This window comes from Kogia breviceps, chromosome 1 (assembly GCF_026419965.1).
Source record: "Kogia breviceps isolate mKogBre1 chromosome 1, mKogBre1 haplotype 1, whole genome shotgun sequence".
NCBI classification, from domain to species: domain Eukaryota; kingdom Metazoa; phylum Chordata; class Mammalia; order Artiodactyla; family Physeteridae; genus Kogia; species Kogia breviceps.
Genome location: NC_081310.1, coordinates 29,323,580 through 29,611,937, shown reverse-complemented (window position 1 = coordinate 29,611,937; position 288,358 = coordinate 29,323,580). Strand labels below are relative to the sequence as shown.

General features: G+C 37.5%; 1 protein-coding gene across 4 annotated transcripts; it reads left to right on the top strand.

Annotated features, from left to right (window-relative positions):
• Positions 1-94,878: 94,878 nt before the first annotated feature.
• KCNK2 (potassium two pore domain channel subfamily K member 2) lies at positions 94,879-261,083 on the top strand. 4 transcript variants are annotated; one of them, XM_059076694.2, is made up of 8 exons: positions 95,920-95,984; positions 98,925-99,235; positions 141,125-141,242; positions 181,446-181,606; positions 183,816-184,002; positions 199,147-199,286; positions 258,870-259,221; positions 259,734-260,085. In XM_059076694.2, exons 1-7 carry the CDS (start codon positions 95,936-95,938, stop codon positions 259,185-259,187), a joined length of 1,284 nt encoding a protein of 427 aa, XP_058932677.1. In that variant the 5' UTR covers positions 95,920-95,935; the 3' UTR covers positions 259,188-259,221; positions 259,734-260,085. The 4 variants fall into 4 exon arrangements, with proteins under 4 accessions (XP_066886704.1, XP_066886121.1, XP_058932677.1 ...); XM_067030603.1 differs by lacking the exon at positions 95,920-95,984 and adding an exon at positions 94,879-94,953 and having other exon boundaries at positions 258,870-261,083; XM_067030020.1 differs by lacking the exon at positions 95,920-95,984 and adding an exon at positions 95,716-95,812 and having other exon boundaries at positions 258,870-261,083.
• Positions 261,084-288,358: the final 27,275 nt, after the last annotated feature.

The following is a 288,358-nucleotide window of genomic DNA, read 5'->3' as shown; positions in this document are numbered from 1 at the left end:
AATGCATAATATTCCTTTTTTTAAAATCAAAGTTTTAGAATATGATGATCCAGTGGACCATTATTAATATCTACCCAACTGCCCTCCTTACTTCTGGAATAGTATTCCTCCTCCTTTTGGAAATGTCTCCAGTCTCCGCTTGTATCATGTGTTCCTGGTGGAAGTTTTACATCATAGTAACCCACACACCTGTCTGGGCATAGGGATGGGCATGGGCCCCAAGCTGAGCCAGTCCATTCTAGGGTCTTTTCATATCGGACTAAGGGAAGAGAGGTAGTCTTTTGGGGTGATGGCTGAAGCTGTGAGCTATGAAGTGAGGAACAGTAAACGGTTGTGCTCTGACCCTCTAAATAAAGCCAGTCTGAATGAAGGAAGTTGCAACTCAAGAGAGAAGCTGTCTTGAGAGACTGGAGAGAATCGTGGTAATGTTAGCCCCCCTCCCCATCCCCCGCCCCTGCCCCAGTTTTCTCTAAGTCCAACTTGAGCCTAGGGATATTTGCCAAAAGGTCTCCCCTTTTGCCATGCAAGGTTAAGTTATGTTTCTATCATTTGGAGCAGAAGCTGGTCTGGCAAGTTTAATGACTTAAGATCCACAGGATGATAAAAGGGACTTTATTTTATTGTGAGGAAGCTCTCACACGGGTTAACCAATTTCTACTTTCCACTATCATTAATGCTCTGTTTCAAAAGAATACCCACCTATTTTTAGGATAGTCTATATTAGGACACCACTATCTCAACTTCTGGGGGAGGAGGGTCACTAAGAGTCATCTTCTCCCATCCAGGTCTGAATATCAAATTTCCAGCTTTCACAGTGTGCTGAAAAGGCATTAGAGTGTAGAAAAGAGACTCTGTTTCCTGGTAACTCAGAATCTCATCAACTATTGTTGCTTTAGCTGCATCTGACATTTTACTGTGGGACAAATGGGCCCCTGCAGTGGCCAGATTGTTTTCATGTTTTCTCTGTTTTCCTTTGGAAAAGGTTGAGCTCTTTACTTTGTTTTGTGATGTCTAGGGGTACTGTGTTTGTAGTTTTTGGCAAGTTTGCTTGACCCTGGATTCCTCCAAATGTCATTCTCTGAGGCAACAGAATATGCACTGAAGACTCTTTTAAAAATACAAAAAGCTTTTTTTCGGGGGGGTGTGTGTGTCCTTGGTTGATTAAGGTTTAATTATTTGTCATAATGAATATACTGTTACTGGAACATTTTGGAGCAGAAGCAAAACATTTAAAAAGTTCAACAATAACAGCTGTATGTAAGGAAACTAAGGTGTCTTTTGATGATCCCTTTAAATTCATATCACCATGATCATCTTTGCATCAAATGTTTATTTAGTAGGATCTAATAGAGAACATCTTGCCAAGACCTGGGGACACCAAAATGAATATAATATGTTTTCCAACTTCTCAGGGATTGCAATCTTGTACAGAAGTCAGGGCACATATTGTTATAACCAGAGTATATCCAGGCTATACAGAAAAAAAAAAAGTTCATAAAAAGCAAATCCCAAACCAGCAATATTTCTCCAGCTCATCTACTATGCATAGTTTGGCCTGCCATTCCCACCTCAAAATTTCCCAGCTAGTTCAGGAAGCTCTGAGGGAGTATCTCACCTGTGCTAACCAACAGAGGTTTCTTGTCTACGAGGTAGAGTCCAGGAGTTCTTCATCATGGCTTTACTGGGCAGGTACCTTGGCCACCCTGAGAGGCTACCATGTTCTCTATCCTGCTTTTGGGTCTTCAGGGATGTCTCTTGCTAGCACAGATCTGTAATGTTGTCTTCTCGTCTTCTTTCCATGTGTAAGTCAATCTAGCCCCCTACTCAGGCTTTTATGGTCTTTTCCCTTCTCACATCTCGTGCATCTCTGCTTCCTGGATGACCGCTCTGTTCAAGAGAGGAAAGTGCTTTCCGTGTCCACTTGTGCTATGGCCTATCGCCAGGGCTAAAAAGAAGGAGCACTTTGTGTGCTCTGTGCCTGACAGATATCTTAGTAATGCAGCACTTTTATTTATTCACTTTATAAACTCTAAGTTCCTGGGATTTTCAGCTAAGTTCTGCTAGAGTTATTGGGTAAGGAGTTGATTGATGGGCTAAGAGAAAATGGGAACAAAACACTTCGGGCGGCACTTAAAACTACCCCTCTTTTCCTACGTGACCCACTGGGCTTGGATTAATTGTTGCTGACAATAAACTACTTGCACAAAATGTTTCTTTGCTTTTAGGCATGTAGATCTTTGTGCTTTCTCGACCTTAACGTTCCTCTACACATGTAAATATTTGATAAAATATATTGAGTACTTGCTATGTGTCAGTTACTCTTCTAGGCCTTGGCGATACACTGGTTGATGAAACAGTACTAGTTTCTGTCATCATGCATCTTACTGTCCCAAACTGTCTGAATATTTAGTGGATAAACAGCTTATGTTGGCTTCTAACCCCTGCTGCAGAACAAATGAACAACAGGTTGTGTCTGTTAAATGCTAAGTAAAGAAGCACCATAGATTTCAGGGGGGGCAATTGATTACCGGAAAGGCTGGACTGAGCTCCGTGAAAGAGATGGGAGTTGAGTTGACACCTTGAGGGAAAGGGAGGGCTAGATGGATGGAAATGAACAGGAATAGCATTCCAGGAGAATTGCACATGGCAGGTCCCAGAAGAGGGAGGCGGTCCAGGTTCCTATCCATGCATGCCGGGAGTAATGCTCAGGAGAGTGTAAGGTCACACTGACCTTGATTCAAATCCCAGTTTGATCACTTAGTATGGATGTGAGTGACCTTGGGTTAGTTCATTAAATTCTCTGAGCCTCGGTTTTCTAATCTGTAGAATGAGGATATCAAGACCTACTTCATGGATTTTTGTATTGATTATAAGAGTACAAAGTATATAAATGTAGATAAAGCACTAAAAATCATGTCTGGAAAATAGTAAATGCTCAAAACTGATAGGTCTTGCCAGTTTGGTTGAGCAGATGATGCATGTAGGGTGAAGGAGGTACTCACTTTTAGATATATTTTTTGGAGTTTACCCCTTGCTGTTGAGGGGGTGCAAATGAATGAGGAACACTCTCTTGCTTTGTTACCCACAAGGTGGGAGAAAAAATCAGGTGGAAAAATAAATGAGGGAAATGGACTGTTTTCTTGTACTTCTTTCTACTTCTTACATAGGTGTTGAGCAGCTGAATTAGCCTGATTCTGTCTGTGTATGGCACACGTGCTGGACCAGCTAGGAGCTGGGAAAGGATACCCCTTTTTTCTTATTTCTCTTTACGTCTCTGGCAAAGCTGGGGGTAGAATTGTATATGAGATGATCTGACCACATACATCATTGTTATGTCAGAGCATCAAGTTAGGTTATTTTAATTTAAAAAGCTATTAACAAACAGGGCTTATATGTTTCTCCTTCAGATCATAAAACATTAGCTTCTAAACACTTAGCCCTTTGTTCCAATCTTGTCTTACCTTTGATTTATGGCAAAATCAACTTCTTTGACCAATTTAACTCGCTCAGTCCTACTGTTGGCGTCTAATCTGTTTCCTTTATAATCACTTTAAACTCAAAATCAATTGTAGTGCCATAGAAACTGCAGCTTCAAAGTGAAGATGCCATTTCGCATTGAAAGGACAAAGTAGATCAACGCTCGCAGTTCTCTTCAATTTCGATTCCGCATACACAGGGCTTTAAACAAGTCCTTGTGGAAACCTCACCTGAGTTGCTGTTGCGGCCACAATAAGGTAAAGTTAGAAGAATCAGACATATGTCTGGCTCTATTTAGTTCTCAGTGTCTTTTGCTGAAAGAATGCAAACTCATACCAGAAAATCTAAAAGAGAAAAGCAGAGACTTATCAGCGGGAGTGGGATGTTTCATAGTTGCAATAAAAAGCAACTAAAACCGGAAGAAAGTGAGAGAATTTGGTAAACAGAAAAGAAGAAAAGCACGAAATAGGAGAAAGAATTACTCAGGCTAGATGAACAGTTTGCAGATAAGACAAATTGATAAAGAATTGTTGCAGGAAGAATGGTACACAATTATTGGGTGGTGATTCAAACAGTTGTCTGGACTGAATGAGATGGAAGCAGTGGGGACTAAAGCATTGATTATAGGGGGAAGAATCAAAGGGGATTCTAATTCTAATCCAGTGGGTTTCTTTTACTCTGAATTACCCGTAGACTAGAACAGCTCATGTCATGATTTAACTAAGCAAACATCCCTGAATTTGTAACCCCCTGTCCTTTTTGTTCCTAATATGGTTCTTTAGCCTTTCTTCTGAGATTGAACACCTGAGCACCATTGTAGTCAAGTTAATTGATTAAGCGTCTCATTGCAGCTGCCAGTGAGACTCTTGGGGGCAAGGAGCCTGTTGTGTCCATCACTGAGTTTTCTGCGCCCGGCCCAAGATTGGCCACACATTAGGGGTTCCGTGAAAGTTGCAAATGAATAAACAAGTGACCCTTTAGCATGGCAAACAGGCTTTCAGCCCATTCTTTGAGTATTCTTTAGACAGATTGCTTATTATTCCACTTCCTCTGAAGCAATGAATTACCTCTGACATCCAAGAAATCTTCAGAAAAAGAAATGGGACTTTGATTCCCAAAAGGGTTTCCCTGCAAACACAAAGTACTTCATGTGTAATGATGAAAGAACCCAAATCAGTCTGGCACCGTCGTGACAGTAACTGACAGGCTGACAGGCTGTGCTTGCCTGATACATCTCAGAGGGCTGGGTGTGTTTTTCATACCCTGCCAGTTTTGAGTGTCTATCTGACAGATGTCTGTCAGGCTGCAGCAAGAAGAAGGAGCCTAGGGGAGGCCCAATGCTGCTGCTTGCATGTGTGGCTAGATGTGAAAAGTGGCCTCACTTTCACTGCTATGTGATCTCTTCTCTGGATCTGGAACCTAAGGTATTTTCATTTTCCCAGTTCTGGGAATTAGAGTCACTGTCATTTACAGAAATTTGATTGTCCTTTTATTCTAGTGCATGGAGACAACCTATTAAATAAGGTATAGGTCAGAGAGTCAGGTATGCGAAAGTGAACAAATATCAATGAGTCTGTGATTCTTAATCCAAAAGAAATGTGTATAATACTTGTTTCACAGAGTTGTTGTGAGAATAGAGATAGTGTGCCTGGAGTTTATGAAATGGATCCTACTATAGAATGTTTGTCCTGCCCTCAAATTCATATGTTGAAACCTAATCCCAGGCTGATGGCATGAGGAGGTGGAGGCTTTGGGAGGTGATTAGGCCATGAGGGTGGAACCCTCATGAGTGGGATTAGTGCCCTTCTTCGACCTCAAAGAGCTCCCTCCCCACTTCCACCATGTGAGGACAGAGCAAAAATGATGGATTATCTACGAACCAAGAAGCTGGTCCTCACCAGACACCGAATATGCTGGTGCCCTGATCTTGTACTCTCCAGCCTCCAAAACTGTGAGAAATGTTTGTTATTTAAGCCACCCAATCTGTGGTATTTATGTTATAGCAGCTCAAATGGATTAAGACAGAACCTATGGAACAGTGGTTCTTGACTGGAACAATTTTGAATTCCTCACTCTCTGGGGCATTAGGTAATGTCTAGAGACATTTTTGGTTGTCAAAACTGGGGCAGTTGCTACTGGCATCTAGTGGCTAGAGGGATGCTGGTCAACATCCTGCAATGCATAGAAGAGCAGCCCTCCCCTCCCCCAACAAGGACTTATTCTGCTCAAAATACTCAGTAGTGCTGAGGCTGAGAAACACTGCTGGAGAACATGAATGCTCAAGCCCTGTGCAGAAGCTCATGGGTTTAAGTTCTAGAAGGTTCGCTGCCTTGTTCTACTTAAATAAACCCCCCACTCAGAAACCCACCATCTGACCCTGCTCCCAATTTTAAAAGCATTTAGGCTTTACTCTATTAAAATTAGGTTAAACTATTATGTTCTGCAACAAATATATTTCAGTGACCCAAGCAACCACTCCTTCAGGTCTGAGACCCATGTCATCCTCCCACAGTCTCACAAAGTCCTCCAGAGTGTTCCCCTGTGCCACCTCTCATCCTTGGCCACACTCCATGGAGTGATGTGTGGGGTCTGCTCTCTGGCTCCTGACTTGCTGTGATTTCCACATCACTGTATTGGCAGAGTTTGCTCATCACTCAGTTTACTGGCTGTTAGGGGCACCTCCCCAAACCCCCAATTCACATGTTGAAGTCCCAACCCCTCCAGTACCTCACAGTGTGACTCTATTTGTTGTTAGGGTCTTTCAAGAGGTAATTTAGTTAAAATTAGGTCCTTAGGGTGAACCCTAATCTAATATGACTGTTGCCCTTAAAAGATTAGGACGCAGGAAAATACAGAGGGAAGACCAGCAGCATCAGGATCACCCGGGAACTCACTAGAAATGCAGATTCTCAGGCCCCACCTCAGACTTGCCAAATCAGAAACTCTAGGGGTGGGACAGCAATTTTAAGAAGTCCTTCAGGTGATTGTGATACACACTCAAGTTTGAGACTCTAGTCATGGCATCTTCGATTCTCTTAGCATTCTGTTTGTTCTGGCAGTCACTTCTGCCTACTAGGACTCTCTGGTATCTGAATCTTGGAGTCCCTACCCAGAGGGACATACTATCCTGTCATCAAAACACCCTTCAACTGCTTTACTATGGGGAAATCACCAGTAGGTTCACAGATTCAGTGATAGAAAATTCAATTCTCTCATCATCCTTCCATCAAAATGAGAGCATGGGCTAGCTCTTCCCCTGGAAATTATTTTTCCCTGACCAGGCTTGTAACATCTTTATCCCCAGTTGCAACATTAAATGTCATTTTACGTTATCACCAGGCTTTAAGTTCCAAATTTATGTACTTGATGTGGAAAGAGGAGGGGAGGGGATCTTCCCAATAATTTTAGATAAACAGTGATATTAATAACAAGTTTGTAAAGCACTTTTCAACGTACAAAACTCTTTTTACATCCTGAAATGTTAGTGTCATCATCTGTACAGTAGAGATAAGTATACTCAGCTAAGGAGGCTTTTAAAACAAGCCCATGACTTTGGTTCCCCATTTCCCAGAAGGGAAACTGAGATTCAGAGAAGTCACATGACACAAGCGCTCAGTCCCGCAAACAGATACCTTGGGCCCAGTTCCTTCTAACTGATATCATCATTGAAAACAAGACAAACCCATTTATTTCCACGTTGCAGTTTTTAGCACTTACCAGGAATGGTCCAGCCATCCAGGGCTCTCAGTGACAAGTGCTTGGGAGACAGATTAAGATTCTTTCTTCTTTGGCTGCTGATCCATGGCCTTACTGTAAATAACAAAAATGTACAGCCAGGGGGCCTCCTTTCAATTCTCTTCTGTAAAATTACAGAGGGGAGAAGTGGTTTGGTACTGGCAAGGTACTGTCAACAGCAGGAAGATTTGGAAAGGCTGGTTATACATGTCTGTGGAAAGCCCTGGACATGAAGGTGGCTCTTCCTGTTACCTCTGGACACCTGCACAAAGGAGCCTGAGGACTCCGGGGAAAGACAGGCTCTGTCCACAAATTGGACAACTGTTTCCATTGCCTGATGCAACAACTCTGGGGGGATGCTACAGATAATTGACAAATAATTACCAAAGAAGCACAGAGAGAGATTCATGTAAAAGACTTTGCAGGAGACTGGAAAACTCTGCCGAAACCTTGATGGTTGAATGAGAAAGCGTGTGCATGTGTGTTTATGCATGTATACACGCCTTTGTGTACATGCAAGTACGTGTGCTAGTGTGACTGTGTATGTGTTTAATGTTTTTTTTTTTATTGTGCCTTTTAAAAAGCCCCACAGATGTTTGGGGGAGAGGATTTTAAATGATATGTAGGCATGTCAGGTTATCTTTGAGAAAACATAAATTTCTGGGAGCCATGGAAATTGAGATGGAATTTTCCTAGGTTCTTATAAGGAGAAGTGAGTGCCAAGATTTAGTGTATAATTAGAATTTGTTAAAGTATATTCTTGGCAACCACCTACTCAATAGGTATTTTATGTTTTTTCTCCCCTCCCTTTCAAGGTGAGAGTCAATTGTTTGCAATCCCATAGCGTGTTGGCATGATTTGGACACATAATCTTGCTCTGACCTCTGAAAACTGCCACTTTGGCCCTGTTGTTTTTCATTATGAATGCATAAGTTATGTTGCATTTTGTAGTATGATGATACAACTAAAGTTCCAAATAAATCACAGTAATATAAGAGTTAACATTTCTTGTTTACTATGCTGGACATTGTTCTAAGATTTTATAGGTGACATCAAATTTAACTCCTACAATTTGGAAGAAGACCGAACAGCTGTGCTTTTTTCCCTTTTCTTTCCTGAGTTCATTATAACGAGAGCAGAAATAATCTTTTTAAAGGTATAAATCAGAGATTGAAAACTGACGAATCACAGTCTGGATTTTGCCAGTGAACATATTTTGATTGGTCTGAAAAGGGTTTAGAAATATATTATTTTCCAACATTTAAAAACTGGTTGTTTCTCATAAAAGTTCATATTTATGGCCAGTTTTGAAAAATCATATATTTGACAACACTTGTATTTCCTTCTCACAGGTCAGTGACTGGCTGGGGGTGGATAATGGTTGCCATTTTAGATGAATAATAAGTCTTCAACATTCTGCTACACACAGTTATTTTATCTGCCTCTGAAATGTTGGAGCACCCAGGGCTCAATTGTTACATCCCTTCTTTTTTCTCTCTATACTCATCACTCTGTACTCATTCCCTGGGTGATTTCATCTAATCTCATGACTTTTAATACCATTTCAATACAGATGAATCCCAAATGAATATTTACATTCCAGAATACTCTGTTTTTCAGTAAATGGCAGCTCCATTCATCAAGGCTTTAAAAGTTACCGTCATCCTTGACTTTTTCTTCCACATCCTACGTCTAATCTCTCAGCACATCTTGTCGGTTCTACCTGCAAGAGATCTCCAGGATCCGACTATTTCTTGACATCTCCCTTGCTCTCACCCTCTAAGCCTCTATCATCTGCCTGAATTATTACAGTGGCCTCCTCCTCAGGGTCACCTTGTTTCTGCCCTTGCTCACTCTAGACTATTTACAAGATAATCGCCAGAGAGATCCTTTTAAAATGCAAGCCAGACTATTTAATACAATAACCAAGACATGTAAGCAACCTAAATGTGGTATGTGTGTGTGTGTGTGTGTACATACATACATACATATATATATATATATATATATAGAATGGAATATTACTCAGCCATTAAAAAGAATGAAATAATGCTATTTGCAGCAACATGGATGGACCTAGAGATTATCATACTAAGCGAAGTCAGTCAGACAGAGAAAGACAAATATCATATGATACCGCTTATATGTAGAATCTAAAATATGATGCAAATGAACTTATTTACAAAACAGAAACAGACTCACAGACATAGAAAACAAACTCAAAGGGGAAAGGGGGGGAGGGATAAATTAGGAGTTTGGGATTAACAGGCACATATTACTATATATAAAATAGGTAAATAGCAAGGACCTATCATTTAGCCCAGGGAACTATATTTAATATCTTATAATAACCTACAATGGAAAAGAATCTGGAAAAGAATAGATATAAATATATAACTGAATATATATATATATATATATATATATATATATATATATGAATCACTTTGCTGTACACCTAAAACTAACACATTGTAGATCAACTACACTTCAATAAAAAAAATGTAAGTCATTTCATGTTTCTCTGGTGCTTAAAACCCTCCACTGGCTTCCCAATTCACATAGGGAAAAGCCTAAACTATCTCAATGGCCAAAAAGACTTGACATGATCCTCTTTTGTTTTTATGTAATTAACTTTTATTGGAGTATAATTGCTTTACAATGTTGTGTTAGTGTCTACTGTACAGCAAAGTGAATCAGCTATACGTATACATATATCCCCTCTTTTTTGGATTTCTTCCCCATTTAGGTCACCACAGAACACTGAGTAGAGTTCCCTGAGCTGTATAGTAGGTTCTCATTAGTTATCTATTTTACACGTAGTATCGATAGTATATATATATCAATCCCAATCTCCAAATTCATCCTGCCCCCACTTCCCCCTTGGTGTCCATATGTTTGTTCTCTATGACTGTGTCTCTATTTCTGTTGTGCAAATAAGATAATCTGCCCTAACCTTCCACATTGCCTCTTACCTCATCGACTCCTCACTCTCTCCCCTATCCAAGACACTGCAGTGGACTCCTTGCTCTTCTTTAAACATGGTAGGTATGCCCCTGTCTTGGAGCCTCTTTAATTTCCTGTCTGGAGTACTCTTCCCCTGGATATCTCATTTCCCTACCTCCTTCATATTCTTGCTGAAAAATCACCTTCTTGCTGAGGCCTTCCCTGACCACCCATCCTGTTTTTCCCTGCATTCCTATCCCCTTCCCTGCTTTATTTTGGACCTTTATAAAAATTATCACCTCTTGAATTACTGTATGTGTTTATGTTTTTGTTTATTGTCTCTTTCTCTTTGAACTGACTGTCACTTTCCAAATATATATCTGTTGAATAAATGAATAAATAACTTGGCTCCAAGTAAAGTGTTTTCAAGGTGAATGGAACAGATTCAAAGGAATAGATAAAACAAGAAAGAGGCTGAAAAACATTCAAAGTATGATTAAGAAGGCATATCTTTTCTTTCTCATCCTGAAATAACATTTAATTTTATGTACACTTTGAAATGAATATTCTTACAAACCAACTGTGTAAAGGAACATGGAAAAAAAAAGAATTGTGTTTAGTGATGAATTTTTAAACATTGGTTTAAAAATCAGTGAAAATTGGAGTTAATTTTACATAGACAAGGCTTTAGCTGATATCAAATTTTAAAAGCCACAAGCTTAAAGAGCCTCTTCTGTAAATATTACTTTCACTTTCTTGCACTAACTCAGTGGATTGGGTCTCCCAGGAAGAGCAGCATCAGTATCACCTGGAACCAGTTAGAAATGCAAATTCTCAGACCCCACCCCCAATCAGCTGTATCAGAAACTCCTGGGGTAGGGCTCAGAAATTTGCATTTTAACAAGCCCTGCAGGTGATTCTGATGCATCCTAAAGCTTGAGAACCACAGTTGGCTATAACCAAATCTGGCTCTCCAGAGGACATACTGCTCGCCTGCAGCCCTCCCGAGTGGAAAGTGTTTTCCAGCATTCTTTGGACCACCGACTTGAGGTGAGCTTGTGGTGTGGTTCTCCTTAAGCCTTCTTGCCTCTCACAGGCCATTTTTACTCGCTCCTCTGACAATGGAAACGCTCACACACACCCCCCACACGGGTTGTTAGACCATAATTATTACCTATTGTTCCTTCTAAGATGCTCTCATCTTTGCCTTCTGCGTCGCGTTCAAACAAGGTAATGTTTTCCCCATTTTAAAAACGAAACAAAAATTTAAAAACTCTCTTGAACTTCATTTCCCTTCCTGTCATTGCCCCACTTCTCACCTTTCTACAGCAGAACTCAAAATAATTCTCTAAAAATTCTCCTTTGTTTTTCTTTTGAACCCACTGAATCAGCCTTTCACTGATACCGCTTTACTAAAACTCATCTTATCAAGGTCATTTCGCTTTGCTAAAACCAAAGAGCAATGTTAAGTCCTCATCTAACTTGACCTGTCAGCAGCATCTGACAGTTTATCCTATCTACTGTGCTTGATTTAAGAGGCTCTCCATGATCAGCCCACCATTACCTTTTTTTTTTTTTTTTTTTCCCGCGGTACGCGGGCCTCTCACTGTTGTGGCCTCTCCCGTTGCGGAGCACAGGCTCCGGACGCGCAGGCGCAGCGGCCATGGCTCACGGGCACAGCCTCTCCGAGGCATGTGGGATCCTCCCGGACCGGGGCACGAACCCGTGTCCCCTGCATCGGCAGGCGGACTCTCGACCACTGCGCTACCAGGAAAGCCCTTGCATTTTTAATAGAAAGAATTTATATATTTTTGTGATAATTTTGTTAAGGCCTATCCCTCCTCCCACTTGATTGTTAACAGCATGAAGACTGGAACTGAGTCTGATTTGCTCACAATTGTCCAGGGCCAGGCATAAGGGAGGCAACTGAGGCACATGCTATGGTAATAACATTTAGTTAGAGGAAGGCACATCAAGTAATCAAGATACATCATTTAATGCAACATTTTTATAAAGTCGAAGTGCAAAAATCTGTAATGAATAACGTCAAAATTTTGAATAAAAATAGGATTAGTATTCCTGACTTCCTTTAGCCTCACTCTCCAATTTGGCTTCACTTGGTGCTGATAATTACCTTCTGCCACCCAATAACCATTTGCTGAGGGAGTGAATAAATAAAGGCCAGCAAAGGTGTAGATTAAGAGAAATCTATCTTCTACAGACCTTTCTTTGTGCCTTAGCATTAATAACTAAAGCAACCAACACTTATTATATGCTAGGCATTGATCAATCATATATATATATAAAATAACTTATTTAAGCATTCCCAAAACACTGTAAACAGTTATTGCTGTTTTCATCCCCATTTTACAGATGCGGACATTGAGGTCCAGAGAGATGAAATGACTTGGGTGAGTTCATACCCTAGTAAGTGGCAGATCTAGGCTTGATGGTGGCCGTGGTCAGATCTGTGGATAGGAAGTCTGATAGGTCTGCAAGTAACCAGGATACATTCCAGGAAAAGGGAATCTAAGCAAATTCCTTTTATTCTTATAGGGCGAATTCACACAGACACCAAAATAAATCATGAAAACATAGGAAAAAACAGATGTCAAGATCCAAACGCTAGGCTAGGGAAACTAATGTGGAATTATTTTATGAAGCCTGTGAAACATATGGAAGAAGTTACAAAGTGGGGTCATTATAGTTTTTTGTTGCTTTTTTTTTTTTTTTTTTTTTTAAAGTACAATTGGCTTCAGGAACCAGGGTGTAGTATAGAAGAAAGGAAAATGAAGGAAGGAGAGAAATGATCCTATCCTCTGAAGTAGCAGACAGGTTGCTCTGACAGTTTCCTTATCATTATACACCTTTTAAAAATGTTCTTTCCCACTGAGAAATAATTCATGGTATCCTCATGGGAATGCAAGCAATCCCCTAACCTCTAAATGGTTTTGTATGTAAAGGGTAGGATCACAGGTGGGGATCAGTTGCTAGAGATTTATTTGCAAATCCTTGTAGCAAATACCATTGATGTTAGTCACGCTAATTTAGAATAATGCTTCCAGGGCTCTGTTGAGGTTTATCATCAGAAAGAAGACTTGACATTTAAAATGTGTAAGTAAGTTTCAGGGAATAACATTAACACATTTAACTGAATGTAATCTGTGCGCCCTTTATGGAAGCACCATCTCCCCTTGCTTTGTGCAAAATAGTGAACTTTTATTGCATTTTGTGAATGGTGGCCATGACATATGTAAAAGTCTTTGGGAAATAGGTTAAGGGTGAATAAATGTGAGAGGCCTTTTGTATTTTCAGTCTCTATTTGAAAACAAATTGCATAACATTTGGGTAGTAACACAGTTTTGAGTTCCAGCCCCTCAGGAGACAACTTCTGATTTCCCCCTGCGCTTCCCAGAACTCCCCGGTAAAGTAGACTCCACCTGGACCTTGAAGCCACAGGCTAAGCTAGTCACCCTGGCAGCTCCACCTCTGCATTTAGACTAGAAAAGATAAGAAAATAAAAGTGTATCCGTCCCCAGGTTCCAAGTGGAAATTTATATTCTGACCTGACTTCTTTTAAGGTGTGTTGAAATAAAGTCAGATTTTTTTACTCCTCTTTTCCTTTTACATGAATTTCTGGAGCTCTTTGAAGTCCCAGAGGGGACTGACAGCCCTACTTAGATGTTTCTATGAGACCTTATAAGTGCTTGTCCTCCTGTGCCATTTTGTTCTGTGTGTTCTTGAGAGCAGACACTCAGTTCTTGTTGGGTTTTGGTGTATGTGAGGAACGATCCCTGTCCTAAATCACTAAAAGCTTCCGCGGAAATAAAGAGGTGTTTTAAAGTAGTGATTTCAGAAGCTGGGGAAGGGCTGTAGGCCCAAACTGTCATTTTCCAACGTCAGATGTAACAATTTGGTACCTCTCAACAGGAAAGTAAGAGACAGGGAATGCTGAGACCAGACTTCTTTGATATTTCTTCAGTCAAGCATATGGGTTTGAGAGAAAACCCTGGATTTATAATAATGTCTCTATGAGGCAATATCACGATGAATTATAGTCTAACATCACGAGAGGGCTGAGGCAATGAGCGTGGCAAACTTGTTAAATCCCTCTGCTGTTAATCAGCTCTGTGACCCTGGGCAAGACACTTTACTTTTCTGGGCCTTAGGTTTTTGTTTTTCTCTATAATTCTTTTCTTCCACATATGCAAGAAGAAATGAACAAGTTCACAGGTATAATTTCACTCATTCATTCATTGAACATTTGTATTGATCATCTTCTTTTGTGCCAGACTAATTACAGGGTGCCAGTGATTTAGTGCCAAGCAAAACTAGACTTGGTTGCTACACTCTTGGAGTTTACATTCTAGTGGGAAGAGATATGCGTTATTCAAAACTCACAAAAAGAAAAAGAAGAATATAAATGTAATAACTTTAAAGGGGAGAAATGCATTGAGCCATGCAAGCATTTAAAAGGGGGAATTGAGCTAGTTCACCATGGGTATTATATTTTGTGCAAGGGATAGTCTAGGAAAAAGCAAATGTTTATGACAAGATTTTTTTTTTTTTTCACTCAAAAATAGTTTTATTGAGCCGCCTAGAGGAAATCTTATATCCTTATTTCATGATACGGAGAAAAACATTTTAGTAGCTTATATAAGAACTCCTTGTAGGTAGAAGCCCGATTTTGTAGAGAGAAGCCAAGCTTCTGAGAACTAAGTGTGGATGGACTTCTGTGTGAGGGAGAAAATGGGACACATTTGTGAGCAGGCTGGAAGGTGTAGGATGAGAGGACGGAATGGGTGGAGTGGAGGGAGCAGGATGACACAGATGTGAGGCCAAGAAACAGAGACGCTTAAGGATGTAAACTGTCAGAAATCTACAGAAAGCAAGGCTGGGGTCTCTTTGGACTCTCACAAAGGTTTTGTTTTGTTTTGTTTTGTTTTTTAAGAAGATGTTGGGGGTTGGAGTTTATTAATTTTATTTATTTATTTTTGCTGTGCTGGGTCTTTGTTTCTGTGCGAGGGCTTTCTCTAGTTGTGGCAAGTGGGGGCCACTCACTATCGCGGCCCCTCTTGTTGCGGAGCACAGGCTCCAGATGCGCAGGCTCAGTAGTTGCGGCTCACGGGCCTAGTTGCTCTGCGGCATGTGGGATCCTCCCAGACCAGGGCCCAAACCCGTGTCCCCTGCATTAGCAGGCAGATTCTCAACCACTGCACCACCAGGGAAACCCTCTAACAAAGGTTTGGTACTGAATTTAATAGTTAAGTTCAATAAGATTTCTGTGAGGCAAGTGGGTTCAACGTACATCAGAATTATGCTACATGTTAAATTATGTGCTATATTAAATAGAAGAATGCCAAAGAGAAAATTTGCTCTGCTTTTTAGCTACTAAAATGGTATCTGATGTCTCCAGTGACTATACTCAAATCCTCTGAGCCCCATCTCCATGTTCGCCCATGATAGCTTCAGTTATGTGCCCATTTCTTTCTACAGCCACTGGTGGAAGCCTGCTCTCTTAACAAGGATTTGTATGTACCTGGAAATTAGGGGATTAATGCCTCTGGGAGCATCCTTTGTGGAGTGTGGGAACAGACGGATAAATTCATCCCCAGTTGACCCTCAAGTGAATAGTTCTAAGATGCATTAGTATACTTTTTATAAATTCCCCTGCAAGACCAAGCCCCAGTTGCCCACAGAAGTGACCTCAAAATTCCCTCCTCCTTAACTCTTCTCATTCCCTCTCTCCTGCTTCTTGGAATTGCTCCTCAACTGGACTACCTGGATACAAGTCCTCATATCAGGATCTGTTTTTGGGGGGAACCCAAATGATGACAAATGGTAAAACCTGTGCATATTTGAAAAGAAGTAATATGGATGCAGCTCTCTGTCTTTCCATTCCTGGGTTTGTTTATGACTTTCTAAATTCCAAAGTGCATTTCATCCTTGAATTTATTCTGAAAGTAAGAATGATTATTATTATCCCCGTTGTACAGATAGAGAGATTAAGGCTCAAAGGGACGAAGTGAAAAGTAACTTGCTTGATGTCACCTGGATGTTGCCCACATAGAGCTAAAATTGGTTATTCCACAGTCAACACAACCTTCATGGAATGCCTACTGTGTGTCATGCCCCAGGCTAGCCATGGGACCATGTTGTTCCTCTTTCCCCTGGGGCGTCTCTCCAGATCTCTGTAGGATCTCTTTTCTACTTGGGCTGATCTAGGCCTGATCCAGACAAGAGGGGCACTCTAGGCTCCAATGCCTCTAGCCTCTGGAAGGACTGGTGGATAGGATACTAAGATTGCTTTCTTCTTGGAGTTGCTCTTGCTCCAGGGGGCCAGAGATCCAATCCCTTCATCCCCCACCTCAGGGGTATCTTCACCTACTTTATTTTGCTCTTTACTCTCTCAGCCAAATGGCGCAGGACCAACAATTCTGAAAAGATTTCCTCTTCGAAAAGATTGCCTTGGTGGCTTTACTTGCCTGACCTCTCTGCTTGGTAAGCGCTGAAAGCTTGTGATTGAAATTATTTTACAAGAGTTATCTCAAGGCTGTATAGGCCATGGTCTCTCCTCAATGTTTTGAAGTGTGTTGACTCTTACACAGGCTGTGAGTGAATGTTAAATTATTCTTCCCCCACAGGCAGCAATGAATCAAGTACAAATGGTCTGATTTCTGAAATGATCCATAAAGCTAAGTAAATGGTACTGATCTGGATCAATAATACTGGACTATCAACCCACAAATTAATATGCATGCCTTGATTTAGACTTGGGCAATAAGAAGGATAAAAACAAAATCATTTAAAACATCTGGATTGATAACTATATTATGAAAGTATACTGTAAATGGCATTAGAAGTTTGCCTTATTTTCTACACAACATGACATAAAATAGCACACATACAAAAAACTGTCAAATGGACATCTATCTTATAATATGCCTCTACTATTAGTAGAGCAACTAAAACAGAGCTTTGGTTTCAGGCCCCATAACATTTAAGAGAAAAATATTTTAAACTAAAAACTCTTTTAAGCCAAAAGTCTTCAAGGTACTCATCTCATTTATATATAATTTTAAGAGTCTGAAACCCTGCTTTCCTGAAGGATTATCGTTCTTACTGATCATTTTCCAAAGTATATGGCTGCTATCTTACAAAGTTCGTATTTATTACTTTGTGTAAAGCTTTTTTTCCACTAGCAAAGAACAAAACAAAACCATAAAAAGCAAACAAAAATTCTGGGGTTTATAAATTCTTTATGTTAATATCTTGTGTCGTAATGTCACCATATAGTACTTAAGGATGTTATGTGGTGTGGAATTTTATATGGAATAGTAAAGGGAAATAAATGATCATAGATATAATATGTCATATATATCTATAGATTACTATATATTTATATATAAAACTGTATTTGTATAACTGTATATATATAACATATAGATATATATGTAAAATTATACATACACAGATGTCTTACCCTGGATTCCCTTGAAAATTGAGCTTGACACAAGGCATGCTAAGCTTTACTGGGAAGAGAATCCCAGGGTAACCAGAGGAAAATGGCAAGTGTGGCAGACAACAATGGAAGCAAATACAAGATGATATGGTACCATACTGACCACTGCTTCACAAAGAGCCATAAGGAGACATAGCCATTCCATCAGCTGTGCACCTCCTTGGCCATATGTGATATTGCTTGCACAGACAAGCATGGTAAAATCTTGTATCTGAACAGCCCATCTCGGGGAAGAAGTGAGATGATATTTATCTACCAGCTCTCTTCCATCTTCTGTTTCCTATTGGTCACAGTTTGCCTCATGAGAGTTGATTCACCTACATTTAGAAAATTCTATCATCTGGTCCCTTTGGCAGCTTTGGGGAAGCCAGATCCCACTCCATGTGATGTGCGCTTCTGGAATCTAAGTCTGGAAATGGTGGAAGGAACCAGGGACTTCAGACATGTTGCTTGTTTGGCCTCAGGTATAAAATCATGCATCAGACCCACAAGTAGATCTCAAGGTCAGCAGATGAGATGGAGGAAGTTGCTGAGGGCCTGGGAGACAGGTGAGGCCAAGAGAATATAGATAGGAACATAAGGTGTGATAATACAACATCAATCAATCAATCATCAACCATCCATCCAACCAATCAATCGATCTCCAGATACAACATAATACATAATGCATTCTCAAATCTCTGCATTAAAGGAGGAAAAAGAAGTATGTGTAAGCTTGTATAGAATATAATATGAAAATATGCTAAGCTTTGGAATGGGTGAGAGCCAAGTTAAAAGTCTGAAAACAGAGTACTGCAAGATGTATTTGGGAGACCTGGCTTAGGAAGCTAAAGAAAACCATCTTTGCCTGTCATCACCCCTTTTGTCCTTGGGTTAACCACTTGCAGTAAAAGTATGTTTGTCTGGAAGTAGACAGGATAGTTTTCCAAACAACGGCAAGAATCAGATGCCTAGTAAGAGATGTCTTCCCAGAGCAGAAGAGATAGTTAGATCTGTCGATTTCAAAGAGCTTCCCTCCAGGCTGCCTATAGAGTAAACAAAAAGAGGTAAGACGCCAACAGTGCAAGTGGAGAAGTTGAATCAATAAACTTGAAATTCAGGAAACTGCAGTGTGAATAACAGTCTTTCAGATAAACAAGGCTGAGAATTATAAGTGCTTAATTTATGTGTATCTTCTAGGTGCTATAGGAAGAGATCTATATGGGAAAACGTGCATTCTAGAAATCAACAACATGAGGAATCAAAATAAAATTATTAGACCAGTATCCTTATAAGCAGAAAGCTATTATGTAATAAAGTGTCATGAACAAGTTGATTTTAAAAAATAAGGGGCAGGTTTAGTCCCAATTTGTGTGCCTGGCATTTTACCCAGATCTGCCACAGTGGGTATCTTGGCAAGGGTTTCTTTACGTTGTGGCATTCAGGCATTTGGGGGCTTTGTGGGGACTTTACCTGAGCCACTATAAAGAAAAAATCCCACTAGAGATAAAAGGGCTTGTGATTTTAAAGGCCAAATCACGTGCTCCACTGGTTTTACACTTGAAACCCATTGGAACCATACTGGGAATGTCAATGAAGGTTTTTACCATTTTGGAAACACTTTTGGTCTCTGAACTGTGATTAGCAATAAATAAATACAAGACATCAAACCTCCATGTTAGTTGGAGGACTAAGCATAGATGTCTTCAATATACTTTGTACGTTCTTAATATTTGAAGAGAAGTTTTTGAATCTGTGCATTTTATTTTTTTCAATCTTTTTTACAAATTCCTATTCTATAAATAATAGGGTGTTATAGATAGAGAAACTTAAGGCACTCTGCTGTTTGGTGATGAAATGAAGGGCAGAAGATTTAGAAAAGTTCATGTACCCAAACCCACAACAAACTAAAATTATAAATTCATGTCTAATGTATCCAGTGGTCAAAGACTTTGTACTGCTGCCAGAATTGCCAAATTTTAATAAAACTGGACTTGAACATAAAAAAAAAAAGGGGGCACTTAACTTTAGGGTGGGATTCCGGAAGTACCCGTTAGAGTTCCATATAAAGAATGGAAGAATCCAAACTCTTGAGACGCTAAAGTTTTCAGGAGATAAAAATATCTTTAGGAACCTTTTAATTGTGGGTTTGATACTCTAGAAAGATCCAACAGTTTCCGCATTATTTATATTCTGGTGGCAAATCACTTCTTATAATTTGTTAATGTAGGCCCTAAACATGTATATATTTGCAGAGCCTGTTGAAGATAGAGATTGCTCCACGGAAATGAAACCTCTGCATCTGGAGTTTCAGGCTCGTGGCCTGTGGGGTAAATCATGCCTACAGATGTTTTTCAAAGTGTTTTCCAAATCAGGAAAGATTACATAAAATTTTAATATCTGGCCATACTAGGTGGTCAGTCCTTCATGGCCAGTATTGGCTGGAGATGAGTATAGCAAGTGTGCCCTTGATACTAGTGCTCTCCTGTTACCTCATTCTCACAACTCTATTCTATTGAATCAAATCCATTGTCTCCTGTAGACAATTGCATCTGTTAACTGCATTCCTCCTCAAACAACCACCTTCAAGAAAATTACTCCAGAGAGACGTAACCCGAGTGTTCATCTTTTAACTTGTTAGTGCTTGCTAACTTTGGTTTCAGCACAGTTGGTGGCTTTGTTTGGCTCTTATGTGTTCCTCATTGCCGTCTCTGGCCATACCTCCAACTTCATCTCTAACACAGGTGCCATTTGGGTGTGTTGCCTGTGCATTCTTAGAATACTTCCTACCCATTTCAATTTGAGATTCGGCTTTCATCTTCTGTCTTGGTACTAAAAGCTAATTCTAGTCTCACAGGTTGATGCCTCCTGATATTGTTGTAGGTTCATCCAAGTGACTGAATATGACTGGCTTCTTATTTTCAGTATGCCTATGGTATATAGATTGTATGAATGGCCCCAATTTTCCATGCCTCTCTGTATCCACATCCTTCGGTACTGAATCCCCGCCACCCTCAAACACACACACTAACTCTGGGCTTGGCAAGTTGACCCAGACAGAGGCATTAAAATGCACTTGTACTTTTACACTTCCTCTCTTGCCTTTGATTGCCTTGAAAACATATTTAAGCTGGCCAGAGAGCATTCCTGAACTAACCTATTGAAGGGATAGGAGAGACAGGTACAAGTGAAGACACAAGAAGAGCTCAGCTGTCCCAGCTGAGTCTATCCTATATCAGCCTGCAGAAAGCTGACCCCCAAACACATTCAAGATCACAGAGTCACCTACCTGATATGCACCTGATGCCCAGATAAGGCCAGAATTGTCATGCTGACCTATAAACTAGTCAGCAATAATAAATGTCTATTATTTAAGCCATTGAGTTTTGGAGTAGGTTTGTTACATAGCAATGACTAACTGATACAGCATCCCAATTAGTGAGATTTTTGTTGTATTTACCATATAGTCTTCTCATGAGAAATGAACCTATAGGAAGAGCTTGGGAAGCTACACACTTAACAATGTGCCAGGAACATATTCTTTTCATATTTTGAAGTTTCTCAGAAGCAAAATAATTGAAGGGTTACTTTGGGGTAGGTTGTTTTCATTTGGTAGAATGTAAACATGTCTCATCTAAAAACTGAATATGTTCTGGGGACATTCAAACCCACTGTTTGTGTTGTAAGTGGTGTTCCAAACCCATTTCCGCATAGGTAGGGGAATCTTGGGCTGGCATACAGAAAATATTTCCCAACAAACCATTGCATTCACTGTTACTTTGAGGTCTCTATGCAGAAATGTGATTGGAAATAAGTGCATTAGGGACCTCAGAAGGTTTGGCAGTGCATTTCAGATGCTTATCTGAGCCACACAAGTTAGGAATCTGGGATGGAAATCTCCTAAGAATAACCATTCTCACAAAATTTCCAGTCCCTCTTTTTTTTTGGCAGAATTTAAAATTCCATGGAAATGGCTCATGTCACAAGACTTCTGTGTGGTGTTGGCCAGCACCAGGAAGAAGAGTGGCCCAGGAAAGGAAAACCAAACCAGTGTGGCTGCTTGTTTTCACACCTTTGAAAAGGTTTGGGTTTGGCTCAGACCGAGAAAGAGCACTTGAGGTTTTTATTTTGTGCCAACTCCTTGAAATACCATTCACCTGACTCATGGAGCTTTGAGCATCAGGAGGAAACAAGCCCTTAACCACCATTAACCACTTCCTCCTCTCTCAACCCCACACTAACCAGACATTCGTGATTCCCAACGTGACTTTCATCCCAGCAGCTTCCACCCTCTCCATCCTCCAGGTTGCTCCGTCTGCTTTCTCACGTGCAAATATATAAGGTCAGCAAACGCTCATGGGTTAAGACGTTTTCATCAACTAGCCTAATTCTAAGATTCTAATTTAAAGGGATCTTAATTTCTAGACCCTAGACTCCTTTACAGCACTGAATTCCTTGACAGGTAATAATATGGGAATATTTGGATTCAAAATGCAGAAACTCTTTCCCACGAAGTTAAAACAGGATAAGAGTAACCTGATTTAGTTTAGTCTTCAAGTTGCCAGTAGCTGGGTACTTCATCAGATTATAGCATGAGATGGTACTAATGAAGCAAAGGTCAGGGGTTCACATCTCTGTCTGGTTCAATTAGCATGATTATTTTTCACATTCCCCTTCCATTCCCCTCACTCTCAGCCAAGTCTCCTACAAATGAGTGCCGCTGTGCAAAGGGACGTCCAGAAAAGAGAGCATAGAAAGGATTCAGTGAAAACTCACTCTTATTTCTGGAAAGTCCACTGACACTTTATGTGCTATATTGCTGCGTATGTGTACATGTAAGTTTGTGCATGGTGAGGATTGTTTTGGTATGTGCAGTTATAAATATGTGTCTGTCTATCTAATCTCTCTCGCTGTCATACGATTTGAAAAGCATGCACTGTTTTAGTCAGGTGGAAGGATTATGTTACCTGAATACTGGTATTTAATGTACATTATCACATTTATTATCATATCAAAACCAGATGTTTAAAATTTGGGCTAGAAATTCCATAACAAGGATTGTATTACCTCAGGGTCACCCTACCACCTAATGCTCACTGCTCAGCTGGTATTTTGTTATGGCTCTAATAGTGCAATAATGTGCTTCCACAAGTCTTAGTCTGGTATTAGATGACATGTGGGCTAATTTTGGTGGGTTGAGCAGACGGGTAGGGGGTTATACAAACCAGAGCAATTTGCTTTCCCAACGATAAGAAAATACATGAAGAATTATTGCTAATAGTCAAAGCTTCTCTCTCTCTCTCACTCTGACTTTGGCTTGCTCTCTCTCCTTACTCTTACTCTCCCTTTCATTCTTTTTCTTTGGCTCCTTTATTTAAAATTTGTTGTCATTTTTATTGTCTCCAAATGCCCCTCAAACTTACTCCAGAAACAGAAGCTACCTCTAATTACTAACTTTCTTATCTCAGCAAAAGCTATTTGAAACCTTCCTCTTATTTGCCTTTCTTGCATTGCTTCTGTACTGATAAAATTAAAACAAGCAAGCTCCGAAAAGTGATAGCATTCTTGATTTAAGAAATTATAATCAATGCAATTTAGATAAGGTTTAAAAAAAGAAATAAGAGCCTATGTGGAACCAAGCCAACGACTCATCTGTTTGCATTAATAGGTTCCAGCAATGGTACTACAGGCACGGAAAGCCTGTTCGCCACTGCACTTAGCAAGCACATGAGCTTAAAAATAAACTTTGACAATGTAGATCTCTTTGTCCTTTCAGGAATGGAAAACATTATGTACTTCAAAGCATACTAAGCCTGATTTTAAAATATAGTTGGGATATTGTTACTGTGGCAATTGGGAGTGTCTTTAGGCTGCACACAGTACATGGATGCTTCGGGTGCAGTAGTACTTGAGTCACAAACTAGTGAGAGTAAATGACGCTGGCAATTTTGATATGCTCATTTATAAGGAAGAAACTTCTGTCTTTTAAGTTCTCTGGAGCACTGCAATATATTTCCTCCTTTCAATCAGGGAATTTCTTCCTGAACCAAACTGCAAAAACAGAGTACTTGAGTAGCACATTTCACTTGCATAAAGCAGCGTTTGTTCATTTTTGACTGTTTTTGGACAGGAAATCAATCTACAGGGTAACATTCACACATAAAAAGGAAACAATATGGGACAATGGCTTGTTAGTACAAGTGACTCTGCTTGGGAAATTACCGACAAGAAACCTTGGAGGAAGAACGGCATTAAAGATCAAAAGCATGATGACTCCTGATGAAAACATCCCCAAATGATGAACCCACAAGCAAGAAGGAACTTCTACTGTAAGTATTTTTGCAATAATCAAGTATCTTATTACTTTCAAAACTTCTAGCATCTGTGGAGTAGATTTCCAAGCAAGTATTTGATGTAGGGAGTCTTCATTATAGACAAGTCTATAATTAAACTCAATGGGTGGTTCCAACAGAGGGTTAGTTACTGGAATTTTTAGCATGATCTTGCAACACAAATAAATTGCACGTTGACGTGGGCATGTTTTATACGATAGGTATGTTATATCAGGCTTTTACTGTGTGATGTATTACTTCTGGCAATGCAAAATTGATCGTTAGTATCTATAAATTCCATTACATTTGGATTCTGGTCATTTGAATGATGTTTACTTTGGTTTCATATTATGGCTAACCCTGTAATCAATTTTTTTCATAAATAGATTGGCACACATCATTTGTAATTTACTTAGAGAGAATATTAGCTCTTTCCTTAGTGAATCTAGTTTGTATTGTAGGGAAGAGGTGTCTTAGAATTTTAGAAATGGGAAAGAAAAGGTATGATAGTTTAAAACTTGGGAACTAAGGCCTTTTAAAATGTTTACATTTCCATAATTTATTTGGTAAGTAGTTTTGTTTGAAAATTGTTTAGATGTCTGTATATAAGACTTCTATATAACAATATTTAGCATTCCATAGTAATATTGTTATGGTCTTGGAAATGTAGATCAAGCTCATCAACAGCATAATCCTATGTAATTATTAAGTATAGCTAAGTCTATCTGTAGTGCCTGGCTTAGAGTACATACTTAATAAATAGTTTTTGAATGTTGGATATATGCTGGTGTTGCGTAATAGGACAATTATCCTGATTGTACAGTAATCATTTATATAACAGGAATTTACATAAACTTACACATGAATGTGATCGAATTGTTTAACAAAGAACTATACAATAATAGGGTTACACTGTTTTGCTGTTTTCAAGAAGGGATTTCTTTAAAAATCAATTTTCTAATTGATTTCTATTCTTAGTTGTTTTTCTTTTGAAATACAAAAAAAGTTTGTCCAACTTACTGTTTATCTGAAGGGTAATGTTTTGGGAGCAAATCAGTATGTAAAATATCAGCTTATTTCCAATCAGTATGTAATTTCCAGGTGCTAGTTTGTGGCATTGAGACTTGGAATTAGCAATTTTGGAGCCCCCTCTGCTGAGGAATAATGGGTAGGTCAAGACACTGGCCAAGTCCTTAAATGGGGGAGATCATTTTTTAGGTGTAAGGGGCATGAAAATAAACTGAGAGGCGAGTGGATGGAGAGATTCTTGGAGTCAAACCAAGTGTTTCTGGAGTGACAGAAGAGAAGCAGAAAATATGGAGAAAGGCATTGAGTGGGAGAGAGCTGAAGAGGTAATGGAAACTCATTACAGATGCCATCTTTGTCTCATATGATGCCAGATAACACTATTCTAGTACTTCAATTTTTTCTAGATCACTTGCTATAGATAACTTGTTAAACTAAACAAATGTCCTTCTGCTACCACAAGTAGGAAACAAGAATGCTGTACAGGGCTTCCCTGGTGGCGCAGTGGTTGAGAGTCCGCCTGCCAATGCAGGGGACATGGGTTCGTGCCCCGATCCGGGAAGATACCACATGCCGCGGAGCGGCTAGGCCTGTGAGCCATGGCCGCTGAGCCTGCGCGTCCAGAGCCTGTGCTCTGCAACGGGAGAGACCACAACAGTTAGAGGCCCGCATACCGCAAAAAAAAAAAAAAAAAAAAAAAAGAATGCTGTACACATGATTTTATTGCATCTTATTAGAAGTGATGGTGGGATCCTTTGGGTAGGAGATGATAGAAGCTGTAACTAAGCAACAATTATCATCAAGGTAAAAAGACTTTTGGATAATCATATATAACATTTGGATAAGCTTAAATTATCCCATTAACTACTCAGTTTAGTCTCCTACTTAGAGATGTATTTTACAAGTAATTTATCCAGGCAGATCTATCAGAATGTAACTATAATTAGAATAAGATATTCTATAGGAATCATTTGGAAGTTCTTTTAAGAATTAGAAAGTTGGTTGATATTGTCTACATGAGCATTTTTTCAGGCTAAAATCACCTGGATTTATTAGGTAGAATTCTGAGACCCCAGTCAAGAAATGATGCAATATTAGGGAAGTCTTTGAATACTTCCTTTTTAAGCAAAGGGAAGGCATTTGATTATAATCTGAAGCCAAAGTATGGTAGAATGATTTTGAGAATTATCTTCAAAAGGAAAATATAGGCATAAGATGTCCCCTCCTCCCCCCCACACCCCCACTGATCAACATATAGTTATTGATAACAAATGATAATTTGAATTTTTATGGCACATTATATTTTTCCTACTTAGTTGTTTGACATCAGAAATATCTGTTACCAGAACTGTCTAAACATTTGCTGTATCAGGAGGAATAAACTCCCTACCACTGGTAGATGAGGAGGTTCAATGTGGAGGGAAAAGCAAGTATTTTGAATCCGACAAATGTGTATTGGAATTCCAGATTCCTCCCTTATAAACCAGGTGACCTTGAGCAAATTACTTGAACTGTGAGCATCTGGTTCCCCATAAATGGGGTTAATAATTTGTGCCTCTTAGAATTATAGTAAAGATTAAATTAGATAATTTATGTTAACTGCTTGGCCTGTAAGATGGTTAAACTACATGAGCTTTAGAGACCTTTATAAAATTGTCATTCTAGTAAGTCTAGATGTTTAAAATAACCTAAGTTCCTTGCTTGTGCTAAATGCTATCCAAAGATGCAACTCAATAGAAATATCTATTCTCCACCTAGTGGGCTCCTCATATAAGAAAATTGTAAAGCAAAGCTATTACAAGTGCAGTAAAAGAATAAGGCATTCCTGGGATAAACCCCACTTGATCATGGTGTATGATCCTTTTAATGTGCTGCTGGATTATGTTTGCTAGTATTTTCTTGAGGATTTTTGCATCTATATTTATCAGTGATATTGGCCTGTAGTTTTCTGTTTTTGTGACATCTTTGTCTGGTTTTGGTATCAGGGTGATGGTGGCCTCATAGAAGGAGTTTGGGAGTGTTCCTCCCTTTGCTGTATTTTGGAAGAGTTTGAGAAGGATAGATGTTAGCTCTTTTCTGAATGTTTGATAGAATTCGCCTGTGAAGCCATCTGGTCCTGGGCTTTTGTTTGTTGGAAGATTTTAAATCACAGTTTCAATTTCAGTTCTTGTGATTGGTCTGTTTATATTTTCTATTTCTTCCTGGTTCAGTCTCAGAAGATTGTGCTTTTCTAAGAATTTGTCCATTTCTTCCAGGTTATCCATTTTATTGGCATATAGTTGCTTGTAATAATGCAAGGATTCTTCAATATACACAAATCAATCAATGTGATAAACCGTATTAACAAATTGAAGGAGAAAAACCATATGATCATCTCAATAGATGCAGAAAAAGCTTTTGACAAAATTCAACACCCATTTATGATAAAAAAACCCTCTAGAAAGTGGACATAGAGGGAAGTTACCTCAACATAATAAAGGCCATATATGACAAACCCACAGCCAACATTGTTCTCAATGGTGAAAAACTGAAACCATTTCCACTAAGATCAGGAACAAGACAAAGTTGTCCACTCTCACCACTATTATTCAAAATAGTTTTGGAAGTTTTAGCCACAGAAATCAGAGAAGAAAAATAAATAAAAGGAATCCAAATTGGAAAAGAAGAAGTAAAGCTGTCACTGTTTGCAGATGACATGATACTATACATAGAGAATCCTAAAGATGCTACCAGAAAACTACTAGAGCTAATCAATGAGTTTGGTAAAGTAGCAGGAACCAAAGTTAATGCACAGAAATCTCTTGCATTCCTATACACTAACAATGAAAAATCTGAAAGAGAAATTAAGGAAACACTCCCATTTACCACTGCAACAAGAAGAATAAAATACCTAAGCATAAACCTACCTAAGGAGAAAAAAGACCTGTATGCAGAAAACTATAAGACACTGATGAAAGAAATTAAACATGATACAAACAGATGGAGAGATATACCATGTTCTTGGATTGGAAGAATCAACATTGTGAAAATGGCTATACTACCCAAAGCAATCTACAGATTCAATGCAATCCCTATCAAACTACCAATGGCATGTTTCACAGAACTAGAACAAAAAATTTCACAATTTGTATGGAATCACAAAAGACCCCAAATAGCCAAAGTAATCTTGAGAAGGAAAAATGGAGTTGGAGGAATCAGATGCCCTGACTTCAGACTATACTACAAAGCTACAATAATCAAGACAGTATGGTACTGACACAAAAACAGAAATATAGATCAATGGAACAGGATAGAAAGCCCAGAGATAAACCAACACACATCTGGTCACCTTATTTTTGATAAAGGAGGCAAGAATACACGATGGAGAAAAGACAGCCCCTTCAATAAGTGGTGCTGGGAAAACTGGACAGCTACATGTCAAAGAATGAAATTAGAACACTCCCTAACACCATACACAAAAATAAACTCAAAATTGGTTAAAGACCTAAATGTAAGGCCAGCCACTATAAAACTCTTAGAAGAAAATATAGGCAGAACACTCTATGACATAAATAACAAGCAAGATCCTTTTTGACCCACCTCCTAGAGAAATGGAAATAAAAACAAAAATAAACAAATGGGACCTAATGAAACTCAAAAGCTTTTGCACAGCAAAGGAAACCATAAACAAGACAAAAAGACAACCCTCAGAAAGGGAGAAAATATTTGCAAATGAAGCAACAGACAAAGGATTAATCTCCAAAATTTACAAGCAGCTCATGCAGCTCAATATCAAAAAAACAAACAACCCAATCCAAAAATGGGCAGAAGACCTAAATAGACATTTCTCCAAAGAAGATATACAGATTGCCAACAAACACATGAAAGGATGCTCAACATCACTAATCATTAGAGAAATGCAAATCAAAACTACAATGAGGTATCACCTCACACTTGTCAGAATGGACATCATCAAAAAAATTTACAAACAATAAATGTTGGAGAGGGTGTGGAGAAAAGGGAACCCTCTTGCACTGTTGGTGGGAATGTAAATTGATATAGCCACTATGGAGAACAGTATGGAGGTTCCTTAAAAAACTACAAATAGAACTACCATATGACCCAGCAATCCCACTACTGGGCATATACCGTGAGAAAACCATAATTCAAAACCAGTCATGTATCTCAATGTTCACTGCAGCTCTATTTACAATAGCCAGGACATGGAAGCAACCTAAGTGTTCATCGACAGATGAATGGATAAAGAAAATGTGGCACATATATACAATGGAATATTACTCAGCCATAAAAAGAAATGAAATTGAGTTATTTGTAGTGAGGTGGATGGACCTAGAGACTGTCATACAGAGTGAAGTAAGTCAGAAAGAGAAAAATAAATACCCTAAGCTAACACATGTATATAGAATCTAAAAACAAACAAACAAAAAATGGTTCTGAAGAACCTAGGGGCAGGACAAGAATAAAGACGCAGACGTAGAGAATGGCCTTGAGGACACGGGGTGGGGGAAGGGTAAGCTGGGACAAAGTGAGAGAGTGGCGTGGACATATATACAGTACCAACTGTAAAATAGATAGCTAGTGGGAAGCAACTGCATAGCACAGGGAGATCAGCTCAGTGCTTTGTGACCCCCTAGAGGGTTGGGATAGGGAGGGTGGGAGGGAGACAGAAGGAGGAGGAGATATGGCGATATGTGTATATGTATAGCTGTTTCACTTTTTTATAAAGTAGAAATTAACACACCATTTTAAAGCAATTATACTCCAATAAAGATGTTAAAAAAATTAAAAAGAAATAAAACAAAACTAACAAAAAAAGAATAAGGCAATTAGAATGCACGGCTTGAAAGTAATAAGGTTTTCTGTGGTGTTTTTGATGTGTTAAGTGGTCTAAATTAATTTGACGGACTGTTCTATAGTCTTTGATGACTAAGATAGTGGAAACACTGGCCAATTAATTTCCCCTTTCATCCTCTGGTAAATCATTTTAGGAAACCCACCATAGCCAGCAAGGTCATCCTCAGGAGAAATGGTTTTGGAGAGTTTAAGGACAGAAAATTGTTCATCTTCAAAATGTTTCCTATGACATCTTCCCTTGGTGCCTGCAAAAGTCCAGGTTTTAAGTGGATGGTGTATGTCGATGATTTAATTTATTGTGTCCATTTGTTATCAGCGTAAGCGCAAAGCACTTGGCAGAACCATCGTTTTTACACTACTGTTTATACTAGCTTAAGCAATGTTTGCACATCACAGATATGAAATAACAATCTAGCTGTTAGATTTACTAGCTGGAAAATTACTATGTGTTTGGGAGAGTGTCAGCAGTGGCTATTAAAAAAATATTATCTTGCATCTGTCTAGTGCCATTTTCTTTTAAAAGTTTCTACATATATAATTTCATTTTTTCTCACCTTTGAAGTAGAGAGGGATGCACATTAACTTCATTTACTGCATAATGTGGATAATAAGTCAGAGATTAGGCAGAATTGTCTAAGGAGAAGATCAAATATGAAATAAGACTTTGCATCTAGTGTAATTTATCTAATGGTTTGATGACTATCTCTGATTTTTATCTAGAAATATATGATTCATCTGCTTCTCTCATGCCTTAATAGGACCCTTAAAGTTGAGCACTAATTAGCACGTAACTTGTTTTGTGCCTTCTACAGGGACCCAACCAGTCAGGCACACAAAAAGAGATAACTGCAACTAGGTTCAACCCCGGTTAGGTGTGCAGAAAACCTGCGTGTCTGGAATTCTCTGACTCCTATCAGTATATCCCAGACACTTCTAGAGAGTAAAGGTGCTGGTATTTGCTCATTAAATTTGTTGTTTTACAAGGGAGTCAAGGCCACAGTCACACTCTTGGCTGTCTTCCTTGTCTAAAATGACATGGATTTGGACAATTTTATTTTATATATCTTATTTTATTTATATACTATATATAATTTATTTATTTATTTATTTGTATAAATATTTGGCAGTATCAGGTAAAACTCTGCTCTATAGCTCCTCAAAGGCTGATAAGCTACATCTTATAGGCATAGATCTTGAGACTCAGGGCATGGTTATATCTGTTGATTTGTGTCTAATCATCAGAAGTCTTGTTGGTATGACTGAAGATTTTAGCCAGCAAGAACCACAATTTACAGGTGCAAGAGAAAACCAGAAAACTATATAGCAGCAGGGTCCAAATATCTTACACAAGTTATCCACTAGGTGATTTTGAAATGTGTTGATTTTTTTCTCAGCAGCTCCTTCTGTGGAACATTCTTTTAGCTCAGTTCTTAATTTTCATTTAATAGCTTAACGTTGCCATATGTTCTGTATAATACTTTTGGTTGATGGCATTTTATGAAAATATCAGCTCGAAGAGGAAATCTTGGAATTGAGGGCTTAGATGAATTTTGAATTGAATAGATTGAAACTCAGAGAAAACCTATTCTGTGAGAAAATGGCTCACGTAGCATTATCCTTATTACTCCTCCCTCGTGTGAGAGAAACAGCCTCTAAGATTAGACTTGGTGCAGCAGAGCTAATGGAGGTGAAATTACAGGTCATTGAATTGTATGATGCCAAAATGTTTAGTTTTCACTAGGCTGTTTTTGTTGTTTTGAAACACGAGGTGAGAGGTTAAGATACATTGAACATTCATGTATAAAAGCAGCCTGTAAACTTTCCACACCTTGACATTTTAGAGTTCTGAGTAGTGCAGTCCTGGAAAAGTTTTTCCTTCTTTTCCTTTTAAGATTTGTTTTATTTTTGAGAAAGGTACAGGATTCTCGCTTCTTCAGGGTAAGATAGTCTGCTCACAAAACACAGATTTTTATTTTGTATATATATTTTAAACTGTTAAAAACCGACATAAAGTAAAATTCAGTAATTTTTGTGTGCATAGATCTGCGAGTTTCAGCAAATGTATAGAGTCTTATAACCATCACCACAATCAAGATAAAGGACAGCTCCTTCATTGCCAGAATATTCCCTCATGCTGCCTGTTTGTAGTAAAAGCCTCCCCTATCCCTAATCCCTGGGAACACTTACCTGTTTTGATCTCTATAGTTTTTCCTTTTCCAGAAAGTCATATAAGTGAAATAATACAGTTTGCACCTTCTGAGTCTGGTTCCTTTCACTTAGCAGAATGCATTTGTGACTCATCCATGTCTATCAATAGTTTGTTTCTTTTTATTGCCAAGCAATATTTTATTGTACCAGAGTTTGTTGGTTTATTCACTGATGAAGAACATTCAGGCTGCCTCCAGTTTTTGGTGATTATAAACAATGCTGCTCTAAACGTGATAACACTGTAAATGCAGGTTTTTGTGTGAATGTAAGTTTTCATTTTTCTAGGGTAAATGAATTCCTAGGAATGGGATTGCAGAATATTGTAAATGTACATTTAACTTTATAAGAAACTGCCAAACTGTCTTCCAAACCAACTTTACCAATTTGCATTCCCACCAACAATGTATAAGAGTTCTAGTTTCTTGGCCTCCTTGTCAGCACTTGGCATTATCAGTCAGTTTATTGTTTGTTTTGTTGTTTTTATTTCTTATCCATTCTAAGAAGTGCATAATGGCATCTCATTATGGTTTTTAGATGGTGAGCATTTTTTCACCTGCTTATTTGTGATCTGAATATCTTGTTTGGTGAAATGTTCAAATCTCTTGTCCATTTTTTGATGGATATTTGTTTTCTTATTGTTATTTTGAGAGTTCTTTTAAAATTATGGGTATAAATCCTTTGTTGGATTTGTAATTTGAAGATATTTCCTGTAGTTTGCCTTTTACTTTCTTAACCATCTTTTATAGAGAAAGCTGTTTTAGTTATGATGAGATATAATTGATCTATTTTTTTCTCTTATGGGTCAAGCTCTCAGTGTTATGTCTAAGAATTCTATTCCTAAACCAAACTCATGAGCATTTTCTCCTGTGTTTTCTTTTGTCAGAAGATTTGTAATTTTATGTTTTACATCTAGGTCCATGATCCACTTTAATTTGTTTTATAAGTTATGAAGAGTGGCTTGAGGCATATATTTTTGCATATGAATGTCCAATTGTTTCAGCACTGTTTGTGGAAAAAAACCTATTTTTTATCCATAGAATTGCCTTTGTACTTGTATCAAAAGTCAGTTGACTGTATTTTTGTATGTCTATTTCTAGACTCTCTATTTTATCCCATTAATTTATGTGTGTATACTTTTACTAATACCATACTGTCTTAATTGGTATAACTTTATAGTAAGTCATAAAACCAGATAATGTGAGACCTCTAAATTTGTTCTTCTTTCTCAAAGTTGTTTCCTACATCCTTTGTCTTTCTATATAAAATTTTAACTCAACTTGACAATACCTATAAAAATCTTGCTGCAAGTTTGATTGTGATAAGAGGTAACTCTATAGATTAATTTGGGGAACATTGACATCTCAATGATATTTGAGCCATTTAATCCACTTACTTAGCTCTTGATTTCTTTCATCAGTATTTTTAATTTTTTATCATGTAGACTATATTTTTTTGTTAGATTCATACCTAGGTATTTCATTTTTGGGAGCTATTATAAATGGTACTTTAAAAATTATATTTCTTATTTTTATTGCTGGTATATAGGTGTATGTTAGATTCTTTTTGTGTATTGCCATTTATCTTGCATATTTGCTAAACTCATTTCTTAGTTCTAGGAGCTTTACCTGGACGTTTTTTAGATTTTTTAATGTAGATCATAGAGTGCAGGAATAGAGACAGTTTTATTATATTTTTTTCTTTCCAATACATGTGCCTTTTATTTCTTTTACTTGCCTTATTGTACTGGCTAGGGCTTTCAGTACTACGTTGAGTAGGAGTGGTGAGAGCAAACATCTTTGACTTGTTCCTGATCTTGGGTGGAAAATATTGAATCTTCATCATTAGATATGGTGTTAGCTATAGGACTTTTTGTATAGATATCCTTTATCATGTTAAATAAGTTTCTTTCTGTTATAATCATTATAATATATGATGCAGTTTGCTAAGAGTTTTTATTATGGTTGGATTTTAATTTTTTTTCAAATCCTTATTCTGCATCTATTGATATGGTCATGTGGGCCAAAAAAATTTTAAATGTAGTCAGTAATCATATTGCTGGTAATATTAATGTTGTTATTTTGAGATTATTCTACATGTAACATGAATAAAACAAATGAGTACTTATGGTATACTCTAATTTTATCATCTCTTGTGACCTTGAGAAGCAGGATTCTTATGGGAAAAAATGAGATACAGATGATATGGAAGAAGTTAAGCATAAACTTTTTAGTACTGAATTTGAATTGGAAATATCAGTATTAACTTATAAGGTATTTGATATACACACATATGTAATATATATTACATATATGCAGTTGAGAACATATGTAATAGAGTAGGTATGTAATATAGTATGTATGATGTAGATGTAGTTATAAATATATTTCCCAGCTGTGTCCACTGGAAGGGCTTTGAAAAAATTACCAAGCACCCAATAACAATGAGAATCTTTAGCACCAAAATTGTAGTCTTGATATACTGTTTTCCCACTAAAGAAGCTAAGACAGCTTTGGGAAATGTGTGTTGGGTCCAAGTGTGGATCAAGATATGCAGAAGATGAACATGGAACATCTTATATCATATAGTGAAAAGGCCCTTAAGGCTAATAGGGCTATATCATTGATTCATGAATATGAAACCAATTTTAAAAGGCTACTATTAGCTAAAAATGAGACAATTTGAACAGGATAATAATTGCAATGAACTAAATCCATCAAATGTTTAAATCCATGAGTTCATAATTATAAGAAAAATTAACTGGAGATTCAGGGAAGGCCTTTTAAAAGTGATAGTTTAGCTGAAATTAAGGGATAAGTTGGAAAGAGCTAGTGAAGACAATGGAAGGAATATACGTGCACAGCCAGAGGACGGGAAAAACTTTGTCCTGTGTGACAGGAAGACAGTGAGTGAAAGGGAGAGAGGTTCAAAATGAGATTGGAGAAATATACAGGACCAATCATTCAGGGCCATGTAGTCAAGCTTAGGAGTTCATCTTTCATTTTAAAAGCAATAGAAACTTCTTGAAAAGTTTTATGTAGGGAAGGGGCATAATCAGACTTACAGCTTTAAAAGATCGCTCTGACTGCTACAAGGCCAATGAATTGGAGGAGTTAAGAGCAAAATCAGAGAGAGAGAGAGAGAGAGAAAGAGAGAGAGAAAGAAAGACAGAGAGTGTTAGGAGCCATTGCAAATGAGAGATGAAGCTGGCTAGGTCTGGTAAGCACCCATGGAATGCAATTCTCTTTCAACATGAAAAAAAGGATTCTAAGAAATACTCGTCGCTCTTTGGGTATTTTATAATCTTCTACATCCTAAGTACCTGATAAAATGAGCCCTTTTATCCTTATTCCACTATTATCAATAACTGGTTTAGTATGGTTTCCTCCAACAGAACCTAGACTCCATGTAATTTTTATAATAAAAAAGAAACAAACACAGATATAGAGAACAAGCTAGTGGTTTGTTCTTCCAATGGGAAGAAGGAAGGGGGGGTGGTAATATAGGGTTGGGAAATTAAGAGGTATAAACTATTATGTATAAAATAAGCTACAGGGATATATTGTACAACACAGGGAATGTAACCGCTATTTTATAATAACTATAAATGGAATATAACATTTAAAAATTGTGAATCACTATATTATACACCTGTAATTTATACATCAACTATACTTCAATTAAGAAAAAGAAAAAAAATTAGGAAGCCCTTTTCTGTCTGATAAAGTGATATCACTTTGCTTTTAAAGTCTTCTGAATGGATAAAATTACCTACTTTTACAGTTTGTTTTTACCTTTTCTGAAGCAAAATATAGACTTTTCAAAAAATAAGATGCAATTAGAGACTGTGTTTCTTACTGAGTTCACATAAAGAAAAACCATCTATTTCTATGTAAAAAGGAGTTATTTCTTTCCTTAAGAAACAGCCATGAGCAGGGCTCAGATAAGGTGTCCAGTATGACAATGTCAGTTGTTAATGGCTAGTGCCTGTTAATTGCCGAATCTGTTCTAATTGGTCGGTGCTGATGCATTAATATTTGTTAAATATTAAACACTCTGCTCATGAATATTAACATAATATTTAAAATTTTCATTTGGAACATATTTCAATTAATTCATCTTCTGTATGGTTGGAATTAGAGACTGAGGGTAGGCAGCATTCAGACGTACCAAAGCGTTCCTTTTGGGTGGCAGGGAGGGAAGACTGTTAGAGAGATTTAGTTTAGAGATGTTGTAGGCCATCTCTTCTTACATTGTCAATTTTTCAGAATGCTTGGTTATTCTCCACGGAGAATACTCCAGCTGGTTTGCCTCTGTTATTCTTTTCTTCCTTTCTTTGATGAATATTATTGTTTTGCTTTTAAAAAGAGACCACAATTTCTGACCATATTTTATTAAGAAAAGAAAAAGCTAAGAGGATTTCGTTCAACACGAGTCGTCATAGATCTATTGGTCAAAGTTCATAGTATTAACTGTCTTTTCCTCCCTTGTTGAATGAGTGCATTTTCTACCATGTATGCCAATCCTTTGGTAGCTCGATAGGTGTCCTTCAGATGTGTGATGTTTCGGATATTTTCAGTGGGGGCATTCTTTAAGGATAGTTTTGTGCTGTGAACTCCATTAATACTGGGACCAATTTATTGAATTGGGGCCAATTTATTGAATAAGTGTATCAAGCTTGGAAATATTATTAATAATCAAAGATAAAGTCTGACTACAAAGACTTTTAGACTACCTTTCTTGAATGTCTTGTAAATTGGTTAAACTCTAGTGACAACACCTGTTTTCTTGTGGGGCTCATATACCATCTCAGAAGCCAATTTCAAAAGAGGATTCCAGAAATATTTTCAGCATCAATACCTTTAGATCTCAATGGTTTTCCAGGTTGAGTATTTCAGGATGGTAATCATTTGGATGTATGAATTCTAAAAAGTTTCCTTATGCTTTATTCTTTGTTCCCATCACGTACTCTCAAACAAATAATTGGGATTAAAGACTCTCCAACTAAAATGTCATACATAGGATATCACCTTTTAATTTCATTTTATAAGACTCCTGGTCGCCTTTACTCTAATAATCAAACACATTTCAATAGTGATGAGAAGATTTAGTCATTTCAATAATTTTAAATGATCCAAGTTAAAAAGAATCACAGAATGTATATTTTCATTGATAGATGATACCTAGATATTGGATATTAAGAACACTTATTTTAACTTTACAGTAATTGTCTTCTATTTTTGGACAGTGAGAAAATTATGCTTGAGGTAGTCATGTAAAGTACTTATGATTCTCTGCCTATAAACTCAAATGTTTAAGAAATATAATTTGACTTTCCTATGAAGTGAACTTAACTTTTATTTCATGTTCCCTATTTTACTTGGGAGAAATTTAATCTTGGGTTAATTTGGAGTTTCTTCCATTGTTTCAGAGTCTTTGCAGTCAATTCAGGATCTTCTCAAATCCCAGGTTTGCTTCTAGGTCTGGGAGCTTTCAGAGGTCCAAGTCCTTGGCATGGATATTTTGACATCTACCTTGGTAGCACTAGTTGTGCCATATCTGGTTATTGAGTCCTCACAAGTTTTATCCTCATTGTCCTAAACATCAGGACTCATCAAATCTGTTTGACAATTTCTGAAGCCCTCTCAGGAGACATGAGATATGTGTGGCTGTTCCCTTGGGCTATCCTGGGTCCACAGGGGCTCTCTGATGCCATCCCCCTTTGTCTGGAAACCTTATGCAGCCATTGCTACTCAAATGCTACCATGCCGAGCAGGGCATAGTGCATTTTAAAGAAATGCTCTGCTTTACTGAGATCTGCAAAGTAAGTTCCAGGTCACAGGCTCCTCTGGGATTCCCCAGACCTGACTGAGGAGGTGCATTCTCCCTCTGCCTGACTTGGCCTAGCATCGGGGGAGGGTACAAGACCCCTTCCGAAGGATTTAGGAGCATCTAATCTCTTTCTCTCTCTGCTATTTCTCTCCTTTTCCCAGCCCAGATTATCTTTACATTCTCTGAAATAGAAGAGAATAAACCTTTAATTTCATACATCATGATTTTTTCCCAACTTTAATGTTTATATAAAGACTTTGGCTTTTAAAACTCAGAAGTTAGTGATTTGCTCCTTTGTTCTTTCCTTCCCAGAGGCTGTAAATCTAGAATTGGCTTTATCAGTGGAGGTAGAATCACATAAGTAAAAAGAAATTACTAGGAATGAAAAGAGACAGCCCAGTTATATAATATCCAAGTATGAAGAGTATGGTTGTTTACACATGGCTTTCCACAGCCTACAGATTTTTAAACTGAAGGAAGTAACCCTAAAATATGAGACTTCCATTTTAATGGAGCTATTGCTACTGTGAAACAGCTGTGTAAATCCCTTTCAACTGACCAATCTTGCCTTTTGGGAACCTTCTCTAAGGCTTTGTTTTTTGTTGTTGCATTTTTTTTTTTCCTGTACAGTTAAATTAGGAAAGAAATTTAGTCTTGGAAATACATGGGCTCCAGCCAACTCTATTACAAAGACATCTTTCTGTGTACCTCTGTTTGACAAAGAGAATTCCTGCTGTATTATCCAGCTGTGTATAACTGAACTTGTCAGTTCAGTGACGCTTTAATGAATCTCCTTTTAATATCTACCCCCTGGCCATAAGTATGTCACTTCAATATTATTTTATAGTTTGACTTGAGTTACACTGAAACATTTTGAGACTGGAAAGACATGGCAGTATCTCACTTTAAATAACTCCCCAACAATTATAGTCAATAGTTGAGTGCCCTAGTTAGTGAGCCTGGGCATGTTGCAAACAGATTTAGCATCTAAGGATACATATTATAGCTAAAGTCCATTCATCAGCAGATGTCTTTCAGCAAGCCCCAAATTCCAGATTTATTTTGACATTAATGTTCACTAACAACGGGAGTGATGCAAAACAATTATACATTAAAAAAATAATTTGTAGTTTATAAGACACTCTTTTCCAGGTGAGAAAATTTGGATGAGAGAAGTTGCTCAAAGCTAGAGTTGGTCTGTTGTAGTGATTATGTTTGACCCCAAATAACCGACCCTAAATTTTACATTATGCTCTGCTTTGTTTTGTTTTGTCTCCCACCACTATCCCCTGATGCCTTTGATGTTTTGTCATTAGGACACAGAAGAGAAGGGCCAAATCTGCATACCCAGCATTGGGGATCCCCCCACCCCACCCCCTCGCCAGTGTGAGTAAATCCATGGAGGGCAGAAGTAAAGCTGCTGCCAAGCAGTGGGCAGGAGAAAGGACATGTGTCCCCTTTGTGGATGGGGACATTTATTTTGCTTCTGGCAAAGTAGTGGTGGCATGAGGTTCCCGAAGCAGGTGTGGGGACCTGATAGGATGAATGCTTCTGCCAGGCACGGCTCTGCCCTGACACCCTGTGGACTCATAAGCCACATGGACAAACGCAATCTCTGGATGGGGCCAGTATTTGGTTGAGCACTTCCAGGCTAGAACCAAGGCTGGGGCTGTGTCAGGTGTCCATACGGCATCCAAGTTATCTTCTCACAGCGTTGGTTCACAAGGTTAAGAGGCTCAGTGTTGCAGGTGCTTGGTCTACCTGCCCAGAGAATATCCTGGCATTTGAGACTGTGTAAACCTATGCTCTCTGCTAGGTTTACCAACACTGCTTTCACGCAAAGACACTTGTGCTGGCCCCGGTTCCTGCAGCAATATAGGTTTTGAAGATGGCTTGCAATTTTCTGCCCTAATGTTTTCTCACACTATTCCCATGACTTCTCAAAATCTTACTTATGCACTCAATTCCTCCTCCTTCATAAAGCTTTTCGTGTCTGAAATTCCTACTGAACAAATGTTCCTTAAATGTTAAAGAGCCCTAGATGAGGAAAAAAAAAAAAACCCCTCAGTGATTCATGAATTGTTTTCACTATGTAGGAGACTGCCTCGCTGCTGATCACACATGTATTAGTGATACAAAAGTCTTTATAGCCATCCCCACCTACAAGAGCTAATAGATTAACAGCCTACAGCCCAACAGACTCCTACAACGTTTTTCTTGCTCAAGCAAAACATACATATCTCTAGGAGTTTATCTTTTTACTAAAATAAAATTATATTATACACATTACATTTCAGTTGTATATGTAGCTTAATAATATGGCCTGGACAAATTGGTTACAAGCAAGTATGTCTAGTGGTTAAGAGCCAAGGCTTCAGGGTCACACTGCCTGGGTTCAAATCCAAGCCCAGGAGCTAAGTAATTATGTAACTTTGGGAAAGTTATTTAAGCTCTAGTTTTCTCATCTGTTAAATGAAAATAATATTAATATGTACCTCATGGGGTTGTTGTGACAGTTAAGTAAGTTAGTCCACATAAAGTGCTTACAAGAGCACACTCAATGCATGTAGTTACACCTTGTCCGTATGGGTCAGAAAATATGCGTATACACACAAACACAATTTTATGTAAGTGAGATTATCAGGATGCTTTCATTGCAGTACAATATTTCCTTTTTGTATTTCCTTTTAGTCCCTACTGTCTTTCTTCTTCTTCTTCCCATAATTGCCTCTCTTGCTCCAACCACTTGAAGTAATATCAACGTGAGCAAGTAGAAACCCCCCTAACTAGTGTAGTCTTACATGATTCTTCTGTAAAGTCCCTGATGATTATCGAACCAGATCTCACATTCATACATATACATATAACATACATATGTGCACATATACACACATATGTGCATATGTTTTTGTCATTGTTTGCAAAAGTGAAACCATATTATATACATTTGGGGGGCATGTTTTCTCATGCATGAGTTGCTTTTGGGAGTCCCTCTAGGTTAGCAGACACGACCAGTAATATTGTGTCCTGTGGATTACCATAACGTATTGCTCTGTGTACACATTTTTTCTTTGCCACTACAAAGAGTACTGTAATAAACATCTGGGCTCACATATCTTTATTTACTGGTGGTTATATTGCTGTGGGACATATACCCAGGAGATACATTGCTGGGTCAAAAGGTTTCTGTATTTTTAACTTTAATAAATGTTTTCAGATTGCTTTCTGAAGAAGCTGTACCCATTTGCATTTCCACCAGCAACGCAGAGTACTTTTTTCCACATATCCCCACTGACAATGATATCATTATTTAAAATTTTTGCCAGTCTGATAGGTTTAAAGTGATGGTTTGTTGTTAACTCAGTTTTCAATTTCCCTATTAGTGAATTTAAACAACATATTTATATGTATTTATTGGCCATTTGGATTTGCTCATCTGTGAATTGCCTATTTATATCTGTTACTCTTTTTCCTCTTAGGCTGTTGCCTGTTTCTTGCTGATTTTTAAAGCTCTCTTTATATAATTATAGCTTTTAAACCCTTATTTGTCATCTGCGTTGCAAACATGCTTTCTAAGTCTGTTATGTGTTTACTGTCTTTATTTATAGTGTCTTCTGCCACACCACAGTTTTTTATTCACTTTTATGTCTTCCCCAGAAGTCCTAATAAAATATTAAAATTATAGTTATATCTACTACTTTACCTGTTTTTTTATATATGACATGAGCTAGGATTATTATTTTAATTTTTTCAGGACAGGTACCCAGTTTGGGGAGAAATTTTGGTAAATAGACATTTTTTCTCCACCAAATTGAATTACACCCTCATCAAGTATTAATAAGATCAATATGATTCATAGATTTCATAGGTTCCATGCCTTTCTCATTCAATTCAGTTTATGCTGTTATTTTAAAGGGAATGTTTTCTGCTTTTTCTTTTTCTAAGGGTATATGTTACTAGAGAAGAGAAAATCTATTGATTTCAGTCTTCTTACCTGGTATGCAGTCATTCCATAAATTCTCTTATCAATGCTCATAGGTTTTCTCTTTTAGTCTCTTAGATTTTTAAGTACACGATCATGCCATCAGCAAAATAGTTTTTCCTCTTCATTTTCAATATTTCTACCAACTATTTACTTTTCTTATCTCATTGTTTTCACTAGACTCCCCAGGCTAATATTGAATAACTGTAGTGATAAGATCTCTGCTTGATTCCTGAATTTTACTGGGTTCTTTCAATTATTTTGACATTGAGAATACTTTTAACTCTTGGTTTTAGTAAATATTTCAGTGGTTCCCTTTTCCTATCTTACCTAAAGATTTTTTTACTGAGATTGGCTGTTAAATATTATCAAATGTCATTTCAACATCTATTAATAGGGTCATATGAGTTGTTTTCCTTCAATTTGCTGAAAGACTCAATTACGATGATAGATTTTCTAGTTCAGACCTCTTCTTGCACACCTACAATATACCCTACTCAGGTTTTTGTTGATATGTAGCTGTATTCTATTTGTTGAAATTTTATTTAGAATATTTGCAATTAACTTTCTTAAGTAAAATTGATCTATTTCAATCAAGTTTTGGTATTTAATTTATACTAACTTTATATAAAATTGGGATGCTGTCCAGATTTTCTGTGGTCTGGAATAGTATAAATTATATTCTTTGAAAGTCTGATAGACCTCAGCTATGAAAATATCTGATGGATCTTACTTGCCTTTCATTCACTTCTATAGAAATGGCCAATAAAAGTTTCCTTCTTTACTTTGGTTAATGTTAATAACTTTTGTATTTTGCTAAAAATTATCCCCTCTGACTGGCTTTTCAAATTAATTGTCATAGATTTGTGTGCAATATGTCCTTATAATTCTTTTAATTCCTTCTGCAATTGAGGTTGTCTCATGTCTCATTCCTAAGAAAACTAACATTATAAAAATTTTTTTTTAACCAACCTTACTAGAAGTTATACGATTTAATGGCTTTTAAAAAACAACTTTTATAATTCTGTCTTAATTTTATTTTTTTTAATGTCTGTACCTTTAATTTCAGTATCATCTTGATTTCCTCTTTTCTACCTTTGTTTTGTTCTGCTTTGTCATTGTCATTCTAATTCTCAGGAATTATACTAAGCTAAAGTCATTTTAGCCCTTCTTTAATAGCAGAGACATTTAAACTATGCATTTTACTTTGGGTAAAATTTTCACTCTTTCCCATAGGCTTTTGCATTTTTCAGAATTGTGGTATATTACATTTGGTGAAGTGCATAGATCCTAAGTGTACTGTTCAAAGAGGGTTTTTTTTTTGTTTTTTTAGTTAATTAATTAATTAATTTTGGGCTGCGTTGGGTCTTTGTTGCTGCATGTGGGCTTTCTCTAGTTGTGGCGAGCGGAGCCTACTCTTTGTTGCATTGCGCGGTTTCTCACCGTGGTGGCTTCTCTTGTTGTGGAGCACAGGCTCTAGGCGCGCAGGCTTCAGTAGTTGTGGCATGTGGGCTCAGAGTTTGTGGCTCGTGGGCTCTAGAGCGCAGGCTCAGGTGTTGTGGTGCACGGGCTTAGTTGCTCTGCAGCATGTGGGATCTTCCCGGACCAGGGCTTGAACCCATGTCCCCTGCATTGGCAGGCAGATTCTTAACCACTGTGCCACAGTGGTTTTTGACAAATGCATTCAGCGTGTGACTCACACCCCTATTAAGATATATAGTCAACCTCTGAACAGCATTGTTTTGAACTCTGCAAGTCCACTTATACACAAATTTTTTTTCAATAAGTATATAATAGGCCCTCCATATCCTTGGTTGTGGAATCCATGGATACAGGGGGCTGACTATATTACTTGAGCATCTGTAGGTTTTGATATCCAAGGGATGATTTTATAGTACTTCCATTACCCCAGAAAGCTCACTCATGTCCCTTTACAGTAAATTCCTTCCAACACCTAGGCAACCATTGCTCTGATTTCTGTCACTACAAACTAATCTTGCTGTTGTGGGACTTCATATAAATTGAATAATTTAATGATTCATTTTAATGTCTGATTTATTTTATTTAGAATAATATTTTAAAATTCATTCATATTTTTACATATACCATTATTCAATACTTTTCATTGCTAACTAGCAACCCATTGCATAGATATACCATAATTTGTTTATACTCGAGACACTGATGATTGATATTTGTGTTGTTTCCATTTTCTTTACTAGTATGAATAAAGCTGCTATGAATTTTTTTTTTTTTTTTTTTTTTTGCGGTACGCGGGCCTCTCACCGTCGTGGCCTCTCCCGTTGCGGAGCACAGGCTCCGGACGTGCAGGCTCAGCGGCCACGGCTCACGGGCCCAGCCGCTCCGCGGCACGCGGGATCCTCCCGGACCGGGGCACGAACCCGCGTCCCCTGCATCGGCAGGCGGACTCTCAACCGCTGTGCCACCAGGGGAGCCCTGCTATGAATATTTTATACAAGTCTTTTTCTGTTCTGTTTGTTTATTTCTCTTGATTAAATACCAAGGGTGGAATTGCTGAGTCCTATCCTAAGTTTACACTTAACTTTATAAGTAACTTCCAGTTTTCTGAAGGGGTTTTATCATTTTACAGTATTGCCAGAATGTGTGAAAGTTCTGGTTATTTCACATGCTTGCAATACTTTCTACTGTCAGTCTCTGTAATTCAAGCCATTCTAGTGTTTGTGAAATGATAGCTCAGTGTGGTTTTAATTCGCAGTTCCTTGCCAACTAATGATGTTAAAAAAATTAAGTACTTCTCATTTGCTTCATTCTGTCTCTTCTTTTGTGAGGTAACTGCGGAGTCTTCTGCCAGTTTGGGGGGGAGATGTTTGTGTATTTTAAATTCTATTTTGGGATAATTTTTGATTTACATAAAAGTTGCAAAGATACCATCGAGTTCCCCTACAGCTTGATTTCTTCTCCCAGCTTCCCTTAATGTTAACATCTTACATAACCACGGTATATTTGTCAAAACCAAAAAGTTAACATTGGTGCAATCCTAGTAACTACACTGCAGACTTTATTCAAATTCATCAGTTGCCGCAATTAATGAACCTATATTTATACCTTATTATTCATTAAAGTCTGTACTTTATTCAGATTTCTCAAGTTTTGACTCACTGTGTTTTTCTGTTCTAGGACCAAATCCAGAACACCACATTGCATTGAGTTGTCATGTCTCTTTAGTCTCCTTTGATATGTGACAGTTTCTCAATCATTTTGTTTCTGTTTTTGTTTTGCATGACCTTGATAGTTTGAAAAGTACTACTGGGCATGTATTTTGTAACATGTTCCTGAGTTTGAGCTCGTCTGGTGTTTGCTCATGATTAGACTAGGGTTGTGGATTTTTGGAAGGCTATCACACAGATGAAGCTCCCTTCTCTTCACATCATGTCTGATGACAAATGATCTCAACATGACTTACTGGTGATGTTAGCCTTGATCACTTGTTTAAGTTAGCCTGCCCAGTTTCCACTGTAAATTTACTCTTTTCTTTTTCCAAACTGGGTTTTTCAGAATCCATTCACTAAGTCCGTCTTACACTAAGGGGGAGGGAAATTAAGCTCCACTTCCTGAAAGAGGAAGTATCTACATACATTATTTGAAATTTTCTGTGAGAAAGATTTGTTCCTTCTCCTCCATTTATTACTGACATTTATTTATATCTGTACAGATTTGTAGATATTTATTTTCTTTGGATTATAATCTAATACTGTGGTTGTTATTTTGCTCAAATTATTCCAGCTTTAGCCACCAAGAACTCTTTTAAGTTGACTCCTACATCCTTTGGATATTCAGCATTTTTTTCCTTTCCATCTTCTTTTTCTCTTTGTTACTGTTTTTCCTTTTTGTGCTTTATTATTTTCTAGCATAAGATGCTCCAGGGTCATCTTGTATTTTCCTTGAACCAGCCCTAAATTCAACCTTTGACTCAAGGAACCCTGGTTCCTTTTATTGGACAAAGGTATTAGAAAGCAAGATCTGGGCAAATATGCATCCATATATTTACATTTATATATTTGTATATACTTAAAAATGGACATGAATTCATGTTGACATTGATGATTCTAATCCAGCATCACAGAATTCATTCTAATCTGCCCCGCTTCAACCCCTGTCACTTGCTTATTTCTAACTTCTCTCTCGAACAGTACGAAACCTGGATCCTGTTATCACAATTTATTTACTAATTTTTCAACTCTAATATACATGCAGTTTCAGAATTGCTAACCTACACCCCCGTGAGAAACAAATTTGCCAACTAGAGTTAGTATTTGCTTACAAATCATTTTGTTTTGTACTTACACTGTCTAGCAAATGCAGTTTTCCAAAGTCATTTAGGTCAACAACTTTTTATGTACATCCCCTTTAGTGATGTTATGTCATACGTATTTAATACAGTTAGACTCATTTATCACAGTTTGTGTTCCCTCCAGTAATCACCTGACATATGATTGCGTTTTTAATATTTGCATATGGTAAAGTTACTTTTTGTGTTATATAGTTCAGTGGGGATTTGGCAGATGCATAGGGTCATGAATGCATTACCCCAGTACCATACAGAATAGTTCCATCACCCTAAAATTCCTTTATGTAGCTTTATTGTCAATTTCTTCTCAATTTCCCAACTCCTAGAAACCACTATCTGTCTTTCATTCTTATAGTTTTGCTTTTTTCATGTCATATAGTTGAAAGCTTATATATGTAGACTTTTGGTCTGGCTTCTTTTCTTTAGCAAAATACACTTGTTTCACCGATCTTATTGTATGAATCACTTGAGTAGTGATTCATTGCATAGATATACCACAGTTTGTTTATCCATTCGCCTGTTGAATGACATCTGGGTTGTTTCCAGTTTTTGACGATAATGAATAAAGCTACTATAGAGGTTGGTGTACAGGTTTTTGTCTGAACCAAAATTTTCAACTCCCCTGTATAAATACTTATGAGAGGAATTGCTGATTTATATGGTAAGTATATGTTTATCTTTATAAGGAAATATCAAATTACTGTTTAAAGTGGCTGTGCATTCTGCTTCCCAGAAGCAGTGAATCAGAGTTTCCATTGCTCTGCATCCTCATCAGCATTTGGTGTCATCAGCTTTTTGATTGGTTTACAGAATTCTTTACGTATTCTGGACACTGGTCCTTTTGTCAGATACATGCATAACAAATATTTTTCCTAGTTCACTTCTTGTCTCTTCATTTCCTTAGCAATGTCTTTTGATAATAAATTTTTAATTTTCATGAATTCCAACTTAGTAATATTTTATGGGTAGTGCTTTCTGTGAACTACGTAAGAAATTTTTGCCTACTTCAAGTTTGTGAATACTCTCCTATGTTTTTTCCTAGAAATTTTATAATTTTAACATTCACTTTTAATCTGTAATCCATCTAAAATTAATTTTTGTGTATGGTAAGATAAGCATCATGATAAGGTCCATTTGTTTTCCACATGGATATCCAGTTGTTCCAGCACCATTTGTTGAAAAGACATTCCTTTCCTCCATTGAAATGCTCTGGTATGTTTACTGAAAACCAGTTGTCTCCATAAGTATGGATCTATATCTGGACTGCCTATTCTGTTCCATTGATCTATTTTGCTATATCTACATCAATATCACATTGTCTTAATAAAAATAATTTTATAGAAAGTATCAAAATGCTAGTATAAATCTTCCAACTTTGTTCTTCCTTTTCCACATTGCTTTAACTATTTTGTATTGTCAAATTTTTAGAATCAGTTTATCAATTTCTTCAAAATACCTGCTTAGGTTTGAATTGATTTGTCTTGAATCTATAGATTATTTGAGGGAGAATTTGCATCTTTGCAAGATTGAATCCTTCAACGTACTATAACACTTTATTTACTTAAATTGTCTTTAATTTCTTTCAACAATATTTTTGTAGTATTTAGTATATAGATCTTGAGATCTTTTATTAAATTTATCCCTTGGTATTTCAGGTTTTTGATGTCATTGTATATGGTATCATCTCCTTGATTTCATTTTCCAATTGTTTGTTGCTGATATACAAGAATTCAGTTGACTTTGTGTATTGACCTTATATCCTGCAACCTTAATAAATTCATCTATTTGTTCTCATATTTGCTTCATAGATGCTTCATATTTACTAAATGAATAATCATATCATCTGTGAATAGAGGTTATTTTACTTTTTCCTTTTCAGTCCTTATGTTTTTTATTCTTTTTCTTGCCTTGTTGCACTCCATAGTATGCCAGTTCAATATTGAATAGAAGTGGTGGGAATGTATATCCTTACTTTGTTTCTGATCTTCGGAAGGCAAAGCATTCAGTATTTCATTGTTAAATATGCTAGCAACTGTAGCATTTTGGGTGTTTTGGTAGACAACTTTTATCAGGTTGAGAAAGTTACCATTTGTTCCCAAGTTTCTAAGAACTTTTTCTTTTTATCATGAATGGGTATAGAATTTTGTTAAATGGTTTTTCCATATTTACTGGAATAATCACATTTTAATTTTTTCCTTTACTATTTTAATGTGGTGAATTATGCTGATTGATTTTCAAATAAAAAGCCAATCTCACGTTCCTAACATAAACTCTAATTGCTTATGATGAATTAACTTTTTACATATCACTGGGTTTGACTTATTAGTTTTGTTAAGGATTTCCAGGTCCAAATTCATACAGGATATTGGTTTGCAGTTTTCTTTTTTTGTAATATCATTGTCAGGTTTTCATATGAGTTGTGCTTGTTGACCTTGTAAAATGTTATAAAGTATTCCATTCTCTACTATATTTGGAAAGACTTGTGTAAGATTGTATTATTTTGTCTTTAAATGTTTGCATGAATTCACCAATGAAGTTACCCAAGCCTACAGTTTTCTTTGTAGGAAGGTTTTAAGTTATGAGTTCAGTTACTTGGTGGTTAATATTTAATATTTAGATATTAATATTATGATAATCTATTTTTTCCTAAGTCAGTTTTGATAATTTGTGTCATTCAGGGTATTTGTCAGTTTCATCTACATTACCAAATTTATTCGCATCATATTTTTTTAATATGCCCTATTTCCTTTTAAGGTTTATAGAATCTGTAGTGATCTCTTTCATTTCTGATATTGGTCATTGTGTTTTCTCTTTTTTTTTTTTTTGAGAGATACCCACAGTGATAGGAAGTAGTTGTGTGTGTTATAGCAACAGGTAGGTTGTCAATCCTCTTTTAAGATATGGGAGGCAAGCTTGTAGCTGCCCATTTTCCTTGTTTGCCTAAAAACCTCAATCCACGTATCATCTCTTCTATAAATCTTAGAGACCAGAGAGACCCTGCATCTCACTACGGATATCATAGACCCACCCACCCCTTACAGGGGCTTAAGGATCTCTGAAGACGAGCCTTCTCCAGGATCCATCTCACTTAGTTCCTTGCCATAGGGCCCATCAATGATGTCCTCTGAGTCAGGCCCCAAATGGAGCAGATTTATAATTCATTGACTCATGCCCTCCAAGTATATTTTGCTTGCTAGTACCAACAGCTGCTGGGCCCTCAGGAGATGTATGGTAACATAAGAGTTGAAAGTAAATGGAGTTAGTATATGTTAAGGTGATAACCCCTTCCATCTCAGGGTCCAAATTTTATTCCTTAAATTTAAGTTTGTAAACATTGTCTAGAAGACTCTGTCTAAATATTCACATAGCATTTCTAGTACTATAGACAAGCTCCAGAATTACTTCTTATTTTTAACTCCATATATCTCATTTTGTCCCTGAAGAATTTTCAAAGAGACACAGAAACCAAATCAATTAATTGTATTCCTGGAATAGGGAATTCTTTTCCTTTCTTCCTCAGTAAATTTTAAAGAAATATTACTTATTTACAAATTCTAATCAAGAGGCATGGATATCTGACATTCTCTCTCAATTTGACCCTTCCTTAACATCACTGAAACCATTGAAAAATGTTTTATTCCAAGCACTTCTGCTTTCTGAATGCCACTTTGCTTCTATTTCTCTCCTTTCTCTCTTCAGCTATAAGGTCATTTATATGAAAATGGTATTTTAAGATGGCTTATCAATATGTTGTGATTATTTTCACCTGTAGAGCAGAGAATACTCTCACATCTTTTATTATTTCCATGGAAGAAATTATGCTATCAAAGAAGAGAATTAAGATTTCAGTTAGGGTAGAAATTAGGTTGGACAGATAATGTTGAAGAAACGAAAAGGTGCCTAGTATTTGTACCCAAAGGAAAACAAGGTATAAATTAGATAGTAATTAGTTATTTTGCTTTAAGATTATCACAAGAATGTAAAATCAAATTTGGAGCCAAATGTGTGCATTTTGCCCATGCTGTGTCTTGATTGGTCTTTAATCTTTGTCAACTTCATTGGGTCACACAAAAACTTACTCTAACTTGAATATACTTCTGTTTTAACAAGCTAACCCATAACTTAGACCATGGTCCTTCTAGCAAGGCAGGGACAATTCCATCTGTTCATAAAACTTCTCACTAAAAAACAAAATTAATCTTGAAAAGTGAAGACTAGTTTGATCAGCCATTCATCATAGAAGCCACTGAGTTGTACAGTAATTTCCTTAGAGTCTCTGCTCGGGAGACTCTCTTTTCTATTTTTGCAATAAAACTCATCCATGCTTGTCATGTCTTCATTATCTTCCAAATTATAAATAAATACTGTCAAAGAAGGTAGTATTTGGATATTAAAGAGAAGTAACTTGAAGGTAAGCTATTTTGAAAATTGAAGAGACACTCTATTTATTTGTTTATTTTTTAAATGCATAGATTTTTTAAAAAATTTATTTTATTATTTATTTTTGGCTGTGTTGGGTCTTCATTGCCGCACTCGGGCTTTTCTCTAGTTGTGGAGAGCCGGGTCTACTCTTGCAGGGTGCGGGCTTCTCATTGTGGTGGCTTCTCTTGAGAAACAAGGGCTCTAGGCGCACGGGCTTCAGTAGTTGTGGCTCGCAGGCTGTAGAGTGCAGGCTCAGTAGTTGTGGCGCACGGGCTTAGTTTCTCCGTGACATGTGGGATCTTCCCAGACCAGGGCTTGAACCCGTGTTCCCTGCATTGGCAGGCGGATTCTTAACCACCTGGAAAGTCCGAGACACTCAATTTAAATGGAAAGGTAAATTACAAAATTTAACTTGAAGTTGAGGCATAGTAGGGAAAATTTATGACTTCAAGATATTAAAAAAATTTTTTTTTTTTTTTTGCGGTACACAGGCCTCTCACTGTTGTGGCCTCTCCCGTTGCGGAGCACAGGCTCCGGACGCACAGGCTCAGCGGCCATGGCTCACGGGACCAGCCGCTCCACGGTATGTGGGATCTTCCCAGAGCAGGGCTCGAACCCATGTCCCCTGCATCGGCAGGCGGACTCTCAACCACTGCACCACCAGGGAAGCCCAAGATATTTTTAAAATTATTGTCAGAAAGCAAACACAATTATATTTAATGGACTATTTGAAAATTTTGTCTTTAAGTTCTCTTTCTACAAGTATTTTTCTCCCTTTAGCCTATGCATAGTTCAGTACTTGGATCCTTGCCATGCCATACAATTTGCTTTCTAATAATTTAAAAATTTATCCTCTGGAGGACTCAGCTACTCTGAGCCTCCTGAGATTGGGGTGTTTCAGACAAAGGAGGAGTGAATGAAGACTTTTTCTATAATTGTTTCCTACCAGAAGAGTTGATTTTATGCAGCACGTTGCAGTTAACTAGGGACTGAGCAATCTGGCTGTGCCACTTTGCAAAACATTATGGAATGTCATTCTTTGGGCACTTCTAGAAATGGGGAAGAATAAGCATGGTGTAATTGAAAGAGCTCTGAGTTGAGTGTTTAATATATTCCATTTCTATGCTAAATAATTTATATTACAGTAATGTAGTGGTCATAGGCTTCTGAGCCAGGTAGTCTGGGGTTGAATCTGAACTCCCCACTTACTGTTATGGGATGTTGGGCAAGTTATTTAACCTATCTCTGCCTTTTACTCTTATGTGTTAGGAAAATAGTACTCTGTCCACCTGTGAGGCTTGTTGCAAGGCACATGATATTTGCAATTACCTTTAATTCTTAAACCTATAAAGAAAGCACTATTACTACTTCCGTTTTACAGATGACAAAGCAGATGGTTAGAGAGGTTCCATAGCTTGCCCTAAGTCACACTCCTAGTTCAATGGCAAGATCAGAATCTGAACCTAGGCCTGTTTGCTTTTAAAGACATTATTCTTTATAATTATATCAGACGCGAATCTGCTTCTAAATAACTGCATGATACTGGAAAAGTAACTGGAGAGTTAACCTTTCAGAGGCTTCCTTACACAACTGTGTGACTAATGAGAACATGGAGGTTAATATAAACAGAAAGACTGACCCACTTAATGGAAGTCTCTGCTTATGAATTGAGGAAGTTGCTGTCACTAGAAGTGAATTGGCATGATGTAATAGGAAGCTCTTTGGGGTTTTAGATACAGTGTAGCTCCTTGCTAGCTGTGAGGTCTTGGGCAAAGAAACCAGTTTTCTCAAGTCTGATTGGGATTCAGTCACTATCAATTTTCAGTGCCCGCCAGCACTATACCAGGTGAGAATAATATCCACCAGACAAGTCAAGGTCTAAAGGCTGTTGGAGTATCAGATAAAATATTTGACACAAAACTGCTGATTGCATAGTATCTGTGCTCTGTATACAAGAAGGGACTGTGTTCTGTGTGGACTGCTCTGCAAATCCCTTTTGACTCAGAGCCAGCCAAGCAAAACAGGTCTGAACAAGGCAGGGACCTCTGACGTAGGACTTGTCTTCCTTTTAAACTTTGCCTTCTTATGTTTCACTCCCCTTCTCGTCTACCATCCCATTTCCAGTTGGACTAAGAAAAACCATTAGATATTCAGCATTAGCGGTCAATGTTTTAGGAACCGAATACTCAGAAAATTATGCTTCATTCGATTTTTCTATTCTGTTATGTATTTTTGGAGTGGCTCTGCCACTTCTCAGGAATTTATTTTGAGTAAATTATTTTTCTCACTAAGCCTCAGTTTTTTTAAATCTGTGAACTGAGGATAATAGGAACCATTTCCAAAAGTTAAATACGATAGTGTATATAAAGTGCTGAACAGAGTACCTGCTCACAGTGTGCACTAACTGGTAGTTAGTTAGCTGGTGAGAAGAGCTCTGAGGATATGAAATGAGATAAAACTCGAGTGTATAAATCTCATTTCTTATAACTCTGATTCAAGGTGATTGAAGAGGCCAACTTTTTTTCCCTAAAATACGATTTGGAAATTTTCTGTGGTTCATGTTGTCTCTCTCTACCATTAATATGGTCAAGCAAATCATATAGTCAAATTCTGATATCATTATTTTGCTGAAAATATTGAGTTTTAAGCTCAGGTATTTGTCCTCAAAACTGTGTGATGAATTCTTAAGTTTATATATGCCTGGGGAGATTCAGAATGCCCACTATTGATGATTTCAGGTGAATCAAGGAGTTTACAAGCGTATTCTGAGGTGTGTAACTTAATCAGGAAGGGTACAGCCTGTTAAACATGGTTTTGTCTAGGGTATCAGGTTTGAGGCTTTTTGAAAGCATGCTAAGAATGGTCTTTTTTTCTGTGGGAGTTCACAGAAATATTTATGAAGAAAGTCATAGAGAGGATGTAACAAATGAACAAGTACTGAAGAAATCACTTACTTGCATTTGTGGGCATGGCTTGCCCAAAGAGGATATTTTATTGGAGGCACTGCTTTAGATAAAATGGATAGGAAAAGAAATTTGAGAAAGTTCCTGTAGAAGCTAGAGTTTTATAAGCTGGGTCAGTGATGGAGTCAAAAGGGCCTGCCAATTTGTGAAAACAAAAACCAGCACATTCATGTCCCAATATAACTTTGGGAAAGGGCATTAGCAGAAGTAGAATGGATGGACCAAGGGAGTATTGAGCTAATTTGCCTAAGAATAATAGCAGGAGAATAGAAAGTGCATTGTCTTTACGTTCAATTTAAAAATTTCTGTCAGTGGCTCTCTTGCTAGACAATTATCCAAGATGCTAAACTTAGAGTCACATTTTATTTCTTCTCTTTTATCAAACCCTTTTGGGTTGATTTTACTCTACTTTATTCTCTCATGAATTCATGACTGGTCTTGCTGTTTCCTATATGGACTCACCTCCAGAAAAATTTTCCCCAAACAAATGCCCACTTCTCACCTCAAATATTTACTTTTTCTGAATTCACAATGGCTCCTACTTCACCACTGGACAAAATACAAACTCATCTTTCCATTCTAGGCTTTCTCCTTGAATCTAATCTTCTCTCTTACTATATAATAAATGCTTACTAAGCATCCAGTACATATCACATGCTCTCCTAGGTACCCATGATCATATGGTAAACCAGTCTGTGCCCTCATGGGGCTACAAAATCAGTATTTGAATCATTCCTTAAAACATAAATCACTTCACACCCATTAAGGTGGCTATTAGAAACAAACAAAAAAAAAGAAAGAAAATAACAGAGAGGTTGTGGGGAAATTGGAATCTTTGTGCACCATTAGTGGGAATGTAAGTGTTGTAGCTGCTGTGGAAAATAGCACAGCAGGAAAGCAACCCACATGTCCACTAATGGATCAATGCAATGATAAACAAAATAGGGTATATATTACACAATGGAATATTATTGAGCATTAAATAGGAAGGAAATTCTGACACATGCTATAATGTGGATGAACCTTGAAAGCATTGTGCTAAGTAAAATAACCACTCACAAAAGGACAAATGCTCTATGCTTCTAGTTATATGAGGCAGTAGAGCCGTCAAATTCACAGAGACATAAAGTGAAATGGTGGTTTCCAGAGGCTGGGGAAGGAGGGAATGGAAAGTTAGTGTTTGAAGTGTACAGAGTTTCAGTTTGGGAAGATGGAAAAAGTTCTGGAGATGGATCATGGTGATAGCTGCACAGCAGTGTGAACATACTTAATACCATAGAACTGTACACTTAAAAATGGTTAAAATAGTAAATGGTGTGTATATTTTACCACAATAAAAATAAAATAAAATAAAAATTGGGTAATAACTAACAAGATATATACTCCCCCAAAATTTAGTTAGTGAGGTAGGTGAAATCCATAGATGATGCCAAAAAATATTATCATGATGAAAAAATGAGAGAAAACATAAATATATAAATAGAATTCCCAAAATACTGTATGTAGAGAATAGAAGGATAAGACAAAGATAATAAATAAGATATAATAGAAGAAAATTTTACTGAATTGAGCAAGAACATCAGTTTGCAAAATGTAGAGGCTCTTTAAGTACAATAAATTAATTAAACAGAAAAACATATGTTTTGGTGCAGTTTTTCCCAAAGTACATTCAGGAGAATACTAGTCCTATATGATAGTCTGAGTGGGGAGAAAGGGTAACTACATTTAATACATTTTGGAACTAGTATATATATATTATCCTCCATAGATATTTGTAAAACTCACTAGCTCTGAGAATCCCTATGGTGAAAAAACTTAATTTTTATCTAACCCAGCATTTTCCTAATTTATTTGAACAAAACATCTATTATATTCTAAAACATGCTTTGGAAAGGATTATGGAATTGAAAGTACATGGGATTTTTTTAGTTGCAAGACCTGGGTTTGAGTGCCATTTTTCTGAGTCTCAGTTTTCTCAATTTTGAAGTGAGCATAATAATAATAATATGTTTCATAAGATTGGATACTAGAAGTTATGGTTGCTTGGCAAAGTAACCCATTAGTTGATTTAATTAATTGATTAACCAGTTACCACCTATTGGCATACACATATAGTAAAAAGTAGTATCCTCATAGAGTAGGACTACAAAAGGGCACAATTTGATGGGGAGATATGAAGATTGGGTCATAATTGGAGATCCTGATTGACCAGAGTAGTGTTCTATAACTAGATACCTGGGGGTTAGCGTGTGTGTGTGTGTGTGTGTGTGTGTGTGTGTGTGTGTGTGTGTGTGTGTGTGTGTTGATGGTGAGGTGGCAAGAATTTCTTAACAGATGAACAGAGTTAAAAACAAATTTGGAATTAGCTAAACTATGACCCAGTAACTACTCCTACCAGTAAAATAAACCTTAGTGATCTCATATAAAACCCAATACTGGCCTGGGGGAGTAATTTGTCTGGGTCTTTGTACCATTATTTATGTCCCTGTATGAGCTGCTGGAGAGATCTAACCTCTTTCTGAATGTGACAATTTTCCTTTGCAAACTAAAATTCAAAGAGAACTGTAATCTTGCTCATTGCAGTTCATCAAAGGATGACCTTGTAATACTTGAGATAAGAAATTTTAAGGATTATGCAAATCTTGGATTTTTCCCAAATGCATATAAAATAACTCAAATATGCATATAACCTTTGCTTAATTTGATAGACTGCATCTGAAGTTCTGTCCTTGAATTATTATCTGAAAGTCCTGTTCTTCAATCTATGTATTTTTGACCTTGTACAATTTTTTAAATAAAAAATGCCCTTGAATAGTTATCCAAAGTGGTGTATGTGTTCCCAAGAGGTTTTCCTGGGCTCTCACCTGTAAATAGATTTTCCATTCCATTGTCCCTCATTTTGCCATGCTAACAAATGCTTGACTTCTATAAGAGGGTTGATGTGTGTTCCATGAATATGTCCCTTGATGCTAATAATGGTACAATTTGTAGTAATTACCTTGTTAAAGGACTCACCATTGGCAAAACACAAAATTCCATTATATTGTAAAAACGGCTCCAGAATGTTAACAAGTAGAATTCTACAGCTTTCTGTGTGATGGATTACACATCTTAATAGTTCAAGTTGTCATGGGAAAAATCTAGCATGCAAAAATTGTTTACAATACAGGAGTGATTCACAAATATTTGATCTTAAGCTATACTCAGATTTGTAAATTCTAGGTCATAGCCAGGAAAATAGAGCTTAATGGAATTGCCCCTTGGGGTGAATAGAAATCTCTGTAAACAAATGGTTTTGATTTGGAAAACATGGTTTGAGAAATACAACAGCTCTACGTTTTATAGAGATGGTCCTAGGCAAAAAAAAAAAAAAAAAAGAAAAAGAAAAAGAAAAAGAAAAAAAATGAAAGGATTAAATATATATATATATATATTCATGCACTTTAATTTTTAGTGCTATATCAGTTTAATATTTTCCAGGTATTGTGAATATTGTTGGGAACTATATTTGACTAAGGTCAAATTTGATCTGTAAGAGTATGGAATTTAGGAAGGCTTCATTTTCTGATATAGAATACTCATTCTGATGCTTGTGCTTTCAACTTTGAAAAGTCACAGGCAAAAAACTACATTTACCACAGTTAGAAGAAAGTTGTCCTTATAATAAACAGATTCAGATTGTGCTGAATATTACTGTATTCATAGGCTCAGATCAGTTTCCTCAGGCTTTCTAAACCTGTACTCTTTTATATAAACAAAATGTTATATCTTTCTTTTATATTATAGAAAATTTAAAAATATATACATAACATGACTTAAAAATTAAGATAATGGTAAAATAAATTTTACATCAAAAGATTTATTTCTTGACTTTATCATGTGATATAAATTTGAGGCTTGACTTTGCTTGCTTGTTACAAGATTTTCTATCCAAGGAAGTATTGAAATGTGAACAGATCAATTTCAGGGTTAAGTTTGTGGGAAAAGAGAAGCTAATCTCTCTCTCTGTAGTGATTTTCTAGCAATTGCCTAAAATGATCAAGTTGCACTTGATTTCGAAACTTCTTAGGTAGACCCTGGAACAGATTGAAACTGATTAAGAATATGGTTCCTCATAGCATTCAAAATGGGAAATTTTAGCATCATGACAGGAAGATATTGTCTGGATTCAATTTCCAGAAAGATTAAATATAATTTAATGTTCTCCTTGAGAAGATTTTTCACAGAATTTGGACAGGTAAGGTATATTAGCACCAATTCCTATAGTGATAGTTCGTTTGGACACTATTAATAAAGGTAACACCTTTTTGAACACTTACCATATGCCCATTGTGCTAAGCATTTTGCATTAATTTTGAAAGATACAGAACTTTGGCTTCTTTGGATTTTCTAAGTTAATTATCAGAACAACTGGATGAAATAGGATTATTTTCTTCATTTTAGAGATGAAGTTGAGCGAAGTATAGGACTTGGGATTAGAGAGATTAAGCAACTGCCCAAGATCACACACCTAGCAAATGATAAAACCTAGACTTTAATGTAGAGCTCTTTGATTCCTAAGTCCCTAATCTTGATCACAACTTCACAATATACATGATCAATACTATTAAGCAGTGCTATGGTGTTTGCTCCCTCTATTACTGCATTAAAACAAAATAGCTCTAGAAAGTTTGCCAAAATCTTCTGAAAATTATTTTTTACATTTTGGAGTAAACTTTCTCCCTTGTTTTAACAATACAGAAACTATAGCTTTTGTCACAGAACCAATCAAGCATATTTTCTTTAGCAATTTCTACACAGAGTTAAATATCAAGATATTCTTTATACCTATACAATGAGGTATCAGAATGGCCATCATTAAAATGTCTACAGATAATAACTACTGGAGAGGGTGTGGAGAAAAAGGAACCCTCCTACACTGTTGGTGAGAATATAAATTTGTACAGCCACTATGGAGAACAGTATGGAGGTTCCTTAAAAAGATCTACCCCTTGATCCTGTGTTTCCACTCTTGGGCATATATCTGGAGGAAACTATAATTCGAAAAGATACATGCACCTTAACATATGTAGCAGAACTATTTACAATAGCTAAGACATGGAAGCAACCTAAGTGTCCATTGACAGATAAATGGATAAAGGTGTGGTGTATATATATATTCCACAGTAATAGTAATGTTAGTATTATAGTAACAATAGTAATATTCCATTGTATATAATGTATAATATTATGTATATATTATATATAATATACACAATGGAACGTTACTCAGCCATAAAAAAGAATGAAATAATGCCATTTGCAGCAACATGGTTGGACCTAGAGATTATCATATTAAGTGAAGTAAGTCAGAGAAAAAGTATCATATGATATTGCTTATATGTGGAAGCTATAAAAATGATACAAATGAACTTATTTACAAAACAGAAACAGACACACAGACTTTGAAAACAAACTTATGGTTACCAAAGAGGAAAAGCTGGAGGGGCGGGATAAATTAGGAGGTTGGGATTAACATATACACACTACTATATATAAAATAGATAATGAATAAAGACCTACGATATAGCACAAGGAACTCTACTCAATATTCTGTAATCACCTATATGGGAAAAGAATCTGCAGTATATATATATATATATATATATGCATAACTGAATCACTTTGCTGTACAACTAAAGCTAATACAACATTGTAAATTAACTATACTTCAATTTGAAAAAGATTAGAAAAAGATATTCTTTATCCAAATTGACAGGGAGATTTTGTGAACAATGGTAGATGTGTATCAAGGAAGGCAAATTAGCTGATGTTTCATACACTGTGCAAGTTTGAGAGGCCACTGTTTGCAGATGAAAAGGCAAAGAAATCCTCCACAACATTGTTTTCTTCCTTGAATTACACCAAGAATATTGATCACAAACCTAGAATTTCTGGAGTAATATCCGTGAATATTCCAATAATATTTTTTCCGATTTAGTTTATTCACTTTAAAAAATTTTGACAAATCTTCAAAGATACTGCCAGGCTTTCATAGTGATCTTCCTGGATCGAGAAAATAGTACTTATTCCTCCATACCAGGAATGAACAAATAGCTGAGCACAATGATTCTTCAGCAGATGCATACCACTAGTTGCAAGAGGGGCGATACTTTTTTCTTTTGTAAATTTTGAGTTTGGTATCGACTCTAAGTCATCAGTTTAGCACTTAACCTAGAGTTGAAGAAGAAGTATTATGAAAAGTCTTTTGTGTTTCCTTTCCAAGCAAAGTGTGGGTAGCAGCATTCACATTACAGCCTTCATGAGAATTTCCAGTGATGTAAGGTGTTTTGTTTGTTTGTTTTGTTTTTGTTTTTAATGCTTAGTGATTGAAAGGGAAGTTTCTTATGAAATTTCCATAGACTTTGTGGTTTTCTGAATATATTTCTCATACTGGCTGATCATATGCACTGCAGGGAATCATGCTTTGCAACAAAACACAATAACAACAAATAAAATGTAGTGCCTCACATTCTTTGTTTTTAAAAAGGCTTGCATGGTTTTTCAATTCAAATTTTTTTCTCAAGTAAAATGGGCCCTACTGTTTTAGACAGATAATACCCAGAGTAAATTGTATTCCCTTCTTTGCTAGGGCTATGACTTACCATTGAGCACCCAACCAAAGGGACAGGGGGAAGTGAAATCCACCTTGCTGGTTCACCAGACCCCATGTCTTGTTCAAGCTGTGTCATCCAGGAAGAATTCCTCCAAGCCTGGAGATGCATTCAAGTTTTGTGTGTATCGATAGTTTATACCTTTTTATTGCTGAGTAGTATTCCATGATGTACCAGGGTTTGTTTAACCATTATCCTATTAAAAGCATCTGGGTTGCTTCCACTGTTTGGTTATTATGAATAAAGCTGCCCTGAAAATGATATACATTGGGTTGGCCAAAAGGTTCATTTGAGTTTTTCCTTGCCAGCATTTGATGTTGTCACTAAGTTGTACTTTAGCTGTTCTGATGGTTGTATAGTGATGTCTCATTGTGGTGTTGCATTTTTAATGTGCATTTTCCTAATAGCTACCAAGGTTAATCATATTTTCATGTGCTTATGTGACATCTGTCCACTCTCTTCAGTGAAAGTTCTCTTCATGTCTTTTGCCCATTTTTAAATTGAATTTTTAAAAAACTGTTGTTCTGAGGGAACTTTATATATCTAGATAACAGTCTATTGTTGAATACGTGGTATGTTCTCTCACTCTGTAGCCTTTCGTCCTCCTAACAGGATCTTTTGGAGAACAAATGTTTCTAATATTGATGCAGTCTGAGTTACCAAGTCTTCCTTTGATGTCCAGTCTAAGAACTCTTTGCATAGCCCTAGATCCCAAAGACTTTATTTTATTTTTTCTAAAAGTTGTATAGATTTATGTTTTACATTGAAATACATGCTTAATTTTGAGTTAGTTTTTGAATAAGGTGTGACATTTAGGTTTAGGTTCATTTTTTTGCCTGTGGAAGTCCAATCACTCTGGCACCATTTGATGAAAAATTATCTTCCTTCCTTTAAATTACTTTACACCTTTGTAAAAAATCAATTGGGCATAAATGCGTGACTCTATCTCTGGATTATCTATTCTGGTCATTGGATCTATGTGTTTATTTCTCCATTAATACTATACTGTCTTTATTTTTATAGCTTTACAGTAGACCTTAATATCAAAGTGATTCCTTCTACTTTATTCTTATTTGTTTTAGCTATTCTAGAGCCTGTACCTTTCCATATAAATTTTAGAATAAGCTTGTCCATGTCTATGTCTATAAAAACCTTGCAAAGATTTTTATAGGAATTTTATTAAGCTGGTAGCTTAATTTGGGGGAGAATTGACATCTTCACTATGCTGAATCTTCCAGTTCATGAACTTCCATTTTTTGTCTTTGATTTCTTTCAGTAGCATTTTGTAATTTTCAACATACAGATCCTGCATGTTCAGATCCTTAGATTCTGTAAATCTAAGCATTTCATTTGCTTTGGAGCCAGAATAAGTGGTGCTATATATTGATTTGGTTCTACAGGTTAGTATGTAGAAATGTGACTGATTTTTATGGTTGGGAGGATTTTTTTAAGTTATTCATAGTTCAAAGACCTCTTGTATTATTATGTCTTTTCATTAGTTAATTCATTCAACAGGTATTTACAGGGAGCCTTCTGTGTGCTAAGAACTGTTCTAAATGATGAGGATAGAACACTAAAAAAGTAGATAAAGTTTCTGTACTATGGGACTTAAATTCTAGTTGGGGAGTAGGAGGGGAGAGAGAGAGGGGGTAGACTTAAATTCTAGTTGGGGAGTAGGAGGGGAGAGAAAGAGGGGGTAGACTTAAATTCTAGTTGGGGAGTAGGAGGGGAGAGAGAGGGGGTGGAGAGGAAGCAAATAAAAAGTAAATGTATCATGTTCTAGATGGAGATCAGAGTTATTGTGAAAAATAGTGCAGATTAAAGATATGCTGACTGTATGATTTATCTTCCGAACTGGGACATCTTTGAGGGTGACAGATGGCACTGACCAAGTGGCATACATAAACAAGAGGTGTACACTTGGATTCTCCCAGCAAACTGGTGTATGTTGACATTTTACTTAAAGTCATGGAGTATGCTCGTTGGGGTTGGGTGATGTTATTGTTGATGCTCTCCAGGCAAAATCCAACATAAACACACCTGTAGTTGAACAATGTTGTATTTATTAACTCGTAGCAGTGAGGGAGACTGCACACCATAGGGAACTGTGGAATGTCTCAAGAGGTTGTTAAGAAGGGTTTATTACTGGACTTGAGGTTGTGTTAGGTGATTTTGGAGAACTTTCAAGGAAGTAGGGCTTTGCTCTTGATTGGGTACTTTTAGAAAGTCAAAGCAATTCTATGATTTGCTTAATAATCTTAATAATTTTATATGTAAGGTGGGGGGGGACAAAGTGGAGCTATGGCTGAAATTGATAAAGAGGGAGCAGTCACTCATTAGGAGAAAGGAGAGTGTTTGACAGTGTTCCTCTCTCTCTCTCTCTCTCTCTCTCTCTCTCTCGGTCTCTACTCATACACAGTTACAGGGTGCACTTATTTTTGTCTTGATCCATCACATCACAGAGTAGCCTTGTCTAATGTTGGTGTTCTGTAAAATTGTTTATAATTCAAGAGGAAAATATATTTGCCTGGCTGTTAGAGCTAGGATAGCTCCAAGCTGATGGTACACAAGGGCTGCTTTTTCTTTCTTACTATTTTGTGTAATGTAAATGTAGTCAAGACCAGCCCTTCTAACAAGAGGACACTTGACCAGAAACCTAGCAGATGTGAGAGAGAGTCATGGGACATCTGGGGTACAGGCTGGAAAGCAGCCAGTGAAAAGGCTCTAAAGTGGGCATGTGCTGGGAATGTTTGGGAACAGAAGGAGGGCCAGCGTGTGGGTCAAGTTTTGAGAGGCGAATGTTAGGAAATCACGTTGGGTAGGTAGTAGTGGTCCAGATCATGCAGGGTCTTGCAGGTAACTGGAAGGGCTTTTGCTCTAACTCTGGGTGAGATAAGAAACCTTTGGATTGCTTTGAGTAGATTTAATAATATAAAAATCATACATTATTTTAAATATGTAAAATGAAAAGTAATATAAATGAAAAGTAAAAAATGAAAAATAATATAAATCCAAATGAAGATGATAGATGTGACTATAATACAATTAACATAGGGTAATGGTATATAGTATTTGGGGGAGAGGGGAGTTATTTACATAGAATGGTTCTGGAAGAACTCGCTGAGAAATGATATGTGAACAAACCCTTGAATACTACAAAAGAGTCAGCATTCCAAGGAGAGTATATAAATGTCCTGAAGTGGGAAAACCTGGCAAGTTTGAAAAATAGTATAAAAGCCAATGAAGCTAGAGAACCACGAATAAGGGGAGAGTGCTGAGAGATAATATGGTGAGCAGTTCCCAGAATGGCGAGAAGCCATTAGAAGGTTTTAAGAAGAGAAATGATATAATGTGATTGAGATTTTAAAAAGATCACGCTGACAATAGAACAGAAAATGGACTGAAGGGGTTGCAGTGAAAGGCTATTGCAGTGGTCCAGGTGAGCGGTGAGAGCTTAGATCTGGGTCAGATGGTAGATTCAGATTCAAGATAAATTTTGGAATTTCAGCTTTCAGGATTTGCTTTTAGGTTCGGTGGTGCCCAATTGGGAATGATTTTCACACCCCTCTCCCAAGGGATATTTGAAAATGTTTGGGGACATTTTTGGTTGTGATGGCTGGGGAAGTGCTATTGGCATGTAGAGGCCAGGGATGCTGCTAAATATTCTGCCGTGAACAGGACAGCAACCCCACAACAGGACTTATTCAACCTAAAATGTCATTGGGGTCAAGGCTGAGAAATCCTGGATTAGATGTTGTGGGAGAGGAATCAGTGATGATTCCTAGGTTTGGGGCATCAACCATGAATGGTGTTCATTAGTCATTAGTTTTGTGATGAGAAGGAAGGGAGGAGGAACAGTTTTGCATTGTGACCACCACGTAGAATTAAGTAGCATACTGTAGTGTAGGTATTTCTCTGAGTTTTTGCCAATGTGCCAGATGCCTCTCTTTTCTCTAAATGGTAGGTATGTTATAGTCGGCTGGGTAGATGCAAGAAATGAGTGATAGGTTACTTGTTTCCTCCCAACCCAGAGGGATGTGAGCTTCTCATGTTTCCACTTGCAGGATTTTTGATGTTTGTATTTCTGGGTTTAGCCATTTAATGATGAGCTTGAGGCTCCCATCTATACAACGGAGGAATGAAGAATAAATATGTCATGGAGAGACGTGGAAAACTAAACTCCTCTCAAGCAGAATGCTTGCTACCTGTCTCCTGAAACATGTAGGAGGGTATCAGAAATCAATCAGCTGAAAAATGTTTGAGGTCCTAGTGTGTATGAGGACGTGAGGTTAGACATTGGAAAGTTTGTTGAATGAGCAGTGAATGAATGAACAAACAAGCAGGAAGAGATTAAGTGGACAAGGCAAATTATAACAACTTGTGGAAGATGTTAAAGGTACTTTTTCTGGACAGAAATTCACCTGAAAAAGTGATGTTTCCATGCTTGAACTCAAATAACAATTACAACTAGGAAATTCTAGTAAAGAGACAATGGAAATATAAATGAACACTTTCTCTCTTCTTCATTGTGCTTCTAGATTACAAAGGTAGAAATAAAGTGATAGATAGATATTTGTGAACTAAGTACAGCCCTGGCTGTTGTGCTTTGATTTCTTTGCTTTCTTGCTACTTTTCAAAGCCGTCTTTCCTTAGTAAATCAAAATGGCCCTCCACCTTAAATAAATGATAGCATAGATACCATAAAATCTATAATTTTTGAGCTGCAATTATATTTTTTGAGCTTTTCAATTTGTTAGTATTAATTCCATGATTAAAGAACTTAATGGTTGCTGAGATTTCCCTTAATTAAGAGTTGTCAATGTCACTTTCCTTGGTAGAGGGGAATTGGATAGTTAGGAGACTGTTAAAGGGAGTTTTGAGTCTTTCTCCTCCAAGTCAGAAAGGCTTATACACGGCTTCTTATTTTTAGCTCTGACTGCTGAAACCCTGAGGCCAATTTGAAAAACTTTTGAGAGGTCTCAAAGACTGCTTTGTTTTCGGCACCATCCCTCCACCAGGAAACCGTAATTCATCACATGAGTATAAAATGTGCTATATTCTGTTCAGTGTAACTTAGCTTCCCCAGACATGTACCAAATGCCCACTGGAGATGGTTGGTTCCGCAGTAGGCTACATTGCACGCCCAGCGTTCTGAGATTTGCTGGGGCCAAGAAGGCACCAACCATGAGTTACTGTGCATGAGGAAAAGTCTGCAAGTTTTGTGTCAAGGTCACTAGCATGTCTTTCTACAAACAGCAAGCGATGATGCAAACCACAAAAATATGCAAAGACAAACTCTTGCCTGACGAGGGACATTTTTTGAGTTATAAGGGAGGGCTTTTTAGCCTTTTTCCATACAAACCAATCAAAGCTTGCTCAGAAAGATGATTCTCAGTGCACATGTACTTTAAACCATTTTTCATTTTTTCTAGTGTGTTCTTCCCTCTAGGTTTGTTTTTAAATGTCTTTACCAAATACTATGACTGTTTATGAAATCATATCTTGAAAGCACTAATTTGAATGTTGAGTGCACGATTCAAGTGTAAGATCACTCTTTTAAACAATGAACATAGAATTGAAATTCCATGGTAATTGGATTGGATGAACTGCTTATTTCAGCATATTATGTGAATATCCTAATTTATCGTTAAATCTAAAATACATCAGAATTCTGCAAGTTTGACCTTGAATAATTAGTTCATATTATGTTAAGAAATGTCTATGGCCCTCTGTCTCTTAAGGAATATTACCATTATTCCTGAGTAAACAGAAGAACAAAAGACTTAAGATTTGTCAGTGTCTGGGTGTCTTTATACCACCTCCAGACAAGTGTTTTATATTTCCCAATAACTGTCTGGGATTAGAAATACTCACTACATTCTCAGAATATCTTCCCATTTCAGAGAGAATAAGACACACATTTCCACAGCCATGAAAAAGGACTAACAACTGAATATTGCACTGCTTGTTGGTTTTCAACAAGATACAAGAAGGCATTCCTAAAGAACTGCTTCCATAGTTACAGGGATATTCTCAGAAGCTTGGGTGGGACCGCAGAGGAAAGGGACATGCTCTTCCAGTTACTATTTGAAGAGCTTTGATTTTTTATGAGGAAGTAAAAACAGGCCCCCAGAATGCCCTCTGCAGTTTCCTCTTTCTTTTAGGTCTTACTTTTCCTCACTTGAATGGGGAAGAGAGACAAGATTTCTAGCCTTTCTTCTCTCCAGACTTCCCTCCCATCCTCCCTTCATTGTGGTTTAAACTACTTTCTGGCTGGATTTCTGTATCTGGTAGGAATGTTCATTGGGCCTATAGTAGGCGTTCTTGTCACCTTCATTGACCTACTGACCTACCTGAGGAATGGCTACAGTCCATTCCCATGGAACTGTAAATTCAGTGATCATACACTGCACTGTCCTTGAAGGATTCCTGTCTGGTGGCATAGCAAATTACTAGAAATTTCTGTTTTATATACAATGGCTTACAGGTTACAAATCCTAAAGCATGCATTTAAAGCCTAAGACCACATCAAAGATAAATTACTCTGTGTTTAATTTCTTAAAATGTGTCATAGTACCTGAAGGAATGGCTTATCAAATACTAAAAAAAAAAACATGGAAAGCTAGGAGCGTAAGGATATCTAGAATAGTTGTTTCATAGCAACTATATTTATTACTAGTGTGTATCCAAAGTGCTGACTTGAGATGCAGTACTGACATAATGATCCTCTGAAAGTTTGTTTAGAAAAAGAGAAGGCGGTTAAGATAATACCATAGTTGTTTTAATGTTTTAATGCATAAACATTAGTAAACGAGTAGCATCCATACTAGGTTTGTAGTGCAGGATGTGCCTTAAACTCTCACTCAGGCTGTGGAGTCAACAGAACCAGATCCAACTCCTGGAAAACTTGCTATCCTAGAGACTCATCAGTAGAATAGGAATCATGTTAGTAATTATCTAAAATGTTTGCTGGAACAACTGAATGTAAACAGCTTATCACTTGTCTATCACAGAGTGGGTGACAATTAAGTTCGTTACTTGTCTGTATTACTCCATTTTGGATTTCTACACTGTTGCTCATTTCCTAACCCGTTCTTAGCCAGCTATCCGCCTTATGTAGTTGGATTACCCCAGAGTCAGAATAAGCCTGTGCTCGGGGCAATAGCAAACCAGAGGCACAAATATTTTTTGGAGTGAATTTGAGCTTTGTGTATTTAAGCATCGAAATATTATAGGATAATCACAATTTTGGGAACATTCTTGCCCTTTCTTTTTGGCTTAGTATTCTTCTCATTTTGAACTATACATGGTGGGTGAGATGAAAAGTGAACTTTTAAGTGCTTATAACCCTGGTTGGGTATGTGACAGAGGTCCCACATGTGCAGAGGGACTGGACTAGGGGTCAGGACAGAGAGAATAGTCTCCACAAAGGGCACGACCCTGGGTGTGAGAGCCAAGGCAGGACCCACGCAGGTGACAATGAAAACAGATGGTTCCTGCCTCGGCCTATATGTGTTAGGAGCAGTGGTTTTGTGGACTAGAAGCTACATTGACCCGCTTTTAAGTCTTGGCTCTGCTCCTGAAGTTCTTTCGGCTCTAATAGTCCTTGACTTCTATTTTGTATCTGTAATAATACCAAATTTCAGAGTAGTAATAGCCAGATAGCACAGAGGGAATGGGCAAGGCAATCTGACTAGAGTAGAAGAAGGAAACAGGAGAGGAGACAGGAGGAAGGGAGACAAACAGGCCAGGGGAAGGCCAGAGGATGGCAAGCGGAAGGGGAGAAAGAGATGGAGAGAGGGTCAGGAGAGAAAGGGCAGTGAGTGTGAAGAAAGAGGGAGGAGCCGCAGAGCAAGAGAGCTCAGGCTGAGGACACAGAGGCAGACGAACCTGTTTTCGTTCACACTCGGGCTCTGCCACTTCCTCGCCTGGTAACCTAACCTCGGGCAAACTTCTTTGTCTTGCCAAGCCCAGGGTACCTTTCAAGGGGGCTATCACATCGCCCCCAGGGAGGTTTCCAGAAGTCATTCAGATCATAAATGTGTGCTGGTTGAATAATAAATAATGGTGGCAATGATGGTGATGATGATGATTACGATATGATGATTATGATGAAGGGCAAAATTAGCAACGTTTAAGAAGTAAGAAGAATAAAGAGATGAAGAAGCCTGGGGAATAGGAAGGTAGAATATGGGGAGTAAAAAGGGGAAAAGCGAACATGAAAGAGATTGATTTTTCAAATGCCACCTGGACTCAGTTGAAGCTTTGCTCCAACCCTCTTCAAGGAATAAGCATCTCTTTCTCTTCCCCATGATGGCCTCCTTCCCCTTCCACCAGATAGATACTTGGCATTTACCTATTCACAGGCTGCCAGAGGTACTCATTCCTCACGTCTGTGATATTTACCACCTTCTTTCCTTTCTAGGAGGGACAGAATTGCATCTGATTACTTAACTGAACTAAAGACAGAATTCAGGACCATTAGTTATGCAGATTGGGAATGGGTATATGCTCGCTCTATATATCTTTTCAGAACATGCCAAAAGCAAAGAAATTATTCTTGATTCCTCTTTCTCTCATTCATCAATAAGCCCTGTTAATTTTACCTCCGAAACTTGTACTAAATTCATCCACTTTCTTTATACTACTGGCCCAAGTATAGTAGTATAAAGACTACTACTTTAGTAGTACTTTAATAATGCTATACTTTAGTAACGCTATACTTTAGTAATACTACAGTAGTCTTTATACTACTATTTCTCAGTAGCCTGAGCCACCTTTGGCAATCACCAGGTTTTCTAAAATAAGCTTTGCTTGCTTTTTGCCTCCCTCAATCTGTCTCCAAAGATAAAATCATTCTCCCCATTAAAACCATCTGACGGCCTCCCTTTGTGCACGTATAAAATCCAAATTCTTTCTCCTTGTTTACAAAACCCTACATAATCGCCTCCATTAACCATTCCAATTTTCATTCTATTTTTCTCCTTGCCATTTACCCTCAAGCCACACTGAAGATGTTTTTCTCCTTGAACTTGCCAAGCCGTGATTTTTCCCCTTTGAGCCTTTCAAATGGCTCTGTCTTTTCTTTCTTATCTTCATTTGCCAGACTCCTTCTTGTCACTCTGATTTTTGCTTAAAAGTCACTCTCTGAGCAGCTTTAGATTGCTACTCCACGTAAAAGTCACCCAGTCTCTTGGGTCACAGTACACTACTTTATTTCTTCACATGGGCCCTTCTCACTTCTGTTTTTCTGGTTTGTGTGTGTGTGTATGTTTGTATCATGCATTTATATATGCATGTCTCCTTGTCTCAAGAATTTCAGCTCCAAGAATACAGAGGCCATGTCTGTCTTGTTTACAAAAATCTCTCCTGGTGCCAAGAGTTATGTCTAGTATATAATAGGAACTCAATACATAATCTGTTAAATTAATGATTCAGCCTCTGAATACAGAATCCTTGCCAGTATTTGAAACTCTTTACAGGTAATCAACATTCCAATCAAGCTGTTAATTCAGAAAGCTTTTCCATCCCTCTTCTAACTTGATAAGTTAATAATGAGTAAAATTTGCTAAGTCAGTAGTGATAAAAATAATAAGAAATACTACTTAGAAAAAAATTAATATGATTTTATTTTATGTTTTACTTTCAATGTACAAAAAAACTCAAGGCATCTACCTGCCTTGGGGTGAAGTGAGGATTAAGATTATTAAGGAAAGACAAGAAATATCATTTATTTTATGACTTTCAAAAGAGAGTCTTGCAGCAAATCAGTGGCTTTAAAAGCCAGAGGCGGGTGGGGGCTTCCCTGGTGGCGCAGTGGTTGAGAGTCCGCCTGCCGATGCAGGGAATACCGGTTCATGTCCCGGTCCGGGAAGATCCCACATACCGCAGAGCGGCTGGGCCCGTGAGCCATGGCCACTGAGCCTGTGCGTCTGGAGCCTGTGCTTCACAACGGGAGAGGCCATAACAGTGAGAGGCCCGCGTACTGCAAAAAAAAAAAAGCCAGAGGCTGTTGAAAGAAAAAGGATTCTCTAAATGTCTACAGCTCCCATTTAACAGTCCAAAGTGCCAGGCCTGGCCAAACTAGATCACAGAATTTTATATATAGGCAACCTGTGATAGACAAAAGATGAAGTAAAAGAAAAATCCAACTAATCTAGCCCTAGACCTAGAGAAGGGGAAGAAAAATAGAAAGAAGATATGGGAGGTAGAAAGTCAGAAATGCACCCTTTTGGTCTGAACCATGGGGCTTGTAGGGGTGTATGTGGCAAAAGCCTAGGGAGCGTCCACGGCAGACGTTCTCTGGGCCTGCTCCCCTTCTGTGATAGGATGATTCTCATGCACGGAGGTGCTGAGGCAACACGGAGAGGTGGGCTTGGGGCCCAACACAGTTGACAGGACAAATCAGTGTGGTCAGTATGCCTTGGGACTCTGTAATCTAGACATTTATATAGGTTGCAGGGTACAGCCTGGCTTCAGTTTCCCTGAAGCATGGGTTCTGAGGTGAGAGCTGGCAGACCCAGCCTGGGGCCTGGAGACTTGGCTAAGACTCAGAGGGTCTGCAGTGCCAGCCAGCCAGAGCTGAGGTGAGGCTGAGTAAGCAGGCAGGGCCTGGGCCCCCCAACTGATAGAAAGAATAGAGACTCTAGGTGTATTGACCAGAGGAGTCAAGAGTTGATAGCAGCAGAATGCTCTGGTAGAGACCAGCCTAATGATACTTCAGGGGATCAACTAATTCACAACAAAGGAGGAGCCTTCCCTCCTCCATGGCCTCCTTCCTCCCCAAACCAAGAGAGACGAGGTAAACATTTTCCTGTGCCCTAGACACCATCTCTGAAAGAAGCAAGGAGAAGATAAGTGTCTGAAGGACAGAGCAAACATTCCCTAAGGACCAGTAATATCTAGGTGTCTGGTATAAATTATTGGCTCAGATGGACTTTTAAACTGACTTGAACTCAATTCATTCCTCCATCTCTCCCTCTCTCCCTCCCTCCCTCTCTCCCTCCCTCTCTCCCTCCCTCTCTCCCTCCCTCCCTCCCTCCCTCCCTCCCTCCCTCTCTCCCTCCCTCTCTTCCTCCCTCCCTCTCTCCCTCCCTTCCTTCCTTCCCTCTTTCCTTCCTTCTTTTTTCTCATGCCATGTAGCAGGTAAGGAATTTGAGGAAGATTGGAGCAGTTTTAGACAAAATTATGAATGTACATTTTCTCTGCATACGTGTCATGTAAGTTGCTTTTGTAACCCATTCTACCATGTTGAATGAAAACTCATTCTTCATTCTGATGCCTTAGATGTTTACTGAATACAAATTACCTGATCAATCTGAGACTAATAATATTAACACAGAATCTGACTTCTTAAGTTTAGCACTATTTGTGTGGATATAAAAATATGAAGGAATAAATTTGGAGAGACATTTAGCTATTTAAGCTAAATATTAAGTTTAAGAATATAAGATTGTGCAACTAGAAGGTGATATATTTGTAGATATAAACATTTGTTTTTAATTCTAAATAAGTTTTCTGATTACAGAAGACATGAATATTAGGAAAATTTGGATCACACAACCATATATTAATAGAAATAGATCTAGTACAAAATTGGTAGCATGTTGTATATTCTGATTCACCATCTTTTAAAACATTGATATTATAGTAGCTGATTTGTATATCATGCTATGTACCATGCTCAATTTCTAAGCCCTTTAAATATTCATTAATCAGATTGAGAACATTTTACCATACCATTAAAATATCTTCAAAAACAGTTTTTAATTTGTATGTAATATTCAACAATGCATATATATTATGATTTATTACACCACAGCTCTAATGATTGGCAATAAACTTATTTCTTCTGTTAGAAATAATTCTGTTTATACATAAAACTTTGTGTATATCACCCAGTCATTGAAGATGTGGTAACATGTTAACTAGCTTGTATGAGAGTGAAAGTTTACTATTAATGGACTCATCTGTTATCACCTTCAAACAATATGGCCTTTGCATATTCTCAAAATATTTTGAAGCATCTGCTTTAAGCATCCATGTAAAATGAATGAAATTTCACATACTTTAAATTTTGAAATTAGTTTTAAATGAGTCTCTCGAGTATTTATATAGTTTAGTTTTCAAATTAAGTTTCAATGTCCCTTTTAAAAGAAAAACCCTCCAAAGAACAAGTTTTTTAATTGTATTATTGATGTGGGATTTTTGTGATTTGAAAACCATTCATGCAGCTTAAAAAAATTTATGATAGTCTGTCAAATATGCAAATAGTCTGTGGATTAAAAGTTAATTAATTCACTGGCATTAAATCGTGAGGCCTTCAAAAAATATTTTAAGAGTTAGTTTGGATAACTGAGTGGATTTAAAAGGGGAGTGGATTTCTTTAAAAATATTCCAGAAGTACTATCTTTCTCTAATAAAAAATAGTTGTCCTTGTAATTAGTTTTAAGTAATTAACAGTGGCTCAGCCTGTTTCTTTGGGGACATATTATTTAGGAAATAGTCAAGGGATAGTTGGGATAAAGAAGGATTTATTAGTGTTTGTTTTATTTTTAGAAGAAAATAATCTTAAAGTTATAGAAGCTTTAAGTAAACACTGATTTTTTTTTTAACATCTTTATTGGAGTATAATTGCTTTACATTGTGTTAGAATACGTATAGCTGATTCACTTTGTAAACACTGATTTTAAACTCTAAAAAATTATTTCTAAATTATTAGGCAGTTTAAAGTAATTTTACAGTAAAATGAAAGATGCTAACAATCTTCAACAGGATATTATGAGTTTAATGGTAACATTCTTCCTTTCTGCTCTAGCCAATATGAGGCTTTCATTAGGTACTACACGGGTGTCTGACAGAGTTAATTGTCTAAGCTCGTTCAAAAGGCTAGAAATTTCTCTCAGGGAATCAAAGCATTATGCTGGAAACCAAAGACACAGATAAGAGTGTGGACTTTAAAGAGGAAAGATGAGTCCTGTGCAATAAACAAAGATACTCGTATTGGTTTTAAAAGCTACAACCTTTTTTTTGTTTAAGTACCACTTCAGATCAGTTTAAACCCTTTGAGTTATAAACAAGACACATGATCAGCTCATGAACCAAACTCACTGAATTGTGTGGCTAGTACCTTAGCAATTCTACAACATCCGGTATTTACCTGTAGGTGGAACACAGTGGGAAAACAAATATGGTATCAAGCTTCAAAAAGGCCAACTCTAAGAAGGAAGGGAGGACAAACGTAGAATCTACAAGAACCCTAAGCCTGAAATACAAAATAAAATCTTTAAGCCAGTACTCATGATCCTTAGATGTGGGATGGGCAGACGTTTGATTCAACACTATTAAGTGATAGCTAGTTGGGTATTTGTGCAAATAAGATCACAGAAAGCTTGTTTAAACCAAAGGCCTGCTTCGAAAATCTTTTAGTATTATTAGTAGTAAATTTTTCTGATCCCAAACTCATTTATGCACTCTTCAAACGTTTATTAAAACATCTGCTATATGTTGGGACATGGTCCAAAACTTTGGGATCTAGGAAGTGAAAGATATAGACCCTGATTTCAAAGGAGAATGAACATGCCAGAAAACCAATGAGTATAATACAGTGAAATAAGAATTATACAAGGATGAACTTGGTGCTGGAAGGAGTTCAGAGAGGTTCCTCTGAGAGAAGAAAAGAGAGAGAAGGTAACTCTCAGTCTTGGAAGGAGTTCTGAAGGATGAGTGGAAGTTAGCCAGATGGACTTGGGTCAAGGAGCAAGACCTTGTGCAAAGAGATGGCAGTATTGGAGAGCTTGCCCTGTCTGGGGGAACACAGAAGTAAAAGGCTGGGAACTAGACTCATAACATGTGGAAGCAAGATAGAACAAGAACCTGGAGAAACATGCAATTGAAGAACCTCTATATCTTGCCAGTTGCTGGAATTTTATTCTGAAGGCTGTGGGGAGCCACTGGAAGGTTTTTAAGAGGGCTGGATTCTGACCACAGCAGGGAGAAAATATTAGAAAGAGATACAGTGGAGGCAAGGGCACCAACTCACAGCCTACAGCAGGGATCCAGGTGCAAAATGATGAGGTAATGGGTCCATCTTGCTTAACCCTTCCCCGTCCATATCTCCATGCATGCTCTCACACTTGAAAGATGCTTTTCCTGACTCTTCAGAGAGTAACTATGCTAATGATAGTAACTAATATCTATTGAGTTCTTACTGTGTGTCAGACAATTCAACACCTTTACAGGTCACAAATGATATAATTCTCAGAACAGCCCTGTGAGGAAAGTGCTATCATTATCTCCATTTTACAGAAAAAAAAAAAAAAAAAAGGAACAAGGCAGTCACAAAGCAAATAAGTGATAGGAACTTTTTTCAGAGTCTGTTCTGACCAATTTGCTCTCATTACTGTCTTTAGTAACATAATTATTTGGTTGATTTCTCTCCTTTGTCCTGATTACTCCCCTCAGTTTTATTTTGCTTTTGTTTTGGCTTAGTGAGCTTTCAGTCACCCATACCCACCAGTGTTTTAGTTTCTGCACCTAGACTGGACCCTGGCAGGACCCTGGGTTGACCCCTCAGCTGGGGTCACCCGCCTCCAGGTAAGACTTGGCTGCATAAACAGTGGGATGGAGAAGAAAGGGTGTAAACTATTCACAAATTAGAATTTGTGGGATTTGTTGACTAAATGTATTGGGTTAGGAAGAGAACAGGCACAAGGGTGTTATACCATAATTATTGGTTGTCAGTACTCAATGTTTACATTATTTAGATTAAAAAGTATCATTCACTGTGACCTATATAGGGAAATGTGACTGTATCTCCTTTCTAGTACTACTTGTCTTTTCTCTGGGATTAATAATTGCCTTATTTTTAAATTTGCTGTTTCCCATGTACGTATCATTATTTTGTTCCTCAAGTCTCTGACAGAAGTATAGATCTTTTCTAACTGCATCACCCATGAGGAAATCTCTCAAGTTCATTTTTTACTTGCAGACATCTCTCCAGCCTTCCTTACATCCGCTCCAAATCAGACCATTTGCTCTTTAAGGTTGTCTGATCTCTGAAATCCTGGGGCTTCCCTTTACCATCTTCCTATGACTTGCTTTTGCCTCACTTCTATATCCTGTATCGCATGTCTTCCAATTTCTTATTCTATTTCTTAGTTTTGTTGGAGCATATTATCCCACAGTTGCTGAGAAAGTTCATGGAAACTGGGCAGAGTTTACATTATGCCCCACATGTTAACGATAGACATGCATTCTGATGCTGGTCTTCTGTCCTGATTGATTTTAAATGTTTTGAATTTCATGTCAGCACAGGAGGTAAATATTTTGAGAATTTACATGTCTGAAAATAACTGTATTCTATACCACATAGGATTAGTTTGGTAGGCATGGAATTCTCATTTGGACATCATTTTTACTTAGAAATTTGCAGTCATTGCTAAATTGTCTTCAAATTCTGGTGTTAATATTCATTCATCCAAAATTACTCTAAATCCTGATTTGTAGTAAGTGACCTACTTTCTCTCTTTTGAAGTGTTATGGGTCTTCTTTTTATCTCCATTGCTCAGGCAGTTTCTAGTTTTTTTTCATTTATTGAGCCGTATATACTCTGTGAGGTATTTCAGTTTGATGACTTCTGATCTTCAGTTCTGGAAATTTTTCTTCTATTATTTCCCTGACAATTTTCTGTGTTAAAATTTTATCTAGTCTCTTTTTCTGGAACTACTATTATTTTAACACTAGGACCCCTGAACTAATCCTCTATCTTATATTTTCTTTCCTCTTTTCTATTCTTTGTGTTTTTTTGTTTTACTTTCTAGGGAATATCCTCAAATGTATCTGCTCAAACTTCTGTGCAGTTTTAAATTTCTGCTTTCCAAGAGTTGATTTTGATTTTGATTTCCAAGAGTTTCTTTTTGTTCTCTGAATGTCCCTTTTTTATAACCTGTTATTTTGTGGATGCAATCTTACCTTTTTTGATGAATAACTAATTTTATTGAATTTTCACTTAAAAATAGGTTTATTTTTATTTTATTTTATTGAGGTATAATTGATGAATAAAAATTGTATATATTTAAGGTGTATAAAATCATGATTTTATATAGGTGTATATTGGAAATGATTACCACAGTCAAGCTAATTATCACATCTGTTACCTCACCTACTTACTTCTCTTAGCTCTCAGAATAATACTTACAGTTTCTCTGAAATTTTCTTTTGGTCTCTGGATTATCTCTGTTTGGCTGAGATTTTTTTAAATTGTTTTGCTCTTTTTTGTGTTAAAGGATTTCCTCTTATGTTTGATGATCCCTAGTGGTCCATTTGTATTTATGAGAACTGATAACAATGTGTGTGTGGTGGGGAGTGCCTGTGGAGTGGTGAGTTTCTGAGTGGGAGCCTTATTTTAGGGATCAGGCAGGCAGTGAGCTACAGACTTTTCTTCTTGGGCGTGTCAACTTCTCCATAGAGGAATTACCTAATCCTTGGCCTGGGGAAGTGACTTAAGCCTGCTGTCACCATTCTGAGAGCTAAGTAAGGGAAGGGAACATTTCTTCAAACTATCTGAAAAATAGTACTGGCTCTTCTTTAATTTGTTTTGTATTTCCTCCTAATTTGTTGGAATTGGTGAGACTTTTCTTCATGAACAATTAGTAAACATTTGGACCAATCCTATAAACTATGACTGTCACCATATACTTTAAAATTTGTAAGACTCTAAAAATCATCTTTACAGATGGTGAAATTATTTTACTAACTTGCCATAATGACCAAAATTTTTACCATTAAGCTCTGTGTAGAAAACTTCCTTTAGATGCACCTATGTTGCCTGAAAGAATTACCCATCATCAATTAAAATATCATGTTAGCTAGTCATCTCTTAATCCGGATCCTCTGAAAGAATGGCATGCAGAACAGGTCTCTTTTGATTGGGAAGAGAGTAGAGGAAACATATATAATGGTATACTAACCTTCATTTCCCTAATGGAGTATCATAATTGAGGGTCCTGGGATGCATTAGGAATCTGGGGGATAGGGTGCCATGTGGAAATGGAGAAAGAACACAAAGAAACAGAGCCACTAGAAAAATCCTCCCTTCACAATATTTTAAGAGGAAAAGCAAAATTAACAGCTGGTTGGATCTATACAAGTAAGAATTTAAAAGTAACCAGAGTGGCCGGAGCCCCATAGAATGTATCTAGGGAGGTTTTATGGATAAGTCCCTTTGAGCAGAGTTCTAAAGTAGGAAGAGTAACATGATGTGGGGGTAACATGACTGAGAAAAAAAAATCATTGTTATCTATCTATCTATCTATCTATCATCTATCTATCATCTATCTATTATCTATCTATCTATCATCTATCTATCATCTGTCTATTATCTATTATCTATATATCTATCTATCATGTTATTAAGCATTTTTTTTTGTAATCTAAGTAAGCTATTAGATTCACATGTGTTCATGCAAAGAGAATTAGAGAAATGAGATTCTACATGAATCATTAGAGTTAAAATACCACATTTATCTGAAATACCTGAACTATCCTGATAAATGAGACAAAAAGTGTCAAATTTGCATTTTTAAAAGCTTATGTATGTATTTAATATGGATGGATGCAAACAAAGAAAATAAATAACTGGATTTCACATAGTTCCGAAAATTCAGAAACTGCTCAAGTCCTAGACACAGTATGTTTGGCTGCATCACCTCACCATATGAGGCCACAGAATCCAATGTCTGGAACACTGTTTGCTTCCCTGGGCGATTCCAACAGGCTTGGACTTGCTCACTGTCTTCAGGGACCTCACTGCTCAGATACTGAGCTGCTCCATAAAGGGATGCAGGTAACTGGGAAAGCCATGGCTTGCCCTAGGTACAACTGGAACTTGGGTCAGGGAAGAAGAACAAAACTACTGCTGAACAGGGAGATCAACTCGGTGGTTTGTGACCACCTAAAGGGGTGGGATAGGGAGGGTGGGAGGGAGGGAGATGCAAGAGGGAAGAGATATGGGGACATATGTATACGTATAGCTGATTCACTTTGTTATAAAGCAGAAACTAACACACCATTGTAAAGCAATTATACTCCAATAAAGATGTTAAAAAAAAACAACAAAAAACTACTGCAGAGTCTGGTCTTCCAGGAGCTGGAAAACAGAGGCCACTTTGCTTTTCTTAAACATCAAGGCCAAGCTTCACTGGGGGCAGGGTTGTTTAATATTCAAGAGTTCAGGCTGAAGTCCATCTCTGGTAATTGTATTACTTATATTTAAATTCCTTTGCAATTTCAAATAGAAAAGTTCTATCTTCCTCTTTGTGCTATTGCCCCCCCCATATACCCTCTTTATTTATTGTGTTTGTGGGTTGTCAGTATTGTGGTTCAGTGTTTAAATATTAGCTGTGTTTTATCAAACAGATTAGATTATTATTTGATGTGGGGAAACTTTGGAAATGAACGGTGATAAAGGATTACAAATTTGCAGGTATTGTAATATACCATTTATTTAAAGTAGTTTTAAATTGGGGGATTAGACATTATATTACCAAGGCTTTGCATTCTTACCCATAGAGATTTATGTAATGCTTTAAGCAAGTATTTTTAAAATTTTGTGTAAACAGAACTTTGAAAATGGAACAAGATTTTTAGAGGTACTCTAATTTGAAGAGGCGCTCAGATAAATCCTCTTACAAAGCCAGGGGCTGCCATCTATTTTATCTGTCTTTAAAGTTTGGGTTTTGTACTTGGGTACTTGGGTATCTTCAAGTACACATACCTATGAACTAAGTTACACAGAAACTTAGTGTGTCCTTTAAGTTTTTTCCAAAAGACTTTTTATTGGTCCTTAGTCATAGCTAGATTTTTAGGGGGAAAAAAACAAATGAAAAGTGAGAAATGAACTCAAGTATCTAATTCATGAATTGAGATATATTAAATATATTTATTGGAACATTTAGGATCTCAAAACTAAAGTTCTTTCCTTAGCTGTAGTCAGCTGGTTATTGACTAGAGGTAAATTATGACTCAATGTTTCAGTTCATATTAAATGAGAATTAAGTACCCAGGAGCCAAATGATAAAAGGGACTTTGTCTAGAAAATGCTTTTAGGAAATAGTGCATGTAATTAACTAGCAAGTCTCCTCTAAGCCACTGCTTTGTTTTCACAAACTCTATACATCCTTATTTGATGGGAACATTTGGACAACTTGCATTAGCAACCCACGTCCTCAGTTAATAGCCCTGTCTGGCTATTAATAAGTTAAATGTCTTTGAAAGAAAAATTGAGAGGAAAGGAAGGAAAATATCTCTTCTGAAATTTCAAAAGAGAAATCCCCACCTCCTTTTCTTGCCAGTGCTCTAAACTGGGTATGAATTTGGTGACTGCTGGGCAGTGTTTGGAGTGGATCTTTGGGTCAGTGTGCACAGTTCATGCCTTGCTTATTATTTCTAATCCCTGGGTCTTAACTCAGGATTTTTTGCTTTGACAAAGCAGTCAGTAGAGAGGGCTGGCCAAGGTAGTCAGACGGAGTGAAAATACATCAAAGAGGCTCTTTGCTTCATATTCATAAGACTTTCTTTCATTTTTATAACCTAGGGCAAATATTAGATTTTAAATGATAAAGAATTTTACTCTAAATTTGATCAGGGAAAATGGATCATTCTGGAAAAGCTCTGCATATCTCAACCTGGATAAATCTTGTCAATGTAAGTTTTAAATGAAAAAAAAAAAAAAGCCAGTTGAAAAGAATTCACTTAATATGATACCAATTATGTAAATTTTAAAATACTTTATATTTTTATGGCTACGTAGGCACGTGAGAAGGATACATTTACAGTCACAGGAAGGATGAGCACCAACTCCAGGAAGGCATTTATTTTAAGGGAAGGAGAAAAAAGAAAGGAACGGGGTGGGCTGGGGTGAATTGGGACTGTGGTTGTATTCTGTTTTTCTTCAAAAAAGGAGAAAACTATATCGGAAGCATATATGGCAAAACGTTAGTACTTTTAAAATCCAGGTTTATGCTATTTTAGGTTCTCTTGGAATATTTAATACTTAACAATTTGCAAACTTTTTATAAATAAAATGTCTGAGGTTGCTGAAGTATTTGAGTTCATTTTAACTCATTTAACTCTCATTTATTGAGAATCTACTATCTATTAGGCATTAGGGAGGGTGACATGAGGATGACTCAGACCCTACCCTAAGGAACTTACTGGCAAGGGAGAAAGAGAGATGTAATAAATACCCACAATAATCTGTGGTAATCACAATCATGTTATACATAATGGTTTCTAAATGGAATGACTGACTCTGAAATGACTTTACTAGCTGAACGTTGAGAAAATCTGGACCAGGTTAATGACAAAAAAAAAAAAAATCATTACAAATGGAATTTAAAAATAACTTATTTTCATATTTAATATTTCAAATGGATTGCTAACAAAATATTCTCAAAGAGAGGTCCTTAACTATAACTGGCATATGCTACCATGTAATTTATTGGGTTGGCCACAAAGGTCGTTCAGGTTTTTCCATAACATCTTACGGAAAAACTGAACAAACTTTTTGGCCAAGCCAATATTTAAATAGATATTTATTATGTACCTTAGCAGATGTTTCCTTTGTATTCCCTTCTAGGTCTGTCTTTATGATTCTTTTTTTTTTTTTTTCATGGAAATGTTGTTTTCCTAGCTAGATAAATCTCTACAGAGAGGTTTTTGTATTTTTACCACCCAATCCCTAGAGCTTTAAGTATAACCCTATATAAACAATAACAATGGTTCAATTTTTATTGAATGCCTACTGTATGTTATAGGAGCATAGTAAAAGAGTACTTAACCCTGAACTCAGAATTCAGCATCAAGGGTAGCAGGAAAGACATGGGGAGTTAAAATCTATATTGCCCAAAATATGTGGATACAGTATATGAAGAATGTAATGCCACATATGAAGATGGTGCAAATGACATCCATCACTTCAGGCAAAGGAAACACTATAGTTAATTACCAAGAAGGTTGGCAAGGCATTTTGGAATCTGAACAGTGCACTATTGGTTCCCCTTCTTGAGAAAATATTAATGGAAAACAATAAAGTTTTTTTCTACCCAACTTTCATCCAAAGAAAAACTACCACAAAACAGCATTCTACTGTTGGGGTAGATATAAAAACAGGAAAAAAGGCAGTTCTATTCATAGCTGTGCTTGGTGACTAACAGATTTTCATCAGAAATTGTTAAAAATAGAACAGTAAATATTTGACATCTCAATTTTAATTAAAATGAACGTAACATGATACCAGGGTGAGAAAAATAAGAGAGATCCCTGATAAATTTGCAAAGAGGGAACAGGTACAATATCTGAGTCACAGGAGTAAATACACATGACACCTGTTGGCTCAATAGCAAACTCCATTCCCAGGACCCTTATTGTATTTATATGTTATTTGCATACATTGGTCCCCTTAGCAACCAAACAACTTGGGGTTCCAAAAGTTGTACCTGAACCAAAAACCTGTTTGTGGAAAAGAAGAGTTTTATCTGTGTCCAGAAAACAACATTGATAACAATGAAAGGGAAAAAAAAAAAATCAAGCAAACCTGGAAGCATTTAAAGCAATCATAGTTGCTAAGGAGATGGAAAGTAAAGTCAACACAATTTAAGGGCCAGTTTCAGATAGCAACAGTCCAAAACGTTGGGGCCATAGCCAAAGGGAGATCTGAGTATGTGCATGATAAAGAAAGTGGCAACACCACATCTATAACGATGAGAAGAGACCTTTAAGTCTGTTTCTGGGCTCCCAGTACAGCCTTGTGAACCCACCTACTATTCCCTTCCTAATCCAACTGGATCTCACTTATCCACCTTTGTTGGCTACATCCTGGTACAGACTTCTCTCCCATCAAGTGGAATGGGAAAGGCTTCCTGCCTGGGAAGAAGCTGCCTGAATTGCAGAGTTCTCTTCTTTCTAGAACAGAAGTGCTGGAATTTGACTCCATCTTTTGCAGCTGTCTTTTCCTTCCTGAATCCCAATTGCTCATTTGGTTCCTAAAAGCCAGCTTCCAGGTGTTTGCTGGCCAAGCCCCAGAAGATTAATGACCTCTTCCTTTTTGTTTCACTTCTTACCGAAGATCCATCTTCTTTCCTTCTCTCCATGATTTAGTGCTATCACTGGGAATAATACTATTAATCGCGATCATTGTTTACGGAGTTCTTACTCTATTTAGGGCACTGTTCTAAATACTTTTCAAGCATTAACTCTTTTAGGTCTCATTAACAAGTTGAGGATGACTATTTTTCACCCCCATTTCACAGATGAGAAAATAAGGCACGGCTAATAAGTGGCTGGTCCTGGACTTGAAACTAGGCAGCTCACAGTCTTTACCGGTGACCATGCCGACCTTCATGTGAATCTGTGTGATAATAGAATTATATAGGATAATAAAGGACATGGAAGAAATACATTTACTTTCAATGTACTGAAAATACCTTCATGTGAATTAAATGCTTTTTGATGATAAATGTCAGAGTTATGAAATCCTTCTTTGAAAGTCATAAGAGCTGGTGATTTTGTGTGTGTTGGGATGGTGGTGGTGGTCTTTTATTCATACCGATTCAAAAAGCATTTGCATAGCTACTGTGTGTTCTAAGAAATCAAAAAGAATTCAGACGAGATAGTTGTCTTCAGAGAGCCTTTAGTCTAGTAGAGAAAGCAGGACATAGAGACAAATGTATACACAAAAGTAAAAGGTGCTATGAATTTATATAAGGATCCATAGGCAGTTGTGATCAAATTTATCAGAGGTAAAGAACAGGGAAGGTTTCACAGAGGAGAATAGTCAGGGTATATGATCAGGCAACTGTCCTGATCAAATTAAATTAATTGTCTAACTATATTTTTTATTTTCTAATATCTAAAGACTCAGATTTCACAGGAATTTGGGACTTCATCATATCTTGCTCTTATTCAAATTATAGTTACAGGGATTATGTAGTAGTGAAGTTTCTATGCTGGTTCCAATTGTTTTCCCAATGGGTGCTTTGACAGCTCATAAATATATTTGCATAATTGGCTGTGTTAGTCCTGGTGTGATGTTGACATGTGACTCTCAAGGTTTGAGAAAAGCTTTATAGAGATTGTGACAACCCGGAATTAACATTTTGCCCTCAGTTATTACCCCATTGTGCACATTAATTATCTCATGGAGGGGTTTGTGGTGACGATGGATGAGGAGGTCTGTATTTTGAGTGGCTGGTTAGGAAAGGTCACCGTGCTCTCTGTATTGTCTAGCTTTAAAACATTTCAGATGTGATTTCCAAGCTGAAAGCTGAACCAACATAAGAACGTTCCATGGTAACTAACTTGCATCTGTCGGACTCCACTAGCAATCTGTTGTAGGGCTAGAGCCAGATCCCCATCTGAAGCATCTAGCCATGGGGCAGAAGTAAACAGGTATTAAGCCTGAAACCTGAGAGAAAAGTATAATTAAGGAAATTTCATCAGAAATGAGTTACACCATCTCAGAGGAGAAGAAACAACAGCGTTCAAGATACATTCTTTCAGGGCTTCCCTGGTGGCGCAGTGGTTGAGAGTCCGCCTGCCGATGCAGGGGACGCGGGTTCGTGCCCCGGTCCGGGAAGATCCCACATGCTGCGGAGCGGCTGGGCCCGTGAGCCATGGCCGCTGAGCCTGCGCGTCCGGAGCCTGCGCGTCCGGAGCGTGTGCTCCGCAATGGGAGAGGCCACAGCGGTGAGAGGCCTGCATACCGCAAAAAAAAAAAAAAAAAAAAAAAGATACATTCTTTCAAAGGAGGGAGATAAACTTGAGAATCCACAGGAAGTGTAAGTTACTTCATCTTATGTGCAGTGCAGTAATGCATGTTTGGGCACAGAATTTTGGGTGAGTGGGGGGTTGCTTCTTCTGTAATATAGCAGACCAGGAAAGGGGAGCTTATGCAACAGAAGAGAATTCCCATGTGTGATCTAGCGGGGAGGGTATCAGTGAAACAAGGCAGCAGATCCAGGACTAGGGTGAGGCTAGTGAGGCCAACTTGTGCCAGTGCAGGGTTGGATCCTCTTTATTTAAAATTTTGAACTTGTTGTTCATCATGAATTTTTCACATTAATATTGATTTTAAAAACTATTGTATTAAAATATTATTTAGCTGTGTTTTTGATGCCCCTTTAAATTTTGTGTCCCAGGGGAGTGCCTCACTAGCCTTACCCTAGTGCCAGCCCCACGTGACTACAATTGAAGTGAGATGTTTCAACACTTACCATAGCCTAGAAAATGGAATCATTGCATTTCATCGCAGATATGACCTCACAGGGCATCTAATGTTACCTGAACCCAGAGGCTGAAATCAGAGAGCCTCAGGACCATGTGCAGCCTACGGATATGTTTTATGTGCCATTATCACTGTTTATTTTTGAAAATTGATCTAGTGGCCCCCATTTTGAAATTGAAAGGTTTCTTCTAAAACATTTTGGATATCTGACTTCTCTTGGAAAATTGGAAGGTCTAACACACTGGATCTATGTTCTTTCATGGCAGTAATCAACTAAAGATGACTAGAATATCTCCTCCAGTTCACTGGTTCACTAGACCACACTTCGTGCATGTATGTTCCACCTGATGCTTATAGGCATAGTGATTCTGAGCCCTAATTAACTGCAGGATTCTTTCAATAATACCTCTTAATAATGGGCTTTCATGCATTTAATCAGTATTGATTTTTGTGCCTACTATATGTAAGATATTGTGCTAAGGAATAAGATGACAAGATCCCTTCTGTCTTGGAACTTGATTTAGTCTCATAGGCAATGTTATGGGTTGAATTGTGTCCCCACCAAAAGGTGTATTGAAGTCCTAACCCCAGTACCTGAGAATGTGACATTATTGGGAAAAGGGGTCTTTACAGAGGTAATTAAATTGAAATGAGGTTATTAGGATGGGCCCTAATCCAGTATGACAGGTGTCCTTTTAAAAAAAAAGGAGAAATTGGGACAGAGACAGACACAAACAGGGAAAACAATGTGAAGACATACAAGGAGAAGATGGCCATGGGATTGGTGATGTATACACAAGCCGGGGAATGCCAAGGATCACTGGCAAATACCAGAAGCTAGAAGCAGCAAGGAAGGATTCTCCCCTAGTTCTGTCAGAGGGGGTGTGGCCCTGCTGACACCTTGATTTCTAGTTTCTGGCCTCAAGAACTGAGATCAAAATTTCTGGTGTTCTTAGCCACCCGAGTTTTTGAAACATGGTCACGGCAGCCCTAGAAAACTAATATAGGCAGTGACTAAATAATAATCTGAAGAAGTAGTTGAATAACAATTGTGACCAGGACAATGAGGGGAGAGTACAGAGTGCTATGAGAGTGTATATGTTGGGGTGGTGGGCTGATCTTGTTAGGAGGTGATGGAGCATTTTCTGAGGAAGGTATGCTTTAGCTGAGGTCTAGAGAAATAGTATAAGTTATTTTCTAGTAGTGAGGGAAAAACAGGCACAGTCTAGGCTAGAAGGACTCATGTGTGCTAAGGCTCTAAGGAAAGAAGGAGTAGGGGATACTCAAGAAACTGGAAATGAGAAGAAAAGCTGGTGAGCTGGGCCCTATATAGTAGTTGTATTGATTTACCAGCTCTGTTACTTTGGGGAAGTTACTTTAACTTCTCTGAGGTTAATAACCTCATATGGTTGTTATGAGGAGTAAACGAAGTAGTAAATGAAATGGTCTTGAAAGAAGGGCTGGCACAAATGCCTCATTAGATGTTACCTATTGTTATGAATCCTGTTCTTATTGTTACTGTTCTTATTCACAGGGCAAGGATTTTTGAGGCCCTGGGAATGCACTTAGCCTATTAGTCTCTATGGTGAAGGCAGTGGGAAGTTAGTGTGTGCTTTTAATCAGGGCTTCAATTTAACCAGATTTGATTTGAAGAGCTTCATCTGGCTGCAGTATGGAGAATGGATCAGAGATCAGTGGAGTTGAGGCCACTGGTGAAGGTCCTGGGGACGGGTGGTGGTGGTGGTAGTCTTCTCACCTTGATCACTTTGTAGAATTTGGAGAGATCGCACAATCATCGTAACGATTAAAAAAATTCCACCAAAAGCTGCTTTCTTCTTTGTCTTAGCGCTTTCTTATAGAACAAACATGCCTTGGGTGATGCATGTGTTTTTAATCTCAATTCTTCCATAAACTTAGTGGATGGCCTTGAGCGAGGCTCGTATGTGCTCATGTAATCATAGACACAAAAAGGTATGAGGGAAAGCTAGATTCCATACATAAATGGTGAAATTAAGATCTTTGGTTATTGAACACATTAACAAATATCTTTAGGAGATTCCAAATCCTCACATTCTCTCTTTGCTTTTTTATTGCCTTTATATCTTGTGACTTAATTTTAGAAGAGAAATTGAATTGATTTGTTCTTCATTAGTGTCAGAATTTGTAGTCTCAGGTGAAGGCAAAATGCTGGATTGGCAAACCTTCACAACAATTATAAGTTTTAAATAAAGTACTGGATGTGCTGAAAATTCAGGAGGTAATGAAAGCCATCGATAAAAATTTTAATTCTAGTTCTTTCTGGATTTTATGCCTGATTTTGATAAAAAGCACCACATTTGATATAATTTGTTTGCCTAATACTGGCAGACTTAAAAAATTATCTAATGAATTCATTGGTAGTCTAGATACATATTAGCAAAATGTTCATTTCCTAGTGATAGTTTATGATACTCAAGTTTGAAAGGAGAAAGAAAATCTGGAGTAGAATTTCTTCTTTGTAAACTAAGTAAATTCTAATGTTTTCTGAATTTAATCTATTATAACAGAGTACCATTTTATAAGGATTTCTTTACTTTACAACACCCTTAGTCAATCTTATTCCCTGTTGAGCAAAATTATATATGAATATTAGTTTACTTTAATAATTAACACTTAAGTGTACACTGATTAAAGAACTGATGTTTATATGCAAAAGTTGGGTGTTTTGACTTACATAAATTTTTAAAACTGAAAAGAAATCACACGGGACTAAGAATTACCATTATAAAAGAGATTCTTATTTACATTTAAAAATCTTATCTTTCTTCATATTTTGGTGTATGTGTTTACTTTAAAGTAAGCAAATATATAAAGCCATTCAAAAAGATATTGCTGAGTGTTATATATTTTAGAGTGACTAATTTTCACAAAATGAACCTCGATTTTGATTGATTTTGCAAAGTTTTATGAAAAAAATGACATTAAAAAAATTTTTCATAAAAAAATTTTTCAGGGTGAGGTACTTTAATCTGAAACCTCCTCAGTAATTCAATCATGTTTTACAAATAGACATGTACACGGTTTTACTAGTGTCATTCTTTTTTTTTTTTTTTTTTTGGTATGCGGGCCTCTCACCGCTGTGGCCTCTCCCGCTGCGGAGCACAGGCTCCGGACGCGCAGGCCCAGCGGCCACGGCCCACGGGCCCAGCCGCTCCGCGGCACGTGGGATCCTCCCGGACCAGGGCACGAACCCGCGTCCCCTGCATCGGCAGGCGGACTCTCAACCACTGCGCCACCAGGGAAGCCCCAACTAGTGTCATTCTTTCCTTATTTTAACTCCATGATTACAAAGATTTGGTGTGTCTTCTTTGCTACTGTATGTCCCCAAACACTAGAAAAATGCCTTTCTGATACACGGAAGGTGCTTAATAGTGAGAGTGAGTGGTGACATGTACCAGTGCCTGCTGTGATTGCCAACCACAGTGGCAGAGGGCCTGAGCTGTCATCTAGCCCAATCTCTTACCACTGCAAAAACCGCCTCTGTGACTGTGAGCTATCAGAGCAGAGTGAACCCCAATTCTGCTTTTCCTCCAGGATTCGTAAAGTGTGCTCCCTGGACTAGTAGCATTAGCGTCACCTGGGAACTTGTTCCTCATGCCAATTCTTGGGCCTCACCCCAGACATAATGCCTCAGAAACTCTGGCACTGGGCTCAACAATCTGTGTCCTATAAGCACTCCACACAACTCTGATGCACACTCAAGCTTGAGACCTACTGCTTGAGACAATGCTTGTATGGGCACTTCTAACACCTACCTCTTTGCTTCCTTTGCTATTCTTCTAATGAGGTCCAACTTCCCTTCTGATTGACATATTCTAATTTTAGGTTTATGAATACTTCAAAATGAATGCATTTTGGCCTTTGAGGAGTTGCCTTCTTAAAGTAATTTGCATAACTCAGCTCTGACTGACACTTTATAAGCTTACTTGGAATTTAACTCTTAGAGGTTGTATTATTATCTATTGCTGCATAGCAAATTACCCCAAAACTTAGCACCTGAAAACAAGAAACATTTTTGGTCTCACAGTTTTTTTTTTTTTATTTTTAATTTTTTAAAATTGAAGTACAGTTGATTTACAATGTTGCAGTAGTTTCAGGTGTACAGCAAAGTGATTCAGTTATTTTCAGATTCTTTTCTATTATAGGTTATTACAAGATATTGAATATAGTTCCCTGTGCTATACAATAGGTCCTTGTTGTTTATCATTTTATATATAGTAGTGTGTATCTGTTAATCCCAAACTCCTAATTTATTCCTCCTTACCTTTCCCCTTCGGTAACCATAAATTTGCTTTCTATGTCTGTGAGTCTATTTCTATTATATAAATAAATTCATTTGTATCACTTTTTTTTAGATTCCATATATAAGTGATATCGTATGATATTTGTCTTTCTCTGACTTACTTCACTTATTATGATAACCTCTAGGTCCATCCATGTTGCTGCAAATGGTGTTATTTCACTCTTTTTTATGGCTGAGTAGTATTCCATTGTGTATATATACACCACATTTTCTCTATCCATTCATCTGTTCATGGACATTTAAGTTGCTTCTCTAGCTTGGCTACTGCAGTGAACACTGCGGTGTATGTAGTTTTTCGAATTAGAGTTTTCATCTTTTCCAGATATATGCCCAGGAATGGGATTGCTGGATCATATGGTAGCTCTATTTTTAGTCTTTTAAGGACACTTCATACTGTTCTCCATAGTGGCTGCACCAGTTTATATTCCCAGGAACAGTGTAGGAGGGTTCCCTTTTCTCCACACACTCTCCGGCATTTATTATTTGTAGACTTTTGATGATGGCCATTCTGACCAGAGTGAGGTGATACCTCATTGTAGTTTTGACTTGCATTTCTCTAATGATTAGCGATGTTGAGCATCTTTTCATGTGTGTGTTGGCCATACGTATGTCTTCCCTGGAGAAATGTCTATTTGGGTCTTCTCCCCACTTTTTGATTGGGTTGTTTTTTTGATATTGAGTTGTATGAACTGTCTGTATATTTTGGAAATTAATCCCTTGTTGGTTGCATTGTTTTGCAAATATTTTCTCCCATTCTGCAGGTTGTTTTTTCATTTTGTTTATGGTTTCCTTTGTTATTCAAAAGCTTTTAAGTTTAATTAGGTACCATTTGTTTATTTTTGTTTTTATTTCCATTACTCTTAGGAGATGGATCCAAAAGAATACTGCTATGATTTATGTCAAAGAGTGTTCTGCCTATGTTTTCCTCCAGGTGATTTCACAGTTTTTGAGGCTCAAGAATTTGGAAGGATCTTACTTGGGTGGTTTTGGCTCAGGGTCTCTCAGGAGGCTGCACTCAAGGTGTTATCTAGGACTATAGTGATCTCATGGCTCGAATGGGGAAGGAAGCCTCCAAGCTCACTTACATGGCTGTTAGAAGACCTCAGGAGATCCACTTCCAGGTTCACCTGGGCCTCTCCTCAAGTCTGCCTTATGCATGGCAGCTGGCTGCCACCAGAGTGAGAGATCCAAGAGAGAGTGAGAGAGTACACACAAGAGGGAAGCCACAGTCTTTTTATAACCTAAACTTGGAAGGGACATCCCATTGCTTGTGATGTATTCTGTTCATTAGCATCTCACATTCAAGGGGGCTGGAGGGTTTCACAACACAGGGCATGAATAATACCAGGCGGCAGGAATCATTGGAGGTCAACTTAGAGATCCTATATAGGTAAATCATTTCTCACTTTCTCCAGTTCCTTGCTTTGTAATGTTTTGATTAGGACTTTCTAGTATCAGAAATCTCAAGACAAATTTGGCTTATACAAAAAGAAAATTTGTATGGCTTATGGTGTAGTTTGATACAGGTGATTGATAAAATGTAGTCACAAAGAACTGGTCATTTTGGTTCTATTTGCTCTGTACTGGCTCCATTCTCAGGTACCTTCTCTTCTCTTATTGTCATAATAGTCTCCAAGACTTTCAGGTTCAAGATCAGTGATGTAGCATGAAAGTCTCTTTCCTCAGAAACCCTGGCATAAGTTCCGTTGGCTGAGTGGGTCACAGCCCTGTGCCTAAACCAATTGAAAGGCTGAGGAATCATGATTGTGTTGGCTGAGCCCCAGGGCACACATGACACTGACAATCAGGGATGAGTCCCATAAGAAACATAACAGCCATAAGAGGGGAAGGTAAGTGTCCCTGGAGGGACCACATCAGGCAGGCATTTCACTGAAGTACTGCCTATACTGTTGTCTTCTCTAAGTTTGCATGAACTAGAACCTCTTGGAAAATGCCCACCCTCTCCCTCAGCATTCACTCCCCATACCCGGTGGATCACAGGGGCCTGTTGATCTACTGCTCCACCTTTCATATCCTCTCTTCCACTCCCATACAGGTCACCATGAATCTCTCACCTGAACTAAAGCAATAGCATCTAAACTTGCTGTCTACATGCTTTCATTTGTGTTCACCTTCTGTCTGTTCGCCACGTAGCAACCAGAGTGATTTCTTTTAAATGTCATCTGATGAAGTTAGTGCTCTGCTGAAAATTCATCAAAGTCCCATTAACTAAAATCCAAGGCCTTATGACCTGGTCTCTGCCTGCCTTTCTAGCTTGATCACTGTCTATCACCACTCCTCACCCTCTGAGCTCCCCAAATTCTCCAAGCTTCTTCCTGCCACACTTTCTTCCTTCTCCCGAGGAAGCTCTTTCCTTATATTATGCCTCTTCCTCTCCACCCATTCTCATCTTCAGGGCTTCACTGTAATGTCACTTCTTTTGACAGGCCTTCGGGACCCTCTAACATTATATACTCTTGTAATCTGTACCTTCTACTTATTGCATTGATTAGTAGGTTTGTTTAGCACCTTCCCTCTCTAGACCATAAGCTTAATGAAGGCAGCAACCTTGCTGTATCCACAGAGCTCCTGTTTGGTACTGGGTAGGCACTCAGTAGATATTTGACAGAAGTAATTCATTCTTCCTCATCTTAGACCTGTGCAATTGTGTTATCCAGAAGATTAAATAAATGCCAAGATTTATTATAGAGTTGGAATTTGTTGGTGGTCTTGCTAGGCTGGGAGCCCCCTGGTTCGTTGGGTTAGGTCAAGCACAAGAGAGAATGAAATCCTTTTGAGGACCTACAGTGTTAAACACATATGTGTTTAATTCTTACAACAATCTCTTGTGGGTCCAGTGTAGTATCCCTGTTTTGTAGATGACGAAACTGATGGTCAGAGAGACAAAGGGACTCCCTCAAACTCACATTGTTCACAAATGGCAGAGTTAGGATACCCACAGAAGCCACCTTAACTCCAAAATTCTAGGTGTGAATGGAATTATGGAAAAGACAGTGGCATGCTCTCTTTTTGTTTACTTTTTGCTTTAACTATGAGTAGGCCAAGGTCAAAAGAGAAACTGAACATGAAAGTGAAGTCCTGTAGATTTTTTGCTGCTGGTTGGAGCATCACAGCAACTCTGAAAGCACTGGAAGGAGGGGAGTGTAGAACTTGGGAGCGCTAAATCTTTTTATTACATATTTCAGGTTTTCCTGTCCATTAAAATAAAGTTAATGGGTGTTGAGTAGCCTGGGTCTGGCAGCATGAAAGAAATAAGAGTCCATCTAGCTTTTCTATGACAGTTTGGTGGGATTTATATGTATGAGAAATGCAGACATAAAATTAAACAGGATAAACCATCCCATTTCCTTGTTTCTCCAGTTGCAACGATACACAAACTAGTCTATCCCCGTTTTTCCCTCTTACTTCAAACACAGTGAGTAAGTGCAAGGTGGCTCTTAAAGGGGTAGGGGTCTTTAATTGAGGGGGCTATGAGGGGCTGCAGTAGAAAGCAGGGCTAGAGTCAGTGTGCGGACTAGTTTCTTGGTTCTTTTGAATAATTTGTGAGGTTGAGGCTAGCTTGTTGGAATGATTCCTGCTAATGCTACAGTTTGGAATTTTGTTTGTTTGTTTTTCAAATCTTATTTTAATGTCTCTGTAAAGTAAATCCGTGGCCCCCTACCCTCAGCCCTCTACATATATGTGTGCCTAATGTGAGAATAATGCAAGGGGAACATGGAGGACCACTGCCGCACATGACTCGATAGAGAAAAGGAGGGAAAATGGCAAATCAGCATTTGGGATTGGTGGTGGGTCTTACATCGCATGAGGAAGGGATGCACTACACAGGCATATTTAAACTATGAGTTAATCCCACACTTCAGTAAGTATTAGCCAGTTGGACAGAGGACCAGTGCTTAGCAAGGTGTGGCTAAATTTGCAAAAGACCCAGATAGAACAAAAAAGAATCACCGAGCAAAAGGGGAAAAGTGAAAAAAAAAAAATACTCAAAGTGTTTGGGATCATTTTACTCAGAGAACAAAAAGCCTGTGATAGGGTAGAAAATGATTCTGTAAGTGGTGGATTTATCTCATTTCCTATAAATGTAAGATACCTAGTTCCAGGTATCTAGAAGGAGGCCAGATAAATGATGTCTGCAATCTCACTTTCATTCAGATGTTTATCACACATCTATTTAGCGCTAGTCACTGGTTACTGTGGATACTATGGGGAACAGAAAGACATGGTTTATGCCCTAACTGAGCTTACGGTCTAGTTTAAAGAAGCACAACACAATGTGACAAGTGCAAAAATAGAAGCATAAGTTGTCCTGGGAAGCAAACAGTGAGACACCTGACTAGGATTCAGGAGAAACTTTAACTGCTGGGTGATCTGGAAGATAATACCTGTGATGGTTAGTTTGATGTGTCAACTTGGCTAGGCTATAGCACCCAATTATCGAATCAGACACTTACCTAGGTGTTGCTGTGGAGGTATTTTGTAGATGTGGTTAATATCTACAGTCGGACTTTAAGGAAAGATCACCCTTGATGATGTGGGTAGGGCACATATAATCAGTTGAAGGTCTTATAAACAAAAAGTGAGGTTTCCCAGAAAAGAAATTCAAGACTGAAGCATTAACTCTTGCCTGATTTTCCAGAACTATCCTAGGGATTTCAGATGGACTTGACAGCCCCCCTGGTTGTGTGAGCCAATTCCTTAAAATACAATTTATATACACACGAATACGTCTTATCTGTTCTGTTTCTCTGGAGAACCTTACTGATGCAGTGTCTTAGTCATGTAAAGTTGGGGAGAGGACTTCGGGAAGGTGTGTGAGGGAAGATGGCAGTAGCCAGGAAGGCCAGGAATGAAAAAGAGAAGCCAGATCAGGAAGCACATTACATGTGACCCAGAGAGTCTAAAAGGGTTTTAAGTCAGCAAGTGAGAGGATCAGATTCACATTTTAGAAAGGACATCCAATTATACTATTATTGAGAGCAGAAGTCGAGAAAAACATGTTTCAATTCCAGCAGGAAGGAATTCCTAATAAGGAGGACATTTTTAATAGGAGAAAGGAGACAGCCGGCTGAATCTCTTCTGGAATTTAAAAAGTAATTTGGCATTTCAAATCGTAGACGGCCACAGCCTCGCGAAAGGTTTACAACGTTCTTTTTACAATCGACAGTCTTTCTGTTCTACCTTACCTCCTTCACGTCTATAGCTTTCCCTACGAAATTCTCCTGATAAGTGGGGAAATACTCCAGTCTGACCGAGCAGCGGTTCTGGAAGATAAACTCACACAGCGGTGGAGGTGGGAGGGTGGAGGTCAGCAGGAGATTGCCGCTGCGAAAGTGGGAAGGAAGAAAAGAGTTTACAAACCAGCTGAAGTTCCACTACATCATGTGTGCGGTGAGAAGACTCGCTCATTACAGCTGCAGCCCATCCTCTGTGCGCAGTCTCCCCTTCCTCTGCGGGTTCGGTTCCCGCACCGGGGTCGCCAGGAGTTCAGCTGTCCCCGCGCGGCCGTCTGCTAGACTGGGCGGGGTCCGGTACCTGCCAAGCTGGGATCCTGATGCGGAGGTGTGCGGGGAGCGCCGAGTTCAGACTGAGGTCTGAGGTCTCCCACCCCGCTGCTTAACCGACTACACTCGCAACCTCTGTTCCCAGCCAAAGGGGTCCTGCCCTGGGACAGAATAGATTTGTCTTCCGTTCCCTTTGCCTCCCAAATGTCTTCACCCTGGCTCCCGGTGGTGCTTTCCCCATTCGTGCAACACTGCCCGTCAGAGCTAGCTGCCTAGGTCGAGCACCCTTGGAGATGGGGTGGTAGTTGGTGATGACTTGATAACCCTTATCCAAGCGCAGACTGGAAGAAATCAGCATCCTCATTACCGCCCCCGCTCCAAGGGTTTCAGGTGTACGACTCTGTACAACCCTGGGGCGGGGGGGTCGGAGGGAGGGCAGGATGCCCACGTGCTGGGGTCCAGGAACCCGCTCCCCAAAGCTCGGTCCCACACCCCCGCGACCCGACTTGGAGGGAGATGGGCTGGAGCCCGTTGTGCCCGATAACGTGAGTGAGGATCTAGGGAGGGGGCAGGGCTAGTGGAAGGGGCCGAAAGGAGAAGAGACTGCAGGTGAATCGAAGGGCTATGCCCCCAGGCGGGGAGGCGGCTTGAGGGGTACTTTGGAAGAGGCGGGGAGGCGGCTTGAGGGGTACTTTGGAAGAGGCGGGGAGACGCAGGCGAGGGTTGGGCTCGCAGGGGGTGCGGCGAGGAGAGCCCAGGCGGTGAGACGGGGAGGGGGGTGGGAGGGTGCGAAGGGGAGGGAGTTCCGAAAGGAGGGAAAGGAACTAGCGAGGGGCGAGAGGAGCGAGCCTGGAAGGGAGAGCGGCGGGGGGCGGCCGAGCTGCGGGCTGGAGGGCGCCGGGCGCGCTGAGACCGTGCCACCTCCACCCCACCTCCACCCCCGGGGCACGGAGGGCTCTGCCTGGGAGACGCACAAAGACATGCGAAGAGGGGCTGAGCGAGGCTCGCGCACAAAGACGCCGGGGCGCACTGCGGCTCGGGCTGCACCCACCACCCCCGCGCCGCGCAGCGCAAGGGCCCGGCCAGCGCGGAGCCCGGGGCGTAGAGCGCGGCGGCGGCGGCGGCTGCTGGCCGGCGCGGGACCCGGGTCGCCGGCGCTCTCCTGGTGACCCGGGCCCGGCCGCAGGCGCGCGCGGGGGCGGCGGCGCCCCAGCCCAACTTGGCCTCGGCCTCGCCCTCTGCCCGGCCCGCCGGTGTCCCCTCCTTCCCGCGATTCCGTTTCTTCTCACGCTCCCCCCACCCTCCCTCCCGCGTCCAGCCCCGCTCTCCCCACCTTGTAAAACAAAGCCGGGGAAAATGCCTGCCCGTGCAGCTCGGAGCGCGCAGCCCGTCTCTGAATAAGAAGTGAGTACAATGGCGTGTTTGTAAAAGCTTCAAGTCCGTCTTTTTTTTAAAAAAAAAAAACAAACCCAAAACAAAAACAAAAACAACCCCCCCCCCCCAAACATTGTGAATGCTGCATGCCTCATGCTTCCCAGCGCCTCGTGGGAGAGACCCGGCCATAGAGCAGGAGAAGGTGAGATCCCCAGGTACCCCTTTCCCCACCTCCCGCCGCGGGCTTTCAGCCTCAGCCAGTCCGGGGAGGGCTGCAAAAGCCCTGCCGGCAGCAAGCGGACGTTTTCCACCTTCGTTTCCCGTCCAAGGTGTTGGGTCATAATGTGGGGTTGGAGGCAAATCTATCCCCGGATCCTCTCCTGGCTGCTTCTCCCCAATCTCCCGCCGGTGCCTGGGGGTTTTGCATCTGCCTGGGGTATGGGTTTGGGACACTTGGGGGAGTTTCCGAAGGAGGAGGAGGGTCAGATCTTGGGAGTAGCCGACGGGCAGGACGCATGGTGACCCTGGTCACACTTGTTGCCCGTTGCGTGGTGGTATAGGCAGTGGTGCTGAAAAAAGCTCATTTCTCCTGGTATTGAGTCGTCAGTTGTGGCCGGGAGCGAAGAAGACATACCTGGGTGAGGATGGGAGACCAGGATTAAGAGGACGCTGCGAGGTGCTGGGAGCAGAGAAGGGAGGTAGTGATGGTGCCTGGAGAGTGTGTGGAAGGGGTGAATCTTTGATTCCTTGTTCTCAGGAGCTTCTCTTCATGATCATACATCAAACGATGTGGAGATGGAAACCCAGAGGGTTCCCCATATTACACCGAGGGGAAAGGCTGTTGTTTTTTATTTTGGTATTTCACTAGTTTCTGCCCATTCTGTCTGCCAAATGTGCATTATATATATTTCTACTAATTAAAAAATAAGGCAATAGCTTCAAAGAATTAAAATCCATCAGGAAATGTATTAGCTTAATAACACACAGACACAATCTTTTAAAAAAAAATCTGTCTCCTTTCCCCCAAAGCATGTGATATCAATAATACCTTAGTTTAGCACTGCAATCTAGGAGTAGGATTTGGGAGCATCAAGATAAACAGTCCTGGTGTTTTCCAGTTCTGCAGACCAGAAACCAGTGATGTGAAAAATCAGAAATATGAGAGCACAGAACTGGGGAGGAAAGGCTTGGAAAGCTTCCTTCAGAGAGATAATATGGAGCTTCTATGTGATTTTCTGTTATTTTTATTCCAAAGATGGCTTAATTTTAGATTATGACCTTTATTTTTCACTGAGACTCACTAAGCAGCTTGCAGGTGGGGTGGAGTGGCTAGACAGCAGATGACAGTGATTTTAGCTGTTATCAACATTTCTGTTGAAATGTTTCAAAAAATTAAAACAAACACTTATCCAGTGCTTATTTTGGGTGAAGTTGCCTTTATGACTATCACATGTTAAAGGCGTCTGCTAGTTTGTGGCTTTATTTGGAGCAGCTGACTGTATCAGGAGGAAAATGTGTGCATACCTGTTATAGCAGGTTGAACCATTGGAATTTGCTGAAATGAGCTGTACGTATGTGGAATCTCCGCTTGGAGCCAGGGGTACAGTTAAGTCACGAGAGCTCCAACTTCTCCTCAAAGTCAGAACCATTCAGAGTTTCGCTGATTGAGAAGCCCTCTGTTATCTGTCATCATTATACAACACTGCTTACTTAGGTCTGGTGCTTCACATAGCTTTGCTTGCAAAGCTTCTTTCTGATGGGCAACAGATGATTTATTTTATGAACTCCAGCTGTGGTAGTCCTACATTTAACTCACAGTGGTAGTCAAGAGGGCAGGGTATGTAGCCGTGTGAAAATCGACACTTCTTATTTTCGAGTAATTTCAGGTTCCTGTAGGGTATTTGGGTGCAATTTCATAGATTATTTCTTATATACTTACTTAAAAGTGTCTTTTAGATTAGGTTATCATTTTATTAAACCTGTATTATATACACTAAAGTAATTTTACTTACATCTCTAACAATTATGGATGTTAAGTTGATTATTATGGTTGAGTTGATTTTTTTTTTTTTTTAATCTCCCATCTTTCAGCCATTCTGTTACCCCTTTTGGTTCAGTGTTGCCTTTCCAATCAAATATTCTGTAGTAGATGGCTTATTTTCCCCTTAGCAAGTGAAAGTCTAGTATCTCTTGAATTTTCGAAAAGGAAATCCATTAATGATATTTTTGAACAGCTGAGATGAATAAATAAATGGATTTAGAGTCACCTCAGAATATATGGGAATTTGTAAGAGAACACATGAATCCACTCTAATGGAGCAAGTAGCTCTGTACAGAGCATGTAGGGTCTAAGGTGTGAGACAATGTTTTAAATTTTTTTTCCTTGATAATGTTCACTGTTGAAATGGAAGGAACTTGTCATCTCTTGGCTGCCACCTATGATTGTGGGCCAGAATGGGTAGCAATACTTTTGTTTTTTTAAAAGATGTCCGAGATTGAATAACAAAATACAGAGAATGATTAATCATGAGCCCACTTTGGAGGACAGCAAAAAGAAATGATTGAGGTACTGAGTGGTTTATTTGCCATCATGTTTTACCAGATAATTACTAACGTTCTACTTCGAGCAACAATGTTTGGATCGCAAATTCACTTACAATTCCTTTATTATAATGAGTTTTTAAATAAAAATAGATAACGTTCTTTACACTGATTGCTTGTGGTATATAGAGTGTTAAGTTCTTGAGAACAGGAATAATCCATTAGCCTTCTTTACGAGCACTCAAATATCTAGCTTAGTACCATCAACTCTTAGGAGTTCTGTAAATGTGTTGACTAGCACGTTGGACAGATATAAATTTTAAAATTAATTAGGAAGTCCTCAGGCATTCTTTTTTTTTTTTTTTTTTTTAAGGTTCTTAGTCCGATTCCTGTTTTTTTCCTCCCATCGGAAACCCCAATAGCAGCAGAGAGCTAAGACCCAGCCCCTTTTCCTTGAACCCTTATATACTTCTGGTTTGGGCTCCGGAGCTTCACCAGGAGAGCAAGGGGAGTTCAGTCCACCTTTGCTGACCCCTGAAAGAAGCCGAGCCATCCCCCTCTAACCTCCTTCAACCTAACCTCTGTTCTCTATTGTTGGCAGTGGCGGCCCCTGACTTGCTGGATCCTAAATCTGCCGCTCAGAACTCTAAACCGAGGCTCTCGTTCTCCACCAAACCCACCGTGCTTGCTTCCCGGGTGGAGACTGACACGACCATTAATGTTATGAAATGGAAGACGGTCTCCACGATTTTCCTGGTGGTCGTCCTCTATCTGATCATCGGAGCCACAGTGTTCAAAGCGTTGGAGCAGCCTCACGAGATTTCCCAGAGGACCACCATTGTGATCCAGAAGCAGACGTTCATTTCCCAGCACTCCTGTGTCAATTCGACTGAGCTGGACGAACTCATCCAGGTAACTGGCACCCAGGAGTTGCTATTCCGTTTCCTCTGTGGGCAAAGACGAGTAAGAACAAGAAAGAGGCAGTAACTCAGTACTAGGCCCTCCGATGTGCCCGTGGGGTCCTCTCCCACTTTTCTCCTTAGTGTAGACCTCTTGGCCACAGTTTCTTTTTCTCTTTATTGCACTCCCTCCCTCTTTTCTTACTTCTGCCATCTTTTCTTCTCCTTCTTTATTTCTCCCTCTCCCTGCTCCTTCTCATCCTCTTCTGCTTTTGTGTTTCTCTATTTCTGTCCTGTTGTCACCCTGCTTTCCTTGCCTTGTCTCAGAACTGCCAGGGGACAGTTCTGTGAACCACAGAACTTGCGGGAGGCCCTCACGGTTAGAGGACCACTACCGACTGAGAAACTTTGCTGTGGCAAATGAGGGGAACATATAAGGCAGAAAAAGTGCAGTAATCATGGCAGTGGCTATCATAAGATAGAAAAGATGAGTTTGTGGTAGATACATCTCGTGGCTAACAAGCCATAGCTCACTTCTTTAATCTAGCCGAAGTAGAACTCTGATAACTGCCTTTTTTAGGTGTCTGGGGAGAAGTGATTAATCATTGCTTCTCTAAACCCCAACTAAAAGCAATTTACTAGTAACACAGAAAAATGGAGTTTTTGAATAAAAACTAATTTAGTTTTAATTTAATAATACTGTTCTCTATAATAGCAGAACAGTATCCTTACGGGAAAACATTTAAAAAAAAATTTAATCCCAAAAGGATTTAAAAATTTCGGTTAGGCTCCTTGGAGATGGCTGTATTTTTGTTAGTAGATTTCTTTTGTTTAAAACCAATCATTGGTCCAACCAAGAATCTTGGTCAAGAAGAAAGCCCTAGTATTTTCTTTCAAGGAGAGATCTGACTGATGAAAACATTTTAATTGTACATATATTCATTTTCCTATAGAGCCTATTTTTCTTACCAGATTTATGTCAAATGGGGTTGAAAACCATCTGAGTCATCAACTGAGCAGTTTCTTCCACATCTTATGTTTGGTTTTACATCATTTGAGTGAGTTGGAATAGTCGATTGAGGGAAGAAATTATTATTGATTTTTATCCAGTTTCTTGTTCTACGACCTTTCCTCTTTTATTTCCTCTTGCCATGGATCCCCAAATGCTACCTCTGTCCTCCATAGCCCTCTCTACTTATAGAATACACACGCAAGTTCCCGTTCAAGTCTTACTGAAAGCTATCAAAGCTGGTATTCTCTGATCCTCATTTGGCTCCTACCACATTGAGACACTTCTGCATCTCACCTATTTGACTTAAATTTTGGAAAGGTTCTTCAGATAATTAGATACTGAATTCGCTACTGTTTGTAGACGATGGTGCCATTTTCAGTACTGACAGGGAACCTGCCAAATAACATTATCGGTCGAGCCACCCCATTGTCTGTTCCTTCATAAGATCATCGCTTCCACTTCACTCTCGATTTGTGCACATCGTCCTTAGAGGTACTAAAAATCTTTAAAGAATCCCCACTTCCCTTGGGTTTTAGAAGAAGAGCTCTATGTTATTTTGGTGGGGGGAGCATGGAGTCGTGGTAAAAGCCTAAACTGTGGGATCGGATAGGGCGTTTTAAATTCCATTTGAGTAGCTTCCTAGAGGTGTCATCTCGAACAAGTAATTTTCCTCTCTAAGCTTTAGGTCTATCTAGAATGAGGGAAGAATACCTACCAAGTAAGGTTGCTGTAAGGAGTAAAGAGATAATCCGTGGAAGGCATTTAGGTGCTCAAGAAGTGTTAGGTTTATTTGCCGTTGTTGTTATTTTTCCTTCTCTGCTTATCTCTTAATTGGGTGGAAGCATCTGATTCAGGTAATTGCATACTTACCTTCTCAAGTGAGGTTGTTTGTCTTGGGCAGGAAAAAAATGCTACATTATTTTTGGAATGAACACAAACAGAACTCAATATATGACCTAATTATTTTTCTTTTTGCTCTACACAGGCAATCCATTTTAGCTTTATTAATATTCGTTGCCGACTGAGTATCTTTGCTTCCTAAAAAAATCTTAAGGATTTTGGTGCTTATTGAGTGTTTTTAAATGCAGAGGTTTGTCTGTTATCTATTGTCATATCACTCACCTTTATAACCCTATGGTTTTAATAAATTATTTTTTTTCTCTTTGAACATAATTTCTTCTTGTAAAAGAAATCTTTATAACGGCATGGCTCCAAGGATCAAGATCAGTGTCTAAATAGGGAGGAAAGCAAATGAGCCAGGAATCATATATTAGAATTACATTTCATTTGTATGGTTCTCATAAATTTCCAAGTGTTTTTCCTGTGTTTATTTTCCCTTTTAATCCTCCCTTAAAACCTCATAAGTGGGTATATTAGGCAGAAATATCACAGCATTAAGGATTAGGAGGCTAAGAAACCGAATGATTTACCCCAGATAGTATCTTTAGGATGAGAGTTCAGGTCTTCACAATCTTGGTCTGGCTTTATTCCTAGGAGTCTCCACTCTTCCAGGTCTTTCAGTGCTGAGGGGAAAACAGTTGGAGAAGTTAGAAGTTCAGTCCTCGTGTTGGTGGAGAAGGAATTCTGGATTCCTTTTGTGAATAGTGGGCAAAGAGGAGGAAGTGGGTAGTCAGGCAGTAAGGTCAAAGTCAGGTACAGTTAACCTAATCTGATCTCCAGTTATTAATTACACCTCTGGGTGGGTGATGGTAACCTCATTCTATGCTGTGGTTGTATCACAGGGTAGCCTAGGCTTGGGGGCAGGGTGGGCGGGGTGGGGGGGGGAGATTGGGAAATGAAGCATTAAGGCACATGAGAGCAACTTCCTTTTCTGCTATCGAGTCTCATCGTGTGTGTTCGATCTAAGTGCTGTTTGTTTTTTTAAAATATTTATTTATTTATTTGGTTGCACCGGTCTTAGTTGCGTCATGTGGGATCTTTGTTGCGGCATGTGGGCTCTTAGTTGCAGCACACAGGATCTAGTTCCCTGACCAGGGGGTGGAACCTGGGCCCCCTGCTTTGGGAGCATGGAGTCTTAACCACTGGACCTCCGGGAAGTCCCTAAGTGCTGTTTTTGACAAAGACCCTCTAAGGCAAGATTGAGGTGGTGGCAGAGATATCAAGACAAAGAGATCTTTTCTGGGATGAAATATTTTGAAAACTTTGACTTTTCAACTTCCATTACATTTGTTAGAGTGATGCCAGTACAGAAAAATATATGGAAACATTTTTAAGTTTCAAGAGTCATGAATACCATTAACAACAGCCAAATTTTAATGAGCACTTACTATGTGCGAGGCACTATTTTAACCCTTTCCATGTATTAGCTCCTTTAATTCTCTTAAACAACCCTATGAGGTATGTGCCTTATTATCTATATTTAACTTAGGTGGAAACTGAGTCAGGGGGAGCTAATTTTCCAAGAGCTAATTTTCCAAAAGGTAGAGTGCACTGTTATTCAAAGCTAAATGGACAGACTCCAGAGCTTATGATTTTAGCTCCTATATTTACTGCCTCTAAAAAAATTTAATAAACATTAAAGTTTGCTGTCAAGTTCCCTATTATTCTGTATATGAGTGTAATGAGTATCAAATTATAGTCCTCTGTACAGTGTGATTTACATTATATAACATATCTCTCTCTCCATATATATGGAGAGTATATAACTTGGATTTTAGTATTCTTTTTGGACAACACTTCCTGGTTTTATTCTGTTTGAATGTCATAAACCAGTAGAGGCATGGTTATATTAGATATACCTGGTTTTAATCTAGTTATTTCCATGTTTGCTGAGTCAATTCTGAGATTAAAAATCGGGGCAAGGGCTTCCCTGGTGGCGCAGTGGTCGGGAGTCCGCCTGCCGATGCAGGGGACACGGGTTCGTGCCCCGGTCCACGAAGATCCCACATGCCGCGGAGTGGCTGGGCCCGTGAGCCATGGCCGCTGAGCCTGCGCGTCTGGAGCCTGTGCTCCGCAACGGGAGAGGCTGCAGCAGTGAGAGGCCCGCATATTGCAAAAACAAAACAAAACAAAACAAAAAAAACGGGGCAAAAATCTATGATCTATACATTGATAATAACAACATCTTATGGGAGATTTGACTTTTGTTTTATCATTTGAGCTCTACGCCCCTGTGAGGTAGGTGGGGAAGGTATTCTATCCACTTTTTGGGTGAAGAAACTGACACATTTCACAAGGTCATGTGGTGGCCTCAGGTCTAGACCTTTGGAGTCTTCCAGTGGAGGGGATTATATTCTCTGCACTATTCCCTCTTCTCAGTTTTGTTCCTACTGCTTCATTCAGTGGCATTTATTGAGCACTTCCAGTGTGTTGACCTTTGTGCTGGGTATTGAACCAAGTATAATGATGGGGGAAAACATGGCTTCTCTTAAGGTACTCTCTCCTTCAGAGTCAATGGAGGAGACTGCTATAAACTCAGTTATAATAGGACTACTTGCAGATTGGAGCTGGGCTCCTGAGGAAGGAATTAACCACCCAGTGAGAGTTGGGAAGACGCAGAAGAAGAGGTGAAAGGGAAACTGGATTTTAAGTGTGGAATCAGTGCTCTCTGGAGGAAAAATTGGAATCAGTAGATGTTCTAGGCAGAGGGCATGGCGTAACTGAATTGTCTGGGTGTGAGGGGCAGCGTCATGAGCAAGTCTAACAGAGTAGAGCAAGGCCTCTTATTCCACAGGAAGGAGGTGGGCTTTACCCTAGGCCTATTCCCCTCCCTCTGGAGTAGATGCGCGGGTTGAGGGCGTTGGTTGTATACCGGGGATACTTGGAGCTACATGCCTTCCTAGAATGCCAATGAACTAGACTTTAAAAAGAAAAAAAAGAAAAACATTGTTTTATACTGATTCTATAAGCATGTATTCATTCATAGATATTTATTGAATTCTTGTTTAATTCCCTGTGCGTTGTCGCAGGCACTGAAATGCAGTAGAGGATAAAACACATGAAAATTCTTGCCCTTGGCGAGCTTGCATTTTACTGGGGGAAGATAGTATGTTAGTGATACGTCTCAGGAGAAGAAAATAAAGTAGTGAAGAGGGGTTGGAAACGTTGGATGGTCTTGGTGATTCATTTTAGATAAGGTCACTGATAAGGTGACTTTTAAATGAAGGGCATGAGGGAATTAGCCAAGGGGCTGTCTGGGGAATAACACTCAGCAGAGGGCCCAGCATATCCCAAAGATGAGAGCATTCCTGGCCTGCAGAGGAACGGCAAGGATGCTGGGAGGGCGTGGTAGAAGATGATGTCAGGCAGGTAATGAGGGCCAAGTCCTGTAGGGCCTTGTAAGTGAGAATCAGGAGTTTGGCTTTTTAGTACAGATGAGTGTTCTATTCTGGCTTATGTCTCACCAGGATCACTCTGGCTGCTGAGTTCAGAAGAGACTGCAGGAGGCCACAGGCAGAAACAGAGGGAGCAGTTATGAGGCTGTTGTAATAATCCTGGTGATGGATAAAGGGGGCTTCTGAGATGAGGAGGAGTGCAGGGGGACCTGGATTGGGGGTGGTGTCAGGAGCTTAGTTTGGGGCACTAATCGTGTCCATTAGACGGGCTTTGATTATTGAAGAAGATTCACAGGACCCCACATAACAGTGCTTACAGATCTATAGTATAATGTAGGAACATGGTGCAGTACAACAGCAGCACCCAAATAAGGATCTGCACCACAGGCAAGGGTCATATCGCAGCATGGGGTCTGGTGGGGCCAGGAGCCAGCTGGACTTGTCCTCCCTCTGTAAGGCCGTGCCAGGCCATACTCCTCTCTTGGATCCAGAACCACCAGTGTGTGCACAGAACATTGCGGGCCAGGGAGACCAAAATGGCATCTTGGCTGGAGTTTCTGATCCCCCGCTGGTCACATAGGCATTTTCTTGCTATATAACCAGCCTCAGTGGCAGAGCTTTCCAGGAGTCTCTCTGAGACCAGGGGCAAATCATCCATCACAATGTTATCCATAAATGACGCTGACAAGCTGGTGCTAACCTCCCTGAAGCTCCACAGGTCATGGTCATAAAACAATACTCTTGATCGGAGTGTCTCATGCCTTTACCAAGGGACAGTGTTGTGTGGGTACTTTAACCCAACGGCTCAGGCCGATTCCAGGCCAGCACAGTCAAGTTAAATTTGAGATGCCTGTGAGGACATCCAAGGGTAGAAGTTGAGTAGGGAGCTGGAAATGTGAGTTTGGTCTTTGGGGGAGGTGTCAGGCTAAAGATATATATATATATATATATATTTTTTTTTTTTTTGAAAAATTTAAAAATTTATTTATTTAGGGCTTCCCTGCTGGCGCAGTGGTTGAGAGTCCGCCTGCCGATGCAGGGGACACGGGTTCGTGCCCCGGTCCGCGAAGATCCCACGTGCCGCAGAGCGACTGGGCCCGTGAGCCGTGGCCGCTGAGCCTGCGCGTCCAGAGCCTGTGCTTCGCAACGGGAGAGGCCACAGCAGTGAGAGGCCCGCGTACTGCAAAAAAGAAAAAAGAAAAATTATTTATTTCTGGCTGTGTTGGGTCTTCACTTTCGTGCGAGGGCTTTCCCTAGTTGCGGTAAGTGGGGGCCACTCTTCGTCGCGGTGCGCGGGCCTCTCACTGTCGTGGCCTCTCTTGTTGTGGAGCACAGGCTCCGGACGTGCAGGCTCAGCGGCCACGGCTCACGGGCCCAGCCTCTCTGCGGCACGTGGGATCTTCGCGGACCGGGGCACGAACCCGTGTCCCCTGCATCGGCAGGCGGACTCCCAACCACTGCGCCGCCAGGGAAGCCCAAGATATACTTTTGGAAGTCATCATTATACCGAAAGCATTTAAAGTCAAGACGTTGGATGAAATCACCTGGAGAATGAGTGCAGGTTGAAATGAGCAGAGATTGTAGTATGACCCCAGGAGCACTTCAACATTTAGAGGTTGCTGAGGAGCAGATCCAAAGTCTGCGTGAATGACTGATTTACAACCTAAGATTTCAAGGATGTTCCTCTTGTTTTAGCAAGCTGTATCACTCTATGCCCCCAGACCTCTTAAGGTTTCTTTTTTCTTTGCCTGTAGGAACCCTTTAAAAGAAACATTTAAAAAGTGTGTCTCTAGGCATGGGAGCCACTGAAAGTGTTTGAATAGGGGAGCCTAATTATGTTTTGGATTATGGCTGTCAGTGGCAAATGGGATGGTTTAGCATACGAAAAGCGTGCTTAGAACTGATTGTGTGTGGTGGTGAGTGATACTATCTGATTCTGTATACAGTGGTTTGGTGGCTGTTATTCTAGTTTGTACAAGCATCCAGGTATATTAAATATTTGGCTTCGCTTTGGAAAGCGTATGTTCATCTCTGATCATTTTATTTATGGACACAAAATCATGCTGTCCAGAAAGCATCTAAAAGGGCTGTCTTTTCTTATCAGTGATTTTACTTTTCCTGTTCAATATTTTGGATTAATTTAGACTTTAGGAACCTGATTCTAACAAAAAAAATTGCCTGAAAAATATTTAAACATCCCATATATACTTTATGTCCTTTGGGTTAATCTCTGGAAAAAGCATTTTTAGATGGCATAATGTGTAAACTTCTAGTAGCTTGGATTATTTTAGCAGATTATCTAGCAGTCAAAGGACTGGGCTTCAAGGGTGAGGATTTCTCAAGAGTGCTGTTTTCATAGTTAGAAGAGGGAGTTAGGTAGGTATCAAGGGTGATACAGGAAGTCTTAAAGAAAACCTTGTCAGTTTCCAGTTTTCCTGGGACTCTCCCATTTGCTACTTTCTTAATAGGATAACTTATGTTTGCCTCCCATCCCAGCCCCTATTTTCATGCTATCTTGACTTTCAGAGTGAAAGAATGAGAAGGGAAACACTTTTTCCATGTGTAAGTACATCCGGTAACAATTGAGATAGTTTCATTCACTGTTTTCTAATTATACTTAGGTTTTTATTATTAAACATAAAAGTAGTTGTCAGAAAATGATTTTATTTCCAAAGGATATATGAACCTTAACTAGTTAATATTGGTAAAAAAACAGTAAATTGCTATATGAATATTATATATCAATAAAATATCACCCAAACTGATATGATTAAAAAGGAATATTATTTTAAAATAATGGCTAGGACGCTACTTTATAGCTGGAATGGTTATCGCAGAGTGAGCAAAATTATCCTGCATATACATTGTAATACATTTAAAAATATTTTTTGGCTGACAATTTCTTTGGTCTAAACTTAAAATATGACTTAAATGCAAAGGTCAGTCAAATAGTATTAGAGTGAAGTTTGACTAGTATAGATCTGTCCATAGCAATTATGATGGTGGCTCTAAAACTCTGAGAGTTGTACATTCCATATTTTCATTTGATCATATATTTGAATACCATTTTGCATGTTAAGGTATATTATTGAATTCACACATCCCCGACATGTATATATTAATTCACATTTGCAAAGTGAGGAAACTGAGGCACTGACAGATTAGGTAGGTGCCTTGCAGTTCAGAAAGAGACAAAATGGTACCTTGATTAGATTCTTCCTGTGACTCCATCTCCAGGGCCTTTTGCTTAGATACTTACACAGGAATGTGTGTACCACAATGTCTAGTGATAGTAAATACCCAATAAATATTTAGTTTAAGTCTATATCTCTTTAAAAATTACTTATATATGTATTCTATTTTGTTTGGTCAGGAAACAGAGAGGTTATTCTTCATCATCCCCCTTTTGTAGATAAGGGAACTGAGGCACAGAATGTTTAACCCCAGGTCACTCAGCCTTTTTTGGCTTGAGATGCTGAAAGGGACACAATGAGTATTAGAGTTGCAGAGCCGTCATTCAGGTGACTCTATAGCTTGTTTCCATTGTTCCAAAAGGCCTTTTTAGGAGTGACATTATTTTGTTGTATTTTCTCCCTGCGATCCCCTTTAATCTAACCCCACAAACTAAATCAGATTTCTGACTGGTGCACCTGGGGTACACTTTCTTCATTTTAAGTTGCTGGTGCATCTGGCACATCCATGCTGCAGTAGCAAAGATCAGCAGTAGAAGATGCAGCAGGTCTGTAAATGTGAAGGCAAAATATATACTCGTGGAGAATGAGAGTGCAATTATAAGGCCACAATGAGCAACTAAAATATTATGCAGAAACGTGTGTGGTTGGGCACTAGTCATGCTGAAGCCTGAGCAGGTCAGGGAAGGTGATTTAAAGCTGGAGGATTCTTACCTGAATGGAAGAGGTGGACAGGAGTGGACAGAGTAAGAGCAGAGGGACATAGTTATAAGAACACACTAAGTGAACATTTATCTATAGGATTATAGCACTTTTACTCCTTTCTTGGTTTCTGACATTCACAAAGTATTAATAGTACCTTGTACAAGATCCAGGTGATACCAGAAGGTATCAAGAAGAAAGTAACATCTGAAATCCTTCCCTCCAGAGCTGGCCAAGACCTCTCTTTAGGCATTATACACAAATGGAATAGACTGAAGGGTGTGTGTGTGTGTTGGTGTATACACACACATATGCATATGTCCCATGTGTGTACAGAATTGTACACACGTGGGATCACATATGCATGCCATTTTGCCATCTCCATTTTTTGCTCACCGTTGTGTAGGGTATGATTCAGGAATATTCCAAGTCTTCATGTTAGCTATTGTCTGAAGGGTTTTGACATAGAGGACCTGACACAGAGTACTACCACTCCCCACATCCCTTGTGGTGGGGGATTTAGATTCCCTTATGGTCCTTTGGTGGAAAAGGTTCATTCTCTTAATAAGTGATGAATAGAGGAAACCAAAGTATTGACTGAAGAGTTCAAGTATGGAGTATTGAAGAGTATAAAAGAATAGAACCTGTGGCATTGCAAAAGAGGAAAAGTACTCATCTACTTGTAGATCTTGTAGTAGTAGAACTGCTACATCCTGAAATGTTTTCATTTCAGGAGATAAATGATGGTTCCTTTCAGTCATGCTATTGGGATCCTTCTATTTGTTATTTATTACGTATACACATAGGTTAGGTAATACCCTTTTCAGTAAGGAAATGAGATGATGTGTTCTAACTTTTTCAGCGATTTCCCTGCCTTTCATTTTTATGAACATTTGAATATCTTGGTTGAATCAAGAATAGTAGTTCATCTAGCTTAGTATTTCTTACTCTTGACTATCTAAGGAACATATAAAAACAGTGCCTCAGTTCCCTTTATAAAGCCAGCTTTAAAAAGGACAACTTTACCCAGTGCCTCATGACATTATGAAAAATCTGTCATGGATCTAATATTCATAAGCTTAATTTATCTAAACTGTTTGAATGTAACCACATGTCACCTTGTACCTTCTCTTGAGATAAGCGTCTTACATTCTACTTAATAAAGTTTTTCTTTTTATTTGCTCTTTTATAAAATTACATCCTTTAAGTTTTAAGCCATTTGCTTAGCGAATTTAGCAAACAAAGTCATGAAATTCCCTTCTACGGAGAGGGACACTGTCTTTTTTATCTTCATCCCCTACCGCATGTAGAATTCATTCTTCCTCAACTCTGTATGCTTTTGTAATCCGTGATATTGTGTGTCTTGGGTCTTTGCCTTTCTGGTAGTCTTGTTTTTTCATCTCTTCCTTAGCACTTACAGTGTCTTCTTGATTATTTTACTTATCCTTTTTTGAACTGCTTTCTGCTTAGTTAACATTTTGAGAAGTGTCAATTAGAGCTGTGGGCAGTATTCCAGAAGAGGAGGAATCATAATATAGCACAAGAGTGGCTTTCTGTTTTAATTCTTTCCTTGTCCTTTTTTCCCCCTGTTTTATTTCTGTTACCACTCTGATGATGCCTAGTGTTTTGTATGTTGTTGTTGTTGTTGAATGATGTCCTCAGGCAAAGAATTGCAGTGACTTGAGGCTTCTTCTAGGTTACTGAAAACACAATTTGAATAGGGTAGCCTGGGTTATTTTCTCCCAAATCCATTAGGTTTCACTTGACAAAGATGAGCCTCAGTTCTCATTTGTGTGCCTCTTTACCCAGGCATGTGAGATTTTAAAAATTTAATTGAACATCAGGCATTTCACAGATCATGGTAATATTTCCACGCTTTGATATTTCCCTTTTTAGTGTAAAACTAAAACTACAGAACAGATACTTAGACTTACATTTATCCCTTCAAATATATGTTTATTATACCTACATTTTTAAACTATCAAAACCTTTTCTTTTAGACCTGTAACCAAACATACCCATTTTTAAAAATTTTCCCATTTTTACAAAGAACATTTTTTATCAGTCTTTAGTACATACTTTTCTTTTTATGACTGCTTACATTTTGCTAATTAATTTTTCTCTATGTCCTTACGTACTCCCTTATAATAGCTTTTGGATTGGCGAAGCATACTTTCTCTATGCAGTAGTGCTTTATTTTTACCCTGTGATTAGTTAACTTGCATATGTATTCAGAAATATTCTTTATTTGCTTTCACTCTGTTTTGCTTTTAGTTTTTCTCAGGAGACTCCAGTTTATTTAGAACTTACTGTTACGTGTGCAAGAGCTCCAATTGGTCTGTAATTAGTCCTCGGTTTATACTAATGTTAAGTGAAAGTGCCAATAAAAGTATGTATTTTTTCAGGGGTACCTAAGGAATCAAAATTTACCAGAGGCTTGTAGAAGTAAAATGCATTCTCTAGTGATGTAGCAATTAAGGGAACTTTGGGAAATAAGTAAAGCAATGAATGTGAGTCCTGTGAAAAGGGAGAAGAATCTCAGTAGACGCCGTTACATGGCCACATGGGTTGTAGTGATGCATATTTCAGGAAGAAGAATCTTTAATTCTTAAATTTTCCATTTTTAGGGTCCCAAAATAGTTTCTTGGCTGTTGTAAAGTCCCTTTTCTACAGTTATGCATCTCTTCTTATTTTGCTGAAACTCACTTAGAGGAGTACGGGGAGTCATCAGAAACTCGTAATTGCTAAAACAGGACATGTTCCTATTGAGCAAATGAAAAGTTCTCCTTTCCTATCACTGTTATTCATATACTATAGAGGGTGATTTGAAAACATTTGATTTAAGTGACAGGTACAATAAAATGAACTCCACCCTCCTTGGACATATATGCGATCAGCACAAGAGTGAAACTAATGGTACCAGGGAAGCAGATTCTGAGATTTATGGGTGAAGAGACACTGGTATGTGTCCATTTAGACGTTTTGGTGTTAACCCCGAGAGCAGAGGTACCTCACTTCTCCATATTTGAAGGGGAGTCCTTAGGGAGGTTTTGTGTTAACCCAAGAGTCACCACCTCATGGGTCTATGCTGTTGTGTGTTTCCAACAGAGTGATAGTATGGTCAGGATTCACTAACAGATTTCCAAGCAAGGCAAGCCCAAATGGACTAGAAAGGAGAAACATCCTTATTGGATGGACTTTGGATTCTTATCTTTTATTTTGCAGGGGAAGTAAAGGGAAGGTCTTATTTTCCTTAAAATAGCTACAGAGATGCATACAAATTATGTTCTTTAGTGGGCAGCATATTTTCACATAGCAGCATCTCAGATGATCGGGACCCAGGTGTTTGTTGAGCAAAGAAGCTAGTGAATATGGCAGAGGTCTTCTTAGCTTTGACTTTAAACCTTGCTCTAGTGCTTGTGCTTTTTTTCTGGTAAAGTAGAATTTACAATGTTAATTACCTTCCAGTCTGTAAGGAAATTTAAATGTTGCTGGGTGCAGTTCTGAAGTTCCTGTTGCATGAGGGAGGGGTTAGTGGGGGTTTCTTTGAACACCTGTTTTTCTCTTGCTTCTCAGGAGGTAGGCAGGCTGCTGCTATTTTCCATTTGTCCTAGTCCATGAACAAATCATCAAATGATTTATTCCCAGTTTTTATTAAATACAGTTTTATAAGACAAAATTACATTTTGATAAGTCAAAGTAATTTATCACTCGTACAAGAAAACAAAATTGATTTGCAGCATAGTTTTGTGAATCTGAATTTTTTTGGACATTTGGACACACACTGGACATCCTGAGTTCTCTTTCTGCATCCTCACTCAGAAACATTTTTGCATTCATCTATCACATTCAGGTAGCATATCAGCTATTAGAGAGACCTGAGGTAAGACGGTGTAAAGACCTACTCATCTAAAGGAAGAGGTAGTTAAAATGCACATTCATTCATTTATTCATTCCGCATGTAATGTTTTTTAAGAGGTGAAGTTTTAAGCAAGGGCAGTCATCAACGTAGAACTATACTGACAGAGTCCTGCTCTCATGAAGCTTCTATTCTAGTGGGAAGTGACTAAAAATAAACTAAGAAGTAGCTGAACAAGATAATTTCAGGAAGTACAAATGTTCTGAAGACTAAAGAATGACCCAGTGAGATGGAATGATGGGAGCTGGGCTCCTCTAGAAGGGCTGTGTTTTCTCTGAGCAGGCGACCTTGGGATGAGGTTTGAATGAGGGAGTCAGTCATGTAGAGATCTTAGGAGGAAGCGTTTGAGGAGGAGTAGGCAGCAAATGCAAAGGTGGGAGCATTCTTGGTGTGTCCTAGGGCCTATGCAAACACCAGTGTGGTTGGCCCATCAGTTGTGAGTTGAGGGAAACAGGCCAAAACCTCATAGGTCTTCATTAGTGGCCTAGGTTTTACATGCAATGGAAATTGACAAATAGAAAGTTTAGAAAGAAACAAACATAATTATATCATAATTGTGCTAGGTAAATAATGTGGTGACTTAGGGGGATTAGAAAGATTAGTTGGAGAAATTTTAATGAAAGTTGATTTTGTGAAGAATTTTAAATAAGGGGGGGACAAGCAAGGTTTGGGCTAGTAGGATAGGAGCCCTTCAGGAAGGTGTGCTCAAGGGCGATGATCCTGGAAATGTGTGTACTTTTGGGGGAGATATAAAGGAGAGGGGAGATGGCTGAGTGTTCTGAAACTGATACTAGATATTCAACTTAATGTGTCTAAGATTCATTGGAAAGAAGATCATTTTAATGAGCATAGATAATTGCTAGATGATTTGCACGGGCTGTGTGGCAGAAGCCCTTTATTTTATTTTTATTTTATCAAAATGCATTCTAGTGTCCATTTTAGGATACAAGATGTATATTTTATTACCTTTAAAAATTATTATTTTATTTAAAATCTTCCACAATAGTGATATTTCTAGGCATGTTACAGCTTACATGTTACCGTAAATAATTGTGTAATTAGTTTTTCCTTGATAAATAACGATTTCCTTCTTTTCCTCTCTGGTTAACAAGTTCCAAAGCTTCACAGCAGTGTTCATTTCTGGAAAATGTTTTATCACATGATGACATTTGGCTCTTGATTTGAGCAGGCCTGAAAGATCTATTACATGAGGCTAGTTTTAAATAAGTTGGCTTAATTAAAATTGTAAATAATCTTATTTTATGATAATGATATCATTCCTGAGACATGTTTTTCATGGACAGCTATATGGTGCTATTATGCAAAAATAATGCAAAACTGTTTTTTGATAGGACAAGACTTCCTGCTTTTTTCTCTTTAGTCAGTACCTCATAGCCTTATTTCTTGATCCATAGAGAACTTGTGTGTATGTTTGTGTCTGTGTTTTATCCTCTGTGATCCTTTCCTTATGCAGGATTAAATTGTTTCAGATAGCCTTCTTGTTAGGGACCTAATGAGATTCCTTTCTTGAGGAAAAGAAAAAAATAAGTTAATCTCATATATAAACTGAACTGGGATATATGTCTTTGAGTCTCAAAGAAAATGCAAAGAGCAAGCAAAAGTGGTAACTATATTTGAAAGTCAGGGAATTTCTGAAAAGTGTCAGCAAAATTTTATCATAATGTATTTTGTATTAATTGCGTACAACATTTTAAGGAATAAACTAATTGAATTTGGAACTTGGAATCTACAGTGCCTAGTCAAACTCTGTCATTTAAGAGCTAAGAAAATAAACAGTTCAGTAATTTTTCCAAGAGCCTGCTACCAGTTAGTAAAAGAACAGTATTGGATCTGTGAGTTCTAGCTCCCTACACTTTATCCCCCACTTCCCAATTTCTCCTTTTTCTTGCTCTTATAAATATAAGCATCTTTCCAAGATCAGAGCTGCATTCTAACATTTTTTATTTTGTTGAAATAAGTAGTGCAGATATTTTGTTTTCTGCCCTCCAGAGCTGCAGTCTGTATACAGTCTGTATACCCATGTAGATGACTCATTATTTTGCATCTATCCATTGCTTGCTGCCTCTTATGGTGAATGAATGAATGGCTGGCTGGCTGGATGAGTGAATGAAAAAAAAATCTCAGAATTTTAGGATCAGGGAGAATCCTTCTGAATCTTGAGAAAAATTAAAGTGAGTAGTGTCCTTTTGAAGGTTCTTGCCACCAAAATTGCCAGATAAAGTTATAAATAGATTTTTAAAAAGATTAAGCCTTTTAATTAGGGGATGATAAATCAAAATGAACTAGGAAGGAGAAGCGAGACAACTTAGAATTTAAAAGAATTTTATCTGATAAATGAAAGAAAATTCCATGAATGTTTACATGTTAAGTGAATATTTATTGAATACCTATTATGTACCTGACACTGTATGAGACTATGGTTTCTTTTTCTCTCAAAACTGTACTTTATAATACATATTATTTTATATCCTAATTGTCTCACTTCACAATATATTATGAATCTATATCTTTAATATAGATTTATGAAATCCTTTTTAATGGCTTTATAGTATGCCATTTTATGGATATACCGTAGTCTTTTAAGACTATTCTCCTATGTCAGGGATTTAACCTTAGTATTATTTTTTTATTGTGGTAAAAAGCACATAGCATGAGATCTACCCTGTTAACAAATTCTTAGGTGTTAAGTGCAGTATTGTTAACTGTAAGCACAATGTTGCACAGCAGATCTCTTGAACTTTTGCATCTTGCATGACTGAGGCTCTATATCCATTGAGAAAGCAACTGCACTTCCCTGCCCCCACCCAAACCCTGGTAACCACCATTCTACTTTCTGCTTCTGTTGAGTTTGACCACTTTAGATACCACATGTAAATGGAATCATGAAGTATTTGACCTTCTGTGACTAGCTTATTTCACTTAGCACAATGTCCTCAAGGTTCATTCAAGTTGTAGCATGTGACAAGGATGCCTTTTTTTTTTTAAGGCTGAATAATATTTTATTGTATGCATATACCGCTTTTTTCTCTATCCATTCCTCCATTGATTGACATTTAGATTGTTTTCACCTCTTGACTAATGTGAACAATGCTGCAGTGAACATAGAATGTAGATATTTCTTTGAGAATCTGTTTTTGATTCTTTTGGTTAAATATTCAGAGATGGAATAGTTGGATCATAAGCTAGTTCAATCTTTAATTTTTGAGGACCATCCATACTATTTCCTATAGTGGCTGCACCATTTTACATTCCCACCAAAGTGCCCAAGCATTCATATTTCTCCACATCATTGGCAACACTTGTTATGTTCTATTTTTTGTTTTTTTGTTTTGTTTTTATAATGGCCATCCTACTAATGTGAGGTTATATCTCATTGTGGTTTTGATTTGCATTTCCGTGATTAGTGATGGTGAGCATTTTTCATGTACCTGTTGGGCATTTGTATATCATTTTTGAATAAATGTCTATTTAAGCCTTTTGCTCATTTAAAAAATTTTAAATTTATTAATTTTTTTTGCTGTTGAGTTGTAGGAGTTGCTTATATATTTTGGATATTAACCCCTTATCAGATATATGGTTTTCCGTTATTTTCTCCCATTCTGTAGGTTGCCTTTTCACTCTGTTGATTGTTTCCTTTGCTGTGCAGAAGACTTTTAGTTTGATGAAGTCCCACTTGACTGTTTTTGTTTTGTTGCCAGTGCTTTTGACAACATTTCCAAGAAATCATTGCCAAGACCAGGTTTGTGAAGTTTGTCTCCTATGTTTTCTTCTAACAGTTTTATAGTTTCAGATCTTATGTTTAAGTCTTTAATCCATTTCAAGTTGATTTTTGTGTATGATGTAAGATGAGGGTTCACTTTCATTCTTGTGGATGTCGGTTTTCCACATCATTTGTTGAAGAGACTGTATTTTCCCTGTTTGTGGTCTTGACACTCTTGTTGAAGATCATTTGATCATGTATGCATGGTTTTATTTCTGGGCTCTCTCTTCTCTTCCATTGTCTATATGTCTGTCTATGTGCCAATACCATACTGTTTTGATTAATGTAGCTTTGTAATATGTTTTGAAGTTAGGAAGTGTGAGACCTCCAGCTTTGTTCTTTCTCAAAATTGTTTTGGCGATGTGGGGTGCTTTGTAGTTCCATACGAATTTTTTTTTTATTGGAGTATAATTGCTTTACAATGTTGTGTTAGTTTCTGTTGTACAGTGAAGTGAATCAGCTATATGTATACATATATCCCCTCTGTCTTGAGCCTCCCTCCCACCCACCCCCATCCCATCCCTGTAGGTCATCACAGAGCACCGAGCTGAGCTCCTTGTGCTATACAGCAGCTTCCCACTAGCTATCTGTTTTACACATGGTAGTGTACATATGTCAATGCTATTCTTTCACTTCGTCCCACCCTCCCCTTCCCCCACGGTGTCCACAAAGTATGTTCTCTATGTCTGTGTCTCTTTTCCTGCCCTGCGTATAGGTTCATCAGTACCATTTTTCTAGATTCCATATATATGCATTAATATATGACATCTGTTTTTCTCTTTCTGACTTACTTCATTCTGTATGACAGACTCTAGGTTCATCCACATAACTACAAATGACCCAGTTTTGTTCCTTTTTATGGCTGAGTAATATTCCATTGTATATATGTACCACATCTTCTTTATTCATCTGTCAATGGACATATAGGTTGCTTCCATGTCCTGGCTATTGTAAATTGTGCTGCAATGAACACTGGGGTACACGTATCTTTTTGAATTATGTCTTTCTCAAGGTATATGCCCAGTAGTGGGATTGCTGGGTCATATGGTAGTTCTATTTTTAGTTTTTTAAGGAACCTCCATACTGTTCTCCAAAGTGGCTGTATAAATTTACATTCCCACTAACAGTGCAAGTGGGTTTCCTTTTATCCACACCTCTCCAGCATTTATTGTTTGTAGATTTTTTGGTGATGGCCATTCTGACCAGTGTGAGGTGATACCTCATTGTAGTTTTGATTTTCATTTCTCTAATAATTCATAATGTTGAGCATCTTTGCATATGTTGTCGGCCATCTGTATGTCTTCACTGGAGAAATGTCTATTTAGGTCTTCTGCCCATTTTTTGATTGGATTGTTTGTTTTTTTGATATTGAGCTGCTTGTATATTTTGGAGATTAATCCTTTGTCGGTTGCTTCATTTGCAAATATTTTCTCCCATTCTGAGGGTTGTCATTTTGGCTTATTTATTGTTTCCTTTGCTGTGCAAAAGCTTTTAAGTTTAATTAAGTCCCATTTATCTATTTTGTTTTTATTTTCATTAGTCACCTTATCTTGGACAAAGGCAAGAATATACACTGGGGAAATGACAGTCTCTTCAATAAGTGGTGCTGGGAAAACTGGACAGCTACATGTAAAAGAATGAAATTAGAACACTTCCTAATACCATACACAAAAACTCAAAATGGATTAAAAACCTAAATGTAAGGCCAGACACTGTAAAACTTAGAAGAAAACATAGGCAGGACACTCTTTGACATAAATCACAGCAAGATCCTTTTTGACCCCCCTCCTAGAGTAATAACATATGAATTTTAGAATTGTTTTTTATTTCTGCAAAGTATAACATTCAGAGTTCAATAGGAATTTCATTGACTCAGCAAATCACTTTGGGTAGTATGGACATTTCAATGATATTAAGTCTTCCAATATATGAACACAGGACATGTTTCCATTTATTTCTGTTTTCTTTAATTTCTTTCAGCAAATTTTGTATTTTTCATTATACAAGTCATTCACCTCCTTGGTTAAGTTTATTTCTAAGTATTTATTCATTTTTGATGCCATTATAAATGAGAATGTTTTCTTAATTTTTTTGAGTGTTCACTGTTAGTGTAGAAACACAACTGTTTCTTCTGTTAATTTTGTATTCTGCCACTTTGTTATAGTTGTTTATTAGTACTAACAGTTTTTGTGTGTGTGTAATCTTTAGGATTTTCTACATATAAGGTCATGTAATCTGGACAGAAATACTTTTACTTCTTTTTTTTCAATTTGGATGCTTTTATTTCTCTTTGTTGCTTAATTGCTTTATTTAGGACTTCCAGTACTATGTTGAATAGAGAAGTGAGAGTGAGCATCCTTGCCTTGTTCCTGATCTTTGAGGAAAAACTTTGTTTTCATTGTTGAATATGATGCTAGCAGTGGGTTTTTCATATATGGCCTTTATTATGTTGAAGTAATTTCTTTCTATTTCTAGTTTGCTGAAAACTTTTTGTCATGACAGGGTGTTGAATTTTTTCAAATGGTTTTTCTCTATCGAGATGAATGTATGATTTTTATTCCTTGTTCTCTTATTGTTATCATGTTGATTAATTTTTGTTTATTGAATCATCCTTGCATCTCAAGGATAAATCTCACTTGGTCATGTGTATGATCCATTTAATGTGCTGTTAAATTCAGTTTGCTAGTATTTTGTTGATGACTTTTGCATCTATAGTCATCACAGATATTGGTGTATAATTTTTTTTTTTTATTGTAGTATCTTTTTCTGGCTTTGGTATCAGGGTAATGCTGACTCTGTAAAATAAGTTTGGAAATGTCCTTTTCAATTTTATGGAAGCGGTTGGGAAAGATTGGTGTTAATTCTTCTTTAAATGTTTGGTAGCATTCATCAGTGAATCCTCTGGGCCTGGGCTTTTCTGATTCAATATCCTTACTAGTTTAGGTATGTTTAATTTTCTGTTTTTTTCATCACTTAGTCTTTGTAGATTGTTTCTAGGAATTTATTCATTTCTTCTAGGTTATCCAATTTGTTGGGTATAATTGTTTATCATAGTCTCTTATAATCATTTTTGTTTCCGTGGCATTGGTTGTAATGTCTCCTCTTTCATTTCTTTTTTTTTTTTTTTTTTTTGCGGTATGCGGGCCTCTCACTGCTGTGGCCTCTCCCGTTGCGGAGCACAGGCTCCGGACGCGCAGGCTCAGCGGCCATGGCTCACGGGCCCAGTTGCTCCGCTGGCACGTGGGATCTTCCCAGACCAGGGCTCGAACCCGTGTCCCCTGCATCTGCAGGCAGATTCTCAACCACTGCGCCACCAGGGAAGCCCCATGTCTCCTCTTTCATTTCTGATTTTATTTATTTGAGGCTTCTTACTTTTTTGGGGGGGTGTACGCGGGCCTCTCACTGTTGTGGCCTCTCCCATTGCAGAGCACAGGCTCTGGACGTGCAGGCTCAGTGGCCATGGCTCACGGGCCGAGCTGCTTCGCGGCATGTGGGATCTTCCCGGACCGGGCATGAACCCATTTCTCCTGCATCGGTAGGTGGACTCTCAACCACTGCACCACCAGGGAAGCCCAGGCTTCTTACTTTTTTTCTTAGTCAATTAGCTAAAGGTTTGTCAATCTTGTTTATCTTTTCAAAACACCAACTCTTATTTTTGCTGATTTTTTCTGTTTTTCTGTTCTCTATTTTGCTTCTTTCTGCTCTGATCTTTCTTATTTCTGTCCTTCTGCTAACGTTGAGCTTAGTTTGTTTTTTCTAGTTCCTTGAGGTATAAAGTTAGGTTCTTTATTTGAGAGCTTTCTTTTTTAATAAAGGTGTTTACCACTATTGACTTCCCTCTTAGTACTGCTTTTGCTGCATTCCATGTGCTTTGTTATGTGTGTCTTCATTTTTATTTGGCTCAAGATATTTTGTGATTTCCCTTTTGATTCTTCCTTGAACCATTCATTGTTCAGGAGTATGTTGTTTAATTTCCACAATTTGTGAATTTTCTAGTTTTTTTCCTGCTACTGATCTCTAGTTTCATTCCATTTTATTTGGCAAAGATACTTGGTATGATTTCAGCCTTCTTAAATTTTGTTAAAACCGTTTTTGTGACCTAACATGTGATCTTCCCTGGAGAAGGTTCTGTGGGCACTTGAGAAAAATATGTATTCTGTTGCAATTGAGGGGCATGTCTGTTAGGGTCTTTGGTTTATACTGTTGTTCATGTCCTCTGTTTCCTTATTGATCTTCTGTCTAGATGCTCAATCAGTTATTGAAAATGGGACATTGAACTCTACTACTATAATTGTGGTTGCTGTTTATTTCTCCCTTTAGTTATGTCAGTGTTTGTTTAATGTATTTGGATGCTCTGATGTTAGATTCATACATACTTATAATTGTTATATCTTACTGGTGAATTAACCCTTTTATCATTATAGAATACCCTTATTTGTCTCTTGTGACAGTTTTTGACTTAAAGTCTATTTTTCTATATAAGTATGGCCACCCCTACTCTCTTTACAATTCACGTGAGAATATTTTTCTATTCTTTTATTTTTCAGTCTACGTATCACCTTAAATCTGAACTAGTTTCTTGTAGACAGCATATTGTTGAATCCCTTTTTTAAAAAAAACCGATTCAGCCACTCTACATCGTAGGCGAGAACTTACTGTTTTGTTCATTGCTTTCTGTTTGGCTTGTAGCTTTTTGTCACTCTTTCCTCTTTGCTGTCTTCTTTTTTTTTGATGATTTTTTGCGATGATAAGTTTTGGTTTCTTTCTCTCTTTCTTTTGTATATCTTGTGTACATATTTTCTTTGTAGTTTCTATGGGGCTTTTACAAAACATCTTATTGTTATAATAGTCTATTTCAGGGTGATAACAACTTAACCTCAATTATGTACCAATACTCTACTCTTCTACTTCTTCTCACACACATGCTTTGTATATTGATTTCACAAATTACATCTTTTTTATTTTGTGTACATTAACGTTTTTGTGGTTATAGTTATTTTTATACTCTTGTATTTTAACTTCTATGTCAGAATTAAAATAATTATGCACCACCTTCAAATATTCTATATTTGTTTATATATTTACCTTTAAGAGTGAAGTTTATACTTTTATGTGTTTTCTTGTTGCTCTCTAACATCCTTTCATTTCAATGTGAAAGACTCCCTTAACATTTCTTGTAAGGCAGCCTGAGTGGTAATGAACTCCATTAATTTTTGTTTACTCTGGCAAAGTCTTTATTTATCTTTCATTTTTGAAGGACAGTTTTACCAGATATAGTGTACCTGGGTGGCATTTTTTTCTTTTAGCACTTTGAATATATTTTTCTGCCCTGCAGGTTTTCTGCTGAGAAATCTACTAATAGTCTTATGTGTGGTCCCTTGTATGTGATGAGTTACTTTTCTCTTGCTGCTTTCAAAATTCTCCCTTTGTCTCTGACTTTTGACAATTGAATTATATGTCTCTGGATGGGGACTTCTTTGGATTCACCCTATTGAGAATCTTTTGCGCTTCTTGAATCTGTATGTTTATTGTCTTCCCCAGAATTGGGATGTTTTTGGCCATTATTTATTCAAATAAGCTCTCTGCCTCTTTCTTTCTTCTACTTCTGGGTCTTTGGATGTATACTGGTCTGCTTGATGGTGGTCCCTAAATCCCTTAGGCTCTCTTTACTCTTTTTTTGTTTTGTTTTGTTTTGTTTTTGTTTTTGTTTTTGTTTTGCCATGTTGCACAGCTTGCAGGATCTTAGTTCCCTGACCAGGGATTGAACCCAGGCCCCAGCAGTGAAAGCACCAAGTAGTAACCACTGGGCCACCAGAGAATTCCCTCTCTTTACTCTTTTTCATTCTTTTTCTTTTTGTTCCTCTGACTGGATAATTTCAAATCTCTTGTCTTACTATTCCCTGATTCTTTTCTTCTGCTTGATTGGGTCTGCTGTTGAATGCTTCTAGAGAATTTTCCATTCAGTTATTGTATTCTTCAGCTCCAAAATTTCTGTTTGGTTTTTTTTTTATACTTTCCTTTTGTGCACATTCTCATTGTATTCATGCATTGTTTTCCTGAGCTCACTGATCATCTTTATGATAGTTATTTCATATTCCTTGAGGTTATTCATATACCTTTGTTTCTTTAGTGTTTGTTTCTGGGGATTTATGTTGTTCCGTTGATTGAGCCATGCTTCCCTGTTTCTTTGTGTGTGGTGTTACTTTGTGTTGTGATCTACACATTTGGAAAAACAGCCACCTCTCTCATTCTTTACATACTGATTATGTACAGGAAAAGACTTTCACCAGTCTGCCTAGCATGAGATTTGGTGGGCCTCTCAAACCTTTTATGTGGTTACAGAGTCTCTGGACTTGTGCATATAAATGTCCAATTAGATGGATTTGTCTGTTTGTAATCTCTTGCTGCCTTTGGAGTCTAGTACTGCAGGTTTTCTAGAGCTATTGCAAGCCTTCCAGGTTTCTTTTATTCTCACTGGTCCTAATGTTTCTAAAATATGCTGCATCCCATCAGTGCTTTGAGTTGGATGAGATAGAAACCAGTCCTTTGGGTAGCCAGTCTCAAAATGCTGGAGTGTCAGACACATGCTCCACTCTTTTCTGTCCCCTGAGGGAGAGAGTGTTAAGCTGTAATAGACTCTGTCATCTGTATCATGCATCCTTTGGGGCAGAAGCAAGCTGCAAGCTGCCCAGCTCACCACTTTGGTTCTCAGTGTCCTCCAGGCATCTAGAGTGTATGGAGTTCTGTAAGTGCTCTAAGATAGGCAAGACAGAAACCTGTCCCTTGCGTGGTACCCCAAAATCCAGAACATTAGATGCATGTTCCAATTTCTTTCCTCTCTAAGGAGAAGCCAGAGGTTGGGTTCTCTTCCAGTTGCACCACACTGAATTGGCGAGTGCCATGAATTTTTCTAAGAGCTTTGATGTGGTTGGTTTCATGCTCATTTGAGGTTTAGGAGCCTCTTAACTGATTTCTGGATTTCTCACTAAGGGAACTAGTCTGTGCATTGTTGAATTGGTACCTCTTTCTGGGGGAGGGGGAGAGGGTCTTGAGATTTCTATTTCACTATCTTGCTGATGTCACCCCACTTGAAGCCATGGACTTTAAAGCCATGAACAACTCGAGATTTTTATAATTATAGCAGCAATAAATAAGTAAACTAATAAATATATAATGTAATTACAAATGAAAACCCACAATTCTAAGTGTTTTGAAAAAATAGAGAGTCAATGCCTGGGCTAATTAAATTGGCAGATCAGGGAACTCAGATATTTTAGCATGGATCTGGAAGGTAATAAATAGCTGTACATAGACATGTGAATAACTGGAGGAAGGCATTCCAGGTAGAGAGGAGAGCAAAAGCAAAGGCCCAGAGGTAGGCACATTCTTGGCAGAGAGGCCATCTGGTTATAGGGGATGAATGAAAGGAAAATTTATATTTAAAAAGATTAGAGGAGTAACAGGGGCTCAGATCGTATAGGGCCTTGTAAATTGGTGTTTGGGATCTTAGATTTTACTCAGAGTGAGTTGCAGGACCATGAAAGGACTTGGAGCAGAGCAGGGACATGATCCGACTTGTAACTTAAAGGGATCACTGGTTGCCTGTGAGGAGGAGAATGTAGGTGGATGAAGTTGAGAATCCATTGCAAGAGCTGAGTAGGGAGACAGTGGTGGCCTGGGTGAGGACAGAAGCAGTGAATGTGATGAAATGTGGTCAAATTGGGATCTTTTGAGGGTAAAGCTAACAGAATTTGATGTGAGTTGTGAGAGAAAGAAGTCGAGAATGATTCATAGGTTTGGGGCCTGAAGAACTAGAAAAATAAAGTTGCCAGCTCTTGAGATGGGAAGAACTCATATGGAACAGTTTCAGGAAGGAGCTTAGGAGTTCAATTTGGCATATGATTGGTTTGAACTGCCTTTCAGACATCCAAGCAGGGAACAGTCCAGGATGAAGATTACCTTTGGGAGTTATCAGCATATTGACAATATTTAAAGCCTTGAGTTTAAATAAAATCACCTAAGAGTGTGGATGGATAGAGAACAGAACCATGGGCTCAAAGGTGAGGGGGATGAGATAGCAGTCAGGGAGACTGGAGGAAAGCTGGAGTGTGGTGTTCTGTGAGCTAAGACATGTTGCCAGTGGGGAGAGATTAGCTGTGTCAAATGCTACTGCAAAGTCTTACTCTCTTTACCATGACCTGTAATGTGCAATTAGTACTCTAGTCAGTCAGCTCATGTTAGTGATTTTATATGTACTTAGAAACCAGTAAGCACAGCATATGCCACAAATAATTCTTGAGCAGTTAGCATTATGCTAGACATATACGCCATATGTGACACAAAGTTATAAGACAAGGCCTGATGATAATTTGGGATACATTATATACATGTGGACAAAATAAACAAGATGTTTACCCAGCTTCAAACTTATGAATGGACTATTTTTTTAAAAAATTCATTTATAAATATATTTACTACTTGGAACTTTCAAAGTGTTATCACATAGAAATAATATTGTAAGTAATAACTATGTCTAAAGCTAGGCAACCAAAGATGTAATACAGGTAAACGGTAACACCAAGACCTGTGACTGATTTTTCAGGTTATTTTATTATTGTTTTTACTTACTTTGAACTAGTGATCCATTTAGATTCTCTACGCCTCAGCTTTTGTGGAAGATAAATTATATGTATTTGATTACTGTCAAATGATACCACTACTGATAGTGGTCACAGGGTTATTTTTGTGAGATGGTGAAGCACCTCAGGTCTTGTACTGCTGGTTCCCAATAGTTACTTAAGGAGAGGCAGCTGTCTAGAAGACATACAATAGATGCACAGCAGGTGATTAAAAATGAAAAAGTGAGTGAGGCTCAAGTGTATTCAATCCTCTCTTGATACCAGCACTCTTGCCCTTCCCATGCCCCTTCTGGATCCTCAAGAGACTCTGTGTTGCTTTACTGTGACTTTTCATTCCTCTCTCTCTGCCCAGTTTAAACATAGCCCATCCTGCTCATTCTACCAGCATAAGCACATTCTTGATTTGAGGGAGTTTGGGGGCAGGAGAAGTGAAGATCACTAAGGATGGTTAGCCCATCTTGGTACCTTTCCAGGCATTAGACCCATCCTCCAGCAAAGACTGCCCTGCTAATGGCATCTTCACATTTTGGGCCTCTGAGCAGAGAAGATTCTCTAGTCTTGTGCTTATCATGTAGATTTGGGGGCATCTTCCCTTTCATAGGTTGCTGTGCTCTGAAATGCTCTTGGGATTGGTATCTTTGTGTGAATGCAGATGAACAATGCTGCATGTGTGAATGACAAATGTAGAAAACATGAGGAGAGATGCCAGGCTCGTTTTCAGTGCTGAAGTGTGGTGTGACACTCTTAAGTCAGGCTGAGAGGTGCCAAGGGAAGGATTTAATTGCATTTTTGTGTAATAACTACTGGACAGGTGTCAAAAGGTAGCTCAATCATTCCAGTTGGCTTGAAAAAGTACAAGAAATTCTATCAGGTTCCTATTTTTCAACAAAATGGATTTCAACCAGTTCAAATTTGCTGTAACTGGTAAGTATATGGGTGTGTAATTGAGAAAGATGTGGGAAACTTGGAGTTTTAAAAGCTAAGAAGCTAAGACAGGATGAGTACGAATCACTACATTTTGGGAAGTTACTCCTATGTTGTTTTTTCTGTCTTGATTCTGTGACCTTAAGAGCCAAGAAATATAAACATATTAAGCAGTTTTGCATGACTTTCTTTTCTCTGCATAATGTTAGCAAGTCATTAGTCAATTTACTCTGCAGTGTATTAAGAAATTTTACCTGGATCCCCAAAGCACAGACATTTCTTGTAGGTTTATTAATGGCAATGAGTCAATTCAGCTGCAGTGAGAAATACGTAAATTTTACAGGGCCTGAAACAGAGGAACTGTTTATCAGAATATTATTGGAATGTTTTAGTATTGTGGTATTTTGCCTTTATTGGTGACTAATTTGGGTCACCAATTATGACCCAATGTGGAAAGTTTGGTTTACCTTCAATACAAGTTGGGTTAACAGCTTACTTTGTTGGTTGTGAGTGTGTATACAGACCTTAAGATTTTCAATCCTTGTCATGAGCTTTTACTATATATTCAGGAAAGGCAGGAAAAAAAATTCACTTGTTTTCAAAACCTCTAATAAAAATGAGATTGCCTTTCTGTGGAAACCTGAATAGTTTCCCTAAATATTTCCCCTATGATTCATTTTATATTGGTATAAAGCATATATTTGTTTAAACTGGTATCTGTTATGGAAGTATACACTTAAGTGTATTGGAAAATCAAATGAGTAGAAACCAGTGACATTCTATTGAAAAGGCCAACAGAATCTCCAAATTTGGGAATTCTGTGGATGCGTGTAATTGACCCTGTAAAACTCCCTTTGTTCTATTTTGGGCTATTTTGTTTTCTCATCAGTTTAGAACCTCAGGCCTTAAAAACAGAGCATGAATAAATGTTGGTTTGTGTGGTGTGCCTGGGCAAACTGGTGTAAAAATATTGCCTAGTGCTATGACTCCTTGATCTCACCCTTCCACCTACTCAAATCCTATTTTAAGGATAACTTCTTTCAGAAGAACTTCCTAGACAGAGTGACGATAACTCTCTAAGTTCCTATCTTATTCTTCCAGAACTGTCTCTTTGTTATCTAAACAGCCTTTATCTTTTTTCTCTTCTACTTGCCCTTTTGTTTCTTTCTGACTTCTTGTTCTATCTCCTTCTCTCTCTAAAGTTTCCTTTACTTTTATTAACCTCTCCACACCCCCGACTCATGCTGAGATGAGGTGGAAAGGGGGATGGATAGAAATTAACATTCTGATAGAATATTAATACACAATGTAATAATATGGAACTTAGGGAAATTCATGGAAAATAGCACAGCTGGGGGAATGCAGGTTTCAGTCTGCTTGCTTTACATGTATTTTTTTTTGGCTCCTTCTGAGTTGCAAGGACTCAGTGGTCTTGACCATGTTTTGTCCTTTCTACAGCGCAGTGTCGTTTCATACAGGCCTCAAAGAATAACAGAATTTCACTGTTTCCAGTTCGATCCTTGTCAGATGTATAAATCATCTCTATAATCACCTTGCAAATGGTTACTTGATCTTGGATTCTGTTATACAAATTCATTTAATGATAGAAGAGTGCTATGTAAACTATTTTACATGTAGCTGCTCAGCGAGATATTGATGACTTCAAAATGCCTTAGAACATGCTTATGTTAGATGAAAATAGTTGAAAGCACATTTATTATGATAACTAATAAAACCAAAAATTGAATATATGCATGTTGTAAAAACTGTTTTAGGAACTGCAAGTGATTTTTAAAAATTCTTATTTTTCCAAATGTTCAGTAATATATATATATATTACTTTTATGATTAATAAAACCTTCCAGAGTGGATAAAACAGGGAAGATGACCCTCATACCCTGCGGTGTGTCTCTTGCTTCTGGCCCTGGTGATAACATCCACCTCCAGCTCTCTGTTGGTTCCTTCCGACTTTGGATTTTAAGCTTTTGTTTCTACTAATAGGAAATAAATTTACACTTTCAAAGAGCAAGAAAAAAGCTATACACTTCATTAGTCTGTATAAAAATAGCTTTGACATGCCATGGTATTATCCCTAAATAGAAGGGAAGTCTTGGGAAGGTAAGCGAGATGTTTACTTTTAGAGGTGCTTTCTAAAATCTGCTATGTGGAAACTGCTTCCTGTAGGTAATATTATCCTTTCGAAGCTATAAGAATTAAGCTTTTTGTGTTTTTTACAAAAAGGATTCTTCTTCATAAGAAGTTTCTAATTAATGTTTGGTTAAACTTAGGTCATGCATTATTTGGAAACACACTCTAAGTAGACTTTGAAAGCCTATTTAAGAAGATAGGAAATGTGTTTTGATTCAGATTGTTTCCAACAAAGAGAAAACATTAAAAATGTACTGCATATTACCTTACTGACTTAAAAGATATACTCTGGGGAAACCTTGAAAACTTCCTTCTTTACCAGACTCTAAATATACAATGATGTAATCACCTGTGTTCTGTATAAAATATGCAAATGTACTGCTCCATCATTTTTCTACACGTGAAATCAGAAATATATCTTTTAAAAAGGAAAAGGTTATTGATGTTAGATTTAGAAATCTGACCTTTGTCAATACTTATTACAGTTCATTTAATTGTGGAGTAAAATTTGGGGATTTAATTTTCTATTTTGGATTTATGTAGGTGCCTCTAATTTTCCTAGACAAAAGAAATAACCCCCCAAAAATGCCATCTCTGTATAACTATAGAATTTCTGAAAAACTAAGTTCACTTATCAAACTGGAGGCTAGAGTGTATGAAATATTGGATATCAAATGATGAATATACAAATTTACTTCTACCAAATGTAATCACCTTAAATAGTAGATAATAGCCCTTGATTTCTGAGATATGTGCAAATGTTGGACATAACTTGAATTTCCAATAAGGATGCAGTGTTTAGTCCATGTTTTCTCACAAAAGCAATCTCAACCATACAGGGTTTTACTTAAACTAACACATATATATCCTTCACTGTAAACAAGACCATAGTAGATTAATTTGCTATTAACAGTTTCCTGCTTATGGGCATTAATTTTATTTTTAAAATTTTATTATTCTTATTAATATCTTTATTGGAGTATAATGTCTTTACAATGTTGTGTTAGTTTCTGCTGTATAACAAAGTGAATCAGCTATATGTATACATATATCCCCATATCACCTCCCTCTTGCGTCTCCCTCCCACCCTCCCTGTCCCACCCCTCTAGGTGATCATGAAGCACAGAGCTGATCTCCCTGTGCTATGCGCCTGCTTCCCACTAGCTATCTGTTTTACATTTGGTAGTGTATATATGTCCATGCCACTCTCTCACTTTGTCCCAGCTTACCCTTCCCCCTCCCCGTGTCCTCAAGTCCGTTCGTTACATCTGCGTCTTTATTCCTCTCTTGCTCCTAGGTTCTTCAGAACCGTTGCTTGTTTTTTAGATTCCATATACATGTGTTAGCATACAGCATTTGTTTTTCTCTTTCTGACTTACTTCACTCTGTATGACAGACTCTAAATTGAATTACAAATAACAAATAATGTCAAAGCTATTTTTATACAGACTAATGAAGTGTATAGCTTTTTTCTTGCTCTTTGAAAGTGTAAATTTATTTCCTATTAGTAGAAACAAAAGCTTAAAATCCAAAGTCGGAAGGAACCAACAGAGAGCTGGAGGTGGATGTTATCACCAGGGCCAGAAGCAAGAGACACACCGCAGGGTATGAGGGTCATCTTCCCTGTTTTATCCACTCTGGAAGGTTTTATTAATCATAAAAGTAATATATATATATATTATTGAACATTTGGAAAAATAAGAATTTTTAAAAATCACTTGCAGTTCCTAAAACAGTTTTTACAACATGCACATACTCAATTTTTGGTTTTAATAGTTATCATAATAAATGTGCTTTCAACTATTTTCATCTAACATAAGCATGTTCTAAGGCATTTTGAAGTTACTCTAAATTGAGTTACAAATAACTCAATTTCATTTTTTTAATGTCTGAGTAATATTCCATTGTATATATGCACCACATCGTCTTTATCCGTTCATCTGTTGATGGACACTTAGGTTGCTTCCATGTCCTGGCTATTGTAAATAGTGCTGCAATGAACATTGTGGTACAAGACTCTTTCTGAATTATGGTTTTCTCAGGGTATATGCCCAGTAGTGGGATTGCTGGGTCTATGTTAGTTCTATTTTTAATCTTTTAAGGAACCTCCATACTGTTCTACACAGTGGCTGTATCAGTTTACATTCCCACCAACAGTGCAAGAGGGTTCCCTTTTCTCCACACTCTCTCCAGCATTTGTTGTTTGTAGATTTTTTGATGATGGCCATTCTGACGGGTGTGAGGTGATACCTCATTGTAGTTTTGATTTGCATTTCTCTAATAATTAGTGATGTTGAGCATCATTTCATGTGTTTGTTGGCAATCTGTATATCTTCTTTGGAGAAATGTCTATTTAGGTATTCTGCCCATTTTTGGATTGGGTTGTTTGTTTTTTTGATATTGAGCTTCATGAGCTGCTTGTAAATTTTGGAGATTAATCCTTTGTCAGTTGCTTCATTTGCAAATATTTTCTCCCATTCTGAGGGTTGTCTATTCATCTTGTTTATGGTTTCCTTTGCTGTGCAAAAACTTTTAAGTTTCATTAGGCCCCATTTGTTTATTTGTGTTTTTATTTCCATTTCTCTAGGAGGTGGGTCAAAAAGGATCTTGCTGTGATTTATGTCATAGAGTGCTCTGCCTATGATTTCCTCTAAGAGTTTTATAGTGTCTGGCCTTAAATTTAGGTTTTTAATCCATTTTGAGTTTATTTTTGTGTATGGTATTAGGGAGTGTTCTAATTTCATTCTTTTACATGTAGCTGTCCAGTTTTCCCAGTGCCACTTATTGAAGAGGCTGTCTTTTCTCCATTGTATATTCTTGCCTCCTTTATCAAAGATGAGGTGACCATTTGTATGTGGCTTTATCTCTGGGCTTTCTATCCTGTTCCATTGGTCTATATTTCTGTTTTTGTGCAAGTACCATACTGTCTTGATTACTGTAGCTTTGTAGTATAATCTGAAGTCAGGGAGCTGGAGGAATAGGAAACCTAATTCCTCCAGCTCCATTTTTCTTTCTCAAGATTGCTTTGGTATTCGGGGTCTTTTGTGTTTGCATACAAATTGTGAAAATTTTTGTTCTAGTTCTGTGAAAAATGCCAGTGGTAGTTTGATAGGGATTGCACTGAATCTGTAGATTGCTTTGGGTAGTATACTCATTTTCACAATGTTGATTCTTCCAATCCTAGAACATGGTGTATCTCCCCATCTGTTTGTATCATCTTTAATTTCTTTCATCAGTGTCTAATAGTTTTCTGCATACAGGTCTTTTGTCTCCTTATGTAGGTTTATGCCTAGGTATTTTATTCTTTTTGTTGCAGTGGTTAATGGGAGTGTTTCCTTAATTTCTCCTTCAGATTCTTCATCGTTAGTGTATAGGAATGCAGGAGCTTTCTGTGCATTAATTTTGTACCCTGCTACTTTACCAACTTCATTGATTAGCTCTAATAGTTTTCTGGTAGCATCTTTAGGATTCTCTACGTATAGTGTCATGTCATCTGCAAACAATGACAGCTTTACTTCTTCTTTTCCAATTTGTGTTCCTTTTATTTCTTTTTCTTCTCTGATTGCTATGCCTAAAACTTCCAAAACTATGTTGAATAACAGTGGTGAGAGTGCACAACCTTGTCTTGTTCCTGATCTTAGAGGAAATGCTTTCAGTTTTTCACCATTGAGGACGATGTTGGCTGTGGGTTTGTCATATATGGCCTCTATTATGTTGAGGAAAGTTCCCTCTATGCCTACTTTCTGCAGGGTTTTTATCATAAATGGGTGTTGAATTTTGTTGAAAGCGTTTTCTGCATCTATTGAGATGATCATATGGTGTTTATCCTTCAATCTGTTAATATGGTTTATCACATTGATTGATTTGCATATATTGAAGAATTCTTGCATTCCTGGGATAAACCCACTTGATCATGTTGTATGATCCTGTAAATATGCTTTTGGATTCTGTTTGCTAGTATTTTGTTGAGGATTTTTGCATCTATGTTCATCAGTGATATTGGCCTGTAGTTTTCTTTCCTTGTGACATCTTTGTCTGGTTTTGTTATCAGGGTGATGGTGGCTTTGTAGAATGAGTTTGGGAGTGTTTCTTCCTCTGCTATATTTTGGAAGAGTTTGAGAATGATAGGTGTTAGCTCTTCTCTAAATGTTGGATAGAATTTGCCTGTGAAACCATCTGGTCCTGGGCTTTTGTTTGTTGAAAGATTTTAAACCACAGTTTCAATTTCAGTGCTTGTGATTGGTCTGTTTATATTTTCTGTTTCTTCCTAGTTCAGTCTCAGAAGGTTGTGCTTTTCTAAGAATTTGTCCATTTCTTCCAGGTTGTCCATTTTATTGGCATAGAGATGCTTCTGGTAATCTCTCATAATCGTTTGTATTTCTGCAGTGTCAGTTGTTACTTCTTCTTCATTTCTAATTCTGTTGATTTGAGTCTTCTTTTTTTTTCTTGGTGAGTCTGGCTAATGTCTATTAATTTTGTTTTTCTTCTCATAGAACCAGATTTTAGCGTTATTGATGTTTGCTATCATTTCCTTCATTTCTTTTTCACTTATTTCTGATCTGATCTTTATGACTTCTTTTCTTCTGCTAACTTTCAGGGTTTTTTTGTTCTTTGTCTAATTGCTTGAGGTGTAAATTTCGGTTGTTTATTTGCATTGTTTCTTGAGGTAGGATTGTATTGCTATAAACTTCCCTCTTAGAACTGCTTTTGCTGCATCCCATAGGTTTTGGGTCATCCTATTTTCACTGTCATTTGTTTCTAGGTATTTTTTGATTTCCTTTTTGATTTCTTCAGTGATCTCTTGGTTATTTAGTAGCATATTGTTTAGCCTCAATGTGTTTGTATTTTTTACAGTTTTTTTTCCTGTAATTGATATCTAGTCTCATAGCATTGTAGTCAGAAAAGATACTTGATATAATTTTAGTTTTCTTAAATATACCGAGGCTTGTTTTGTGGCCTAGTATGTGATCCCTCCTGTGGAATGTTCCAGGTGCACTTGAAAAGAATGTATGGTTATATGGCTCAGAAGAAAATGGAGAAAAAGAAAGAAAGAAAAATAAATATATAAAATAAAATTAAGTAAATAAAGTTATTAAAATATTAAAAAGTATTTAAATTGAAAAATGTAAATGTAATTTAAAAAACAGAAGAGAGCAACTAAACCAATAAGCAGATACACCAATGATAACAAGTGCTAAAAACTATACTAAGATTAATAAAAAAATTGAAACTAGTCAGTCGCATACAGCAAACCCCAAGTCTACAGTTGCTCCCAAAGTCCACCGTAGCAATTTTGGGATTATTCATTGTCTCTTCAGGTATTCCACAGGTGCAGGGTACCTCAAGTTGATTGTGAGATTTAATCCATTGTTCCTGAGGCTGCAAAGATAAATGTCCCTTTCTCTTCTTTGTCTGTACATCTCCTGGGGTTCAGCTTTGGATTTGGCCCCTCCTCTGCATGTAGATTGCCCTCTGGCATCTGTTCTTCACCCAGAAAGGATGGGGTTAAAGGAGCGGCTGATTAGGGCACTCTGGCTCACTCAGGCCTGGGGGAGGAAGGGGTACAGAATGCAGGGTGAGTCTGCGGCCACAGAGGCCAGTGTGACATTGCAACAACCTGAGGTGCGCCGTGTGTTTTCCTGGGGAAGTTGTCCCTGGATCACGGGACCCTGGCAGGGGTGGGCTGCACAGGCTCCTGGGAGAGGAGGTGTGGATAGTGACCTGTGCTTGCACACAGGCTTCTTGGTGGTTGCAGCAGCAGCGTTAGTGTCTCATGCCCGTCTCTGGTGTCTGCATTGATAGCTGCGGCTTGCACCTGTCTCTGGAGCTCATTTAGGCAGTGCTCTGAATCCCCACTCTTCACGCACCCCAAAACAATGGTCTGTTGCCTCTTAGGCAGTTCCAGACTTTTTCCTGGACTCCCTTCTGGGTAGGTGTGGTGCACTAGCCCCCTTCAGGGGGCTAGCCCCCTTCACCCAGCCAACCCCAGTCCTCTCCTTGGGCTCTGATCTCTGAAGCCCGAGCCTCAGCTCCCAGCCCCCACCCACCCCAGTTGGTGAGCAGACAGGCCTCTCAGGCTGGTGAGTGCCGGGTGGCACTGATCCTCTCTGTGGGAATCTTTCCTCTTTGCCCCCTGCAGCTCTGTTGCTGCACTCTCCTCCGTGGCTCCGAAGCTTCCTCCCTGCCATCCCCCGTCTCTGCCAGTGAAGGGGCTTCCTAGTGTGTGGAAACTTTTTCTCCTTCACAGCTCCCTCCCAGAGGTGCAGGTCCCATCCCTATTCTTTTGTCCCTGTTTTTTGTTTTTTCTTTTGCCCTACCGAGGTACATGGGGAGTTTCTTGCCTTTTGGGAAGTCTGAGGTCTTCTGCCAGCATTCAGTAGGTGTTCTGTAGGAATTGTTCCCCATGTAGATGTATTTTTGATGTATTTGTGGGGAGGAAATTGATCTCCACGTCTTACTCCTCCGCCATCTTGAAGGCCTGCCTCGTATTAACTTTAATTCTGCAGTAATAAGTGTTACACTCAGTGAAAGTTAGCATGTTTTTACACAGTGTTAATGAAAACATAAATACCATTCTCTTGTATGCTAATATGGAATTGGTATTTTATAGGGCAAAAAGTGCTTGGATATTGGCAATTTTACATGGTTCATCCAGTATTATCATTAGCTGAGAGCTGCTACTGGAATATTTTTGTGCGGCAGTATGCTAATATGGTATGTTTTTTAGGAAGTTATTTGCTTCCTCATTGGATTGTCAACAGTCCCAGTTGCTACTCTGACAGAAATATTTGACAGAAATATTATCTCATGCGGGGAAGCCTACAGCACTGCTTTAGTCTCCAGAATACCAAGAAAGGACACAAATGTGAAGAAGATGGTTTTGGTTTCTGGGGATTTTTCTCAGTGGTACAAAGGATGTTATGGGCTGCCTTTGTATGTAAGTTTGCCATGAAGCCCTATAATGCTACTTCTTGGCTGAACTTAATTTGATATGTATAATGGCCCAAGAAGCAGCCCCAGTGATTAGGACTACAATATGTCACTGACATTAGAAGAGAAGCTTCTTATGCAAAAGATGTCTATAAATAACATTTAAGACAAATATGTTTGGCTAGTAAAGATTTTCTGAAAAGCACCTAGGAAATGGATAAACAAATGTGACTACTCATTGATTCAAATATGCCGATCGAGGTTGCCTAGGATCTCCCAGTGCTGTATTTGAATTCTGAGCCTGTAAGAGTAAGGGCCATCCTGAGATACTCTCTGGTTTTATTAGCAACACTTTTTAGAGCAGTTCACATCATCTGGCATTAGGTAATCATGATGTTGCTGCATAGCCAGAGGTTAAGGATAACATGCATAAGGATCCTGCAGCTTTAGCAACAGTCCTCAAACATTGCTGCATATTATTGATGGTTGATGATGATTTTTTTGTGGTGTAACAATAAATAGCAATGATACCTACATAGCATCTTCCCACAAAATCATTTGGCAATAAGAGCATCATTATTTTGCTTTCTTTATTATGCATTCTTCAAGTCAAGATAGTCTTGTTTATATGGTTGAAATGGTCAGATGCAGTGTTGTGAATGTGTGATTTGACTTCTTTCCTAAAGGCTAGCCTCCACTCAGGATGAAATCAGTTCTTCCACAAGGAAGTAGTGACCAAAAAAGACATTAAAATTGTGTCTTACAGAAATTTGGCAAGAGAATACTCGTTCCCCTTTGAGGAACTGTATAATTATACAGATATCAGTATAATTATAATTGGATTTAGCTACTATATCAGTTTATTTGAAGTAATGTCCTTTTTCAGAGGAGAAGAAATGAGATCAATCTTAAATATCCAGTTAAAAGAAGTTGTCATCGAACCAGTTACACATACATCTTTGATGTAGCCCAGTTAGATGCCAGTGCCTTGTACCTGAAGTTTAGAATTCTTATATCATTTAAAATTTTCAAATTATTAATGTGACCCTACTTTTAGGATTATAGGTATGATAGCATATTTTAATGAAATCTTGGTTATGATGTTAACAGAGGATGAATTCATGGAAGGCATTCAGAACAGTCTCTATTGCTCTGGTGAACATGAACATCTGAGCAAAGGGAAAAAAACACGTGAAATCAGAACTTGTATTTTAAGATCCACAATATAACCTACTCTGAAAATAATATATTCTTCAGGCCTTCCCTGGGGTACTTACTTTATATATCTTTTCCCTCGATGAAAAAATAGCTAGTCAAGTACTTTAAAACACATGCTAAAGTTGTTCCTAGGCATTGGACACACAGGAACATTTTCATGATTGTCATTGATTGCCTTGAGTTCCAAGGCTATACTAGTCTCTTACAATTACAAATAAGTGTGTCTTACTGTTGTTCGGTGTTAAAGCTTTGATATAGTTCCAAAATACCAGATGACATTGAGACAGAAACTTCTTACAATTCAAGAATACACAAATTCACATTAGAACTCAGTGAACTTTGATTCTAAAGCCATCATTGTCATGGAAACCAAGATTTTTTATAATTACTTTTATGAGTAATTTATTCTTTATCCTCTCTAGGAAATAAGCCTCTCAGAGCTCTATTTCTTAAGTTTAAGCTCCTATTCTTGACTAGAATTGTGTATGCGATTGCCTTTCCTTAATGCACATTCTGTGATTGTCAATTAACTGAAAAGCAAAAACTGAGTGTGAATCCAGTCAAGGGTATTTTATACTATTTCTATTGTATGTTAAATTTGGAAATCCTCCCTTAATCAGTACTTCAGGATTAAATGCCTAGGATCCCACATTCTCTTTACCCTAACCTAAAAAATTCAACTTATTCATAAATTGTGAACATGACTTGATTGTCCACAAAAGTTACAGTTAGTGGAAAAGTGAACTTTTATACAGATGAAGTGATTGTTATTTTAATCACATAATATGGCACATACAGAAACAGTTCTCATGAAGATATCTGTTAAGTGCTCTGATGGCCTGAATTGATGTTGAAATTGTAGGGTCTCTTAGACCTGTCAGTGCACTTATCAAGGGCATCCAATTTCCAGTGAATGTTGACCAGGGGACCTCATACAAAAATATAAAATAGGGCTTCCCTGGTGTCTCAGTGGCTAAGAATCCTCCTGCCAATGCATGGGACACAGGTTCGAGCCCTGGTCCGGGAAGATCCCACATGCCATGGAGCAACTAAGCCCGTGTGCCACAACTACTGAGCCTGCGCTCTAGAGCCCATGTGCCTCAACTACTGAAGTCTGCGTGCCTAGAGCCCGTGCTCCATAACAAGAGAAGCCACCAGAATGAGAAGCCCACACACCACAATGAAGAGTAGCCCCTGCTCTCCGCAACTAGAGAAAAACTTGTGCACAGCAACGAAGACCCAATGCAGCCAAATAAATAAATAGATAGATAGATAGATAGATAAATAAATAGTCCTCTTTAAAAATATAAATTTACAAGAATCTTCCAGAGAAGATTTCTCTTCCAGAGAAAGGACCTCACGGTAGACTTATTCTCATAGTGATTTGACATATTCCTGGTTCCATCTCAAGCCTCTGTTGCAATAATCACAGCTCTGTGATAACTCTTTACAAACCACACATTGCCAGACATTACTGTCTCTAAGTCTACATTTGCTTCTTTTGGGTTTAAATAATTTGTGGAACTTATCCAAGTGTCTGGGTAATGCTGAACCTCGTCACTGACAAGCAAAAGAATAGGCTAAAATGATGATGCTAGCTATGGAGGCTATATTAGGTCAATTGTTGGAGGAATTAGCTTGCTTCTACTAAATAAAATAAGTTTACTTAATTGGGTGGAATCTAAAGACATGCCTTATCTTTTCTCATCTATACCACCTATGTTTTCACTGCTCTGTTGTTTCCGCATTGTCTAGCACCATAAAACATTGATAAATATTTTTTGAATAAATGAATGTGTTGAAGAAATGTCTATAAAATATAAAAATATACTTTTAAATTAAAGTACAGTTGACATACAGTATTATGTTATTTTCAGGTATACAACATAGTGATTCAACATTTAAATACATTACAGAATAATCGTCATGATAAACCTAGTAACATTCTGTACCATACAAAATTATTACAGTGTTATTGACTATATTCCTTTTGCCATGTATCACATCCCTGTGACTTATTTATTTTATGAGGAAGTTTGTACTCTTAATCTCCTTTATTTCACCCCGCTGCCTGCCCTTTCCCCTCTGGCAACCACTAGTTTGTTCTCTGTATCTATGAGTTTATGTTTTGCTTTGTTTGTTTTGTTTTTTAGACTTCATATATAAGTGAAATCATATGGTTTTTGTCTTTTTCTGTCTGACTTATTTCACTTAACATAATACTCTTTAGGTCCATTCATGTTACAAATGACAAGATTTCATTCTTTTTGATGGCTGAGCAATATTCCATTATATATGTATCCATCTATTGATGGATCCTTAGGTTGCTTCCATGTCTTGGCTATTGTAAATAATGTAGCACTGAACATAGGGGTACGTAACTTTTTGAATTAATGTTTTTCACGTTATTTGGATAAATACCAAGAAGTGGAGTTGCTGGATTGTATGGTAGTTCTGTTTTTAATTTTTTGAGGACTCACCATACTGTTTTCCAGATTGGTTGCAGAAGCATATATTAGAATCTGTTTTCTATTAAGCCTGGCATTTAAGAGATTTATAAAATTCTAAAACAATGCCTCTCTTCTCACTAAACCTTTGCCTTGGAAAACAATTATTTTTCATAAAAGTATGTTAACTTATTTTAACATGTAATAGGCTTATTGTAACTTTTACATGAATTAATCAAAACATTTTGAAAGTTAGAAATTCAAAAATATAAATATCAATAGTTATAACTCACATTCCAATGCTCCTTGATGTCTACAATAATTTTTGAGACCGTGAAGTGGTTCTGAGATAAAAAAGTTTGAAAGTTGCTGGCTCAAAGAATGGGCAATATATACTTGTGTATACAACAGCAATAACCAGTTATAATATAAAATGGAAAAAAAGTAAAATATCTAAAAATAACCTTACAGTCCTATGTGGAGTATAACAAAAAATGGTCTTTTTCAGAATGTGAAAGGAGACTCAGTAAATGGAGATTCACACCATGTTCTTTGATGGGAAGTTTCACTATTATAATAGTGCTCATTTTTCTTAATTAATTTATAGATTTCACATATATCCAAACAACAGAAATATATTAAACCTGTGAAAATGAAAATTTCTATAAAATTTAACTACATGATTCCTAAGTTTATGCAAGAATAATAGGTTAGTAACTGCAAAAAAACATTTTTCAAAGAAGGATAATCAGGGAGAGGGCCTGTGCTTCGTAACGGGAGAGGCCACAGCAGTGAGAGGCCCGTGTACCAAAAAAAAAAAAAAAAAAAACAAACCAGAAAGAACCAGCTTCATTGTGTGTTGTGCATATATGTGTATTCGTGTGTATTTAATATATGATAAAGGAAACATTAGTGTTCAGCTTCACTCAGTAGAGGATACATAAATGTAAACAAGTCTTATCAGTTCAGTAAAGATAAAATACTAGTATCAGAGGTAATAGTATTGCTAAGAATTTGTAAATTGCCAGGGGGCAATTATAAATTGTAACAACCTTCTTGGATAGCTACTTGCTACTATACATCAAGTGCTTTAAAATATTCATAATCTTCAATGTGGCAAATTTATTTCTAGCAATCTCTCCCACAAAAATATTCAGAAATGAAAAAATATTTATATGCAAATGTGTTCATAGCAGCACTTTTTATAATAAGACAAATTTTAGAACAGCATTTATGTCTACATATTGGGCAATGATTAAGTAAATATGGTAATGACAAGGAAAACCACATATAGAATAATATTTAATAAAAATAGAGAATACATTCATATAGTTCATAAATCCAGTTATGTAAAATGTGTAGCAGAATGCCAGGAGTAGATACCTTAATACATTAACAGTGGTTGTCTCTGAATTCTGGAATTATGAAAAATTTTTATCATCCTCTTTATGCCTTGCTGTATTTTCCTAAGTTTTTAAAATAATGAATATATATCATTGTAAAAGTAAATAAAAACATTACAATTCAATTAACTATTGAAGTTTCAATTTATAGTTTAAGACGAGTCAGACAACAGATTTTATATTGCATTTCAGCTCTGGATTACCTGTTCATTTACATCTGACAGTAACTTCAGATAGTTACTGTCATTAACTTACATGTCATTTACATGTCATTAACTTCAGATAGTGCCTCCATTTTCACGGTGTAGTTTTTGTCCATTTGCCAATAAACTATATAACTTTAAACAAGTCACTTTACCTTTCTTGGTCTTTAATTTCCTTGCCTATCAAATGAAGGTCCTTCCAATTTTAAATTCTGGAAATGAAGTGATAAAGATTTAAAAACTGTATTTCCAACAGAAATGTCTTTTGCCACCATCTATATGTCTCTCTTTTACTACACATTTTCTCCTAACTTATTCTCTTCTATGTTTGTGTTTCTGGAGTGCCCTCTTCCCTCCCTAACATCTGATGATTAAGAAGGGATCATAATATCATCTTTCTGTCTGTCTCAAAGCAGCATCCAGATTCTAGTGTTCCTATATGAATATTGTTGACTGTCATCTACAGGTCATTGATAATACTCATTGTCATAGAATTTATAAAAATCTGTAGAGATTCTAAGAATCTCTATATAAATGAACTGACTCAAGCTTGATGACGAAGTGCTGTTGTCTGTTCCTTGTCATTTTAGCCTGTTTTGTTGGACCTCATTGATATTATACTGTCTACTGCTATACACAACCCAGGCTTGGATACCTATGTTTACCATTCAAAATGACTAGCACTTTGGAAATACTTGTTTTTTTTATGAAGCGATTATATGGTATTTAAATTGTAGTTTGCAATCTGATATATTAACTCTGTGGTGCTTACTAAAAATTATTGCTATATTTAGTTGTTAATTCAAATAAGTTGCTAAATATGGTACTGGATGATGATATGAATGCATATCATAACAGTATGATAAGCTTTATGCAGATTCATTCACTCGATATCAAGTATAATTTTCTTATAATTTAATGTATTAAATTCTTTAGTGTAAAGTTTTAACCTATATTGTATACTTTAAATGGAAAAGCAAACCTTAGAATTGATTCTCTTTGTCTAATTGGTCGTCTGGGGTGGAATATATACTGTTTGATGCCTCCATGTGATTCATGTGTACTGATAAATTTCTTTTTAAACTTGCAGCAAATAGTGGCAGCAATAAATGCAGGGATTATACCTTTAGGAAACACCTCCAATCAAATCAGTCACTGGGATTTGGGAAGTTCCTTCTTCTTTGCTGGCACTGTTATTACAACCATAGGTAGGAGACATCTTATTCTGTTTTTTAATTTTGGTATAGCTTGTGAGCTAAAATTCACTTGTTTGAATTTTTTTACAGTTGGTCAAAATGGTCTACTTTAGGTAGAAAACTAGATTTCAGTAAATTGATTTTGAAAAGAGAGTTTAAACGTTTGAACAAAGGAATGATGGAAATGAATTAGTTATTGTTTCAGAATACTGAGTTGTTTAAAATCCATATGAAACTCGAGAGCAGTTCATTTGAGTCATTTGACTAGAGGATAGGAACATCAGGAAATAGCTTGAAATGATGATTTTTTTGGGGGGACAAGTAGTTTAAAATTTTCCTGCATCTTTGATTCTTTAGTACAGAAAGAAACGATTTGAGTACAAATTTGACACTCTTTTCATGAAGTTCTTATTTGATATCACGTTCTTCAACTTGTAAAATTTAACTCTGCATTTGAACAGATTGTTCCTATTCTTATATACTTGTCTATTGTGATTATTTCAGGCCTTTTTCATGCATTATGTTTTTCTAATAACACAAATGTATAAAAAATTAACAGTGAAATATTAAGATTACAAAAAAATGAAAGTTTAAGCCCTTGCCCTTTTACCTTTTAATCATGTTGTATGTCATACTGGTAGAAAGAGTCACAGTGGAACATGGTCTCTTTTTGGGGATTGACTGTGCATCCACTCAGCACCCACTAGGCAGCAGAATGGGTACATGTAGATGACATCTCTTCTGTTAGTTAGTCCTTCAGTGCCCAAGAAATATCCAGAGGATATAAATGCAGACCCCATAGTGAAAGCCATGCTTGCCATGCTGTGAGGATTGGGAGGAATTACAGCTGTCTTGTTCCATGGAAGGAGGTGGGTTTAAAGCATAATTTTCAATAAAGAGAAGGAAATTGACTCATCACAATTATAAAGAAAATATGTGTGCAAAGGGAATTCTCCCCTTCCACACATGCTTTTGATGAGATTTCCTCTCATGGGCTTGACCTCTGATTTGGGTGTGTGAATTATGATTCTAAAAGTTTTAATTTTATTCTTCAATGTCATTGATAGATTACGAAGTGTATACAGTTTTCAAATGAATACCTTATATCAAAGTCCTAAATAAGTGAACATGGACAATTTATGGATGAACTCTTGCTTAGAATTTTCCTTTGAGAGGAATTTGTAGTGTCCTGTCATTATGTGAATCCCCTGTAATGCCTCTTTGTGCTGGAACACTTGCCAGTGAAATAAATACCTTAGCATGTTGATTTTTGCCTTTGTTAAGAAGTCAAAGAGCTATGTTTACTCTTACATCTCCATCAGCTAGGTCAAAAGTTGTGTGGCTGCGAAAATCTGGAAGAATGGCAACCTTGATATCTAACCATAATAACAGGTTAACTTTGGAGCTTAGACATCTTGGCCATTTCTACTATGGAAATAACTGTTTATTGTGTAAACTACTTAGAGTCTGGAAGGAAAAAAAGCTCACAGACTGAGTGAGGATGGTTTGTTTCTGCCCAATGAAAACTCAAATGTCCACTTTATAACTCATCATGACCACCACTAAATTATTCTCCAAGAGACTTAGTCATTATACAGACTTAGTGTTGCATCCTATGTTTATAAACAGTCTCGATTTTTGAATCCTAAATTCAGTAAGTTTTGCAGACATATACTTCAACACATGAAAAAAATAAACTGTATTACCAGCCTTACCCCCAAATTATAGCCATTAAGCACAGTAGCTGATTATTTAGGTTGTTTAGGTAGCTGCCTGACAGCCCAAATCTCTTACTGTTCTATCTCAGTCTTAGGTGGATTAAGTCATTCTAGGTCACCGACATTTACTCCATGGTCTTCTACTCCTAGGTCAAGGCCATCTCCTCTGACCTTGGACTAGATTATGGTCTAGGGCAAGGTAAAAATTTTGGCCTCTTTCATAAGTCTCCATTTGAGAAATATCCAAGTCATTATTTAATAAAATTCAAAGTGTAATTATTAATATTGCTAATGATAATAATTGTGTGATCTTTGAAGTGGTTTTTAGAAATCATAAAAATTGTAACCTCTAGCACTAAGCTACGCTGTATTAGTTGTTTAAAAAATAGAACTTGAGACAGTCTGGGAGAAAAAGTTGCAGTTGCTCTTGTAGGGTGCCTGATACAGGCAGTGCTTCATGGAGCTGCATTGGCTGAACTGTCCCAGATTTTTCTACTCAGTGTTAACAATTTTTTCTAAGAAGTGACCCTTATTATTCATTAGAAATATGCCCAAGAGAAGTTCAGTTATACAAAATAGAATATTAAAATGTAAGACCTAATTTTAGAGAATCTCTTCATATATCTACACACTGTTTTCAAAATCATACCCTTCCAAGCCCTTCACACATTCCATTTCACAGTTGCACAGACTAACATCCATTCCTGACTATTCTTTTTCTCTCATTCCTTGCTTCCAGTTCATCAGTCAGTCCTGTTGGCTCTGCCTTTAAAGTAGATCTATAATTTAACTACTGCTCGCCATTCAAACTGCCACCATTTTGGTCCAACCAGCATCATCTCAGTGCCAGCATCCATGTAGAAAGAAGCCTTCTGCTCAGAAATATTCTCTGGATTCCAACTCATTCAGAGCAGACACCATACCCCAGTGCTTATTGCACCTAATAAGATGCAAGTTCTGGGATCTTTATGTGTTTGAGTCTTTTCTGTATCCCCAGTGCCTGACACATAGTGGGTGCTTAATAATTATTTTTGGAATTAAAAACAAATGGGGATTCTAAATGATATGAACTGCACCTTGTTGGAAATTACATAACACTAAATTGATAACTTATTATACTAAATTCTTAGCTCTTTAAACAGGCTTCATTACTAACTTTTTTGTTTGTTCATTTACTTATGCAAAAAATAATAAAACATGATAGTCTGCTACTATAAAGATAAAAGATAAATTATTTGAGCCCAGGTGGCACACAGACCAGTCAGGGAGGCCTGTGGGCAGATAGTCATTTACAATATAGCATGCCAGGTGCTGTGGCTTAAGAGCATTCGGTGGGAATGTATAGGAGTGACTCTGTACATAGATACTGGCGTAGGTGGGTGGGTAAAAAGGGAGCAAGGAATACTTCCCTTTCCTTGATAAATGTCCTATTTGAGATTGGAAAAAGAATTAGGAATTTCCCAGATGAATAAAGGTAGAATGGGAGCATTCCAGGCATCAGGAGTTCATGTGGGAAAGATTAGGGATAAGAGAGAATATGGTCTGTTTAGAAATAACAGGTCTTCTAAAGTTGTTGTTTGTAGTTGAAGGGATTCATCTTTAGAACCATGTAAATCATTAAGTTAACGTAGTAGCTCCTATTGGATCTATGCTACTTTTGCCACTGCTGGGAGTATAAAAGGAAATAAGAACACAGTCCTTGTTTGCAATCAAATTTGGGAGATAAAATTTACAATTAGGAAATAATGGAATAATAACAAAAATAGGTCTTGTATAATCAAATATTACATGGAACAATGGTTTCAGTGCTATAAGAATTGAGAAAAAGGAAAGAACATGTGGGCTGGAACGGGGAGGAAAGGCTTAATTAGAAAAGTTGGATTTGAACTATGCTTTGAAGAAAATGTTTTGGTTTAGATTGATGGAGGGGAAAAAGCCTCCCAGTCTGTGAGATAGCTAAGCAAAAACACCAAGAGAGAATGAGCCTGACTTATTTCAAGGATAGAAAAGTAAGTATTTGAGTAGCCCAGAGGAATTGTTTAAAGGAGTAATGGGAAATATTATTGACTGATTCACATGGGAAGAATACAGTTGAATGTAATTGGGTTTTTGAGAATTTTGGACCTACTGTACTAAGAACATGGATATTTTGGAAAGCGAAGTGACAGGCTAAAAGTGACATTAGAAGATGCATCTGTCAGGAAGAGGATACGTGGAGACTGACGGTGAGGGAACAGTTAGGAGACCATTTCTGTGATACACAGAAGGGGAGTGAGAGTATTGACTGGGAGGACTGGAGTTGGTGTTGAAAGATGAGATGAGGACAAAAGGTTGAAATAATTAGATGCGGGAATCAACAGGCCTTGGTGACTAATGCAACAAAGAGAGAGGCATCTAAATGTTGACTATTGAAATGAAATGAATATCTAGGCAGCAGGCTGGTAGTTCATAAGCAGTCCTAGTTGATCCTGTGAAGAAAAAGGAGTTTAAAATAATGGCCAAGATTTTATACATGGTGTTATATTAGGAAGCTTCATTTTAGCCGTCTTCCCACCTCAATTTTTATTTGTTGGTTTATTCTTTAATTCAGACAGACTAGAAAGACAAGGTGGACAGGCTCCCTCCGGAGCTCACATTGGGGTTGAGGAGACCCAACAATCAGTCAGTGCACTTAAAAACAAGACCATTATCAATGGCAGTAAATGCTCTACAAGAAGTTCATGGGCGTGATCAAGAGTAGGTAGTGGAGCCAGAGCAGGGAGTGGCAGGTGCTCTAAAGCAGACTGATTCAAGAGCTCTCAGAGCAGGTGACAGTTAAGTGGAAGCCTAAAGGATGAAAAGAAATCAGCCAGGGAAAGAAGAGTGCAAAGATGAGTTCAGGCAGAGGGCACAGCATGGCAAAGAAGAAGCGAGGTTAGAAAGATGAACGGGGCCAGCGGATGTAGGACTTGGTAGGTCATGACAATATCCTCAATTCAGTGAGAAGCCACTGAAAGATTTAAGCGGGAGTCCTGATGTGACTCAGGCTGCTGTTCAGAGGGCAAGAGGGAAAGCAGGAAGGCGAATGAGAAGATTATTGCATTACTCCATATGGGAGAAGATGTTGACTTGAACTACGGAGGTGGCAGGGAGGAGGATGAAAAGTGGACGTATGCATGATCTTAAAAGGAGAGTTTATGGATGGAGATACTCTTATCTCTGCGAATGGGGCCGTGGGTGGGGGCGGGGTTAGTGTTTTAAATTTTATTTTAAAGTTAGTAAGAAATCACTTAAACTCTAGGAAAGGCTGTTGGCAAAAATGATGTAATGGAAAGCTGTATTCTATTTTGAGGTCAATTTAAAGATTAGAATAAGATGTAAGGTGATTTTATTCCCTGAAGGCATTAAAATATAATAAAATTTTCCCCAGTGGAAAGTAAATTGGAATGCCCAGGACCGGACTTCCCTAAGCTTATCACTGAATCATCCTGATCTCTGAGTGTCAGAATGCAAATAACAAGACACCACTATGGTCTACAGCAACTTTAAGATCCCAAAGCATCATGTTAGGTCTCATGGAAAACATTTCCTTGGAGTAACATTTCTCATATTTACAAAGCACTCTTGTTTTCTACTCCTTGAGTTATAGAGATTGGATTCAGGTATATAGTTTCTATGTTTACTTTTTCTGTATTTTGAACCAGCCACTGGGACTTTCAATTTCCTTTTACCTAGATTGAATTATTGAATTGCTGAAGCTGTTATGACAATGGTCGCAGATTTTCTGCCAACTCTTATTTTACCTGTTTGGCATAATGCTTAATTATGCATTAGAAAACAGGGAAAAAATTAAAGAAAGATTAGAAAGAAACAGGGAAAAAAGTTAAACAAAGTTTTAACAAACAGTTCCAGATAAAAAGAAGAGCTCAATTTTGGAAATGTCAAGACTATAGGATGAAAAGCCTGTAAAGTCTATGCATATCTTTAGCAGAGAGTCTAGGACCTTTATGTTGGTAAAAAAGCTATAACTTAAAAGGTGAGGGGAAAAGGTGTAAGATCTTCTTTGTTTAATTTTGTAATCTCATGAAACCACTGTCTGAACTTGGAAATGAACAGACTTGAAGCAGTGGTGTAGAATTTGACAGTCAGCATTTTCCCAGGGGATGATGTCATTGCAGCTTTGGGTGTTGGGTGCTATCTTATTAATTTGGTACACTCATAATTCTATGGCATTTCACTAGTCTCTTGGCTGTCCTCTGAGAACTGCATATGGGATTTTGGAAACACTGAGCTTCCTTCAGGCAGCTTAAAAGGCAGATAATCTTGCAAGATGACTTCCAGCTCTGACTCCACAATCTCATTGCATTTTTCTTTATGCCAGTTTGTTAAAGTAGATAATTCTTTTTCCAAAATCTGTGATTCTGTTGTGCAGTTGAAATACAGAAGTTGAAATTAAGAAACTGTTTTGGGCCTTTGATGCTCTGTTTCTCTTCCCATCCACTAAAATTAATGAAAATAAAACCTATCTCAGGATATTAACATCAATTCCTACCATTCAGAACCCTCACATAGGTTTATTTTCTAAGTTCAAATGCATTTATTCTTCAGAGAAAATGCCTTCTGAATGGTAGTTAAGATTGCAGAGTGAAAAATTATATTAGATAGGCAATAAAGCAGAATTATTGCATAAATAGTATTACAGACTCCAAATCTTTTCTCATTACGTATGTATGTTAATCAGCACAAAGGTTAAATTCAGAGCACCTAGTACTCAGAATCCTGTGCTAGTTTGGAAGGGGATTTGGGAGCGTTAAGGATGTAATCTTCACAGGAGTGAGGCAGTGGTTTATTATTATTATTATTATTATTTGGTAGTAGAATGCAGAGCACGAAAGTATAGATATAAAAGAAACCAGAAGTGCCAGTGAGAGGAGGGCTGGCTATGGTATCTGCGTAGTAGTCACCCACATCTTGGGTGTGTTCAAGGCAGGAACTGCTTGTATCCTGTAACAAAATATACTTTTATATATTTTTGCCCACTTTTGAAAAGTTTGCGATAACATAGTTTTAATCTTCGGGAAATCAGTCACTGTCAAATGATGTGATCATGAAATTACCCCAAAATTGGAAGCAAAGAATTGTCATGAAGTTCATGCCCTGAATAAATACAGAATCTATTTTTAATCTTGTCATTTCCCCCTTCCCAACCACTATATGAAATGCAGCATGTTTGTCATACGATTATAGATTTTATGTAGCATCTCATTGACCACTATATATGCAAGTATTGCTCGGAATGTGATTAAAACTAGGTGAGTTTGATTATCAGAAAAATATTTTTGTAATGGTCTCAAGTATTGCGTTTGATAGGGAAAAAACGTAATAACATTTGTCTGGGCCTGTCTACTTTAAGCTTGTAATTATGCTACATCATATTTGCTTTCTTCCCAATCCTTTAAAAAACAATCTAGACTTGTGCAATCTTACTCTTGGAAAATTGGCATTGTTATTTATGTGGTACTGTAAAAATAACATGGTATTTACAAAAGAAGTACCTGTGCCAAATTAGGTCCATGTGTAAGTATTGTGGTTTGTGTGCACATAAGGTACGATGCAGATAATGACTAATTCTAAACACAAAGGAATTCCACGCAGCCATCTCTTGGTTCTAAAGTACCACTGGGGAAAATAATTGATATTATGAACTTTTGAAAGTCACAGGTCATCAAAAAATGCATGTTAATTACTAATCTTAAACTTCTTTCCCTTCTAACTTTATTAAACATGGGAAAATTTGGTTGATGTGTTGTACCTCTCCTCTTTAAGCTTAAGTTTCCCTTACTGGAGATGCTAACAAAGAGTGAAATTCCCAAAGGCAAGCAGCAAGAGAAGGAAAAAGAAAGAAAGGGCATGGAATAAATCATAATCAGCCTAAGTAGCTCCTGTTTAAAGAGTGCAGGTTTTAATAGGTAATTTCAGTGGTACCTGTAGATAACTTAATGAAAACTGTTTTTTGTTCTTTGTTTTTTTGAATAAGAATTAGGTGATTAGTATATAAGAAATGAGACTTCATCTAAAACATAGAAAAATGAAGGATTATTCACTTAATGATATTGAGGTAACTAGTTCCCAATATGGAAAAGATCACTTAGAACCATGCCTTATACATCAACATAAATTACAGTTGAATTCAAGAGTTAAGTTTTTCAAAAATCACTCCTTGGGAAAGTTAGAATAATTTGATTACTTATATAGATAGAGATGAGTTATGATAAGCTATGCTAACAACCAACAGAAAAAATAAATCACAGAAGAAAATATGTATTTGACCAGGTACAAAAATTGAATCTTCCGTACGCTTCCTGACACACATACACATTCAGTCACCAAGCTGAAACATCAAAATAGACAAAGCAGTTTGTACTATGAAAAAAGGTTAATATACATCACATATAATTCTAAATAGACTTATAAAAATATCAAATCATCATAGACAGTTAAAGGACAGATTAGAAATTGGAGGTTATTTAAACTATATGTTGCCTTAAAAATATAAGATAGATAGATAGATATATAATTCTACAAAATTTACGAATCTAAAAGCTGTAAGACGCCAAATACTTGTGCGAATATTATGAGAAGGGCACTTTCCTATATTGCTGGTGGCATTGTAAATTGATATAACCTTTTTTTGGAAAGCAATTTGGCAATGTGTTTCAAGAGTCATAAAAATGTTCATACCCTTTAACCTAGTAATTCTACTTCTGGGAATCTATCCTAAGGAAATAATCCAAAATATTAAAAGATGCCATATACTTGACAATGTTTATCCCAGTGTAATTTATACTATATAAAAATGGAAACCACTCAAACTGTCCCACATAAAGGCTATGCTTTAGTAAATTATGGTCCATTCACTCAATGGAATGTACATGAATATAAAATAGTGAGTATTATAACTCATTTATACTAACAATTCCTTCTCATGGTAAATCCTTTTCTGTGAGATCAGCTCATGTCCTACTTACTTAATAAAACTAACAAAGATGTCATGCATCATCTTTTTAACTGTTGGGAAGCTCTGTTTTAATATCATTTGATGCATAAAAAAATAGATGTAGACATGACCTCCTAATAAATATTATACTGTAAGTAAATAAAGTGCTGTACATATTCATGCAGACACTTAACCTAGTTGTACTTACATACTACAGCTTAGAATGAAAATATTGCTCCCTATTTTTTTCAAAGGAGTGAGTCAGTAGAAGGAACATCAGATTTCATTTCATAAAATTTAAGTTTAGGTTTCTGCCTTTGCTACTAGCTATGTTTATATTCTTGAGCAAATCACAGTTCTTCTATTATCCTTAATTTTCTTATTTGTCACATGGGGCTAGTGTTTCTCACAATCAGAACTGTTGTGAAGGTTAAATAAAGTTATGTATGTAAAAAGAGCTTGTACATTGAATGGCAGTATACTAATTTAAAGTAAGCTAATTTTGTTACTAAAGTAATTTTTATTAAAATTTACACTACATTTATTTCTATTACTAATGTTAACAAAGAAAGAAAATACATTCTTTCCTAAAGCTTTAATCCACACATTTTAATTCTTATAATATATATAATGTTGCCTTCACATAATTAAGGTTTGCTCAAATCAGTTATTCTCACAATGCTACGTGTTACATTTGAATAGTTTCTTCATCTATTTAATTTGTTTTGATCTAATGAAACGAGTTGACTTTAATGACATCTAGATAATCCAAAATGTGATCATCAGAATAATATATAATGAAACAAGGTGTTATTCTTAGTTGAATAGAATAAAAATTAATATTTTTATAAATCTTCTATATGATTTTTAAAAATATCTATGCCTCTATATTAGGATCTGCTAAGTTATTTTCTGTAGTAGACAATCCTCACATCTTGATGACTTTACCAAATAAAAAGTTTATTTCCTGATCACATTGTATGTCCTGTGTGGGTCAACAGGAAGTCCCTGCCCATTGTTCTTGCTCATAAGAAGGAGGCCATGGGAAATTGAACACTGGCTAATCATGCTTCATGTACATGCACACATTATTTTTACTCACGTGACACTGGTCAGACCAACTTCAAGAGTGTAGGTGGGGAGATGCTATCCTACCTTATGCTCAGAAGAACCAAGATATTTTGTGACAGCTCTAATAACTTCCATAAACAAATATACTAATTAGAGACCTCCTTGAATGTTATTTGATATACAAAGTAATTAAACATTACAATAAAATAAGTAATTAACATTACAATAAAATATAATATTTTGTGGAATATATATCTCTTAGATTTTTAAGGCAACATATAATTTATATTTTAAGGCAACATATAATATAAATTAAACATCATAATAAAATAAAGTAAAATAGTTTCTATTTTAATTTGCTTTCTCAAACTATGTCTCCTTAACTCCATCACTGCAATAGGATTTTCATTTTTCACATCTAATATTGTGCTAGTGAAGGAGATTGTATTCCAAAATTATCTCCCTATACAGTGGTTTCATCAGTGAAACTATCTCAAAATGAAAATAAAAATCAATATATAAAATTCTAATTTTAGCTTCTTGGCAGAGATTTAGCTGTCACTGGTGATATTATATAGGGATTCCATTAGCATTTAGAGTACAGTCACCCCTTGGTATCCGAGGGCGAATTGATTCCAGAACCCTCACAGATATCTAAATCTATGGATGCTCAAGTCATATAAAATGGCATAGTGGGAGGGAGACGCAAGAGGGAAGAGATATGGGGATATATGTATATGTATAGCTGATTCACTTTGTTATAAAGCAGAAACTAACACACCATCATAAAGCAATTATACTCCAATAAAGATGTTAAAAAAATAAAATGGCATAGTGATTGTATATAACCTACGAATACCCTCCCATTTACTTTAAATCATCTCTAGATTAATTATAATACCTAATGCAATGTAAATGCTATGTAAATAATTGTAAACACAATGTAAATTGTGTGGAAATAGTTGCCAGCATGTGGCAAATTCAAGTTTGGCTTTTTGGACTTTCTGGAATTTTTCTTTTTTTTAACATTTTTATTGGAGTATAATTGCTTTACAATGGTGTGCTAGTTTCTGCTTTACAACAGAGTGAATCAGTTATACATATACATATGTTCCCATATCTCTTCCCTCTTGCGTCTCCCACCCTCCCTATCCCACCCCTCTAGGTGGTCACAAACCACCTAGCTGATCTCCCTGTGCCATGCGGCTGCTTCCCACTAGCTATCCACCCTACATTTGGTAGTGTATATATGTCCATGCCACTTTCTCACTTCGTCACATCTTACCCTTACCCCCCCCCATATCCTCAAGTCCATGCTCTAGTAGGTCTCTGTTTTATTCCCGTCCTACCCCTAGGCTCTTCATGACTTTTTTTTTTTCTTAGATTCCATATATATGTGTTAGCATACGGTATTTTTTTTCCTCTTTCTGACTTACTTCACTCTGTATGACAGATTCTAGGTCCATCCACCTCACTACAAATAACTCAATTTCGTTTCCTTTTATGGCTGACTAATATTCCATTGTATATATGTGCCACATCTTCTTTATCCATTCATCTGTTGATGGACACTTAGGCTGTTTCCATGTCCTGGCTATTGTAAATAGAGCTGCAATGAACATTGTGTACATGACTCTTTTTGAATTATGGTTTTATCAGAGTATATGCCCCCTAGTGGGATTGCTGGGTTGTATGGTAGTTCTATCTGTAGTTTTTTAAGGAACCTCCATACTGTTCTCCAGTGGTTGTATCAATTTACATTCCCACCAACAGTGCAAGAGTGTTCCCTTTTCTCCACACCCTCTCCAGCATTTATTGTTTCTAGATTTTTTGATGATGGCCATTCTAACGGGTGTGAGATGATATCTCATTGTAGTTTTGATTTGCATTTCTCTAATGATTAATGATGTTGAGCGTTCTTTCATGTGTTTGTTGGCAATCTGTATATCATCTTTGGAGAAATGTCTATTTAGGTCTTCTGCCCATTTTTGGATTGTGTTGTTTGTATTTTTGTTATTGAGCTGCATGAGTTGCTTGTGAATTTTGGAGATTAATTCTTTGTCAGTGCTTCATTTGCAAATATTTTCTCCCATTTTGAGGGTTGTCTTCTGGTCTTGTTTATGGTTTCCTTTGCTGTGCAAAAGCTTTTAAGTTTCATTAGGTCCCATTTTTTTCTTTTTGTTTTTATTTCCTTTTCTCTAGGAGGTGGGTCAAAAAGGATCTTGCTGTGATTTATGTCATAGAGTGTTCTGCCTATGTTTTCCTCTAAGAGTTTGATAGTGTCTGGCCTTACATTTAGGTCTTTAACCCATTTTGAGTTTATTTTTGTGTGTGGTGTTAGGGAGTGTTCTAATTTCATACTTTTACAGGTAGCTGTCCAGTTTTCCCAGCACCACTTACTGAAGAGGCTGTCTTTTCTCCACTGTATATTCTTGCCCCCTTTATCAAAGATAAGGTGACCATATGTGTGTGGGTTTATCTCTGGGCTTTCTATCCAGTTCCATTGATCTATATTTCTGTTTTTATGCCATTACTATGCTGTCTTGATTACTGTAGCTTTGTAGTATAGTCTGAAGTCAGGGAGCTTGATTCCTCCAGCTCCATTTTTCTTTCTCAAGATTGCTTTGGCTATTCGGGGTCTTTTGTGTTTCCATACAAATTGTGAAATTTTTTGTTCTAGTTCTGTAAAATATGCCAGTGGTAGTTTGATAGGGATTGCATTGAATCTGTAGATTGCTTTGGGTAGTAGAGTCATTTTCACAATGTTGATTCTTCCAATCCAAGAACATGGTATATCTCTCCATCTATTTGTATCATCTTTAATTTCTTTCATCAGTGTCTTATTATTTTCTGCACTAGAATTTTTTTTTGAGTATTTTTGATCCATCGTTGGTTGACTCTACTGATATGGAACCCAAAGATATGGAGGGCCAACTGCATTTTAGTAGTGATCACTTATCATGATGATATAAAAACAGTCAAACCATTTAGGAAAGTAAGTTAAACGACTGAGTTTACTTTTGATGTAGAAGCAAAATTATGCAGGGGTCAGCAAACTATGACCCTGCGGGCAAAATCCCGCCTTCTTTCTGTTGTATAATTATTAGAACACAGCTACGTTCATTTATTTTAGTATCGTCTTTGGCTATCTTCATGCTATAATGGCAGAGCTGAATAGTACAACAGAGGCTATATGGCATGCAAAGCTGAAATTTTTTCTATCTGGCCCTTTACAGAAGAAGTTTTGCCAACCAGTGGACTAAAGAAAAGAGTGTAAAGCAAGGAAAATATACAATTTGTAAATAGAAGACCTGGATTTGTCTTGATTCTAATGTTATTCACTGTGTGATTTTGACCAGATCATTGAACTTCTCTGAATTATTTCCTCATGTGAATAGTCCAAATAACTTCCTTGTAGGTGAATAATAATAGTTGTGCTTGCCATCTCCCAGGATTTTATGAAAACTCAAAGGATAATATATTTCATAATGCTTAATTAACTACTGTGCAGTTAAAATTGATCATTTTAAAAGAATATTCTGTATTTCTCCATTTTTCCTCATTGTCCAATAAAGATTGAAGTGATCTTTGTGGTTCAATTTCTATGAACCTCTGGAAGGGTGACCCTCAAGGGCTTATAATCTTGTTTTTTGGAGAGAGGGCCCATAATGTATATCGGATTCTCAAAATGTCCTGTCATTCTCCAAAGGGTTTAAAGCCATTGGCTTGAATAATTTCTGTTTTAATTTTCAGACTGATAGAAAGTAACATTTTGTAGCACTTCAAAATTTGAGAAAAAAATACCACATTAGAAACATCATAGCAATATGCTCATGTAGATGCTGGCCGACTAAATAACTGCTTAGAGAACTGAGTATAGTGCTCAGAAAGAAACCATGTGAAAATACATTTCTAAAAATAAGAAAATCTTATGTTTCTGCTGAGCTCTGAGTGACATTATAGTGTCAAATATTTTCAGTTCTTCCAAACTCCTGCAGATTCTGAATTGTTTTCTGTAAACATGATAAGAAATGTTATGTTTTAGAAAACTAGAGTATTACCATCCCCATTCCTGACTTCTGGGTTTTAAAAATTCAGCCTTCCTCCTATTATATAATTATTAGAATATAGCTTCATCAGTTTGTTTTAGTATTGTCTTTGGCTGCCTTCACGCCATAATGTCAAAGTTGAATAGTACAACAGAGGCTATATGGCCTGCAAAGCCAGAATCTGGAAAAGACTATCTCTCTCTCTCTCTCTCTCTCTCTCTATCTATATACACATACACACACACACATATGTGTATATGCATATACACACACATATGTGTATAACTGAGTCACTTTGCTGTATACCTGAAACTAACACAACATTGTAAATCAACTATATTTCAATAAAAATTAAACAGAACAAAAACAAGAAAAGCATGCAAATGTAAGTATTTAAAAAGTGATACTGGATAAAGGAAAAAAACTAGACCAGGAAAATAGGCTGGGAATGGGAAGGCACAATTTTAAAGGAGTTTAAAAGATGATATTTCTTTTCCAGTTTTTTATATTACTTGTTTTCACTTTAGATTTGTGTTTCTAAACTGTGAACATAGAGTGTGAATGGGCGCCTCAGAAGTTCTTTCCACTTAATTCAATGTGGGCAGGCTTAGTAGCAGGATAACATAAGTATAGTTAGCTACCACTTAGTACATTTCAGTTCACTTCCTTCTACTGAGTAGAAATTCCTCCCATATTCTCTATCTATAGGCTCTGGATTGTTATGGAAACAAGGAAACAGTATTTTTATAGCTGTTGTCCTGAGCTATCTTTAGGAGTGTCTTGTTGATTTCTTACTTGCATTCCAGGATTAGGTTTTCTAATAGACTGAAATTAGGGTAAAGGACTTAATCTGAGATAGTCTTCATAGCTGTGAAGAGATTACAGAAAAGAGAAAAATGTATTAAGGGTTCACATTTAGGGCACGATCAGGCCTTCTCGTAATTGTCTTTTTTTGTGTTCGTGTTTCACTTCAACCTCAATGAGACTGTGTTAGATATTAAGTAAGGATACAAGGTAGTGTGGAACAGTGATGTTCATACTCCTTCCCTGTCCCCCACCCCTGGAATCCTTCATTTAAATTAAACCTTATGAATGTCAAATATATAAAACAGAAAATGGAACTATTTGTGCGTGTATGTGTCTGTCCATGGTGCGGCAGGGGTAGTGGGATGTATCCAAGAGAAGGCAGCCTGTTTCCATAATAGGACAAGGCTTGGAGGTCAGATAGGTGTGCATTTAAATGCTGACTGTGTCACTTTCAATTGCTCACATGTGTTTTACTTAACTTTTCCGAGCCTTGGTATAAATAAGTTTTGAGACATATTTTCCAGAATTTTACTTTGGGAATTAATTGAGGAAAATATACCCAAAGTGCCTAGGGTACCACAGTCCCACCCTTATAGTAGATTCTCAGTCAGTGTTAATTTCCTTTTATACATCTTTCCAGTTCAAATGTTCCCAGAGTTTGGGGGATGGGCTTTTCCACACCATCTTCTCCTAGTCCCAAGGCTTAGAGCACATATTCTACTGTCTGTGGGAAATTGTGGAAAACAAATTCTAGAAAGCAAAGGAAATTACCCACATAAAGCAAAGATTTCCGTTAGGTAGGACAGAACCAATAAAAATTAATAGCACATGATCAGTGAGTCACCAACTATTATGAGGTGGATTATTTGAGCTTCTGATGGTTCTTTCCTTGACAGAAATATATAAGAGGTATAGACTGGTAAGACCTATAAAACCCAAGAGACATTGAGAAGTCAAGCAAAGGGAGGCATTGAGAAGTTGAAATAACATGCCTGAGTCATGCAGTGAATACGTGGCATTAGTGGAGCTTTAAACCCACAGAGCTTGGCTGCAGGGTCAGCATTCATACCCTCTGACCTGTATCGCGTCATATGTTGAGAAAAGCAAGATATATGTGTTTTACCATAATTTTTTTGTGTATTGATGGTATTTGTTCATCTCTCCCTCCTAATGCTTAAGGACTTAGTTTCAAGACTCTACCTTTCTAGGTGAAAGGATGATGCCATTGTTACCTTTGGAAAATGTACAAGTAATTTGCAGAAAATCAGCTTGAAAAGCACTGGGCTCTGATGGATCCTCTAACACTTTTTACTTGTAAATATTGAATTGAGCAAGGTATATCTGCCTTTCCCATGTGTGAGAAAACCTTGTATGATACTTAGACTGATTGGCCTTACTGTCTTGATGTTGAGGATATGAAGCTTTTAAACATGAAAATGTACCTCCTTAATTTTCTTTTTTAGTGTATTTTTTTAAAAAATAAGATACACAAATAAATTAGTTTGAAGATATTTAATTTGTCAAAATCAAAGAATGCATGGAAATCTAACCTCATATCTGAGGTGAACCTTAAAAGGTGTTGGATGTTAAATTTAAATTGAGTTTAACCAATGTCCCTTAATGGTTTGGGTGATGTATTCTTTCATCTAAGTGACACAACTTCAGCTGTCGTCACTCAAGTTCAGTATCTGGATAATTATACATCTTTCAGGTTGGTTGGCTGTCACATTCTCTCTTTTTTCCTTTCTGACACTGACAGTAGTTGATGAGTTTTGAATTACTGCCCCAAGGTAATAGCCAAGACAAGCATAGTTCCTTACACCATAATTTCATGTCAAATTGTATTAAATATGGACCCTCAACACTTGAAAACTTTGCATTTTGTCTCTTCAACCTCTGCTACCTAATTACTACCAGTACTTCAATTTTCTTAGCCTCAGCTTTCCATATTTGTGTAATGATGGGGTTAGAATTCTATTGGCCATTTCAATTCTTACATTTTGATTTTGTTTAAAAACTTCAGGTGCCTTTTCCCTCTCAATTTGTGGTTCTTTATATTGTGAATATAGAAAAATACTAGGCCATCTCAGACAAGATACTTTCCATCAGTCCTGTGAGAGATGTTGAAGTAGTTCCTCCAAAATAACAGGCTTTGCCATGATACAATTATTATGTTTACCACTTGCTAATGAAGGATGAAATATCCGATAGCTGCCAATGCCTGCTTGGCTGTGACAGTAAACGGTGAATTGCAGTAACATAGAGCGCTTCGTCTATTATTTGATTGGTATCAAATAGCTGTTTTTGTTCCATGGCATAATCTGCACAATGAAAAGCGTGAAAAAGAATATTGGCTCAACTCCTCCTTACTCTAAACATGTTTCAGTGGGAAAAGTAGTGTCAGCATGAACATCACCATTTGTACCACCATTGTTTTCATCAACAGTGGACATTTCTTCAGAGCGCCACTGGCAGTACTTGAGCCATGCTTTATGGCCGGAAAAGTAACATTGGCTGGCTGATACTCACCGACTACTTGCCATGTGCCAAGCACCATACCATGTCCTTTATGTGTAGTATATCACATACTCCTCATTACTCTTTACAAATGGGGAAACTGAGGCACAGAGAGGTTTTTGTTTGTTTGTTTGTTTGTTTCGTTTTAGTAGTTTTCTCGGTGACAGGGTGGCAAAGCTAGGATTCAATCCCGTATATTTGGGCTCTAGAGCCTACAGTTTTAGTCACTATGCTATACCACCCTCAGTATCCTTGAGGGTAGATTTGAGTAAGTCTGTTTGCAATTGAGGAAAATTATTGCATAACAAAGACAGTGTAGCTTTCTTGGCAATTCAGATTATGAATGTCCTCCAAGATCCAACTTTCTAAAATGAAAAAAGAAAAAACATTTCCATTTATTATGTCTAATATATTCCTTTTAGAGGAATTGTATAGTTTTATCATTTGAGTGTTTACAGTGTTGAAGAAAAAAAATTAATGACACTCATTAAAGAATAGTAAGGCAGACCTTATTCAGGGCCACTGTGATAGGTGTAGGAACCACTGCAATAGAGTTTTGTAGTGGGGGAGAGAGATTGGACTTAACTCTGAATACAGCAAGGCAAAGTAGGGATTTATAGCCAAGGAGCAGGGTGAGGAATCAGTGGATAGAAAACTACTAAAAGGAAACACAGGGAGTAAGGGGTGATTTTAGCCAAACCGACCAAACAGGATTCTTGCTAAAGGCTTATCAGAGGTGATGGGAGGATAAGGAAACTAATCAGATATCAAGGGTGATCAAATACTGAGGATGGGGGATTCTGGCTAAACTGACTCAACAGGATTCTTACTAGAACTGGACTTTACAAAAAAGGACACGGGAACCCAAGGCTCAGTCAGAGGAAGAGCTCAGAAGAGCCAGACCAAAGTTTGGTCAAAGACAGAATGTTTTCCAGTAGCTAGTATGGTTTTCTTTATTGCTTTTCTTTATTGCTATTTTATTGTTTGATGTCATGTATGATCAGGAAGATAAGATCAAATTATATTGAAGTTCTTATAGGAAGATTCTTTTAACAATAACCTTTAAGGTGTGATTTCCAGAAAATGCATTATCCCAGTTCAGACCGCTGATTATAATCTCTCTCTACATGTGGGAAAATGTAAGTTATCCAGATTTCTTGCTAAGAAATAGTTCCCCACTTCCTTGATGCTGTTGAATCATTTTTCTCCCCTCTTGGGATAAGAGGAGAACCAGGTAAGAGGCAGTTAAATGGCACATGAATTTGCTGCCATTTATAGAAATATCATTTCATTACACCTTGAACAGATCTCTGTTTATTGGCTTGAGCTTCAGATGAAATAGTTGGCCAACATTTAGTGGTCATGTTTTATTAAAATGCACATCTTAAACACTTAGAATCCAGTCCAGAACAGTTAGATGCTCTCACTGTGGGAGGCATGTGGGGACTGAGAAGGACTTTGAAGTGAGCTGTTTTACCTTGTCCTTTGCACTCTAGGATGTTCTCACCAGTGGGATGGTGGGTGAAGCTCTAGCGCTACTTAAATGTGCTCTTACTCCTGCTTCCCTCACTGGATCTCCCTCCTTCCTCCCACATGTTTGCATAGCTGAAAAGAGGATAGGACGCAGTTCCAATGTATTAAATAAAAAGCTGGAAACAATATGCAGGTAGATTATTATTGTCATTCTTTGGCACAGTTCTTTTGTGAGAGAATTTTCCTTCAACATTTAGCTGCAGTTGTAGATTTTATAACTGTATTTTGTGAACAATAAAAATCAAAAAGCAACTTAAGATATATGTAACTTCCTATAGATTTGCCATTATTCAACCGTGATGTAGGATTTTGTGATGTAAGTTGCAGCTAAAAATAGCAAGGGAGCCATCTTGTGAAATACTGTTTGAACTGCAGGCCAGTGGCTTCTGGGCCAAGAGGAAGGCTGGTGATGTTAATGGTGAAACAAAAGGTCAGAACAACCCTTTGATTTAATTCCTTTAACTGACATATTTGTTTTGATGCACCTATACATTCTTTCCCAGCCTGACTAGGTACAACAGCAAGTACCTGCAGAATAGTATGTCGAGTGGATAGTTCATACTCCGGTTATTCAACAACTGAGCCCCCATAAGTTTGAGGAACGGTATTTGTAGCCTTGATCCCAAGTACGTGCTGTAAGTGATTGAGTTAATAGTTTAAATCTCAGCCTTAATGTTTAGTAAGTGTTTAACCTTGAACACATTGCTTCAATAAACAGTTTTGACATTCAGAGTGAAGATAATTAGTTGTACTTCATCTCATAGGGTTGTGAAAGTTGAATTAAGTGTACATATGAAGGGACTAGCATTGTATCTGTCACGTAGTGAGAGAGAGACAGAGAGAATGTTCAATAAATAATAGTGTTGGCCATTATTTTTATTATTGGTAATGACAATTATCTTATTATTTTATTTTTGGTAATGAAAATATAGTAATAAAGTAATACCATAGCTGGGATAAAAGAGGAGCTCTAATCAAGGTCATCCTACGTACCGTTTGCTTCCAAATTTTGAATCCTTTTCTCCTGAAGAGACGCTCCCCCCATATTGTATAGCTTTAGACCCATAAAACCCTGCTTCTGTCATAGGATGTAAATCAGAATCACTTCTGTAGATATTTTAAAATACATATGTACATTCTCCTCCTCTCCCAGTGAAAGACAATAACTTTGGTGTTCCGGGGTGGATTTTTAAAATTTCCTGTGTGATTCTGATGTGTACCCTTGGTTTAAAACCAATGGTGTAGAACAATGCAGTACTTTGTGAAAGTTCTGAAATGGTTGCATCTTTTTATCAAGACATTGTTTAGTTGTCTCTTAATTAGAATCATACTTTTCTGGAACTATATTTCTTCTTCATTGTTCAATTAGCCTCTTTGCATATATGGCAGAGATGTGGGTTTGACTAGCTTTTTTAAAAAGACCAGGTGTGATTATCATTTCACTATGTTTTCTGAACAGCTGCCTCTTTTTCTTAGGTTGCTAACGGAGTACACTCTGAGCTTATGTTGTTCTCCTCACCCCACCTCCAACATTTTATTCTTATGCCCTACAATATTAATGTTTTTCTGCATCTAAAGTAATTTAAATTGTTTTATATTAAAATAATATTTTGATTGTTACTTTCAGGGGTTTTTAAAAAATAAAATTTGCCCAAATCAATAACTTTTTTCTTGTCAGTCCTGAATAAAATTAAAAGGAGTAAAAAAATTAGTATAGCAGAACCATTTAGATCTGAGCATGTATTAAATAAAATATAGGATATTAATAAAATCCATAGGCATTTCTTTTTAATTCAACTTATTTTCTTGAATATTTGCTATGAGCAAAGCACCACACATTGTATGTAGAGGAAAGAAAAATGACTAAAACAGTGTCTTTGCTCCCAAGAAATTTGTCATCCAGAAGAAAGAAAAAAGCATGTAACCAAATGGTAAGAATTCATGTTAGGGTCATACATAATCCCTCCAAAGGAAATAGAAAGTACCATGTGTGTTGAAAGAGGGCAAGATCACAGCTGCTTGAAAGGGAAAAGAATGACTGACTGTGTGTTGAAAGTGGTGTATGGGGCGGGGTGGGGGCAGAAAGGACAGAAATGATTGCAAATGACAATTGAAGGGCCACATCTGTACCAGTTAGAAGGAGCAAACAACATAAGAAATGTAAGGACTCAGAAGAGTCTAGCTTATTTTTTTCAGTGAGTAATGATGACTCTGGTGTTACCAGAAGGTATTGATAGAACAATTGCATAACAGGGAGTTTTGGGGAATAGGAATGGTGGTTTGCAAGTAAAGGGCTTGGAACACCTAAGGGTTTTACACACTATGGAATATAAAGACTGAAACAGTGCTTTAGGGAGAATGGACTGTGCTGAGATGGATTTGGATGAGAAAAGACCACAGTCAGTCTGTTTTGATGCCCTGAAATAGTGGCATTGTAACCACTGAGAAGCAGGGAAGGAGAATGGAAGGGTTGTGATGGAGAGGGGATCTGCTTCATTGCCTACAGAGCCATACGGCTTTGGGATCTGGGCTTGAGGAAGACTTGAGGACTCTGGCCCTTTGGTGACTGATTTAAATCTAACAAGATGGTGGTGGTGAGGCTATATGTGTTGGGTCAGGGTATTGTCCCCATGACACAGAGTTCAGGAGCCTCCTCAGCACACCTGATATGGGGATGTCAGGGCTGGGGAAGGGGCAGGCTTCTATGAAAAAATGCTCCTTAAAGAAAGTCTTTATCAGACAATCCATAAGTTATTCAAGAAAAAGTTCACTAAGAAAGAGTGTCAAGACAAAGTGAATTAACATGAGAGTTATCTGCTAGTCATTCACTAAGAACAAAATCCTGAATTACTGGATGGAGGGCAATGAAATATGCTAATCTGATTATTCCAAAAGGAAGAGTAACAAATAGAAAATAGTAGAAAACAGTAACTATTCAGAAGTCAACACAATAAAGAGAAATCTCAAATCACAACCTGTGCACAGAAGAGATTTTTAAGGATAACAAGAGAGTTAGTCGAGGGATACCTTTATGAGCATCTTTCCATAACCCCACGGTTTCACGAGAGCCACAACGAACCAGCTGTTTGAAAACATTTTAGGTCCAAGCTCTAAAAGTGAATCAGGTACTCTTGAAATCCTCAACACTTGAAAAATGAGAAACTGCCTCAGTAGAATGGAGAGAGGGCTGCAGTGAGGGGCAGAGACTAGAAAGGGAGTTTCAGGAAGAATATATTTATTTAGATGTCCAATGGAAATGCACTAGGGCTACAGTGAGAACTAAAACATGGTCCCTCACAAAACTTCTAATTGCAGAACTGAGGATTACAATCTAGTGAGGTAAGTCTTAGGTTAAAGGAAATGTGTCCACAGGAGGGGGACCAAGCCCAATCTTGGGGGTATGTAGTGAGGGCTCAAGGAAGGCTTGTTGGAGAAATTAATTTCTAACCTAAGTAATGATGGAATTTTAGGGATCAGCCAGGTGAAGTGTGGTGGGAGGAGGAGGGTGTGCATTTGAGGTAAAGGACGAAACATAATCAGAGGGGATCAATAAGGAAGTAGTTTGGTTAGTTAATTTGTATCTTTCATTTACATGGTACTTACTTTTCACATAGAGTGATTTTTTTTCTTCAAAATAGTAACCAAGTGGCTCAGCATTATTAATTGCATAATTATTCAACTTCCAACTTATTCATGATGCTTTAAAAAAAAAGAATGTGCTGTTTCTGACTTTATTCTAGTCTTTTCTTTTATGTTTTGTTACATCCCATTCTACATTAGCCCACGCTGTTCTCTAAAGCTCTTCCATATGTCTTGATAAGATTACTTTTAGGTATTTCATATTTCCCTAAATATTGAAAATAAGGTATTTTTCCATTTCATTTAGCACATCTGAGATCGTGCTAAAATAGAATAATGCTGTTGGTTTCTGCATATTTATCATGCATTCAGCTATTTTGCTGAGCATTTCTCTATTTGGCAATTTTCAATATTCTCCTGTATTTACTAGAAATTTAATTCCATCCACAACGAATATTTGTCTTCTTTATAATAATTATCCCTTTTATATGTTCACTGCCATTAAACCTGCTAGAACTTTCAGAATAATAAAAAGTAATAGTTGTAAAATGGATATCTTTTTCCCCCTGATTTTAAGGGGATTCCTCTTGTTGACATTAAATGCTAAGTATGATATTAAATGTTTTGAGATAGATATTCTTTGTCTTGATAATACAGTAATTTTCTGTTTCTAGCTTTTAAGAACTATAATAAATGATACAGATGGTTAATCAGATTGCTTTTTAATAGCTATAGTAAGTCTTGATATCATGTAGAGCAAATCTTCCCACCTCACTTTTCCCCCAAATATCCTTAGCTATTGGTCCTTTACTTTCTTTTATTACTTTTATAAAATTCCAAAAACTTGCACTGAAAATCCTTCAAACTATTGCAGTTGCATTATACTTAACATACATTTGGTAAAACTGATATCTGTAGCTCTCTTCATTTCTTCAGGCCTTTTATGTCATTCATTTTGTAACTTTTTTGGTAATTTTATCTAGAAAATACTTATATATTATTATATTTATTCTTAGATATATTTACTAATATTGTTTTAGAGATCTTTTGATTTTATATTGCATTTGCTCGTTGGTTTTTCTGGGGGGTATAGGAATGTTGTGTTGTGGATGATAAAAGGCCAGACACTGGGCCTAAAATACCTGGGTTTAAATCCCAGCTCCCCTACTTTATTAACTGTGTAATCTTGGGAAAATTATTTAACCTCTCTGTACTTCAGTTTCTCCATTTGAAAAATGAGAATAGGAGTACATATGTTATTTGGTTATTGTGAGAAGTAAACAAATCAATATGTTTAATTGATTGTAAGAGTGCCTGGCACATAATAAGCACATATGAGTATTTATTATTATTGGGTTGTTGTTTTCTTGACTTTGAATCCAGTATACCTGTTCTTGACTTTATTACATAGACAAGCATGTTGTACAAAAAACAGTAATAGCTTCAACTTGTACTTTCTCATTTTATACCTTTTTTTCCCTAATTCTATAGCATTGACTCACAATACAATATAGTGGAGAAGTCATAATGATGATGTATTTTTCATGTTCCTGATCTTAAAGCCAATGCCTGGAAGTTTCACCTTAAGTATCTGTTGGCTATTAGTTTTTTGATTAAAAATCAGGTTAAGGACTTCTCTGGTGGCCCAGTGGTTAAGACTTCATGCTTCCACTGCAGGGGGCACAGGATCGATCCCTGGTCAGGGAACTAAGATCCTGTATGCTGTGTCGTGTGGCCAAAAAATAAATGAGTTTAAAAACAAAAACCAGGTTAATAAATTTCCTTCTGTTTCTAGTTCTGTTTTAGAGTGATCAATTTTATCAAATGCTTTTCTGCATCCTTATACCTATGAAGCCTTCGAGGTTACACTAGACCCCTATAATCAGGCCCTGGAAGGTCCTACCACCATCCCCTGTCATTCAAGTCTCACTGGCCTCCTCAGTCTCCCTCACATGTGCCAGGCTCACTTCTGCCTCAGGTCCTTTACACCAGCTCATTCCTCTCTTACCCCAGATATTTCCATGGCCCTCTCCCTTCACCTCTTTCAAATCTTTCCTCAATTGTCACTTTCTCCATGGAGCGCACTCTGACCACACCATTTAAAATTACAATCCTACATGCCATATTCCTAATAACTCCCATTTTTTCTATTTGTTACACCATGTAATGATTTCTAACAATTACAATTTATTCTGTTTACTTTCTTTACTGTCCAAAACTAGAGTAGCTCCATTTGAACAAAGAAGACTTTCTTCTTTTGTTCACTTATTGTATTTATAATGATTAACACATTGCAGTCAATAAATATTACTTGAATAAGTTGAATGAGTGAATCTGTTGAGATAGTCATATTGTTTTCCCTTTCAATCTGCAAATGTGGTATATTGCTTTAGCTGCTTTTCTGATGTTGAATGAATGTAGACTTGTGACTTATAATTTTGTCAGCTTTTGCTTAATTGTTTACAAAGTTATGGTGTTTGCCACATACAGAATCATGATTACTATAATATCTCTACTATTAGAGTACATAGTCACTCTCATTATTACTAGAAATATGTGTACCCTTTAAATCTATTTGATCGATATTAATATTGCATCTGAACTGTGATATTTTTATAAACTCTAATAATTAGAGTTTAAATTAAACATGTTATTTTATGTCATCCTCTTTCTTTGTTTCTTCTTTCCCTATTTTTCTACCCTTTTGTTGGATTGATAGTGGTTGCTATTACTCTTTAACACATTTTTAGCTAATCCTTTTAATTCTATATGTTAGCCAAACAACACTTAACTTACTTATTAAACCTCTATTTTCCCATCCATTGTGTTTACTGTTGTCCATTGTTTGCTTTTAGTGTTTGCATGTGTGTGTTTCTGTGTGTGCATATGTTTTGCAGTTAGTAGTTGATTAAAATTTTGACTTTTTTTCCCATTTCTCTGCCCACTTTTGTTTCTCCTATGCTATGTTTTCCTACTAGGCTCGTTTCTTTTTTCTGAGGTATATAATTTCTCAAGCACACCTAGATAGTTATTTTAGTTGGAGCTCCCTGGATGGTAAGGTTTCTTGGATTTTGTATGTCTTAAAATTGCTAAAATAGGTCCCTCATTATTTTTTGATAGTTTAGCTAAATATAAATTTTCAGATGATAGTTATGTTTTTTTTTAATTTTATTTTTTTGCGGTACGCGGGCCTCTCACTGTTGTGGCCTCTCCCGTTGTGGAGCACAGGCTCCGGACGCAGAGGCTCAGTGGCCATGGCTCACGGCCCCAGCTGCTCCGCGGTATGTGGGATCTTTCCGGACCGGGGCACGAACCCATGTCCCCTGCATTGGCAGGCAGATTCTCAACCACTGCGCCACCAGGGAAGCCCATGGTTATGTTTTATCAGCACTTTGAAGATGTTACTCCATTATTTTACAATGACTATTATTGCCCATGTATTGTTCCTTTTTAAGTAATCTTTTCCCTCCTTCTAGCTGATAGCTTTTTGGATTTTATCTTGATTCCTGTATTCTTTGGTTTCTCTATTATGTGGCTAATAGCTTTTTGGATTTTATCTTGATTCCTATATTCTTTGGTTTCTCTATTACGTGTCTAGGTGTGGATTTTACATTTATTTACCATATTCAATACTGAGAGCACTTTCAATATGGATCCACAGATCTTCAATTCTTGAAAATTCTCAGTTCAAATACTGTTTCTGTCTTAGTCATTCCATTTTCTTCTTCTGGACTTACATGATTGTAATTCTCATGTCTCTGTCTCTAAAGGCCTCCTTCATGTTTTTAAGTTTAAGTCCCCTTTCCTTCCTGAGTTGGGTTCTTCATGAATTATTCAACATCACCTTCAAATTCATTAATTCTTTCTTCACCTCTATCAGTCTATTTCATCTATTTTATTTCTTTAAAAATTAGTATGTTTCATTTCCAAGATTTCTTACACATCCCCTTTCTTATCTGTGTATTCATATCTTTATACCTTTTTATTGCATAATTTCACTAAAAATTTTGTTTTTATCTCTGGATATTCTAATATACCTCTTTCAAAATTTAAGTTCAGTCTGTCCCATGAAATTATTCTCATTTAGATAAATTCCTGCTTTAGTGGTTGTTTGTGTTTTTGTTTCTTAGCATTTGCATTATTCATAGACTTTTGTTTAGAGGCTTATGTTGAGTGGTTTATATTCTACTCTTTTTCACTCTCCTTTTACTTCTCACTCTTTATTTATCTACGGGTCCACAGAATTTCCTGACACATGACATTAACATTTTATGTCTCAGTATAGACTATTTCGAGGCTTTTCTTGGGTCTGTCCTACTACCAGTGCTTAAATGCTGCATATTGAGAGTACCTATGGCCTCTGAGTAGATTTAGTATTTGAATAGACCTAGCTTAGCCACTTCCTAGCTGGCTTGCTCTTATATTTAGAGATCCAGGTAAAATACGGGACCAAACTTATGCTAACCCAGCTTTTTAAGTGCAGTGTTTTAATGGGAGTATTCCTCACACACACATTACTATTTTTTATTTTTAACATCTTTATTTGAGTATAACTGTTTTACAATAGTGTGTTAGTTTCTCCTATACAACAAAGTGAATCAGTTATACATATACATATGTTCCCATATCTCTTCCCTCTTGCGTCACCCTCCCTCCCACCCTCCCTATCCCACCCCTCTAGGTGGTCACAAAGCACAGAGGTGAACTCCCCGTGCTATGCGGCTGCTTCCCACTAGCTATCTAATTTACATGTGGTAGTGTGTATATGTCCCTGCCACTCTCTCACATTGTCACCGCTTACCCTTCCCCCTCCCCATATCCTCAAGTCCATGCTCTAGTAGGTCTGTGTTTTATTCCCGTCCTACCACTAATCTCTTCATGACATTTTTTTTCCTTAGATTCCATATACATGTGTTAGCATACAGTATTTGTTTTTCTCCTTCTGACTTCACTCTGTATGACAGACTCCAGGTCTATCCACCTCATTACAAATAACTCAGTTTCATTTCTTTTTATGGCTGAGTAATATTCCATTGTATATATGTGCCACATCTTCTTTATCCATTCATCTGTTGATGGACATTTAGGTTGCTTCCATGTCCTGGCTATAGTAAATAGAGCCGCAATAAACATTTGGGTACATGACTCTTTTTGAATTATGGTTTTCTCAGGGTACATGCCTAGTAGTGGGATTGTGGGGTCATATGGTAGTTCTATTTGTAGTTTTTTAAGGAACCTCCATACTGTTCTCCATAGTGGCTGTATCAATGCTATTTTTGGTTTTCATTGTAGCAAATCTTTGTCTCTTTGCGTACCTTCATTAATGTTTAAAGAGAAGTTGGTAGATATTGTATTTAGTTGATTTTATTAATAACTTAGAATTTTTTGAAGCAGTGCTTTTCTTCACCTTTGTGTCTGCAGTATCTTGAACAGTGTTTGGCATGTAATATTTATTGAATAATTTTTCATCAAACAGAATTAAATCATACTTATTGCTGGGGTGATATTTGATTTCTGTGGAGAGCTTGCTACCTTATGATATAAAATTGATCAAAAGTAAAATAATAGTAATGCAGTTTTTCTTATCTAAATTTCTTCTCTGTGAGATTGGGGTAATAGAACCTACTTCCTAAATTTTTGGTCAGAATTACTTAGATGTGTATTTTAAGCTGGGTTTAACTTTAGAATGGACTATATGAATGCAATTTCAATTTATTGTTGCTTTTATCCTTGCTGTTGTCAATAAATGTAATCATAAACTACTGTTTCCACATTGGAAGATGGCTAAGAGATTGAAGATCTGCATGAACTGCCTATTAGTCAAATAGTCCTCTTAAATCTAGAGTATGTATGCTGCAGCCAACAAGTCTAAACAGTTTGACTCTGCTACTTAATTTCAGGCAGTCCAAGGCAGAGGGTAGAAGGGCTGCTATTATCCAATAGTGTTGCTTATTACAAGTTTAGTCTGACTTTTTTCAATAGAAGTTAACTTGTTTGTGAAATTTGGCCACTTGACAGTCTTTCAGTAAATATTCCAAGTACTCATAACCAATAATGGATTGGGGGTTTATTAATGTGTCGTTATGGATATTTAATATTTCCCAGTAACAGGTATATTTGTAAGTAACAATCCAACGTCTACATATTAAGGCTGGAGATGAAAGGCAGAAGTCTAAATTTGAACATCTCAGATCACAAATGCAGACATGTTAGGTTCAGGACAACTTCAGCCCTGAAAGTGAAGTGAAAGTTTGCCTGTTTGATCAAGAAGAGGCCTGGTAGGACCAGTAGCAGAGGCGATTGGGTCTTTTCTTCAATGCCTCTCAGTAAAAACACTTTGCCTCTACATAGAATTTGTGTTCTTCTTTTGACATACAGCATCGTTATATTGTTGTGTAGTTGTATTTATCCTTTATTTATTTATGGTTCTGCCCTAGGAGTTATATTTAGAGAATCATTCTCCTGTCCTTTCATGTATATTTTATGGTCACATTTTCTTTATGTTTGATTATTTAATCTATCTGGTAATATTTAGTGTATACCATGAGGCAAGGACATAATTTATTTCTAAGTGGCTTACTATTTACCCCATCATTGTTTACTTAATAATCAATTCTAATTGATTCTCTAACTCTACATTGATATGAAATGTCATATTTATCAAACAGTACATTCAGTTATATGCTGGGTCTTTTCTATGCTTTCTGTTGTTTTCATTCATTAATTTCCCACATAGTTTTAATTATTAAAACTATAGATAACATAGTTTTAATATGGAAGTAAATTTTGCCTCATATTTGTCATGCTTTTAAATATTTATTGACTGTTATTGTTAATTTTATCCCAGATGAATTTTAGGATCATTTCATTAGGTTGTAAAAATTTTAAAAACTATGGAATTTTGATTGCAAAGATAGTAAATTTAGTAACTAGTGGGAGAGAAATTTAGGTTTTTTATGAGTTCTCATACAGAAACATTGTATTTCTCTGTATGCTTTTATCTTTCTCTACCCTCTTTCTAAAGTTTTGTGAATTTTTTAGGTTTATATGTCAACCAGTCAAGAAATATTTATTGATTGTCAATTAATGCACTAGTTAATAAGCCAGTAAGATTTTGGAATTATAGTTTTAACAGCATATAAGTAAACAATAAATCAGTCTCTACACTCTGGGACTCATAGTCAAGTGAGGAATATAGGTATTAAATCAATTGTTGCAAATAATTAAATAATTGCAAGTGTGTACAGTGTTTGAAGGGGTATTATTTATTTGTAGTATTAATAAATTCTGCCAGAAAAGTGACCTGTCCACTTGGGGCTGTTCAGATGGGGTGACATATACGGGCCTCCTGCTAGGTAATGCACTTACAGTGGACCTGCAATAGCTTTCCGCGGAAAGCCCTTCCCTTAAAGTGATGTGAAGACGAGATGATAGCTATTCTGGTGCTGTATTTATATAAATGTCAGGGGTTGGCCTACAGGCTTCCATCCAGATGTCTAGCACAGACAATGTACGGTCTCTCAAATTTGACTCTGTCTTATTCTGTAGTGTATTGGTCAATATTAGGTGCCGGGGGTGGGGGGGAACTCTAAACTGTAGCGCTTGCCAATTTCTGAGGTGTAAGTATTCCTACTACAGTTGATTTCAGACTATCAATGTGAAGTCAGCTGACTTGCAGACTTCCTGAGAATTTAACCACTGATCTCTCAAGACAGCTTCAGGGTATCTTTGAAACGCCCTCCTCCTCCCAGGTGCTACCCTCTGGTTTCTGCCTCACCCCACCTCGTCCAAGGTCAGGCCCCATCAATCTTCAGTCTTGTCTGTTCCCGTAAGCTCTTTGGAAGCTGGATTGACTGCCGCTCTTATACTTTCTTGCCAAGCATATGCGATGCTATAAACTGACAGCTGCTCTCCTCAGGCAAAGCATCTTGAGTGTGAACACCTTAATTTAGGAGTTAAAAGAAAACAAAATTTAATATTGTTTCTTTTCCATTTTCTTCTTGCCAAAACGGTCTGTTTCACCCTGAGGCAAGGAAGGTGCTGCTGACTAACCATGGAAAAGGGTCAGGAAGTCCAGACAACCACTAAGATGAATAGTTTAAAAGCTTGGCATACTGTATTGCTTAGAGTCAATGGATACTTTTTGTAAGCCCATTAATAATATCAAGTCATTTAACTGTTCTTGGGTTAGACCCTGTGGTGTATCCGTGGAGAGAAGCCCACTCTTATTTTATGCAGGGAAGAGGAAAAAATGTGAGGAACATCCCCTGAACAACCACGTGACCCTGTCACCTGGGCAAATGTTTAGGGTGTCGTTGGCATGCCCTTTATGTCAGAAAATGGCTAGGTGACTTTGTGTGTGTGCACTGGGTGACTGTGTGAGGGCAGTCACCTCTGAGGCACAGATTCTGCTGGAGAGCTCAGCATAACGGTGTTGAGAGAAACATTTGGAAGAGACTCAGAGAAGAATCATATCAGGATCCTTCAACCCTACTCCCTTCATTCTCCCTTCTGCTAACTTTGGAGATGATAAAGAGGAAGTACAGAGATGCCACAAGGAACTGGTTTCTGTTTTTTGATCAATGAAAGGTGGTTGGCTTTCCTTACATCTAGAATTCTTTGGATTTGGGGCCATTTCATTTGTGATATAAACAGACTTTCTGAGGAAATCCTCTGTCCCCTTTGCTGAAGGTGTTCCAGTGGCTTCTGGGCTGAATCCGAGTCAGTGATGGATGAAAAGTTGGAGCCCTTTTTTCCTATGCCCTTTTAACTTGTGTGGGGCAGATCAAACTGAACCCTCTGATACGTAGGCTTTTATTTTTTAAACAAACTGCAGAGCCTATTTATAGCAATGCCACAGTCAGTGTTTAAAAAAGTATCTTTTCTTTTTGATCCTTGACCCTTTCTGGAGGTAGGTTACTTCTTATGGATATAACTTTGAAGACATTCGTCCTCTTATGCAAAAAGAGAAAATGGGATGGTATGGGATAACTCAGATGCCTGCCCTACTTTAGGTCACATGGTTATTCATCTGGAGAGGCAATAAAATAGTGTTGGATCTTAGCAGGACTCTCTGGAATAATCAGAGAACCCAGGTCAAAACAGTCCACACTGCTGATTTAGCAAGGCTCTCTTGTTATTGGTATTCTGTTTATTGATGCTAGAATAGAGGGCAGGGTTGAAATTGTTGAGTTCCATCTTGGATAGTGTACAGAAATGGTGCACCATCCCAAATAGTCCAGTTTAAGCATTCTGTCTAACTTTTGTGATGGGCTTTTTCTTCTTCAAGTTACCTTGATACAAGACTTCTCGGCCTTTTTCACACTTGCCCTGGATGGACCTTGGTACATATTGCCCTGACGTTCAGCGTTTCAAGGCATTAGTAGATAAGAGCAGATGGAAGGTAAATGAGTTAAATGTGTAGACAGCTTACATCATGTTCCCCAAGCAGTCAGCAGGTCTGAGAAGCAGAAAGGCAGCTGTGAACTGGAGGCTGCCATGAGGAATTAGGAAACCCTGCTATCAAGTTCTGTGAGGTGCACATCTATATGAAAGCCCAGTCAGATGTCAGCCCCCTTCTTTCTGGCCAACACTACTTGAACCACATTCCTTTGAAGAGAATCTTCCATGCACCACCAAATCAACCACGATTCTCACTGAGGCTGGGAAATACATTTCAGCCACAAAAACTAACCAAACTACTATTATACTGTGCTTACAAGTATGAAAATATGACCAGGAATTCTCAGACACTTGAAGAAAGTCACCTAAATAAAGGAAGTATAGGATTTCTCTCAAGGAATAGAGTTAATATATGGTACAACATTGTTAAAACAAAGAAATGAATGTAATTATTATTTTCATGGCATAAGAACCGACTAATGAAAACAGGCAAAGTTCTTGAAAATTAGATACATTTGAAAAAAACCACAACCCTCAATAGATGAATTGACTAGCAATGAATACCAAATTGACTTAGTAGGAAGTATTATGGGGAGAAAAATGTATGTGCTAAAATGACCAAATATTAACCCATCCCCTCCTCCCCCAGGGCAAGTTTTGTGAGGGAACCACATTAGGACTGGATTAGGGGGGATGATATGAATCCTTTTGATAATATATGCCCTTATTGTTTCCAACAAATAGAACATACAGATTATTTTTAAAAAACAATGAAACAAATATAAAAATTGGCCATTATAAGGCCACAAAGAAAATCTCAATAGATTCCAAAAAGTAAAAATCATAGAGGACATACTCTTTGACAGTAATAGTCGTAAAACTAGAAAGTAGCAATAAAATACCAATCTTGTTTTTTAACATCTTTATTGGAGTATAATTGCTTTACAATGGTGTGCTAGTTTCTCCTTCACAACAAAGTGAATCAGTTATACATATGTTCCCATATCTCTCCTCTTGCATCTCCCTCCCTCCCAATCCCACCCCTCTAGGTGGTCGCAAACCACCCAGCTGATCTCCCTGTGCCATGCAGCTGCTTCCCACTAGCTATCCACCCTACGTTTGGTAGTGTATATATATCCATGCCACTCTCTCACTTCGTCACAGCTTACCCTTCCCCCTTCCCGTATCCTCAAGGCCATGCTCTAGTAGGTCTGTGTTTTATTCCCATCCTACTCCTAGGCTCTCCATGACTTTTTTTTTCCTTAGATTCCATATATATGTGATAACATATGGTATTTGTTTTTCTTCTTCTGACTTCCTTCACTGTATGACAGACTCCAGGTCCATTCACCTCACTACAAACAACTCAATTTCGTTTCTTTTTATGGCTGAGTAATATTCTGTTGTATATGTGTGCCACATCTTCTTTATCCATTCATCTGTTGATGGACACCTAGGTTGCTTCCATGTCCTGGCTATTGTAAATAGAGCCGCAGTGAACATTGTGGTACATGACTCTTTTTGAATGATGGTTTTCTCAGAGTATATGCCCAGTAGTGGGGTTGCTGGGTCGTATGGTAGTTCTATCTGTAGTTTTTAAAAGACTCTCCATACTGTTCTCCATAGCGGCTTTATCAATTTACATTACCACCAACAGTGCAAGAGTGCTCCCTTTTCTCTACACCCTCTCCAGCATTTATTGTTTCTAGATTTTTTGATGATGGCCATTCTAACGGGTGTGAGATGATATCTCATTGTAGTTTTGATTTGCATTTCTCTAATGATTAATGATGTTGAGCATTCTTTCATGTGTTTGTTGGCAATCTGTATATTCTTTGGAGAAATGTCTGTTTAGGTCTTCTGCTCATTTTTGGATTGGGTTGTTCGTTTTTTTGTTATTGAGCTGCATGAGCTGTGTGTAAATTTTGGAGATTAATCCTTTGTCAGTTGCTTTATTTGAAAATATTTTCTCCCATTCTGAGGGATGTCTTTTAGTCTTGTTTATGGTATCCTTTGCTGTGCAAAAGCTTTTAAGTTTCATTAGGTCCCATTCGTTTATTTCTGTTTTTATTTCAATTTCTCTAGGAGGTGGGTCAAAAAGGATCTTGCTGTGATTTATGTCAGAGAGTGTTCTGCCTATGTTTTCCTCTAAGAGTTTGATAGTTTCTGGCCTTACATTTAAGTCTTTAGCCCATTATGAGTTTATTTTTGTGTATGGTGTTAGGGAATGTTCTAATTTCATACTTTTACAGGTAGCTGTCCAGTTTTCCCAGCACCACTTATTGAAGAGGCTGTCTTTTCTCCACTGTATATTCTTGCCTCCTTTATCAAAGATAAGGTGACCATATGTGCGTGGGTTTATCTCTGGGCTTTCTATCCTGTTCCATTGATCTATATTTCTGTTTTTGTGCCAGAACCATACTGTCTTCATTACTGTAGCTTTGTAGTATAGTCTGAAGTCAGGGAGCCTGATTCCTCCAGCTCCATTTTTCGTTCTCAAGATTGCTTTGGCTATTCGGGGTCTTTTGTGTTTCCATACAAATTATGAAATATTTTGTTCTAGTTCTGTAAAAAATGCCACTGGTAGTTTGATAGGGATTGCATTGAATCTGTAGATTGCTTTAGGTAGTAGAGTCATTTTCACAATGTTGATTCTTCCAATCCAAGATCATGGTATATCTCTCCATCTATTTGTATCATAATTAATTGCTTTCATCAGTGTCTTATAGTTTTCTGCATACAGGTCTTCTGTCTCCCTAGGTAGGTTTATTCCTAGATATTTTATTCTTTTTGTTGCAATGGTAAGTGGGAGTATTTTCTTAATTTCTCTTTCAGATTTTTCATCATTAGTGTATAAGAATGCCAGAGATTTCTGTGCATTAATTTTGTATCCTGCTACTTTACCAAATTCATTGATTAGCTCTAATAGTTTTCTGGTAGCATCTTTAGGATTCTCTATGTACAGTATCATGTCATCTGCAAACAGTGACAGCTTTACTTCTTCTTTTCCGATTTGGATTCCTTTTATTTCTTTTTCTTCTCTGATTGCTGTGGCTAAAACTTCCAAAACTATGTTGAATAAGAGTGGTGAGAGTGGGCAACCTTGTCTTGTTCCTGATCTTAGTGGAAATGGTTTCAGTTTTTCACCATTGAGGATGATGTTGGCTGTGGGTTTGTCATATATGGCCTTTATTATGTTGAGGAAAGTTCCCTCTATGCCCACTTTCTTCAGGGTTTCTCATAAATGGGTGTTGAATTTTGTCAAAAGCTTTCTCTGCATCTATTGAGATGATCATATGGTTTTTCTACTTCAGTTTGTTGATGTGGTGTGTCACGTTGATTGATTTGCGTATATTGAAGAACCTTGCATTCCTGGTATAAACCCCACTTGATCATGGTGCATGATCCTTTTATGTGCTGTTGGATTCTGTTTGCTAGTATTCTGTTGAGGATTTTTGCATCTATGTTCATCAGTGATATTGGCCTGTAGTTTTCTTTTTTTGTGACGTCTTTGTCTGGTTTTGGTATCAGGGTGATGATGGCCTCATAGAATGAGTTTGAGAGTGTTCCTCCCTCTGCTATCTTTTGGAAGAGTTTGAGAAGGATAGGTGTTAGCTCTTCTCTAAATGTTTGATAGAATTCGCCTGTGAAGCCATCTGGTCCTGGGCTTTTGTTTGTTGGAAGATTTTTTTTTTTTTTTTTTTTTGGTAGGCGGGCCTCTCACTGTTGGGGCCTCTCCCGTTGCGGAGCACAGCCTCCGGACACGAAGGCTCAGCAGCCATGGCTCATGGGCCCAGCCACTCCACGGCATGTGGGATCTTCCCCACTGGGGCACGAACCCATGTCCCCTGCCTTGGCAGGCGGACTCTCAACCACTGTGGCACCAGGGAAGCCCTGTTGGAAGATTTTTAATCAGTTTCAATTTCAGTTCTTGTGATTGGTCTGTTCATATTTTCTATTTTTTCCTGGTTCAGTCTCGGCAGGTTGTGTGTTTCTAAGAATTTGTCCATTTCTTCCAGGTTGTGCATTTTATTGGCATAGAGTTGCTTGTAGTAATCTCTCATAATCTTGTATTTCTGCAGTGTCCGTTGTTACTTCTCCTTTTTCATTTCTAATTCTATTGATTTGAGTATTCTCCCTTTTTTTCTTGATGAGTCTGGCTAATGGTTTATCAATTTTGTTTATCTTCTCAAAGAACCAGCTTTTAGTTTTGTTGGTCTTTGTTATCATTTCCTTCATTTCTTTTTCATTTATTTCTGACCTGATATTTATGATTTCTTTCCTTCTGCTAAATTTGGGGGGGTTTTTGGTTCTTCTTTCTCTAATTGCTTTAGGGTCAAGGTTAGGTTGTTTATTTGAACTATTTCCTGTTTCTTAAGGTATGATTGTATTGCTATAAACTTGCCTCTTAGAACTGCTTTTGCTGCATCTCATAGGTTTTGGGTCGTTGTGTTTTCATTGTCATTTGTTTCTAGGTATTTTTTGCTTTTCTCTTTGATTTCTTCAGTGGTCTCTTGGTTATTAAGTAGTATATTGTTTAGCCTTCATGTGTTTGTACTTCTTACAGATTTTTTCCTCTAATTGATATTTAGTCTCATAGCGTTGTGGTCGGAAAAGATACTTGATATGATTTCAGTTTTCTTAAATTTACCAAGGCTAGATTTGTGACCCAAGATATGATCTATCCTGGAGAATGTTCCATGAGCACTTGAGAAAAATGTGTATTCTGTTCTCTTCAGATGGAATGTCCTATGAATATCAATTAAGTCCATCTTGTTTAATGTATCATTTAAAACTTGTGTTTCCTTACTTATTTTCATTTTGGATGATCTGTCCATTGGTGAAAGTGGAGTGTTAAAGTCCTCTACTATGATTGTGTTACTGTCGATTTCCCCTTTTATGGCTTTTAGTATTTGCCTTATGTATTGAGGTGCTCCTATGTTAGGTGCATAAATATTTACAATTGTTATATCTTTTTCATGGATTGATCCCTTGATCATTATGTAGTGTCCTTCTTAGTCTCTTGTAACAGTCTTTATTTTAAAGTCATTTTGTCTGATACGACAATTGCTAATCTTGCTTTCTTTTGATCTCCATTTGCATGGAATACCTTTTTCCATCCCCTTACTTTCAGTCTGTATGTGTCCCTAGGTCTGAAGTGGGTGTCTTGTAGACAGCATATATTTGGGTCTTATTTTTGTATCCATTCAGACAGTCTGTGTCTTTTGGTGGGAGCATTTAATCCATTTACATTAAAGGTAATTATTGATATGTATGTTCTTATTCCCATTTTCTTAATTGTTTTGGGTTTGTTATTGTAGGTCGTTTCCTTCTCTTGTATTTCTTGCCTAGAGAAGTTCCTTTAGCATTTGTTGTAAAGCTGGTTTGTTGGTGCTGAACCCTCTCAGCTTTTGCTTGTCTGTGAAGGTTTTAATTTCTCCATCAAATTTGAATGAGATCCTTGCTGGCTAGAGTAATCTTGGTCGTACGTTTTTCTCCTTCATCACTTTAAATATGTCCTGTCGCTCCCTTCTGGCTTGCAGAGTTTCTGCTGAAGGATCAGCTGTTAACCTTATAGCGATTCCTTTGTGTGTTATTTGCTGTTTTTCCCTTGCTGCTTTTAATATGTTTTCTGTGTATTTAATTTTTGATAGTTTGATTATTATGTTTCTTGGCGTGTTTCTCCTTGGATTTATCCTGTATGGGACTCTCTGTGCTTCTTGGACTTGATTAACTATTTCCTTTCCCATACTGGGGAACTTTTCAACTATATTTTCTTTAAATATTTTCTCAGTCCCTTTCTTTTTCTCTTCTTCTTCTCAGACCCCTATAATTAGAATGTTGATGCATTTAATGTTGTCCCAGAGGTCTCTGAGACTGTCCTCAGTCTTTTCATTCTTTTTTCTTTATTCTGCTCTGCAGTAGTTATTTCCACTATTTTATCTTCCAGGTCACTTATCCCTTCTTCTGCCTCAGTTATTCTGTTATTGATACCATCTAGAGTATTTTCAATTTCATTTATTGTGTTGTTCATCATTGCTTGCTTCCTCTTTATTTCTTCTAGGTCTTTGTTAAATGTTTCTTGCATTTTGTCTGTTCTATTTCCAAGATTTTGGATCATCTTTACTATCATTATTCTGATTTCTTTTTCAGGTAGACTGCCTATTTCCTCTTCATTTGTCAGGTCCAGTGGGTTTTTACCTTGCTTCTTCATCTGCTGTGTGTTTTTCTGTCTTTTCATTTTGCTTATCTAACTGTGTTTGGCATCTCCTTTTTGCAGGCTGCAGGTTCGTAGTTCCCATTGTTTTTGGTGTCTGTCCCCAGTGGCTAAGGTTGATTCAGTGGGTTGGGTAGGTTTCCTGGTTGAGGGGACTAGTGCTTGTGTTCTAGTGGATGAGACTGGATCTTCTCTTTCTGATGGGCAGGTCCACGTCTGGTGGTGTGTTTTGGGGTGTCTGTGGCCTTATTATTATTTTAGGCAGCCTCTCTGCTAATGGATGGGGCTGTGTTCATGTCCTGCTAGTTGTTTGGCATAGGGTGTCCAGCACTGTAGCTTGCTGGTCATTGAGTGAAGCTGTGTCTTGATGTTGAGATGGAGATCTCTGGGAGACTTTTTCTGTTTGATATTACGTGGAGCTGGGAGGTCTCTTGTGGACCAGTGTCCTGAAGTTGGTTCTCCCACCTCAGAGGCACAGCCCTGACGCCTGGGTGGAGCACCAAGAGCCTTTCATCCACACAGCTCAGAATAAAAGGTAGAAAAAATAGAAAGAAAGAGAGAGAGAAAGAAAGAGAGAAAGAATGAAAGAAAGAAAGAGGATAAAATAAAGTAGGATAAAATAAAATAAAGTTATAATAAAAATGATTATTAAGAAGAAAAATTTTTTAAAGTTAAAGAAAAAACATAAGAAAACCAAAACAAAACAAAAACTGGGACAGTCAGAACCCTCCAACAAATGGTGAAAGCAAAGCTATACAGACAAAATATCACACTGAAGCATACACATACACACTCACAAAAAGAGAAAAAGGGGAAAAAAATAATATATCTTTCTCCCAGAGTCTACCTCCTCAATTTGGGATGATTCGTTGTCTATTCAGGTTTTCCACAGATGCAGGGTACATCAAGTTAATTGTGGAGCTTTAATCTGCTGCTTCTGAGGCTTCTGGGAGAGATTTCCCTTTCTCTTGTTTGTTCGCCCAGCTCCTGGGGTTCAGCTTTGGATTTGGCCCTGCCTCTGCGTATAGGTCGCCGGAGGGCGTCTGTTCTTTGCTCAGACAGGACGGGGTAAAAGGAGCAGCTGATTCGTGGGCTCTGGCTCACTCAGGCCAGGGGGAGGGAGGGGTACGGGTGTGGGGCGAGCCTACAGTGGCAGAGGCCGGCGTGATGTTGCACCAGCCTGAAGCGCACCATGCATTCTCCCAGGGATGTTGTCCCTGGATCTCGGGACCCCGGCAGTGGCAGGCTGCACAGTCTCCTGGGAGGGGAGGTGTGGATAGTGACCTGTGCTCGCACACAGGCTTCTTGGTGGCTGCAGCAGCAGCCTTAGTGTCTCATGCCCGTCTCTGGGGTCCGTGCCAATAGCCGTGGCTCGCTCCCATTTCTGGAGCTCCTTTAAGTGGCGCTCTTAATCCCCTCTCCTCGTGCCCCAGGAAACAAAGAGGCAAGGAAAAGTCTCTTGCCTGTTTGGCAGCTCTAGACTTTTCCCGGACTTGGTCCACGTGTAGATGTATTTCTGATATATCTGTGGGGAGGAAGGTGATCTCCACGTCTTACTCTTCCGCCATCTTCCCAGCTCTCTAAAATGCCAATCTTAAAATCCCGATCCACATTCTTGAGTAAAAGAGGAAATTAAAACTAAAATTCCAGATTAATTTAATGTGAAAGACAACGAGAGGATTATGTATCAAAAAAGATACTCTATGTACTTCTAGAGAACATGCATTCTTTACCTCAAACATGTTTGTAGACATTGCTTTTGTTCTTAAAAAAGGGGGGGAATAAAGTTGAGCTGATTTAGTCATAACAAGTAGAGCCATCCTTGCACAAAATTGAAAAGCCTTCAGAATCCTCAGAACTTTAAAAAGGTTTGATAATTTTAACTTTTTATTTATTGCTTTTTGGTAGGTACTTGAATGGAAACAACATTTAAAAAGTTGTTATTAAACTTTAAATTATTTAAGCATATTTGAATACTCTTAAATGAAAGCAGTACACTCTTAGTAAATGGCAACGAAAACTTTGTAGTCAACAGGATTAGCACTATAAAGAGGTAGAAGTAAATTTAATGAAAACATTGTCTTTATTACATGTGTTACTCCCTCAGTTTTCATCATCTAGTATAATTAGAACATTAGCTATATTTTGTAGATTGTTAAAATATTTGTTTATAAGAGGATTTTACATTAAAAGCTTATGTGGTATAAAGCGATTGTTAATTAGTTGAAATCTAGGATTGTTATCTTACAATATTTGGCAATTTCTGAATCAATCTTGAGGTCATATGTTTTAAACTATTACTCATTTATAAACAGCTGAATTCTTCTTCTTCTTTGTGTTTTTTAGGATTTGGAAATATCTCACCACGCACAGAAGGGGGAAAAATATTCTGTATCATCTATGCCTTACTGGGAATTCCCCTTTTTGGTTTTCTGTTGGCTGGAGTTGGAGATCAACTAGGAACCATATTTGGAAAAGGAATTGCAAAAGTGGAAGATACATTTATTGTGAGTATGATAACCTTTTAACTATATATGTTAATCATTTAAATTTTAAAAATATTATAACTTTTCTATTCACCTCAGATACAGTTAGATGTTCAGTTACTGGGTTTTCTATAACATATGTACCTCTATTTGTAAGTATCTCACTGTATAGTTATTTTTATACTTCTTCAAATGAATACATTAATGAATGAGAAAAAAGCAAAATATATGGAGAAGAAGTAGAAATCTGACAGTCCTGGGTTCAAATTCCAGATGTATTGTCTCCTAGCTATACTCACTTAAGCTAGTTATTTTACCCTTAGATCTCCATTTTGCCATTTATATAATGTGAATAATGGTACTGATGATGAGGCATTACTCTGAGAGTTAGAGATATTATAAGTGAAAGCCTAACATAGCTAGTAAACTTTAGCCCTTTTGTGAAGGATCAAATAATACATAGCAAACACGATAAAGGGGATCATATAACTTAATTTAGTAATGTTATTGATAGAGATTTAACTAAGGGATGTAATTTAGTAGAACCAAAAGTAATACACATGAAAATGTTCATGGGCATATTATATTCAATAGAAAAAATAAAATAAAATGAAAATGCTCTAATTAGGTTTTAAGTGAAAAATATGATGGCAAGCTTCTATTCTTGAAAAAAAATTATGAATAAAGAAAATAATTGTGTTAGAGTGAGATTATAAATGACTTGTTACTGCTGCCACTACTATTACAATACATTTTATTATTCAATAATTTATCTTTTCATAAAAAATTTGACAAAGTATTTAACTCTATTGATGAAATAAGACCACTGAGTATTAGTTTTTCAATTTAAATTATAATTCCAGTTTTAGCATTAGATATGTTTCATATTAAGTTCAAAGTTCATTCTCAAATATTTTTACTGTTAGAGTGAAGAAGGCATGGTTCTTCCAAACTAGTTGTTTTATCCTTTTTTGGGTGTTATACTTTTCTTATATTGATATTAAAAGTATCTTGTATTACATTAACTTAGAGGGCAGGTTAGTGGCATGAACTTGATAATGCTGAATTGTTCTTCATTCATTCATTCAACAGATGTTTGAGTGACTACAGGATGCTGGAGAATGTTTTTCATGCTGTATCCCCATCAGTGCATAAAATAAATCCCATGCTCTGGTAGTGAATACATCCTAGTAGTTAAGATTCAACATTTAGTACTAAGCTCTGTTCTGAGAACTTTACAAACATGAATTCATTTAACTCTCATGTATATGATAAGGGTGATAGACTAGAAAAACTTTTATTTCCACTTTCCATTCGATGGTTTTATAGATCTTTATCTCTAGAAAATGTTCAAGCTCTAAAATTCAATGATTTTTATATGGTGGGGATGTGACATATAACTGTCATGGTAAATAAGACAGATCCAGGGAGATGAAAATATATAGTGATAACGACAAAAAGAGATATGGAAATAAATGGCTGTATTTACATACTTCACTTACTATGTTATGCTGTAGAGAATTCTGAGACGTGAAGGAGTGAAAAAATATGGGTCCTCTGAGGGAAGCTGTAGCTTAGGGGTGCTGAAGACTTATGCTTGTCTACATATCATGTCTGGTATATTTAGTTGTACAGCTTAAGGCCATAGAACAGAGAGGTAGTTCATCTGGTTCACATGGGAATCAACTGTGGACTTTAAGTCTGTTAGTATTTCACTTTAACCAATTGAAGAATGATAGGAAAATGTGGTAGCAGTGAGAGGGAAAAGCCTTCATGAAATTAATAATTTTATCAATTATCAACACTAGATATTTAATTCATGGTTCAGTTTTCTCCATTTCATATATTTCTAGATTATCTTTGGCATGCAATGAGTTGTATGCCTATAGAATAGAAATATTTCAAAAGTAGTTCAGGTAAACAAAGAACAATGTAAATCTGAAATTATATTCTCAGAACAAATGTAATTTACTTTAGAAAGTAATTTACCTGTTGTAAAGCTATGTAAGGGTAAAGTAGCATTATTATTAGCATTGGTTGTTTTTAGTTATTCATGTTATACCCAATATTTGTAAGTAAAGACAATTAAAATTAATTATAAGAGGGAATAAAATACCATTCTCATTTACTAATTTGCTGATAACAGTGTATTGATATATAGGTCAACTTCACAGGTACATTGATAATCTATCTCAATCGATTTCTCCCTTTCTCTCTCTCTCATCCTTAGAAGTGGAATGTTAGTCAAACCAAGATTCGAATCATCTCAACAATCATATTTATACTGTTTGGCTGTGTACTCTTTGTTGCTCTGCCTGCAATAATATTCAAGCACATAGAAGGCTGGAGTGCCCTGGACGCCATTTATTTTGTGGTTATCACTTTAACAACCATTGGCTTTGGCGACTACGTTGCAGGTAAGTTTTTGCTGGTACTGACACTGCTCTCCTAAACCTTCCCCTTTAGTTAGACTTTTCTCTTGGGTTTTCAGGACAACACAGTGACTGTCTTTGTTTCCCAGGGCTGTCATAACAAAGTACCACAAACTGGGTGGCTTTAAACAAAAGAAAGTCATTCTCTCATAGAAGCTCAAAATCAAGATGCCAGCAGGGGCAGGATCCTTCTGAGACTGGTAGAACCCTTCCTTGCTTCTTCCCAGCTTCTGGAGGAGGAGACCATCAGTCCTTGCTGGTCCTTGGCTTGCAGCTACGTCATTCCCATCTCTGCTTCTGTCATCACATGGCATTCTCCCTGTGTTTCTGTCGCTGTGCCCAAATTTCCCTCTTCTTATAAAGACACCAGTCATATTGAATTAAAAACCCACTCTACTCCAGTATGAATTCATCTTAACTAATTACATCTGCAAGGGCCTTATTTCCAAATAAGGTCATGTTCCAAGGTACCAGGGACTTCGACCCATATTTCTGGAAGACACAATTTCATCCATAACAGTGACAGAGCCAAAAAAAAAAAAAAAAGGGGGAGTCATTCCATGACAGTGAAGGTAAGCAAAAAGGTACAGTTTAATATTTATTTTTCATTCTATGAAAGAAATTTAAATTGCTGGTTGTTCAGAATTTATAGTCCCACCCTAATTTCAGAAACCATTTATCTGCCTCTTATTTATTTATTTTTCAGTGGTACAAGAATTCAAATTTAAATCATCTTTGATCTTTTTACTAGGCCTTTTCATGTCTTAGGGTTTTTTTCCCCAGTTTTATTGAGAAATAATTGACATACATCACTGCATAGGTTTAAGGTGTACAGCAGGATGGTTTGATCATGAAATGAAATGATTACCATAATAGGTTCAGGTAACATCCATTCTTCTAATGCAGTCTGCCTTGATCTCTGGGGTGCTGAGGGTGCTTCAGCCTCACTTCCATGTCCTAGGATTCTCTCAGGGGTGTCTTGTTCTCGAATAGTTGTTAGTTGTTCTTCTCATGAGGGGGAGCAAAGTCAGGAACAAGCTATGTCGCCATCTTGGTGACACACTCTCTTATGCTTTAGTTTTAGAAACACGTGCAAACTTTAGAAGATGTTCTTAGCTACTTAAAACCTTCTTCTCTAAGATATTTCTCTCCTTTAATTTTCAATTCTAATGTCAATGTTCTGACCTTTTTAATATTTTGTCCACATTTTAAAATATATGGTTTTAAAAAAATTTTTCCTTCTCTATATATGTTATTTCAGTTGCTGTTTGCTTTATTGTTGTATCTCTTAGGTCTTATATTCCTGTCATTTCACCTCTCTCTTTTCTGGTTATGTTATCCAATTATTGTTACTGTTCTAACTCCAATATTAAACAAATTGTGGTAATAGTGGTAAAAGTAATACAATAATGCTCTAACATGAATCAGTTTGACCAGCTCCTGAAAAATCTAAACCATTCTTTTAAAAAAAAAATCGGTTTGAAGTGTTAGAAAAACATGCTAATAAACATTATAGTAGGAATGTGCTATTCAACTTCCCAGAATAAACTCACTAGGCTAATTCAGTTTTGAGGGTTTTATACTTTCTGGTTGTTTACTGTTCTTTCTTGACTCAAACTTCTTACTTAAATTTTATCAGAAAAGAAAGTATGTTGTGTAGTTTTATAAAAATCTCAGAGAAGGCATCTGTTTTTATTATTTGTTAATTACAGTTTAACCTGGCAAAGCCCTTCTTTCTGTGGAATGTATAATACACTTGAAGATGGGGATATTTTTACAAGCAAAGCTTTGCTTTTGGTCAAAAACACTACGTACACATCTCTGTGCTGGATGGAGGCCCTGACAAAGGAGGGTACATCATGCTGATAGGGATTTTTTAGGTTTCTAATTAGCAAAATGCAGAGAGAAGAATCTCAGAGATTTGCAGCTCCATGTAGGACAATAAGCTTCTGTCCTAAAATACCCATTTTTCTACCTTTCATTGATGACATAGATATAATTTGCTTAAGTAGAAGTTGAAAGTGCTTTAATGTAGCAGAAAGTGAGACACAGTGATGATAACAAAATTTATACTGTGGCATGTTAATCTTATATTTATAAATATAATTAACAAGGTCTTATAATTACTGTGGAATATATAGGTATTAAGTGACGCATCTTCCATTTTCAGGCCAACAGCCTTGTATTACACGTTATTGTATTGAATTTAATTTTTAATGTTTTATGGTAATGCACAGGTATGTTTATTTATTTTTCAGCTTTATTGAAGTACAGTTGACAAACAAAATTGTAAGATATTTAAAATGCACACTGTGGTGTTTTCATATACATTGTGAAAGGATCCAATTAATTAATACATCCCTTACCTCACTTTATTCATTTGTTTGTTTAGTGGGAACATTTAAGTTCTTTTATCTTAGCAAATTTCAACGATATAATACAGTGCATGTTGTTTTAAATACGTGTCAGTCTAGTGTGTGACCCTCATAATCTGAGACTCTCTAAAAAAACAAAAATTATAGGCTTCCCTGGTGGCGCAGAGCTTGCGAGTCCGCCTGCCAATGCAGGGGCTTTGGGTTCGTGCCCTGGTCCGGGAAGATCCCACGTGCCGTGGAGTGTCTGGGCCCGTGAGCCATGGCCGCTGAGCCTACGCGTCCGGAGCCTGTGCTCTGCAACGGGATAAGCCACAACATTGAGAGGCCCCAGTACTGCAAAAAAAATTATAAATTAAAAAAAAGTGGGTGGAATCTTAAAATAGTGTTTATTTTTGACCACAGTATAAACTGGCTTAGAAAAAAACGAACAAATAATTTTACTTATGGTTTTGTAGAAGAAGAAAAAAAATTTCTTTTAAAATTTCCTTTAGGAGATCCACCTCTGACACTGGTTAGATTATGTGAGTCTGTTAGTAGCCACTCTCAGCTGCCTGAGCAGTTAAGTTCAATGCAAACATCTTGTATATCAGTAGGGACCCTGAATACAGAGTCATGGTCACAGTACTGTAGGGGAATGGGGAGACAAAATATTTGCGTGGCAGTAAGTGTAGTCTAATAAGCATCTTTATTATTACTAGGATTTTATTTTTATTATACCCCTCTTTAATCGCATTATTTTAATTGTATTTGTGTTTTACAGAGGAATAATGAAAAATGGTAGAAATATACTTTGCTAATAACTTGCAAAGGAATTTGATGTGTTCAAAGCGACAAATGCTGAGAAAATTAGAGAAGTAGATGGATACCACTTTTGTTGACTCATCTTTTCTCCTGAATTTATGCATTTTGTAGCTGTTTTGGTCTTTGTGCAACTATAGAACCCTATTCCTAGTACGATAGTCTTTACATGCTAGATCTTTGTGGCCAGGGACCATTTTTGGAATGAAAATGTGGACAAGGAGGCAGATGTGGCAAAGGCTGGCTAGGAAATGCATGCCCTTTGCAAGAGTCTTTGGAAAAACAAAAATTATGAGGATTTTTTGTTAGGATCTTCGAAAATAACTTCCTCTTATAGTTAAGTAGAGTACATAAAAATAGTCTTTCCCTCTGGGTACCTTGTGACAATAAAGTAAAACTTAGCCACTAAGTTAAGATGACTACCCCATCTGGGAAATATCAGTTGTTTATTTTTTAGAACTTTCTCTCTTGCTATTAGATGTCCTGACAGATAGTATTCTCACTTAATTTTGATATTTTTGCCAGGAAAAAGCAAGAGGCACTGCTCTAGCTTGAACTTTCTCATCTTTCTATTAGGCTATAAATCTCCAAAGAAAAGAGAGATGTACTTCCCATAATAGACACTCATTGTCTGATGCCATTCTCAAGCCTGCAAACCCTACTCTGAATGGGATTAGAGTTCAGTTACACTGCTCTACTGAACTTCTTTGAGGACAAATTAAAAAACATATTCTTCAAACTGTGGTGTTATTAAAGGAAAAGGAGTAAATTTTGTAAAGTGATATATAAATGTTTAGGACACAGGTTGTAACCTTGGTGTAATTATTAGGAGCATCTCAAAAGCAGCAAGTGATGATGTGGTAGTTTAGACCAGAATTCTGAAGCAGTGTGCTCATCCCCAGGGGATGAGCAAGACAACCCATGCAGGTAGACCTTCTGCCATAGGAAGAAAACAGGACAACCCTTGTTGCTTTGTATTTTTAAACCTCATTTCTTACTTTTTATTTTTATATGTCATAATGTTCATGATATAATATATTAGAGCATAATAGATTTCTAACTCATAAATAAATATAAATTTGCATGAGCAAATCCTTTTCACTGTTGGCAATATTGGATCAAAAGCATCTAGAGACAAATTTGTAAAGACAAATAGGTACAAGGGTTCAGGTTTCTCTGTGTATGTGACTGAACATAAGAATTCAACATTTAGTAGTTTTTTGGCAGGAAGAGCTCTAGCAGCAAATTTTAATTTTATATTTATATTTATGCAAAGGATATGTTTTACTGGCTGGTTGGTTACCTTAGTAATTATGTACTCCTTCCTGATGGCCTTTTTGTTCTTTTACCAGTGCTCAGTGTTCTAGAGCTAAAAAAGGCCTGGGAGCCACAGGTCCACTGGAGCACTTTTATTTTACATATGAACAAACAGACCCCCTATTGCTAACTGTGGTTCACACAGAGGTGAGAAGAGAAAGTAAACTATTTAGCAAAGTTCATTTACTTGATTTTAGCAATGCCTATAATAATTTATAGTCAAATTTGTAGAGGTAAGTTAAAGTTAATGGTAAAAGTTATATTTGACAGTTTACTGCTGGCTTCCTATGTTTTGTTTCTTAACTTTTGGCATTTTATTTTTTATTTGATAAGAAGCCTTACTTGATAAATTGTTAAATCATGCTTGCTATTATAGGCTGAGAGCTAGATCAGCCCTTCTTCATTAAAATCTAAGAAGCTATATTAATTACATGGAAGTGTGTGAAAGATTGAGTTCTACTTATTTAGGCTTGCTTTTAAAACTAGTCTTCTAAATCCGTGCTGTAAAAATTTACTAGGGCTTGAGGGGATGGGTAAAATAGGTGAAGGGGACTGAGGCACAAACCTCCAGTTGTAAAATAAATAAGTCATGGGGATATAATGTACAGAATAGGGAATATAGTCATTAACATTTTATAACTTTAAATAGTGACAGATGGTAACTAGACTTACTGTGGTGATCATCTTGTAATATATATAAATGTCGAATCACTATATTGTACACCTGAAACTAATGTTACATATGTCAGTTATACATCAATAAAAAGAATTAGTTGATGATTCTTCAGAAGTGAAGTCAAATAATTACCTAATTTAACACAATTTAATATTATTTTTCAAAGTTAGTGTCCTCTTTAATATATACTGTTAGGAGAGGGCAGGCACCAGAAGCAGAACTACAATACTGCAGCCTGTGGAACAAAAACCACATTCACAGAAAGACAGATAAGATGAAAAGGCAGAGGGCTATGTACCAGATGAAGGAACAAGATAAAACCCCAGAAAAACAACCAAATGAAGTGGAGATAGGCAAACTTCCTGAAAAAGAATTCAGAATAATGATAGTGAAGGTGATCCAGGACCTCAGAAAAAGAATGGAGGCAAAGATAGAGAAGATGCCAGAAATGTTTAACAAAGACCTAGAAGAATTAAAGAACAAACAAACAGAGATGAACAATACAATAACTGGAATGAAAAATACACTAGAAGGAATCAATAGCAGAATAACTGAGGCAGAAGAACGGATAAGTGACCTGGAAGACAGAATGGTGGAATTCACTGCTGCGGAACAGAATAAAGAAAAAACAATGAAAATAAATGAAGACAGCCTAAGAGACCTCTGGAACAACATTAAATGCAACAACATTCGCATTATAGGGGTCCCAGGAGGAGAAGAGACACAGAAAGGACCCAAGAAAATATTTGAAGAGATTATAGTTGAAAACTTCCCTAACATGGGAAAGGAAATAGCCACCCAAGTCCAGGAAGCACAGAGAGTCCCATACAGGATAAACCCAAGGAGACACACGACGAGACACATAGTAATCAAATTGGCAAAAATTAAAGGCAAAAATTACTGAAAGCAGTAGGGAAAAACGACAAATAACATGCAAGGTAACTCCCATAAGGTTAACAGCTTATTTCTCAGCAGAAACTCTACAAGCCAGAGGGGAGTGGCATGATATACTTAAAGTGATGAAAGGGAAAAACCTACAACCAAGATTACTCTACCCAGCAAGGATCTCATTCAGATTTGATGGAGAAATTAAAACCTTTACAGACAAGCAAAAGCCAAGAGAATTCAGCACCACCAAACCAGCTCTACAACAAATGCTGAAGGAACTTCTCCAAGTGGGAAACACAAAAGAAGAAAAGGGCCTACAAAAACAAACCCAAAGCAGTTAAGAAAATGGTTGTAGGAGCATACATATTGAAATTACCTTAAACGTGAATGGGTTAAATGCTCCAACCAAAAGACATAGGCTTGCTGAATGGATACAAAAACAAGACCCATATATATGCTGTCTACAAGAGACCCACTTCAGACATAGGGACACATACAGACTGGAAGTGAGGGGATGGAGAAAGATATTCCATGCAAATGGAAATCAAAAGAAAGCTGGAGTGGCAATACTCATATCAGATAAAATAGACTTTAAAATAAAGAATGTTACAAGAGACAAGGAAGGACACTACATAATGAACAAGAGATCAATCCAAGAAGAAGATATAACAATTATAAATATATATGCACCCAACATAGGAGCACTTCAATACATAAGGCAACTGCTAACAGCTATAAAAGAGGAAATTGACAGTAACACAATAATAGTGGGGGACTTCAACACCTCACTTACACCAATGGACAGATCATCCAAACAGAAAATTAATAAGGAAACAGAAGCTTTAAATGACACAATAAACCAGATAGATTTAATTGATATTTATAGGACATTCCATCCCAAAACAGCAGATTATCCTTTCTTCTCAAGTGCGCATGGAACATTCTGCAGGATAGATCACATCTTGGGTCACAAATCAAACCTCAGTAAATTTAAGAAAATTGAAATCATATCAAGAATCTTTTATGACCACAATGCTCTGAGATTTGAAATGAATTACAGGGAAAAAACCATAAAAACACAAACACATGGAGGCTAAACAATACATTATTAAATAACCAAGAGATCACTGAAGAAATCAAGGAGGAAATCAAAAAATACCTAGAGACAAATGACAATGAAAACATTATGATCCAAAACCTATGGGATGCAGCAAAAGCAGTTCTAAGAGGGAAGTTTATAGCTATACAAGCCTACCTCAAGAAACAAGAAAAATCTCAAATAATCTAACGTTACACCTAAAGGAACTAGAGAAAGAAGAACAAAAACCCAGGTTAGCAGAGGAAAGGAATCATAAAGCTCAGAGATGAAATAGAAAGAAAGAAAACAATAGCAAAAATCAATAAAACTAAAAGCTGGTTCTTTGAGAAGATAAACAAAATTGATAAACTATTAGACTCATCAAGAAAAAGAGGGAGAGGACTCAAATCAATAAAATTAGAAATGAAAAAGGAAAAGTTACAACAGACACTGCAGAAATACAAAGCATGCTAAGAGACTACTACAAGAAACTCTATGCCAATAAAATGGACAACCTGGAAGAAATGGACAAATTCTTAGAAACGTATAACCTTCCAAGACTGAACCAGGAAGAAATAGAAAATATGAACAGACCAATCACAAGGAATGAAATTGAAACTGTGATAAAAATCTTCCAACCAATATGAGTCCAGGACCAGATGGCTTCACAGGTGAATTTTATCAAACATTTAGAGAAGAGCTAACACCCATCCTTCTCAAACTCTTCCAAAAATTTTCAGAGGAAGGAACACTCCCAAACTCATTCTATGAGGCCACCATCACCCTGATACCAAAACCAGACAAAGATACTACAAAAAAAGAAAATTACAGACCAATATCACTGATGAATATAGATGCAAAAATCCTCAACAAAATACTAGCAAACAGAATCCAACAACACATTAAAAGGATAAAAATATATATATACACACACACACACACATATATATATATATACTGTTAGAATTACAGTGAGTCATTGTTTAGAAGCTGCCCAAAGAAGTCTTTAGACACACTCCTTTTTTTTTTTTTTTTTTTTTTTTTTTTTTGTGGTACGCGGGCCTCTCACTGTTGTGGCCTCTCCCGTTGCGGAGCACAGGCTCCGGACGCGCAGGCCTAGCGGCCATGGCTCACGGGCCCAGTCGCTCCGCGGCATGTGGGATCTTCCCGGACCGGGGCATGAACCCGTGTCTCCTGCATCGGCAGGCGGATTCTCAACCACTGCGCCACCAGGGAAGCCCGACACACTCCTTTTTGTAAACCAGGTTAGTTCATAAGAGATAATATGATTGAGTGAAAACCAGATACAAATATATAGTTTCACAAAGCGGTGTTCTCACATTACCTACTTTTTAAATAAAAACCAAAAATTTTAGCTGAAAGTTTGGATGTATTCTAAGAAACCCTTATAATTGATATTATGAAAACACATTTTCCTTCTGAGCATAAATTTATTTTGCCATCCAAATATATCTTCTTGGAATTTCGATCAGTGAAATTTAGTATATTTAGTTCAATAATGAAATTTTCTTCATCTCACATGTAATTTTGAATACTTACTGGGTTAGTCAGGGTTTATGCTTAATGCCTTATGCTCCTCTATATAGAAAATATAATTTGGGCCTTTGAACAGGTAAAATTCCCCTTCTGGTATGTTTACTAAACTTTTATGGTTTTCACAGTTATAGAATCATTTGTCTTCACATTTTTTGAGTTTAGAAAAAACATTTTTGTATATCTCATATTAAGAATTAAGTTTTCGGGTTTCCCTGGTGGTGCACTGGTTAAGAATCCGCCTGCCAACACAGGGGACATGGGTTCGAGCCCTGGTCCGGGAAGATCCCACATGCCGTGGAGCAACTAGGTCCATGCGCCACAACTACTGAGCCTGTGTTCTAGAGCCCACGAGCTACAACTACTGAAGCCGGCACACCTAGAGCCCATGCTCTGCAACAAGAGAAACCACCACAATAAGAAGCCCGCGCACTGCAACGAAGAGTAGCCCCTGCTCGCCGCAACTAGAGGAAGCCCGCATGCAGCAACAAAGACCCAACTCAGCCAAAAATAAATAAATAAATTAATTAATTAATTTTAAAAAAGGAATTAAGTTTTCTTGGAGTTATGTTTTCAGAGTCATTAATGGAAATGCAGTTTTTAGTAACCAAACTATTGCTTTCTCTTATAACCAGAGCCATGACTCATTTAGTCATGGAGTGCTCAGAGTTTGCTTAATGGAAGGAGATTTTATCATGAAAACATATAAATCTCCATTGAAATACCATGGCAAGTGTTTTTTGTTCAAAACAATTTGTGCTTATAGAGCACCTGGAGAAAACAGTTCCTGATGTGGCCTAGATTTTGCAACTATGTCAAAGTCCAGGTATTAAAATTGCTATTATTGAGCTGATCACTGTGCAAAAATTTGCCAGGAATTTAACAAATAACAAGGAAACTACCTGATGAGAAACAAGTGAGTTCAACTGAAGAACAGTCAGTACCACGACCACCACAATGGCTCAGAAAAATTGCTTTGATTGAAAAGAGAGGGTTTATGTGATTGTTTGGGAGATGTCTTATATTCGTCATTCATATGTTCATTCATTCTGTTGTTTAGTGAGCACAGATTTTATAATACATACTGTGCTTAGCACTTAGTGATAATGATTGCTCTAGTTCCTCTTCCTATGGGACAGAATGTTTGAAATCCAGGAGTAACAATTAAATTAAATAAGAAATTATCTTCTCTTCTTGGTGGTTCTGTGTTAATATGGGAAAATTCTGCAAGGCATCTGGTCACCCCCTGATTCAGCTGGTGACTCTCAAGAGAACTCATCAGAGAACTGAGAGTTATCTGTGTAATTAATTAAATGGGATTTGTTCCAAACTATTCAGAAGTCCTAGGGACTGTGGGCAAAACCAAGAAGTTATTTAACTTCTATGATTCAGAATGGATATATAGAAGAACCATAGAAGCACATGGAGAAAAAAATGACAAGGAAAACATTTAGTGATAGTTAAGTCAGTGAGACAGGCAGTAAATTGTACTAAGTTTAATGAAAAAGACTCTGAATGACTCTATATTGAGACTTAAAGGTAATGTCTAAGGGTAACAATAATGTACATCCTATATCCTGTAGATTTCCATCCTTGTAAAGGATGAGCAAGACAATGTGTTGATCTTTTTTTCTTTATGAACATTGAGACTTCCGTTCTTCTAATGGCAGTTTTCCTAATCTTACACCAAGTACCTAGAAGGAATGGACAACTACTTCTTTTTAAACATCTTTATTGGAGTATAATTGCTTTACAATGTTGTGTTAGTTTCTGCAGCACTATTCACAATAGCCAGGACATGGAAGCAACCTAAGTGTCCATTGACAGATGAATGGATAAAGAAGATGTGGCACATATATGCAATGCACTATTACTCAGCCATAAAAAGAAATGAAATTGAGTTATCTGTAGTGAGGTGGATGGACCTAGAGTCTGTCATACAGAGTGAAGTAAGTCAGAAAGAGAAAAACAAATACCGTATGCTAACACATATATATGGAATCTAAAAAAAAAAAAAAAAAAAGGTTCTGAATAACCTAGGGGGCAGGACAGGAATAAAGACGCAGACCTACTAGAGAATGGACTTGAGGACCCAGGGAGGGGGAAGGATAAGCTGGGACAAAGAGAGTAGCATGTACATATATACACTACCAAACGTAAAACCGATAGCTAGCGGGAAGCAGCCGCATAGCACAGGAAGATCAGCTGGGTTCTTTGTGACCACCTAGAGGGGTGGGATAGGGAGGGAGGGAGATGCAAGAGGGAAGAGATATGGGGACATATGTATATGTATAGCTGATTCACTTTGTTATAAAGCAGAAACTAACACACCATTGTAAAGCAATTATACTCCAATAAAGATGTTATTAAAAAAACCCACTTCATTCAGTTAAATTGCTTTACTATAAAAAATATATATACTAAAGCAAAATATGTTTTTCCCCATCACATTAAGACAGAATAGCTTTCATTAATAAAAAGAAAGTCAAACCCCCAAAAATTGAAATCCATATTTGATAACTAAAATACTTACAGACCCATGTAAAGAAAGGACCTTTATTTTCATTAGAACAAAGTTGTATGTGTATACATATTTGTGTATATGTGTATTCTATAATACAAATTTTAGAAAACCAGAAGAGGGGCATGGAATTGGTAAGTTTAGTCCAAAATGGCTAGATGATTCTTTAAATCCAGGTTATATCTTTTTTTTCTTTATAAATATTCTGTGGTTCAGCAGCATCAAGAGAAAGAAAGTTAAATTTAAGGAGGAGAGGGCATTGTATATTCAAGTTCTATAGAGCAGAATAGGGCCAACTTCTGGAAACTGTTGGAATAAGGACATAAGCAAGGTAAGGAGGCTCCTGGTAAAACAGTGCTGACCTTCAGACCCACCTGATTTCTAGGTAGGAACCTCGAGGGGAAGAGGAACACTTTTTTTGACTTAGTGATTCCAGCCCTAGCTAAGTGGCTACCATACAGTATGGACAAAAAATGGATAGTGGATTAATGATGAGAAGGACATCAGCAGAGATCATAGGTGACATAGACAGCCTGGTTCAATGAAAAGAGCCTGTGGTCTGAAGCTAGGCAGGCCTGGCTTTGGATTCTAGCTCTGATGCCCTCTTTCCTGTGTAACCTGACAACTGTTATTTTACCTAATGAGAGTATGGTTTCTCTATTGTAAAATGGGGATATTTACTATTGGGATTTCAGGGAGCCAATACCAGTCTTTCACCCATGAGTTCTGAATGGGCTGTAAGAATGATGGCAATTGAGATGTCAGCTTAAAAGGCATCTGAAGATATGGCTTAACTCTATGACCAAATGGTCTTACTAATTAATAGTCTTGTCCTAAATCAATGGAAATATGAGGAGTAAGAATACAATTCCCCTCAACACCTACCCCCTCAGGGCTTTAGGATGGCATGATTTCATTTAGGTAGGCCATCAGTAAGTCTTAGCTTTCACTCTTCTCCCTCCATCAGAGTTTGAATATCTTGTAAATCAGCTGCAATGAGTATAAAGCCTGGTATGGGGTCAGGGAATACAGGGAGGGAATCCAGGACAGAGAAATTGCCTTAGGTTTTTAACAAGTAAGAGACCCATGCACAGGTTTCTTGAATGTGCTAGACTAAGAGTAATGCTTATAATAACCAATACATTAAAAAAAATTTCCTAATTTAAAAATAAAACTAATAACGTTTTAGTAAGTTATCTTAACATTACAGATATTTTAATTTGGTTAAGACTCTTGAATCAAATGAATAATGTGAAAATTAATTCATAAATCTTAGATATCAGAAAGTGAAAAGAATTTGTGAGTTTTTAGCTAATACTTCTATTTATATACATTAGCTTTTCCTGGATCACTTGACTGCCAGTATTTCATTTTAAGAGTGGCAATTAAGAATGGGAAAACATCCCCCATCCCACCCCTCCCAGGCTTAAATCCACTAAAACTTGTGGTATGACCATTTTACCCAAATATAGACCTTTTTGTGATTAAGTTAATTTACTCTTTTCAAACTGTGACATCCTGTTTATAAGAAAGAAGACCTTATAAAAAGTCATCTTGAGCATGAACTAACTTCTAAAATCAACATTTTGGTGAACTTATGTGTTAAGTGAGTCACAACTATTTGGATGAGGATTTTCTGGTTTTGAAAGAGAAAGTACTTGGGAAAAAATGTCATTCTGGTTTCATTGAAATGGAAATATTTTAAAAATGGAATTCGTGAGTGAGCCTATCATATAACAAATTTCCACACACATTTCTTAAGTCACTTTGTGAATTTGTAGAGCTGCATCCCCCATGGGCCAAGTCTTAACCATCACAAGATGCATTTAGCCTTTGTAATCCTTCCCAGAAATTACATTTTAATAAATACCGCACAAGGTGAAAATTTTTACAATATTTTGAGGGTAATATTATTGACTTTATAAACTGAATCTTGAAAATTATTCTTTGTCCCAAAACAAAGCTGAACTCGTATCCGTTCATATTATTTGCCTGATAGAAAAAGGTTCTCTTTTTACTCTGACCCTTTAGTAATTTGAAAATGTCATTGTGTGCAACTCTCAGTCTAATTTATAATTAGAGAGTAATGTTACATTCAAAATTTTATATTTGATTTTTAATGTGTATTTGCTGTTTATTAGCTGTTCTTCTGAATGTACAGGTTAAATTTTGTGAATTGAGTATGTCCACCACCCCTGTTTAAGCAGCCCTAGTCTCTGTGCTGTTGATCCTAAAATCTTTATCTCCTGCTCTGCCCTATTAAGTGTTAGATTAGTATTTAAGGATCCTGCTGGCTATCTTGCCTTTTGGTACCTCAAGCACTTCAAATTTATTATGTCCCAGTTTGAATGACTTTTCCTTTTATTGTCACTCTTCCTTCCCTTGTGTTTCCTGTTCAGTTGCTGGTACCATCACCCAGTGAGGGTCTGTGGTCTCTGGTCATCCTATACCCCTTCCTTTCACTTATCACACCAACTATCTAGTCGTCAATCCCTGACAATTCTGCCTCAAATGTCTCTTCTTTCCATCCCAGTCTAACTCAGGCACAATCATTGCTTAGCTAGTTCAGAACAAAGTTTCTCGTGGGGGCTTCTCTGTCAATCCTCCTCTCTCTGCCACTAGATCTTTCTGTGCATATAGTCAAACATGAATCTGCCTATAAACTTTTACCTACTCCCCATTACTTTAGGGGCAAGTCTTTACAACCTAATACAACTTATTTTTTCTAGATTCCCCTCTTCTACCTGTCTGCTCCCTTGACCCCCTTCCAAATGTAGCTTTAGTCAATACTAACAGTCCTTTGAATATATCAGATATTTTCACGCTGAACTTTTCAGTTTTGATCCTCATTATTTAAGATTCACCTTCTGTCTTCTCATTTTCACCCTTCCAGAAGTCTTCTGTGTCCTCTCATAGTACTTTCTATTCTTTTTCCCTATCACTTGATATACCCCATTGTGGTTAATTGTCTGAGGCTTTCTCAGGCTAAGTTATGAATTTCTCAAGAGAGAGACGTGCTTTCCTCTATTGTGAAGAAAACCCACAACTGTTTCAGTGTTTGAAACTTAATTCAAGTACCCTATTAATATGTGCTAAAGTTGGGATGTATTGAAATGTATTCAGATTCTCATAGGTGCAGTTACTATGCCAAATGAATGGAGCAGTAACATAGATTAAAGCAAAAGAACTCCTTTGCCAATTTTTTCTTGAGAGCTAGGGATTTAAATTTATGACAAACATGGGAATTCCTCTGAAAAGTCAGAGAATCATGAATGGCAATATCACCTGCAAGTTACTATTTATTCAAAGTAGACCCACCAAGGCATTGTCTCTGGCATTTGTTATCAATCCATTGTATTGATGTTTTAAAATAAGAACTACTTTCTGTCTAAGTTGACTTCGAATTGATTGGTTTGCATGTATTGATTGGTTAGCATGAATTGATGGGCAATAAGATAAAGACACAAAGTCAAATGCATACCAGAAAAAGTGTCATCTCTGTTTCCCACTTGTTGCAATAGAGGTGGAAAGGGAAACTAATACACATGGAATAATTAAGTGCTACACTAGTTGAGATCAATTATAATAAACAAAAAAGAAACATGGGACAAGGAAAAATTGTTATTATCTGGAGAAGTAATGAAAGGTCTTGTTAAGAACTTACTAATACCTGAAACTAATAAAATATTGTAAATCAGCTGTACTTCAATTTAAAAAAGAATTAACTGGTTCTTGAAAAATAGATCAGGATTAATTGAGTGAAAACAAGGAATTCCATGGGAACAAAATAACATGGATCAACTAACAAGACGATTTCTGTGTTTAGAAAGCCAAAATTTAGTTGATAATTTTAGCAGGAATCTATGTTATTTACTTTTATGAATATGAAGTTATTTTGTCCTGCTTTGTTTTTCTCTCACAGGTGGATCAGATATTGAATATCTAGACTTCTATAAGCCTGTCGTATGGTTTTGGATCCTTGTAGGGCTTGCTTACTTTGCTGCTGTCCTGAGCATGATTGGAGACTGGCTCCGAGTGATATCAAAAAAGACAAAAGAAGAGGTGAGAAATAAGAAGTGTGCAAAAACAATGTTATTTAGCTAATTCAGTAAAGGATATTTTAAAACTTTTTTTTAACATTTATTGTTTTAAATATTTAAACATTACTTCAAAATTTTAATGTTTATGTTTGGCGTGAATTTGCTATATGAGGTTATCATATGAGGTATAATTTATTGATTTAACCAAAGCTTACTAAGTATCTCTACATGCCAGATGATATCTTGGTGCTGAGGGTAATTTCTAAGGAAAAAAGATGCAATTAAAAACATTTTCTTCATTATTTCTTTTTCTTTTTTTTCTTTTATTTCTTTATTTCCTCAAGGACACAGAGTAAATTTTATTCCGTAAAGAGACAATAGGAAATATTTGTGTCAAGATACCAGTAGCATGAAAAAGTGAATGCATTATATAATATTGAATTTTTATTGTATTCAATTATTTCCTTTTTTCTTAGGTCTGTGTAAGTGTGTGCAAGTGCACAAATATACACACGCATGTATTCCCCAAAGCTAGTTTGCATTATGACCAATTTCCCTGTGTACTGACTTTGGCTGTTCAAAAAGATATCTTGTTATCTGTTTTGTGCAACTGTATATACAGAAATGACCATTAGAAATTTGACTCATGAAATTTTGGAAAGTTTGAAATTTAAATCTTGATTTTGAAATTTTTTATAGTTTAGAAGTTAACTTTTGATTTTATATTGAAGGGTCCAGAAGTACTTTGAGTGTGACAAAGTAGTGTTTTATTATGATTTCTTTGTTTTTTGCTTCTGGGTCTTAGCCAACTTTACTAATTTTTTTCAGAGGACAACAAATCTGTAAGACCTGCAACTATAGCACCCACTGTCTTCCTTTAATTATCCCTCCATTTCATTATCTGGCATTCATACACCAAGAGATATCAGTGTCAAAATCTTTGATTGATACAACAAGCATGATTCTTTAAACATACACCCAAAAGAAACAGAATAAGATAGGAAATGATAATATTAATTTCTCTCTACAAACAAATATTTTCTTTGAAACACATGAAGCCATATAATTTCTTATTAATACCGAAGATGCCTATGGTAATTAGGAGCGTAAGTTATCCAACATTTCTCTTCATGGATATCCTATTTCTCAACTAGTAATTCATATATTCAGTTTGTGTATATTAATCTATATCTTAGTTATACCATAAAACCAAAAACATTATTATAAACAAATCAGCAAGACAATATGCTTGACATTCTAGTTTAAATCATGTGAAAAGTACTGCTTTGAATAGGATTTCAACTGATTTGCCCCAGTCTTAGTTAGGCTCATTTTGTGTGTGTGTGTGTGTGTGTGTGTGTGTGTGTGTGTGTGTGTGTGTGTGTGTGTGTGTGTGACAGAGACAGGGAGAGAATGAGGTAGGGGAGGGAGAGAATTATGGTTATTTTTACTTCAGTGTACTTTTAAGGGTCTTGAGATGCTAAGGGGAACAAAGGAAATTGTAACTAGGAAATATTCTGTATAACATACTTAAAAAGGGAACTTCTCAAACTTCCAGCCATAAACTGGCATTGAAATGCATTTTAAAAGCACACAGACCAATTTTTTTTTTAAGTAAAATAGAATTGAACAGAGCACATCGCTGTTAGATAATTTAAAAAGTGTTGTTTTGTGGAAATATATATATATTTCCACCCACATATATACAATAAATATATATGATATACATATGTGCATATATATACTAATATTATTATGGATCACAGTCCAAAGTTAGAAAGTGACCAAGGCATATATAGAACAAGGGGAAATTTTATCTTTATGCCATTGATACAATATATTTGATTAAAGTTTAAAAACTTGTATTGTTAAAAACCAGTGCTTTTTTGATAGGATTAGCTCGTACAAAGCACTAGCACATTTTTTCCAGAGTAGTGAGATAATATCTGTCTGCTTGGACTGCCATAGCAAAATACCACAGACTGGGTGACTTAAACAACAGGAATTTATTTTCTCACAATTCAGGAAGCTGGAAGTACCAGATTAAGGCACTGGTTTCTGATGAGGTCTCTCTCTTTGGCTTGTAAAATGGTGCCGTTTTGCTGTGTCTTCACAGGGCCTTGTATCTGCACATGTGCCTGGAGAGAGGGGGGGGCTCTAGGCCCTTCCTCTTATAGGGACACCAGTCATATTGGATTAGGGCTTGACCCTTATGACCTCATTTAACCTTAATTATCTCCTTAAAGGCTCTATCTCCAAAAAAAGTCATAATTGGGATTAGGGCTTCAACATATGACTTGTTGGAGGACCCAATTCAGGCTATAATAGAATCCTTTCAAAAATTTAAATTTCTACATTAACTGGCTTATTTAATATGAAAAACAAGTTTGTTTACCTACTTATGAGTGATCTTCGTGATTCTTAGCCAAATGTGATATGTATCATTGTGTTTTCAACACTGAAAAGTAGAAAGCTGTTCTTTTTTCCTAACATAAGTCTTTCGGCTTCTCCTTATCCCTTTTTTTTTTTTAAAATCTTTATCGGACTATAATTGCTTTACAAAGGTGTGTTAGTTTCTGCTGTATAACAAAGTGAATCAGCTATACGTATGCATATATCCCCATATACCCTTCCTCTTGCATCTCACTCCCACCCTCCCTATCCCACCCCTCTAGGTGGCCACAAAGCACGGAGCTGATCTCCCTGTGCTATGCGGCTGCTTCCTACTAGCTATCTATTTTATATTTTGTAGTGTATATAAGTACATGCCACTATCTCACTTCGTCGCAGCTTACCCTTCCCGTGTCCTCAGGTCTGTTCTCTACGTCGGCATCTTTATTCTGGTCCTGCCCCTAGGTTATTCAGAACCATTTTTTTTTTTTATTTTAGATTCCATATATATGTATTAGAATATGGTATTTATTTTTCCCTTTCTGACTTACTTCTCTCTGTATGACAGTCTCTAGGTCCATCCACCTCACTACAAATAACTCAAATTTGTTTCTTTTTATGGCTGAGTAATATTCTGTTGTATATATGTGCCACATTTTCGTTATCAATTCATCTGTCGATGGACACTTAGTTTGCTTCCATGTCCTGACTATTGTAAATAGAGCTGCAATAAACATTGTGATAATTGTCTCTTTTTGAATTATGGTTTTCTAAGGGTATATGCCCAGTAGTGGGATTGCTGGGTCATATGGTACTTCTATTTTTAGTTCTTTAAGGAACCGCCATACTGTTCTCCATAGTGGCTGTATCAGTTTACATTCCCACCAACAGTGCAAGAGGGTTGCCTTTTCTCCACACCCTCTCCAGCATTTTTTGTTTGTACATTTTTTGATGATGGCCATTCTGACTGGTGTGAGGTGATACCTCATTGTAGTTTTGATTTGCATTTCTCTAATAATTAGTAATGTTGAGTATCCTTTCATGTGTTTTTTGGCAATCTTTATATCTTCTTTGGAGAAAAGTCTATTTAGGTCTTCTGCCCATTTTTGGATTGGGTTGTTGTTTTGATATTAAGCTGCATGAGCTGCTTGTGAATTTTGGAGATTAATCTTTTGTCAGTTGCTTCATTTGCAAATATTTTCTCCCATTCTGAGGGTTGTCTTTTCATCTTTTTTATGGTTTGCTTTGCTGTGCAAAAGCTTTTAAGTTTCATTAGGTCCCATTTGTTTCTTTTTGTTTTTATTTCCATTTCTGTAGGAGGTGGGTCAAAAAGGATCTTGCTGTGATTTATGTCATGGAGGGTTCTGCCTATGTTTTCCTCTAAGTGTTTTATACTGTCCGGCCTTACATTTAGGTCTCTAATCCATTTTGAGTTTATTTTTGTGTATGGTGTTAGGGAGTGTTCTAATTTCATTCTTTTACATGTAGCTGTCTAGTTTTCCCAGCTCCACTTATTGAAGAGGCTGTCTTTTCTCCACTGTATATTCTTGCCTCCTTTATCAAAGATAAGGTGACCATATGTGCATGGGTTTATCTTTGGGCTTTCTATCCTGTTCCATTGATCTATATTTCTGTTTTTGTGCCAGTACCATACTGTCCTGATTACTGTAGCTTTGTAGTAGAGTCTGAAATCAGGGAGCCTGATTCCTCCAGCTCCATTTTTTTTCTTGAAATTGCTTTGGTTATTCGGGGTCTTTTGTGTTTCCATACAAACTGTGAAATATTTTGTTCTAGTTCTGTGAAAAATTCCATTGGTAGTTTGATAGGCATTGCACTGAATCTGTAGATTGTTTTGGGTGGTACAGTCATTTTCACAATGTTGAGTCTTCCAATCCTAGAACATGGTATATCTCCCCATCTGTTTGTATCATCTTTAATTTCTTTCATCATTGTCTTATACTTTTCTGCATACAGGTCTTCTGTCTCCTTAGGTAGGTTTATTCCTAGGTATTTTATTCTTTTTGTTGCAGTGGTAAATGAGAGTGTTTCCTTATTTTCTCTTTCCGATTTTTCATCATTAGTGCATAGGAATGCAAGAGATTTCTGTGCATTAATTATGTATCCTGCTCCTTTACCAAATTCATTGATTAACTCTAGTAGTTTTCTGATAGCATCTTTAGGATTCTCTATGTATAGTATCATGTTATCTGCAAACAGTGACAGCTTTACTTCTTCTTTTCCAATTTGTATTCCTTTTATTTCTTTTTCTACTCTGATTGCTGTTGCTAAAACTTCCAAAACTATTTTGAATAATAGTGGTGAGAGTGGACACCCTTGTCTTGTTCCTGATCTTAGAGGAAATGGTTTCAGTTTTTCACCATTGAGAACGATGTTGGCTGTGGTTTTGTCATATATGGCCTTTATTATGTTGAGGTATGTTGCCTCTATGTCTACTTTCTGGAGGGTTTTTCCATAAATGGGTGTTGAATTTTGTCAAAAGTTTTTTCTGCATCTATTGAGATGATCATATGGTTTTTCTCCTTCATTTGTTAATATTGTTTTTCACATTGATTGATTTGCATATATTTATGAATCCTTGCCTTCCTGGGATAAACCCCACTTGATCATGGTGTATGATCATTTTAATGTGCTGTTGGATTCTGTTTGCTAGTATTTTGTTGAGGATTTTTGCATCTATGTTCACCAGTGATATTGGCCTGTAGTTTTCTTTGTCTGTGACATCTTTGTCTGGGTTTGGTGTCAGGGTGATGGTGGCCTCATAGAATGAGTTTGGGAGTGTTCCTCCCTCTGCTATCTTTTGGAAGAGTTTGAGAAGGATAGGTGTTAGCTCTTCTCTAAATGTATGATAGAATTCGCCTGTGAAACCATCTGGTCCTGGGCTTCTGTGTGTTGGAAGATTTTTATTCACAGTCTTAATTTCATTGCTTGTGATTGGTCAGTTTATATTTTCTCTTTTTTCCTGCTTCAGTCTCGGAAGGTTGTGCTTTTCTAAAAATTTGTCAATTTCTTCCAGATTGTCCATTTTATTGGCCTATAGTTGCTTGTAGTAATCTCTCATGATTCTTTGTATTTCTGCAGTGTCAGTTGTTACTTCTTTTGCATTTCTAATTCTGTTGATTTGAGTGTTCTCCCTTTTTTTCTTGATGAGTCTGGCTAATGGTTTATCAATTTTGTTTATCTTCTCAAAGAACCAGCTTTTAGTTTTATTGACCTTTGCTGTTTCCTTCATTTCTTTTTCATTTATTTCTGATCAGATCTTTATGATTCCTTTCCTTCTGCTAACTTTGTGGGTTTTTTAATTGTTCTTTCTCTAATTGCTTTAGGTGTATGTTTAGGTGGTTTATTTGAATTGTTTCTTCTTTCTTGAGGTAGGATTGTTTTGCTATAAACTTCCCTCTTAGAACTGCTTTTGCTGTGTTCCATAGGTTTTGGGTCGTCGTGTTTTCATTGTCATTTGTTTCTAGGTATTTTTTGATTTTCTCTTTGATTTCTTCAGTGGTCTCTTGGTTATTAAGTAGTATATTGTTTAGCCTCCATGTGTTTGTATTTCTTACAGATTGTTTCCTCTAATTGATATCTAGTCTCATAGCGTTGTGGTCAGAAAAGATACTTGATATGATTTCAATTTTCTTAAATTTACCAGGGCTTCATTTGTGACCCAGGATATGATCGATCCTGGAGAATGTTCCATGAGCACTTGAGAAGAAAGTGTGTTCTTTTGTTTTTGGATGGAATGCCCTATAAAAATAATTTAAGTCCATGTTGTTTAATGTATCATTTAAAGCTTGTGTTTCCTTATTTATTTTCATTGTGGATGATCTGTCCATTGGTGAAAGTGGGGTGTTAAAGTCCCCTACTATGATTGTGTTTCTGTCGATTTCCCCTTTTATGGCTGTTAGTATTTGCCTTATGTATTGAGGTGGTCCTATGTTGGGTGTATAAATATTTACAATTGTTATATCTTCTTCTCGGATTGATCCCTTGATCATTATGTAGTGTTCTTCTTTGTCTCTTGTAATAGTCTTTGTTTTAAAGTCTGTTTTGTCTGATATGAGAATTGCTACTACAGCTTTCTTTTGATTTCCATTTGCATGGAATACCTTTTTCCATCCCCTCACTTCCAGTCTGTATGTGTCCCTAGGTCTGAAGTGGCTCTCTTGTAGACAGCATATATACATGTCTTGTTTTCGTATCCATTCAGCCAGTCTTTGTCTTTTGGTTGGAGCATTAAATTCATTTCCACTTAAGGTAATTATCAATATGTATATTCCTATTACCATTTTCTTAATTGTTTTGGGTTTGTTATTGTAGGTCGTTTCCTTCTCTTGTGTTTTCTGCCTAGGGAGGTTCCTTTAGCATTTGTTGTAAAGCTGGTTTGGTGGTGCTGAATTCTCTTAGCTTTTGCTTGTCTGAAAGGTTTTAATTTCTTCATCGAATCTGAATGAGATCCTTGCCGGGTAGAGTAATCTTGGTTATAGGTTTTTCCCTTTCATCACTTTAAATATATCTTGCCACTCCCTTTTGGCTTGCAGAGCTTCTGCTGAAGGATCTGCTGTTAACCTTATGGGGATTCCCTTGTATGTTATTTGTTGTTTTTCCCTTGCTTCTTTTAATATTTTTTCCTTGTATTTAATTTTTGATAGCTTGATTAATATGTGCCTTGGCATGTTTCTCTTTGGATTTATCCTGTATGGGTCTCTCTGTGCTTCCTGGAGTTGATTGACCTTTTCCTTTCCCATATTTGAGGAGTTTTCAACTATAATCTCTTCAGATACTTTCTCAGTTCCTTTCTTTTTCTCTTCTTCTTCTGGGACCCCTATAATTCGAATGTTGGTGCATTTAATGTTGTCCCAGAGGTCTCTAAGACTCTCTTCAATTCTTTTCATTCTTTTTTCTTTATTCTGCTCTACAGTAGTTAATTCCACTATTTTATCTTCCAGGTCACTTATCGGTTCTTCTGCCTCAATTATTCTGCTATTGATTCCTTCTAGAGAATTCTAAATTTCATTTATTGTGTTGTTCATCATTGTTTATTTGCTCTTTAGTTCTTCTAGGTCCTTGTTAAATGTGTCTTGTATTTTCTCCATTCTATTTCCAAGATTTTGGATCATCTTTACTCTCATTACTCTGATTTCTTTTTCAGGTAGACTGCCTATTTCCTCTTCATTTGTTAGGTCTGGTGGGTTTTTACCTAGTTCCTTCATCTGCTGTGTGTTTCTCTGTCTTCTCATGTTGCTTAACTTACTGTGTTTGGGGTCTCCTTTTTGCAGGCTACAGGTTTGTAGTTCCCATTGTTTTTGCTGTCTGCCCCCAGTGCCTAAGGTTGGTTTAGTGGGTTGTGTGGCTTCCTGGTCAGTGGGACTGGTGCCTTTGTTCTGGTGGATGATGCTGGATCTTGTCTTTCCGGTGGGCAGGACTGCGTCATGTGGTGTGTGTTGGCGTGTCTGTGACCTTATTATGATTTTAGGCAGCCTCTCTGCTAATGGATGGGTTGTGTTCCTGTCTTGCTACTTGTTTGGTATAGGGTGTCCAGCACTGTAGCTTGCTGGTCGTTGAGTGGAGCTGCGTCTTAGCGTTGAGATGGAGATCTCTGGGAGAGCTTTTGCCATTTGAAATTACTTGGAGCTGGGAGGTCTCTGGTGGACCGATGTCCTGAACTTGGCTCTCCCACCTCTGACACACAGGCTTCACACCCGGCTGGAACACTAAGACCCTGTCAGCCACATGGCTTTCTCTTGTGTGTCATAGTCCAGAGGAAGATGCTGTGACAGTAGATGTCATTATGGTGTTCCAGTTCCCCTCTGCTGAGTCAAGTGCAGTGAGAAAGAGGAAAATCCATAGCATCCATGGTGTCGCTGGCAAAGCCCCCGGGCTCCCTGGGAAAAATACAATGTAATCTAGGTGATAAGGTCTACCTTCTTTTGTGCTTAGTCTAGTTTCACTTGTCTGTAGAAGCCGTGTGCAGAAGTCTTGCACCTAACATGTTGGATTAGCGTTCCCAGCATAGAAATGCTGTGTTGGACACTTTGGCAGCTGTATCCTCCCTAGCCTTTTGTGTGACATGTACTTTCTGGTGACTGCATCTGGGGAAAGCTCATGTGAGTAAAGGCTCTGAGCAAGTTTATGGGAACCCTCTGGAGCTGCAGCTACTCCGGACAGTTGAGCCAGTTACAATGGAATTGTGATGTTGAGCAGATGTGTATTTTCTAATTTATAATGCAATTAAGGGAAATGACAAAATTGGGTCACAAATTCGACAGAGAACATGAAGAAAGAAAGGGAAAGACAATTTATAATTTATCTATAGATTAATAGGGCCAACATTTTTATAAATGAAATTCTACTAACATTTCTACAGCAGTGGGAAAAATATTATTTGATAATTTTAGTCTTGAAATAACTTACTAAAGGAAATAATTCAATAGAAACCAACTAAATACATTCTAGTTGTCATCTTTACACACATGAACCATGGTGGGTGACTGTTCACAATATATTCCTTACCTTTTGTACCCAAACCATTCCAGATACTCCAACTTTTAAAAATTACCTGAATGTTCAGAAGCAGCAAGAATATTTCTAGTTCTCAATTCCATAAAAATGCTAAATTTTTTGATAACTTGGAATTCTCACTATTAAAAGTGTAACTAGTACAAACTATAAAAAATACAAAATAATATATAGTATCAAATTTCCAAGTGATGATACAAAAATACAAGATTTCCCCCAATGAAAAGATCCTGGCTAAGAGTAAGCTCCAGTCTGACATAGTTTTTCAAAAACTAATCTTCTTAAATGATATTGGTTAAGTGTAAACATAGAGCTCTAATCACATGTGGCCTTATTTCTGTTTTTCATGTTAAAGTCTATTCTGTTTCTAATGAAGACTAATGTCAATGAAAATATTATGTTTTGGAGTAAGAAGAATAGTTTTTGATGAACATGCTGAAATAAAACATGTTGATATAGCTAATCTATCTGAAATATTTGAAAGGAAAGGGTTAGTTGGAGCAACACTGCATAGTTTCAGAAGTGTCACATATAATTAGAGTTGATCTGCATCCCTCAGGGAAAAGAATAATGACCTCAATAATTTTTCCATGGAGACATATGAGCTTCTGTAAAAGCATTTATTTGTTTCATTATTTTTTAAGCTCTAATGGAGAATAACACATGTTCAATATTAAGAATTTATATGACTAATTATCTTTTTCTATGAAGCTATGTACGCTCTTCTGAGGAAATGATGTTTCCATTTAGAAAATAAATATTATTTATGTATTCTAAATAATACAAAAATACTGATATCTGAGGCTGGTAGAATAAAAATAAGATGTGACCACAGAATTCAGAAAGTAAATTCATAAGCAAGCAGGGAGTAGTTCATCCTTACTAGGTATAGACACAGTTCATTTTGCTATTGTTGACATTCCTTGAGTTTGAAAGACCTGTGATTTCTACATAGTTCTTTTATCAATGTACATGTACCACAGTGTTTGGGATGTTCCTGTCCATATGTGAGACAAACACTACCTCAGCCCCTACATCAACATCCCAGTGTTCTCAGGCCATGTGGCACTAGAGCTGACCACAATGAGTGGATAACCAAGCATCACTTCTTTACCAATCTAATTTCTTTAGCCTCTGAAGGTATTCATGCAAGTGGAGATGCTCACTTTAGTAAGTTGGCCTTACATCATATTAAGAAAACTCCCTTTGATTGGGAAGCTCTAGTGCCTAGAAATCTTGAAAGATTGCCCCTGTAACTTGTATTTGGCCCCAGCATTGTGCAGGGACCTGAGAATATGGAGATACATAGTTTTCTCCTGCTGATGACCTGGTGAGAGCAATTGTTCTTCTCTGAACTTCATTCAGGGTGGTAATTCCTTCCCTTTAATGAAAAGAGCTGGGACTTAATGGCTCTTTTTCTTGTCTGGAGATGGGGCATTAAAGAACAGTTGCAGCTGAGCCCTGGAAAGGTTACAGTAGAGTACATTATCATTATTTCTTATGGGAGAAGTACTTTTAATATGAAAGGATTTATATGCCCTTTGAAACAGTTTAGCCTTTATTCTGAAAACCTCAGGGAGCCATTGAAGAATTTGTAAGAAGTGGAATGAAATATCTTGTCAACAGTGAGGAAGATGGATTAGAAACAAAGCCTGATGCTGGGAAATCAGTTGGGAGAGATTATTGCAGGAATCCAGGTAATACAGAATGAAGTCTATGGTGGCAGTGGGCTAGAGATGAAAGAACGGATTTCAAAATGATTTGGGGCATAGTAGAGATAGGTAACCCTTTAGCCATGGGCAATAAAGAAAGAGAAAGAGAGGATGACATGATTCTAGCTTTGGATGGGATTACAAAACACAGGAGAATGAGAGATTCTGAGTTGAGAGGAGGAATGAGAATGTCATTTTGGACATACTGTGATCGAGGGCTGTGTTGGATATCCAGGTGGCTAATTCAAGTGTAGATAATTGGGTATGCAAGCCTGGAATGTAGGAAGGATGGAGCTGGAGAGAGAGTGGCAGGGTGGGGGCTGCTCATCACAACATACCTGACAGTGGAAGTTGTGAGTATAGATGAATTCACCTAGTGAAGATTTGTAAAGTAAGCCAACAATAAAGCTAACAATGGAACCCAGAGTAACACATTTAAGGGGGTGCACATAGAGACTGTAAAGGACTGGAAAGCAAATAATATAGTCAAAGAAACTGATTCATGGAAGGGCAAAGATGTTGAGGTTTTTAAGAGAGGATGGTCCAAATTATCGATAAACAAGATGAAAAGACAACCCTCAGAACAGGAGAAAATATTTGCAAATGAAGCAACTGACATAGGATTAATTTCCATAATATACAAACAGCTCATGCAGCTCAATATCAAAAAAACAGACAACCCAATCAAAAGACGGGCAGAAGACCTAAATAGACATTTCTCCAAAGAAGACATACAGATGACCAACAAACACATGAAAAGATGCTCAACATCACTTATTATTAGAGAAATGCAAATCAAAACTACAATGAGGTATTACGTCACACTGGTCAGAATGGCCATCACCAAAAAATCTACAAATAATAAATGCTGGAGAGGGTGTGGAGAAAAGGGAACCCTCATGCACTGTTGGTAGGAATGTAAACTGATACAGCCACTATGGAGAACAGTATTGAGGTTCCTTAAAAAACTAAAAATAGAAGTGCCATATGACCTAGCAATCCCACTACTGGGCATATACCTAGAGAAAACTATAATCCCAAAAGACACATGCACCCCAATGTTCACTGCAGCACTATTTACAATAGCCAAGACATGGAAGCGACCTAAATGTCCTTCAGCAGAGAAATGGATAAAGAAGATGTGGTACCTATATACAATGGAATATTACTCAGCCATAAAAAGGAACAAAATTGGGTCATTTGTAGAGATGTGGATGGACCTAGAGAGTGTCATAAAGAGTGAAGTAAGTCAGAAAGAGAAAAACAAATATCATATATTAATGCATATATGTAGAATCTAGAAAAACGGTACAGATGATCTTATTTGCAAAGCAGAAATATAGACACAGACGTAGAGAACAAATGTATGGATACCAAGGGGGAAGGGATGGGTGGGAGGAATTGGGAGATAGGGATTGATATATATACACTATTGATACTGTGTATAAAACAGACAACTAATGAGAACATGCCGTATAGCACAGGGAACTCTACCTAATGCACTGTGGTGACCTAAATGGGAAGGAAATCCAAAAAAGAGGGGATATATGTATTTGTATAGCTGATGCATTTTGCTGTACACTAGAAACTAACGCACCATTGTAAAGTAACTATATTCCAATAAAAATTAATTTAAAAAACTCAAATGAAAATAATAAATTCAATAATAAAATTTTCTATGGCTGTTCAATAGAACCTATAAAGAAATAAATCTGTTTTTTTGAAAGGTAAAAAATAAAACCAAATGATGGATCAGACTGGCTAAAGACAACGGGGAAGAAAAGGAATCCAAGGAAAGATTGATACACTAACATAAAATAGATAAATAAATTAACTAGAATTCTCTATAAGGTTGTGCTCTAAGGGTGCCACTCCTGTAGCAAAAAATGTAAATATTGCCCCCTGGAATTGAGCAATACACTGGGTATATCCTAAGATAGTTCTTCGGGCACATCAAGCACAATTCCAAAGGGTAGTAGTCACAGAATATTTTATGAAAATGGGACTCTTGGAGCATAAGTAATAAAAAAACAAACAAACAAACAAAAACCTGTATGAATAGTGTCCCTGGAGATTGAGCAGTGTGCAGCCCCGATCCTGGGTGCAGCTGGGCATGCATACATGGTAAATATGGACAGTGGTGGCATGGGAGGTGAGCTGTGGAATGACAGTGTCAGATGGCAGGAAAAGGAAAGCTGATCTCACGGAGGCCAGTTAGGAGACTATTTACTGTCTAATTCACTCCTAAATCATTCATTTATTCATTCATGAAAAAAAGATTTACTAAGGACTATCTGATGAGCACTATATTAGGTTCTGGGAGTAACTTTCCATCTGTGGGAGTTTGAGGCTGATCTCTTTATTGGGAAGACTCCATAGGTGGTGCATTTCCTTATTGATCTTTATAATGTTTGTTTTACTTTTCTTCTTCTAGAGATGGAAAAAGGAATTTTGAAAAAGGAGGCACTTAGTCTTTGATTAATTCTCAAAATAGCCTACTTTTACTTTTTTTCTTTTGTCTTCCTCCTTCCCTTCTTCTCTCCTTTCCTTCCTTTAATCCTCAGACAGCCTATCCGACTTTGTAGTTGTTGCTTTGATTTTTAACATATTTGGGGGAGGGCTGGTATATTTTTGTTTTCCTCTGTTAAGACACTAAAGTAGTTATGAGTGGCTGAAGTTGGACTATGGGCACAATAAACAATGATCATAAGACTTCTCAGGTTTTTTTTTTTAATGCATATAACTCTTCTTTGATTAAAGGGTAGGAATAGAATAAAATAGAAGCAGTATCACAATGTGTTGTTAAAATAAGGCATATTTAAAGGGCCCTTGTTTTCTGTCCCATGGGGAAGGTGGTGTCCCTCGCTATTGCTTTGGGGAAAAGATCAGAGCAGACTTCGAGCTTTGTCTGCTGGTTTATATTTCACTTTGCCTAGTAGTGCCAAGGAGAAAAGAAGTTCCTTCTCTTTTTTAGTCCCACCCTCAGCTCAGCAAGTTATTACCTATTTAGTAAATAGGCAATTGGAAAGGAGAAGAAAAGAACGAATAACAATATGACTTAAATTATGCTTTGAGACAGTAGTAACTCTCACACAACGGCGTATGTCTAGTTTCTAAATCAATTTTATGGACAGTCATTTCTGTAGAACCCAGACCCCAAATTGTGTCTCTGTATCATCTCAGTATTGTGTTGCATACCGTGAACCTTTGTGAGTCTTAATGTTAGGAAGTTCTTGGAAGGCAAAATATATGTTAAAACCAAAACAGGGTTTGAGAGTGGTGAAAATGGAAATACTTTGCTTCTAGAATATGCTTTATTTCTTTTTTAAATCTTAAATGAGATAAAGTGTTCAGCTGTCAAATAAGAATTGCTAATAAGGAAACTGAAACACAGGGAGGTAAGGTGACTTACTTAAGGTTATACAGCTAGTACATGATAGAAACAGTAGTCAATCCAGATGGCTTGACTGCATGGCCCCGCCTTTTTGTTAAACTAATTTTTTCCTATGCTGCCTCCCAAGTACTCAAGAGTTGGTTATGTATTTTTGTTACTTTTCTTTTTTTCTCATTATTTTATATGTAGGTAATAGCAACACATTAGAAATAAGTACCCAATTCTGATGCTTCTGTTACTACAAAGAACAGATACCCATCTGTAGCTACAAAGAAGAGCTTTGTAAATTTAGTTTGGTCACTGGTTGTGTTATGGTATAGATCAGTGAAATCTTGAAATCTAAAGTTCTGACATTCTTTTAAATGAGTGGAAATGATTTGTATCATTTCTAAAAAGTTCATGGGCTTTGGAACCCTTAAAACTGAGATTTAATTCTATCTTAACTATTTACTAGCTCTGCAGACTTCGCCAAAATACCTCATCTCTGAGTTGCCACTTTCTTATAAAGTAAGATTTAACCTCCTTTATGAGGCTGCTGTAAAGATTCAGTGGGTAGTGTGGGATGTGGCTAAATGCTTACTGAATGCTTGTACTTTTTTTCCTCATGGGTTTTCAGAAGGAATTAGTATCAAAGTATTGTCCCAAATCAAATGACCTGTAAAGTTCTAAGATTATCATCTATGTCATCATATATTGTTCTATATAGAATATAAAATGCTGTGCATGCTTATATGTCTAAACATCTTATATGGTTGAAATGATAAACACAAAAGAAAAGATAAACAAGAAAACATTAAGATTATGTACATTGCTAGAATTTGATCATAAACCCAGGGTCCAAAATAGCCTAGGAAAAAAAGTGGGTTCAAGGATTTCAAGTATGTTGAATGTTCTATGGATTTGAAAACTAGTTTTTGCATTAAATGTTCCTTTAATATACCTAGATCACTGTTATCTTAATTCCTCTCTTGATTTAGAGCCACAGATTTTCTGGTGTCCTGATGTGTGGACTGAGGTAGAATCCACCTTTATTTTTCCTTTTATTAAACTGAGAGTGAGTAGCTCAACTGTTACATTAAAAAATAAAACATGAAGGAATATTCCTCTTTTTCTGTTTTAGATTTTAGATTGAACTCTCACTATTTCTGTAACTTCTTTTTGCTTCAGGTATTTCACAGAATGTCATCTGGTAATGGAAATTCAGAGTACGTTTTTCTATTCATTTGTACACAATAGGAAAATAACTTAAGATAATAGTTTTTGCCTCAAAGCACTTTATAAGTAATTTAGTTTCTATAGCTAGAGAGCACATTATGGGGATTTAATGCATCAAGATATAATATTATCTATTTCTTTTGACTGTTTTGATAATGTCATCTGTTCTGAGAATTTGTGTTAGGAAAAGTGACCGCCATGAACTTGGCTTTCAAAATTGTTTTCGGGCTTTCTTCATCAAACCAAAGTGTTGTGCTCGCCTGTATTCAGGGCTAAAATCAATCACATTTTACAAAAAAATCAAACCTGTGTTTTCTGAAAACACAAGCAAGTGTGTTTCAAAGATGAATCGACACAATTTTACAAATTTCCTCTGTAGATGGCTTTCTGAAAGAATATTAGTTTGTGGTCAGTCAGAGTTGAGAGTAGGTAGAACACTTTGAATTCAATCAGGGATTATTTAATCATCTTTAGCAACAAAATATGGTGAATTGTTCAATGTTTAGTGGATGGCACCCTAATTTTAGTACGGGAATTTCATCTTCCTGCCTCAGTCTTGATTTGAACCAAAAGAATGGTTTCCAATTAATGATATGTGTGCGTATGTGCGTAATACAGATACACAAAATCTCCTGTTTCTGAACAAGGAAGAACCCCTGTTTTTCCTCCAGTAAAAGAGTTAGTCATCAGTGCTATTCATTTATTACACAAATATTATACATTATTCATTATACACATATTTTCATTTGTCTCTCCATCCAGACATATGGTAGGATTGCACTTTCTCTTTCCCTTGTGGGTGGTGAGCCATAGGAATAGTTCTGGCCAACAGTTGTGGGCAGAATGGGAAGATTTAATTGCACCTGTGAACCCCTCAAGTGCTTACTTGCCTCTGGCTCAGTGACCATAAAGAGCACGGTGCTGTGTCAGCCTGGGTCCCTGAGTAACCACAATGAGCAGAGCCTGCTGCTGACGTGTCATAGGCATTCAGCATGAGTGAGGCATTAACCTTTGCTGCTTTAAGCCACTGATATTAAGGAGCTGTTTGTTCTAGGTTTTAACCTCCTCTGTCCTGACTAATCCAGTAAAATACACTTGCTCTAACTTGAGGAAAGAGTTAAAGTAACAATAATAATTTAGAAGATTTAAATGTTATGTGCCATACACGTATTTGGTGAGTTTTGTATTAGTTTCTAAATCTCAGATAGGATTAGATTTATTATCTGCATTTATATTATTTAAGATATATTATCTGTATTTATCTTATTTAAGACTCGCTAATGGTTTTATTAAAATACAAGCATCAAGGTAAGAGTTGAAGTAAAATAGAGCAACCTGCTTTTTAAAGAAAGTATAGATGGGCTTTAAATTGTCCAGAGACCAAATATTCCTGTTCCTATAAAAAAGCACTCTCTCCGCTCATTCGGGATTATATACCCATTCAAAAGTGGGTTCAATGATATTAAATCTGTTGTATATGTAAACTTTCTGAAATAAAGAAATTTGAACTGATGTTAAGTTTCATAAAACCAATGCATAATAACCAGAGTAATCACAGATATAAAAGAGCAGGGTCTCCTTATATAATATTAATTTTGCAATTTATTAGGTTGAACTGTATGAAATTGTTGACATTCAACTAGTTTTGACCTTAAGAATTACAATTTCATATGGCTGAACCTAATAGTCTAATATTCAACTATATTTACAAACCAGTTTCTACAAATAATAATTTTCAGATTATAATCTATCATTAGATTATGACCTGTGCATTATGCAAAATCATATATGGCTAGACATTTCTGGTATACTTTCTTTATTCAGTACTTGGCTAAAACTTTTCCAAATTCTGTTTTATTATGTATAGGCTATAGACTGATTATCTCATCTCAACTCGAAGACAGACTAATTTGTTGTACTTGCACGTTACACAAATCTACCCCTGTCTTTTGTCACTCCAAACTGTAGCTCTGGATTTCCCTCTTCTTTTCTCACCCGGCCATGTCATAACTGCGGAAGCTCTCACTGGGTCTACTTAACTGCATTCATAGTTATAGACTCCTCAATTTATTTCACATAAGGCAGCTAATATGAGGCTGAAACAATTTATAAAACTTTGAGGAAAGCTTGAGGATAACTTAAAGGAATTACAGAGCAGAAAAGGGAAAAATTTACGCTTGGGCAATTAGACAATATTGCTCATAGAATTCATTGGTCATCTTCTCAAAGGGTCCCCTCTTGGTGATCCTACTCCTCAACCCTTGGCTCTGTAGCATATTGCTGGGGTCTGCTTATCACTCTAGACCTGTTCATTCCATTGGGTGTTCCTTTATCCTGAGTACAGGGACCAAACCAGCAGAAGACAAGTTGACACAATAATAATACAATATATGCTATATACATATAGATGTATAGATGTATAGGTATATAGACATATACATGCACACACACAATATATGCAAATATACTCTCCCACAAATGGAGATGGCTGTTTAAATTCTTAAACGAAATACTGGATATCTCAGTCTAAAGCAACTCCATTTGGATTGCCTCTTCAGGTAAGGTTGTTCTTAGTAACTGTGGATATGTACTTGACTTACATTTCTGTGATTGAACAAACAAAACAAACAGACATGGTCACCAAAACAGTCATGTTTATAATGAAGGGGGTCCCACTACAAGGATAAACTCTAGCTCCAGAATATCAGGCTGCACATGATCTCTGAAATGTCTGTTTTTTCACCTTTAGAATTAAAACAAAACAAAACAAAAAGCTTCTCATATCTTATAGCTGTTTATCACTACTATACCTAGTTGTTAATAACCACTCTGGTTTTACTGTTTCATAATCTCTCCGTATCAACAAGCACTTGGTTTTCTTTCTAGGTAGAAAATCAATCATGTTGGGAAATCTTACTATACAAAGCAATTTATTTCCAAAATTGGAAGCTATGTGTATAAATATGACGACTTTTTCACGGTCTTTCTCATAATTGCCATGACTTGGAATATATTGATGGCCCCTTCAGTTTCCTGGTGCTTATTTGTGAGAAGCTAAAACATTTCTATTAGTGAGGGTATTTTTATGTTATCCAGTGCTTTATATATACACTATGTTCTATATTCATCTTTGAATATAGAATGAATATTCTATATTCATCTTTATACAAAAATATATGGATACTATATATATTATATATTCATCTTTACTCCAATTTGTGCCATTTCTACCATGCTTTCAGAACCTGCTGGACAGATTTTGCCTAAATATAAGTTCAGTTTAAGGACTACTGTTTTGCGTTCCATATGCATTTCCAAAGGAGCAATAAAGTCTGCAAGGACGTATATAAGCAGGGCAGGATAAAAATTACTTTCCTATTTTGAAGCCACATGAACAGCAACATGCAAACTTTGTCATAAAGGTGAAGTCATCAAAAGTCAGTAGATTCTGAGTAGAGGAGAAATAAGGATTTCACTGAGGTGTGCTTCTAATATACAGGTTGGGGACTGTTACGCCACCCCACAAAAGATGCGTAGCACAAGTGGCTTCGTTCCACAAGGACTCATTGACTGGTTTGTTCATCAAACATGCTTTGATTGTCCATGGTGTGGGTATTGGGGATAGAGGCATAAAAAAGAGATAGCATTTGCCCTCAAGGAGAAATTTCCAGGTACATGGGGGTATATAACTACTAATAATTACTCCAGGGTAGGAACTATGATAGAGATATAAAAAAGATGCTTTGTGTTCAATGGTGTACAGAAATAGAATTACTAAATCTAGTTGGGTGAATTGGAGAAAATTACATAAAGAAGGTGATATCCTTGGCCTCTCTTTCTTTCCCATTTTACATTCAGTCCTATGGGATTGATCTGAAAACATCCAGACTCAAACCACTTCTCACTTTCTCATCATCCTTTCCTGGGCCATCATTAGCTCATACCTGGATTATTCCAAAAGTCTCCTAACCAGTCTCCCTGCTTCCACCTTTGCTCTCTGTAAAGTTTATTCTCAACCAAGATGCCAGAGTAATCCTTTGAAACAAGTCGTATCGTAATTTCTCTGCTTAGAAGTTTCCCAGTGTCTCCCCATTGTTCTCAGAGTAAAAATTAAAGTCTGTAAAGTAGCAGAAAAGGTTCTATATGATCTAGTCCCTGTTATCCTGACCTCTTCTCTTACTATTCCTCCCCACACTAGGCACACCCGTTCCAGTGCCTTTGCACTGATCGATCATTCCCTGTATCAGGAATACTCTTTTGCAGGGTATCTATCTGCCTGACTCACTTCCTAATATCTTCTACTCTTTTGTAAAAAAAACCAATTTTAATTTTTAATAATGAAAATGATTTGCCATTTCAGAAACAACTTTAGGGGAGAAAACTCTTCTCTATAAAAACGAACTCATCAAATTTATAAATAGTATAAGTTTTTACTTCAGTTTAAAATGCTCCCCTGCAGTTCTACCCCTCCATTCAACATCTTTCCTGTACCATCACATATTGAAGAGAAACAGTATTATAGCAGAGCTTGACAGTTTAATTTAACCATAAGAATTTGTACAATGATTTACAAAAAATCTTTGGCCTTAGTGGCTTTCCTTCTTTTACATTAAAAGTGCTGCTGCAGTAACCCGTGTGGAAGAGAACATCCTCATCACCTGCCATTTTGTCAATGAGGCCACATCTGAGCATCCTATTTAAAGCTGAAACCCCTCTCACCCCAGCTGTCTTGATTCTCCTTGCCCTGCTCTAGTTTTTCATCATATCTGCCAACTTCTAACGTTCTGTGTGGTTTATTCATTGATCGTTTCATTGTTTATTGCCTATTTCTCTTTCCAGAAGGTATTCATAGGGAATGGAGTTTTGCTATTTTACTCTATCGAAATGAAGTAAAACAGCCCTTGGCATATAATAGACACTCAATAAATGCTTGCTGAGCTGAATGAATGAAAAAGTGTAGAGATAAAATGATTCAGAATTCAGAGGAAGGGGTATAATTTGGAATTTGGAAAAATTTGGAGAGATCTAAAATAACATAGGGAGTTACTTTTTCATGCTTATTTTCAGTTTTGGCATATCTTGTACTTCTTCAGTGATAAAAGAGGAAAGAAAGGGCTAGTTTACCTCTCTGTCAAATCAGAGAGATGATTTTAATTTTGTTCATTTTTTTAACATTTTCAGTAGAACTCAAGGGTACTTACTTTGGTGGCTTTTATTCATTCTATTATTGCTTACAGAAACAAAATAAATTATAATTAATATTTAAGAGATGACTAATTTCATAATGAAATAGCTTGGCATTTAAGCTGGTTAGAATTGTCCATAGGCTAAAACAATTCATGTTTCAAGTAAAAAAAACTTGAGTCATTCCTGTAAGACATAGTACGAAATTTGATACCATCAAGCTAGAAGCAAATTCGAAAGTTAGTCTCTTGTTGCAACCAAATGTCAGGAAAATTTCATTTTTATTTCTGATGTGCTGATTTCTTGACAATTTTAATATTTCTGTTGTTTGCTTTGTTTTATTTTAAAAATAAAATACCTTGTTCTTATTATTCCTTGCTATGTTAAAGAGTATCCCCCCACACCCCATGTGAAATATTGTTTGTGGCAGCTGATACTATTTTAAGCATTAAGAATATTTTTCAGAAGGTTTTAATGCTTTTAAACTTTCTAGGCTCTGTAAAATTGCACACTTTCTAATTTGAAGGGCATTTATTTGATTTGAAAAGTAGAATGTTTGCATGAGAGAAGAAAAATGCAGGCAGGAAGGTTGACTTGTATATAACTGACCTGTTTCTAAAGAACAGTACACATAATAATAGTATTGGGTAAAGTAAAGAAGGGGGTTTAGAGAAGTTGTTTTCTTAATGTGAAATTAAATCAGTATGAAATTCCAAATGAATAGTCAGTATTTTTCCAAGATCTCCAATTAGAAAATATAGTTACCTCCAACACAGAATGCTGAATAATCTGCTGCTTGTTTTTTTAATTAGAGATCTTTTGCTCAGAAATGCTGATTTCACAATAGTTGTTAATTTCAAATAGTACAGGTTTTCTTCTCCCTCTGGCACTTAGCAGGAGTGTCCTTTATTGGGAATGGTGTGTCTGAGATTCAGTTAGATCTCCTTGCAAATTCTCAATGAGCAGTTTAGGGAAAGAAATTGTACTATCTCCCCTCCCCTTGACCAATTTACATACTAAAGATCCTCAGAACATTTAGCACTTAAATGCTAAATTAGATCATCTATATTTGTGCTACATTAATGACAATATATAAAATAAAGTCTCTATGCTTTTCATAATTTGAGGGGGAAATATATGGGAGTGCTTATGCTTGGCTGGAAGAAAAGTATTCCTGGCTTGAGATGTCGTATAGCCTATCAAAAGTGAAAATATTTTATATAGTCTTATATCCAAGATAGACAAAAGTTTTGTTTTCCTACATTTGACCAATGGGAAAGCTCACATGCTTCATGGAGTTCTTTTTTTTTTTTTTGATGTGGGCCGTTTTTAAAGTCTTTATTGAATTTGTGACAATATTGCTTCTGTTTTGGTTTTTTGGCTGCGAGGTATTTGGGATCTTAACTCCCCGACCAGGGATCGAACCCGCACCCCCGTATTGGAAGGCCAAGTCTTAACCACTGGACCGCCAGGGAAGTCCCCATTCATGGAGTTCTTTTCATGTAGTGGAGGGAGATGCCATCATCCATGTTTTATTGAAGGAGGCTTAATGAAATGAAATATGAACAAGCTAGAACACTCTTTATTTTAAATAAGCAGATTCAAGCTTATAAAAAAGTTCTCCCCAATTTTACAATCATCTTAAGGTATAGAATTATTAGAAATGATGGCTATTTTTAAATAGTAATACACTAAAGCTGGATCTCATAAAGCAGTTCTTCCTTAAAATAAACAGAAGTGTTAGGAATATAAATGTGAAGTTGCCTCTAGAACCCCTACCTGCCAAATAATCCCTAGGTTCTAATGATCAAAAGTGTAAGTTCCATAGTTGAAAGCATAAAACTCAAAAGTGTTATTTCAGAAGTTCTTGGAAAATGTCAAAGTTAAAGAATTTAATATTTGATAAATATTGTGTATTCCACCCATCTCTCCTGTTGTCTGTCTGGGGGTCTTTGCATGCATCCCTAATTTGACACTACCAGCTGAGCCAGAACAACTTTAAATGTGTATGTCTATATTATCACCTCTTTGAACCTGTTTATTATTACAGATGTGCTGTATTTGTCCACATTTGGCCTCCACAAATAGCAGGACATTCTTGTATTGAAAAGCTCTCTGATAGCTGGGTGTTTTCTCTCACAAAGCAATCATCTGTGTGGCTTGTCCCTGTTGGACAGTCTGACAATTTAAAGAGATTTTTTTTTAACTAGAGAAAAATGAAATGGTTATTTCCCTCTTTTCTCTTTCCCTGCAAGTTTCCCACCTGCCATTATGCAAAATGCATAAGCAACCAACTTTTACATCTGAAGGAAAAGAAGATAAGGAGGCTAGTGAGAGGGGAACTTGGGAATAGTTAAAGCTTTTGAGAGCTTTGTCATGAGCCCAGAACATGTTAAATAAAATCAGACCCAGGCAAAAGTTGCATCTCACTCCACCCTCTCTGACTATTGGTTTAATGTGAAAGATTACGAATCTGGGTTTATTTAATCAGTATCAAATCAAAAACAATAGGTAACTCTGGCACGATACCTGGAGAGACATTTGGATTTGTCCTTGCTTCTTCCTGGCTTTTCTCACATTCCTGAATATTCCTTGCCCCTTTAGGACTTGCTGTAATACAAGCTTCATAAAATAACCAGACCAAAGTATAATAGAGACCCACTATAACACAGCTCTCTGTTAAATGGATACAAGCAAAAATAGGTCAAATCGTGTTCTCAAAAGCATGAAGTGATATCATACTTGCTATACAGGAAAGTCAGCCTGGAGGAGGTTAGCGGCGAAAGTGAAGAGGTTCCATTTCATTCTCTCTCGGTAGAATTCTTTACTATTTGTGTGGTATGAGTAGATGCGTTGGACGCTCTGACTGCCACAGGCAAGGAGCATGCGTGTCCATCGTGCTGCCTTTTCCAGATATTATTTAGAAGCATCTATTGAAGGGAGATTGATATACAGCTTGTTGGTTTTCCTTTCACAATGGAGCCTTCCTATGTTTTAACCTTACGTTCAGTAGCATTGTTTTTCCCTAAATTCTAAATCCATAAGCCATCAGTAGACACAGATGGGGACATAGGTTCATGGCATTTCTGATGTATAGACATCACCCAGGGAAATCCCCTGCACTCTTCTGGGGCAGAAAACTAGCTGTGTCTTGCTGTCCCATCCTCAGTATTTCCATTGCTCCGTCTTTAATTTTCTGTATTTCCTTCCTGTTTCTTAGGCAGCCTCATCACAGTTTGGCCAACTGAATCAGAATACAGTGGTATGCTTGTAAGACAGGGCCTGTCCCACACAGTGAGCAGCCTTTCCGTAGGACCATCTTGGCAGCGCTACAGTCGGTTTAGGAAAAGCAGCTTGAACACTGGTTTCGTGTGCAGTGAACACTGCACTATTAGACCTTCTCTGCTACTTTTACTTGTTGTAAAAGAATGGGGGGACATTTCTGATTTTGTATTATTTTCTAAAAGTACACGACCAATTTTACTTTTTTTCTGAAAGTTTTTTTATACATTCATAAAAGAATAAAAGCATGATTTTTTGAGTCCAGTTGAAAGATGGCAGTGGAAGGGCATTCTGTGGACCAGTGCTGCCATATAGAAATATAATGCAAAGCACAAATGCAAGCCACATATGTAACTTTAAATTTTCTCATAACCTCTTTAAAAAAGTAAAAAGAAACAGATAAATTAATTTTAATAATACATTTTAGTTAACCTAATATATTCAACTACTGTCATTTGATAAGTAAGTGCTGAAAATAGAAAACTTAAAAGTGAGATACTTTATAGTCTTTGTAATATAATTTCATTATCTGGCATGTATTTTATACTTACAGTGCATCTCAAATCAGACTGACCACGTTTAAAGTATCCAATAGCCAGAATGACAGTTGCCACTTACGTGGACAATACAGCTATAGAGTAAGATGAGAATATAGACCGTAGCCTATGGTATAGAATATAGACTAAGAATCTCTGGCAATAACCTGTTTTTAAAACAGAGCTGCTTCTTCTGTGCTAATGATATAGATTGTATTTTTCCTTCTAGAAATTTTATTGTCCTTAATTGATAGCATTTCAGGGAGTTAGAAAGGAGAAGGGTAAAAGGCAGTTTGCAAAGGCAGTGACATAAACATGTCAATTCACCTTACTTACTCTTGTCCCTATTTGAAGCAGTTCTTGGAAAATATCTTTAGCTTAGTATTAGGATCACTGTTGCCACCTCTGCATTTCATCTAATGTGTCAAGGTGAACAGCTATACGTGGATCACCAGTTTTTTCAAAGAATTGCTGTAAATGTCGACCACCCACACCCATGCAGTTGTACATGGGAGAGTTTACTTTGTAAGAGCGATTTTCTGGAAGCAATTTCCCCTTTGAAAATGAAGTTGGAAATATGATTTTCCTGGATCTATCTGCTTAGCCCGTATTGTCTATTGTCTTCACATTCCTTTATGAAAAGTTTAAATATGACAAAGCTATTTTTAAACTGATAGAGCATGTATTCAGAGATAAATGCATTAACCTCTGCAAATAAGAGCAACAGACAACAACAAAATGAAGACTTGCTCTTCTCTCACTTCTTTATTACTCACTTCTCATCTTCTTTTTCACACCCTGAAACCTTCCAGCTGCTCATCTATAACTTGCACTGACACTGATTCTGGAAATTCACCTGATCAGACACTGGTTTATCCCTGGAAGCCTAAGTAACTTTTTTTTTTTAACTTTCATAGAAAAAAAAAAATAGAATACATAGCTGGCACTGCTTGGAATAGAATTTCCAGTATGCTTAAATTTCATGAATACAAACTGGATTTAATGGCTTTAAAATTTAAAACAATCACCTTTAGTTTATTGACTGAACTGGATTTTTGAGCATTGATAGGTGTGATTTAACTATTTTGATAGATTTAAGGTAAATGGTTGAAAGAAAAAGCAGTTAATTTTATCTGCACAGTTCAGTCGTTTTAAAGCTCTATGGAGCAGCCTCTACGTTTCAGACAATGAGGTTAACACTGGAGATAAAAAGATGACGCAGTTAGACACAGTCTCAGGCCTCGGTGACGAGGGTCCAATAGGAAACGTAATAGAAGTAAACCAGTAGCCAAGATACAATATAAAACTATCGAAGTATGTACACAAATAGTGTTTGAGGGAATTTATGGGGTGCTGGGAGAGCATAGAGGTGATGCTTCATGGGGAGTAGCTAGAATAGTGAAGGAAGGAGTCGAGAGGGACCAGTGGACTAAGACATTAATGGACCAAGTGCCTATGAGCTCAGTGCAGTCACTGTATAGGATATTGGTGGTAAGAGTAAAAGAGATAGAGAGAATGGAGTTACGGTCAGAGATTAAGACCAGGATTGGGACATGCGAGTGGGTGCTGACCTACAGTTAAAGTTCTGGAGATGCTAGAGGTAGAGGCTGGTGGGGCTCTTGTGCTCAGTGGAGGTGGAAATTCCCCCAAGTTGATGGCAGGAGCTGCTGTGCAGGGGATACTTTATAATCAACCATCTATTTATCGTCTCTAACTTAACATGACCCGCATGGGATGCTGATAGCCCCACCCCCCAAATATTCTCCTCCTCTCAGGTTCCAGTCCTCAGTAAATGTCACTTAACATGTATTCATTTGCTCATGCCAAAATCTTAGCAGTCATTCTTGATTCTTTCTTTTCCTCACCTCCATGGTTCATATGTCACACGTTCTAGTCATAACGTCCCAAAAGCACTTTTAAACGCTATCCTGTACACTCTGTCTCCATACCCCAAAACTACTGTATTAGTCTGCCTGATCCATCACAATTAGCATCCTAACTAGATGTCTTCCTTCCCTGCTCACCTCCCACCAATTCCTTTCCTTTCTTTAGTGGTCTCCAAAATTTTTACGGTGAATCATTATTAGTAAAAACATTTTGAGCATATTTAGTTATAAATTACATACATGCACTACTGTGTTGCTGTACCAATATACTAGATATATATTTAAAACGTATGCAAAGGGAGAAATGTTAAAAGATGAAAATGAAGTCGTTTTAAATGTTTTAATTGTGCCTACTGATAATACAAAACCTTTTTGCTGTCACTAAAAGTTATTAATAATGAGAACAGTACGATTTGTATGTCCCATTACTTTTCCAGATCTGGATTTAACACTCCATATTATGGTAATTCCCAATTCTACTTCATAGTGCAATTTTTTTGATTCTTCATGTGATGGCTGTCATGTCAGAAAAAGGTAACTCATGTAGACACAAATGAAAGAAGTACGTGTTTAAATTTTGCCTTTTAAACATCGTACTCATTTTTACATATTATTCACTAGTTGTGAAAATTATTTTCTTGAGTTAGGAAGTATCCATCTTCTCTAATGCCAAGCCATTGTTTTTAAGGTTAGCCCAGTTCAATACCCACTGAAACCCTTTGTTTGGGAGACTTCTCTACAGTTGGTAAAATCCTTCTTCCAAGTTTGCTAAGTATTAAGACATGTGATTTGATAAGTGGCACCTCATTTGGGGGAACATCTATAACAGTGACAATATCTGCAAACACCCATTTACAATTTTTCTTCCATTGTATGCATTAAAAAACTTCTCTTGAACAGCAGTTGCCATCTTATATATCTTATATCCTTTAAAGGGGTAGACTAAATGAATTTGTTTGTTTCAAAATATCTGCCAAATAGCATCCTACAGCCAACCTTTCTCATCACGAAGCAGGTCATCAAACTTTAGAAAAGAAAAATGCATAGATGATCTTTAAGTATTACCCCATGCAGCATGTGCCACTAGTATGTTGGTGCCTAAGTGGCCACACCCCATCTTGTTACTTACTTTTACAAAAACTCTACGATTTAAAGATCTTGGTTTTATAAAAGTAATCACACTGCTGATATCCAAGAGCCCCATAAATTCTAAAGCACCAGAATATGCTGACGGCAATGGAATGAGGGAGCCCCTGTCTTCCTGCCCATCGTGGAGATCGTGTTCTCCCCTCAGCATTCCTCTAGAGAACAGGGACCAAGTGAAGGCACTAGGGTCATTCCATACAGTAAATGTTAGTAGCAGTTTAATAAAAATAAATGAAACTAGAATTGTGTTTCTTTTCTCTGCATTCCCAGGAGTTTTTTGTCAACACATGTAGTGCATGCACAGAAATTAAAACCCAAATCTGATAGTTATTCTCTGCTGCCCATTCTTCATTTGCCTCCCATTGCTCTGAGAACAAAGTTTAAAATCTTGTAATTACCATGATTTCTGTATTCAGGCATAATTTGGACCCTGCCTACCTCTCAAACTCATCTTGTGGATTCCCTAGAATCATGCTACATGGGCCTTCTTTCAGTTCCCTGATGGCACCAAGCTCTTTTTCACACCGGTCCTTTTCCTTCGCATGCTCTATGTCCTGGCCTTGAATGTTCTTTTCCATACCCATCACCTTGCTGACCACAGAGATCCTTCGTATCTCACATCAAATGTCACATCTCTCCAGACATCCCATCTGACCCCTTCAATCTAAATTATTCCCCCTCCTTATATGCGCTCATCGCATATCTTACTTTGGCTTAACTGCATTTAATCATGATTTGTAATTATGTGTTTATTCATGAAGTTATTTGTCTGTCTCACTCAGGAAGCACCAAGAGGGCAGTACCTTTTCTCCCAACCCATTCCAATGGGCCTTTATATCATGACACTCCTTGTTTGAAATTTATGGCATTCTCCATAATACTCTTCACCATCCTCTTCTCTGTTATCTACTCACCTCCTTGTGACACCCGAAAATTCATTTGGCTTCTGGGACGTTTATTCAACAAAGATTTATAAGTGTCAACAATGTGCCTGTACTGTGCTAGGCAGTTGAGATAAAGCAGTACACACCATGAAACTTAGAAATATATTGCTTTGAATGGTCTTCCACTTTTAAAAAGGAAGACTCCACTTATAAACATCAGTGTTGCATTCACTTAATATAGCAGGAGTTCATGACCTTTACTGGGTCTCATCCTCTGAGTTTGTTAAGAGCTCTGATCCCCTTTCACAGTGAAAAATGCACAAATCCTAACAGTGTATATACAGTTTTAAGAGGTTCATGTAGCCCCTGAAGCTCACAGTTGGGTGACACTTCTTAAATCAATCACCTTCTTGGGAACCAAAATATTTACATTCTCTTCCTAAAACTCTGGGATAGAGAAAGACAGAAAGGTGAAATGGAGAATAAAGCAGTGTGCCACAACTTCTGTCTCTGGAGGAAGGGAAGGGAGTGGATTATAGGAGAAAACCTTTTCTCGTTGCTGCCTGATACCATAGTTACAAAACACTGGTCCAAAACAGCGGTCTCCACAATTGTGTGTGTGAATTCCCTGAAAGTATTTTGAAAAGTGAGGTCTGTCCATGCATATTTTTAAGTTAAAATCTAAAATATTCCATTTTAGGTTAAATAACCGCAAAGGATATAATTATCAGTGAACAGAAACACTGACACTTAACTACGACTATTATATATCTTTTTAAATGTGCCAGTGAAATATGAATATCACAGTGATTGATACCCACCATAAATCTAAATAACACATGAAAAACTTCTTCTCATTGCATCCTCTTAGATGGTACACAATTACATAAAGTAGTGGTTGCCAGGCTTCTCCACTATAAAGTTACTCTTTTCACTACATAATTAATATATATATTATAGGGAGGTATTGTGAGAGTTTATGATTGTCTCTTTCATCATCAAACTCTCATTTATTTATTTATTTATTCATTATCAGTACAGTTTCATGGATTTCTGCTCTAATCAGTGAGTTACAGTCCATTACAAATATCATTTATTTTTATCATCAAGTTGTCCCAGTCTTGGGACAAACTGTCTTCTGGGTCTTTTGGCGTATCCCCATGAATCTTTGAGAAATTCTTTACTTATGGCACAGTAAGATATTTCAGGATCAATGTATAATTGGTATTTTTTGCACAGTTATCCCAACATCACCCCCCCATCATAGAGGCTCCACATTGTTCTGACAAATATCTAGTTACTATAACTCAGTCATATAGAAATGTGGAGAATTTTATTTTATTAAAAAGTATATAAATTATTTTGCTTCATGAATTTTAATACCCCCATCCTTACAACACAGTATAATGTTGTATAAGTTGGATAAGCTCCATAATATGGATTGTTAAAGTGACCCCAGACCAGGGGGAGAATTTCAAAGGTGCTCAGTGACACAAAGCCAATATGTCACTACAATGACAAAAATTAAGAAGCTGAGTTTACTTTACAAGTGAATGTCTGATTTTGCAGCCCCACCTCATTATTAGTGCAGTTAATATTATATATTATCCTATTGTAATTTTAGATGAAATATATTTAAAATCATGGTATTGATATTATCTTTCTTGACATTGTTTTTATTGGCACTATCGTACTTAATTTTTACAGTTATATTAATATGTGTGGTAGTAAGAAGAAATTGCTAACTAAAAAAAGTAGTTTAGATTAAGGAGACCTTATGAATATTACAGATACTTTCCTGAAAATCAGAGAAAAACATCATGTACTGTTCTGTCAAGATAATGTAACACTTTGTAATCCTTTTAGTTGTTTTTTTTTTTTAACCTGGTCGGTAAAGAGAATGAATTGTTCTTTTAATAGTACAGTTCAACAATACAACGAAATGGCACTACTTCAGAAAATGAATTAATGATTAATTGTCAGGAATTATAGTCTAGGCAACCTCTGAAATTGGAATGCAAAGTAGGCTTCAAATTATTTTCACAGATTTAACCAGAGGGATGATTTCAACTCAGCTACCTGCTTTTTTTTTTTTTTCCAGCTACCTGCTTTTAATATTAACTTTCCTCAAGTCATTAAGGTAGATAGCATCTGAGTACTGAGAAGAGTAAATTAAAATCCCACTGTCAAAAGGGACAGGAAAAAGCAGTGGTCAAAGACAAGAACCTCAGTAGTCCTATGCCTGGTGAAGAAAGTTACTTAATGGCCGTTAAATCCTAAATGTTCAGCTTTGCTTTAGATCCGTGGAGAAATGTTCTCTATCCATGTTACTCTGCCCACATTGGAAACAATGATTAGATCGGCACATATATACAATATTTACTTTAAAGAAAAGTTGAGGCTCTTCTAAGTATTATCCAATACTTGAGTTGGCTGTTGGTAATTGTGAAAACCTTACAAAAACCTTACAGCGTTTCAGGTAAAAATTCCTCATCTAGTTATGAATCCATGAAAGGGACTGGCTTACCTATAATGAGTGATTATTATCTATAGTTAATTGAGTGAACAAGAGAAGAAAAAATAAAGCCAGTTAGAATAGAAAATATGGGTAAGGCAGGGTAAGATCTGTAGGGAAAAATCACTAGAGAAGACTGTAGCTCTGCAAAAAAAATGGCCTTGTACATGAAGTAAGAATGGGAATGGAGTGATTCAAGGAAAATGATTGGTGGGAGGGGCTTTGAGAGAAAGAAAATCCAAATTGTTATCTTAACATGGAGGACCAGCAGAGTTGCTGTTGCCAGATTTCCAAATTACACCACAAATTTCCACTCTGAAGTAGCTTCCTGCAAATAATTGCTGAGATATTCATCTTTGGAAATGGACAATTAAGATATTAGCAAATTTTGATTATTATTTATCTATTAATGATCAAAACCCCAAACTCTATAAACAGTATTGTAGAATTTCAAAGCTAATAAATAGTTAGGGAAAGTGGGGTAGTCATGATCTTGGATGGAAAGCTGAAACAGAAAATACAGAGTTTTCCGATTTAATGGAAATGTACAGAGGGCTAAAGACTTGTTCAAGAGGACAAAGTTTTGGGTGGTCCTGAAGGTCATAGTGAACTAGAGAGTTAATGTAAATGAACAAATAATTTGGGTTAGAATTGTTCTAAATTTGAGGAATTTCACAGGCTCATCTAGATAAATGAAGCAACAGATCTAAAATGAAATAATGTTCAGCCTCTTGGTGATGGTTGAATTTTATAGAAAACAGGACTCATGGGATAGCATGGCTTAAAATTGTAGAGCCTTTTTTACATTAGCTAATATTTGACCATGATATTTCAGGTAACCCCAGCTGGTGGGGAGACGGTGACTTTTGCCATGTGGAGAGAACGATTTTAGATGACGTGCATCTGGATTCTGTTCTCTTATCAAGAGTCAGAGGAGGATTAAGACTTCCTGTCACAGAAACATGGCTCAGAAACAGATCAGAGGGGAAAAAGTATAAGGAAGTACTGCTCCTCACAAATCATCTTTACTCTCTTGGAAAAACATGTCGCTGACATTTTGTAGAGTTGTTTGGAGGAAAATAATCTTAGAAATGCAGTTGATAAAGACCAAGCATTTAAAAGACCTGCAATTTAAAATATACTTTTCAAACTGAGAACGCTGAAAATTCTCTTAAGTTCATGTTGTATTGGGTTGGCCAAAAAATTCATTCGGGTTTTTCTGGAACATGAATACCCGAATGAACTTTTTGGCCAACCCAATACTTTCCGTTACTAAGAATGACTACTCCAATGAAGACTGACCAAGCGTAAAGACAAGGATACTTTCAGAAGTGGAATCACTAACAAATATGAAAAACAGGGCAGAGAATTATCCTTCATCACACCGCGGTGTATAGTAAGGTATAAAAAATTATACTTTAGTAAACAGAGTTATGGTTCAGAAATATTGACTCAAACATTTTCAATCATTTTTTATTTTCTTTATAACATTAAAAATTAGAGTTCTTCAAGGTATTTTTTACTTTGATATTTAGATAATATTTACAAAGATTCCCAGTGGCAATTGCTGTCCAATTTTGACATGTGCGTTTATCAAATAAATAGCATTCCTGAGAGATCTCTGCCCTCACAAAGTTTATTCAGGGCTGGTATGCTATATGCTGAATCTACGCAGGCAATGTTATAACATCAGTAAGGGGAGAGTTAAAAGGAAAAAAACTACTCAAAATTTATGCACCTCCAGAAAGTTAGCACTAAGCTCAAGGTCTGGTACATGGTAGATATTCACTAGGTGATTGTTGAAATCCACAGTTTCCATGTTTACATACTTTTACCTTTAATATCCTTGCCTATATATATTCATTATTTTATATAGTTGTAATCAGAGTAAACACAACTTTGTTTTCTCTTTCACTTTACGTAACACAATCATAATAGTAGAGTTGACTGACTTCACATAAACACTGACTTCTTAAATGACAATTATTTATCTCAATATTGTGCTTTTCAAAGTATGGTTCAGAAAATATCTTCTTTCATACTGACTTTTTCCTTTGCTAGAAATTCTTGCCCAGGTTAAATTTCTTTTTTTTTCTCTTTTAAAATTTTTTAACGTCTTTATTAGAGTGTAATTGCTTTACAGTGGTTTGTCAGTTTCTGCTCTACAACAAAGCGAATCGGCCATACATACACACACATCCCCATATCTCCTCCCTCCCTCATCTCCCTCCCTCCCACCCTCCCCATCCCAACCCTCCAGGCGGTCACAAAGCACAAAGCTGATCTCCCTGTGCTATGCAGCTTCTTCGAACTAGCTATCTGTTTTACGTTTGGTAGTGTATATATATCCATGCCATTCTCTCATTTTGTCCCAGCTTACCCTTCCCCCTCCCTGTATCCTCAAATCCATTCTCTATTAGATCTGCATCTTTATTCCCATCTTGCCCCTAGGTTCTTCTGACCATTTTTTTTTTTTTTTTTTTTTTTTTTTTAGATTCCATATATATGTGTTAGCATACAGTATTTGTTTTTCTCTTTCTGACTTACTTCACTCTAGGACCATCCACGTCACTAGAAATAACTCAGTTTCATTCCTTTTTTAATGGCTGAGTAATATTCCATTGTATGTATGTGCCACATCTTCTTTATCAATTCATCTGTTGACAGACGCTTAGGATGCTTCCATGTCCTGGCTATTGTGAACAGAAATGCAATGAACATTTTGGTACATGACTCTTTTTGAATTATGGTTTTCTCAGGGTATATGCCCAGTAGTGGGATTGCTGGGTGATATGGTAGTTCTTGTTCCATTTTTAGTTTTTAAAGGAACCTCCATACTGTTCTCTGTAGTGACCGTATCAATTTACATTCCCACCAACAGTGCAAGAGGGTTCCCTTTTCTCCATACTCTAACCAGCATTTATTGTTTGTAGATTTTTTGATGATGGCCATTCTAACTGGTGTGAGATGACATCTCATTGTTGTTTTGATTTGCATATCTCTAATGATTAATGATAATGAGCATTCTTTCATGTGTTTGTTGGCAATCTGTACATCTCCTTTGGAGAAATGTCTGTTTAGGTCTTCTGCCCATTTTTGGATTGGGTTGTTTGGTTTTTTGTTATTGAGCTGCATGAGCTGCGTGTAAATTTTGGAGATTAATCCTTTGTCAGTTGCTTTATTTGCAAATATTTTCTCCCATTCTGAGGGATGTCTTTTAGTCTTGTTTATGGTATCCTTTGCTGTGCAAAAGCTTTTAAGTTTCATTAGGTCCCATTTGTTTATTTTTGTTTTCATTTCCATTTCCCTAGGAGGTGGGTCAAAAAGGACCTTGCTGTGATTTATGTCATAAAGTGTTCTGCCTATGTTTTCCCCTAAGAGTTTAATGGTGTCTGGCCTTACATTTAGGTCTTTAATCCATTTTGAGTTTATTTTTGTGTATGGTGTTAGGGAGTGTTCTAATTTCATTCTTTTATATGTAGCTCTCCAGTTTCCCCAGCACCACTTACTGAGGAGGCAGTCTTTCCTCCACTGTATACTCTTGCTTCCTTTATCAAAGATAAGGTGACCATTTGTGCGTGGGCTTACCTCTGGGCTTTCTATCTTGTTCCATTGATCTATATTTCTGTTTTTGTGCCAGAACCATACTGTCTTCATTACTGTAGCTTTGTAGTATAGTCTGAAGTCAGGGAGGCTGATTGCTCCAGCTCTGTTTTTCTTTCTCAAGATTACTTTGGCTATTCGGGGTCTTTTGTGTTTCCATACAAATTGTGAATTTTTTTGTTCTACTTCTGTGAAAAATGCCAGTGGTAGTTTGATAGGGATTGCACTCAATCTGTAGATTGCTTTGGGTAGTAGAGTCGTTTTCACAATGTTGATTCTTCCAATCCAAGAACATGGTATATCTCTCCATCTATTTGTATCATCTTTATTTCATCACTGTCTTATAATTTTCTGCATACAGGTCTTTTGTCTCCTTAGGTAGATTTATTCCTAGATATTTTATTCTTTTTGTTGCAATGGTAAATGGGAGTATTTTCTTAATTTCTCTTTCAGATTTTTCATCATTAGTGTATAAGAATGCCAGAGATTTCTGTGCATTAATTTTGTATCCTGTTACTCTACCAAATTCATTGATTAGCTCTAGTAGTTTTCTGGTAGCATCTTTAGGATTCTCTACGTATAGTATCATGTTATCTGCAAACAGTGACAGTTTTACTTCTTCTTTTCCGATTTGGATTCCTTTTATTTCTTTTTCTTCTCTGATTGCTATGGCTAGAACTTCCAAAACTTTTGAATATTAGTGGTGAGAGTGAGCAACCTTGTCTTGTTCCTGATCTTACTGGAAATGGTTTCAGTTTTTCACCATTGAGGATGATGTTGGCTGTGGGATTGTCATATATGGCCTTTATTATGTTGAGGAAAGTTCCCTCTATGCCTACTATCTGCAGGGTTTTTATCATAAATGGGTGTTGAATTTTATCGAAAGCTTTCTCTGCATCTACTGAGATGATCATATGGTTTTTCTCCTTCAATTTGTTAATATGGTGTATCACGTTGATTGATTTGCGTATATTGAAGAACCTTGCATTCCTGGAATAAACCCCACTTGATCATAGTGTATGATCCTTTTAATGTGCTGTTGGATTCTGTTTGCTAGTATTCTGTTGAGGGTTTTTGCATCTATGTTCATCAGTGATATTGGCCTGTACTTTTCTTTCTTTTTTATTTTTTTAAACATCTTTATTGGAGTATAATTGCTTTACAATGGTGTGTTAGTTTCTGCTTTACAACAAAGTGAATCAGTTCTACATATACATATGTTCCCATATCTCTTCCCTCTTGCGAGGCTTATTCTTTTTTTTTTTTTTTTGGAGCATACATTTTATTTTATTTATTTAATTTTATTTATTTATTTTTAAGCATGTTTATTGGAATATAACTGTTTTACAATAGTGTGTTAGTTTTTCCTTTACAACAAAGTGAATCAGTTATACATATACACATGTTCCCATATCTCTTCCCTCTTGCATCACCCTTTCTCCCACCCTCCCTATACCACCCATCTAGGTGGTCACAAAGCACAGAGGTGATCTCCCTGTGCTATGCGGCAGCTTCCCACTAGCTATCTAATTTACATTTGATAGTGTATATATGTCCCTGCCACTCTCTCACTTCGTCACAGCTTACCCTTCCCCCTCCCCATATCCTCAAGTCCATGCTCTAGTAAGTCTGTTTTATTCCCGTCCTACCACTAATCTCTTCATGACATTTTTTTTTTTTTCCTTAGAGTCCATATATATGTGTTAGCATACGGTATTTGTTTTTCTCCTTCTGACTTACTTCCCTCTGTATGACAGACTCCAGGTCCATCCACCTCATTATAAATAACTCAGTTTCATTTCTTTTTATGGCTGAGTAATATTCCATTGTATATATGTGCCACATCATCTTTATCCATTCATCTGTTGATGGACACTTAGGTTGCTTCCATGTCCTGGCTATTGTAAATAGAGCTGCAGTGAACATTTTGGTACATGACTCTTTTTGAATTATGGTTTTCTCAGGGTATATGCCCAGTAGTGGGATCGCTGGGTCATATAGTAGTTCTATTTGTAGTTTTTTAAGGAACCTCCATACTGTTCTCCATAGTGGCTGTATCAATTTACATTCCCACCAGCAGTGCAAGAGGGTTCCCTTTTCTCCACACCCTCTCCAGCATTTATTGTTTCTAGAGTTTTTAATGATGGCCAATCTGACCGGTGTGAGATGATATCTCATTGTAGTTTTGATTTGCATTTCTCTAATGATTAATGATGTTGAGCATTCTTTCATGTGTTTGTTAGCAATCTGTATATCTTCTTTGGAGAAATGTCTATTTAGTTCTTCTGCCCATTTTTGGATTGGGTTGTTTGTTTTTTTGTTATTGAGCTGCATGAGTTGCTTATAAATTTTGGAGATTAATCCTTTATCAGTTGCTTCATTTGCTAATATTTTCTCCCATTCTGAGGGTTGTCTTTTGGTCTTGTTTATGGTATCCTTTGCTGTGCAAAAGCTTTTAAGTTTCATTAGGTCCCATTTGTTTATTTTTGATTTTATTTCCATTTCTCTAGGAGATGGGTCAAAAAGGATCTTGCTGTGATTTATGTCATAGAGTGTTCTGCCTATGTTTTCCTCTAAGAGTTTGATAGTGTCTGGCCTTACATTTAGGTCTTTAACCCATTTTGAGTTTATTTTTGAGTGTGGTGTTAGGGAGTGTTCTAATTTCATACTTTTACATGTAGCTGTCCAGTTTTCCAAGCACTACTTATTGAAGAGGCTCTCTTTTCTCCACTGTATATCCTTCCCTCCTTTATCAAAGATAAGGTGACCATATGTGTGTGGGTTTATCTCTGGGCTTTCTATCCTGTTCCATTGATCTATATTTCTTTTTTTGTGCCAGTACCATACTGTCTTGATTACTGTAGCCTTGTAGTATAGTTTCAAGTCAGGGAGCCTGATTCCTCCAGCTCCGTTTTTTGTTCTCAAGATTGCTTTGGCTATTCGGGGTCTTTTGTGTTTCCATACAAATTGTGAAATTTTTTGTTCTAGTTCTGTAAAAAATGCCAGTTATAATTTGATAGGGATAGCATTGAATCTGTAGATTGCTTTGGGTAGTAGAGTCATTTTCGCAATGTTGATTCTTCCAATACAAGAAGATGGTATATTTCTCTACCTATTTGTATCATCTTTAATTTCTTTCATCAGTGTCTTACAGTTTTCTGCATACAAGTCTTTTGTCTCCTTAGGTAGGTTTATTCCTAGATATTTTATTCTTTTTGTTGCAATGGTAAATGGGAGTGTTTTCTTATTTTCACTCTCAGATTTTTCATCATTAGTGTATAAGAATGCCAGAGTTTTCTGTGCATTAATTTTGTATCCTGCAACTTTACCAAATTCATTGATTAGCTCTAGTAGTTTTCTGGGAGCATCTTTAGGATTCTCTATGTATAGTATCATGTCATCTGCAAACAGTGACAGCTTTACTTCTTCTTTTCCTATTTGGATTCCTTTTATTTCTTTTTCTTCTCTGATTGCTATGGCTAGAACTTCCAAAACTTTTGAATATTAGTGGTGAGAGTGAGCAACCTTGTCTTGTTCCTGATCTTACTGGAAATGGTTTCAATTTTTCACCATTGAGGATGATGTTGGCTGTGGGTTTGTCATATATGGCCTTTATTATGTTGAGGAAAGTTCCCTCTATGCCTACTTTCTGCAGGGTTTTTATCATAAATGAGTGTTGAATTTTGTCAAAAGCTTTCTCTGCATCTATTGAGATGATCATATGGTTTTTCTCCTTCAGTTTGTTGATATGGTGTATCACGTTGATTGATTTGCGTATATTGAAGAATCCTTGCATTCCTGGGATAAACCCCACTTGATCATGGTGTATGATCCTTTTAATGTGCTGTTGGATTCTGTTTGTTAATATTTTGTTGAGGATTTTTGCATCTATGTTCATCAGTGATATTGGCCTGTAGTTTTCTTTCTTTGTGACGTCTTTGTCTGGTTTTGGTATCAGGGTGTTGGTGGCCTCATAGAATGAGTTTGGGAGTGTTCCTCCCTCTGCTATCTTTTGGAAGAGTTTGAGAAGGATAGGTGTTAGCTCTTCTCTAAATGTTTGAGAGAATTCGCCTGTGAAGCCATCTGGTCCTGGGCTTTTGTTTTTTGGAAGATTTTTAATCACAGTTTCAATTTCAGTGCTTGTGATTGGTCTGTTCATATTTTCTATTTCTTCCTGGTTCAGTTTCGGCAGGTTGTGCATTTCTAAGAATTTGTCCATTTCTTCCAGGTTGTCCATTTTATTGGCATACAGTTGCTTGTAGTAATCTCTAATAATCTTTTGTATTTCTGCAGTGTCAGTTGTTACATCTCCTTTTTCATTTCTAATTCTATTGATTTGAGTCTTCTCCCTTTTATTCTTGATGAGTCTGGCTAATGGTTTATCAATTTTATTTATCTTCTCAAAGAACCAGATTTTACTTTTATTGATCTTTGCTATTGTTTCCTTCATTTCTTTCTGATCTGATGTTTATGATTTCTTTCCTTCTGCTAAATTTGGGGTTTTTTTGTTCTTCTTTTTCTAATTGCTTTAAGTGCAAAGTTAGGTTGTTTATTCGAGATGTTTCCTGTTTCTTAAGGTATGATTGTATTGCTATAAACTTGCCTCTTAGAACTGCTTTTGCTGTATCCCATAGGTTTTGGGTCGTTGTGTCTCCATTGTCATTTGTTTCTAAGTACTTTTTGATTTCCTCTTTGATTTCTTCAGTGACTACTTCGTTATTAAGTAGTGTATTGTTTAGCCTCCATGTGTTTGTATTTTTTACAGATCTTTTCCTGTAATTGATATCTAGTCTCATAGCGTTGTGGTCGGAAAAGATACTTGATACGATTTCAATTTTCTTAAATTTGCCAAGGCTAGATTTGTGACCCAGTATATGATTGATCCTGGAGAATGTTCCATGAGCACTTGAGAAGAATGTGTATTCTGTTGTTTTTGGATGGAATGTCCTATAAATATCAATTAAGTCCATCTTGTGTAATGTATCATTTAAAGCTTGTGTTTCCTTATTTTTTTTCATTTTGGATGATCTGTCCATTGGTGAAAGTGGGGTGTTAAAGTCCCCTACTATAATTGTGTTACTGTCAATTTCCCCTATTAAGGCTGTTAGTATTTGCCTTATGTATTGAGGTGATCCTATGTTGGGTGCATAAATATTTACAATTGTTATATCTTCTTCATGGGTCGATCCCTTGATCATTATATAGTGTCCTTCTTTGTCTCTTGTAATAGTCTTTGTTTTAAAGTCTGTTTTGTGTGATATGAGAATTGCTACTACAGCTTTCTTTTGATTTCCATTTGCATGGAATATCTTTTTCCGTTCCCTCACTTTAAGTCTATATGTGTCCCTAGGTGTGAAGAGGGTCTCTTGTAGACAGAATATATATGGGTCTTGTTTTTGTATCCATTCAGCCACTCTCTGTCTTTTGGTTGGATCATTTAATCCCTTCACGTTTAATGTAATTATGGATGTGTATGTTCCTATTACCATTTTCTTAATTGTTTTGGGTTTGTTATTGTAGGTCTTTTCCCTCTCTTGTGTTTCCTGCCTAGAGAATTTCCTTTAGCATTTGTTGTAAAGCTGGTTTGGTGGTGCTGAATTCTCTTAGCTTTTGCTTGTCTGTAAAGCTTTTAATTTCTCTGTCAGATCTGAATGAGATCCTTGCAGGGTAGAGTAATCTTGGTTGTAGGTTTTTCTCTTTCATCACTTTAAATATGTCCTGCCACTCCCTTCTGGCTTGCAGAGTCTGCTGAAAGATCAGCTGTTGACTGTATGGGGATTCCCTTATGTGTTACTTGTTGTTTTTCCCTGCTGCTTTTAATATTTGTTCTTTGTATTTAATTTTTGATAGTTTGATTAATATGTGTCTTGGTGTGTTTCTCCTTGGATTTATCCTGTATGGGACTCTCTGTGCTTCCTGCACTTGATTAACTATTTCCTTTCCTATATTAGGGAAGTTTTCAACTATAATCTCTTCAAATATTTTCTCAGTCTCTTTCTCTTTGTACTCTTCTTCTGGGACCTCTATAATTCGAATGTTGGTGCGTTTAATTTTGTCTCAGAGGTCCTGAGACTGGCCTCAATTCTTTTCATTCTTTTTTCTTTATTCTGCTCTGCAGTAGTTAATTCCACTATCTCATCTTCCAGGTCTCTTATCGGTTCTTCTGCCTCAGTTATTCTGCTGTTGATCCCTTCTAGAGAATTTTAAATTTAATTTATTGTGTTGTTTATCTGGTTTTTTGCTCGTTAGTTCTTCTAGGTCCTTGTTAAACATTTCTTGTATTTTCTCCATTCTATTTCCAAGATTTTGGATCATCTTTACTCTCATTATTCTGAATTCTTTTTCAGGTAGACGGCCTATTTCTTCTTCATTTGTTAGGTCTGGTGGGTTTTTGCCTTGCTACTTCATCTGCTGTGTGTTTCTCTGTCTTCTCACTTTGCTTAACTTACTGTGGTTGGGGTCTCCTTTTCGCAGGCTGCAGATTTGTAGTTTCTGTTGTTTTTGGTGTCTGTCCCCAGTGGCTAAGGTTGGTTCAGTGGGTTGTGTAGGCTTCCTGGTGGAGGGGACTAGTGCCTGTGTTTTGGTGGATGAGGCTAGATCTTGTCTTTCTGGTGGGCAGGTCCACATCTGATGGTGTGTTTTGGGGTGTCTATGGCTTTATTATGATTTTAGGCAGCCTCTCTCCTAATGGATGGCGCTGTGTTCCTGTCTTGCTAGTTGTTTGGCAACAACTAGCAATAGGATATCATGCACTGTAGCTTGATTTTTGATGAGTGGAACTGGGTCTTGGCATTGAGATGGAGATCTCTGGGAGATTTTCACCGTTTGATATTACTTGGGGCTGGGAGGTCTCATTTGGACCTGTGTCCCGAACTTGGCTCTCCCACCTCAGTGGCACAGCCCTGACACCTGGCTGGAGCATCAAGAGCATGTCCTCCACATGGCTCAGAATAAAAGGGAGGAAAAAAAGAAAGAAGGAAGGAAGAAGATAAAATAAAGTTATTAAAATAAAAATTATTAAGAAAAATTTTTTGAAAAGTAATAAAAAACAAGAACAAAAGTGGACAGACAGAATCCTTTGAGAAATGGTAAAAGCAAAGCTATACAGAGAAAATCACACACAGAAGCATACACATACACATTCACAAAAAGAGAAAAAGGGAAAAAAAAAAATATCGTTGCTCCCAAAGTCCACCTCCTCAGTTTGTGGTGATTCGTTGTCTATTCAGGTATTCCACAGATGCAGGGTACATCAAGTTGATTGTGGAGCTTTAATCTGCTGCTCCTGAGGCTTCTGGGAGAGATTTCCTTTTCTCTTCTTTGTTCGCACAGCTCCTGCTCCCGCCGTTCAGCTTTTGATTTGGCTCCGCCTCTGCGTGTAGGTCCGCTGAGGGCGTCTGTTTTTTCACTCAGACAGGATGGGGTTAAAGGAGCAGCTGATTCAGGGACTCTGGCTCACTCAGGCAGGGGGGAGGGAGGGGTACGGATACGGGGCGAGCCTGCAGCAGCAGAGGCCAGTGTGATGTTGCACCAGCCTGAGGCGCACCATGCATTCTCCTGGGGAAGTTGCCCCTGGATCATGGGACCCTGGCAGTGGCGGGCTGCACAGGCTCCCGGGAGGGGATGTGTGGAGAGTGACCTGTGCTTGCACACAGGCTTCTTGGTGGTGGCAGCAGTGGCCTTAGCATCCCATGCCCATTTCTGGGGTCCGTGCTGATACCCACGGCTTGCGCCCGTCTCTGCAGCTCCTTTAGGTGGCGCTCTTAATCCCCTCTCCTCACGCACCAGGAAACAAAGAGGGAAGAAAAAGTCTCTTGCCTCTTCGGCAGCTCCAGACTTTTTCCCAGACTCCCTCCCGGCCAGCTGTGGCGCACTAGTCCCTTTAGGCTGTGCTCACGCCGCCACCCCCAGTCCTCTCCCTGGGATCCGGCCGAAGCCCGAGCCTCAGCTCCCAGCCTCCGCCCACCCCGGCAGGTGAGCAGACAAGCTTCTCGGGCTGGTGATTGCTGGTTGGCACCAATCCTCCGTGCAGCAATCTCTCCGCTTTGCCCTCCGCACCCTGTTGCTTTGCTCTCCTCCCGCCACCCGCATTCTCTGCCTGCGAAGGGGCTTCTAGTGGGTGGAAACCTTTCCTCCTTCACAGCTCCCTCCCACTGGTGCAGGTCCCGGCCCTATTCTTTTGTCTCCGTTTTTCCTTTTTTCTTTTGCCCTACCCAGATGCGTGGGGAGTTTTCTTGCCTTTTGGGATGTCTGCAGTCTCCTGCCAGAGTTCAGGTGTTCTGTAGGAGTTGCTCCACATGTAGACGTATTTCTGATGTATTTGTGGGGAGGAAGATTATCTCCGCATCTTACTCTTAGGCCATCTTGAAGCTCCTCCTCTCCCAGGTTAAATTTCTATGAATTATTGACTTTTATCTAAGGATATGAATGTTTTAGTGATTATGAAAATCGATTTATAAATTGCTTTCTGTTCAGGGTATACCAAAACACACTGATATATAACTTAGGCAAATATCAGCTTCATATAAAGGCCCTAGAGTGTTTGTGCAGGGAGAGTGCTGTCAGTCAGTGGTAACAGATTTCTCATTATTCAGAAAGGATGTGGGAATCTACATTATTCAAATTACCAAGCTGGGTACTTTAATGAGAAGAAATAAATAGGACGCATAGTCTCTGTCATTATCATCTCGTTGGGAAGACCAAACTTATTTTATTAAATGACTCTACTCAAAGCACTGTCCAAGATTCTGCAATGTGGAGTGCGTGGGAGGTAAGGGTGAGCTTGATAAGAAATAAGGCAGTGATCCTTAGCCATAAGGAATCTGCCATGTAGTTGGTTAAGTGGATCAGTGGAGTGATAAATACTCCTTATGGTTACAAGTGAGTTTCCTGTAAACTTCGTAAATCGCCAAGTTTCCAAGATAGTGAACTTTCATCTTTCTTAGGCCATCCTACTGATCTTATCTGATTAAGGAAAATTGCCTTAAATTTGGGTTTGGAATCACTGTTGGGGAGGAAAATACTGGGCCTCAGTAACCATGAGATTTTGCTACCTTGAAAAGCTATCAGATGCTTAATAAGTGTTCCTAGTTGGTGATGAAGATGTTAGTGATTCTTCTAAAGTGAAAGGGTTAAACCTTAAGTTTTAAAAGGTTACATCCAGTGAGGATGGGGAAGCCCACATTCTGGGATAGCCTATTCAGGTATTGTCATGCAGAGTTGTAAGAACAATAGCAAAGGCTAGGGAGCTGGTAAGGAGAAGGGAAAGAAAAGGAAGTTGATTTAAGGGGTCTCTACAAGAGGCATGATGTTCTTCACCGTGAGATGAGGCATTAGGAGCATCATAGGCTTCTTAGAATGCTGAGGAGGCTCTGCAAAGACTAAAAACCTTGAGGAAACATACTTTAAACCTTTACTATAAATAGGCCTGGCCAAGTCTCCCTCCAGAGAGAAACCAGATTATCCCAGCAGAGTCAACTAAGAAGCAGACTCTTTTTACTGGAGTATGTACCCAAAACATGATTGATTTGCTTGCCATTCACTCGTCTAACAAATGCTTATTGAATTCCCACACGTACACTCTTCTAGGTTCTGAGAATACCGAATGGGACATGGCAGACAAACCCTTTCTATTACCATGAAGACATTTAAACTGATCGTCGTAATAAGTTTGTGATGAGAGTAATGCTAGGGAAGTACAGGATGATGTAGCTACAAATATCAAGTGATTCTGATGTTGTTGAGGGGATCAGGAAATGGCTCCATAAGGATGTCTAACTTAGGATGAGTAAAAAGTATCCCAGAGAAGGACAGGGAATCAAGTATTCTGGACAGAGCAAATAATAACTAATGAATGAAAGAAGGAAAAGAAAAAGTGATGTATTTGAGGAAATAAAAGAAATGTTTAGGGTGGGCCCCAAGAGTAGACTTTGAGAGGGTTGGGGGTAAGAAGTGAAGCTGAAACAGTGGGTAAGCCCTAGAACATATGAGACACTTTAAAGAGTTTGGACTAAGTGAAATGGGAATCAATTGAATAGTTTTATGCAGTGGAAAATACTTGATTTATTTATGTTTATTAAGGGGCACTCTGGCTGCTGTGTGAATGCATTTAAGGGAGATGGACTTAAGTCAGCAAGACTGGTTAGGAAGCTGCTGAAATAACATAGATGAGACAAAATGGTGGACTGGACTATAATTTTAGCAATGGGAATGGAGAGAAGTGAAAGGAATTGAGAGAAAAAAGGTAAATCAGCAAGACTTAGGGTTGATTTGATAAGATTGGGTGAGAGGAAGAATAAAGGATTATACGGAAGTTCCACTTGGGAAACTTAGTGGTTAATGGTGTTATTCACTGTGATAAAAAATTAAGTAAGAATAGGTTTAAGAAGTTAAAGGATTTCATTTGGAGAAGTGCTGAGTTTGAGATGGCCAAGAGTCATCTTAAGTGAAAATATTTCATAAGCAGTCAGTTGTATAGATGCAGAATTCAGTAGGGAGACTTGACCTAGAAATATGTATCTGAGAGTCATCAGCAAATAGAGAGTAATAGAAATAATTGAAGGGATATGGTTATCCAGGGAACATGAGAAGAATAAAAGCCTGAGGGACAAAGGTAGTTAAGAGGAGGGTGAAAGAAAATGATCCCATGTGGTTGATGGAAAAGAATTAACTTGAATGGTTAAAAAAAAAAAAGCCACCATGAAAATGTACTGATTTGGAAGTTAAGAGCAAAGACTGCTTGGGAGTCATCCTCAATGCCATTTGCAGTTGTAAAGATCAGGCAAAAGAAGGACAGAGAATGGTGCACTGAATTTAGTGACAAGGATGAGAGTATTTCCAGTAGTGTTTAGAAGGCAAGCAACTGTTTGTAGCACTCCATTTTCTTCTTTCTTGTAAATGAGATCACTGGGCTGTGAGAATTATGTGAAAGTTAAGAATACATGGAATACAGAGGAAGACCTCTTCTTTGAGTCAAGTGCATAGCTATCACCATCACATTCATGCTGATCCCTTTAGGATCTATTTCTGCTCACTTTGGAGTCCTCAGCTTTGTTATTGCTAAGTGGTGTAGATTTGCTTAGTTTTAGGGAGATGACATACTATTTGAATAAACTGTTGAAAGATTTTTTTAAAATCCAACAAAACAAACATGTTTTAATGCATAATGATGCATTTTAATTATCCACAAGCATTAATGTTTCAATCGAGAAAAATATTTACTTGTATAAATTTGATGTTTTCTGGACCTTATTTTTTAATGTCTTAGAAAACAAAAAAGCACTTTCAGAGTTTGAATGTACAGTTTTGTCACCATTCAAAGATACGAGTCTGTACTTTAGGATACTATGTGCTATCTGATGAATAATGACTACATTGGTATAGGCAATCCTCTAAGGTCACGAATTTTTTTAAGAAATGGGAATAAATAATTCTTCTTTACTTTGATGGCCTTGGTTTAGTTTTTGAGGGACTCTTCTTTATTTTTATTTTTCTTTTTTTTTCAAGCTTTGAGTTTGAGTGGCTATGTTCCTGAAGTCTTGTATCATGAAGAATAGTAGAAAAATAAGGCACAATAGAGAGGGAATAGGTAGCATTATTGATTTAGATAAGTAGTCCTAGTGCATATTTTTATGAGTAAATTTTCATTTTTTCCAGTATCTTTAGGAAATTATGGCAGTGGATCCTCACCCTAATATAACCTGCTATAGGGTGGATTTCCACATAATGTGAATTTGCCTTGCACTCCTCCTAAAGATATTTACTTTTTAGAATTAATAAGATTTTACTGGTGAGGAAAAATAATATGTCATAGTTAAACCTCCAAGTTTGAATCCTGGCTCTACCACATATGCATTGTGTGTCTTAAGTTTTTTAATCTCTTTAGTCTCAGTTTCTTCTGTGAAAAATGGAATCTTCCCCAGAGAGTTGTTGTAAAGATTAAATAAGTTAATATTTTTAAAAGAGCAATGCCTAGCACATAGTAGACACTATCTATGCATGTAAGATTTTACTCAGTCTCATTACATAGTCCTGTATTAATAATGAGAATCCTTTTTATTATGAGTTATATATGTTTATTGAGTGGTACAATGAATTCACTATATTTTACAGTATTATTCCAGTTGTAATAATGAGTAAACATAAACACTGTCTTGCGTTGACCTTCATTTGACTGATGAAATACATCATTCAATGTATCTGGCCAGGATGACTGTTCAGCTGTATTTTTTATATATGTCTTCAACATTCTCGAAACACCTCATGCTTTAAAGATCTCCAGAACTCTGAGTTTAGGCAATCTGTTGCACTTCTGGTGAGAATTTCAGAGACCTCAGGCCATGCTGCCACTGTGTGCCTAGAACCTGTGAGTTATATTCCAGGGAGAAGTGTCCCATTTTTTCAATTTTATATCACTTATTCTGTATCTGATATTCTCCTATAAGCTCTTTAAGTACATTTTTGGCAAGCCATATCATCATCACCAGCCTCATCATCATAATTACTAATTTTGTAGTCCTTTATATTTTAAGAACACAGACCCCCACACATGTACACACACATGCACACACAAAATACTTGTTTCTCCTGTGAAATAGATTATTATGACCTTATTTTATAGATAAGGAATCTGAAACTCAAAAAAGGTTAAATTGCTTTCCTGTAGGCACACAGGTAAGTGACAGCTGGAACTGGAGGCTTCTTCCCACCTCCTGCTAATCCCTCTTCCCTCTGTTTTCTGACATTTTCAGCTGCAGCCCTATGACCTCCAGAGATTGCTTTTCCACCCTTGGAAACTCCAGAGAAATTAGAAAAAAAAATGTCCCCAAAAGTAGTATTCTACCAGCCTCTGCCAGAGATTGAGTGTAATTAGAGATAAGAAAGTAAAGAGTTATGGATTAAGACAAGTCTGAGCTTTCCTTGCATTTAGCCTTTTCCTAATTTGCAGGAATCACTAATTTGTGGAAACACCTGGCTCTACAGAACGCTGTGTGTGTGTGTGTCATTAGTGCAACCTGAGAGACCATGGTGACATCATGAAACCTGTGTCTGGAGAAAAATCAGATCAAGTCTAAGGAAGGTTTTCATTCTTCCTCCAATTTATCATGACCAGTTAAATTTCAAATTGCAATAGAGAGAGATGATTAAAATTCCTAAAGAATTTTCTGTGCAGGTGCCATGATCTAGTGCTATTTGCTGTGAAAGACAGAGGTTACCTAAGTGTGCAGAAAGAGGAAATAGTGGGGTGACTGGGAACCCAGAGTCTGAAAACAGTAGGGATTAGATGGAAATTTCACAGTGTCCTCAAAATCTGAAAATATACATGTCTTTTGACCCAGCGTTTCTACTTCTAGTAATACTTGAACACATCAGCAAAGGTATTGTTGTAAGAATGTTCACTGAAGTATTATTTTCTGTAGTGAAAACAAACAAAAAACAAATCCGTATTCATCAATAGGGGCATGCCACATCCATCATCCTGTGGAATGCTAGGCAGCTGGTAGAAACTATGAGGTAGTATAATGAGTACTAAATGGGAAAAACGACTAAAATTGGTTAGGTGGGGAAAAAAGCCATTTGCAAAACGATGTGGTTAATATAAGACCACTTTTGCAAAAATATTAATGATCATCAAAATGGAAGAGGAATAAAGTAAGGTTAGCACAGAGAAGAAAAACAAGTGGCAGTATGTGTGCTACACTGTGTCTCATTGTTATCATTGAGATGTGAGATTACAGAGAACATGAATTTGGGGGGATATATTCATTCATTTCACAGGTATTTCTTAGAAGTCAGCTACATACCAGGTACTGCCTAGGTGCTGAGGATATTAATAGAACTTACATCTTTATTGGAGGAGATAGAAAATTAGCAAATAAATGTATTAACATTTGAATTTTGGATAGGCAAAGTCTATTATTATTAACAATAAGAAGATTTTTAAATTGAAGTATAGTTGATTTATGTTGTGTTAGTTTCAGGTGTACAGCAAAGTGATCCAGTTGTACATACATATATATATTCTTTTTCAGATTTTCTTTTATAGGTTATTATAAAATATTGAGTATAATTCCCTGTGCTATATAATAAGTCCTTGTTGGTTATCTATTTCATATATAGTAGTGTGTATCTGTTAATTCCAAACTCCTAATTTATCCTTCCCACCTTCTTGTTTTCTATGTCTGTGGGTCTATTTCTGTTTTGTAAATAAGTTCATTTGTATCATTTTTTAAGATTTCACTTGTAAGTGGTATCATATGATATTTGTCTTTGGCTTACTTTACTTAGCATGATAACCTCTAGGTCCATTCATATTGCTGAAAATAGCATTATTTAGTTCATTTTTATGGCTGAGTAATATTCCATTGTATATATGTGTGTATATATGTATATACATGTACACATATATGTGTGTACATATGTATATGTGTGTGTGTGTATATATATATATACATACACACACACACACACACACACGCACACCACATCTAATAAGAAGATATTTTTAAGATAAAAATATGAGAAGACCATTACCAAAGAAAAGGGGAGGCAGATCCTATGAAGGTCAGTGGCCTTACTGGAGGTAAAAGTTTGGTAACCAAAACAAAGCTAATGGAAGCAACTCAACAAGTGGTTGATCTCGAAAATATAGAAACAGCTCATGCACTCAATATCAAAAAAGCAAACAACACAATCAAAAATGGGCAGAAGAGCTAAAGAAACATTTCTCCAAAGAAGATATACAGATAGCTAAAAAGCACATGAAAAGAGGCTCAACTTCACTAATTATTAGAGAAAGGCAAATCAAAACTACAATGAGGTATCACCTCACACCAGTCAGAATGGCCATCATCAAAAAATCTACAAACAATAAATGCTGGAGAGGGTGTGGATAAAAGGGAACCCTCTTGCACTGTTGGTGGGAATGTAAATTGGTGCAGCCACTATGGAGAACAGTATGGAGGTTCCTTGAAAAACTAAAAATAGAGCTACCATATGATCCAGCAATCCCACTCCCGGGCATCTATCTGGAGAAAACCATAATTCGAAAAAATACATGACCCCAGTGTTCACTGCAGCACTATTTACAATAGCTAAGACATGGAAGCAACCTAAATGTCCATCAACAGAGGAATGATAAAGAAGATGTGGTACATATATTCAATACAATATTACTCAGCCATAAAAAAGAATGAAATAATGCCATTTGAAGAAACATGGATGGACCTAGAGATTGTCATACTGAGTGAAGTAAGTCAACAGAGAAAGACAGATATCATATGATTTCACTTATATGTGGAATCTTAAAGAAATGGTACAAATGAACTTATTTACAAAACAGAAATAGAGTCACAGATGTAGAAAACAAACTTATGCTTACCAAGGGGGAAGGGGGAGGGATAAATTGTGAGTTTGGGATTGACATATACACACTATGATATATAAAACAGATAACTAATAAGAACCTACTGTGTAGCACAGGGAACTCTACTCAATACTTTGTAATGGCCTATATGGGAAAATAATCTAAAAAAGAGTGGATATATGTATATGTATAACTGCTTCACTTTGCTGTACAGCAGAAACTAACACATTGTAAATCAACTATACCCACCAAAAATCAATTAAAAAAATAATAGACCTAATTTTAGCTCCATCAGTTCTGACAGTGCCTCCAGACTTGAGGCATGATTGAGGGCCTTGCTCAGACGGATGTTCTTTTAAGTAAGTGATTATTTCTCATTACCCACTTGTATACGGGAGGAAATTGAATATAGTAGTTGATTCTTATACATTTCACAGACATTTATTTAAACAAAAATGTAGATGCTTAGCTGTTTCCTTTATAATATTAACGTACTACTAAGATAAGCTCATCATAGAAAACAGTATATTAGTATTTGTTCTTTTTCCACTTAGAAAATTATGAATTCTCAGATGGAACAGATAAATTCCTCTTTAATAAAATCATTGGTAAGGTGGGAATAAAAGTCAGATAGAAATGTTTAGTTTTCATCAATAATTACTGTTTTATTTTATTTTTTAAACATCTATATTGGAGTATAATTGCTTTACAATGGTGTGTTAGTTTCTGCTTTATAACAAAGTGAATCAGCTATACATATACATGTATCCCCATATCTCCTCCCTATCCCACCCCTCTAGGTGGTCACAAAGCACCACGCTGATCTCCCTGTGCTATGCAGCTGCTTCCCACTAGCTACCTATTTTATATTTGGTAGTGTATATATGTCCATGCCACTCTCTCACTTCGTCCTAGCTTACCCTTCCCACTCCCCGTGTCCTGAAGTCCATTCTCTATGTCTGCGTCTTTATTCCGGTCATGCCCCTAGGTTCTTCTGAACCATTTTTTAAAAATTCCATATATATGTGTTAGCATACAGTATTTGTTTTTCTCTTTCTGACTTAGTTCACTCTGTATGACAGATTGTAGGTCGATCCATCTCACTAAACATAACTGAATTCCGTTTCTTTTAATGGCTGAGTAATATTCCATTGTATATATGTGCCATAACTTCTTTATCCATTCATCTGTCAGTGGACACTTAGGTTGCTTCCATGTCCTAGCTATTGTAAATAGAGCTGCAATGAACATTATGATACATGACTCTTTTTGAATAATGGTTTTCTCAGGGTATATGCCCGGTAGTGGGATTGCTGGGTGATATGGTAGTTCCATTTTTAGTTTTTAAAGGAACCTCCATGCTGTTCTCTATAGTGGCTATATCAATTTACATTCCCAGGAACAGTGCAAGAGGGTTCCCTTTTCTCCACACCCTCTCCAGCATTTTTCGTTTGTAGATTTTTTGGTGATGGCCATTCTGACTGGTGTGAGGTGATACCTCATTGTAGTTTTGATTTGACTTTCTCTAATGATTAGTGATGTTGAGCATTCTTTCATGTGTTTGTTGGCAACCTGTATATCTTCTTTGGAGAAATGTCTATTTAGGTCTTCTGCCCATTTTTGGATTGGGTTGTTTTTTTGATATTGAGTTTTACGCGCTGCTTGTAAATTTTGGAGATTAATCCTCTGTCAGTTGCTTCATTTGCAAATATTTTCTCCCATTTTGAGGGTTGTCTTTTCGTCTTGTTTATGGTTTCCTTTGCTGTGCAAAAGCTTTTAAGTTTCATTAGGCCCCATTTGTCTATTTTTGTTTTTATTTCCATTTCTCTAGGAGGTGGGTCAAAAAGGATCTTGCTGTGATTTATGTCATACAGTATTCTGCCTGTGTTTTCCTCTAGGAGTTTTATACTGTCTGGCCTTAAATTTAGGTCTTTAATCCATTTTGAGATTTATTTTTCTGTATGGTGTTAGGGAGTGTTCTAATTTCATTCTTTTATATGTAGCTGTCCAGTTTTCACAGTAGCACTTATTGAAGAGGCTGTCTTTTCTCCATTGTATATTCTTGCCTTCTTTATCAAAAAAAAAGGTGACCATATGTGTGTGGGTTTATCTCTGGGCTTTCTGATCTATATTTCTGTTTTTGTGCCAGTACCATACTGTCTTGATTACTGTAGCTTTGTAGTAGAGTCTGAAGTCTGGGAGCCTAATTCCACCAGCTCCATTTTTCTTTCACAAGACTGCTTTGGCTATTCGGGGTCTTTTGTGCTTCCATACAAACTGTGAAATATTTTTTCTACTTCTGTGAAAAATGCCAGTGGTAGTTTGATAAGGATTGCATTAAATCTGTAGATTGCTTTGGGTAATCACAATGTTGATTCTTCCAATCCAAGAACATGATATATCTCTCCATCTTATTGTATCATGTTTAATTTCTTTCATCAGTGTCTTATAGTTTTCTGCATACAGGTCTTTTGTCTCCTTAGGTAGGTTTATTCCTAGGTATTTTATTCTTTCTGTTGCAGTGGTAAATGGGAGTATTTTCTTAATTTCACTTTCAGATTTTTCATCATTAGTGTATAGGAATACAAGAGATTTCTGTGCATTAATTTTGTACCCTGCTACTTTACCAAATTCATTGATACGCTCTAGTAGTTTTCTGGTAGCATCTTTAGGATTCTCTATGTATAGTATCGTGTTATCTGCAGACAGTGACAGCTTTACTACTTCTTTTCTGATTTGTATTCCTTTTATTTCTTTTTCTTTGATTGCTGTGGCTAAAACTTCCAAAACTGTGTTAAATATTAGTGGTGAGAGTGGACAACCTTGTCTTGTTCCTGATCTTAGTGGAAATGGTTTCAGTTTTTCACCATTGAGGACGATGTTGGCTGTGGGTTTGTCATATATGGCCTTTATGTTCAGGTAAGTTCCCTCTATGCCTACTTTCTGGAGGGGTTTTATCATAAGTGGGTGTTGAATTTTGTCAAAAGCTTTTTCTCCATCTATTGAGATGATCATATGGTTTTTCTCCTTCATTTGTTAATTGATTTGCATATATTGATTGATTTGCGTATATTGAAGAATCCTTGCATTCCTGGAATAAACCCCACTTGATCATGTTGTATGATCCTTTTAATGTGCTGTTGGATTCTGTTTGCTAGTATTTTGTTGAGGATTTTTGCATCTATGTTCATCAGTGATATTGGCCTGTACTTGTCTTTCCTTGTGACATCTTTGTCTGGTTTTGGTATCACAGTAATGGTGGCCTCATAGGATGAGTTTGGGAGTGATCCTCCCTCTGCTATATTTTGGAAGAGTTTGAGAAGGGCAGGTGTTAGCTCTTCTTTAAATGTTTTATAGAATTCACCTATGAAGCCATCTGGTCCTGGGCTTTTGTTTGTTGGAAGATTTTTAATCACAGTTTCAATTTCAGTGCTTGTGATTGGTCTGTTTAAATTTTCTATGTCTTCCTGGATCAGTCTCGGAAGGTCGTGCTTTTCTAAAAATGTGTCCATTTCTTCCAGGTTGTCCATTTTAGTGGTATAGAGTTGCATGTAGTAATCTCTCATGATCCTTTGTATTTCTGCAGTGTCAGTTGTTACTTCTCCTTTTTCATTTCTGGTTCTATTGATTTGAGTCTTCTCCCTTTTTTTCTTGATGAGTCTGGCTAATGGTTTATCAATTTTGTTTATCTTCTTAAAGAACCAGCTTTTAGTTTTACTGACCTTTGCTGTTGTTTCCTTCATTTCATTTTCATTTATTTCTGATTGGATCTTTATGATTTCTTTCCTTCTGCTAACTTTGGGGATTTTTTGTTCTTCTCTAATTGCTTTAGGTGTAAGGTTAGGTTATTTGAGATGTTTCTTGTCTCTTGAGGTAGGATTGTTTAGCTATAAACTTCCCTTTTAGAACTGCTTTTGCTGCGTCCCATAGATTTTGGGTTGTCCTGTTTCATTGTCATTTGTTTCTAGGTATTTTTTGATTTCCTCTTGGATTTCTTCAGTGATCTCTTGGCTATGTAGTAGTGCATTGTTTAGCCTCCTTGTGTTTGTATTTTCTACAGATTTTTTTCCTGTATTTGATAGCTAGTCTCATAGTGTTGTGGTCGGAAAAGATACTTGATACGATTTAAATTTTCTTAAATTTACCAAAGCTTTACTTGTGACCCAAGATATGATCTATCCTGGAGAATGTTCCATGAGCACTTGAGAAGAAAGTGTATTCTGTTGTTTTTGGATGGAATGTCCTATATATCAATTAAGTCCATCTTGTTTAATGTATCATTTAAAGCTGTGTTTCCTTATTTGTTTTCATTTTGGACGATCTGTCCATTGGTGAAAATGGGGTGTTAAAGTCCCGTACTATGATTGTGTTACTGTCGATTTCCCCTTTTATGGCTGTTAGCATTTGTCTTATGTATTGAGGTGCTCCTATGTTGGATGCATAAATATCTACAATTGTTATATCTTCTTCTTGGATTGATCCCTTGATGTTTATGTAGTGTCCTTCTTTGTCTCTTGTAATAGTCTTTGTTTTAAAGTCTATTTTGTCTGATATGAGAATTGCTACTCCCACTTTCTTTTGATTTCCATTTGCATGGAATATCTTTTTCCATCCCCTCACTTTCAGTCTGTATCTGTCTCTAGGTCTGAAGTGGGTCTCATGTAGACAGCATATGTATGGGTCTTATTTTTGTATCCATTCAGCCAGTCTATGTCTTTTGGTTGGAGCATTTAATCCATTTACATTTAAGGTAATTATTGATATGTATGTTCCTATTACCATTTTCTTAATTGTTTTGGGTTTGTTATTGTAGGTCTTTTCCTTTTACTGTGTTTCCTGCCTAGAGAAGTTCCTTTAGCATTTGCTGTAAAGCTTGTATCGTGGTGCTGAATTCTCTTAGCTTTGCTTCTCTGTAAAGGTTTTAATTTCTCTGTCGAATCTGAATGAGATCCTTGCTTCTTAGAGTAATCTTGATTGTAGGTTTTTCTCTTTCATCACTTTAAATATGTCCTGCCACTCCCTTCTGGCTTGCAGAATTTCTGCTGAAAGATCAGCTGTTAACCTTATGGGGATTCCCTTGTATATTATTATTTTCTTTTCCATAGTTTGATTAATATGTGTCTTGGCGTTTTTCTCCTTGGATTTATCCTGTATGGGACTCTCTGTGCTTCCTGGACTTGATTATCTCCTTTCCCATATTATGGAAGTTTTCAACTATAATCTCTTCAAATATCTTCTCAGTCCCTTTCTTTTTCTCTTCTTCTGGGACCCCTATAATTTGAATGTTAGGGCATTTAATGTTGTCCCACAGGTCTCTGAGCTCGTCTCAATTCTATTCATTCTTTTTTCCTTATTCTGCTCTGCCATAGTTATTTCCCCTGTTTTATTTATTTATTTATTTATGTTTTTGTTTTGCGGTATGCAGGCCTCTCACTGTTGTGGCCTCTCCCATTGCAGAACACAGGCTCTGGATGCGCAGGCTCAGCAGCCATGGCTCACAGGTCCAGCCGCTCTGCAGCATGTGGGATCTTCCTGGACCGGGACATGAACCCGTGTCCCCTGCATCCGCAGGTGGACTCTCAACCACTGTGCCACCAGGGAAGCCCTCCACTGTTTTTTTTTAAAATTAATTAATTTATTTATTTTTGGCCATGTTGGGACTTCGTTTCTGTGTGAGGGCTTTCTCTAGTTGCGGCAAGCAGGGGCACTGTTCATCATGGTGTGTGGGCCTCTCAGTATCGCAGCCTCTCGTTGTGGAGCAGAAGCTCCAGACACGCAGGCTCAGTAGTTGTGGCTCACACGCCCAGTTGCTCCGCGGCATGTGGGATCTTCCCAGACCAGGGCTTGAACCTGTGTCCCCTGCATTGGCAGGCAAATTCTCAACCACTGCGCCACCAGGGATGCCCTGTTTCCACTATTTTATCTTCCAGGTCACTTATCTGTTCTTCTGCCTCAGTTATTCTGCTATTGATTCCTTCTAGAGAATTTTAAATTTCATTTATTGTGTTATTCATCATTGTTTCTTTGCTCTTTAGTTCTTCTAGGTCATTGTTAAACTTTTCTTGTATGTTCTCTATTCTGTTTCCAAGATTTTGGATCATCTTTACTCTCATTACTCTTTCTTTTTCAGGTGGACTGCATATTTCCTCTGCATTTGTTTGGTCTGATGGGTTTTTTCCTTGCTCCTTCATCTGCTGTGTGTTTCTCTGTCTTCTCATTTTGGTTAACTTACTGTGTTTGGGGTCTCCTTTTCGCAGGCTGCTGGTTCATAGTTCCCGTTGTTTATGGTGTCTGCCCTCAGTGCCTAAGGCTGGTTTAGTAGGTTGTGTAGGCTTCCTGGTGGAGGGGACTGGTGCCTGTGTTGTGGTGGATGAGGTTGGATCTTGTCTTTCTGGTGGGCAGGACTGCGTCCGGAGGTGTGTTTTGGGGTGCCTGTGACTTTATTACGATTTTAGGCAGCCTCTCTGCTAATGGCTGGTTTTGTGTTCCTGTCTTGCTAGTTGTTTGGCATAGGGTGTCCAGCACTGTAGCTTGCTGGTTGTTGAGTGGAGCTGGGTCTTAGCGTTGAGATGGAGATCTGTGGGAGAGCTTTCGCCATTTGATATTATGTGAAGCCGGGATGTCTCTGGTGGACCGATGTCCTGAACTTGGCTCTCCCACCTCAGTGGCACAGGCCTGACACCTGGCTGGAGCATCAAGACCCTGTCAGCCATAGGGCTCAGAAAAAAAGTGAGAAAAAATGAATGAAAAAAAATAAGGTTATTAAAATAAATTATTAATAGTAAAAAAAATTAAAAAGTAATTTAAAAAGAGCAACCAAACCAAAAACAAATCCATCAATGATAACCAGCGCTAAAAAGTATACTAAAAACAGGGCTTCCCTGGTGGCACATTGGTTGAGAGTCTGCCTGCCGATGCAGGAGACGTGAGTTCGTGCCCCGGTCCGGGAGGATCCCACATGCTGCTGAGCGGCTGGGCCCGTGAACCATGGCTGCTGAGCCTGTGCTACACAACGGGAGAGGCCGCAGCAGTTGAGAGGCCCACGTACTGCAAAAAAACAAAACAAAACAAAACAAATTAGATACAGAAAGCAAACCCCAAGTCTACAGTGCTCTCAAAGTCCACCGCCTCAATTTTGGGATAATTGGTCTATTCAGGTATTCCAGTGATGCAGGGTACATCAATTTGATTGTGGAGATTTAATCTGCTGCTCCTGAGGCTGCTGGGAGAAATTTCCCTTTCTCTTCTTTGTTCTCACAGCTCCTGGGTTTTAGCTTTCGATTGGCCCCACATATGCGTGTAGGTCACGTGAGCGCATCTGTTCTTCACTCAGACAGGACGGAGTTAAAGCAGCAACTGATTAGAGGACTCTGGCTCACTCAGGCCAGGGAGGAGGGAGCGGTACAGAATGCGGGGTGAGCCTGCAGCAGCTGAGGCCAGTGTGATGTTGCACCAGCCTGAGGCACGCCATGTGTTCTCCAGGGGAAGTTGTCTCTGGATCAGGGGACACTGGCAATGGCAGGTTGCACAGGCTCCCGGGAGGGGAGGTGTGGATAGTGACCTGTGTTTGCACACAGGCTTCTTGGTGGCTGCAGCAGCAGACTTAGCATCCCATGCCTGTCTCTGGTGTCTGCGCAGATAACTGCGGCTCATGCCCATCTCTGAATCCCCTCTCCTTGTGCACCCCGAAACAATGGTCTTTTGCCTCTTAGGCATGTCCAGACTTTTTCCTGGACTCCCTCCCAGCTAGCTGTGGCACATTAGCCCCCTTCAGGCTGTGTTCATGCAGCCAACCACAGTCCTCTCCCTGGGATCCAACCTCCGAAGCCGGAGCCTCAGCTTCCAGCCCCCACCGACCCCGGCGGGTGAGCAGACAAGCCTCTTGGGCTGGTGAGTGCTGGTCGGCGCCGATCCTCTGTGCGGGAATCTCTCCGCTTTGCCCTCCGCACCCCTGTTGCTGCACTCTCCTCCATGGTTCCGAAGCTCCCCCACTGCCCCCAGTCTCTGCCAGTGAAAAGGGGCTTCCTAGTGTGTGGAAACTTTCCTTCCTTCACAGCTCCTTCCCAGAGGTGCGGATCCCATCCCTATTCTTTTGTCTCTGTTTTTTCTTTTTTCTTTTGCCCTACCCAGGTATGTCGGGAGTTTCTTACCTTTTGGGAAGTTCGAGGTCTTCTGCTAGTGTTCAGTAGGTGTTCTGTAGGAGTTGTTCCACATGTAGATGTATTTCTGATATATTTGTGGGGAGGAAGATGATCTCTACATCTTACTCCTCTGCCATCTTGAATATCTCCTACTGTTTTATTTTAAACAGCAAATTTCACATTGCTCAGGATTATCTGTACTGTAAACTAGAAGAATTTAATAACATGTTGGACAATGATTAACTGTATTGTTGAAGACCATATTAATCAGGTTTTCTCTTTGTGTTTGTGCACCATCTTTAAGCAGGCTGCAATTTTCCATATTTAAAATTAAATTGAAACTGGTAGAGAAACAACTGAATCTCTTAACTGTTTATGTTAAAATATTATTTTGAAACTTTGTTGATAGTATTTACTTATTAATTCAATGCAATTCATCAAGTTTCTACTCAGTGCCTTCTCTATTCCAGACACTAGATGTTTTATATACACCAATAAATGTAGTATAGACTCCGAACTCAAGAATGCTTAGTCTAATCAAAAAGACAGCTAGGTAGATAGAAAAAGAATATCAACAGTTGGAGGGTTTATTTATAAGTGCATTTGGAGTGATTCATCATTTTTACCACTGATTGATACTGCCTATACTTTTCTAACCAGAGTCCCCCAAAAGCAGAATTAAAAATTCAATAATTGCTTTTAGAGATTGCCTTTTGATCACAAGTTTCAGTGACAGGATTTCTCTCCAAAAACAAGGTCATCTAGTTAACATAGGGAACGGGGCAGTTGTTCCACGTTAGGAGATTATTCTAAGAGATATCCTAGATTATTAAATTCTAGTTGGTTAAGAAAAAGATTATAAAGTTTCCCGTGGGATGGGTCATTATTCTATTTTAGGTCACTAAAGTGCAGATATAATTTTAAAGAGGTCGAAGAAAACATTATGCACATGCTTACCACTTGGCAATGTCTTTTTCTTCAGCCTCAAACAAAGGCCACAATGATAACTATACAGTGATAGGCTCTCGCAGTTGAAGTGCATTACCCAGCCATCCTGCTAGGTGTGTGCCGTGAAGATGCCTGTTCCACAGCTGAGGAAATGGCAGCTCAGACAGGTTAACTTCACTAAGTCCACAAACATTCATTGAGAAACTATTCCTTGGACTTAATCATTCTCCAAATGGGCCTCAAAATGAACTTGCCAGGCCTTGTTTATTTGCTTTCCCTGGAATCAGAAACAAAATATTTTACTGCTTATTTAGTAAATTGAGAATTTCTAAATGACCAGTGTGGGGTTGGAGTCAAAGTTCTTGCACACACCATTTCTGCTCTCTAAAATCTGTTTATGTCCTGAGCAAACAGCATCACTGCTATGAGAACCAACCAGGTCACCTGGGTTCACACTCCAGGCTCTTTTACTCTGTCTTGCTGCTTCTCCTGTCTTATTGCCTTCTCTACATTCAAATAATTCTTTAAATTACAGATTAAAAAAGAAACAGAGCTTTAAAAAGTTAGAGATTGCCTTTTGATCAGAAGTTGCAGTGACAGGATTTGTCTCCAAAAACAAGGGCATCTAGTACCTCTAAAATAATTTGGTTAATAGAGTTTAAGCTCACAGATTCATTTTTAGAGTCATATCTATATAAAATGGAAGCTTGTTCCTCACAACTTGCCTAAGTACCTCAATTCTCAGACCTCTTATATTACAAAAGGGTATAATCTTCTTTTTAAAACCCCCAAATACAGTGATAAGATAAAGCACACAAAACATTGACTGTCCTGTTGGTGTCCCTCTGTCTTTTCTCTGCGTGCACGTTCCAGGTGGGAGAGTTCAGAGCCCATGCTGCTGAGTGGACAGCCAACGTCACGGCGGAATTCAAGGAAACCAGGAGGCGGCTGAGCGTGGAGATTTACGACAAGTTCCAGCGTGCCACCTCCATAAAGCGGAAGCTCTCCGCAGAACTGGCTGGAAACCACAACCAGGAGCTGACTCCCTGTAGGAGGACCCTGTCAGTGAACCACCTCGCCAGCGAGAGGGATGTCTTGCCTCCCTTACTGAAAACTGAAAGTATCTATTTGAACGGATTGACGCCACACTGTGCAGGCGAGGAAATTGCTGTTATTGAGAACATTAAATAGCCCTCTCTTTGAAGAGCCCTAGGCATAGCCATAGGTGAGGACTTCTATATGCTCTTTTTGACTGTTGTTGGTAGCGTTTTTTAAATTCTGCATGAGCTCCAAAAAAAAAAAAAAAAAAAAAGATACACCTGTCATGGTCATCTACCATCAAGAGAATTTGAATTCTGAGCCAGCACTGTCTTTTTGATGATTCTTGTTGAATAGTCCACTTTCTTTGACCAGTGGAATAAAACAAACAATGTCTGATGCCTTTTTGTGCCCAGACTGTTTTCCTCTCTCTTTTCCAAGTATGCCAAAAGGCCTCAGAATGAATTATAATTGTTTCCGGTAATAATGTAGCTTTGAGGGATCAGTCCTTAACTTTTCAGGGTCTACCTAACTGAGCCTAGCTTATGGACCATTTATGGATGACATTTCTTTTTGTAAATGGCAAGAAATGCTTATGCAGCCTTTTACCTAAGAAATTTTCTGTCAGTGCCTTATCTTATGAAGAAACAGAACCTCTCTAGCTAATATGTGGTTTCTCCTTCCCCGCCCCACCCCTAGGCTCAACTCCGCAGTCCTTTACCCCACAACTCCTGTTTGAATACCATACCTTGCTGGAAACAGTGTGTAAAATGACCGGAGTGATGATGCCCGAAGAAGGAATAGATGCCAAATTAGATGGACATTGAAGCAACACTCAGAAACCCTAGCGTTAAAGGCACTGCAGAGAAATGAGGTGCAAAGACGGCCCCTCTGAGTATTTATTTGACTCAGGTACCAGTGGTACATATATACAGTGTAATTATTACCAGGCCAGTAAAATTGACTGCTCTCAATCAGTCCCTTTTTTTCTGGCAGTATTTAAAATTTATCATTTTTGACTATCTATACATCTTTTAACAGTGGAAGAAGAAAAGCCATATATATATATATATCCATATATATACATAAATGATCTGACAAAACTATGAAAATGGATATTCTTGAAGGCGAATTTAGACAGTTGGTGTGAATTGCCATTTGGATGAAACGAAGATAGTAAAACAATGTGTTACAAGCATTTGCTAATAAACATTGTACTGCCAGCATCTATTTGCTTTTTGATGTATGAAAAGCTCATATGATTTTCTTTCCTTGGGTAACTTTTGCCAGATGAGGGGAGGGAATGTAGGAGGCAGAGTTGGGCACAGTCCTAGCCTTCTGTGGGTGTAACCTCTGGAGTTGTGGCTGAGTGTGAGAGCAGAGTTGAAACTAGGATCACTGTGATTTTGCACACGGAAAAATGCAGATTGCAGGCATAATTCATCTCTGACATTAGAGAAAAAGCTGTTATAGCACAATTTAAATCTTGAGAGTTTTTTTTTTAAAGATAGAAAAGGCTGTTAATCCTCTTTAGTTTAATTTTATATCTTGCAACTCTTTGGATGTTTTCAAGATTCAGAAGAAATTCAGTAAAGGTACCTAGTAGATTGCTACTCTCTTTTATTTTCATACACAGATCTGCTGTACATTGTAAATATAATTTGTAAAATGCAGAAAGAAAATGATTTCCCTAAATATAATTGCAAAACATTACTTTTATTCTTGGGGGTCAGGGGTGTATCTGAATAAGTGGTATTCAGATTAGGGTCTTAAAAAATAAACCCAGGATCTTAAAAAAAAAAAAAACTTAATAGATGCTTATTTTCCAAAATTTAAATTTAAGCTAGAAATGTAAATATTCAGTTAACTTGTTGGAAGGTACTTTTATAAACTTAAAAAATTCTAACCAAAATTTTAGAAAGTCAGGCTCTTTTAGAAGGAAAGCTACACCCATTTCCTCAATAACTGTTCTGAAAGTTCATATGGTGGAATGCACCATGTATAAACTGTGAATTGTATTGACAAATAAAGTTTGTAATTAAAGTCGGCATTTTCTGAGTCTCCTGCTTGCTGCTGAGGATTTAGATCTGATTCTGGCTGTGCAGAACTCCAGAACTCCACTTTTCATGCTGAGTGAGTTTTTGTGGCTCCTTTGTTCACAGTATTCAAGAAATATTTTTGATGCAGTATTACTACCCTTGTTAAATACATGCAGATGTTCTTTTTGGTGGCTGTTAATCAAAAGTAAAATCTTGAAATTTCACTTTTAAAATATGATATTTTAAAGAGCATATAAATTCAAGATGGTTTCTATTAAATTATGTTGTATCAATATCTTAAATCATTGTTAGACCTTGTCTTGACACTGAAGTAACTGGAATGCCGAACATGGGCACCTGAATGGTTTTTGTAGGAAAAGTCAAACATCCTGGCAGTGTTGAAGCCTAAAGAAGGTAGTTGGCAACTAATCTTCTAAACCTCGTACCCCAAATATTTGGACTACATACCTTGTCAGTATCTTACATAAATTTATTTATTCATTCCCAGGCACCTTGATACTCAGTAAATATCCTAAAACTGATCCCCAGCATTATCCTTAAGATTGGGGAACATCTAAGGAAATGTGCATGTATTATATCAATTTTATTTTTTCAAGTTTCATTTTGTTTACCTCTTTGACAAAGGTTTTGACATAGTCTGTGAGTTTATTTTTTCAATGGACCAGTTTAAAAATGAGTAGTTTTGCCCTGAAGGATATCTGGGAAAATAAAATGTACCAAACCCAGCAAGGATCAGGAACTGTCTGATCTGGAATCTTAGACATGGGTGCTAGACAAGGCTTTCTATCCACCTTACAACTAGTAAATTTAAAATGACTTTTGGAGTTCTATTAATTTATTACATAAATCTATGTACTTTGCTACCATAGTTCATGTCACACTGCCTTTTTTTCCAATAATATTTCACTCTTGCAATACAGGAAAAAGTGAAACTTCTAAAGCCAAGAAGGAATTGAATAATTTGTCTTGGCCGTCAAAAAAAATGAGGGAAGGGTGTAAGGCGTGGTCTTTTTCTCAAATTCTAAGGAACATATGACATAAAAGGAGGACTAAATCCCACCTCACTTTGTATAAAAAAATCTGTAGAATTCACTGATTCTGAAGGCCAGAAGTTCAGACTAAGAGTAATTTTACATGGAACACCAGAAAAAAATATTTAGACTTTCTGAAGACTTGAGATAGCTATTTATGCCTAAGGACTATTTTTGTTTTCCTTTAAAAAGACTGTTTGCTGTTCTAGTAAAATCATAACTTATTTGTGGTTTGCGTTCCTTATCAAAGTGTGAGTATAAATTTGCTTTTGTGTAAAGTAAAAGATGTCTCTATTTGAATACTCATAACTGCATTAAAATTAATATATGATTTTTGCTTCAGCATGACTTTACTTACTTAAATGTTCTTTTCCAGAGAAACTTACTGGTCTTGCACATGCTCATCTGTTGGTTCTGAGATGGCATGGAGTAACCTGGTTACTTTTGGTAGAAACTTTTGGCAGTAACTTACTGTGGCTTTCTTAATAAGGGGGAATCTTCATAACTCCACGGGCCTCCTTCATCCCAACCCACCTCAAAGGATTATACAGCTTTTGTTTCACACATGATACTTCCCTCCCAGATCTCAGCTACCCCTTCCTAAAAGACAGGGATTAGTTCCAATAACCAGGACTTTTGACTCTGCTCTTTTGTTTGACTCAACACCATTTGTTCACTAAGCCCCAGTTTTTACTATTTCTAATATTCATAAAACCATTTGTTATTTTCCTAGGATTAGCATTATAAAATATGTTCACTGTGTTATGCTCGTCTCAGTTTACAGCTATTTTGTTTTCTTTTTATCTGTCAGTCTTTTCCAAAGGACTTTTGTACATTCACCAAAGGCTCACTGCCTGGTCTTTATTCTTTTTCTTTTGCCCTCTCAGATTGGATTTCTCTCTGAGCTCCATATTCATCTAGCTAACTCCAGTTGGATATCTCCATTTCTCAAAGGCACCTCAGCATAACTAAGACTCTCATTATCTTTCCCCAGACCTGGGCCTCCTTAGGTGTCACCTATTTCAGCAAATGGCATCACTGTCCATTTGGTTGGGCAAGTCATCTTTGATGTCATCATCTCTCCTTCAACCCCATACCCACCTATCACCAAGACATATTGACTTGCACCCTGAATGTGTCTTGACTTTATACAAAGCCATAATAACCTTTACCCAAGCCACCACCATAGCTCCCCTTTCTACTGACTACTTTTGTTTCATTCTCTGCTCCAGATGAAAGAGTGGTCTTTTTCATATGCAAATCTGATTGTGTTACTGTCCAGTTTAAATCCACTAATTGTCCTTCATTTCTTTAGGAATAAGACCAGAATCCTTCAAATGGGCCTTCTTTTGGCCTCCCTTATACCATCCTCTCCGAGCTCATATTGTATCACTCTCTACCTCTCTGTATCCCAGCTCCAGTGGATTTGTCTTTTTCCATGAAGTTATGCCTGGAATACTTGTTCTCTTTTTCCTCCTCAACTTTTTTTCACCTAACAAAATCCTCCTCATTCTTCATAATTCAGCTTAAGTATCACTTTCTCTGATAAGCTTTCCCTGAGTCCAATTCAGGTAACTTTATAATACACTCTGTAAAACCCTGTTTATTTATTTCCCTGTTTATGATTAGATTCATCACTATTTCTCTTTATTATCTATCTTTCCCACTAGAATCTAACTCATTTGTTTTCGCTTACTAAAGTACTTTTATTTCCAAATACTAGCAAAGTACATACAGTAGGTGCTCAAAAAATACATGATGAATAAATGAAGAGATAAAAACAGGGACTTAACTATTGTAACCATCTGAAGTATTGTAACCATCTGAAGTATAAATATCCCACATTTTCTCAGCTCTGCAAACATTTATCTGTCCTCTTCTACTGGGTTAGTAGTAAATGAGATACAAATACTTCTCTTGTTAACTGACAAGCTGGTACTAGTTACTCATTGTATATAAAAAAATCAAAACCAATTCTTCAACTAAGGAGACTTGCAGTTTGTCATTATACACTCTTACTTGTTCTAAACAAAGGTTTATTTTCACTTTCAAATTTTGGCTTCCAGTAGATACTATCAAAGCTTTTCAATTATAATTTAATCCTGAAAATTTATTTAGAAATTAAGTGTAAATCATATTTGCTAATACTAGGAAATGGGTGCCTTTTAGTAGTAGAAAGCTAAATGCACATTTATTATCCTTGCCAAATAAAATTCAGCTTTTTCATGCTTAAATTTATAAGCAGTCTGGGAAGAAATCCATTATTGGGTACATCTTGAACTGTATCCAACTGAGAGTATTAGTCACTTACATGGTATAATTTTGAAATCAACTCGAGTAAACATTAGTTTTTATCCCATTGATGCCTGACTTTCATAGATGGTATCTGTTTCTACACTATACAGTTAAGAAAGAGTAGTGTGTAGACAATTTTTATCATACTATCTATTTTGTTTAAAAAACATTTTAGACTTTTAAATATTATTGATATTAGACTATGTTTTTGGAGTTTTATTAAAAATTCTAAATGAGCATTAGTAAGTGGTAATGTCTGGTGCAGATTCAAATTTTATCATTACCCAAGTATTTTAGAGTTGGCAAGATAGCATCAGATACTATTAGGATATCTATCTAACCCATTTTGTTTCTCAGATGCAACAATTAAGAGTTTATGCATGCATTGAGAAAGTTTAATATTGCCAAGGTCTAGATATATGCAAACAGATTAGCCAAGTGTATGAATCTCTTCAGTGATTACTTTGTATGTGCAAAGAAAATATTACTCTGTTCACGGTTTACCAAGTCAACATTTTTTCAAGAGCTTTTAATGTGCCAATCACTAGAAATACTAAGCCAATTAAATGTCTGCTTTCTAGGAGATGGCAGGACATGGACATGCAGCACAGATGGAGGGAATGTCTCGGTGCAGAGGAGCCCTGAACAAAAAGGCTCTTGCCTGTTTATGGTCCTGGAAGGCTGAGGCAGAAGGGAAGGGAGAAGGGCTAGCAGTGGAAAGTTACTGAGTCAGAGTAGAGAAAAGTACCTCAATTGAGGCTCCAATAAGGAGGCCTCTGAATAGAGGTGCCTGAATCTGAGTGTTTGACTACAACTCTCTGCAGAAGATTACAGTGCTCGGGCTGTGGGAAGGGCAGCTTCCACACCGACAACTGCCAGACAAAACCATGAAATTGCCTATGCTGGGGGCTGAAAGATCACACATAGCATTTTAGCCTGGAGCCAGACTCCTCAGAACTGTGACCCCTTTAGGAGTATTTTGCATTTGGCAGTAGGATAGTCATTTCAAACCTTAAAACAGGGAGCGATGTGAATAGATATGTACTTCTAGAACAATCACTCTGGCAAAAGTGTGGAATAGATGCTGAGGGGAATGAGATGAGAAGTATGGCAGGAAGTCCTTGAGAGAGAGATTTGGGTCTGAACCACACGAGGGCACTGGGTAGATGCGGGCTAGGAGGAAGGGGGAGAAGGTTTGGAATTTAAGGCACCTGCTGGGTCACCAAAATGAAAACCCTCCATGGGCAGTTAGAATACTCAAATGAGTTCAGGTCAGGGACCCCGGGAAGAGAAATGAATGTGAGAATCACTGACGTTAGAAGTCTGCACGTTGAAAATGAGAAGTTGATGTCACCACAGTCAATATTGTTAAATAAAATTCCCCTTCTAAATATTAACCCAGTTTTAAATGTTACGTAGATTAGGTGTATTTCAATGCAAGTCAGAACAATCCTCTCATATGAGTTAAATAAGAAGACGTGAGAACATTTTCAACCTAAATGTTAATGAAGCATTACTTGTGGGCTGGTATTCTAATAATTACTGTGTACATTTTCTTTGTGGTAAACAGTTTTTATCAGCAAAGCATACATATATATATATGTTTGTGTGTGTACTTTTAGTCCTGCTTACACTACTTCATTTGGTTCTGTTAATTTTAACGTATGTTCCCAGGACATATTCTCTTCTTGGAAAGGAGAAGTATAACTAAGTCGTCCATTAAAATAGAAAAACAGAAATGAAAACATACATGACAACTCTAGTGGACACTGTTGCTGTTAGTGGGCCAGTGGCCCCATCCCCAGCTGCTCTGAGTGTTGGATGATCCAGTTCACAGCCACCCGCTTCTCTAGAAAGCAACCCTATGCAGATTAGAAGACACCTCAACCTTATGCAGCTCCAGCCCTTCCCCAATATGGGTGACCCACAGCCAATAACTGACGTGGGGATAACAAAACACAGACATCTTAGCCGTAGGTGGCACTTAACTCTGTGCTGCAACTTACACTCCAGAGCTCTCTGTGGAGCCAAGCTGAGGCCAGATTCCAGCTGAGACCACATCCTTGCTTAGCACCTTCCTCCATTCTCTCCCATTTTCCTCACTCAGTTTCTCCTGAGTGGAAGTCTCCAAATATCACATGCACCCAAATCCTTGCCTCAGGCTCTTTTTTGAAGACAACTATAGAAGTTACATATTGGAGTAGAAGGTAAGGGCAGGATGGGAAGACATAAATATTTTAATACAGAGATGATAACTCAGAGCACTTATTCCTCTATTTTCTAGGCAGCCACATCGAAAAGTGAAACATTTATCGGTAAACCAATGACTTGTTTTCCATTGTCCATGATGAGAAAGTGTATCCACATCTCATGAAAACAAAGTCCTTCCAGCACTGAGTTCTAAAAACAGACATTTTATATGGGCCTTCATATAGGTAACACAGAGAGATGCAGGAGAAACAGAACACAATATTCAAACCAAAAAAGTTGTAGTGGATTCTACGACTGTTTTCATATTGGTTCTAGATAATGGAATATCACCAATTTTAGTTTAGTGAAAGCACTTCTTCTGCATGAGTCAAAATTATATGATTCAAGTACACATCTTTCTGATACCTGTCTTGGTAATATTTTGAATATCCATAGCAGTGTTTTACAAATTTCAGTGTCTCTAAGAATAACCAGAAAGTTGGATTAAAGGGCAATTTTCTAAGTCCCATCACTAGGGAAGCTTGTAAAGTAGGTCTAAAGTGAAGCCCAGAAAATTGTACTTTCATATGTATGCTCATTGTTCAGAATCCACGCTTTGAGAAACTAATGTAGAAGACTAGGTAGAAATGGTTTCCCAAATTCTTATTTATTTCAGCACAGTCTTTAATAAGCATTGGATAGCAGAAATTTCATGGTGTTATTCTCTGATAATTTGACCAAAATACTGGCATGTGTCATTGTAAATTGAGTATGGATTGATAAACTTTATAGATTGAATATGCAGATGAAGGTATAGAATTTCTTTGAGAACAATGAAGTCAGCCGAGTTTGACATAGCCCACATGGAGGCTGCTCATGAGATAATCCTCTGTGAAAGTGTGCTCAGGAAAACGCAATGAAGATATTTACAATTCATGTAGGAAATTTTAAAATCTTCCTTATTAATAGTTTGTAATTAATAGTGAACTTTTCCCTAGAGCCAGTTTCATCTTCATGTTTGATCACTTTTCTGCATCCCATTTGGAACATTTTTTCAGGATTCTGGAAAGGATAGTTATAAAATGGCAACATAAGACACACAGGAGACTCGGAGAAGATGGCCAAAGAGTAAGACGCGGAAATCACCTTCCTCCCCACAGATACATCAGAAATACATCTACACGTGGAACTGCTCCTACGGAACACCCACTGAACGCTGGCAGAAGACCTCAGACCTCCCAAAAGGCAAGAAACTCTCCACGTACCTGGGTAGGGCAAAAGAGAAAAGAAATCACAGAGACAAAAGAATAGGGACAGGACCTGCACCAGTGGGAGGGAGCTGTGAAGGATGAAAGCTTTCCACACACTAGGAAGCCCCTTCGTGGGCGGAGACTGCGGGTGGTGGAGGTGGGGAGCTTCGGAGCCACGGAGGAGAGCGCAGCCAGAGGGGTGCAGAGGGCAAGGCGAACAGATTCCTGCACAGAGGATCGGTGCCGACCAGCACTCACCAGCCCGAGAGGCTTGTCTGCTCACCCACAGGGGCGGGCGGGGCCGGGAGCTGAGGCTTGGGCCAAATCGCAGGGAGAGGACTGGTGGCATGAACACAGCCTGAAGGGGTTAGTGCGCCACAGCTGGCTGGGAGGGAGTCCGGGAAAAAGTCTGGAGCTGCCGAACAGGCAAGAGACTTTTTCTTGCCTCTGTTTCCTGGTGTGTGAGGAGAGGGGATTAAGAGCGCCACTTGAAGGAGCTCTAGAGACAGGCGTGAGCCACGGCTATCAGCACGGACCCCAGAGACGGGCCTGGGACGCTAAGGCCACTGCTGCAGCCACCAAGAAGCCTGTGTGCGAGCACAGGTCACTCTCCACACCTCCCCTCCCGGGAGCCTGTGCAGCCCGCCACTGCCAGGGTCCTGTGACCCAGCGACAACTTCCCTGAGAGAACACACAGCCCGCCTCAGGCTGGTGCAACGTCATGTTGGCTGCTGCCGCCGCAGGCTCGCCCCACATCCGGACCCCCACCCCCACCCCGGCCTGAGTGAGCCAGAGCCCCCGAAGCAGCTGCTCCTTTAACCCCGTCCTGTCTGAGCGAAGAACAGATGCCCTCAGGCGACCTACATGCAGAGGCGGGGCCAAATCCAAAGCTGAACCCTGGGAGCTGTGCGAACAAGGAAGAGAAAGGGAAATCCTCCCAGCAGGCTCAAGAGCAGCGGATTAAAGCTCCACAATCAACTTGATGTACCCTGCATCTGTGGAATACCTGAATAGACAACGAATCATCACAAACTAAGGAGGTGGACTTTGGGAGCAAGATATATTATTTTTTCCCCCTTTTCCTCTTTTTGTGAGTGTGTATGTGTATGCTTCTGTGTGAGAGTTTGTCTGTATAGCTTTGCTTTCACCATGTGTCCTAGGGTTCTGTCAGTCCTGTTTTTCTTTTTTACTTAAAAATTTTTTTTTCTTTCTTTCTTTCCTTCCTTCCTCCCTCCTTCTTTTCCTCCCTCCCTCCCTTGTTTCTTCCTTCCTTCCTTCCTTCCTTCCTTTCTTATTTTTTCTTCCTTTTATTCTGAGCCGTATGGATGAAAGGCTCTTCGTGCTAGAGCCAGGAGTCAGTGCTGTGCCTCTGACGTGGGACAGCCAACTTCAGGACACTGGTCCACAAGAGACCTCCCAGCTCCACGTAATATCAAACGGTGAAACTCTCCCATAGATCTCCATCTCAACACCAAGACACAGCTTCACTCAACAACCAGAAAGCTACAGTGCTGGACACCCTATGCCAAACAACTAGCAAGACATGAACACAGCCCCATCCATTACCAGAGAGGCTGCCTAAAATCATAATAAAGTAACAGACACCCCCAAACACACCACCAGATGTGGACCTGCCCACCAGAAAGACAAGATCCAGCCTCATCCACCAGAACACAGGCACTAGTCCCCTCCACCAGGAAGCCTACACAACCCACTGAACCAACCTTAGCCAATGGGGACAGAACCCCAAAACATGGGAACTACAAACCTGCAGCCTGCAAAAAGGAGACCCCAAACACAGTTAGATAAGCTAAATGAGAAGACAGAAAAAACACACAGCAGATGAAGGAGCAAGGTAAAAACCCACCAGACCTAAAAAATGAAGAGGAGATAGGCAATCTATCTGAAAAAGAATTCAGAATAATGATAGTAAAGATGATCCAAAATCTTGGAAATAGAATAGAGAAAATGCAAGAAACAATAACAAGGACCTAAAAGAACTAAAAAGGAAACAAGCAATGATGAACACAATAAATGAAATTTAAAATACTCTAGAAGGGATCAATAGCAGAATAACTGAGGCAGAAGAACGGATAAGTGACCTGGAAGATAAAATAGTGGAAATAACTACTGCAGAGCAGAATAAAGAAAAAAGAATGAAAATAACTGAGGACAGTCTCAGAGACCTCTGGGACAACATTAAACGCACCAACATTCGAATTATAGGGGTCCCAACAGAAGAGAAAAAGAAAGGGACTGAGAAAATATTTGAAGAAACTATAGTTGAAAACTTCCTTAATATGGGAAAGGAAATAGTTAATCAAGTCTAGGAAGAACAAAGAGTCCCATACAGGATAAATCAAGAGAGAAACAGGCCAAGACACATATTAATCAAACTATCAAAAATTAAATACAACGAAAATGTATTAAAAGCATCAAGGGAAAAACAACAAATAACACACAAGGGAATCCCCAACAGGTTAAGAACTGATCTTTCAGCAGAAACTCTGCAAGCCAGAAGAGTGTGGCAAGACATATTTAAAGTGTTGAAACGGAAAAACCTACAACCAAGATTACTCTACCCAGCAAGGATCTCATTCAGGTTTGAAGGAGAAATTAAAAACCTTTTCAGACAAGCAAAAGCTAAGAGAATTCAGCACCACCAAACCAGCTTTACAACAAATGCTAAAGGAACTTCTCTAGGCAAGAAACAAAAGAGAAGGAAAAAACCTACAATAACAAACCCAAAACAATTAAGAAAATGGGAAAAGGAACATACCTATAGATAATTACCTTAAATGTAAATGTATTAAATGCTCCCACCAAAAGACACAGACTAGCTGAATGGATACAAAAATAAGACCCATATATATGCTGTCTACAAGACACCCACTTCAGACCTAGGGACACATACAGACTGAAAGTGAGGGGATGGAAAAAGATATTCCATGCAAATGGAAATCAAAAGAAAGCTGGAGTGGCAATTCTCATAGACAAAATAGACTTTAAAATAAACAATATTCCAAGAGACAAAGAGGGACAGTACATAATGATCAAGGGATCAATATAAGAAGAAGATATAACAATTGTAGATATTTATGCATCCAACATAGGAGCACCTCAATACATAAGGCAAATACTAACAGCCATAAAAGGGGAAATCGACAGAAACACAATCATAGTAGGGGACTTTAACACCCACTTTCACCAATGGACAGATCATCCAAAATAAAAATAAATAAGGAAACACAAGCTTTAAATGATACATTAAACAAGATGGACTTAAAGATATTTTAGGACATTCCATCCAAAAAAAAAAGAATACACATTTTTCTCAAGTGCTCATAGAACATTCTCCAGGATAGATTATATCCTGAGGCACAAATCAAGTCTTGGTAAATGTAAGAAAACTGAAGTCGTATCAAGTATCTTTTCCGACCACAACGCTATGAGACTACATATCAATTACAGGAAAAGAGCTGTAAAAAATACAAACACATGGAGGCTAAACAATACACTACTTAATAAACAAGTTATCACTGAAGAAATCAAAGAGGTAATCAAAAAATACCTAGAAACAAATGACAGTGAAAACACGATGACGCTAAACCTATGGGATGCAGCAAAAGCAGTTCTAAGAGGGAAGTTTATAGCAATACAATCCTACCTTAAGAAACAGGAAACATCTCAAATAAACAACCTAACCTTGCACCTAAAGCAAGTAGAGAAAGAAGAATAAAAAACCCACAAAGTTAGCAGAAGGAAAGAAATCATAAAGATCAGATCAGAAATAAATAAAAAGAAATGAAGGAAATGATAGCAAAGATCAATAAAACTAAAAGCTGGTTCTTTGAGAAGATAAACAAAATTGAAAAACCATTAGCCAGACTCATCAAGAAATAAAGGGACAAGACTCAAATCAGTAGAATTAGAAATGAAAAAGGAGAAGTAACAAGTGACACTGCAGAAACAAAGGATCATGAGAGATTACTACAAGCAACTCTATTGCAATAAAATGGACAACCTGGAAGAAATGGACAAATTTTTAGAAAAGCACAACCTTCCGAGACTGATCCAGGAAGAAATAGAAAATATGAATTGACCAATCACAAGCACTGAAATTGAGACTGTGATTAAAAATCTTCCAACACACAGAAGCCCAGGACCAGATGGCTTCACAGGCGAATTCTATATAACATTTAGAGCAGAGCTAACACCTATCCTTCTCAAACTCTTCCAAAATGTAGCAGAAGGTGGAACACTCCCAAACTCATTCTATGAGGCCACCATCACCTGATACCAAAACCAGACAAAGGTGTCACAAAGAAAGAAAACTACAGGCCAATATCACTGATGAACATAGATGCAAAAATCCTCAACAAAATACTAGCAAACAGAATCTAACAGCACATTAAAAGGATTATACACCATGATCAAGTGTGGTTTATTCCAGGAATGCAAGGATTCTTCAATATACACAAATCAATCAATGTGATACCCTATATTAAGAAATTGAAGGAGAAAAACCATATGATCATCTCAATAGATGCGGAAAAAGCTTTTGACAAAATTCAACACCCATTTATGATTAAAAACCCTGCAGAAAGTAGGCATAGAGGGAACTTTCCTCAACATAATAAAGGCCATATATGAAAAACCCACAGCCAGCATCATCCTCAATGGTGAAAAACTGAAACCATTTCCACTAAGATTAGGAACAAGACAAGGTTGCCCACTCCCACCACTATTATTCAACACAGTCTTGGAAGCTTTAGCCACAGCAATCAGAGAAGAAAAAGAAATAAAAGGAATACAAATCGGAAAAGAAGAAGTAAATCTGTCACTGTTTGCAGATGACATGATACTATACATAGAGAATCCTAAAGGTGCTCCCAGAAAACTACTAGAGCTAATCAATGAATTTGGTAAAGTAGCAGGATACAAAATTAATGCAAAGAAATCTCTGGCATTCTTATACACTAATGATGAAAAATCGGAAAGAGAAATTAAGAAAACACTCCCATTTACCACTGCAACAAAAAGAATAAAATATCTAGGAATAAACCTACCTAAGGAGACAAATGACCTGTATGCAGAAAACTATAAGACACTGATGAAAGAAATTAAAGATGATACAAATAGATGGAGAGATATACCATGTTCTTGGATTGGAAGAATCAACATTGTGAAAATGACTCTACTACCCAAAGCAATCTACAGATTCAATGCAATCTCTATCAAACAACCACTGGCATTTTTCTCAGAAGTAGAACAAGAAATTTCACAATTTGTATGGAAACACAAAAGACCCCTAATAGCAAAAGCAATCTTGAGAATGAAAAATGGAGCTGGATGAATCAGGATCCCCGACTTCAGACTATACTACAAAGTTACAGTAATCAAGACAGTATGGTACTGGCACAACAACGGAATTATAGATCAATGGAACAGGATAGAAAGCGCAGAGATAAACCCACGCACATATGGTCACCTTATTTTTGATAAAGGAGGCAGGAATATACAGTGGAGAAAAGACAGCCTCTTCAATATGTGGTGCTGGGAAAACTGGACAGGTACATGTAAAAGTATGAAATTAGAACACTCCCTAACACCATACACAAAAATAAACTCAAAGTTGGTTAAAGACCTAAATGTAAGGCCAGACACTATCAAACTCTTAGAGGAAAAGATAGGCAGAATGCTCTATGACATAAATAACAGCAAGATCCTTTTTACCCACCTCCTAGAGAAATGGAAATAAAAACAAAAATAAACAAATGGGACCTAATGAAACTTAAAAGCTTTTGCACAGCAAAGGAAACCATAAACAAGACCAAAAGACAATGCTCAGGATGGGAGAAAATATTTGCAAATGAAGCAACTGACAAAGGATTAATCTCCAAAATTTACAAGCAGCTCATGCAGCTCAATAACAAAAAAAACAAACAACACAATCCAAAACTGGGAAGAAGACCTAAATAGACATTTCTCCAAAGAAGATATACAGATTGCCAACAAACACATGAAAGAATGCTCAACATCATTTATCATTAGATAAATGTAAATGAAAACTACAATGAGATATCATCTCACATCAGTCAGAATGGCCATCACCAAAAAATCTAGAAACAATAAATGCTGGAGAGGGTGTGGAGGAAAGGGAACACTCTTGCACTGCTGGTGGGAATGTAAATTGATAAAGCCACTATGGAGAACAGTATGGAGGTTCCTTAAAAAAGTAAAAATATAACTACCATATAACTCAGCAATCCCACTACTGGGCATATACCCTGAGAAAACCATAATTCAAAAATAGTCATGTACCAAAATGTTCATTACAGCTCTATTTACAATAGCCAGGACATGGAAACAAACTAAGTGTCCATCAACAGATGAATGGATAAAGACAATGTGGCACATATATAAAATGGAATATTACTCAGCCATAAAAATAAATGAAATTGAGTTATTTGTAGTGAGGTGGATGGACCTAGAGTCTGTCATACAGAGTGAAGTAAGTCAAAAAAAGAAAAACAAATACCGTATGCTAACACATATATATGGAATCTAAGGGAAGAAAAAAAGGTCATGAAGAACCTAGGGGTAAGATGGGAATAAAGACACAGACCTACTAGAGCATGGCCTTGAGGATATGGGGAGGGGGAAGTGTAAGCTGGGACAAAGTGAGAGAGTGGCATGGACGTATATACACTACCAAACGTAAAATAGATAGCTAGTGGGAAGCAGCCGCATAGCACAGGGAGATCACGTTGGTGCTTTGTGACCACCTAGAGGGGTGGGATAGGGAGGGTGGGAGGGAGGGAGACGCAAGAGGGAAGAGATATGGGAACATATGTATATGTATAACTGATTCACTTTGTTATAAAGCAGAAACTAACACACCATTGTAAAGCAATTATACTCCAATAAAGATGTTAAAAATAAATAAATTAATTAAAATGGGGGAAAAAAGGACACATAATTATGAGATGTGTTGAAGTGATATAGCTGTGGTATAGGCTGGAGATATTTAAAGTTTTTCTTTTAGCTTCAACAGAGTTTGAAAAGTGAAGCAAGCTGGGTAAGCCAGTCATAAAATACCTAAATTAGTGAAGTTCAACCACGTATTAACTGTGATTGAGGGAGAGAGATTAACAGCTAAATACAACAACTTAGAAAAATAAAATAATATGGCTTCTAATTGATCAGAGTTTCTCAACTTCTCTGCTCTTGATATTTTAGACTGAATGCTTCTTTGTTGTGGGAGCTATTCTGTACATTGTAGGATGTTTGGCAGCATCAGTGGCCTCTGCCCATGAGATACCAGTAGTATCCCCCAAATCGTGACAACCAAAAATGTCCTTGAACATTGCCATATTGTTACCAAACCAAACTTGGGTCCACTCTCTGGGTTGTGGTGAAGGAAAGTGCAGCCTTTATTACAAGGCCAAGCAAGGAGTACGGTGGGGCAAATGCTCAAAAGACCTGAACTTTCCGATGGCTTTCAGGGAAAGGTTTTTAAAGACAGGGTGAGGTAGAGGGTTACAGGTACATGATCAGCTAGTGGACATTCTTCTGATTGGTTAGTGGTGAGGTAATCGGAGTCAACATTATCAACCTTCCGGTTCCAACCATTCTAGGGTCTACTTGCTTGTGGTCAGCATGCAGTTAACTTCTCCCACCTGCTGGGTGTTTCAATATCTGCAACATAGCTCAAGGATATGGCTGAGAATATTATATATAGCCCCTGGCAAGGAACTAAAAGTCCTTGACTTCGTTTAATGGCTAAACTATTATTATTTTGTCTTGCTTGACTGTTTACCTTTGTTTCTTCATTTTCTCATTTGTCTCATTAAAATTGTTCTTTACAACTCAGGGAAGGCCTAGGAGGCTAAAGTTTTTCTACAAACAAGAGGCAGGTGGAAGACTTGGGGTGGGGGGGGGTCTGTCCTGGAAAGGTCCCATAGGTTCCTACCCAGTTACAGGGTATCCCCTTGGGGGCAAAATTACTCCTAATTGAGAAACACTGAACTACATAGTTGTATATATTATAGTAAGGAGTTTAGTAACATCAACCAAGAGGAAAAGAAATAATCTAGCAAGAGAAATAGGTGGACAGGTAATTAAATATATGCAATTGAGAGATACAAACTAAGGAATGTTGTTAGAGAACTGGTTCAGAATGAAAATTTGTTCAAACCAAAGGAGTGAAACCAATGAATGAAGGGAGCTAGCCAAGTTGCCTGCAATTCCTTCTGAGTCTACTTGACTCAAGTGCTAAACAGAGAGTTCCCTTGATTAGGTTTAGATTAAGCGGAATTAAAACCATTTTGACATTGTGGTCTGAAATTCTCACATTGCCCATCCATGGGCAGCCATTATAACCAAGGGAAGTGGTCAGATAAGTGGTAAGCAGTTCCATCTGCTGTGCTTGCCAAAGCCTGCATAAGCTAGGTCTGCATTTTGGAGGTTAGTAGCCTGGGAATAAGCCTTTCTCAAAACCCTTTTCCCCCGAGAGTCATGTAAATCCTCTTTGAACATTTCCTCCACATGTTGTCTAAGGAAGTCCACTGCAGTGGTGTAGACGCCCTTGTAAAGGTCTTACTCTCACCTGAATCCCAGTAGCAATTTCCTTCAGCAAAACAAGGATCTTTGAGTTTCAGTGTAGGAATTAAAAAATGCATTTCCTACTCATGTGTGAATGCTCTCCCCATGGCAGAGCTGAATTTTAAAGGTTTAACATTTGCAGTTTGCTAATTTCTTATGATCAGCTATGGAACATGACCAACATTACAACAAGGGACTCTAATTTTTGTGAATTAAATATTTTGGCAATGGCTCTTAGCAGAAAGATATCTATTTAATCAGATCCTGATAAACTTCTGCCTATTAAGTGTTGCAATGCTCTCTGCACAGGAAATGCACCAAAGAACAGAGATTTGGAATGCTTTGACTTCTGTGCTCTACTTAGCCAAGTGCATCTGGGCTTTTCCAAATTTCTCTTCATTGACTGTTCTGAAAATGTTACCTAATTCGGTGAATCTGATCTCTTGTTAATGTGACTGTTTAGAATCAAGGCTCTATGTCAACCTTCCCCAAAATATTTAGCAAAACACTACCCTTTAGGATTTTCAGGGAAAAAAAGAATATTTTGTGGTCAAAAAATTGGGGAGACACTATATAGTATATCCTATTCATTACAGATCCACAACTAACATCAGCAAGCTAAAGGCTTTGGGAAATCCTGTAGTAACAAATCAGTATTAGTTAATTACCTCCAAATGTAGCTACTTAAAATAGATGTTTATTATCTCACAAAATTTTAAAAGATCAGGAGTCCTGGAATGACTTAGCTGGGTGGTCTGGCTCAGGGTCTTTTGTGAGGTTGCAGTCAAGCTGTTGGCCAGGGCTGCAGTCATACGAAGGCTTGACTGGGGCAGGGAGATCTATGTCAAAGATGACTCACTCACATGGCTGTTGGCAGAAGGTCTCAGTTCTTTACCATGTATACCTCTCCACAGCACTTCTGAGTGTCCTCCTGACATGGCAGCTTTTCCCACAGAATGAAAAAGAGAGAGCAAGCAGGAAGCCACAGTACTTTTTATGACCTGGCTTTTGAAATCATAAATGGTCACTTCCATTTTTATTCTATAGCTTAGAAGTGAATCACTAAGTCAAGCTAACATGCTAAGGAAAGGGAATTAGGGAGCACTTTGAAGGGAGCATCAAAGAATTCATGGACTTATTTTGAACCACCACCTAATCAAATGGTTTGATCCATCATTTTCTTAATTTATTTGAGCACAGAAGTCTCTTTGACCATAATATCTACTAACATAGTTAATAATTCTGTAGAATTGAACATAATTGAGGGCATGCTATATTATACTTTTTACTTTCACTCACAGAAATGTGGACCAAAAGAAAAAGATATAAATTACGTATATAAAATAGTAATTTGACAAAGTATCACCTTTGCTTTTTCATTTCTAATTTTGCAAATATATCTCGCACATTTTTAGAGAGGAGTTAATTAATATTACTGAAAAAAATTACACAATACAAAAACAATCCTTTTCCTCACATACATTTGTCATGCTCATTCTATGTATGGTTGGAGGCACTTTTGTTGTTTAAACAACACTCTGTACCAAAGGATTTCCCCAGCTTCAACACAGAATAACTGTTTCATGAAGGATAAGTGATGATTATGGCCTATGGGAGCATTCTTTTGAAGAGTTGTTGAGACTTTGTAAGTACATGAATCTTCACAATGAAAGCAGAAGGTTCACATATGCACAGATTTGTTAGATACTGATACTTTTGATTAAACCAGCTGAAGCTCATTCTATTTTTAAGAAAATCATGTTTGGTTTTGCATAGGAATTCAAGCTTTCTGACAATGTGAGGTAATAACATAATTTTTGGATAGATCATTATTTCTCAGATAATTCATAATCCATTCTGCATACTTAAAAATGTAAATCTTGAAAAAAGAAAAACTGGTTATTAGAGATATAGGTTATACTGGTTCTCCATACGTGAAATACATTCCATCTTGATGCACAATTAAGTATGCCTTTATTACATTACGTAAATATGCCTTTATTACATGCTTATATATATGTGGTATATGTCTATATGGTATATGGTAATCTATACAAATACTTTATTAGCAGAAAATATTTTTCATATGAACAATATTTCTAACAAGAAATGGGTATCAATTGCCCTGTGAGAGTTGGACGACATTAGTATGCGTCTTAAGTGAAAACCCTGACAAATCTATTATAGATCCAAATAGTAGTATATGTTACAGGTGAATATGTGACAATGGCTTTTGAGAGAAGAAAATCAAGAATGATTAGCCTAATTTTTGTTTGGGTGAATTTGCTCACTTGCAAAGCCTACTAATTATGACAATGCAAATGTCCCTAATTGCCAACGAGTTGTCCTCTATTTCATGGGCACAGTCCAGTGTTCCTCACCAGTCATTTTAAAGATGTTTGCTTGAAATAATTAAGAAATGACGTGAGAGAATGTAGATAGCTCAATAAAAAACCACAAGTCGTAACTGGACTGGATAAGAGAGAAACATTAATTTTATGTATTCCTTATGCTTTATTTTAAAGAATCTATAAATTTATCACCCCATATCCTAATGTATCTAATGCACTACATCATACCACAAATTAAAACAGATTGTTCCAAGATCTCACAACTCATCATCCCAGAATCTCAGAACCCCATATTAATGCCATTCTCATTTATTTGAAAACAGATAAAACTAGCTTTTGCTGGATGTCACACATGAAGTTCTACAGCGAATATTTTAAAGAATCAGATCTACTGTTTCACATAAGTACATAATATCACTTTTGAAATAATATGTACAAGTTTTGAATTGGAATTTCATTAAGATATGTACAAAAAATTCAAGATATAAAATGGTGTATGCCTCCAGAGTTATAAAGACACTGGCTAGATTTGGTGGAGGTAAGATTTCATTCATCTCAAGGTTTACAGAAGACCTCATGGAAGAACAAGTTTTGACATTAAGAAGAAGTGAAAATCTTTGGAGCCTTTTCACTTCTCCCCCTTACCTCTCCCCCCACTTCCATGGGTCATCATGTCAGATTGTTTCTATCCCCTAACAATATATGTGTCACACTTAGGGAACCCCAGTAATCAGATATAGCTCCCAAATAGGGTTAGATGTGCAAGACATTTATTTGGGGGGAAATACTTGTGTTCGTTTCTTAGGACTCCCATAATGAAGTATCACAAACTGGGTGGCTTAAAACAACATATTCATTGTCTCACAGTTCTGAAGGCTAGAAGTCTGAAATCAAGGTGTTGGTAAGGCCATGCTTCCTCTAAGGCCTTCAGGGGAGAATCCTTCCTCATCTCTTCCTGCTTCGGGTAGCCCCAGTCTTTCCTTAGTTTGTGGTATCATAACTCCAATCCCTGCTTCTGTCTTTATGTTACTTTCTTCCCTCTCTGTCTTCCAAATTTCCCTCTTCCTATAAGGACAGCAGTCTTATTGGATTAAGGACCCACCCTAATGACCTCATCCTAACTTGATTACATCTTCAAAGACCCAATTTCAAAATAAGATCATATTTACAAGTACCAGGGGTTAGAACTCCAACATATCTTTTTTTTTTTTTTTTTTTTTTTTTTTTTTTTTTTTTTTTTTTTTTTTTTTTTTTAAATTTTTGTGGTACGTGGGCCTCTCACTGTTGTGGCCTCTCCCGTTGCAGAGCACAGGCTCCGGACGCGCAGGCTCAGCGGCCATGGCTCACGGGCCCAGCCGCTCCGCGGCACGTGGGATCTTCCCGGACCGGGGCACGAACCCGTGTCTCCCGCATCAGCGGGCGGACTCTCAACCACTGCGCCACCAGGGAAGCCCCTCCAACATATCTTTTGAGGGGACACAATTCAACCTACAACAACACTTATGAAATATAAATGGAGAGGGAGCAAGAGTGTTCAAAGAGCGTCTTCTGATTTCAGTGTGAGTCTGATACCTATGAAAGGAGGGAGGAAGGACAAATTGGGTAGGAAGAACCTCAAATCACAATACAGTTTTTAAAAAGTTCTGGCCATGCTGATGGGGAATTCCCAAAGTTTGCTATTAAAAAATCCCACCTCAGGCAGAAATAACCTTGTTCCAGTAACCCCACTATGTACAGATTTTGGCTGGGAATATTTGTAGGAGTAGGAAACCCTGGACCATTGCTACCATTGGAGGAATCCACTTCAGGCAGGAATGGTCTGGTCCTAATATCCCTATTGTCTTCAGCCCTACAAAAGCAAAGCCTGGAGTGAACTGTGTGCTAGATCCAAAAATGTGTAAACTAGAAGCTGTCAATCAGCTATACACTGTGTAGCAGATTTTCTTGAAGTGAGATCCGAATGAGGCATCTCCATGACAGACACAGGTAGTTTACAAACCCTGTGGGGAACTGGGAGAGTGGGAAAGTGGGCCAGAGGACAAGCACAAATAAAGATATCAAATGGTTCCTTGTTCCTTGGTTTTGTCCAGATCTTCGCTGACTTATTGAATTGAATGTAGTTAATATGGTGACAAGAACTTGTGTTCTCATTCTTAGAAAATCCAGATTCTCCCACTTTTATTTTAACCTGGCCTTAGTCCTGATCCCATATAGACTCTTGCCTTGATATCTATGATCCAAAATGTATTTGTGACAAAGGGAATAATTTGATATGAAGGAAAAAAGTGAGTGAGAAAGTTTTAAAGATAACTGTGGCTAGATCATGGACACCTTAAGACTGTGGCTCTTGGACTTTCATTCTGTTTACAAATTGTTATGGAATATTTATTATGGTTTCAGTGAAAAGGAGTCCTTTTACTACAGGCAAGAAATCATAACTGCTCCTCACTGTGGAAGTAAAAGTACAAATGATGTCTACTGTTTTTTAAAAGAATACTAAATATGAAAGAAAACATAAATATTTTCATTAGTTACTGTTTTTTAAAGTGCATCTGGGTGAAAATCTCTGTGTGTTATTTGTAGAGTTTTGCTTCTGATGCCAAAAATCATTTCTCCAGGTAAACATATTCTATTCGATCTCATTGCCCAGTTGCAAGAAAGGAATTGTTTACCTTTCAGATCTTAAGGGAGTAGATTATTAGATAAGGAAAAACAAAAAACAACTATACAAGTCAGGACTGACCCAGAGGCAGGAAAGTTTCTGGAATATCCCAGGGATGATGCTGACCATAAGCCAAATATACCAGGAAATCTTCCTTTACCTTTTAAATGAATCTATATGTCTAATGACTCTGAAACTAGATTAGGTGTAATCATGTCAAATGTGTTGGTATAATTACAGCATATCCAATTACATATATCCGGAAGCAGTATTTCTTTCTTTGATCAATTAAAGTTACTAAGGGGAGACTTTAATTAGTGCCAGCCCTCTGAGAATGAAGAATATGTGAAGATTAATATAGCCTGGAGTAGTAGGGATTTCAGAAGTTTCATTTGCCCCCAAATACATTTCCCACTAGTCACCTAAAGGAACTGTCTCTTGAAAACCCCATTAGAAATAAAATGTAATTTCAAAAGAGGTATAAATATTACCCAGTATTTACAAATCCTTCTCACTTCTGGGATATTGTCCTGAGGAAGTAAGTTTAGGGAGGAAAAAAGTCTATAATTTTGAAGATGTTTTAGAAGTGTTGATTACACAACTAGATTCCCCAGTTATCACTAGATCACAAGAACTGATGGGGTCACACTGTTAGTAAGAACTTGAAGTTCTTGGGTCTTTTTCTCACCTTCTGGCAAATGCTCTTCCTCCAGGTATTCCTAGGCGTCCCCAGAAGTGTCTCCCATATGCCCACAAACCAGTCTCCTGGTGAACATCATTCTTGCTTTGTGTCTCCCCCCAGGCACTGCCTCTCCCATCAGCTGTTACCTCTACTGCTCTTATGAAACACTCCACCTGAGAAATCTGTGACTCTTCCATTGCTGAAGCTCAGCCACTTATGGTGGCAAAATGAAGAGTATCCCAAAGCAATTTTGCTTCATGACCTCAATAGTACTCAATTCAATGCTGAGAAATTGAATTTCTTAAAAATTATGTTAGTTTCTACTTATAGCCCTTTACCTCCCATATATAGAAATGAGTCCATGTGGCTGAACTGCGTATGGATTTTGAGTGGCAGCCGCCATGCTGAACTGAAAATCAGTAATCCTTTCTGATCCTGGTGTATCGTTGTTTATGCTAAAATCGTCACGCTGTCCCTCTTTTCCAGGTTCCCATCCAGACAGGCTTCTGTTGGGCATGGGATATCAGTTAGCAAGACATGACTAGATCTATCTAAATTTCAATTGAGGCTCAAATTTAAATCTTTGCTACATTTCCATTATCAAAAAACTAGAAACAAAGTGAATTCTCAGTAGATTATAAAATGAAAATTTCAGTCCAATGTGAATATAATAAATGCTAAATATTAAAGCATTGCAAATATATGGGAAAATATGGAAATGTATAGACTCTAATGTTAGGGATAAAAAGATTACTTAGCAATCCCATTTTATATACCCAAAGATTATAGTAATAAGTATATGTGAAAAAACAAGCCATACAAAAGCATATATAGTGCATTGTACATATGTATTATATATATTGTATATTTATATATTATACTATACTATATTATATATATATAAGAAAAATTATGCAGTTCTCAAAATTATTGTGTGGAGCAGAGAGAAACATATAGTAACCCACCGACACCTGAACAGTTTACTAAAGTTCAGTAAGATCCCAAGAGAAAGGGAGGGCAGATAGAAATGGTCTCAGAGCCTGGAAAGTAATTCCGGTCCAGAGAATGGGGGGCGCAGTGGCCAAGGTGGGAGACCACACTGGGGTATGACCCTGGGGCAGCTGAAATCTTGACTCATGGAAGGAGGGTGCCAGGGGTACATTAGTTCCCTTTTGCTTTTGCTTTGGTTTGACTCAAGCTTCAATATTTGTTTCTTCCTAGAGTGTCATAATGAAGTGTCCAGGGGCTTTATTCAGAAGCTAAAGCAAACTTATAAAACTACATTGATTTTTGTGCTTGTTGTGAACTCATTTAAACTCTCAGAGCTTCTCAATTCTTTAATGCTTCTCCCTTAAAACACCTGTATGCTCATATGCTCAGCTGTACAGCATATGGCAATTATATTTAATAAACAACATTAGAGTAAACCACAAAGGTATGACTTAAGTCACAATCTCCAATGAATGTTCAGATGGGAAAAGTAAGAGAAAAATCCCTAAGCGCACTTCTCATTAACTGCAACAACTCATCTTCGTTCATGGATTTTCAGGGTTACAAGACTTCCTAAAATCTTTTTGAAAATTTAGGGAGAAACCTAAAGCTGGTCCAAAGCTGTTGAACGGAAAAAGTTGGTAAGCTAAAAATAAGTATAGCAATTACGTGTTAGTGACCCCATCTTCAAGTGAAAGAGATGTGCTTATCAGAATGCCCTGGAGTCAGCCTTAAGATCTGAGTATACTTAGTAGTGACTCCTCAAACCTTGTCCAAGAACAGAGTTAAAAGACTGCTTGCATTTCCTGAGTGTAAGCCATTGATCGCTGGGAACAGAGATATTTCTATTCGAGGTATACAAAGAGGAAAGGAAAAAAAGATCTTAGACAAGAGTGGCCTACTGATATATATCCTGTGATGGCCTGAGATAGGAATATCTTCTAATCTTCTCATAGAAAACATATTTTTCTCTACTTGGGAGTTCATATATCATTTTTATAATACATATTTTCTTAAGGTGTGGAATTATTGTACCTTGAAGACAGGTACTTTTTTGTTTTATTTTACTCTGATCATCTCCAATGCACAGTGGCTTAAGCTTTTACACGCAGAAAGTACGTTTGTGGGGGGCAGGGAAGAGAGGGAGGCAGGCAGGTGAAGGAAGTAGAGGAGGGAGGGAGAAGCAGACTTTTGAAAACTAATGCGGCAGGAGAAGGTCGTGACACAAGTTTGTAAATCTGTTATACTTAAGAGGCTTTGGAAGGGGTCTGCACCATGTTGTCCTCAAGTGCCTGCCAGGTTTAGTATTTTCTCAGAAACTCCGGTTTACAAATGAGCATCAGATTCTACAGGTCAGGTTCCTTGCTAAGCCATACCTGGGTGAAGACTATCTTGCCTCTCTTCACCCAGGACTACATTCTATCATTAGAATAGCTACAATCATATTCATAACAGCCATTTAATGCTTAAAATATACCAGGAGAACCACATAGCAAAGTCAGATCTGTCAGACTCCACAGCAGCTGGTTTTCCCACTATGTAAGCTATATCCTAGGAAGCCCTATTGCCTAGAGTCACAGGGCTGCCGTCGTTAAGTTACAGTCTCAGTGGGTGCCAGCAATACTTTTCTTACAAAAATGCCTCAGAGGAACTATACTGGGGAAACACCTAGCTCCTTTCTGGGCCAAGATTCCTTCTATGTTAGCATACTGTGTACTACCTGATATTGGAGGGTAGCTCTGGCTTTTCCAGATATGTAAGGACCACTCAACACAGATCATGTGGCTTTACTGCCACTTTCTAATCCTGCCCTAGGTCAAGGAAGAAGCCCAATTTTCAACTCAGCCTTGAACTCTAAGATCATCCTTTCTTTTAATCCCAGATCCATCTCATCACCTAACATCAGCTGGGGTACCAGACATAGTAGTAACCAGGATGTGTATCTGGGGAGGAGCAAAGTGTGATGTTCCTCCTGCAAACTCATCATCACCCACAACCCAGCTTCCGACCGCCCCCCCCACCCACCAAAAAACAGAAATACACTCTGGCAAATATATTGGAGGCCAGAATAGGTAGACCCTTGAATTTCTGTAAAAAAAAAAAAAAAAAAAGACTGAGCATTCTCCTCAAATTAAAAGGCTGTTGAATTAATATCTAAATTATATAGCAGTTTCTTCTTTGCTCTATTTTTGTCCAAACTCTTTATTTTGTGCAGGTACAAGGCATATCTGTGGTGGTTTGGCAAGCTGACACCTATACAGCTTTTGACTGATGATTGTTTCTGAACACTAAAGAGCTGGGAGAGGCTTCTGACCTAGGAAGTATTTTGACTGCTTGAAGGAGTCAAATATAATAGCATGTCATCACAATTTTAAGACACAGAATGGAGGCTAGGACATGCTCTGGCCCTTTGCACACAATAAACCAACCCCCAGGCCTTTTAACTGGCCAAAGATAATCTGTTATCTTCTTATGTAGATCTAGCCAAAGATAATTAAGGTAATCATTTCTGAACCAGACTGTATGTTATGCTTGACATATTGGTCTTTAAACGATGTTTTACTAAATTGAATTGAATTAAGGGCCCTTTAGAAAGTTACTATTTCTTTTAATCTAGGAAATCTGTCTAGTGATAGTCTTTGCTTGAATTTGTCACATGGGATATTGGCACAGAAAAATGGGTACTTAAGTTAAACTTAAGAAGAATGATTCATGGTGGAATGGAAAGTGTCCTAGTCTTGGTTCTAGTCTTAATCCTGCCACCGCCTGACTATGTGATGACAAGCAAGGTGAGCTTCAGTTTCCCCATCCTGCAAATACTGGGCTGTGATTGACTAATCCCTTTAAGATTAAAATTTCTGATATTAAAATGCCTTCAAGGTCAAGGTGCCTTCTTTTGTAAACTCCTGAGTCATTAAGATCTACCTTTCATGATGAGAATTAGAAATGCAAATGGAAAAGGACCAAAGGCGGACCAATTCAGCCATTCAGAGATGAAAAGTAGCATGGACTCCTATCACCCATGGAAGGAATGAGTGCTTAGCTCATCATCCTGACATCAGAGAACTCAGTCATTTTCATTTCCAACCTTATTTCAGGCCAGCAAGATCCTTCCATTCAAGGCTGTGAGAGAAAAATCCAGGGCACTCTGATCATTAATATTTGGGACAAAAGGTGTCATGACTTTTGTTCTATTTTGAGTGGCATTCCATTCAGTAGAAATTGTAAACATGTTTGACATGTCTTAGTTGTCACTTTCCTATAGAAGAGCTTTAGAAAGCATGCTGGCATGCTGCCAAGTGGGACATTTGTTCCTCTAATTTCCCATACAGTAGCTATTTATCTGTCTCCAAGGCAATTCTAACCATAGTGTCTCAGAAGCAGATTAGAAGTTTAGAGTCAAGAAAGACTGCAGCCCCTACTGGACCCAAGTAATCAAATGGTTGTCAGAGAATAAGTATGAGTGAAAACAAAACAGATGGAAGATTTTAACAACTACTGAATAGAGGTGAAGTGACTAGTTACCTCTTAATTATTAAAATATATTTTTTCAAGAGTATACATACTAAGCTACACGTTGTTTAACCTCGATAGTGAGGCATGTGCTTTGCTTACAGTAATTATTACATGAAAGTTACTTGAATTTTGAAACCTTGCATTTCCAGCAGATACCAGTCTCAGCAATTACACTAAGGAGGGATAACAATTTTGTAGAAAATGCATTTTGATTGTCATTTTCCCCATGTTTTAATTTATACTCAAATTTAAATTATGTTCCAAAAATATTGAGGAAGCTCACATGTAATAGAAGAATTAGATTATAGCCAAGACTCAAATTTACATGGAGTTTTCACAGTGAGTTGGCAGACATATACAATCTTACTCCTTTGACCAATTGCAAAAATTTGTGAATAGGCTGCCTGGAAAGATTGGGACATGTTAGATTTATTTGTTTCCCTCTGTACCCAGAGAGAGGCAGTAAATTTTATTGGGCACTTATCTATTAGGCACTATCAGAGGCTTTATGAATACTGACATTTAAGCATCCCAAGAATTCAAGAAGGTGGATTTTATTTTTCTCCTTTTGCATATAAAGAAACTATGTCTCTTAGTCACCCTAATTAATTTACTTAAGGTAATATACATAATAAATGAAAGAACTGAGATTCTATCCAGGTGCCCTTGGACTGTAAGATGTGTGCTCCTTTCACTACCCCCTGTGTTTCAAACAAAATATAGTTTGAGCATTGGTTGAGATAAGAATCAACTTTATGCCCACTAACTACCCATAGGCTAATAAGAATTGTATTTCACTGAGGAGGTTGAGGAAGAAAAGAGCTATGGTATTCGGTAAGTAGAACATCCTTGTGGAGCCTTAGTAATGATAGCTGTTGGGAATTGAGCCACAGAAGGAACAGAAGGGACATGTTTCTTTGGGGATCCATGTAGAGTGAACAAACATAAGGAGATGATGACAATGAAGATGGTTGGTGCAGCCAGAAGAGCTGAGCCTCATTATTTCCATTTGTACATGTTTTTTTGATTTACAATATTGTGTTAGTTTCAGGTGTACAGCATAGTAATTCCATTTTTTTTCCTGACTACATTCCATTATAGGTTATTACAAGATACTGAATACAATTCCCTGTGCTATACAGTAAATCCTTGTTGCTTATCTATTTTATGTATAGTAGTTTGTATCTGTTAACACCATACTCCTAATTTGTCCCTCCCCCTCTCTCTCCCGTTTGGTAACTGTGAATTTTTTTCTATGTCTGTGAGTCTGTTTCTCTTTTGTATATAGATTCATTGGTATTATTATTATTATTATTTTTAAATGAAGGACTTGGTTGTATGAGTTTTTTTTTTTTTAAGAAGACGTTGGGGGTAGGAGTTTATTAATTAATTTATTTATTTTTGCTGTGTTGGGTCTTCGTTTCTGTGCCAGGGCTTTCTCTAGTTGTGGCAAGCAGGGGCCACTCTTCATCGCGGTGCGCAGGCCTCTCACTATCGTGGCCTCTCTTGTTGCGGAGCATAGGCTCCAGACGCGCAGGCTCAGTAGTTGTGGCTCACAGGCCCAGTTGCTCCGCGGCATGTGGGATCCTCCCAGACCAGGGCTCGAACCCGTGTCCCCTGCATTAGCAGGCAGATTCTCAACCACTGTGCCAACAGGGAAGCCCATTGGTATTATATTTTAGATTCCACA

What these genes read in the sequence shown, in the direction of transcription:
- KCNK2 (XM_067028904.1), top strand. Translation starts at nt 95,936, where the DNA reads ATGCTTCCCAGCGCCTCGTGGGAGAGACCCGGCCATAGAGCAGGAGAA. An exon ending in CACTGTTATTACAACCATAG is followed by an intron (nt 141,243 to 181,445) that starts GTAGGAGACATC and finishes TGTGTTTTTTAG; the next exon opens with GATTTGGAAATATCTCACCA. An exon ending in AAGTGGAAGATACATTTATT is followed by an intron (nt 181,607 to 183,815) that starts GTGAGTATGATA and finishes TCTCATCCTTAG; the next exon opens with AAGTGGAATGTTAGTCAAAC.